Here is a 288358-nt window from a genome sequence, read left to right as displayed (position 1 = left end):
ATTCCCTTTCCTATTTGGAACCAGTCTGTTGTTCCATGTCCAGTTCTAACTGTTGCTTCCTGATCTGCATATAGGTTTCTCAAGAGGCAGGTCAGGTGGTCTGGTATTCCCATCTCTTTCAGAATTTTCCACAGTTTATTGTGATCCACACAGTCAAAGGCTTTGGCATAGTCAATAAAGCAGAAATAGATGTTTTTCTGGAACTCTCTTGCTTTTTCCATGATCCAGCCGATGTTGGCAATTTGATCTTGTTTCCTCTGCCTTCTCTAAAACCAGCTTGAACATCTGGAAGTTCACGGTTCACGTATTGCTGAAGACTGGCTTGGAGAATTACTTTACTAGCATGTGAGACGAGTGCAATTGTGTGGTAGTTTGAGCATTCTTTGGCATTGCCTTTCTTTGGGATTGGAATGAAAACTGACCTTTTCCAGTCCTGTGGCCACTGCTGAGTTTTCCAAATTTCCCAGCATATTGAGTGCAGCACTTTCACAGCATAATCTTTCAGGATTTGAAATAGCTCAACTGGAATTCCATCATCTCCACTAGCTTTGTTTATAGTGATTCTTTCTAAGGCCCACTTGACTTCACATTCTGGGATGTCTGGCTCTAGGTCAGTGATCACACCATTGGGATTATCTTGGTCGTGAAGATCTTTTTTGTACAGTTCTGTGTATCCTTGCCACCTCTTCTTAATATCTTCCACTGCTGTTAGGTCCATACCATTTCTGTCCTTTATCGAGCCCATCTTTGCATAAAATATTCCCTTGGTATATCTAATTTTCTTGAAGAGATCTCTAGTCTTTCCCGTTCTGTTGTTTTCCTCTATTTCTTTGCATTGATCGTTGAGGAAGTCTTTCTTATCTCTCCTTGCTATTCTTTGGAACTCTGCATTCAGGTGTTTATATTTTTCCTTTTCTCCTTTGCTTTTCACTTCTCTTCTTTTCAAAGCTATTTGTAAGGCCTCTCCAGACAGCCATTTTGCCTTTTTGCATTTCTTTTCCGTGGGGATGGTCTTGATCCCTGTCTCCTGTACAATGTCACAAACCTCCGTCCATAGTTCATAAGGCACTCTGTCAATCAGATCTGGTCCCTTAAATCTATTTCTCACTTCCACTATATAATCATAAGGGATATGATTAAGGTCATACTTGAATGGTCTAGTGGTTTTCCCTACTTTCTTCAATTTAAGTCTGAATTTGGCAATAAGGAGTTCATGATCGGAGCTGCAGTCAGCTCCCAGTCTTGTTTTTGCTGACTGTAGAGCTTCTCCATCTTTGGCTGCAAAAAAATAGAATCAATCTGATTTTGGTGTTGATCATCAGGTGATGTCCATGTGTAGAGTCTTCTCTTGTGTTGTTGGAAGAAGGTGTTTGCTATGACCAGTGCATTCTCTTGGCAAAACTCTATTAGCCTTTGCCCTGCTTCATTCCGTACTCCAAGGCCAAATTTGCCTGTTACCCCAGGTGTTTCTTGACTTCCTACTTTTGCATTCCAGTCCCCTGTAATGAAAAGGACATCTTTTTGGGGTGTTAGTTCTAAAAGGTCTTGTAGGTCTTCATAGAACCGTTCAACTTCAGCTTCTTCAGTGTTACTGGTTGGGGTATAGACTTGGATTACTGTGATATTGAAAGGTTTGCTTTGGAAATGAACAGAGGTCATTCTGTCGTTTTTGAGATTGCATCCAAGTACTGCATTTTGGACTCTTTTTTTGACCGTGATGGCTACTCCATTTCTTCTAAAGAATTCCTGCCCACAGTAGTAGATATAGTCTCTTACATTTTTGTTGCTATGCATTAGTATCTATTCTCATAGTGTCTATTCTATTCTATCTAGATAGGTAGATGTTACCAGCCCTTGGCCCTGGGATCCACTTTACAATAGTCACTGTGATTGACACCAAGATCGTGCCTCCCCCCCCCCAAACCCCCCCACAGTCAGGGGCAGGGTGGGGCAGGGCTGAGATTGGTGGAGGGATGAATCTGCAAGGGAAAATGAAAACTACTGCTACTTTAAAAATGGAATAAATGCAGTGAGCACAGACACCACAGACTCAAGTCACTCTCCCTCTGGAGAGTGTTTCCCCAGATGAGAGGAGTATTTTTCCCGAGCTTTGCTTTCACAGATGATTCTGGGCCTGGGGTCACTAAACCAGTCTTCCCTGGAAAGCTGTGTGGTCATTACAGCTCCCCACTGAGCTTTCTTTCCGAATTACCACAGGGGCTTATTTTTGGTGGAGGAAGCTTAGCCTCGATGTGAAATTATCCTAAGAGCTTTGAGAGTAAAATGGATTTTTCTAATAGACATTTAAAATGTTTTATTGACACAACACCGCCCCTGTTTAATGAAGCCCTGAAAAGGCATCTTTTCTGCAGTCAGTCAGTAGTGTCCAGCTCTTTGCAGCCACATGGACTGCAGCACACGAGGCTTCCCTGTCCTTCACCATCTCCTGGAGCTTGCTCAAACTCATGTCATTGAGCTGGTGATGTCATCTAGCCATCTTGTCCTTTGTTGCCCCCTTCTCCTCTCTTCATTCCTTCCCAGCATCAGGGTCTTTTCCAATGAGTTGGCTCTTCCCATCAGGTAGTCAAAGTATTGGAGCTTCAGCTTCAGTATTTCCAGTGAATATTCAGGGTTGATTTTTCTTTAGGTTTGACTGATTTGATCTCCTTGAGGATCAAGGGACGCTCACAGTGCCAAAGCATCAATTTTTTTGACACTCAGCCTTCTTTATGGTCCAACTCTCACATCCATACATGAGTACTAGAAAAGCCATAACTTTGACTAGACAGACCTTTGTCAGCAAAGTAATATCTCTGCTTTTTAATATGCTGTCTAGGTTTGTCATAGTTTTTCTTCCAAGGAGCAAGTGTCTTTTAAATATCATGGCTCCAGTCACCATATGCAGTGATTTTGGAGCCCCCCCCCCAAAAAAAAAAAAATAAAATAAATAAAGTCTATCACTGTTTCCATTGTTTCCCCATCTATTTGCCATGAAGTGATGGGACTGGATGTCATGAACTTAGTTTTCTGAATGCTGGGTTTTAAGTCAGCTTTTTCACTCTCCTCTTTCACTTTCATCAAGTGGCTCTTCCTCTTTGATTTCTGCCATATGGTTGTGTCATCTGTATATCTGATGTTATATGTATTTCTCCCAGCAAACTTGATTCCAGCTTGAGCTTCATTCAGACTGGCATTTCTCATGATGTATTCTGCATATAAGTTAAATGAGCAGGGTGACAATATACAGCCTCGATGTTCTCCTTTCCCAATTCTGAATCAGTCCGTTGTTCCATGTAAGGTTCTAACTGCTATTTCTTGACCTGCATACAGATTTCCCAGGAGGCAGGTAAGGTGATCTGGTATTCCCATTTTTTAAGAATTTTCCACAGTTTATTGTGATCCACATGGTCAACAAATTTCGTGTAGTCAATGAAGGAGAAATAGATGTTTTTCTGGCATATTAGGTGAAATAAAAGATAAAATAAATAAAAAATTAAAATAGCTTAAAATAGAGTACACGGGGAGCTGCGGCGGGGTCTGGGGCTCAGAGCAGCGGCGGGAGGAGGCGGACACGTGGCAGCAGCAGCAGTAGCAGCCCCGGCGGCGGCGGCGGCAGAAGGCATCGGCCGGAGCCGCCTGCCGTCTTCCCTCCTTCCCGCCTTGCGGAATTTAAAAAAAAAAAAAAAACATAGAGTACATGGGTCTGCTTTCAATGTAAAGTACACCGCTACGAATACTTAAAAGTTTAAAAACACAGAAAGAGAAAAGCAGAAGAAAAAGTTCCACATACAGACTTTATTGTTATTTTCCTGTGTGTGTGTGTGTGTGAAAGATCAAGGTTTTTTTCTTTCTTTTTTTTTTTTTTTTTGATTGATTTTATAATTGCTTTTCCCTTCTCAGTGATCATGAGACTTGGTTTTGTGAGTGGCCAAAGCTGTACTTGGGGAAACTGTGCCGGCTTGCAACTTGTGAAAATGACCCATGTAGAAATGGTGTCACATGTGTTCTGAAATCTAGGACAGAAATTGTCTGCCTCTGTCCATATGGGAGATCTGGACTCCTCTGCAGTGCAGGTAAGAGTTTTCATTGCTGAGCATGAGTCCAGGTAGAAGGGGGTGAAGAGGAGAGAAAATTACTCAGAAAAATGAAGAACATCACCTCACTGAGCAAATCTGTCAAATCCTTCTCCATTCTTTTCAAGTCAGTCAAGACAAGACACATTAATAAGATGGATCACTGAGTAAGTATTTCTCATACCCACTGAGTAATTACAAAGGAGATGATAAGTTTTCCCTAAAGTTAGACTACAGAAAATCTCTGTATTATTACATATCAAGGTTATTCTAATACTCAGAGTAACAAGGAAAATCAGAACAATACATAACATCAAATTATTTTACATAATTTTGTTAAACTGAGGATATAATATTAACAAATATCTATGTATTATGAAGTTGTTTTTATTTAAAGATAACAAAATCAGTGACATAGTTATTATATCTCAAGAAACTAAATCAGAAATAAGAGCCATGTTCTTCTCCTCAGGAAAATTCACAATGTATAAACCCTGTATTACTAAACTGAACAAGAAACTATAATATAAAATACTTTAAGAAACAAATTGCCTAAGAATGAAATATTGGCTTTGATATACAGAAATAAGTATGTCTGTGAACATTTTCAGAAATAATTAAAAGTATTTGGTATTAATATTGAATCAATTCAGGACTGGAGTTAATTCATCTTTATTTTCACCGTAACGATTAAATAAAACAGTTTATCCCTTTGTAACTAGTGGTATTCATTACCAAATTTTAGAATAAGTCTCCCAAAGTAAGCACAGACCCTGTGTCCCAGGACATGCACACAGTGACACAAATACATCCAGATTGTGATGACTCATCAAAAATCTGCCCCCCTCCCCCCCGACACACACACACCTGATGCTACAGGCATGAAAATTGAAACTAGAATAAAGAATCTGCCACCAGAAAGTACTGATGTTTTTGATGCATACATACATCTTTGCAGGGAACTGACAACAGATTCGATGCATCGCTGAGAGAGGAGCTCCCCCTGCAGCTGTGGCAGGGCCATGTTTGAAGTGAGCTTTATCTTTGCAAGCAGCACTGTAGACAAATGTAACTGATGGTGTCTTGTCCTTCCTTATAAAAATCTCATGCTTCATAGACATAATCATTCCACTTAAATAAAAGCTAATGGAAAATGTAACTGATGGCAATACATTTGATTACTATAGGATAAATCATTAATTTTGCTTCCTACCTGAAAATAAGACTGACTGAAATAAGAAATGAATATATTTATGAACATCTGCACATATTTACAAAAATGCTTGTTTGTGTCCCTCTCTTAGTCTCACTAGGCTTCCAAAGATGCAAAGATTTATGGATTATTTAAACAAAAAAAGATCAGGCAAAATTTATTAGGCTCTTTGCATCAGTGTTAGTAAGAAGAAATTCCTACATGTGCCCATGCAGAAGGATGTCTCAGGATATTTAACCTACCCATTAAAATGTCCACAAATATGCCAGATCCATTAGAAAATCCTTCCCTTATAGAACATACATTCTAACTGAGAAGATAAAAAGGAGAATAGAAATGGCTAACAACACAATGCAAATGAAGAGAATTATGAAGGAAATCAAGATGAAAGAGTGATGGGTGGGGGGGTACAATGTTCACAGCTAGATTGACCTCAGGAAACGGAAGGTCTTTGCTGAGGCCTAAGAATAAGGAGGAAAAACAAATCTCCAGCCAGAAGGTACAGGAGATAGAAGACCCTGGAGAGAGAGCCTGAGCCTTTTGAAGAATGAGAGGTGCTTCCACTGCTGGAACACAGGGAGCAAGGCATGGGTTGTTTCTAGAGGCCTTAGAAAGCCATGGGGAGTAGGGAGAGGGTCAAACAGTCAAGGGGTTAAATATGTACTTGCTTAAACCATTTTTATTTTGGAGGTTGATTTTAGAAAGCTTCTGTTCCCAAATCCTGACAAAAGATAGCTTTGCCTTTGTTTTAGTTGCTAAGTTGTGTCCAGCTTTTGCAACCCCATGTACTATAGCCCACCAGGCTCCTCTGTCAGTTGGATTTCCCAGACAAGAATACTGGAGTGGGCTGCCTTTTCCTTCTCCAAGAGATCTTCCCCACCCCAGGATCAAACCCAAGACTCCGGCAAGTGAGTTCTTTACCACTGAGTTACCAGGGAAGTTTTAACTTAGACAAAGATAATGGCAGTGGAGACTGAAGTGAGTGAACTTGAGATTAGTTTTGGAGACAGGTGGTAGAACTTGCTGAAAAACACATGAGAAGGGCTGAATGAAGAACAACTGTGGAATTTTTGTTCGTTAGTTCGTTTAAACTGTAGGTAGATCAGTTCACTTCAGTTCAGTTCAGTTACTCAGTCATGTCCAACTCTTTGTGACCCCATGAATCGCAGCATGCCAGGCCTCCCTGTCCATCACCAACTCCTGGAGTTCACTCAGACTCACATCCATCAAGTCAGTGATGCCATCCAGCCATCTCGTCCTCTGTCATCCCCTTCTCCTCCTGCCCCCAATCCCTCCCAGCATCAGAGACTTTTTCAAAGAGTAAACTTTTCGCATGAGGTGGCCAAAGTATTGGAGTTTCAGCTTCAGCATCGTTCCCTGCAAAGAAATCCCAGGGCTGATCTCCTTCAGAATGGACTGGTTAGATCTCCTTGCAGTCCAAGGGACTCTCAAGAGTCTTCTCCAACACCACAGTTCAAAAGCATAAATTCTTCGGTGCTCAGCTTTCTTCACAGTCCAACTCTCACATCCATACATGACCACTGGAAAAACCATAGCCTACACTAGACGGATCTTTCTTGCCAAAGTAATATCTCTAATTTTGGATACGTTATCTGGTTGGTCATAACTTTCCTTCCAAGGAGTAAGTATCTTTTAATTTGATGGCTGCAATCAACATCTGCAGTGATTTTGGAGCCCAGAAATATAAAGTCTGACACTTTTTCCACTATTTCCCCATCTATTTCTCATGAAGTGATGGGACCAGATGCCATGATCTTCGTTTTCTGAATGTTGAGCTTTAAGCCAACTCTTTCACTCTCCACTTTCACTTTCATCAAGAGGCTTTTTAGTTCCTCTTCACTTTCTGCCATAAGGGTGGTGTCATCTGCATATCTGAGGTTATTGATATTTCTCCCGGGAATCTTGATTCCAGCTTGTGCTTCATCCAGCCCAGCATTTCTCATGATGTACTCTGCAAAGAAGTTAAATAAGCAGGGTGAAAATATACAGCCTTGACGTACTCCTTTTCCTATTTGGAACCAGTCTGTTGTTCCATGTCCAGTTCTAACTGTTGCTTCCTGACCTGCATATAGGTTTCTCAAGAGGCAGGTCAGGTGGTCTGGTATTCCCATCTCTTGAAGAATTTTCCACAGTTTATTGTGATCCACACAGTCAAAGGCTTTGACATAGTCAATAAAGCAGAAATAGATGTTTTTCTGGAACTCTCTTGCTTTTTCAATGATCCAGCAGATGTTGGCAATTTGATCTCTGGTTCCTCTGCCTTTTCTAAAACCAGCTTGAACATTTGGAAGTTCATGGCTGATGTATTGTTGAAGACTGGCAAAACCAATACAATATTGTAAAGTTTAAAAATAAAATAAATTAAAAAAAAAAAAAAGACTGGGTTGGAGAATTTTGAGCATTACTTTACTAGCGTACGAGATGAGTACAACTGTGCAGTAGTTTGAGCATCCTTTGGCATTGCCTTTCTTTGGGATTGGAGTGAAAACTGACCTTTTCCAGTCCTGTGGCCACTGCTGAGTTTTCTAAATTTGCTAGCATACTGAGTGCAGCACTTTCACAGCATCATCTTTCAAGATTTGAAATAGTTCAACTGGAATTCCATAACCTCCACTAGCTTTGTTTATAGTGATGCTTTCTAAGGCCCATTTGACTTCACATTCCAGGATGTCTGGCTCTAGGTGAGTGATCACACCATTGGGATTATCTTGGTTGTGAAGATCTTTTTGTACAGTTCTTCTGTGTATTCTTGCCACCTCTTCTTAATATCTTCCACTTCTGTTAGGTCCATACCATTTCTATCCTTTATCAAGCCCATCTTTGCATGAAATATTCCCTTGGTATCTCTCATTTTAGGTAGATGGTGGTGCCCAAATCATTGGTTGGACCAATCTGACCTCCAGTGGGTCATCCAGAACACGCTGAATATATGTTTATTCAATAGACAGAAGTGCAGAGCAAACCAATGAATATAGTTGTTGCCCAGTTACAATTGAACGTGAGAACAGGCACAGAATAAAACCAAGACTTCCTTACATATCTTGGCCTTTTTGTTAATACTAGAAGATGGGAAAATCAGCTTGTTTTATTTTATCAGCACTTGCATTTGCTGTGTAGCACTCTCCTTTCAAATTATAGCCATGTCTGCCAGGGCAATATATTCTTTGGGAGATGGTAGAAAATACAGTTATGACATTTCCTACCTTGTTGATATTTCACTGGGGGATTCATTCCTGGGTGATCATGGCAGAGCTGAGGGAGACTAACTCCAGCTCCTTCTTTGTAAAGTGCTTAGCACTCCTCGTCCACTCTTCCTGCTGCCTGCTCCTACCAGGAGCGACCTCTTCTTGCTTTCTTAACTACCTCATTCCAAAGACAAAGGGGAGAGGCTGTTTTTTGTATCTTGCCTTCTGGTGTTCCCTCTATAAATACTTCCTAGTTTACACCCTCCCAACTTAGATCACTCAATGGACACAGGATTTGAAGAAAGTGACCTCTACTGTCTAGTCAGCAGGTGCAAGGGGATTTGAACCCAGCACACTGATTGCAGGGCCTGATTCTCAGTCAGGGCAGTGCTGCTTTCTTCAAGTCTTGATGCAAGACCCTGTATTAAATCAGGGTTTCTCAGAATTCCAGCCTCAGTTAATCTAATAGGACCTGCCTTAGAGATTTAATGTGAGAGTCTTCATGTTACTAATGAAGATGTTACTAACATGTTACTAATGATACATAAAATGTTTTTGGAATAAAATAATGCCATTTGCAGCAACATGGATGAACCTAGAGATTATGATACTAACTGAAATAAGTCAGACAGGAAAAGATAAATACCACTTACATGTGGAATCTAAAATATGATACAAATGAACTTACTTATGAAACAGACTCACAGACATAGAAAACAAACTTGCAGTTGCCTGGAACAGGAAGGGGCAGATTGGGAGTTTGGGGTTAACAGATGCAAACTATTATATATAGGTTGGATAAACAACAGTGTCTTACTATATCACACTTGGAACTATGCAATATACTGAGACAAACAATAATGGAAAAGAATATTTCTATATATATTTGTATAACGGAATCACTTTGCTGTACAGCAGAAATTAACACAACACTGTAAAAATCAACTATACTTCAATTTTTTAAATGCTTTTGTTTCTTAAGCATGTCAAGCCAAGATTCTCAAATGCACAGCAAACTGCCACATCTTAATGTGAGAGAGAAGGCCAGATCTCCATCCTAGCTAAAAAGAAAGCTCTCTAGGATGTCAAAGAAAATCAAAATTAATTTCCTTTTAAGAATTTTTCTAAGTTGGTGACACTCTTTGCTGTGATTGGAGATAAGCCAGGGTATTATAAAATCTGGGAGGAGAGTATACCCCAGGGACACAGATAATCAGCAGACTGTTTAAGGACATGATGCCTCTATAAAGCAGCTTAATGTCAGGCTGGCATTTTGTGATGGCATATCTCTAAAATGTATAATTTTCTGTCATGTAAGCTTGTGACTCTTTTGACAGCATCCAGTCTGATGTGCTCCAGCTTTTTCTCTCCAACTCAGCAGCTGTTTGATTGCCCTGCTGTTCACCTGACTTCAGCATCCCCCCTTTCCCACCACGTCCAAACCCAGTGTTTTCTAGCTCCTGGTAACAAAGAAGTGTTTAAAAAGATCACCCTAATCCCAGAGGGGACTGTGACCACATGAAGAAGCACTTGGGAAAGTGATTGCATTCGCTCTGAGTTGAAGGCAACCCTTGAGATGTCTGCTTTTCCTCCTTTATAAGAACTGAAGGAATTGCCTTTCCTTTTGCTCAGTGGGAAGGTGCACATCTCCTGCTTTTCATTTTTTTTCTATCTATAAAGAAAAAAAGTTAGATTGATGCATATGAAAAAGCAGACATTATAATAAGTATGTATTGGAAGAAAAGTTATGGCCAACCTAGATAGCATACTCAAAAGCAGAGACATTACATTGCCAACAAAGGTCTGTCTAGTCAAGGCTATGGTTTTTCCAGTGGTCATGTATGGATGTGAGAGTTGGACTGTGAAGAAAGCTGAGCGCCGCAGAATTGATGCTTTTGAACTGTGGTGTTGGACAAGACTCTTGAGAGTCCCTTGGACTGCAAGGAGATCCAACCAGTCCATTCTGAAGGAGATCAGCCCTGGGATTTCTTTGGAGGGAATGATGCTGAAGCTGAAACTCCAGTACTTTGGCCACCACATGCGAAGAGTTGACTCATTGGAAAAGACTCTGATGCTGGGAGGGGTTGGGGGCAGGAGGAGAAGGGGATGACAGAGGATGAGATGGCTGGATGGCATCACCGACTCAATGGACATGAGTCTGGGTGAACTCCGGGAGTTGGTGATGGACAGGGAGGCCTGGCGTGCTGCAATTCATGGGGTCGCAAAGAGCCGGACACTACTGAGCGACTGAATTGAACTGAACTGATATCTCAATATACACCAAAATGCTCATAACAGCTGCCCTTTGGATATCTGCACATGGATTGGTACTTTTCCTCTGTTCATGTCAGAGGCAGTTCCAGCAAAGTTACTGTTTATTTTTCCAATAATTATTACAAGTACTTTGTGTTTATAAGAAATGAGTCTCTTAAAATATATACATTAGTATCTGGGAAATATTTTCTGGTCAAAGTCATTAGGTTTATAAATTGTTAATATATCTATAGTTAATGCTATAATCTTTCTCTAAAGACATTATACTTCCTACCAATGGTTGAATTTGGATTTAGTTTTATATATATATATATATATATATATATAGTTATATATAGTTATACATATATATGTGTGTATGTGTGTACACCCACATATCTATTAAGTAAATGAGATAATAAATATTTTGACTTGGGCAATTATACCAGTTCTTGCAGTCTGAGAGTTGTTTCACCAATATATTTTTTCCTTTTTTAATAATACACCCATGATTTTATTTGAGGCAATCCTGTGCCCAGCTGAAATGCCCTAGTCTCCCTTAAAGCTGAGTGCAGCCATGGGATTAAATTATGAACAACAATCAGATGCAAATGAAAGGATTAGAGGATTGTGATGACCTCTGGAAAAACTCCTTAAAAGTGGAATGACCCCCCGACCCCCACCAACCCTCCTCTTTTCTCAAGCCTGGAATGTGGATGAGATGTTTCAAATTCCAGAAATCATCATGGATCATAAGGCAGCCTTGAACATGGAAGACACGTGCTAGGATGGTAGAGTGAAAAGATGAAAAAGCTAAATCCCTGATAACTATAAAACTATCACAACAGTCAGGGCTTGCCATCATCAGATTTTTGTTATTGAAAGAGAAATAATCTATTTTATTTAAACCTCTGCTGTTTTGCTATGTGTTATTATTTGTACTTAAACCTATTTCTTACTAATGCAATCAGTGTCAAAATTTCTCTGAACTTTATATCCTGATATATTTTATCAAATATTTCTGATTTTGTTCATAAGTCCTTAAACTCCTTCTCAACAAAATACTTATGGACTTTCTTGGGTTATTTATCTTATTTCGGTCTATAAGATTTAATAAACCGTAAGTTTATAAAATATATTTTGCAACTCAATGGAAGCATGGAATGAACATTATTCCAATGTTGTAAAAGAAATATCAAGGCAAGCAGCAAAAATAAAAAGCTTTATTTTTCCAAATTAGAAAAATAATCTAGAAATTATACTTTAGACCTTACTTGTGAAGCATTATTGTTGTTTATCCACTAAGCTGTGTCTGACATTTTTGCAATCCCAAGGATTGTAACCTTCCAGGCTCCTCTGTCCAGGGGATTTCCCAGGCAAGAATATTGGATTGGGCTGCCATTTCCTTCTCCAGGGGATCTTCCAGACCCAGGGATCAAACCCTCATCTTCTGCATTGGCAGGATTCTTTACCACCAGGGAAGCCTTATGAAACATAGAGTTAGTGGTATGAAACATTACCCCTCTTTTAAAACTACCCCCAAGGCAATTTCTAACAATCATGCTAAATTTAAAAAATCAAATTCTGTAGATTTTCACATTTCAAATCCTAGGGAGGCATGCATCTCTTATTGTCTGCTTTTAAATGGAGAACAAAGACTATTCATTATCAAACTCTCCCTGTTTGCCTCTGGAATTCTGTCAGTAGAGCATTAAACTCTAATAGCCTGTTCATTCCAGGGCTTTGTCATTGTCTACCTACCTCCCAGAATGCTCCCTTCCAACACAAGCATTTTCTGCTTGTTAAAAATGTCTTTAAAATGGATAGACTATGGACAGGGGCAAAATATATTCTCCTGAATATATTCATGGCAATTAACTTCGTCACCCACACGTGGAAATGTAAAGCTCTGCAGTTTGTTCTCAGCTCACCAGAGACTTTAACTTCACAAGTCTGTCAGTCCAGAGTCGATTTTGTATATAAAATGAACACTGTCAGATCCCACCACACCCATCAGGTTACGCTCGACTGGGTTGAAAGCTGTGCTGCTGTGATGACCCCACCAGCGACAAGCAGCAGAGTGCGAACATATCAAAAATTCTTCACAGAAAGGGAAAGCTTGTATGCTGCATGCAAGACTACAAAGTCAACATTTTGCAAAGAGGCAATGATATTTATTGATTGAAATTTGGGAGAATGGCATTGAAACATGTATAATATCATATATGAAACGAGTCACCAGTCCAGGTTCAATGCACAATACTGGATGCTTGGGGCTGGTGCACTGGGATGACCCAGAGGGATGGTATGGGGAGGGAGGAGGGAGGAAGGTTCAGGATGGGTAACACATGTATACCTGTGGCAGATTCATTTTGATATATGGCAAAACCAATACAATATTGTAAAGTTAAAAAAGAAAAGAAAAGAAAAAGAAAAAAAAAAGTAAAAAAAATAAAAATAAAATTAACAGGGACAAAGGTGCTGCTGTGTCCTGTAAACTGCCTCTCACTCTGCATGCTGGCAGCAGCTCTCCAGTTTGTGGTTTGTGTTTGTTCATAATCACTGACATGCTCATATTGTGTCTTTTCTAATATTTTGTCATCTTATGACTTTGAGCTTGAAAATGATTTCCTGTGTTCCTGTGTTTTTAGGATGAGATAAGAACTGTTCAAAATGATGTATAAACCTATAAACTTGCCATGGACAGACCTTCACTTATCCTCTAGCCCCCATTCATTTTGTGTTTCTCGTTTAATGCTGGCTACACACCACATCCCTCTCTCAGACTGCTGTGTGAAACATACATTACCTGGTTTGAGCCATCACCACAGTGGGGAAGGGGCCAACAGTGCCTGCACATGACAGCCTTTCAATTTTTGCTGAATTGGAAATTATTTGAAAGTTCTTCAGAATAACCATCTAAGCTGGTACCCTGAGCCTACCACTGTGCCTATCACTTAGACAAAAGTCAATAAGTATTTGTCATATTGAAAAGGCAAACCAATAAAATAATCAATGAATGAAGGGGCTAATATGGAACTTTCCAAAACTGTATCCATGACAAACCAGAGCAACAGGAGGGGTTGAGATAAACTCACATCTATTGAGAGCTTTTGGTATGCCAGGCCCTCAGCTAAGTGTTTACATCTTCCTGCATGGTCCACACAATAACCTAGGGAGGCAAAAGTCATTATTCATCATGCAGATAGGGAAACTGAGGCTGCAAGAATTTAAATAACTAGTCAAAAGTGACATAGCTCATGAGTTGTGGATAAATCTGAGTCCACAGTTCTCTGACTTCAGCCTTTCTTTAAAACATTGTGTAGTTTTAACATGTCCTCTTTTGGGAGCTCATAGTGTGTAGTCACACAGCAAAAACTCCAAGAAGTTATATAACAGCACAACACTAAACCATGGTACTCTTCTTTCTCATGGAACAAGAACAAGTCTTTCACAGAATACATTGGAGCAGCTCTCAAAGTGGTGTATGTACACTCCACTGTGGTATTGGAAGAAAATATTACTTTTCTTTTTTTAATGTTTTTAAACCCCCAATTTCTTGGGGGTTTGTGTGTTTTGTGATGCCCATGCTATTTTATTATATGTATATAATTTTAAATAAATAATATATATAAGCTGTGATCACAAAAGTTTAAACTACCAATTTAGCGATTATCTTTGAAACATGACCTGAAATTTTTATTCATACCACTGATTTCATGAGACTAATTTGGCAAAGTTGATTTCAAATTATGCTTGAAATGCTTGGGATATATAATCTATAAATGTATTTATGATTCCAGTTGGTTGATATTGTTAGAAGAAACAATATCAAAAGCTGTTTATTCTTGTTCTTAAAGTCCTTTAAAGTCATGCACTCCCCCCAATATGATTAATTGACTCAAATTTGCATCCTCTGAGTTCATGCTTCTTGAGCTATGGGAAAGATAATAGGCAGCCTTTGGTAAGGCAGAGTGACTGAATCCTCAGCTGATACCAACAGCAGCCTCACTATAGAAAGTCAAGGTTAAGTGGACATTTCATGGAAATGTGTCCTTCTGGACAGGCTTTCTCCAGTATGAAGAAACAGGTAAGGCCACTTAGGCCTAATCTGAACAGAATAAGTTTAAGTGGAAGCTACTCTTCCTTCTCTGCATCACAATTCAGTAAAAATTAAGTGCTTAAAATTACTTTATGCATTTATCCCTTAGCATTCTGTTTTGTTTCCATTTTCTTTAGTGAGTCATTGACTTCATCCTTGCTTTCTTCTTGGCCCTTTTACCAAATGATGACTCTTTGATAAGAACCACACAATCATTTTATGAATTTTCACTCATAAAATTGGATAGATTTGAGTTGCAATTCATGTACTTGATATGACCAACTAAACCTGAAAAGATTGATACTTTCAAAGGGAGGATTTTTTTTCAACGGAAATAAATAAACAATTTCTTATAAAAAAAAATTACTCCAGCAATGAAGTATTTTTGAAAGTAGCATTTACTGTAGAATTGACTAATCAAAGTAATTAAACTGATAACTGCAGGAAACTCATGACCTAATGTGAAGGAGAACTGAGGAAGTGTTAGTCGCTCACTCATGTCTGACTCTTTCCAACCCTATGGACTGTAGCTCGCCAGGCTCCTCTGTCCCTGAAATTCTCCAGGCAAGAATACTGAAGTGGGTAGCTACTCCCTTCTCCAGGGGATCTTCCAAACCCAAGGATCAAACTCAGGTCTCCTGCATCGCAGGCAGATTCTTTACCATCTTGAGCCACCAGGGAAGTGCCATGACCTAATATCAGAGATTAAATGACTCAACGAGTGGGGTCTGGGATTCCTACCATTATGCACTTTTAAAGACAAAGATTAAACTGGGGGATAGTGAGAAAAAAAAATAGAGAGGGAGAAAAGAGAATACTTCTGAAAATTAATTACAGCTCATAACCAAGACCTGACATCATATGCCCCTATGTTGATTAAGATTATTCAATGTATCTTACACTACATACTTTTCACAATTATGAGTGTTCTATATGCCTTCCCTTGTGTTATCCTACCCCTATTCTTCAGAAATTCAGGATAAATCCAAAGGTGAGACTAAGACAATGTTAAATGATCCCAATTTGGTTGTAATCATGTTGTCATAAACCCTGAATCTGAATGTGAACTGCAAATGGGAATTATAAACACTCGCTGTCAAAAACATGGCTCATGTCTCAAAATGTATGAATTACTTAAAATGAACGATGATTCCTGAAATGGTATTTGAGTCCTTATTTTTCTAAGGAGAACATGATATAAGGAGTGCTAAGAACTGGACTGTGGGGAGCGAGCTCCGCCCGTGGCAAAGGTCATGAGGAAGGAGGCTTGACATACGCAAAGGCGGGATCAAGCCTCAGGAGTCTCCCTGGAAATTCTCGAGCCATCTACCCCCAAAACCAGAATCTGCCTACTTTCTGCTTTGTGCTTTCACCTACACCTCTGACTTTACGGGGGGCTGTCCCCCACTACCTCTCTGAAAAAAGAGTTAGCTTACAGCTCCAGTTAATAATTCCTGGGTGTGACAGTGTTTCAACCTACAAACTCCCTTGGAAGTCCTCTAGCCTGCCTGAATAGGTTTTTCCGGCCACATGTGATTGCTCAGAGCCTCCAAACTGTGAGAGGCATGAGATGTTCTAAACTGTCTAAATACAGATTCCTTTGAGCAGTTAAAAGATTGATTAGAAATTGTATTGGTGAAGGGATTCTCACTTGTTGGGCCAATGTTTGCTGCTAAGTCTCCATATCCCTTACTTGCTGTGTCCCTGGCAGTGTATTGATTAATATAATTGGTGTAAGTAGTAGCTTTAGTGTTTGTAACCTGGGACCCTTGAGTTAATTCTTTTTCTTGTTATAGCCCACCACACCTTTGCTCTGTAGGAATGCAACTTTATCTAATGCTTTTTGGAGGCTGGCGCCTGACTTGAGAATAATCACCTTTAGAGAAAAAGGCCTCCGGGCCAGAAGATGATGCAAATCACCTAAACTTTTGCATATGATAAGTTTGCAGGAAGAAAGCCTGGCTTACTGCATGACTCTACCCCTTCCCCCATTATCCTCTATGCATAACTTAAGGTATAAAAACTACTTTGGAAAATAAAGTGCGGGCCTTGTTCACCGAAACTTGGTCTCACCATGTCGTTCTTTCTCTTACCTTCTGGCTGAATTATTCAGCCTCTTTTCTCCACTGAATTTCTTCACTGAGCTATCCTCATTCTATTACTCTTTATATCCTTAATTAACGTTTAATTAAGCAGTTGTTTCCTGATCCTCGCCGACGCCGTCCCCGCTTCGAATACCCTGGATCAGCCGGGGCTGGTCCCCGGCACTGGACTTCCTATTCATTTCTGAAATTAAATATCTGAAGAGCAAACAGGCATAATTCATAAAAGTTCATCTATTTGTATATTTTAAACTAAGTTTTTTCTATGGGTTAAACAATAAACTAATATAGGCATATTTTTATTCCTTTGTTCTACTGATAGCACCTTGGTCCTGAATAAGGGATTTTCTTGGAGTGAATTAACTCTTTCTTGCCTCTAATGCCTTTTGGTCATTAGAGTGTAACTGGTGTGCCAGTGGCATGTAAAGTTCTTTGAAAGTTAGCATTTTACTGCCCATTTTGATTTGCATCATAACTTAACACCTGGCATGGAACATCCAATCTTTTCCAGAAGTCTCAAAACTGCATCTAATGATTTAGTTCCTAAAATGACATTTTGTAATACTTTTTGCCATTCTAAAGGAGCCAAGAATATTTTTGAATCTCATCTTTTTTGTTCTTGTGTATTAAATCAACTTGACATTGTTAAACTGAGACTGTTTCTGCCTTAAATCTTGAAGCCCTAGGGAAAGAAAAGCTGTCATCGGGTGAGTGGCTGATAATTCTGCTTGTTGGAGTGTATCCCTGTCAGTCTCCAGGTAGATAGCTTAACACACACCTTGTTGACAGCAAACACCAAAGGGGGCTTTGCTGCAGGAACATCAGTGTGGCTGCCTTGTCCAGTGAGTCCCCAAGTCATTGTCAGTCTTGCTATCACAACCATGATAGGGATTGCTATATCCACTGCATTTAGGTTGACTGGTTGTATAAGCTTTAAAAATAGAATATTTAAGAAATGTGTATTTCAGAGGCTTTTTTGTTGGTGGCTGTAAAATGCCTTCACAATGCTGTTGCATCACACCTTCCTCCTCTATGACTTTTGATAATAAATAAGCACTTTTGAGAATCTTTGGGGTCCTGGATCTTTAGGACTGAGATAATCTTATAGTTGCTATTATAGTTGCTACCAATCCATATAGCAAAATGAAGATGGAAAGCCTCAACAGCCAATCTCTTATGTGTTGTGATAATTAAGGAATTACTTGATTTTCCTTCCTGAAAATCAAAAGACTCAATGTACCTCTCTAACAAAGGCTTTTTTGGTTATTCAATGCTTGTTCTGCTGGAGTAGGGTATTATTTTATTAACTAAAAAATCCTCATCTCACTTTATAGCTGTTATATTGAAGTCAACATTGTTGGACTCATGTGATGAGAAGTCCCTATTCTTGGAGAAAAGAGCCAAATCTAGGTTCAGGGTAGGGGAGAGCCAGCTCTGTCATTTTCTTCTTCAATTTTTGAATTTTATATTTTTCAATATAATTTATTCTGACTCTGTCCATACTTGTACTGTTCTCTTATTTCTGCTAGCCTCAGTCTGTTTTCTAAGTAAAACTCACTCAAATCCGAAATATATTTGTATGATGAATACTTTGAACATGACTATTTCTACACATACAACATGAAATCTGCTCCTGACTATTCATTCCTTATAATAACTCACTGGGCTAAGATAACCAATTCATGACTTCATTTTGCTTTATGCTTCATTATATTTGAACTTAAGTGTTAAAATTATTGGCTGAAAAAAAGATCAAGAAGATAATGGGATTTAGTAAATGTCTTCCAAAGTTTACACACTAATTGCTGGAGGCTGAGGTTGAGAGGATAAAAAGTATGATGATTAAATATGTTTAAGGAATGTTGTACACATTTGTATATAGGCAAAAAGGCCATGAGAAGTCCAGCACCAAATAGACCTATATGATTTTCTTTGATTTAAAAAGAATTTTTTTAAATTCCAATCAGAATCCTAGATTGACAATAGGGAAAATGAATTGTGAGCTATTCCTACTGATTCAAATGCAGCTTTATTTTTTGTCTCCTTTGTTACAAGTCCAAGGTGTTGGAGAAGACTCTTGAGAGCCTTTGGACTGCAAGGAGATACAACCAGTCCATCCTAAAGGAGATCAGTCCTGAGTGTTCATTGGAAGGACTGATGTTGAAGCTGAAACTCCAATATTTTGGCCACCTGATGTGAAGAATCGACTCATTGGAAAAGACCCTGGTGCTGGGAAGGATTGAAGGTGGGAGAAGAAGGGATGACAGAGGATGAGATGGTTGGATGGCATCACCGACTCAATGGACATGAGTTTGGGTAAACTTCAGGAGTTGGTGATGAACAGGGAGGCCTGTTCCACGCTGCAGTCCATGGGGCAGCAAAAAGTCAGACACGACTGAGCGACTGAACTGAACTGAACTATTACAAGTCATGACAGTTCATGGAATGGCTAAGAAGAGTGGGCAAGGATTGAGTGCTTACAACTGAGAGCTTTGTATAGGATATCTCGTTTTATCCTCAATAGACCACATAGAGCAGCTATTACTATTTCCCCCATTTTATAGATGAGAACATTAATGGAGGCAAGAACTCCTGAGGAATGGATAAATAGTTGCAGGACTTTAATCAGAACCCTTAACTGACTACACAGCCTCTGTTCTTTTCTCTTATATTACTTATCTTATTTTGAATCCCATGAAGATGCCTCAAACACACCAATCTAGTTATATAGTGTTTAAAGCAAAATCTACTCATGGAAGTGACTCATTATTTTAACAGAAACTGAAATAAGAACTGTCTTCTTAGGAAAACTGTTCAAGTATAAAATTGTGAACCATTGATCAAGTCTCACGATGTAATTAAGATGTTATCTGAACAAAACCCTAGGTAGTTGAGATGTATTCATTATCAATGATAGTTCATTCCATTGGCACAGAAATGTATTAAATTTGGCATCAATATGCTTTACTTTTTTAGCATTAGAAATTATCTGGCAATCTATGAGATAATAAATATGGTTTAACTATGTTATTTTAATTGTAAAACTCTATAATTTATTCATTTAACAAATGCTAATTAAGAACATATTATGTGCCAGGCCTGTCCTCGGTGTTTAGTATCAGTAAAACTTGGCAAATAAGCAAACATAATCCTCTTTCCTCCATGAGGTATAATATCTAAAAAGGAAACAGGCAAAAACAAATAAGTAAATAAATGTCAGATTCCAAACTGGGATCGGTGCTATGTTGGAAATAAACAGATGACAGGGTGTGTTTTACTAAAATTATATGCATTTTATATAATTTTTCAACTGTATTGACATGAAGTGGTTCATTATACTCTCTTAGTAATTATCTATCATTATACTCTCTTAATAACATCTGTCATTAAGGGTGTGACCTACTTAGATAAGGATTGGTGAGGGAAGTGATGAAGTTAGAGTCTAAAACCCAAGGCGAGGGCAGCATATGTGGCTTTAGAGAAGTTAAGGAGAGACCATATCATTCAGGCCTTTGTGGGTCATGATGATGAGTGGATTTTCCTCAGCGTTCATGTGGGTTTAAAGAGGGGAGTGATTCATGTTTGGAGAATATCACTTGGGTTTCTCTGTTGCACAGGGAGTAGCAGAAGGGAGACAGAGGAAGTGAAGGCAGTCCATAGAAACAGCCATGTTGTCTGATGGGAGTGGGGAAAATTTGGCCAAGGTCAAGTCTTATTTAGAAATGGATTCTATGACTCACCAACATCCTATATCAGAGATGAGGAGGAGAAGGGATAAAATCTGGCTCCCAGATGTTTGGGCAACTTAGATAATAAAATGGTTTACTGAAATGTGAGACAAAAAAAAAAAAAAAAAAAAACTTGAGTTGAAAATAGTTTTACTTCCAATGCCTGTAGAATATGTGAGTGGAGATTTCAAGGAGACAGTTGGATATATCATTTTACCTTCAAATGAGAGGTTTGGCCCACAGAAATGAAATTGGGGATTGTCAGCACATAGTTTTAAACTCATGAAAATACATAAAATCACTTAAGGGAAAGGAGAGAAAGCTACATCCTGGGAGCTATAGCATTTAGAATTTAGGTAGAGAAGAAAAAGGAGCAAAGGAATGGAGAAGATGTGGTCAGAGACACAACAGAGAGGCACCATGGAGAGCAAGGTGTCGCAGAGACCACCACAGTCTGCTTTCCAGGGCAAAAGGCTTCTCCAGCACCTTATCTCACCTCATAGGTGGCATGTTTCCCATTTCACCCTCGCCAGCCTTTCTGTCTCATCTGAGGAGGAAAATGAATCTTAGAAATATTACTCCTGAAACAGCCTCCTCCTGAAAAACTGGAAGGTAATCATGAGACCATAGGACTCTTCCATCCACACTCATCACCACATACCTGGGCTCCAGGGTAGAATCAGTGGGTCACCACCAAGATGTGCTCTCCTTGGGGAGAATCACAGTCAACAAAAGAAGACAAAATCACAGGCGTTAGAGGAATTAGAAGCCTCTGGCAGCTACAGCTTCAGCAAACATTAAATAAAGCCGACCTCTAAGCCAGATTAGTACAAAACTTTATATCCTACTATGTGACACATAATGTCCAGCTTTCAACAAAAAAATGACAAGACATGTTAAAAGAATTCATTTTTTTTTTAAAAAGATGAAGAGTAAAGAAAGAAAAGTCTGAAACAAGCATCAGAACTAGATGCAGATATTTTTGTTTTAATTTTATTTTATTTTAAACTTTACAATATTGTATTAGTTTTACCAAATATAGAAATGAATCCGCCACAGATATACCCGCGTTCCCCATCCTGAACCCTCCTCCCTTCTCCCTCCCCTACCCTCCCTCTGGGTCGTCCCAGTGCACCAGCCCCAAGCATCCAGTACCGTGCATCGAACCTGGACTGGCGACTCGTTTCATACCTGATATTATACATGTTTCAATGCTATTCTCCCAAATCTCCCCACCCTTTCCCTCTCCCACAGAGTCCATAAGACTGATCTATACATTAGTGTCTTTTTTGCTGTCTCGTACACAGGGTTATTGTTACCATCTTTCTAAATTCCATTTATATGCGTTAGTATACTGTATTGGTGTTTTTCTTTCTGGCTTACTTCACTCTGTATAATAGGCTCCAGTTTCATCCATCTCATTAGAACTGATTCAAATGTATTCTTTTTAATGGCTGAGTAATACTCCATTGTGTATATGTACCACTGCTTGCTTATCCATTCATCTGCTGATGGGCATCTAGGTTGCTTCCATGTCCTGGCTATTATAAACAGTGCTGCGATGAACATTGGGGTACATGTGTCTCTTTCCCTTCTGGTTTCCTCAGTGTGTATGCCCAGCAGTGGGATTGCTGGATCATAAGGCAGTTCTATTTCCAGTTTTTTAAGGAATCTCCACACTGTTCTCCATAGTGGCTGTACTAGTTTGCATTCCCACCAACAGTGTAAGAGAGTTCCCTTTTCTCCACACCCTCTCCAGCATTTATTGCTTGTAGACTTTTGGATCGCAGCCATTCTGACTGGCGTGAAATGGTACCTCATAGTGGTTTTGATTTGCATTTCTCTGATAATGAGTGATGTTGAGCATCTTTTCATGTGTTTGTTAGCCATCTGTATGTCTTCTTTGGAGAAATGTCTATTTAGTTCTTTGGCCCATTTTTTGGTTGGGTCATTTATTTTTCTGGAGTTGAGCTGTAGGAGTTGCTTGCATATTTTTGAGATTAGTTGTTTGTCCGTTGCTTCATTTGCTATTATTTTCTCCCATTCTGAAGGCTGCCTTTTCACCTTGCTAATAGTTTCCTTTGATGTGCAGAAGCTTTTAAGTTTAATTAGGTCTCATTTGTTTATTTTTGCTTTTATTTCCAATAATCTGGGAGGTGGGTCATAGAGGATCCTGCTGTGATGTATGTTGGAGAGTGTTTGCCTGTGTTCTCCTCTAGGAGTTTTATAGTTTCTGGTCTTACGTTGAGATCTTTAATCCATTTTGAGTTTATTTTTGTGTATGGTGTTAGAAAGTGTTCTAGTTTCATTCTTTTACAAGTGGTTGACCAGCTTTCCCAGCACCACTTGTTAAAGAGATTGTCTTTAATCCATTGCATAACCTTGCCTCCTTTGTCAAAGATAAGGTGTTCATATGTGTGTGGATTTATCTCTGTCTTTCTATTTTGTTCCATTGATCAATATTTCTGTCTTTGTGCCAGTACCATACTGTCTTGATAACTGTGGCTTTGTAGTAGAGCCTGAAGTCAGGTAGGTTGATTCCTCCAGTTCCATTTTTCTTTCTCAAGATAGCTTTGGCTATTAGAGGTTTTTTTGTATTTCCATACAAATTGTGAAATTATTTGTTCTAGCTCTGTGAAGAATACCGTTGGTAGCTTGATAGGGATTGCATTGAATCTATAAATTGCTTTGGGTAGTATCCTCATTTTCACTATATTGATTCTTCCAACCCATGAACATGGTATATTTCTTCATCTATTAGTGTCCTCTTTGATTTCTTTCACCAGTGTTTTATAGTTTTCTATATATAGGTCTTTAGTTTCTTTAGGTAGATATATTCCTAAGTATTTTATTCTTTCCGTTGCAATGGTGAATGGAATTGTTTCCTTAATTTCTCTTTCAATTTTCTCATTATTAGTGTATAGGAATGCAAGGGATTTCTGTGTGTTGATTTTATATCCTGCAACTTTACTATAATCATTGATTAGTTCTAGTAATTTTCTGGTGGAGTCTTTAGGGTTTTCTATGTAAAGGATCATGTCATCTGCAAATAGTGAGAGTTTTACTTCTTTTCCAATTTGGATTCCTTTTATTTCTTTTCCTGATCTGATTGCTGTGGCTAAAACTTCCAAAACTATGTGGAATAGTAATGGTGAAAGTGGGCACCCTTGTCTTATTCCTGACTTTAGAGGAAATGCTTTCAATTTTTCACCATTGAGGATAATGTTTGCTGTGGGTTTGTCATATATAGCTTTCATTATGTTGAGGTATGCTCCTTCTATTCCTGCTTTCTGGAGAGTTTTTATCATAAATGGATGTTGAATTTTGTCAAAGGCTTTCTCTGCATCTATTGATAATCATATGGTTTTTGTTTTTCAATTTGTTAATGTGTTGTATAACACTGATTGATTTGCGGATATTGAAGAATCCTTGCATCCCTGGGATAAAGCCCACTTGGTCATGGTGTATGATCTTTTTAATGTGTTGTTGGATTCTGATTGCTAGAATTTTGTTAAGGATTTTTGCATCTATGTTCATCAGTGATATTGGCCTGTAGTTTTCTTTTTTTGTGGGATCTTTGTCAGGTTTTGGTATTAGGGCGATGGTGGCCTCATAGAATGAGTTTGGAAGTTTACCTTCCTCTGCAACTTTCTGGAAGGGTTTGAGCAGGATAGGTGTTAGCTCTTCTCTAAATTTTTGGTAGAATTCAGCTGTGAAGCCATCTGGACCTGGGCTTTTGTTTGCTGGAAGATTTTTGGTTACAGTTTCAATCTCCGTGCTTGTGATGGGTCTGTTAAGATTTTCTATTTCTTCCTGGTCGAGTTTTGGAAAGTTGTACTTTTCTAAGAATTTGTCCATTTCTTCCATGTTGTCCATTTTATTGGCATATAATTGTTGATAGTAGTCTCTTATGATCCTTTGTATTTCTGTGTTGTCTGTTGTGATCTCTTCATTTTCATTTCTAATTTTATTGATTTGATTTTTCTCCCTTTGTTTCTTGATGAGTCTGGCTAATGGTTTGTCAATTTTATTTATCCTTTCAAAGAACCAGCTTTTGGCTTTGTTGATTTTTGCTATGGTCTCTTTTGTTTCTTTTGCATTTATTTCTGCCCTAATTTTTTAAGATTTCTTTTCTTCTACTAACCCTGGGGTTCTTCATCTCTCCCTTTTCTAGTTGCTTTAGGTGTAGGGTTAGGTTATTTATTTGACTTTTTTCTTGTTTCTTTAGGTATGCCTGTATTGCTATGAACTTTCTCCTTAGGACTACTTTTAAAGTGTCCCACAGGTTTTGAGTTGTTGTGTTTTCATTTTCATTCGTTTCTATGCAAATTTTGATTTCTTTTTTGATTTCTTCTGTGATTTGTTGGTTATTCAGCAGGGTGTTCATCCTCCATATGTTGGAAGTTTTAATAGTTTTTCTCCTGAAATTGAGATCTAATCTTACTGCATTGTGGTCAGAAAAGATGCTTGGAATGATTTCTATTTTTTTTTAAATTTACCAAGGCTAGATTTATGGCCCAGGATGTGATCTATCCTGGAGAAGGTTCCATGTGCTCTTGAGAAAAAGGTGAAATTCATTGTTTTGGGATGAAATGTCCTGATAAGTATGATCCTGTTGCCATTTACTTTATTGTTTTGGGTTCGAGTTTATACACTGTTTTTGTGTTTCCTGTCTAGAGAATATCTTTTAGTATTTTTTGGAGAGCTGGTTTGGTGGTACTGAATTCTCTCAGCTTTTGCTTGTCTGAGAAGCTTTTGATTTCTCCTTCATAGTTGAATGAGATCCTTGCTGGGTACAATAGTCTGGGCTGTAGGTTATTTTCTTTCATCACTTTAAGTATGTCTTGCCATTCCCTCCTGGCTTGAAGAGTTTCTATTGAAACATCAGCTGTTATCCTAATGGGAATTCCCTTGTGTGTTATTTGTTGTTTTTCCCTTGCTGCTTCTAATATTTGTTCTTTGTGTTTGATCTTTGTTAATTTGATTAATATGTGTCTTGGGTGTTTTGCCTTGGGTTTATCCTGTTTGGGACTTTCTGGTTTTCTTGGACTTGGGTGATTATTTCCTTCCCCATTTTAGGGAAGTTTTCAACTATTATCTCCTCAAGTATTTTCTCATGGTCTTTCTTTTTGTCTTCTTCTTCTGGGACCCCTGTGGTTCGAATGTTGTAGCATTTAATATTGTCCTGGAGGTCTCTGAGATTGTCCTCATTTCTTTGAATTAGTTTTTCTTTCATCCTCTCTGATTCATTTATTTCTACCATTCTATCTTCTAATTCACTAATCCAATCTTCTGCCTCTGTTATTCTACTATTTGTTGCCTCCAGAGTGTTTTTAATTTCATTTATTGTATTATTCATTTTTTTAATATATTTTTTCTTTTTTTTTTTTTTTTGCTTTTTAAATTTTTTTTTTCCACCACAGGTATACATGTGTTTTTATATTGACTCTCTTTTATTTCTTCTAGGTCCTTGTTAAACCTTTCTTGCATCTTCTCAATCTTTGTCTCCAAGCTATTTATCTGTGATTCCATTTTGATTTTAAGATTTTGGATCAATTTCACTATCATTATTCGGAATTCTTTATCAGGTAGATTCCCTATCTCTTCCTCTTTTGTTTGGTTTGTTGGGCATTTATCCTGTTCCTTTATCTGCTGGGTATTCCTCTGTCTCTTCATCTTGTTTAAATTGCTGAGTTTGGGGTGTCCTTTCTGTATTCTGGCAGTTTGTGGAGTTCTCTATTGTGGCGTTTCCTCGCTCTGTGTGGGTTTGTACAGGTGGCTTGTCAAGGTTTCTTGGTTAGGGAAGCTTGTGTTGGTGTTCTGGTGGGTGGAGCTGTATTTCTTCTCTCTGAAGTGCAATGAAATGCCTAGTAATGAGTTATGGGATGTCTATGGTTTTGGGGTGACTTTGGGCTGCCTGTATCTTGGAGCTCAGGGCTGTGTTCCTTGCTGCTGGAGAATTTGCTTGGTATGTCTTGCCCTGAAACTTGTTTCGCCCAGAGAGGTTTACAGCGTTATATGAAGAAGAGAAGAGGGAGGAGGGAGTTAGAGGTGACCCAAATGAGATGAGGTGGAATCAATAGAGGAGAGAGTGGGCTATTCAGTAATCTCTTCCTTATGTGCACTCCACAACTGGACTGCTCAAAGTTGTTCATAGAGTTATACAGAGAAGAGAAGAAGGAAGAAGGTGGCAGAGGTGGCCAGGAGGATAAATGGGGGGAATGAAAAGGAGGGAGACAGATCCAGCCAGTAATCAGTTCCCTAAGTGTTCTCCACCATCTGGAACACACAGAAATTCAGAGTTGGGTAGAGTAGAGAGGGGTTAGGGAGGAGACACAGGCGACCTAGTGGAGAAAAAGGAGAGTCCAAAGGGAAGAGAAAGCAGTTAAGCCAGTAATCTTGCTCCCTAGTGAAAAATGGGTACTGAAGATTGGGTTCTTAAAGGTATAAAATTGGTAACAAATACATAAAAGCAAAAATTTTAAATCTAGAGTAGAGTTTGGAATTTCAAAAATACAGTATTAAAGAAAAGAAGAAGGAAAAGAAAGAGAGAAAAAACGAACAACAAAAACAAACAAGGTCGCAAAAATTATAAAGAAAATATAGGTACAAAATTGATAACTAATGCCAAAAGCAAAAGTTAAAAATCTAGAGTAGAGTTTGGAATTTCAAAAATACAATGTTAAAAAAAGAAGAAGAAAAAGAAAGAGAGAGAGAAAAAAAAAAAAAAAACAAGAACAAATAAGGTCGCATAAATTATAAAAAAAAAAAAAAATACAGGTACAAAATTGATAACAAATACCAAAAAGCATAAATTAAAAATCTAGAATACAGTTTGGAACTTCAGATATACAATGTTATTTAAAAGAAGAAGAGAAAGAAACAGAGGAAAAGAAAAAATAAAAAGGGTCACTGAAATTATATAAAAACATAAACAACAACAACAAAAAAACTACAGGTACAAAATTGATAACGAATACTAAAAAGCTAAAATTAAAAATCTAGAGTAGAGTTTGGAATTTCAAAAATACAATGTTAAAGAAAAGAAGGAAAAAGAAAAAAAAAGGTCAAAAAATTATTAAAAATATATATATATGAAGTTTGCTTTAAAAAAATAGGGTCTTTTTTTGTTTGCAAAGTAATCAGTTATAAAAGTGGAAATTAAAGGAATAATAGAGGACTTAACTTTTTTTTTTTTTTTTTTAATAGGCTCACTTGTTCAGTCGCACTGAGGGGAGGTAGGGAGGGATGCTGCAAACAAATAACACTGGCATGTGCTCGCAGTGCCTCAGCCACACTGGGTCTGCCCCACCCCCCCGCCCCGTTCACGGCGCGTGTAGCCTCTCTGCCCACGCTGCTCAGGCTCTAGGTTGCTCCGCCGCGAACTATCCGCGGCCAGCCCTGGGCTGCCTGTACTTCCCAGGTCCAAGCCGCTCAGGTTCAGGCACTCGGGTAGTCCTCAGAGGTGCAGACTCTCGGTTGGGCCTCAGTTTTGTGCCCTTCCCAGATCCAAGCAGCTCAGGTGATGAGGTGTTTTGCGCATGCGATTGCTGCGACTTATCGCCTCCCCGCCGCTCGGTTATCTAGTTGTGCACCGGCACAACTTCTCAGGCAGATGTTGACCGTCCAGACCCCCAAGAAGTTTTAGTTAGCAAAGAAGCCTGCTTACAGTTTTATAGATAATGTCTCTCTGGGGCTGCGATTGTCCCCTTCCGGCTCTGGCTGCCTATAACCAGAGGGGGATGGTCTGCCTCTGGCTATCTCTGTTCAGTCCTTTATTCCGTGCGCGGGCCTGGCAGTGTCATAGGTTAGGGCTGGCTTTTTGCGTGGTAAATATCCCACAGTCTGGTTTGCTAGCCCAAATTATTTCGCTCAGATAATGCTCAGGGTATTCAGGCCAGATTCTTGCGATGCAGCCCGCGCCGTGCCTCCCTGCCCAGCCCCCGCTTGCTAATGGCGTATGCAGGCGTCTGCACTGCTTCTCCACTGGGGGAGTTACCGTAGGGCTCGCAATGTGCGGGTTTTAATTATTTATTTTTCCTCCCTGTTATGTTGCCCTCTGTGCTTCCAAGGCTCGGCACAGATTCGGCAGTGAGAAAGTTTCCAGGTGTTTGGAAACTTCTCTCTTTTTAAGACTCCCTTCCCGGGACTGAACTCCATCCCTCCCTCTTTTGTCCCTTTTTTTGTCTTTTACATTTTTCCCTACCTCCTTTTGAAGACTTGGGTTGCCTTTCTGGGTGCCTGATGTCCTCTGCCGGCATTCAGAAGTTGTTTTGTGGAATTTACTTGGTGTTTAAATGTTCTTTTGATGAATTTGTGGGGGAGAAAGTGTTCTCCCCGTCCTACTCCTCTGCCATCTTAGCTCCTCCTCTAGATGCAGATATTACACAGACACTTAAATGATCATACAGAGAATTTTTTAAAAAAATCAGTAAGACATACATATCACTTCAAATCATCCAGATACTTACTAAGAGAGTATAATGAACCACTTCATGTCAATACAGTTGAAAAATTATATAAATGCATATAACTTTGGTAAAACATAATTAAAACTAGAAAAGTAACAAACATGAATAGCCTTGTAATTAAATTCCTAATTAAAAATCTTCCCACTGAGAAAATGCAAAACTCATGTGCCTTCACTTATGAACTCATTATTTAAGGGAAAAAAATAGCACCAGTCTTACATAGACTCTTCATATGAATAAAACAAGAGGGAAAATTCTCCCATGAGGCAGGTGTAATTTAGACATTAAACTTGACAAGAAAAATAACTGAAGGGCAGACCTGACTGTTGAAGCAAAATCTTAAACAAAACAATAATAAACATAATCTAGCAGTTCTTACCTTGAATGATGATTACACAGAGACAATGAGTTCACTAGGTGAGCTGTACAATTTCGATTCGTAAGCTTGTCTGAGTTACAGTTAAACAGAAAGTTAAATACAAGAAAAAATAGCTTTCTAAACTTTCAACCTTTGCCTATTCAGAAGATAGAGTGCCATTTGCAAATCCCTTACATTTTATTGTAATAATTTCATGGGCTTCCCTCATAGCTCAGATGGTAAAAAAGAATCTGCCTGCAATGGAGGAGACCAGGGTTTTACTCCTGGGTTGGGAAGACCCCCTGGAGAAGGGAATGGCAACCCATTCCAGTATTCTTGCCTGGGAGAATCCTCAAGGACAGAGGAGCCTGGCGGGCTACAGTCCCTGGGGTTGCAAAGACTCATGCAAAGACATGACTGAGCGACTAAGCATAGGACAATTTTTATATATTCCCCCTTTCTTTCATCTTGTTCAGAACACATAACCTGCATCATTTCAGATCAACTATTGAAGATTTGCCCATGTAGCAAATCTTCTGTACATCGGCAAATCTTTATGACTGAGCAACTGAACTGGAATGAATTAACTTGATGGAATGCCATAGGATCAGATGCCATAGGGAATACAAAACAAATGCAGCCTTACTCTCAAATTTGCTGTTTGGAAAAATAGGGGTGGAGTGAAAAGAGCAAGAAATTCTTTCCATTAAAAAGAAAGAGAGAACCGAGTTGAGTTACACAAAGGACTACATCTTTCTTGTTTCTGTTTCCCCCAGAGTTATTAGGTGCTATGATTTTCCTGTACTGTTGGTAGAGTAACAAATATTTGCTGAATGAACACATTAAATTCATGCACTGTGAGAGAGATTTGTGCATATCTGAGCCATGGTTCTTTCCCCAAGTGACAGACAGCCCCATGGATCTGCTCCTTCCCCTGCATTTCTGAAAATCTTCCTTCTACCATAATTATGGTTTCCTCCCCACAGTAATGATAGATATGATTTAGACAGGAAAATAGATTTTTATATTTTCTCCCTTATTTTTTAAGAACAATGACTATTGCCATTATTTAGCCCTAATTTCAGATATACCATATGTTTATTTAAGTACAGTTCACTTTTTTCTTCCTTGTTCCTACATTAAGTGAAGTGAAAGTCGCTCAGTCGTTTCCAACTCTTTGCAACCCCATGGACTGTACAGTCCAAGGAATTCTCCAGGCCAGAATACTGGAGTTCCCTTCTCCAACATTAAACAAACATTTAACTTTTCATACATTAAATTTCATGCATGTAAATTTCATACATGTAAACACATGTATACCTGTGGTGGATTCATTTTGATATTTGGCAAAACTAATACAATTATGTAAAGTTTAAAAATAAAATAAAATTAATTAAAAAAATAAATTTCATGCTTCTAATTAGGGCTTTTATTATTTGCCAATAAGTTTATGTGAATCTTTTATCCATTTTTATTTTTCTCATTTATTTAGCAGTTTTATATTCTTCTTGTTAAAGACAAAATTGTTACATCTTATGTTCCCCCAAGAGCATACAGAATTTCTCTTTCTCTGGAAAATCATCAGCAGGAGGAAATTCTCTATTAGTGGAATTACTGGGTCAAATAGTATGCTTGTGTTTAATTTTGAAAGATTTTACCAAACTGTCCTTTAAACAATTAATGGTCCCACCAAAATATAAGAGAGGCTTTCCAAAAATTTTTTAATCACATGAGATAAAAAAGTTGCTCTCACAGTTTGGATTCATATTTATCTATAGGTGAGATTGAGCTATTTGTATTTGTATTTCCCAGTAAATCAGATTTTGTGCCCAGTCTCACTTGCCTGCAGTGTGTGTGTTCAAGCTGAGATTGTCAACAGTGGCTTGAAACCAATTAGGTAGGAATATTTACAGTCTGAAAATCAGCAAAAGCTGCAAATGAGTGTTTCCCTCCCCAGACCCAGGGTTTCCTGGTGGCTCAGTGGTAAAGAATCCCTCTGTAATGCAGGAATTGCAGGAGACAGGTGTTTGTTTCCTGGGTGGGGAAGATAGCTTGGAGGAGGGCATGGCAACCCACTTGTCTTCTTGCCTGGAGAACCCCATGGACACTGGAGCCTGGCGGGCTACAGTCAGTAGAACTGCAAAGAGTTGGACATGACTGAGGAGACTTAGCATTCACACATGCATTCATCAGCCCGCACACCCCCACCCTTCCTCCTACTCACTTCCTGCCCCCTCCCTATCTACCACGCTTCCTTCCCCACCCGCATGCCCCATGACCATAGCGTCTGGGAAAACTTTGTGGAGTCAGACGGGCTGTGGGGAGAGCAGTGGAGATTGTTGGACTGCTGGATGATTATCCTTGCCTTGCCTTTCATTTCGAACCAGCTCTTTGTAAAAAGGAAAAGTGCATTTTGACTGTAGTGTGTATTATAATAAAAAGAATTTTCTCTCCTGTCCATTTGTCTTTTTTTAAATTAGCAACTGTATTGAGATGAAATTGCTCCTAACCCTAACCCTCTAACCCTTTTAAAATGTACCAGTGTAGCCACTACTTCTTTCACTAATTGTTCAGTTCAGTCGCTCAGCCGTATCCAACTCTTTGCAACCCCATGAATCACAGGACGCCAGGCCTCCCTGTCCATCACCAACTACCTGACTTGACTCAAACTCATGTCCATCGAGTCGGTAATGCCATCCAGCCATCTTCTCCTCTGTCGTCCGCTTCTCCTCCTGCCCTCAATCCCTCCCAGCATCAGAGTCTTTTCCAATAAGTCAACTCTTCACATGAGGTGGCCAAACTACTGGAGTTTCAGCTTTAGCATCATTCCTTCCAAAGAAATCCCAGGGCTGATCTCCTTCAGAATGGACTGGTTGGATCTCCTTGCAGTCCAAGGGACTCTCAAGAGTCTTCTCCAACACCACAGTTCAAAAGCATCAATTCTTCAGTGCTCAGCTTTCTTCACAGTCCAACTCTCACATCCATACAAGACCACTGGAAAAACAATAGTCTTCACTAGATGGACCTTTTTTGGCAAAGTAATGTCTCTGCTTTTCCATATGTTATCTAGGTTGGTCATAACTTTCCTTCCAAGGGTAAGTGTCATTTAATTTCATGGCTGCAATCACCATCTGCAGTGATTTTGGAGCCCAAAAAATAAAGTCTGACAATGTTTCCACTGTTTCCCCATCTATTTCCCAGGAAGTGATGGGACTGGATGCCATGATCTTAGTTTTCTGAATGTTGAGCTTTAAGCCAACTTTTTCACTCTCCTCTTTCACCTTCATCAAGAGGCTTTTTAGTTCCTCTTCATTTTCTGCCATAAGGGTGGTGTCATCTGCATATCTGAGGTTATTGATATTTCTCCCGGCAATCTTGATTCCAGCTTATGCTTCTTCCAGTCCAGTGTTTCTCATGATGTATTCTGCATAGAAGTTAAATAAGCAGGGTTACAATATACAGCCTTGACGTACTCCTTTTCCTATCTGGAACCAGTCTGTTGTTCCATGTCCAATTCTAACTGTTACTTCCTGACCTGCATATAGGTTTCTCAAGAGGCAGGTCAGGTGGTCTGGTATTCCCATCTCTTTCAGAATTTTCCACAGTTTATTGTGATCCACACAGTCAAAAGCTTTGGCATAGTCAATAAAGCAGAAATAGATGTTTTTCTGGAACTCTCTTGCTTTTTCAATGATCCAGCAGATGTTGGCAATTTGATCTCTGGTTCCTCTGCCTTTTCTAAAACCAGCTTCAACATCTGGAAGTTCACGGTTCATGTATTGCTGAAGCCTGGCTTGGAGATTTTTGAGCATTACTTTACTAACATGAGAGATGAGTGCAATTGTGCGGTAAAGGTTTGTCTAGTCAAGGCTATGGTTTTTCCTGTGGTCATGTATGGATGTGAGTTGGACTGTGAACAAGGCTGAGCGCCGAAGAATTGGTGCTTTTGAACTGTGGTGTTGCAGAAGACTCTTGAGAGTCCCTTGGACTGCAAGGAGATCCAACCTGTCCATTCTGAAGGAGATCAGCCCTGGGATTTCTTTGGAGGGAATGATGCTAAAGCTGAAACTCCAGTACTTTGGCCACCTCATGCGAAGAGTTGACTTATTGGAAAAGACTCTGATGCTGGGAGGGATTGGGGGCAGGGGGAGAAGGGGACGACAGAGGATGAGATGGCCGGATGGCATCACTGACTTGATGGACGTGAGTCTGAGTGAACTCCGGGAGTTGGTGATGGACAGGGAGGCCTCGCATGCTGCGATTCATGGGGTCGCAAAGAGTCGGACACGACTGAGCGACTGATCTGATCTGATCTGATTGAGCATTCTTTGGCATTGCCTTTCTTTGGGATTGGAATGAAAACTGACCTTTTCCAGTCCTGTGGCCACTGCTGGGTTTTCCAAATTTGCTGGCATATTGAGTGTAGCACTTTCACAGCATCATCTTTCAGGATTTGAAATAGCTCAACTGGAATTCCATCACCTCCACTAGCTTTGTTCACAGTGATGCTTTCTAAGGCCCACTTGACTTCACATACCAGGATGTCTGGCTCTAGGTCAGTGATCACACCATTGGGATTATCTGGGTCGTGAATATCTTTTTGTACAGTTCTTCTGTGTATTCTTGCCATCTCTTCCTAATATCTTCTGCTTCTGTTAGGTCCATACCATTTCTGTCCTTTATCGAGCCCATCTTTGAATGAAATATTCTCTTGGTATCTCTAGTTCTCTTGAAGAGATCTATAGTCTTTCCCATTCTGTTGTTTTCCTCTATTTCTTTGCATTGATCGCTGAGGAAGGCTTTCTTATCTCTCCTTGCTATTCTTTGGAACTCTGCATTCAGATGCTTTTATCTTTTTCTCCTTTGGTTTTCGCTTCTCTTCTTTTCACAGCTATTCGTAGGGCCTCCCCAGACAGCCATTTTGCTTTTTTGCATTTCTTTTGCATGAGGATGATCTTGATCCCTGTCTTCTGTACAATGTCACAAACCTCCATGCATAGTTCATCAGGCACTCTGTGTATCATATCTAGTCCCTTAAATCTATTTCTCACCTCCACTGTATAATCATAATTGTATTGCTATCTAATTTCGGAACATTTTTGTCAGCCTTAGAAGAATCCTGTACCAACAATTAATTGAATGAATTAGGTTTCACTCTTCATTATTCACCTGGCTCATCCCTTAGCAACCACTCATCCACTTTCTCTTTGTATGAATTTGCTTATTCCAGACACTTAAATATAAGTTGAGTCATATTGTTGCCAAAACTCAGCCTCTGTTCACCAATGCTGAATAGAAACTCCAATATACAGTTTTGGGTGTAGTAAAAAAAAGAGTAGTTTTTATTGTTTTTCCAAGCAAAGGGGGCCACAGTGGGCTAATGCCCTGAGGACCACGTGACCTACCCTGGAGGGAAGAAGGAGGAGTTTTACAGTTTCGAAGAAGCAGGGCATGATCATCTAGCAGACGATTCTTGGATTGGTTAGCATCAAGGTAAATTTTCAAGCATCATCAGCTTTCTGGTTTCAATCAGTCTAAGGTCTATGTTCTGTGGTCAGTTTTCATCTAGAGGGGCGTCTGCTTCCTATTAAAACCAACTTAGGAATGTGTGTCAGGTCTGTATCCATATTTTTCAGGAAACTGGGAGTTTGGTGATTCTGTTATGTGGCAGAATTATAGTCTAAATTGTTACCAGTTGCCTAGCCCCGCAACTATTCTTTGCTTCTACATCTTCACATTTCCCAATCATTAACTCTTGAGTCAGTAGTTTACTTCAAAAGACAAGGACACAAGGGCTTATACACGGTTTCAGCATAGTTTAAGGCCTTTTCTAACTGGCTTTTTCCACTTAGTATAATGCCCTTGAAGTTCATCCTTGTTGCTATATGTATCAGTACTTTGCACATTGTTGGTAGGATTTCATAATTGTGCAGCCAATTTCGAAAATCATTTGGCAGTTAAATGTTAAATGACAACAATTAAGCAATTCCACTTCTAGTATATAACCAAGAAACATGAAAATCTATGTCTTTACAGAAACCTGCATAGGATTACTCATAGCAGAATCATCTATAATAGCAAAAGAAAATGGAAGCAAATAAAAAAATATATCAACAGAAAAACAGATAACCAAAATATGGTATACCCACAAAGTAAAATCCAGTTGTCTTTTTATTTTGTTTTTCCATGTTTTTGGCATAAAGATTTTGAGTTTTAAGTACCTGAATGTATCACTCTTTATTTCTGCTTCCATTTATTATGTCAATCTTAGGAAGACTATAAATAGATTGGCCCATGGTTTCTGTTTCTAAAGCTGTTATAATTTCATTTTAAAATTTAGTTTTTAAACCAGCTGGAATTTACTTGGGATATGGAGTAAGTTAAGGAATCTGCCTTTATTTATTAGTTCATCATGTGCATGCATGTTCAATAGTTCAGTTTCAAACTGAAATTGAAGAAAGTAGGGAAAATCATTAGACTATTCAGGTACAACCTAAATCAAATCCCTTACAATTATACAGTGGAAGTGACAAAGAGATCAAGAGATAAGGTCTGATAGAGTGCCTGAAAGAACATTTGATGGAGGTTTGTGACATTGTACAGGAGGCAATGACCAAGATCATCCCCAAGAAAAAGAAATGCAAAAAGGCAAAATGGTTGTCTGAGGAGGCCTTACAAATAGCTGAGAAAAGAAGAGAAGCTAAAGGCAAAGGAGAAAAGGAAAGATATATCCATTTGAATGCAGAGTTCCAAAGAATAGCAAGAAGAAATTTGAAAGCCTTCCTCAGTGATCAGTGCAAAGAAATATAGGAAAACAATAGAATGGGAAAGACTAGAGATCGCTTCAAGAAAATTAGAGATACCAAGGGAACATTTCATGCAAAGATGGGCACAATAAAGGACAGAAATGTATGGATTTAACAGAAGCAGACGATATTAAGAAGAGGTGGCAAGAATACACAGAAACACTATACAAAAAAAGAATGTCATGATTCAGATATCCACGATGGTGTGATCATTCACCTAGAGCCAGACATCTTAAAATGTGAAGTCAACTAGGCCTCAGAAAGCATCACTACCAACAAATCTGGAGGAGGTGATGGAAATCCAGTTGAGATATTTCAAATCCTAAAAGGTGATGCTGTGAAAGTGCTGCACTCAATAGGCCAGAAAATTTGGAAAACTCAGCAGTGGCCACAGGACTGGAAATGGCCAGTTTTCATTCAAATCCAAAGAAAGGCAATGCCAAAGAATGTTCAAACTACTGCACAATTGTACTCATCTCACACGCTAGCAAAGTAATGCTCAAAATTCTCCAAGTCGGGCTTCAACAGTGCATGAACCAGGAACTTCCAGAAGTTCAAGCTGGATTTAGAAAAGACAGAGGAACCAGAGATTAAATTGCCAACCTCCATTGGATTATCGAAAAAACAAGAGAATTCCAAAAAAAAAAAAAAAACATTTACTTCTGCTTTATTGACTATGCCAAAGCCTTTGACTGTGTGGATCACAACAAACTGTGGAAAATTCTCAAAGAGATGGGAATACCAGACCACCTGACCTGCCTCCTGAGAAATCTGTATGCAGGTCAAGAAGCAACAGTTAGAACTGGACATGGAACAACAGACTGGTTCCAGATCGAGAAAGGAGTACATCAAGGCTGTATATTGTCACCCTGCTTATTTAACTTACATCCAGAGTACATCATGTGAAATGCGGGTTGGATGAAGCACAAGCTGGAATCAAGATTGCAGGGAGAAATATCAATAACCTCAGATGTGAAGATGACACCATCCTCATGGCTGAAAGCTAAAAGGAACTAAAGAGCCTCTTGATGAAAGTGAAAGAGAAGAGTGAAAAAGTTGGCTTTAAAGTCAACATTCAGAAAACTAAGATCTTGTCATCTGGTCCCTTCACTTCATGGCAAATAGATGGGGAAACAATGGAAACAGTGAGAGACTTTATTGGGGGGATGGGGGGTAGGCTCAAAAAGCACTGCAGGTTGTGATTGCAGCCATAAAGTTAAAAGATGCTTGTTCCTTGGAAGAAAAGCTATGACCAATCTAGACAGCATATTAAAAAGCAGAGACATTACTTTGCCAGCAAAGGTCTGTCTAGTCAAGGCTATGGTTTTTCCAGTAGTCACATATGGATATGAGATTTGGACTATAAAGTAAGCTGAGCACCGAAGAATTGATGCTTTTGAACTATGGTGTTGGAGAAGACTCTTGAGAGTCCCTTGGACTGCAAGGAGATCCAACCAGTCTATCCTAAAGGCAATTAATCCTGAGTATTCATTGGAAGGACTGATGCAGATGCTGAAACTCCAATACTTTGGCCACCTGATGTGAAGAGCTGACTCATTGGAAAAGACCCTGATGCTGGAAAAGATTGAAGGCAGGGGAAGGGGACGACAGAGGATGAGATGGTTGGATGGCATCACCGATTTGATGGACATGAGTTTGAGTATGCTCTGGGAGTTGGTGATGAACAGGGAAGCCTGGCATGCTGCAGTCCATGGAGTCACAGAGTCGGACATGACTGAGTGACTGAACTGAACTGAAGGAATCTGCCCTTACTTATTAGTTTATCATGTGCATGCATGCTCAATAGCTCAGTTGTGTCCTTCTCTTTGGGACCCCATGGACTGCACCCCACCAGGCTCTTCTGTCCATGGAATTTTCCAGGCAAACATGCTAGAGTAGTTTGCCGTTTCCTCCTCCAGGGGATCTTCCCAAACCAGTGATCAAACCCGCATTTCCTGCATTTCCTGCATTGGCAGCCACATCCTTTACCACTGAACCAACTGGGAAGCCCATCAGTTTATCATACTGCTTATTAAATAATCCTTTTTTTCACTAATCTAAAAATCTATTCTTTTTTAATATAAATTTATTTATTTTAACTGGAGGCTAATTACTTTACAATATTGTATTAGTTTTGCCATACATCAACATGAATACACCACAGGTGTACACGTGTTAAAAATCCATTTTTAAATTAAAAATCTTCCAGATGTTTTTTGCTGGAGTCTTAACATATGCCTGCATATATTTCATTAAAATCACAATCAATTGATAAAACAATTTAGTGGGAATAGATGAGTCTAGCATATTAAAACTGCCTATTCAAGAACATCATTTGTATTTATTCTTACTAGAGATATATTTTATGTCCCTCAATGATTTTAAAATTGTCTTCATTTTTTGTTGTTGTTTTTCAGTTGCTAAGTCATGTCCTTATTGTTAGTTATATTTATATTAGAAATGGAAGGGAAAGGGGATTCAGACAAGTCATCTTCCTTTGTTTCTAACTCCAATCTGTCACATGTGATATGAATTCTAAGGTTGGTAGGCAACTTCATGAAAATAGAATCCTGAGTTCTGGGTACACATCAGCAGAATAGATTTAGCTGTTCATTGTGATTTCTTCCTTATGTATCTGGCATGATGATAAATAAAGAAGAAATTATTTTTGGCTGCACAGGGTCTTTGTTACAGTGCACAAGCCTTTCTCTTATTGCAGAGCATGTTGTGGAGCACAGGCTTTAGACCATGCAGGCTTCAGTAATTGCAGCCCTTGGGCTTGTTGTCCTATGGTATGTGGGACCCCAGTTCCCCAACTAAGGATCACACCAAATCCCCTGCATTGGAAGGCAGAATCTTAACCACTGGACCACCAGGGAAGTTCCAATAAAGAAGAAATTTTTTTAAGAATAAAATATACAAGCTCCTTTGCAAACAATCTTTAAAACTTAGAGAAAATGCCTTTTGTTCATTCCATCAAACCACAATTATCCAAACTGGCCTAATAGGTGAAAAATAATCTTTTAATTACTATATTAGCATCTGGGAGATAGTTCAATACTTAATATATTAAAAGTCACCTCAATGATATGGTCTTATAGGTAGTCTATCTTATCCATCAGCAGATGAATGGGTAAGAAAGCTGTGGTACATATACACAATGGAGTATTACTCAACCATTAAAAAGAATACATTTGAATAAGTTCTAATGAGGTGGATGAAACTGGAGCCTATTATACAGAGTGAAGTAAGCCAGAAAGAAAAACACCAATACAATATACTAATGCATATATATGGAATTTAGAAAGATGGTAACAATAACCCTTTATACGAGACAGCAAAAGAGACACTGATGTATAGAACAGTCTTTTGGACTCTGTGGGAGAGGGAGAGGGTGGGATGATTTGGGAGAATGGCATTGAAATATGTATAATGTCATATATGAAACGAGTCGCCAGTCCAGGTTCAATGCATGATACTGGATGCTTGGGGCTGGTGCACTGGGATGACCCAGAGGGATGGTATGGGGAGGGAGGAGGGAGGAGGGTTCAGGATGGGGAACACATGTATACATGTGGTGGATTCATTTTGATATATGGCAAAACCAATACAATATTGTAAAGTTAAAAAATAAAATTAAAAAAAAAAAGAACAGAATATTTGAGGCTTACACTATTCAAATCATAGAAAAAGGTGAATGCTTTCAAATTCATTTTACTAAGCTAGTATGACATTGGTACAATACAAGAAACCTAAAAACCAATCAGGCTAAATGACTTTAAAGGTAAAAAAAAAAAAAAAAAAAATCTAAATATTAGTCAATACTATCCAATAATGTACCAAAGTATTATATATTATGACTAAGTTGGAAATGTTTAACAATACAAAGGTTACTCAATAGCAGGAAATTTATCAGTATAATTCAAAGTCAAGTAAATAAACTAAAGGTAACTATTTTATGATCATAATAGTAGATACCAAAATGTCATTTAATAGATTCACATAAGACATTTGATTAAATTCAACAGATGTGCTTTGTCTTATTGTTTATATGAACATTAGCAGGTAGAAATAGAAACCAAAAATAAAATAAAAATACTAAAATTTAATAAAGCTTAAACTAAAACAAAAAGCATATATAAATATTGTTCCTAATAGAGAAACACTAAAACTTCTTAAACTCAGAGGCTGACAAGGATGCTCTTGCTTCTCGCACTGTTTGCTGAACTCAGGATAGACAAGGTGTGAGTGAGAAAGCTGGAAAAAGCCTTAGGAACTGAAGACACATTTAATCTCTCCTGGCTGATGCAGTAGCCATAGCAGCAGCCATAGCATAACCTAACACAAACTCTCTCCTGGCTGGCACAGTGGCCATAACAGTATTCTCTTACGGCTGACACAGCAGCCGTAGCAGCAGACATGCTGTATTCTCTCCTCATATGGCTGACTCAATGGACACAGTTGTGACACACCGTAATGCTGCCACAATTTTAGGTGGAGCTCATATAACAAAAGTAGCCCGTATCCAACCAAGTGTCCCATGATGCACATGCACAGTGCTGTAAGTGATCTCAGCTGTTACATAATCATTGTTTACAAAACGTGGGGCAAGAACAAGAGGCTGTGGGGTGAGAGAGCCTGAGCACACTGAAAGGTTGTTGCTGAATGAGAAGACAGCCGGGATTCTTGGCCTCAGGAGGGGAAGAATTCAATCCGGGGCCAGAGACAAGGCTTGATCACTCAGAGCTTTGTGTAATAAAGTTTTATTAAAGTATAAAGGAGATAGAGAAAGCTTCTGACATAGGCATCAGAAGGGGGCAGAAAGTGTACCCCCCTGCTAGTCTTCAGCTGGATCTTATATAGTCACTAGCAGTCTGTTAATGAAAGAAAGGAATGTCTTAAAACTCAGAATAGCACCAGGCCCCTCACCCATAAGATGCATTTTGGGATTATCTTGGCACCAAATTGTTCATCCTGGGCCATAAAATGATTAACTTGAATCTTGTAGAAGGACAGATTACCATACAAATAGTTTTATTTACATAGATTAGAGGAACAATATCTGAGTATAACATACTGGTTTGTCAAGTAGGTTCTGAGCCATTAGGCAGAACCAACTTGAAGACAGAGTTTGGGGTAAATGCATAGTACATTAGCACAGCTTAAGACAAACATTTCCATAAAAAAAAAAATGCATTGGTTATCTCAAGGTTTGGGAATAGTTAACTTCAGGTGAAATCAGGTGTCATTATGGCAACACAGTATTTTGAGAGAAACCTCCTTTTAAATTTGTATCAGATCAGATCAGATCAGTCGCTCAGTCATGTCCAACTCTTTGCGACCCCATGAATCGCAGCATGCCAGGCCTCCCTGTCCATCACCAACTCCCGGAGTTCACTCAGACTCATGTCCATCGAGTCAGTGATGCCATCCGGCCATCTCATCCTCTGTCATCCCCTTCTCCTCTTGCCCCCAATCCCGCCTAGTATCAGAGTCTTTTCCAATGAGTCAACTCTTCGCATGAGGTGGCCAAAGTACTGGAGTTTCAGCTTTAGCATCATTCCTTCCAAAGAAATCCCAGGGCTGGTCTCCTTCAGAATGGACAGGTTGGATCTCCTTGCAGTCCAAGGAAATATCAAAAGTCTTCTCCAACACTACAGCTCAAAAGCATCAATTCTTCGGTGCTCAGCCTTCTTCACAGTCCAACTCTCACATCCATACATGACCACTGGAAAAACCATAGCCTTGACTAGACGAAGCTTTGTTGGCAAAGTAATGTCTCTGCTTTTGAATATGCTATCTAGGTTGGTCATAACTTTCCTTCCAAGGAGTAAGTGTCTTTTAATTTCATGGCTGCAGTCACCATCTGCAGTGATTTTGGAGCCCAGAAAAAAAAAAGTCTGACACTGTTTCCACTGTTTCCCCATCTATTTCCCATGAAGTGATGGGACCGGATGCCATAATCTTTGTTTTTTGAATGTTGAGCCATAAGCCAACTTTTTCACTCTCCACTTTCACTTTCATCAAGAGGCTTTTGAGTTCCTCTTCACTTTCTGCCATAAGGGTGGTGTCATCTGCATATCTGAGGTTATTGAGATTTCTCCCGGCAATCTTGATTCCAGCTTATGCTTCTTTCAGCCCAGCGTTTGTCATGATGTACTCTGCATATAAGTTAAATAAGCAGGGTGACAATATACAGCCTTGATGAACTCCTTTTCCTATTTGGAACCAGTCTGTTCCATGTCCAATTCTAACTGTTGCTTCCTGACCTGCATACAAATTTCTCAAGAGGCAGGTCAGGTAGTCTGGTATTCCCATCTCTTTCAGAATTTCCCACAGTTTATTGTGATCCACACAGTCAAATGCTTTGGCATAGTCAATAAAGCAGAAATAGATGTTTTTCTGAAACTCTCTTGCTTTTCCCATGATCCAGCGGATGTTGGCAATTTGATCTCTGGTTCCTCTGCCTTTTCTAAAACCAGCTGGAACATCAGGAACATCAGGAACTTGAACATCACAGTTCACATATTGCTGGAGCCTGGCTTGGAGAATTTTGAGCATTACTTTACTAGCGTGTGAGATGAGTGCAATTGTGCGGTGGTTTGAGCATTCTTTGGCATTGCCTTTCTTTGGGATTGGAGTGAAAACTGACCTGTTCCAGTCCTGTGGCAACTGCTGAGTTTTCCAAATTTTCTGGCATATTGAGTGCAGCACTTTCACAACATCATCTTTCTTTAAATTTGTATAGAGAAGGAAAAAGATATCGCTAGTGTGTTTCCTCCTGCTGCTTAAGAGAGATAAAAAATGTCTGACACTTGCAGGCTATTTCCTTCATTTGAAGACCCCTGGCCTTCCTGCCTGTTACCCTCACAACACCATCTTGGCTAATTTGCTCTTTCCCTACAGATATCTACTGTTACTATCATTATTCACCATTGTCTTTAATGATCCAAGCAAATGCAATGAGTAAAAAGTAATACTAAGTAACCAATACAGAAAATAAAATACAAATCAATTTCTTGTTGGTATTACTTAAATGAGAAAACCTGGTGTCATCACTAGTTCCAAGACAAAAAATGAAAATCAGCAGTTTTTGTTCACAATAGTATGGGTGTAAAGCTACTTTACTCAGTCCTCCATTCTTCTTTTAAGTTTACTCAGTGATTAGTTCTTCTTTTTTCCCTCAAATGACAATTTAGACATGATCTTTCCTGGGTCAAAAAACATCAGTTCCACTTATTAACTAGGTTGTCCATTTTAAGAGAATTGGCAGATCTTCTATCTGCTTTAAACTCTTTAGAAACTGTATAATGAGAGTAAATAGAACGACAAATCCTCCCCTGTTCCACTGACTGTGGGGCATGGGGCTCATGGAGGGCAAGGAGACAGGAAACCCTTCTCTTGATTGATAGGGTCCAGTTGATTTAGCTTTGCTTGTCTCACGGTCGAGCAGATATTAAAGCCTGCCTTGTCTTGTGCAGCACTTCAATGGACTCTTTGGAGATCCCATTGCTGTTAATCTCTCACTTGCAATTTTCTTTGTCCTGGAGAAGTTCTTGCGTGTTTTATCTCTAGCATTTTAGTGATATCTCCAGCCCTCCCCCTCAGAGCTCTTATCCCCTGAAGTACTTCTTTTAGTCAGAACTGAAAACAAACACCTCAGTGTGTCTGTTCTATAGGACCCACATCAGGGAAACATGTGCACCTCCTGACTCTGCAAATGATGGGAGCCTGCCTCATCCTGGTCAACAATCAGGCTCACACTTGCTCCAGCATCAGCACAGCATCACTTAGACTTTCCAGGCTGGAGTCTGCTCACCACGTACCTACCTCAAATTTCAGGAATACACAATAAGATCTCCAAGCTGCATCCCAATTCCTTTCTCTTGATTTAAGGTGGAAGCCTGAAGGGAAAGGCTCTATGGGCTTCTTTCACCTTTAATGACATGAGAAATTCGAGTCACCAGCTGATTAGCAACTCTGCTTTGCAAATCCCAGTGACCTCATGATCATGGGGTTGCAAAGAGTCGGACACGACTGAGCTCCTGAACTGAACTGAACTGATGGGACCAGATGCCATGATCTTAGTTTTCTGAATGCTGAGCTTTAAGCCAACTTTTCATTTTCCTCTTTCACGTTCATCAAGAGGCTCTTTAGTTCTTCACTTTCTGCCATAAGGGTGGTGTCATATGCATATCTGAGGTTATTGATATTTCTCCCAGCAATCTTGATTCCAGCTTGTGCTTCTTCCAGCCCAGCATTTCTCATGATGTACTCTGCATATAAGTTAAATAAGCAGGGTGACAATATACAGCCTTGACGTACTCCTTTTCCTATTTGGAACCAGTCTATTGTTCCATGTCCACTTCTAACTGTTGCTTCTTGACCTGCATATAGGTTTCTCAAGAGGCAGGTCAGGTGGTCTGGTATTCCCATCTCTTTCAGAATTTTCCACAGTTTACTGTGATCCACACAGTCAAAAGCTTTGGCATAATCAATAAAGCAGGAATAGATGTTTTTCTGGAACTCTCTTGCTTTTTCAATGATCCAGTGGATGTTGGCAATTTGATCTCCGGTTCTTCTGCCTTTTCTAAAACCAGCTTAGACATCTGGAAGTTTACAGTTCACATATTGCTGAAGCCTGGCTTGGATAATTTTGAGCATTACTTTACTAGCATGTGAGATGAGTGCAATTGTGCGGTAGTTTGAGCATTCTTTGGCATTGCCTTTCTTTGGATTTGGAATGAAAACTGACCTTTTCCAGTCCTGTGGCCACTGCTGAGTTTTCCAAATTTTCTAGCATATTGAGTGCAGCACTTTCACAGCATCATCTTTCAGGATTTGAAATAGCTCAACTGGAATTCCACCACCTCCACTAGCTTTGTTCCTAGTGATGCTTTCTAAGACCCACTTGACTTCACATTCCAGGATGTCTGACTCTAGGTGTGTGTGAGTGATCATACTATTGTGATTATCTGGGTCATGAAGATATTTTTTGTACAGTTCTTCTGTGTATTCTTGCCACCTCTTCTTAATATCTTCTCCTTCTGTTAGATCCCTACCATTTCTGTCCTTTATTGATCCCATCATTGCATGAAATGTTCCCTTGGTATAAATTTCTTGAAGAGATCTATAGTCTGTCTCATTCTGTTGTTTTCCTCTATTCCTTTCATTGATTGCTGATCTTGTTACACTAGCAAAATCTACATATATGTAAAAACTTAAAAAGAAAAATTCCACTCACACTTGTGACCCAAAAAAATCACAAAATACTTAGATTAAATTTGATGAGAAAGGTCCAGGGCCTTATCTCAGAAAGTATAAAATCTTAATGATTTTAAAATAATACATGAATGGCTAGGGGGAAAAATCAAATTCCTAGATGAAAAGAAAATACAATAATAAATTTTCACATAATATATAAAAATTTCAAAGCTTTTGATCTTGATATGTACTAAAATACATTAACATAAAATCCAGAATTATTCAAGATAAATATAAATTAGTAAATATCTTAAAACCAAGTCGTGGAAATTACTTGTGCAATCTAAAGATGATGGAAGAGTTCTTAATCAAGTCAAGGAATTCTGTAGCTATAAAGAAAATATTTGAATAGTATTTTAAAAAATACAGTTTTGGGTTACAAAAGATATCATATCTAAAGTTAGCAGAAAAACAATAGACATGGAGAAACTATTTTCAATATGACACACAAAGGATTAACATAGCCCTGAGACAGCTCTTAAGAATGTCAAAATAAACTCAAAAGAAAAATGAGTAAAGTTTATTAACAGATATTTCACTGAAAGATATGCAGTAGCCAACAAATAAAAGGTGCTCAAACTTAGCAGTAATCAAGGAAACGTAATTAAAGTAGTATCTAGACAAATTACTCTTGTCAGACTGTCAAAAACCTAGAAAGAGGAATGTCACCTATTACTGAAAGGCCTGTGAGAAAAAATGTTACACATATTTTTGTGTAAAAGGAGCAAGAGTATTTAGAGGATTTTAGGATACAATCTGGCAGCATGTGGAAATGTCTGTGGCAGCAGAATCAGAGGCAATGCAAGGCTTCAGCAACGATTTTCCCTAATACAAATGACTTCACAAGTGGCACTTCAAATTTTTCATTTCCCAGTGACTACAAAGAACCCTGACACAGATGTGGTCTCAAGGCTTAAGGGGGACTACCCCACCACCAATGGCAGATCATGGTGGTGACAAGAATATGTCCTGTTGTCCTAATTATTTGTTCAACTTGTTATGTTTCTTCCAGTATTTCTACTGATGAACTTAGTCAACAGTGCAAAACCATTGTGCAGAATGTTATTTCCAATCAACAGACTTAATTTACAGAGAAACAAATTGAGCAATGGCAGATACTGGTCTTATTATGAAACCCATCATCCAAAACCTATTGGCTTTTCAGAATGGCAAACTAGTCTATGATGACACCACCCGGGCCACCTTTCAGGGTCACTCTGCTGTCCTGCAAGTTACCCTGTGTGTTTTAAAACTAGAATTGATGCCCAGTGCTGCGTCTTCTGCATATTAGTACCATGTGTCACACAGATTCAGTGCTATGGGGCAGCAGAAGGGTAGTCTCTCTCAAGATGAGACTGGGTGTCCCCACACCAATTGCAGGGTGCCACTTAGGTGTGGTGGGGGTGGGAGGACACCAGCTAGGCTTCAAGCGCTCCTTGTGGATTGGCTAACCAAGTGACTTGTGAGCTCCAGAGCAGAGTGACTGTCCCCACTGTCTAGGACCGGGTCCCAAATCAAAATGATTTGTCATGGTCTGGACCACAACATGGGAATTATTAATATTTGGGAGATATGGACCTATCTGCTCAAGAAAGGAACTGACCAGCCTCTAACCAGGCCTTACAACTGGGTCAAAACAGGGCTTTTAAAAGTTATATTATGCAGGGGGGGGGGGGGGGAGGGTGGGATTAAACATGGTAGACAGAGCAGGACAAGGCAGGCCTGCATGGAAAGGGGCGGGCCAGGCACACGCTACAGGTCAGGACAGTCAGCAGGTGCAAGGGTGCTCAGCAGGACTCAGGCCATCCTCCAGGTCAAAGAAGCTCTGAACATGGTTAAGAAGAAAAAAATTACATTTTTTTTACAAACCCCCACAGAAATTTAACAAATCCTCAATTATGGATGTCAGCAACAAACCACAACAATGTCATCAGAATCTGTGATCTTGTCACCAAGGAAAAATCAGATTCCTCTTACATCATGTTACACTATACACTGTATTAAAATACTCTTGTGCTCTTCACAATTTGAAATTGCTGTAGTTATCTACCTGCTGCTGATCTTTCTATTCAAATGCATTGTGAAAGAAGTATACTTTTATTTTATCACAAAATTCGTATATTTTTAAACTATATTTCAAAAAATGTTTTCTTATATAATTCTGTACATTTTAGTTCATGAATTTAGAAACTTTATTCTGAGGTAGTTTCACCACTGGCTTCCCTAGGCTTCAAGCACCAAGGCGTCTACTCTGGGCCTTGCTTCACACATCTAGTGTGGAGAATTAACACAGCCTTCATGAAGCTGGGCAGCAGGCCCACCATGGCCAGGGCTGTCAGGAATGAAGGCCCCAGCCACTACCCCCAGCATAAACTCTCAGTGGCAGTGCTAGCTAATCAGGAGAACACAAAGGGAGAATTCAATGGGAAGAGATAACTCATTGGAAAAGACTTTGATGCTGGGGAAGATTTAAGGCAGAAGGATAAGGGGGCAGTAGAGGATGAGATGATTAAAGAGCATCACTGAGTCAATGGATGTGAATTTGAGTAAACTCTGGGAGATAGCAAAGGACCAGAGGAGCCTGACATGCCACAGTCTAAGGGGTCACAAGGAGTCAGACATGACTTAAGCTACTGAAAAACAACATGAAAGGAAAGGGCATTCAGAGAGGAAAGTCATAACATCAGTGGTGGCCTTCTGGCAAGCTCTGGAATAAGGATTATAACCCCAGTCCTTGAGGCCTGTGCCAGTCATCTGCCTCTTTGCTCTGAATTTCATGTCTCCAACAAGCAAACTCCACCCTCCTCTGCAAGGGGAGACACCCTGTTAGGAGACCAGAGGAGGGAGGTTCTTCTGCCCCACCTGTGCTTCTGACATGCCATCATGTGTTGTGGTCCCCAAAAATGAGTTAGTATATTGCTGACTCCCAACACTTTGACAGCTAAGTCACAGATATCTTAAAAATATGGTGCTTGTAAAATCTTTTCCTTTTCTCTCAGTCACAATTATAGTACATGTTGCTCTTTGATGAATCAACCTTATTCTTTGGGGGCCTTAAGATCTTTACTTTTCCTAAACTGTTTCTGCACAATATCAAAAACAAAACTAAATTATAGTTAACTATCTGAATATAAATGTATATGTGTGTGTTCAAACATTGAAATACTTAGAAACCTTTAAAAATATACTAATCTTTTTAATCACTATTTTTCATTCACATTCTCTGAATATTAGAAAACAAGACCCTAGAAAAACCTATTTCTTGATAAATTCACTGGTATATATTAGGTACCAATTAAGTGTTTGACACTGCAAAACAATGAAATGTTTTACATTTTTCATGAGGGAGTATGGAAGAAGAAATATGAGTTCTATCAGTTTTCATGAGTCCTTGAGGCAGGACTTGGGGAAAAAATAAAATAAAGTTGTATGAAACCAATTTGTGAGGACTACAAACTTTAAAAATAAGAAACATCTACCGATAGCTTTTCATGAATAGCTCAACCATTACTAGAAAGAGCACAAGCTTTGACGTCAAATGTGACTGGATTCAAATACCAACTCCACCATTTTTTAGCTCTTTAACTCTCAGACCCTCAATTTCTTCCTCCATAAAGTAAGAACCTAGGAATAAGAACATCTCATTGGGGTACTCTGAGAAACAAAATAATTTAGACAGAGCACCTAGCAACTGGAACATATCACACATTGTAATTGTTATTGTTTTTGTTACTGTGGATAATAAAAAGTACATTTATAGATACATGGCTTTTAAAAAGATTAAAAAGTTAAAAAGATTTTTCCACTGAATTTGAATGATGACCCATTACAACCTTGATGCTTTTTAATTTATTATTTAAGGAATATTGTAAAAAGAAACTTTAAGAATGAGAAGTGTTCAAAACATATCAGTTTTGAAATATTCCATGTATATAATGTCTGGGAAGTTTAATTCATCACAAAGATTATAAACCTAGTATAAATCTGCACAGTTTATGTAATAGGAGTTTTACAGATATAGGAAAATGTTATCATTCTTAATATTATGCCATAAACTGTATTGCAAGTGTGGACCCATACATTTCAGGTTTGTTTTTTTTTTTTAATTAAAGTATAGGTGACTTATAATATTGTGTTAGTTTTAAGTGTACAGCATAGTGATTCAGTTTGGATTTTTTTAATTTCATATTGCATTCTTTCATAGCTTATTGTAAGATATTTGAGTATAATTCCTATGCTATATGTAAATCCTTATTGTTTATTTTATGTATATTAGTTTTTATCTGTTAATCCAATATTCCTAATTTGACCCTCCCACCCTCTCCTCTTTGGTAATCATAAAAGTTTCTATATCTGTAAGTATACTTCTGTCTTGTACATAGATTCATCTGTATTATTTTTTAGATTACATGTATAAATAGTATCATATAATATTTGTATTTCTCTGTCTGATTTATTTCACTAAGCATAATGTTCTGTAGGTCCATTCATGTTGTTGCAGATGGCAACATTTCATTCTTTTTTATGACTAATATTCCATTTTATATATATAGAGAGAGAGAGAGGGAGAGAGAGGGAGTGCATATATGTATATAGTATATATATATATATATATATATGCGTGCATGCTCAGTCACTTCAGTCATGTCCAACTCTTTGTGACCTTATAGACTAGAAAGAGCCAGGCTCCTGCCAGGCTCCTCTGCCCATGGTATTTTCCAGGAAAGAATACTTAGTAGGTTGCCATGCCATCCTCCAGGGGATCTTCCTGACCCAGGGATAGAACCCAAGTCCCTGCATTTGCAGGCAGATTCTTTACTGCTGAGCCACCAGGAAGCCATATATATATATACACCACTCCCTATCCATTCATCTGTCCATCTGTCAATGGACATTGAGGTTGCTTCCATGTCTTGGTTATTGTAAATAGTGTTGCTATGAATATTTGGGTTCATGGATATTTTAGAATTATGTTTTTCTTGGGATATATGCCCAGGAATGGGATTGCTAGATCATATGGTAGTTCTATCTTTAGTTTTTTTAAAGAACCCCTATAGTGTCTTCCTGTGATCATGTATGGATGTGAGAGTTGGACTGTGAAGAAGGCTGAGCGCCGAAGAATTGATGCTTTTGAACTGTGGTGTTGGACAAGACTCTTGAGAGTCCCTTGGACTGCAAGGAGATCCAACCAGTCCATTCTGAAGGAGATCAGCCCTGGGATTTCTTTGGAAGGAATGATGCTAAAACTGAAACTCCAGTACTTTGGCCACTTCATGCGAAGAGTTGACTCATTGGAAAAGACTCTGATGCTGGGAGGGATTGGGGGCAGGAGGAGAAGGGGACAACAGAGGATGAGACGGCTGTATGGCATCACTGACTTGATGGGCGTGAGTCTCAGTGAACTCCGGGAGTTGGTGATGGACAGGGAGGCCTGGCATGCTGCGATTCATGGGGTCGCAACGAGTCGGACACGACTGAGTGACTGATCTGATCTGATAGTGTTTTCCATAGTGACTGCACCAATTTATTCTCGCCAACAGTGTAGAAGGATTCTCTTTCCTCTACTCCCACTCCAGCATTTATTATATTTTGGTGATAGACATTCTGACTCATACAAGTTGATACTTCATTGTGGTTTTTCTTCACATTTCTCTAATAATTAGTGATGCTGAACATCTTCTCATGTGTCTTTTGGTCATCTGTATGTCTTCTTTGGAGAAAGCCTATTTAAGTCTTCTGCCCATTTTTCAATTGGGTTGTTTGGGTTTTTTATTCAGTTATATGAGCTGAATGCATTTTGGAAATTAAGCCCTTGTTAGTACATCATTTGCAAATATCTTCTCCCAGTCTACAGGTTGTCTTTTTGTTTTGTTTATGGTTTACTTTGCTGTGAAAGGAAGAAGGGGAAAGCGATGGCACCCCACTCCAGTACTCTTGCCTGGAAAATCCCATGGACGGAGGAGTCTGGTAGGCTGCAGTCCATGGGGTCACGAAGAGTCAGACATGACTGAGTGACTTCACTTTCACTTTCACTTTGTTGTGAAAGAAACAACTTATGTTTAATTACTTCCCATTTCTTTATTTTTGTTTTTATTTCTATTGCCTTGGGAGACTGACCTAAGATAAAATTGCTACAATAGATGTCAAAGAATGCTTTGCCAATGTTCTCTTCTAAGAGTTTTATGGTGTCATGTCTTACATAAGTCTTTAAGCCATTTCAAGTTTACTTTTGTATACAGTGTGAGGGAATGTTCTAATTTCATTGATTTACCTGCAGTTGTCCAGCTTTCCTGGGCCTTGCCAGGTGGTGCTAGTGGTAAAGAACCCACTTGCCAATGCAGGAAACATAATGAGACATGGATTTGATTCTGGGGTCAGAAAGATTCCCTGGAGAAGGAAATGGCCACTCACTCCAGTATTCCTGCCTGAAGAATCCCATGGACAGGGGAGCTAGGAGAGCTGCAGTCCACAGGTTGACAGAGTCAGACACAACTAAAGCAACAGCGTGCATGCACATCCAGCTTTCCCAACACCACTTGCTAAACAGACTATCTTTTTACCACTGTATATTGTTGCCTTCTCTGTCAAAGATTACTTGACCATAGGTGTATGGGTTTATTTCTGGGCTTTCTGTCCTGTTCTATTGATCCATATGTCTGTCTTTGTGCCAGTACCATGCTGTTTCGATTACTGTAACTTTGTAGCATTGTCTGAGAGAGTTATGCCTCCAGATTTGTTCCTTTTCCTCAGGATTGTTGTAGCAATTCTAGGGCCTTTTATGGTTCCTTGTAAATTTTAGGATATTTGTTCCAGTTTTGTGAAAATGACATGGGTAATTTGATAGGGGTCATATTAAATCTATTGATTGGTTTGGGTTTATAGCCAGTTTAACAATATCAATTCTTCCAATCCAAGAACATGGGATATCTTCTACTTCTTTGAATGATCTTTAATTTCCTTATCAATGTTTTATACTTCTCAGCATATAGGTCTCTCACCTCCTTGGTCAGTTTTATTCCTAAGTATTTTTTAAATGCAATTTTAAAAGGGATCCTTTTCTTTCCTTTGCCTTTCAAATATTTCATTGTTAGTGTAAAGAAATGCAACAGATTTCTGCATTTTAGTCTTATATTCTACTACCTTGTTAAATTTATCAGTTCTAGTAGTTTTTGTGGAGTCTTTAGAGTTTTCTGTATGTATTATCATATCATTTCCAAATAATGACTATTTTATCTCTTTCATTCCAAATTGGATACTTTTATTTCTTTTCCTTATCTGATTGCTGTGGATAGGGCTTCCAATTCTACACTGAAAAGAAGTGGTGAAAGTGGGCATCCTTGTCTTGTTTCAGGTTTTAGCAGGAAGGGTTTCAGTTTTTCAATCTTGAATATTATGTTAGCTGTGGATTTGTCATAAATGGTCTTTATTTTGTTGAGATATGGGCTTCCCTGGAGGCTCAGATGGTAAAGAACCTGCCTGAAGAAAAAACCTGCAATATTCTTTTTCTGGTGTTGGTGTTGGTGTTTTCTGATGTTGGTGACATCATTGAATGAATTTGGAAGTGTTTCCTCCTTTTCAGTTTTTTTTTTTTTTTTAATAGTTTGAAAATAGGTATAAGTTCTCCTTTGTCTGTTTGGTAGAATTTCCTGGTGAAGTCATTCAGTCCTGGACTTCTGTCTTCAGGGAACTGGTTTTTTGCTTTGTTTTGTTTTTACAGATTTTATTTCACTTCTAGTGATTGTCTCTTTCTTCTTGACTGTTGTCAAGAAGATTGACTCTTTCTTCTTGGCAGGCTGTATGTTTCTAGAAATTTGTCCCTTTCTTCTAGGTTGTTCAATTTGTTGACATATAATTGTTCATAGTATTCTCTTATGATTTTTTTTATATTTCTGTAGTATCAGTTGTTATTTCCACTCTTATTTATCATTTTGTTTATTTGCATCCTCTCTCTTCTAGATGAGCCTGGTGAGAGATCTAATTTTATCTTTTCAAAAACACATCTCTTGTTTTTATTGTTCTTTCTAATTTATCTCTATTTTTAAAATTTCCTCTCTGATCTTTATTATTTCCTTTAATCTGTTGACTTTGGGCTTGTTCATTCTTTTTTTATAATTCTTTTAGGTGGTAGGTTAGTTCATTTATTTGAGACATTTTTTGATTCTTTAGAAACACCTTATCTCTATCAACTTCCCTGTTAGAAGTTATTTTGGTACATCGCATCCCATACATGTTGTAAAGCTGTGTCTTCATTTTCTTTTGTCTCATTTTCTAATTTCTTCTTTGATTTCACCATCACCCCATTGCTTTTTAGTTCTTTTTATTAGCATGTTGTTTATCTCTGTGTGTTTGTTTGTCTCCCATGTTTCTTCTTAATGTTGCTTTTTAATTTCATATTATTATGATCAAAAAAGATGCTTGATATAATAATGTCTATCCTCTTAATTTATTGAGGCTTGTTTTGTGACCTAGCATGTGATCTGTCCTAGAGAGCATTACATGCACACTTGAGAAAATGTGAATTCTGCTTTTTTGGTTTTGGTTTGCTTGTTTTTATTTCTTTAATTTGGTTGCACTGGGTCTTTGTTGCTGCATGTGAGCTTTCTCTCTAGCTGCAGAGAGTAGGGGCTATTCTCTACTTGTGGTTCATGGGCTTCTCTTTGTGGTGTCTTCTCTTGTTGGGGAGCAGAGGCTGTAGGTGCATGGGCTTCAAAAGTTGCATCACACATGCTCAGCAGTTATAACTTGCTGGCTCTAGGGTTTGTTATCCTCAGTAGTTGCTTCATCTTGGCTCAGTAGTTGTGGCACATGGACTTACTTGCTCTGGAGCCTGTGGAATCTACCTGGACCAGGGATAGAACTCATGTTTCCTGAACTGACAGGTGGATTCTTATCCACTGTACGACCAAGAAAGTCTTATTTTGATTTTTTAGATGCAGCATCTTGTAGCTATCAATTAATTTTAACTGGTCTAATGTGTTATTTAGAACCTCTGTTGCCTTATTGCCTTTCTGTCTGGATGATTTATCACTGATGGATGACAATGGAGTCTGAAAATCCCCTACTATTATTGTATTATTGTGAGTTTTTCCCCTTATGTCTGTATTTGCTTTAAATATTTAGATGTTCCTATATGGGGTATACATGTGTCAATGAGTATAATATCCTTTATATGTATTAATCCCTTAATCATTATATAGTGTGCTTCTTTATCTTGCTTTATTCTCTTTTTAAAAAAAATGTCTATTTTGTCTAAGTATTGCTACCTCCACTTTATTGTTGCTTCTGTTCGCATGTAATATCTTTATCTGTCCATTCACTTTCACTCTGTATATGTTTTTGCCCTGAAATGAGTCTCTTGAACACAAAATATTACAGGTTCTTGGTTTGTTTATTAGTTTGCTTTTTGTCCTATAAGCCAATCTGTGTCTTTTGATCAGAGCATTTTATCCATTGACAGTTTGTACTTCAATTCAGTTCAGTCGCTCAGTCGTGTCCAACTCTTTGCGACCCCATGAATTGCAGCACGCCAGGCTTCCCTGTGCATCACCAACTCCCGGAGTTCACCCAAACTCATGTCCATTGAGTCAGTGATGCCATCCAGCCATCTCATCCTCTGTCGTCCCCTTTGTCTCCTGCCCCCAATCCCTTCCAGCATCAGAGTATTTCCAATGAGTCAACTCTTCGCATGAGGTAGCATCAGTCCTTCCAACGAACACCCAGGGCTGATCTCCTTCAGAATGGACTGGTTGGATCTCCTTGCAGTCCAAGTGACTCTCAAGAGTCTTCTCCAAAACCACAGTTCAAAAGCATCAATTCTTTGGCGCTCAGCTTTCTTCACAGTCCAACTTTCACATCCATACATGACCACTGGAAAAACAATAGTCTTCACTAGACGGACCTTTGTTGACAAAGTAATGTCTCTGCTTTTGAATATGCTATCTAGGTTGGTCATAACTTTCCTTTCAAGAAGTAAGTGTCTTTTAATTTCATGGCTGCAGTCAACATCTGCAGTGATTTTGGAGCCCCGCAAAATAAAGTCTGACACTGTTTCCCCATCTATTTCCCAGGAAGTGATGGGACCAGATGCCATAATCTTCGTTTTCTGAATGTTGAGCTTTAAGCCAACTTTTTCACTCTCCACTTTCACTGTCATCAAGAGGCTTTTTAGTTCCTCTTCACTTTCTGCCATAAGGGTGGTGTCATCTGCATATCTGAGGTTATTGATATTTCTCCCGGCAATCTTGATTCCAGCTTGTGCGTCTTCCAGCCCAGCGTTTCTCATGATGTACTCTGCATAGAAGTTAAATAAGCAGGGTGACAATATACAGCCTTGACGTACTCCTTTTCCTATCTGGAACCAGTCTGTTGTTCCATGTCCAGTTCTAACTGTTGCTTCCTGACCTGCATATAGGTTTCTCAAGAGGCAGGTCAGGTGGTCTGGTATTCCCATCTCTTTCAGAATTTTCCACAGTTTATTGTGATCCACACAGTCAAAGGCTTTGGGATAGTCAATAAAGCAAAAATAGATGTTTTTCTGGAACTCTCTTGCTTTTTCAATGATCCAGTGGATGTTGGCAATTTGATCTCTGTTTCTTCTGCCTTTTCTAAAACCAGCTTGAACATTTGGAAGTTCACAATGTGGTCCGCTAGAGAAGGGAATGGCAAACCACTTCAGTATTCTTGCCTTGAGAACCCATGAACAGTATGAAAAGGCAAAATGATAGGATACTGAAAGAGGAACTCCCCAGGTCGGTAGATGCCCAATATGCTACTGGAGATCAGTGGAAAATAACTCCAGAAAGAATGAAGGGATGGTGCCAAAGCAAAAACAATACCCAGTTGTGGATGTGACTGGTGATAGAAGCAAGGTCTGATGCTGTAAAGAGCAACATTGCATAGGAACCCGGAATGTTAGGTCCATGAATCAAGGCAAATTGGAAGTAGTCAAACAGGAGTTGGCAAGAGTGAACGTCGACATTCTAGGAATCAGTGAACTAAAATGGACTGGAATGGGTGAATTTAACTTAGATGATCATTATATCTACTACTGTGGGCAGGAATCCCTTAGAAGAAATGGAGTAGCCATCATGGTCAACAAAAGATTCTGAAATGCAGTACGTGGATGGAATCTCAGGCAAACCATTCAATATCACAGTAATCCAAGTCTATGCCCCAACCAGTAATGCTGAAGAAGCTGAAGTTGAACAGTTCTATGAAGACCTGCAAGACCTTTTAGAACACCCAAAAAAAGATGTCTTTTTCATTATAGGGGAGTGGAATGCAAAAGCAGGAAGTCAAGAAACACCTGGGGTAACAGGCATATTTCGCCTTTGAATACGGAATGAAGCAGTGCAAAGGCTAATAGAGTTTTGCCAAGAGAACGCACGGGTCATAGTCTGTACTTAGTGATATTTTAATTCTTGTTTTCCAGTTGTTTTTGTAGTCCTTCGTTCATTTCTTTTTTGTTGTTTTTCCTTTTGTGATATGATGAATTTTTGTTGTTGTATGCTTGAGTCCCTTTCTTTCTGGCTTTTGTGAATCTATTGTATATTTTTGATTTATAGTTACCATGAAGTTCATGCGTATTGACCCATTACTATGTCTACTTGCTTTAAAGTGATAGTCATTTAAGTTTAGATATATTCTTAAAAATATACTTTTTTCTCCCCTCAAGTTCATGCGTATTGACCCATTACTATGTCTACTTGCTTTAAAGTGATAGTCATTTAAGTTTAGATATATTCTTAAAAATATACTTTTTTCTCCCCTCCCCCACATTTTGTAATTTTGATGTCCAATATTGCATCTTCATGTGTTAGCCTTTTACTGTTTATTGAAGTTATAATTGCTTTTAGAATTCTTTTATTGTTTCATAGTGTATGTACTGATTTATTTAGGTGACTTTCAATATTGATTATATATTTTAAATTCCTATGTGATTTTCTTTTCTTTTCCTATATATTCTTGCTTCTTTTCTACTTAGAGAAGACCCTCTCATGTTTCTTTTAGGGTAGGTTTAGTGTTGCTGGCTTCTTTTAGTTTCTGCTTGCCTGAGAAATTTTTTATCTCTCTTTATTCTAAATTATAAGCTTGCTGGATAGAGTACCCTAGGTTGCAGATTTTCCCTTTCAAGACTTTGAATATATCATGTCAGTCCCTCTGATCTGCAAAGCTTCTGCAGAAAAATCGGTTGAAAGCTTATAGATATTCCCTTGTATATTTTATTGTATATTATTGTATATTGTATATTCCCTTGACTGTTTTCCTCTTGCTATCATTAGATTCCTCTCTTTAACATTTGCCATTTTAATTGTGATATATCTTGGTGTATGTCTGTCTGAGTTCATCTTGTTTGGGACCCTCTGCTTTTTCTGCATCTGGATATCTGTTTCCTTCTTTAAGTTTGGTAAGTTTCCAGCCCATACCATGCATAAGATGGCTTGCTTTATATTTTCCCATAGATCTAGTAAGTTCTTTTCAGTGTTTTTATTAGTTTTTTCTATCTTTTCTTCTGACTGGGTGATTTCCATTATTTAATCTTTCACACCACTAATTCATTATTCTGTCATTTAATTGGCCATTCATTCTAGATTTCTTCTTTTTTGAAGTATAGCAGATTGATAATGTGTTAGTTTCAAGTGTGCAGTAAAGTGATTCAGATATATTCTTTTTTCAGATTCTTCTCCATTATAGGCTATCACATGATGTTGAATATAGTTCAGTCTATAGATTGCTTCTTATCTCAGAAATTGAATTATTTTTCATTGTGTCTCCTGTATAATTTCTAGTTCCTTGTTAGAGCTATCTGTGTTTATATTGATAATCTTTCTTAATTCAGTAAGCATTTTCATTACATCCTCTTTGAACTCTGGGTCTGTTGGACCAGTAATGTCTGATTCATTATTTGTTCTTTTCTGTGTGTGTGTGGGGGGGGGGGGTGGGGAGTTGGGGGTGTCTCTTGCTCTTTTAATTGATAGTAGTTCCTGTCATTTTTATTTTATTTAACTTCCTCTGTCTCTATGAATTTAGGACAAACAGTTATCTCTTGTGGTCTTGAAGTGATATTTTCATATAAGAGTACCTTCCCTGGTGGCTCAGATGGTAAAGATTCTGCCTGCAATGCAAGACACCTGGGTTCAATCCTTGGGTTGGGAAGATCCCCTGGAGAATGAAATAGCAACCCACTCCAGTATTCTTGCCTGGAGAATCCCATGGATAGAGGACCCTTGCAGGCTACCGTCCACAGGGTCACAAAGAGTCAGACATGACTGAATAATTAGCACTTTCTCTTTTCACACTTTAATATGAGATCATTTTTGAATAAACTATATGTTGCCAATACTTTTGATGGGAAGGTTGGTTATGGTATGTCAGTTCAGTTCAGTTCAGTTCAGTCACTCAGTCGTGTCTGACTCTTTGTGACCCCATGGATTGCAGCATGCCAGGCTTCTCTGTCCATCACCAACTCCCAGAGCTTGCTCAAACTCATGTCCATTGAGTTGGTGATGCCATCCAACCATATCATACTCTGTCATCCCCGTCTCCTTCCTTCAATTTTTCCCAGCATCCGGGTCTTTTCCAATGAGTCGGTTCTTGGCATCAGGGGGCCAAAGTATTGGAGTTTCAGCTTCAGCATCAGTCCTTCCAATGAATACTCAGGACCAATTTCCCTTAGAATTGACTGGTTTGATCTCCTTGAAGTCTAAGGGACTCTCAGAGTCTTCTCCAACACCACAGTTCAAAAGCATCAATTCTTCAGTGTTCAGCTTTCTTTATAGTCCAAATCTCACATCCATACATGACTACTGGAAAAAACATAGCTTTGACTAGATGTATCTTTTTCGGCAAAGCAATGTCTCTGCTTTTTAATATGCTGTGTTGGGTGAAATCTCCTTGACAGGGCGTGTGTTTTGTGTTTGGGGATTTTTTCACTTTATTTATAATTAGAGGATACATTTTTATGACATTGTGCTTGTTTTTGCCATGTACTAACATGAGTCAGCCATAGATGAACACATGTTCCATCCCTCTTGAACTTCCTGCTAACCCCCCACCCCATACCACCCCTCTAGGTTGTCACAGAGAACCAGGTTTGAGCTCCCTGCATCATACAGAAATTTTCCAATAGCTATCCATTTTATATATGATAAAGTATATTCTTCAATGCTACTCTCCCAATTTGTCCCACTGTCTCCTTCCCCTACTGTGTCCAAAAGTCTGTTCTCTATGTCTGCATCTCCATTGTGCCCTGCAAATTGGCTCATCAGTACCATCCTTCTAGATTCCAAATACATACATTAATATATTATATCTGTTGGTCCCTTTCTAACTTACTTCATTCTGTATAATAGACTCTAGGTTCATCCACCTCAATTAAAACTGACCCAAATGCAGTACTTTTTATGGCTATTTTATCTCATTGTATATATGTACCAGAACTTCTTTATCCATTCATCTATCAGTGGACATCTAGATTGCTTCCATGTCTTCACTATTGTACATAGGGCTGCAATGAACATTGAGATAGGTGTCTTTTTCGATTATGGTTTCTTCAAGGTAAATGCCCCATAGTGGGATTGCTGGGTCATATGTTAACTCTATTTTTAGTTGTCTTAAGGAATCTCCATGCTGCACTTCATAGCAGCTGTATCAATTTGCAGTCCCACCAACAGTGCAAGAGGGTTCCTTTTTCTCTGCACCTTCTCCAGAATTTATTGATTGTGGGGTTTTTGATGTTGGCCATTCTGACTGGTGTGATATGACTCATTGTGGGTTTGATTTGCATTTCTCTAATAATGAGCGATGCTGAGCATTTTTTCATGCATTTATTAGTCATCTGTATGTCTTGTCTGGAGAAATGTCGTCTAGTTAGATCTTTTGCCCACTTTTTGACTTGGTTTTTTGTTTGTTTGTTTGTTTTTTGTCACTGAGCTGCTAGTACATTTTGGAGATTAATTGTTTGTAAATTGATTCATTTGGTGTTATTTTATCTGATTCTAAGGGTTATCTTTTCACTTTGTTTATAGTTTTCTCTCCTGTGCAAAAGCTTTTAAGTATAATTAGGTCTCATTTGTTTATTTTTGCTTTTACTTCCATTATTCTAAGAGGTGTGTACAGAGCATCATGTTGTGATGTATGTCAAAGAGTGTTCTGCCTATAAAGTTTCTGGTCTTATCTTTAGGTCTTTAAACTATTTGGGGTTTACTTTTGTGTTTGGTGTTAGGAAACATTCTAATTTTACTCTTTTACATACAGCTGTCCAGTTTACCCAGTACCACTACTGTAAATTCTTGCCTCCTTTGTCAAAGGTAAGTTGCTCATAGGTGCATGGGGTTTATCTCTGGGCTTTCTATCTTGTTCCATTGGTCTATATTTCTGTTTTTTGTGCCAGTACCATACTGTCTTGAGAATGTAACTTTGTAGTGTAGTCTGAGGGCAGGAAGGTTGATTGCTCCAGCTCCATTTTTCTTTCTCAAGATTTCTTTGGCTATTTGGGGTATTTTGTATTTCCATACAAATTACGAAGTTGTTTGGTCTAGTTCTGTGAAAAATACCATTGGTATTTTGATAGGGATTGCACTGAATCCTTAGATTGCTTTGGGTATAATAGTCATTGTCACAATGTTCATTCTTCCAAACCAAGAACATGATATGACTCTCCATCCATGTCATCTTTGATTTTTTTTCATCAGTGTCTTATACTTTTCAGCATACAGGTCTTTTGTCCCTTCAGTTCAGTTCAGGTCAGTTCAGTCGCTCAGTTGTGTCCGACTCTTTGCGACCCCATGAATCGCAGCACCCCAGGCCTCCCTGTCCATCACCAACTCCCGGAGTTCACTGAGACGTCCATCGAGTCAGTGATGCCATCCAGCCATTTCATCTTCTGTCGTCCCTTCTCCTCCTGCCCCCAACCCCTCCCAGCATCAGAGTCTTTTCCAATGAGTCAACTCTTCGCATGAGGTGGCCAAAGTACTGGAGTTTCAGCTTTAGCATCATTCCTTCCAAAGAAATCCCAGGGCTGATCTCCTTCAGAATGGACTGGTTGGATCTCCTTGCAGTCCAAGGGACTCTCAAGAGTATTCTCCAACACCACAGTTCAAAAGCATCAATTCATCGGCGCTCAGCTTTCTTCACAGTCCAACTTTCAAATCCATACATGACCACTGGAAAAACCATAGACTTGACTACACGGACCTTTGTTGACAAAGTAATGTCTCTGCTTTTGAATATGCTATCTAGGTTGGTCATAATTTTTCTTCCAAGGAGTAGGCGTCTTTTAATTTCATGGCTGCAGTCAACATCTGCAGTGATTTTGGAGCCCCCAAAAAATAAAGTCTGACACTGTTTCCACTGTTTCCCCATCTATTTCCCATGAAATGATGGGACCAGATGCCATGATATTAGTTTTCTGAATGTTGAGATTTAAGCCCACTTTTTCACTCTCCTCTTTCACCTTCATAAAGAGGCTTTTGAGTTCCTCTTCACTTTCTGCCATAAGGGTGGTGTCATCTGCATATCTGAGGTTATTGATATTTCTCCCGGCAATCTTGATTCCAGCTTGTGCATCTTCCAGCCCAGTGTTTCTCATGATGTACTCTGCATAGAAGTTAAATAACCAGGGTGACAGTATACAGCCTTGATGTACTCCTTTTTCTATCTGGAACCAGTCTGTTGTTTCATGTCCAGTTCTAACTGTTGCTTCCTGACCTGCATACAAATTTCTCAAGAGGCAGGTCAGGTGGTCTGGTATTCCCATCTCTTTCAGAATTTCCCACAGTTTATTGTGATCCACACAGTCAAATGCTTTGGCATAGTCAATAAAGCAGAAATATATGTTTTTTTCTAGAACTCTCTTGTTTTTTCGATAATCCAGTGGATGTTGGCAATTTGGTCTCTGGTTCCTCTGCCTTTTCTAAAACCAGCTTGAACATCTGGAAGTTCACAGTTCAAGTATTGCTGAAACGTGGCTTGGAGAATTTTGAGTATTACTTTACTAGCGTGTGAGATGAATGTAATTGTTCGGTACTTTGAGCATTCTTTGGCATTGCCTTTCTTTGGGATTGGAATGAAAACTGACCTTTTCCCGTCCTGTGGCCACTGCTGAATTTTCTAAATTTGCTGGCATATTGAGTGCAGCACTTTCACAGCATCATCTTTCAGGATTTGAAATAGCTCAACTGGAATTCCATCACCTCCACTAGGTTTGTTCATAGTGATGCTTTCTAAGGCCCACTTGACTTCACATTCCAGGATGTCTGGCTCTAGGTGAGTGATGATCTTAAAGGCGATTTAATTACTCAGTTGTGTCCAACTCTTTGCAACCCCATGGACCCCCTGCCATGCGCCTCTACCCATGGGATTATCCAGGCAAGAATAGTGGAGTGGGTTGTCATTTCTTTCTCCAGACCTTAGAGGAAATGCTTTGAGTTTTTCACCATTGAGAATAATGTTTGCTACAGATTTGTCATATATATGTTTATTATTTTGAGGTATATTCCTTCTATGCCTACTTTCTGGAGAGTTTTTATCATATATGGGTGTTGAATGTTTTCAAAAGCTTTCTCTGTATCTATTTAGATGATTCTATGCTTTTTATCTTTCAATTTGTTAATATAGTATATGACATTGATTGTTTACATATATTGAAGAATCTTTAAATCTTTGGGGTTAAAGCCCACTTGATTATGATGCCTGATCTTTTTAATGTGTTGTGGATTCTGTTTGCTAGAATTATGTTGAGTATTTTTACATCTATGTTTATCAATGATATGTACCTGTAATTTTCTTTCTTTTGGCATCTTTGTCTGGTGTTGGTATTAGGTTGATGGTGGCCTTGTAGAATGAGTTTGGCAGTTTTACTTCCTCTGAAATTTTCTAGAAGAGTTAGAATAAGATAAGTGCCAGCTATTTTCTAAATTTATGGTAAAATTCACCTGTGAAGCCATCTGGTCCTGGGCTTTTATTTGTTGGAATTTTTTTTTTTTTTTGTAGTTTTTTTTTTTTTTTAATTTTATTTTATTTTTAAACTTTACAAAATTGTATTAGCTTTACCAAATATCAAAATGAATCTGCCACAGGTATACATGTGTTCCCCATCCTGAACCCTCCGCCCTCCTCCCTCCCCATACCATCCCTCTGGGTCGTCCCAGTGCACTAGCCCCAAGCATCCAGTATCGTGCATCGAACCTGGACTGGCAACTCGTTTCATACATATTATACATGTTTCAATGCCATTCTCCCAAATCTTCCCACCCTCTCCCTCTCCCACAGAGTCCATAAGACTGTTCTATACATCAGTGTCTCTTTTGCTGTCCCGTACGCAGGGTTATTGTTACCATCTTTCTAAACTCCATATATATGTGTTAGTATACTGTATTGGTGTTTTTCTTTCGGGCTTACTTCACTCTGTATAATAGGCTCCAGTTTCATCCACCTCATTAGAACTGATTCAAATGTATTCTTTTTAATGGCTGAGTAATACTCCATTGTGTATATGTACCACTGCTTGCTTATCCATTCATCTGCTGATGGGCATCTAGGTTGCTTCCATGTCCTGGCTATTATAAACAGTGCTGCGATGAACATTGGGGTACACGTGTCTCTTTCCCTTCTGGTTTCCTCAGTGTGTATGCCCAGCAGTGGGATTGCTGGATCATAAGGCAGTTCTATTTCCAGTTTTTTAAGGAATCTCCACACTGTTCTCCATAGTGGCTGTACTAGTTTGCATTCCCACCAACAGTGTAAGAGGGTTCCCTTTTCTCCACACCCTCTCCAGCATTTATTATTTGTAGACTTTTGGATTGCAGCCATTCTGACAGGTGTGAAATGGTATCTTATAGTGGTTTTGAGTTGCATTTCTCTGATAATGAGTGATGTTGAGCATCTTTTCATGTGTTTCTTAGCCATCTGTATGTCTTCTTTGGAGAAATGTCTATTTAGTTCTTTGGCCCATTTTTTTAATGGGTCATTTATTTTTCTGGAGTTGAGCTGTAGGAGTTGCTTGCATATTTTTGAGATTAGTTGTTTGTCCGTTGCTTCATTTGCTATTATTCTCTCCCATTCTGAAGTCTGTCTTTTCACCTGGCTAATAGTTTCCTTTGATGTGCAGAAGCTTTTAAGTTTAATTAGGTCCCATTTGTTTATTTTTGCTTTTATTTCCAATATTCTTGGAGATGGGTCATAAAGGATCCTGCTGTGATGTATGTCAGAGAGTGTTTTGCCTATGTTCTCCTCTAGGAGTTTTATAGTTTCTGGTCTTACGTTTAGATCTTTAATCCATTTTGAGTTTATTTTTGTGTATGGTGTTAGAAAGTGTTCCAGTTTCATTCTTTTACAAGTGGTTGACCAGCTTTCCCAGCACCACTTGTTAAAGAGATTGTCTTTAATCCACTGTATATTCTTGCCTCCTTTGTCAAAGATAAGGTGTCCATATGTGTGTGGATTTATCTCTGGGCTTTCTATTTTGTTCCATTGATCAATATTTCTGTCTTTGTGCCAGTACCATACTGTCTTGATAACTGTGGCTTTGTAGTAGAGCCTGAAGTCAGGTAGGTTGATTCCTCCAGTTCCATTCTTCTTTCTCAAGATCGCTTTGGCTATTCGAGGTTTTTTGTATTTCCATACAAATTGTGAAATTATTTGTTCTAGCTCTGTGAAGAATACCGTTGGTAGCTTGATAGGGATTGCATTGAATCTATAAATTGCTTTGGGTAGTATACTCATTTTCACTATATTGATTCTTCCAACCCATGAACATGGTATATTTCTCCATCTATTAGTGTCCTCTTTGATTTCTTTCACCAGTGTTTTATAGTTTTCTATATATAGGTCTTTAGTTTCTTTAGGTAGATATATTCCTAAGTATTTTATTCTTTCCGTTGCAATGGTGAATGGAATTGTTTCCTTAATTTCTCTTTCTGTTTTCTCATTATTAGTGTATAGGAATGCAAGGGATTTCTGTGTGTTGATTTTATATCCTGCAACTTTACTATAGTCATTGATTAGTTCTAGTAATTTTCTGGTGGAGTCTTTAGGGTTTTCTATGTAGAGGATCATGTCATCTGCAAATAGTGAGAGTTTTACTTCTTCTTTTCCAATTTGGATTCCTTTTGTTTCTTTTTCTGCTCTGATTGCTGTGGCCAAAACTTCCAAAACTATGTGGAATAGTAATGGTGAAAGTGGGCACCCTTGCCTTGTTCCTGACTTTAGAGGAAATGCTTTCAATTTTTCACCATTGAGGATAATGTTTGCTGTGGGTTTGTCATATATAGCTTTTATTATGTTGAAGTATGTTCCTTCTATTCTTGCTTTCTGGAGAGTTCTTATCATAAATGGATGTTGAATTTTGTCAAAGGCTTTCTCTGCATCTATTGAGATAATCATATGGTTTTTGTTTTTCAATTTGTTAATGTGGTGTATTACATTGATTGATTTGCGGATATTGAAGAATCCTTGCATCCCTGGGATAAAGCCCACTTGGTCATGGTGTACGATCTTTTTAATGTGTTGTTGGATTCTGATTGCTAGAATTTTGTTAAGGATTTTTGCATCTATATTCATCAGTGATATTGGCCTGTAGTTTTCTTTTTTTGTGGGATCTTTGTCAGGTTTTGGTATTAGGGTGATGGTGGCCTCATAGAATGAGTTTGGAAGTTTACCTTCCTCTGCAATTTTCTGGAAGAGTTTGAGTAGGATAGGTGTTAGCTCTTCTCTAAATTTTTGGTAGAATTCAGCTGTGAAGCCATCTGGACCTGGGCTTTTGTTTGCTGGAAGATTTTTGATTACAGTTTCAATTTCCGTGTTTGTGATGGGTCTATTAAGATTTTCTATTTCTTCCTGGTCGAGTTTTGGAAAGTTGTACTTTTCTAAGAATTTGTCCATTTCTTCCACGTTGTCCATTTTATTGGCATATAATTGTTGATAATAGTCTCTTATGATCCTTTGTATTTCTATGTTGTCTGTTGTGATCTCTCCACTGTCATTTCTAATTTTATTGATTTGATTTTTCTCCCTTTGTTTCTTGATGAGTCTGGCTAATGGTTTGTCAATTTTATTTATCCTTTCAAAGAACCAGCTTTTGGCTTTGTTGATTTTTGCTATGGTCTCTTTTGTTTCTTTTGCATTTATTTCTGCTCTAATTTTTAAGATTTCTTTCCTTCTACTAACCCTGGGGTTCTTCATTTCTTCCTTTTCTAGTTGCTTTAGGTGTAGAGTTAGGTTATTTATTTGACTTTTTTCTTGTTTCTTGAGGTTTGCCTGTATTGCTATGAACTTTCCCCTTAGGACTGCTTTTACAGTGTCCCACAGCTTTTGGGTTGTTGTGTTTTCATTTTCATTCGTTTCTATGCAAATTTTTATTTCTTTTTTGATTTCCTCTGTGATTTGTTGGTTATTCAGCAGCGTGTTGGAATTTTTTTTTTATTACAGTTTCAATTTCCATGCTTCTGATTGGTCTGTTCACATTTTCTATTTTTTCTTGGTTCAGTTTTGGAAGTTTATACTCTTCTAAGAATTTGTCCATTTCTTTGAGGTGTTCATTTTATTGGCATATAGTTGCTCATAGTAATCTCTTATGATACTTTGTATTTCTGTGTTGTCTGTTGTAACTTTTCCATTTCTAATCTTATTGAGTCTTCTTAATTTTTTTCTTGATGAGTCTGCTATTAGTTTGTCAATTATGTTTATCTTCTCAAAGAACCAGCTTTTAATTTTATTGATCTTTGCTATTGTTCCTTCATTTCTTTTCCAGTTATTTCTGCTCTGATCTTTACAATTTACTTCTTTCTACTATATTTGAAGTTTTTTAATTAATTTATTTTTTAATTGAAGGATAATTGCTTTACAGAATTATGCTGTTTTCTATCAAACCTCAACAACAATCAGCCATAGGTGTACGTATATCCCCTCCCTTTTGAACCTTCCTCCCATCTCCCTCCTCAGCCCACCCCTCTAGGTTGATACAGAGCCCCTGTTTGAGTTTCCTGAAACATACAGCAAATTCCCTTTGACCATATATTTTACATATGGTAATGCAAACTATCTTTGAAGTTTTTTATTCTTATCTTTCTAGTTGCCTTAGGTATAAGGTTAGGTTGCTAGATGGTTCTCTCGTTTCTTCAGGTAGGTTTGTATAGCTATAAACTTTCCTCTTAGCACTGCTTTTACTGAATCCCATAAGTTTTGAGTTGTGTTTTCATTGTCATTTGCCTCTTGGGATTTTTTTATTTCTTCTTCGATTTCTGCAGTGCCCTCTTGGTTATTCAACAGTGTATTATTTAACATCCATAGTGTGCTTTTTTTTTTTTATAGTTTTCCCTTGTAGTTGATATATAATCTTATAACATTGTAGTTGGAAACGATACTTGAAATGATTTCAATCATTGTTTAATTTACTAAGGCTTGATTTGTGACCCAAGATGTGGTCTATCCTGGAGAATTTTCCATGTGTATGAGAGAAAAAAGTGTAATCAACTTTTTTTGGATGAAATGCCCAGTAGATATCAATTAGGTACAACTGGTCCAATGTATCATTTAAAGTTTGTATTTCCTTAATTTTCTGTCTGAATTATCTCTCCATTGGTGTGAGTGGGGTATTAAACCCCCCACTATTATTATGTTACTGTCAATTTCCCTTTTAATAGTTTTAGCATTTGCCTTATGTATTGAGGTGCTCCTATGTTGGGTGCATATATATTTATAATTGTTATATCTTCTTCTTGGATTGATCCCTTGATCATTATGCAGTATCCTTCATTGTCTCTTATAATAGTCTTGATTTTAAAGTCTCTTTTATCTCATATGAGTATTGCTACTCCTGCTTTTTTTTTTTTTTCCATTTGTATGGTATATCTTTTTTCAGGCTTCACTTTCAATCTGTATGTGTCCCTAGGTCTGAAGTGAGTCACTTGTAGACAGCATATATAGAGGTCTTGTTTTTGTTTCCATTAAGCCAAACTGTGTCTTTTGCTTGGAACATTTAATCCGTTTATATTTGAGGTAATTATTGATATGTCTGATCCATTTACTTTATTAATTTGAGTTTGATTTTGTATGTCTTTTCTTTCTCTTCTGTTTACTGTCTAGAGATATTCCTTTACCATTATAGAGCTGGTTTGGTGGTGAATTCTCTTAACTTTTGCTTATCTGTAAAGCTTTTTATTTCTCCTTAGAATCTGAATGAGATCTTTGCTTCATAGAGCAAATTTTGCTGTAGCTTTTTCACTTTCATCACTTAAAGTATATACAGCCACTCCCTTCTGGCCAGCAGAATTTCTGTTGAAAGATCAGCTGTTAGCCTTATGGGGAATCCCTTTACATTATTTGTTGCTTTTCCCTTGCTGCTTTTAATATTTGTTCTTTGTGGTTTTGTTAGTTTGATTTATATGTGTCTTGGTATGTTTTTCCTTGGGTTTATCCTGTACGGGACTCTCTGTGCTTCTTGGACTTGGGTGACTATTTCCTTTCCTATGTGAAAGGTTTTTTACTATAATCCTCTCAAGTATTTTCCATTTCTTTTTCTCCTCTTCTTCTGGGGTCCCTATAATTCATATGTTGGTGCACTTAATGTTATCCCAGAAGTCCTTATTTCCTTTTATTCTTTTTTCTTTATTTTCCTCTGCTTCAGTTTTTCCACCATTCTATTTTCCAGCACACTTCTGCATTCTTCTTCCTCATTTATTCTGCCGTTGGTTCCCTCTAAAGTATTATTAATCTCAGTTATTGTATTGTTCACTGTTGTCTGTTTTTTAATTCTTCTATGCCCTTGCTAAATATTTCTTGTATATTCTCAATCCGTGCCTCCAGTCTATCTGTCCCTCCTTTTCTAGATTTTAGATCATGTTTACTATCATTACTCTGAATTCTGTTTTAAGTAGACTGCTTATTTCTTCATTTGTTTGGTCTTGTCAGTTTTTACCATATTTTTTCTGCTGGATGTCTCTCTGTCTTTTCATATTATTTAATTTACTGTGTTTGGTATCTCCTTTCTGCAGGCTGAAAATTCATAGATGCTCTTCATTGTGTAGTCTGCTCCCCATGGGTGGGTTGGACCAATGACTTGTGAAGATTTCCTAGTTGGGGAGACTTATGAGTGTGTTCTGGTGAATGGGGCTGGATCTTATCTCTTGAAGGGCAGTATCATGCCCAGTAGTGTGTTTGGGTGCCTATGTGCTTGATATGACTTTGGGTAACCTTTCTGCTAATAAGCAGGGTTGTATTCCTGTTTTGCTAAAGTTTGGGTATGAAGCTTCCAGCACTGGAGCTTGCTGGCCTTTGGGTAGGGCTTGGTCTTAATGTTGAGATGGAAGCCTTTGTGAGAGCTCTTACCTATTTATGTTCTATAGGATTGAGAGTTCTCTAGTGGTCCAAAATCCTGGATTCAGGTCTCCAGTCTTGGGGGTTCAGGCCCAACCTCCTACTGAAGCACCAAGACTTCACAGCTCACACACCACAGAAGACAAAATCCCAGGACTAATGGTGAAACAACACTCAACAGCTAAGAACACCCAAAGAGACCCTCACACTCATTCTTAGGAGGTGGGCTTGCTTTTTGGAAGTGCGTTCTTCTGCCAGCATTCAGAAAGTGTTCGGTGGGAGTTGTTCTACATGCATATGAATTTTTATTTGTATGGGAGAAGGTTGTCTCCCTGTCTTATTCCCCCACCATCTTGAGAGCTAGCTCTGTGTTGGGGAACTTAAAGGCTGTGTAAGAGGATATGAGGCAGGGCTTCCTTTCTGCTTTATAATTGTTACCACCTTGTCAGGGTCTGTGTCAGGGTCTGTGTCTGTGTCAGGGTCTGTGTCTTCTCCTCAGCTGCAGTATAAGCCCTAAAGGCCAAGTTCAATAAGCCTTCAAGTTCAATAAGTTGGAGGTCAGTGTGTTGTTGCTATAGCAATTAAAGTGGCTGTGTTGCTGCCTAGGATCTAGACTGCCTTGAGGTTGACTTCTCCAGGACCTTTCAACCCCAGATCCAGCACTAAGGTGCCAAGTGGAGTGGGCAGACCTGGGTGCTCTTTCTGGGAGACAAACAACTGAGCACATCTGAACAGCAGAAAATGGCTGCCACTGGCTCACACCCCAGGCACCCCTCATCTAACTCTGTGTAGTCAGTCTAAGTCTTTGCCCCGATCTTGCGCCAGGCTGTGGTGTATCCCTCGGCTTGCCTGGTGGCTCAGAGGGTAAAGCCCTTTTGGATTGGAAAATGAGGCAGCAGGCAGCAGTGCTCTGATGGTTAGCATATCAGCACAGACACTCCTACTGAGTAAAGTCAAATCTAGGCTTCTCCAACCCTTCTCTTTCTCAGAGGACTTCCCAGCAGACACGGGGTCTCATGTCCTCTGCACAGAAACTCAAGACTGAGACACCCAGAATGACTTGATCTTCTCTCTCCCAGGGCAGGGGTTTGTATGTGTGGACTTTCTTTCTTTCTTTCCTTTTTTTTTTTTTTTTTCCAGATCCTTCCCAGGAGCACAAATACCAACGCAAATCCTTTTTTTCCGTCCTACTCAATTAAGTGGAGCTCTTTCTTGCAGCTTTGGTTGTATAGGAGTTCTGTCAGTTTCCAGTTAGTTTTCTGTGAGAATTGTCCCGCATTTTGATGTTTGCTGGGGAAGCAGAGCTACATGTCCACCTATTCCAACATCTTGATTCGTCCTTCTTTTTCTTTTTTGGTATTTCATAGTACTGTAAAAGTCCTACCAAAACCTGGTTGAGACTTTAAGCAGTACTTTGAGAAGCCAGAAGGTGGCACTAATTTCTAAGAATTGAACATCTTAAAATAATGTGCTGCTCAGACTTCTAATCATTTACCGTTTCTTTTCCTGGTTAGAACTATGAGGCTTTACATTTTCATCAGTTTTCTGATTTCAATGTAAACTCTTTGTTCTTAACTTTCTCTTCTTTAGATAAGGAAGTGAGAGTGGTAAGAGTTAGTATGAGCAGGAATTGACAGGGCTTCTCTGGTGGCTCAGTGATAAAGAATCCATCTGCCAAAGCAGGAGACACAGGTTTGATCCCTGGGTCAGGAGGACTCCATGGAGAAGGAAATGGCAACACACTCCAGTGTTCTTGCCTGGAAAATCCCATGGACAGAGGAGCCTGGCAGGCTACCGTCCATGGGGTTGCAAAAGTCAGACACAACTTAGCCACTAAACAACAACATTAAGAAGTTAAAAATAAAAAGAAGAAAGGTGCTTATACTCAAATTTACCAAAGAAACCTGGAGAGGCAAGCATCGGTCCTGTATTTTTCCAAATATATCCATTTGCGACCCCATGGACTGTAGCTGGCCAGGCTCCTCCACCACGGAATTTTCCAACCAAGAATACTAGAGTGGCTTGCCAGTTCCTTCTCCAGGGGATCTTCCCAAGCCAGGGATAGAACCCAGGTCTCCTACATTGCAGGCAGACTCTTTACCATCTGAGCCACTAGGGAAACATCCATCTGCCTAAGTATGTATTGATTTTCCTGGCAAAGTTAAATATCTATTTCAAGGTACCGTATGCTACTGAACACCACACTTGCAAGACTAGCATACTGGAGTCTTTCTAAATCAGTTTCCAGGGGAAAATCCATCTACCATCTGTTGCTTTATTACAATATACAATAGAAAAGGAACAACTGAATTGGATTTTCACTAGGTCAGTGCTGCCTAGTGTTCACTCTGCAGCTTATATAAAATAGAGAATCCAAGTAAAAATCAACCACAGTTGTTGGTATTTGTATAAGAACAGAACGATGAGTTTTATTTGAAGAACTAGATTTAGACAAGAGACTCTATTCTGAAAATACTGTTCATTTTCAAGAATTCTTCCTTAATGAATTTAAGAAATTTTTTCAAGTCTATATTATAAAAATTTAAGCAACATTGTGAGGGAATCATACATATATTTGTCATGTAAAAGCCAAAAAAAAAAAAAAATCGTCAAAAACTATCAACTATTGCTCAAAGAAAAATATTTATTATTTTAGCTTATAGGTTACAAAAGATATTACTATCAAATATCAAACAGAAAACAATGTTTGTAAGATAAAAACTCATGAAATTATAGTTATATTTATATAACTTAGTTATGAAAAACAACTGACTTGTCAAGTTAGGGTCCTCTGTCTTGATTCAGTATCAATGTACAATATATTATGTCAATTTTTGCCTATATTCAAAGAGTCAAAATTCTAATGTTTTTGCAAAAATCCAGAAATTCTTTAATGGCAGATGACTAGAAACATGCAAAAAAATAAATAACCAATGATTAGCATTGGTGGTTGTACAGAAATTCTATTTTCAAACTCATCCAAGAGCACCAATTTTTCCCTTCATCACTTTAGAACAGAACAGTTAAGATACTATATAAATAATAACATCAGAGCAACAACATATAGGTATATGTATCCCTGGGCTTGTTTGGTGGCTCAGAAGGTAAAGATTTTGCCTGCAGAGCAGGAGACCTGGGTTCAGTCCCTGGGTTGGGAAGATCCCCTGGAGAAGGGAATGGCAATCCACTCCAGTATTCTTTCCCAGAGATTCTCATGGACAGCGGAGCCTGGCAGGCTACTGTGCATAAGATCACAAAGAATCAGACATGACTAAGCAACTAAGTGCATACAAACACACATAAATATCACTCACTATGTTTTCAACACTATGTTAAGCCCTTTATGTGAGCCCATTCTATCGTTTGATAATATGTATTCTGGACTCACCTAAGCCAGGCACTGTCACACATCCTAGAGTCCACAAGAGACAGGCAAGCTCTTTGTCCTGATGGAGCCTACACCTAGTTGGGGAGGGAGACAATTTAAAGTAAACAAATAAATAGCATATAATGTAATTAGGCTGAAGTAAGCAAAACAGGTTAAGCAAATAGAAAGTGAGAGGGATATTGTTACCATCTTTCTAAATTCCATATATATGCGTTAGTATACTGTATTGGTGTTTTTCTTTCTGGCTTACTTCACTCTGTATACAAGACAGCAAAAGAGACACTGATGTATAGAACAGTCTTGGACTCTGTGGGAGAGGGAGAGGGTGGGATGATTTGGGAGAATGGCATTGAAACATGTATAATATCATATATGAAACAAGTCGCCAGTCCAGGTTCGATGCACGATACTGGATGCTTGGGGCTGGTGCACTGGGATGACCCAGAGGGATGGTATGGGGAGGGAGGAGGGAGGAGGCTTCAGGATGGGGAACACATGTATACCTGTGGTGGATTCATGTTCATATATGGCAAAACCAATACAATATTGTAAAGTTAACAAATAAAATAAATAAATAATTAAAAAGAAAGTGAGAGGGACAGGAAGAGATCAGGGTGGTCAGGAAAAGCCCCTGAAGAGGGGCCCATTGAGCAGAATCTTGAAAGAAGTGAGGGAGTGGCCATGCACCCACCGGGGAGCTTATGCTTTAGGTATTGAAAACCAGAGGAGCAGAATTCTGAGTGCATTTAGTTTGAGAAACACAAAGAAGTTAGCACGGTTGGAGCAGAGTGAGCCAGAACAAATGGATATAAAATAAATTTGGAGAGTAGGGGCTTTAGACTATGCTAAGGAACTTTATTTAATTCAAGTGAAAACACTGGCCGGCTTTTATTTATTTATTTATTTATTTATTTGGAGGACTTTTAATATGTAACTAATATCTAAATGGTTGTACCAGCTGGATATAGAAAATAGTCTATAAGGGGACAAAGGTGGCAAAGGAGACTAGGTAAGCAAACACAGAAATACAGTTGTCCAAGCTTGAGAGAACAATACACTGAACTATGATGGCATTAATGGGTGGTGAGAAGCAGTGAGGTTCAGGATACATTTTGAAGATGAAGCTGACAAGACTTCCCAGTTGACTGATTGAGGTGGCAGAAAAAGAAACAATTTAAGAATGATGACTAGTGTTTTTTTTTTTTTTCTGAACAAAGACAGGGAAGAAAAGACTGGGGAAGAGATCTGATTGGTAGGGATGGGTTATAAAAGCATGAGAATAAAGAGTTCTGCCTTGTATATGTTCAACTTGAGATTCTTGTTGGACATGAAAATGTATAACAGATATCTAGTAGGTAGTTGGATATATGAATCTGGAGCTCTGGGAAAAAGACAAAAATGGAAACCTTGACTTAGGAGTCATCAGAGAGGATGGAGGCTGTGGGGGGACAAGGAGGAGCAGTTCGTGGTGGAAAGAACATCAGAGGAACTCAGGCAAAGCAGGCATTTCAACAGAAAAGAAATTACCAACTATGTAAACTGCCTTTGAGGCATAGGATAAGACAGAAACAAATAATTTAAATTGAAATTAGAAAGATGGTGGTCACAGGCAACCTAAGAGAAGAAGAGGTTTCAAAGGAAAGATAGAAAAGATAATCTGGCTGGAATGAAATATAGAATGAATGGGTGGTATAAAGTTCAAAGAATCATACAGATACTATTTAGAAAAGTCTTGCCATGAGCAGAGAGGAACAGAGACGGGGGCAGCTGAAAAGAACATGGGGTTGAGGAAAGCAGTGCCTCAGCTGGAGACATGTGAGCATGTCTGATGTTGAAGGGAATGATTCCATAAAAAAGAAGAATTTAGTGTCCCCCAGGAGATAGTAAAGAATTGCTGGAGTGATGTCCTTGTCTCAGGGAGTGGTGGTTCCAACACCAAGATAGAATTAGCCTGGTAACCAGAGGAGAAAGAGAACAGGCAAATCAAATGAGAGTGTGGAGGGCAGGAAGGTTCCGTGATGAAAGGATGGGTAATTCTCTGTTCTTAGGACTTATTTTTCTCAGTGAAACAAGAAGCAACATCGTTAACTGAGAGAGAGATGAATATCAGATGTTAGAGGAGAAAAGAAAAGGCATAAACAAGTCACCTTGCTGCTGCTGCTGCTAAGTCGCTTCAGTTGTGTCTGACTCTGTGCGACCCCATAGATGGCAGCCCACCAGGCTCCCCCATCCCTGGGATTCTCCAGGCAAGAACACTGGAGTGGGTTGCCATTTCTTTCTCCAGTGCATAAAAGTGAGAAGTGAAAGTGAAGTCGCTCAGTCATGTCTGACTCTTAGCAACCCCATGGACTGCGGCCCACCAGGGTCTTCCGTCCATGGGATTTTCCAGGCAAGAGTACTGGAGTAGGGTGCCATTGCCTTCTCCACTAGTCACCTTCGAGACTGGGAAAACAGAGTAGGGCTGCAGGGCTGGTGCAAAGCTCTGCCCACTTGTGATACATGCTTTGTTTAGATGTGTTTCCTGCGGCCACATGCTTTTCTCACCCTTTACAAAATGTTTAGGTACTTACTATCCTCATTTTACATATGAAGAAATTAGAAGAGACGTTAACTTGCCTGAGTTCACACAAGTGAGGAAATCCAGAATCCAGGCTGAGCTGAGGCTCTATCACTCTGCTGACAGCCTGGATCTCATGGCAGCCAGGAAAGGAAGATGGATCTGCCTTCTGGGCTTGAGACATGTCTCCTTCCTTTCATCCCACCAGCTCATCTTGGTCACTCCTGTGCATAAAGCTTCAGCAATTCAGATGGAGAAGGAAAGGGACTAACTACAGAAGGTTTTTGAAAGGAAAAAAAAATACATATATATATATATATATAATAGTAACATTTAAAACAATAATGATTATTTCTCTGCCTTTATTGGGAATGAGAAAAATTTGCCTAAGTAAATTTTCTAGAAGACAGAAGTTTATACCCTTTTTTTGATGTATTTTGCTAAAATATGTTCTGTAAGCATACTAAAACATGCTGTGCAGAGATGCTATAGCATAGGATGTATTATAGTAAAGTCACAGCATAGCATGTATTATAGTAAAGATTGTGACACTCCTTTCATGAGGGTTTCTAGAATTTTTAACGATCCTAGAAAATGATGAGATATATTAGGTTCTTTGAGTGCCTGAGATGTTCCCTCATTTCTTCCACACACTAAATAAGTTTAGTTCAAATGTCAGTTCCTTGCTTCCTCATTCCCAATCCACTGCTGTCACTTTAATAGAACTAAAGAAAAATGCATAATTTCACATGTGGAAGCCATGAGACAACTAGGATTACAAAAGAAAAAAATGCACTTAATAACCCTAAAATAGTCTCTTCACAGTCTGTTCATTCACCTGATTTAATGAGGACTGGTGGCCCCAGAGTCTGATCTGGGAATCTATTTAACAGAGCCACCAATTTCACCCGATGTTGCTGGTTAAAGATCATAAACAGCTTACTTTAAAGAACTAGAAAGAATCACTCATGAGAATGAAAGGCCTCTATGTGAGCCCCTCTGTGTCCTCCTACCTGATCCAGCAGGATGGAAACAGTGTGGGTGAGGACACAGGGCCCTCTGAGCGCAGTCCAGACATTCTTTGACCCCTTCTATTCCTATTGCTCTTGAAGAGATGTTTCTTTCACAGCTTCAAAGTTACCAAAAGAAAAAGTCCCTCGAAGGAAGTTACAGCAAAGGGTTTAGAGAAAGAACTTACCTGTCAGGAGATATGCAGTTCTCCCTACGGCTCTGCTCAGCAGATAGGAGGTGAGCTGCCTGTGAAACTGTATTTTCTAGTAGGCACATTTTTGGGCTTCCCTCATGGCTCAGATGGTAAAGAATCTGCCTGCAAATTTTGGAGACCTGTGTTCAATCCCTGGGTTGGGAAGATCCCCTGGAGGAGGGCATGGCAACCCAGTATTCTTGCCTGCAGAATCCCCATGGACAGAGGAGCCTGGCAGGCTACAGTCCACAGAGTTTCAAAGAGTTGGACATGACTGAGTGACTAAGTGTAGCACAGGCACATTTTTAAAAGTAAAAAGAAACAGGGAAATTTATTTTAATAATATATTTTATTTAACCTAATATTTAATGAATATGAAAGTGAAAGTCACTCAATCATGTCTGACTCTTTGTGACCCCATGAACTATACAGTTCCATGGAATTCGTCAGGCCAGAATACTGGAGTGGGTAGCCTTGCCCTTCTCCAGGGTATCTTCCCAAACCAGGGATCGAACCCAGGTCTCCCACATTGCAGGTGGATTCTTTACCAGCTGAGTCACAAGGGAAGCCCAAGAACACTGGAGTGGGTAGCCTATCCCTTCTCCAGCAGGTCTTCCTGACTCAGGAATCAAACTGGGGTCTCCTGCATTGCAGGTGGATTCTTTACCAACTGAGCTATCAGGGAAGCTCCCTTTAATGAATATAAAATATTATTAATAAGATATTTACATTCTATTCTCCATACCAAGTCCTTCTCAGTCAGGCTTAGCCACAGTATGAGATCACAGGTCACGTGATGTAGACCTGTCATTTGTCAGCATGGTTTCAGATCAAGAGGCTCTGAGAGCATGACAAACCCATCCCTGTAAGCACAGCTAACCTCCACCTTCACTATCTTGCCTGCTTCTTTTTAGCACTATCATTGATAACATATTTCTTTTATTGTTTATATCAATATCACACCATTATGTTTTTCAATGAGTCACTCACAAATTGCTTACAGTTACAATTCAGTGTAAGCTCAACTCATTGTTAGAATTCCTGAGGTCCTCAAAGTCCTCATTATCACTCTTGACTGAAGGCCGCTCCTCCCTCTCCCTTCATTTAACCCAGCTTTCACATTTCATCACTGTAGTGATATTTGTAAAAGGCAATTTGATCATTGCTTAACTTATGCAAAAATTATGAGGAAAATATCAAACACTTCATAATTTGACCACTAACTATCTCATTTTATTTGTTTCCAGTTTTCCTTTTCATACTTCATTCTAAACCTTGCAAACTCCATGTGTTCTCTGAATATGTCGTGTTGTTTGGTCTCCCTGTCTTAGAATATGCTATTCTTTCCACCAGAAATGACCTTTGCTTGTCACCTGCCAGGTGGATTTCTATCATTAGCCAAGCCTCAGTCTGTTCTGTTAAGTAAGCTAAGTGGCCACACACTTGAGGGTAAGGATGGTATTTTCTTATCCCACGTCACCAATATCATATTCGGGGTCAGACAGTGAACTAGAGATATATTTGTTGATCTATCCTGACTATACTAAAACCTTTAGCAGACTTAGTTGTAATAGGAAGAAATGTTATAAGAGAAAGACATTACTGTATTTTAGTATTAAATTTAACTGAATTCTATTTTAACTGTTTTTAATGCCAACATGAAAACTCTCTCAGTATTTTTATTTTGGCTCAATTCCAGCCAATCTTATTTCATTTCCTTCAACCATCTTTCCTACAGAACCATTGAAATCCCTGATGGGAAGTCTTATTACCTTTGAAATGGAAGCCACAAATTACTTCATTCAGTTCAGTTCAGTAGCTCAGTCATGTCCGGCTCTTTGTGACCCCATGAACTGCAGCATGCCAGGCCTCCCTGTCCACCATCAATTCCTGGAGTCCACCCAAACCCATGTCCATGGAGCCGGTGATGCCATCCAACCATCTTATCCTCTGTCATCCCCTTCTCCTCCTGCCCTCAATCTTTCCCAGCATCAGGGTCTTTTCAAATGAGTCAGCTCTTTGCATCAGGTGGCCAAAGTATTGGAGTTTCAGCTTCAACATCAGTCCTTCTAATGAACACCCAGGACTGATCTCCTTTAGGATGAACTGGTTGGATCTCCTTGCAGTCCAAGGGACATTCAAGAGTCTTCTCCAATACCACAGTTCAAAAGCATCAATACTTTGGCACTCAGCTTTCTTTATAGTCCAACTCTTACATCCATACATGACCACATGAAAAACCATAGCCTTGACTAGATGGACCTTAACTGACAAAGTAATGTCTCTGCTTTTGAATATGCTATCTAGGTTGGTCATAACTTTCCTTCCAAGGAGTAAGCATCTTTTAATTTCATGACTGCAGTCACCATCTGCAGCGATTCTGGAGCCCAGAAAAATAAAGTCAGACACTGTTTCCACTGTTTCCCCATCTATTTCCCATGAAGTGATGGGACCAGATGCCATGATCTTAGTTTTCTGAATGTTGAGTTTTAAGCCAACTTTTTCACTCTCCTCTTTCACTTTCATCAAGAGGCTCTTTAGTTCTTCACTTTCTACCATAAGGGTGGTGTCATCTGCATATCTAAGGTTATTGATATTTCTCCCAGCAATCTTGATTCCAGCTTGTGCTTCTTCCAGCCCAGTGTTTCTCATGATGTACTCTGCATGTAAGTTAAATAAGCAGGGTGGCAATATACAGCCTTGACATACTCCTTTTCCTATTTGGAACAAATTTCCTATTTGTTTCATGTCCAGTTCTAACTGTTGCTTCCTGACTTGCATATAGCTTTCTCAAGAGGCAGGTCAGGTGGTCTGGTATTCCCATCTGTTTCAGAATTTCCCACAGTTTATTGTGATCCACACAGTCAAAAGCTTTGGCATAGTCAATAAAGCAGAAATAGATTTTTTCACCATATTTAATGATGCATCACTATATATATATATATATATATATATATATATATAGTATATGTGTGTATGTATATAGATGGATAGATAGGTAGATAGAAATAGTGATATGTCTCAAAATCCTAATTCAGAATCCAATGAGTTTGGAGAAAAAGTATATTTATCCTAGCACACACATCCCAAGGAATAAACTGATAAAATTTTAATAAAATATCAAAATTAAGTGTTCAGCTGATTCCACACCAATCCCTACACTTGACTAGTTATACGAAACAAGCAGAAATAAAAGCCTCTGATAAATAGAAATCTTTTTCCCAAAATAGCAGAATTATTTGTTGTGTAAACAATTATAACCAGACATAACAAGCTGGTTTAAGCGTTAGTACCAGAGTGAAGATATTTCTTAGGGCTTGTAAAAATTCTCTTCTTACAACTTCCTGAGACAGTCATCATCTCTTCAGAAGGGAGCATTATAAGGTAATTGAGACAGGCTCTTCTTTTCTCTGTTGAGCTGACTTGAACTAGTAGAGATGGATTCTAGGAACATCCTTTAATCTGGGAAAACCATTCACAACAGTTAGGATGAGGATCAAAATCCCCCTTCCTGCTCCCTGTGGTCCTCTGTGAGTGTGGAAATAAAAGCCACTTGGGAATATTGATGAAGTAAACAGAGCAATGAAAGAGAAAATGTGGTTCCAAGACTAAAGCCAGGCCGAAAAGAGAGGCTAGCCAGCTAACAGCACTTCACAACTCAATCCTATTTGTCTACCCAGGCCAGGCACTTTCAGTTTTTACCATTTCTTGTTTCTACTAAATCTCCCTAGAGTTTCAGGCCTGTTGAAATCCATGCTTTTACTATCTAACACGTGTGGGAAAAAAGCAAGGAAGAACATTTCTTTTAGACAAAGACCTTTACTTGAAGAATGGGTCTGGTCATTCAACACATGGTGATGGAAAGTGACCTGTTTCCTCCCCATTTCTTGGCCTTTGTATCCCTGTCTGATGGCCCTGGCTCATGCAAAAGTGAAGGATTAGAGAAGCTCAGCTTGTTCCAAGCTGCATGTGTCCCTCTTTCTAAATCATAAACAGTGTTTGAATGCCAAATTATGGTTACAAAGCACCTAGGCAAATACTTTGACTGCTGTGATCTTTTCTAAAATTAACTTCCAAAATGCAGGATCTTGATTTTTAAGTAAATTCTTCATTATCTTGAAAGGATATGTGAGTGAAAGGCTTATAGATAGGATTTAAAAAACACCACACTTCCTTTGTTCTGGATTTGAATTTCCTATGGAGCCTCTGAGTTGCTCAGTGCTGAAGGGCACTTGAGTATAATTAACGTGACAGTAAACAGACTATATGGCAAGCTGCATTCAGTGGGATGGATGCCTTTGGATACACCTCATTCTTGGCATACTCACGGGTCCCAGACATCAGCTCTGATTACAAGTTCCACTTAAAGTTTCAACTGGCAAACAACCACTCTGCAGTCCAAGACAACTTGATATTTTTCACTGGACGGAAGGGCCATGGCAGAGTCCTTGATCTTGCTTAGCTTCCTTAACAGTACTTGAGAGATTCTCAGGGACTCTGGCTGTGGATAAGTAGACACTTGCCTAGGCCAGCCTCCGCCTGTCTGCTGCTCAAGCCTGCACCTCATCCAAGATGTGCAGCAGCCCTTGGCACCCTGAGTGCTGGTCACTCCAGGCCACCTCTTATAATCAGGGAATTGTAATTCCTGCCAGCAAGTGAAGATACAGAAGGGGGCGAGTCACACAAGATGTCAGCTTAACAATTGGCCCTGTCCTATTTCTTTCCATTTCCACAGAAAAGGAGAGATGGGAAATTCTCAGAAGGAACACATTTTATGATGCATCATGAAATGGGAATGGTTGCCCTCTAAGAAAACCATCCAAATTAAAGGAGTAAGAAATCAAGAATGTTTGGGGCCTGTGACCATGTACTCCAGTGCCCTATGATTGGTGGGAAAGCAACATATAAGCTAAATTTGCCTGCATTAAGTAGAAACCAGTTATAGACATGTGGAATCAAAGAAAAACACATATGTTTTATCCCCAAGTCAGCAAATAAATAGTTAAGCATTTAATCATTTATCTTCTCTGAGCTCACGGTCCTCAACTGTGAAATCAACATGTTTCACCAGAAAATAACCTTTCTCATCAGTGATTCTATCATGCTAACTAACTAACACATGTTAACACACGGGTAACTAACACATGCTGTTCTTTTCCGCTCACTCAGTGCCTGTGTCTATGTTAACATGTGTCTGAAAGGAGCCCACACTCCTAGGGTAGGGTGGTGTATAGCCTTCCCCACCTCTGAGGGGATGAGGGCCCCTTTTCTCATGAGCACTTTCCCACTCCCAACTTGGCAGGAGATGCCTGTCAGAGTAGTGAAGATAGCAGCCTCTGGGCCTGAAATGTAGGTTTGGATCTGATCTCTGCCACTTAACAAACCACAGGTTAAGTTACTTCTTGTCTCTGTCCCTCAGTTTTTTCACCACTCATATGGGCATAATGCTGGTGATTGCCTAACAGTGCTGGGAGGACTGCCGTGGCTCAGACATGGACTAATAGCAGGGAGCACCTGCCCCACACACGGTAGTCTGCAATGTCTCCAGGAGGCCTTCTTGAGCCACCTCCACAGAGCAGGTCTCACCTCCCCCATCCATGGTATTCTCTACCTCAGCCTCTTGCTTATTTCCTTCAAAGCCCTTACCTCAATTTACAACTCATTTTGTATATAATTGGTTTCTATCTACCACAATGGGAACACTAGGGACACAGAGACCAAACCATCCTGTTACCAAACCAAACTTGGGTCCACTTGCCCCACAGTAAAACCAGTCTACTGACCCAAGTTGTGGTGAAGGAAAGTACAATGTTTATTGCAGGTGCCAAGCAAAGAGTCCAGGAGTCCAGGCAGCTAGTGCTTAAAAGGCGCAAACTCCCAAAAGGATTTCAGGCAAAGGTTTTTAAAACAGGGTGAGGGTGGGGAGTTGTGGGCTGTGTGATCAGCTCATGGACATTCTTCTGATTGGTTGGTGATGAGGTAATCAGGAGTCAACATTATCAATCTCCTGGTTCTGATCGTTCTGGTGTCTACGTGCTTGTGGGCAGCATGAAGTTAATTTCTTCCACCTTGTGGGGGTTTCAGTACCTGCAAAATAGCTCAAAGGACATGGCTCAGAATATTATCTGAGCACTTGAGAAGGAGCTAAAGGTCCTTAATTTTGTTTAACAGTGAAACTATTAATATTATTAGCTTTGTCATGCTTGACTGTCCTCCTTTCTGCATTTTCTCGCTTGTCTGATTAAATTTATTCGTTGACTAAAGTTTCTCTACAGACAAAAGGCTGGGAGAGGACGTGGTGGGAGGGATATCTTTTCTGGGAAGGCCCCACAGGATCTTACTCAGTTACAAACCCTCTTGAACCTTATATATCCACACTTAACACACTGCCTGACATACAATTTTCTTTGAATGCATGAATAAAACAATCACAAAAGGAACACACAATTGTATGTCATGTAAGTCAGCAACTCTGTTGCACAAAGCCTCTTAGAGTGGCCATTCTCAGGGGTTTCCAGTTTAGATGCCTTCTGCTCTGTTTGGATTTCCCCAGCACTACCCTCCTCCACCCTTTCAGTTACTCGTTCCTCCCTCTGAGCTGCCCTGAACTTGGGCTTGGAGCTTTCACCCCAAGCCTTGGTGGCTGCATTTCTCATCTCATTCAGAGAAATGGTGTCTTATCACTACATAAGTCACAAAGTTTCCCAGGGGGCTTTAATAGGCATCTGCTGAATGACTGCCAGAAGGCAAGGAGGAAAGAAGGAAAAGAAGAAGGAATTTCTACCCCTAACTCTTTACTCTGCCTTCAATTATATCCTTCTCATTAGCAAAAACAAACACACACACACACACAAAAACTGGCAAATGAAAAATTCAAATGAGCATCACAAACCTCGAGTCTGAATCCTAAAAGACTCACAGAGGAAGACCAAACGAAGGGATAAACATTGGCCCAGAAAATGCTACCACCAAATGCCTCTTCAGTACTCTTCTATTACAAATGTCCTCAAGATTCTCCAAATGAAAAAAAAAAATGTAAAATGTTTTGGCCACAACATTTCTAGAAGTGTGAAATTTTACCCATTACACTTTCTGGTATTCTCATGTCTGTTTTGTATGCAGGAAGGTAAGTACTAATGCAGCACTTGTATCTGTAGGCTTACAGCACTGCTAAATAAAGGCTGGATAACCCATAGTTCAAAGAAGGCAATGGCACCCCACTCCAGTACCCTTGCCTGGAAAATTCCATGGATGGAGGAGCCTGGTGGGCTGCAGTCCATGGGGTCGCTAAGAGTTGGACACGACTGAGAGACTTCACTTTCACTTTTCACTTTCATGCATTGGAGAAGGAAATGGCAAACCACTCCAGTGTTCTTGTCTGGAGAATTCCAGGGACGCAGGAGCCTGGTGGGCTGCCGTCTACGGGGTCGCACAGAGTCGGACACGACTGAAGCGACTTAGCAGCAGCAGCAGCAACCCATAGTTACCTTATCAGTGAAAATGAGAAATCAGAAACATACAATTCCACATGTTACCACCAGAGAGAGCAAAACACCAGCTTAGAAATGCAAGTCGGCCCAAAGAGCTTCTCAAGGTGGGATTTCTCCAAGTAGAAGCACTTCACACATGTATCAGAATCACACGATGGTGCTGGTTAAAATATTAACTCACAAGCCTTATTGAATTTTAAAAAATAGAATTTTATTAAGAACCTTGAAAGTGAAAGTGACATCGCTCAGTCGTGTCCAACTCTTTGTGACCCCATGGACTGTAGCCTACCAGGATCCTCCATCCACAGGATTTTCCAGGCAAGAGTACTGGAGTGGGCTACCATTTCCTTCTCCAGGGGATCTTCCCGACCCAGGGATCGAAACAGGGTTCCTGCATTGCAGACAGACACTTTACCGTCTGAGACACCAGGGAAGCCCACATCAAGAACCTTGGGTGCTTTTTTTATGCAATTAACATTTTACAGCAACCATTCAAAACCTCTAGAGACTAGCGAAATTAGACCATATATTGTTTAGTTGCTAAATTGTGCCCAACTCTTTTGCAACCCCATGGACTGTAGCCCACCAGGCTCCATGGTCTGTGGGATTTCACAAGCAAGAATACTGGAATGGATTGCCATTTCCTCCTCCAAGTGTTCTTCCTGACCCAGGCATCGAACTCCTGTCTCCTGCACTGGCAGGCAGATTCTTTACCACTAAGCCACCAGGAAAACCACACAAATATAGGGATGAACTAAGATATACAGTATTTGTTCATAATATCATAGGCAGGGAGGATTCAGCAATTTATGCAACATAAAATTATTGGATAAGGAAATATACATTCCTTTTAAATTTATTATTTTTTATTTTTAGTATTTAAATCAATAGAAAATTGCTTTACAATTTTCTGTTGGTTTCTACCATACAACAACACAAATCAATGATAATTTTATATATACCTTTCCTCCTAAGCCTTCTTCCCTCCCCTGATCTGACCCCTCTAGGTCATCACAAAGCTCCAGGTTGGGGTCCCTGTGTTATTTAGCAACTTCCCACTATCTATTTTACACATATTAGTGTGTATATGTTAATGCTACTTTCTCAGTTCATCCCACCCTTACCTTCCCTCATCAAGTCCACAAGTCTGCTCTCTACTAGGTTCATCAGTACCATTTTTCTAGATTCCATATATGAGTTATTATACCATATTTGTTTCTCTCTTTCTGACCTACATCATTCTGCTATAATAGGCTCTAAGTTCATCCACCTCACTGGCTCAAATTTGGATGGTATGGGGAGGGAGGAGGGAGGAGGGTTCAGGTTGGGTTTTTTTGTTTTGTTTTGTTTTAAGAAAAAATTAAAAAAGAAAAAAGAAAAAAAAAATAATTGATGATTAAATTGTAAAAAAAAAAAAAAAAAAATTTGTTCCTTCTTATATATGTACCACAACTTCTTTATCCATTCATCTGTCAATGAACATCTAGGTGGCTCCATGTCCCAGCTATTATAAATAGTGCTGCAATGAACATTGGGGTACATGTGTATTTTAGAATCGTGGCTTTCTTGGGGTATAGGCCCAGTACTGGAATTGCTGGATTATAAGCCAATACTTTGGCCGCCTCATGCAAAGAGTTGACTCACTGGAAAAGACCCTGATGCTGGGAGGTATTTGGGGCAGGAGGAGAAGGGGATGACAGAGGATGAGATGGCTGGATGGCATCACCAACTTGATGGACATGAGTTTGGGTAAACTCCGGGAGTTGGTGATAGACAGGGAGGCCTGGCATGCTGCGATTCATGGGGTTACAAAGATTTGGACACGACTGAGCGACTGAACTGAACTGAACTGAAGCAAGCTTTATTCCTAGTTTTTTAAGGAACCTCCATACTTTTCCCATAGTGGCTGTATCAGTTTACATTCCCACCAACAGTGCAAGAGGGATTGCTTTTCTCCACACCCTCAGTAGCATTTATTGTTTGTGGATTTTTTGACAATGGCCATTCTGATCTTTGTGAGGTCATACTTCACTGTAATTTTGATTTGTTTTTCTCTAATAATGATAAATGTTGAGAATCTTTTATTGTATGTCTGTATGTCTTCTTTGGAGAAATGTCTATTTAGGTCTTCTGTTCATTTTTTGGTTGTTTTTCTGATATTGAGCTGTATGACCTGTTTATACATTCTGAAGATTAACTCTTTGTCAGTTGCTTCATTTGCAATTATTTCCTCCCATTCTGAGGGTTGTCTTCTCATCTTGTTTATAGTTTTCTTTGCTGTGCAAAAGCTTTTAAATTTTATTAGGTCTCATTTGTTTATCTTTATTTCCATTAATATAGAAAGTGGGTCAGAGAGAATCTTCTGTGATTTATGTCAAAAAGTGTACTTCCTATGTTTTCCTCTAAGAGCTTTACAGTTTCTGGCTTTACAATTAAGTAAGTTAAGTCCGTTTGGGCTCATTTTTGTGTATGGTGTTAGGAAGTGTTCTAATTTCATTTTCACAGAGTATGAAATCTAATTTCATTTACACAGAACTATCCAGCTTTTCCAGCACAACTTACTAAAGAGGCTGTCTTTTCTCCATTGTGTATTTTTGCCTCCTTTGTCAAAGATAAGTCGCCCGTATTTATGTAGGTTTATTCTGGGCTTTCTATGTTGTTCCATTGGTCAATATTTCTATTTTTTGTGCCAGTACCATACTGTCTGGATGACTGTAGCTATATAGAATAATTTGAAGTCGGGGGGGTTGATTACTCTAGCTCCATTTTTCTTTCTCAAGATTGCTTTGGCTATTTGAAGTCTTTTGCATTTCCATACAAATTGTGAATTTTTTTTGGTCAGTTCTGTGAAAAATACTATTGGTAGTTTAGTAGGGATTGTACTGAATCTGTAGATTGCATTGGGTAGTATAGTCATTTTCACAATATTGACCCTTCCAATCCAAGAACATAGTATATCTCTCCATATGTTTGTGTCATCTTTGAGTCCTTTCATCAGTGTCTTATAGTTTTTGGCATACAGGCATACATATAATTTTTGGTCTTTTTAGGTAGGTTTATTCCTATGTATTTTACTCTTTTTGTTGCAATGGTGAATGGAATTGTTTCCTTAATTTCTCTTTCTGATTTTTCATTGTTAGTGTATAAGAATGCAAGGGATTTCTGTGTATTAATTTTATGTCCTGTGACTTTACTGAATTCACTGATTAGCTTTAATAGGGTTTTGGTGGCACTTTTAGGGTTTTCTATGTGTAGTATCATGTCATCTACAAAGTGTGAGAGTATTACTTCTTCTTTACTAATCTGATTTCCATTTATTTCTTTTTCTTCTCTGATTGCCTATGACTAGGATTTCCAGATCTAAATTGAATATAGTGGTGAGAGTGGACACCCTTGTTTTGTTCCTGTTCTTAGAGGAAATACTTTCAGTTTTTTGCTATTGAGAATAATGCTTGCTGTGGGTTTGTCTATATGGCCTAAAGACAGATTCTTTCTATGCAAATTTTCTGGAGAATTTTTATCATAAATTGGTGTTGAATTTTGTTGAAAGCTTTCTCTGCATCTACTTAGATGATCATATGCTTTTATTTTTAGTTTGCAAATATGGTATGTCACATTAATTTATTTACATATACTGAAGAATCCTTGCATCCCTGGGATAAACCCCACTTGATCATGGTATATGATTCTTTTAATATGTTGTTGGATTCTGTTTGCTAGCACTTTCTTTAGGGTTTCTGCATCTATGTTCATCAGTGATATTGGCCTGTAATTTTCTTTTGTGTGTGTGTGTGTGATACCTTTGTCTTATTTGGCTATCAGGGTGATGGTGGCCTCATAAAATGAGTTTGGCAGTTCCTCACATCCCCCCTGCAATTTTTTGGAAGTTTGTGCAGGACAGGTGGTAGATCTTCTCTAAACTTTTGATGAAATTTGCCTGTGAAGCCATCTGGCCTTGGGATTTTTTTTTTTTTTGGGGGGGGGGGGGTGGGGGGAAGAATTTTTAAATCACAGTTTCAGGTTCAGGGCTTGTGATTGGTCGGTTTGTATTTTGTACTTCTTGGTTTGGCCTTGGAAAGTTGTACTTTTTAAGAATTTGCCTATTTTTTTGAGGTTGTCTATTTTATTGGCATATAGTTACTCATAGTAGTCTCTTATGATTCTTTGTATTTCTGTGTCATCTGTTATAAACTCTGCTTTTTCATTTCTATCTTATTGATTCAAGTCTTCTCCCTTTTTTCTTGATGATTCTGGCTAATGGTTTGTCAATTTTGGAACAAGCTTTAGTTTTATTGGTCTTTGCTATTGCTTCCTTCATTTCTTTTTCAATTATTTCTGCTCTGATCTTTATGATTTCTTTCCTTCTACTAATTTGGATTTTTTTTATTCTTCTTTTTCTAGCTGCTTTAGGTGTAATATTTTGTTTATTTGATGTTTCTCTTATTTCTTGAAGTAGGTTTGTACTGCTATAAACTTCCCTCTGTCCCTTGGTGTGAGTGAGGTGTTAAAGTCCCCCACTATTACTGTGTTACTGTCAATTTCCCCTTTTATAGTTGTTAGCATTTGCCATATGTATTGTGATATTCCTTTATGGGATGCATATATAATTGTTTTATCTTCTTCTTGGATTGATCCCTTCTTGATCATTGATTCCTTGATTCATTGTATTGATTTTAAAGGCTGTTTTATCTGATGTGAATATTGCTACATTCACTTTCTTTTGATTTCCATCTGTATAGAATGTCTTTTTCCAGTCCCTCATATTCAGTCTGTATGAGTCCTTAGGTTTGGAATGAATCTCTTGTAGACAACATATATAGAGGTCTTGTTTTTGTATCCATTCAACCAGTCTGTGTCTTTTGGTTGGAGAATGTAATCCGTTTACATTTAAGGTAATTATTTATATGTATGACCTTATTACTGTTTACTTTATTGATTTGGGTTTGATTTTGTAGATCTTTTCTTTCTCTTGTGCTTACTATCTAGAGACGTTCCTTTAGCATTTGTTGTAGAGCTATTTTGGTGGTGGTGAATTCTATTAACTTTTGCTTATCTGTAAAATTTTTCATTTTCCTTTTGAACCTGGATTAGATCCTTGCTAGACAGAGTAATCTTCATTGTAGCTTTTTTTTTTCTTTTCATCTCTTTAAGTATATCCTGCCACTCCCTTCTGGCCTGCAGAGTTTTTTGTTGACAGATCAGCTATTAGCTTTATTGGAACTCCCTTGTATGTTATTATTTTTCCCTTGCTGCTTTTAGTATTTTTTCTTTGTGTTTAATTTTTGTTACTTTGATTAATACATGTCTTGGTGTGTTTCTTTTTGGGTTTATTCTTTATGGGTTGTCTGGGCTTCCTGGACTTGGGTGGCTATTTCCTTTCCCATGCTAGGGAAGTTTTCATCTATAATCTCCTCAAGTATTTTCTCATACCATTTCCTTTTCTATTCTCTTTCTGGGATCCCTATAATTCAAATGTTGGTGTGCTTAATGTTGTCCCAGAGGTTTCTGAGACTGTTCTCATTTATTTTCATTATTTTTTCTTTATTCCACTCTGCTTCAGTTATTTCCAGCATTCTATCTCCCAGCTTACTTATCTGTTCTTCTGTCTCATTCTGCTATTGGTTCACTCTAGTGTAGCTTTTATTTCTGTTATTATGTTGTTCATTGTTGATTATCTGTTCTTTATTTCTTCTAGGTCCTTGTTAAATGTTTCTTGTATCTTCTCAATACATGCCTACATTCTATATTTTTGTGCCTCCATTTTATTTCCAAGATTTTAGATCATCTTTACTATCATTCCTCCTAATTTTTATTTTGGGTGGACTGAGTATTTTCTCTTTATTTGCTTGGCCTGGTGGGTTTTTACCATGATCCTTCATCTGCTGCATGTTACTCCTGCCTCAGAGGTTCAGGCCTGACCCTTGTTGGAGCAGCAAGACTCAAGTCATATAGCACAGAAGGGAAGAAAGAAACGGTGGGGGGTGGGGGGGGGGCAGGAATCAAACCAACCTACAAACAAAAAAGGACAGACTGACAAAACCCCAAGACAAATGGTAAAAACTACATTAATTAGACAGAAATACACAAAGAAACTCACAAACTCCCACACACAAAAGAAAAAAAAGAAGAAGAAGAAGAAAGGAACTGAAAAAGAAGAGAAATTAAAAAAAAAAATTAAAAACTAGAGTAGCAAAAATACAAAATGAAAACATGGTAGAAATGCAATATAATAAAAATCTATTCTAGAAATGTGAATAAAATAAAACAAATCCGTTTAAAAATAGAACATTTGGAAAGTTGTACTTTTCTAAGAATTAGTCCATTTCTTCCAAGTTGTCCATTTTATTGGCATATAGTTGCTGATAGTATAACTTTATAAAACCAAACCAGGAAGAAATAGAATATCTTAACAGAACCATCACAAGCACAGAAATTGAAATTGTAATCAGAAATCTTCCAGCAAACAAAAGCCCAGGTCCAGACGGCTTCACAGCTGAATTCTACCAAAAATTTGGAGAAGAGCTAACACCTGTCCTACTCAAACTCTTCCAGAAAATTGCAGAGGAAGGTAAACTTCCAAACTCATTCTACGAGGCCACCATCACCCTAATACCAAAACCTGACAAAGATCCCACAAAAAAAAAAAAAAGAAAAAAGAAAGAAAGAAAACTATAGGCCAATATCACTGATGAACATAGATGCAAAAATCTTTAACAAAATTCTAGCAAACAGAATCCAACAACACATTAAAAAGATTATACATCACGACCAAGTGGGCTCTATCCCAGAGATGCAAGGATTCTTCAATATCCACAAATCAATGTAATATACCACATTGACAAATTGAAAAATAAAAGCCATATGATTATCTCAATAGATGCAGAGAAAGCCTTTGACAAAATTCAACATCCATTTATGATAACAACCCTCCAGAAAGCAGGAATAGAAGGAACATACCTCAACATAATAAAAGCTATATATGACAAACCAATAGCAAACATTATCTTCAATGGTGAAAAATTGAAAGCATTTCCCCTAAAGTCAGGAACAAGACAAGTGTGCCCACTCTCACCACTATTATTCAACTTAGTTTTGGAAGTTTTGGCCACAGCAATCAGAGCAGAAAAAGAAATAAAAGGAATCCAGATTGGAAAAGAAGAAGTAAAAATCTCACCGTTTGCAGATGACATGATCCTCTACATGGAAAACCCTAAAGACTCCACCAGAAAATCACTAGAGCTAATCAATGGATAGACTACAGTTGCAGGATATAAAATTAACAGACAGAAATCCCTTGCATTCCTATACACTAACAATGAGAAAACAGAAAGAGAAATTAAGGAAACAATTCCATTCACCATTGCAATGAAAAGAATAAAATATCTACCTAAAGAAACAAAAGACCTATATATAAAAACTCTAAAACACTGGTGAAAGAAATCAAAGAGGACACAAATAGATGGAGAAATATGCCGTGTTCATGGATAGGAAGAATCAATATAGTGAAAATGAGTATACTACCCAAAGCAATCTATAGATTCAATGCAATCTGTATCAAGCTACCAAGTTCTGTATTTTTCACAGAACTAGAACAAATAATTTCACAATTTGTATGGAAATACAAAAAAAAAAAAAAAAAACTCAAATAACCAAAGCAATCTTGAGAAAGAAGAATGGAACTGGAGGAATCAACCTGCCTGACTTCAGGCTCTACTACAAAGCCACAGGCATCAAAACAGTATGGTACTGGCACAAAGACAGAAATATAGATCAATGGAACAATATAGAAAGCCCAGAGATAAATCCACACACCTATGGACAACTTATCTTTGACAAAGGAGGCAAAAATATACAATGGAGGTATATTAACATGTGGTGCTGGGAAAACTGGTCAACCACTTGTAAAAGAATAAAACTAGAACACTTTATAACACCATACACAAAAATAAACTCAAAATGGATTACAGATCTAAATGTAAGACCAGAAACTATAAAACTCCTAGAGGAGAACATAGGCAAAACACTCTCTGACATAAATCACAGCAGGATCCTCTATGACCCACCTCCCAGAATACTGGAAATAAAAGCAAAAATAAACAAATGGGACCTAATTAAAATTAAAAGTTTCTGCACAACAAAGGAAACTAAGCAAGGTGAAAAGACAGCCTTCAGAATGGGAGAAAATAATAGCAAACGAAGCAACTGACAAATAACTAATCGCAAAAATATACAAGCAACTCCTGCAGCTCAATTCCAGAAAAATAAACGACCCAATCAAAAAATAGGCCAAAGAACTAAACAGGCATTTCTCCAAAGAAGACATACAGATGGCTAACAAACACATGAAAAGATGCTCATCACTCATTATCAGAGAAATGCATATCAAAACCACAATGAGGTACCATTTCGCGCCAGTCAGAATGGCTGCTATCCAAAAGTATCTATAAGCAATAAATGCTGGAGAGGGTGTGGAGAAAAGGGAACCCTCTTACACTGTTGGTGGGAATGCAAACTAGTACAGCCACTATGGGGAACAGTGTGGAGATTCCTTAAAAAACTGGAAATAGAACTGCCATATGACCCAACAATCCCTCTGCTGGGCATACACACTGAGGAAAGCAGAATTGAAAGAGACATATGTACCCCAATGTTCATCGCAACACTGTTTATAATAGCCAGGACATGGAAACAACCTAGATGTCCATCAGCAGAGGTATGGATAAGAAAGCTGTGGTACACAATGGAGTATTACTCAGCCATTAAAAAGAATACATTTGAATCAGTTCTAATAAAGTAGATGAAACTAGAGCCTATTATACAGAGTGAAGTAAGCCAGAAAGAACAACACCAATACAGTATACTAACACATATATATGGAATTTAGAAAGATGGTAATGATAACCCTGTATGCGAGACAGCAAAAGAGACACAGATGTCTAGAACAGTCTTTTGGACTCTGTGAGAGAGGGCGAGGGTGGGATGATTTGGGAGAATGGCATTGAAACATGTATATTATCATATGTGAAATGAATCACCAGTCCAGGTTCGATGCATGATACAGGGTGCTCGGGGTTGGTGCACTGGGATGACCCAGAGGGATGGAATGGGGAGGGAGGTGGGAGGGGGGTTCAGGATTGGGAACACGTGTACACCCGTGGCAGATTCATGTTGATGTATGGCAAAACCAATACAATATTGTAAAGTAATTAGCCCCCAATTAAAATAAATAAACTTATACTAAAAATAAAAATAGAACATTAAAAAAGGTAAAAGTAAAAATAAAAAGTTTAATAGCAAAGGAACAGAAAGAGAGAGAAAGAGTGGTTGTAAGAAGAATATTATCCTGTGACATCAGTTATCCTAACCACAGAGTGTATTCTAGTCAATCTGACTACTCAGAAAATCCTCCAATGTTTCTAAGAAGATCTCTGGGCCTTCTGTGGACTGTAGTGTCATCTCCTACTCAGAGCTGGCCTTACTCCAGCTTGTTCTTGATTCCAAAGTCCACAATTGCCCCCAAAGTCCACAGTCTCAAGCTCAGTGCACGAATTTAATCCATTGCACCTCCCACTGCAGGAGTGAGCTCCTATTCTCATCTTTGATCACACACCCCCTGCTGCTCTGCTTTGCTTTTGGCCCTGCCTCTGTTTATAGGCCACCCTCTGGCATCTCTTCCCAACCTATACAAGAGGGGGCAAAGAATGAGGCTTATTAGGGCTCACTTAGTCAGGCTGAGGAGAGGGAGGAGTATAGTAGCCACAATTGGGATGTGCAGGGAGTGCTTGCAGTGGTAGAGACCTGCCAGATGTTACTACCGTCTCAGGTGGATTGTGCATTCTCCCAGAGGAATTGGCCCCAGGTCTTGGGTCCCTAGGAAGAACCAAGCTGCATAGGCTCCCAAGAAGGTGTGGGCAGTAACCTGTGCCTGTTCACGACTTGGTGGCTGCTTTGGTGACCATCAGGCCCACCTCTGAGGTGGCAGACCACAACCAGCTTGTCCTACCTATGGCATTCACAAAGACGGGGTCCTGTAGTCTGGGAATGCTTGTTTTAAGTTAGAGGGCCCACCGGGTTAGAGGCTCCTTAGGACAATGAACTCTTGACCCTTTGGCAGGCCCAGGCCTTTCCCTGGACTCCCTCAGCTGTGTAGTACCAGCCCCCTCAGATATCTCCATGGCAGTCAACCCCAATCTTCTCCCTGGTGTCCGACCCCAGAAGCCTGAGCCTCAGCACCCAGCCCCACTTGCTGCGTTGGGCGTGCAAACGGCCTCTCAGCTGGGAAGTGCTACTCGGCACTGATCTTTTTGTCAAATTCTTCCTGCTTTGTCTTCTACACACTTGTTACTGTGCTTCGCTCTGATGTTCTGAGGCTCATTCTTGTCCCCACAGGTACGGGGATTTCTGAGTGTGTGGAAACTTTTCTTCCTCTTTGAGATACAGGACCTGTCCCATTTGCTTTGTATCTTTATTTTCTTATTGCCTTTTCCTACTGACTTATGTTGAATGGCTCAGAGGTTAAAGCATCTGTCTGCAATGAGGGAGACCTGGGTTCGATCCCTGGGTCAGGAAGATCCCCTGGAGAAGGAAATGGCAACCCACTCCAGTATTCTTGCCTGGAGAATCACATGGATGGAGGAGCCTGGTGGGCTACAGTCCACGGGGTTGCAAAGAGTCGGACATGACTGAGCGACTTCACTTATGTGGAATTTAATTTGCTTTTTTAGAAGTCTGAGGTCTTCTGCCAGTGTTCAGCAGATGTTCTGTAGGAGTTGTTCCACATGCAAATGTATTTTTGATGTATCTTGATCTTTGATTTTTGATGCAGGAAGATGAACTCCATATCTTACTCCTCTGCCATCTTCAACCCCTCCTCCTCCTAAAATATATTTTTATGATCAATATTAATCAGAAAATTTGCAATTGTCTGTTCTATGTAAGAAACTAGCATCCAAGTTAGTGTTTCTATCGGTGGTATCTCCTCTTTTAGGTGCTACTGTTTAGTAACATCAATCTCTGACCTATGTTTTGGTTGTTATTAAAATCATCATTTCACATGCTATCTTTGTCTTTCTCATGTTAAAAAATGCACAAAGCCACAGAATTCAGATGATAACTTGAAACGTACACCAACCTCTACTTTCAGACATGAAAAGGCAAGTGACCTTCACTTCCCATACTGGTGCTGTTCTTCCTTGAGTCCCCAAAGCCAGATTCTGATTTTGCCAGACTTCACAAACATTGGACTCTGGACAAATTACCCTGTCATCTGGATTCCTCCCTTCAATTCATTTTGACCAGTATTTACTGGGAGCCTAGAAGAGGCATTCTTCCAGGTGCTGGAGACACAGTTGTGAATAAGACAGACAAGTTTCTTGTCTTCTCTCCCTGATCCCCCACATTCTATCAAACACAAAGGTCTGTCTATTTCACCTTCAAATGACTTTTTCACGTTTTTTCCTTCTTTCTTCCTCTCCTTGCTCCCAACTTATCTATCACAGGCTATCACAGAAGCAATAACCTCCTCTCTGTGTGTCATCCTGCCCTCTCCTCCTCTATTCTCCACGTTGAAGTCCCAAAGTATTCTGCCTAATCAGTATGTTTCCTCATAATATACCATTAAGATCCTTTGCATAACATATGCAAACTTGTATCAAGCCCTCACCAACTTGCACAATCTCTTTTTCCTTCATTCCGCCTCAACATCAGCACCTATGTACATCCTGGGTCATGTCACTGTGCCACATCACCATGTCCTCCACCTTCATGCCTTTGCCCTGGCTGCCCCATTTTCCCAAGCCACCTACACTTCACTTTCATGCCTCAAAAACTCTGCTATTTTTTAAGCTTTGGTTCAAAAGATCATTTTAAGTCCTTAACACTTCTAAGAAATTTAAGAATTCATCTCACTGCAGCTTGCAGGGAACAGTTATATTTTATTATAATTTTTTGTCTGGATCTCTCTCAACTAGGTCTGTGGTTTTTGTTTTTCTATCAAAAGTATCTGTCACATGTAGACACTCATTGCAGTTTTGAATGAATGAATACAGAAATCTCTGTCTCTATTACACTAAAATGTGTAATCAATTTAGGGAAGCACAATATATGTACTTAAATTTGTGAGCTGGTTGTGAACTTCAAATTTGCTACAACTTTGTTGACAACACTAATCCAAATATCTGAAATTATCTCTGGTACACACAGCATCCATTGCGGTGTCTAATACTTGTCTGGAACATAGGCATCATCAAATGCAAAGAAGTACATTACTAATAGAAGAGATGGAACTCAGAAAGTAGAATTCTCATCCAGCTATTAATAGGACAGTCAGGGAGTTTGCTCCATTTTTGTATGTTTCCTATCTTTTCCTTTTTCTACTTCAGCCAGTCCTCTACAATTAGTGCTGCAGCAGCCCCAATGGCATCCCCGGTTGCACTCTCTCAGCCCATCCCCAGCCCACCAGTCTGTGTGAGCAGCCAGTTTATTCCATCTAAGCACCATCACCCCATCTTCTCCCCCTTCCCTGTTCCCTCCTGCTGGAGCATTTGCCCCAGGCCTCTTCCTTTTCTTGATACAACCCATTCAGGTAGTGGTTCTCCTACAAACCTATATCCTACTTTTACAAAGCCTGTAGAGAACAGGTAGCTCCTATCCCATGGGTAATGCAATGGTAAAGAATCCACCTGCCAATGCAGGAGACATGGTTCAATCTCTGGATCAGGAAGATCCCCTGAAGTAGGAAATGATAACCCAAAGCAGTATTCTTGCCTGGAAAATTTCATGGACAGAGGAGCCTGGTGGGCTACAATCCACGGCTTCAAAGAGTCAGACACAACTGAGCACACAGGCACGTACACTCTGCTGTTACCATTTTCACGAAGCAAAAATAGTAGTATAGAAGCAATTGCATAATCCCTTAGCAAGATTAATATTAAATTCCTTTTGGATGAACTAAGGTTTTAATTTTTCTTTATATGCCCCATTGCAATATTCAAATGTCAGGTACTGGTTGAGAAATCAATAATCACATGCTTACTGATTGTTTCACTCACTAAAGGACTCACCATAGACAGCTTTCAGGGTTCATTCATAATACTCTATGGACATAGATTGATCTAGACTCTGCTGGAAAAGTTAGGAAATAAGTAAGGGGATGGGAGGACATGCATCACTGTTCACATCATTGAAATATAATTTTAAATCTCAATATTTTCTTGTATTAAAAAGTGTGATTCTATGACAGACTTTTTCAGAAAAACATACGCAGCTCCCTGAATATTTGATCTTTGTAGCTGAGCACTTGGAGAAGGCAATGGCACCCCACTCCAGTACTCTTGCCTGGAAAATCCCATGGACGGAGGAGCCTGGTAGGCTGCAGTCCATGGGGTCACTAAGAGTCGGACACGACTGAGTGACTTCACTTTCACTTTTCACTTTCATGCATTGGAGAAGGAAATGGCAACCCACTCCAGTGTTCTTGCCTGGAGAATCCCAGGGACGGGGGAGCCTGGTGGGCTGCTGTCTATGGGGTCGAACAGAGTCAGACACGGCTGAAGTGATTTAGCAGCAGCAGCTAAGCACTTTGTGTGTGTGGCTCTCTGTCCATCACCTGTGTGATATGCTGTATGCTGTATGCTGTGATAATTATGAAAGGTTACCTCATGTATCATGCAATTAATTTGCTTGTTTACTTCAAGTGTTAGTTATTAACAGTAACAGAAATAAGAGCACATAAATATAGCTGGATGTTCTTGTGTGGAAAAAATGAGGTGAATGTCATCTACAGAAAAAGAAAAATGAAGAGAGAATGCCACACAAAACCATCAGCTCAGACTTCCTTTGTGGTCCAGTGGTTGGGAATCTGCCTGCCAATGTAGGGGACATGGATTCAGTCTCTGATCCAGGAAGATTCCACATGCCATACAATTACTAAAGCCTGCACTCTAGAGCCTACATTATTGGGCCCAAATGCTACATCTACTAAAGCTGCTGCACATAAAGCATGTGCTTTGCAAAAAGAGAAGCCACTGCAGTGAGAAGCCTGTGCACTCCTCACCACAACTAGAGAAAGCCCTCACACACCAACAAAGACCCAGTGCAGCCAAAAATTAATTGGAAGAAGAGTATGAGAGCAGAGCAGCTCCTTCCTCTCTGGGCACATCACCCAGCCGCACAGCCTAAGCACACCTAATCACAACTAGCAGTGTCTGCCTATGTTCTACAACAGAAAAATGTTCATCAGGTGACTAGAAACCATGAGAATTTCTGCCTGATAACCTCAAACTATCAAATCTCCTTTTTCTTGAAAGTAAACATCCTGGACTGTATCATCCATGTCATCTACATTATTAAATAACTTGAGTGCTTAAGATTGCTCAAAAAGAAGGTATGCTAATTCACTTTACTGACTGAGAAATATGTAAAAATTGTGACCTTTGAGCAGTGCTCAAATAGGTTAAAAATGACAGAAGTATGTAGATCCTAGCAAATCATCTTCCTTGTTAACCTTATATGGAGGGGAGTAAAAAAACTCCTCTCATGAAAAAACTCTGTGTCAGTCACTAAAAGTCTCTGTATAATCATATTAATATAAATGCCAAATGTCATCTGTTATTGTGTGAATTTGCTCCTTTATTTCTCAGAGCTATGCATAAAATAGTGTCCTAAAAAACGCTGAATTCGGAAATAAAGTTAGTCCATAGCATGGGTGGCTGTTTGATATAGATTACTGCTTATATAACTATTAAGCCAAAAAATTCTCATCACAGTAAATTACAGGAAAGTGACACAAGGCATATACATTGATGTAAGAAACTATACCTTCAAGTTACTTCTCTTCACCTCCATGACTGATCCTTCAAAACAGTTTAGTTGGATCAGAATACACTGAAGGAATCAGGGCTAGAGCTTTGAGGACAAATAAGAAAAATTCTACTATTGTCACAGCAACTGGCTGTGCAGTGTGGCTTGTCCTGGACTAGTACAGGGAGAGGGCAAAGAGGGAACACAGAAACAGCCAGCCTTGAACTAGTCATGGAAGCATGGCCAAGAGTTTTAGCAATAGAATAATAAGAACATACTCTGAACAACTACATAAATAAATCATCTTTATATTCTCCTCAACCACAGAGAGAACTTCAAAACTGATGTTATGTTATCTCAGTCATGCAAATCTAGTTCACTACCAGAGTAGTTCTACTCATTTACGAAGTTTTAATTGTGGTAAAGGACACACTGAATTTAATTTAGACTAAAAGGACATTTTAATCCCCCCTTGTTAGTTGTCGAGCATTCCCCTGAATTGACCAGAACCCTCATGCGCAGACAGTGTCTGTGGATTTGGACAATAACATGTAGTTGCACACATAGCTGAGTGCCAGTTATAACTGAATGAGAAGTTAAATGCCAGTTATAACTTGCTGTTTGGGTATGTAACTCAAGAGTTAGAGGGTGAAGTGAGCTTCCTGGCCTTCTGGGTTCCCTCTCATTGGGCCTGCCCTCTGTGTCTTCTCCTTCCAGGGCTGAGAGGTGATGACTTCCTGGCCATTGGTCTGTGTAGAGGCCGCGTGGTTTACAGTTACAACCCGGGATCTGCCACAGCAAGTGTCAGCAGCAATCCCTTGGATCTGAGTCATGGGATCCACAAAGTCCATCTGGGGAGGTCCTTCCAAGCGGGCTGGCTGAAGGTACAGACTCACCACTCCATCTGTCCCACGATCTTACTGAGTGCTGCTGAGGGACAGAGATAAATGGGTCAGGCTGTCCGTCCCACGAAGTTCACAGATTTGGCACACAAAATGGAGCACTAGGGGATGATTGCAGCTAGGTGGTTGTGGGAGTAAACTAGAGGATGACTAACATAAATAAGGTGAGAGAGAGGATTCATGCAATACTTCTTTAAAGAGGTGACAATACATACCTTCAAGTAAATAGCAGTTCAAGAAAAGAACAGGGGCTAGAGTGGGCTTAAGAAATGCAGATAATTCCATTTGGCTTTCAGGCCAGGAGAAGCAAAAGAGGTAGACAAGGTCTGTATCATCAAAAGACTTATCTAAGAAGTTTAGATTTTAACCCAGAGTGCTATGGAGAGCTACTGAGAAATTTAAGAAGGGGGATGGGTGCCATGGTCAATTACCAATTTCTAATAAAAGACAGGTGGTCATTTGAGAATAGATGGGAGAGGAAATGGAGACCAGATGGAGGAGGCCCAATAGGATGCTAGCTCCTAAACTTTGAAGAACTTTGATTTTGATAAAAATGAAAAATCATGACTGCTATATTAATATGTTATGCAGAGAAGCAGGGAATTAAGTGGTGAAGTGTTTTTATTTTTATTTTTTCAACTTTATATACACATTTTAATTCTTTTTTTAAAACAAGGGCCATCTGGGGTTTTATTTTTAATTAATTAATTTATTCTAATTGAAGGATAATTATTTTACAATATTGTCGTGGTTTTTGCCAGATATTGACATGAATCAGTCACAGGTGCACATGTGTCCCCCCATCATGAAACCCCCTTCTACCTCTCTCCCCACTCCATCCCTCTGGGTTCTCCCAGAGCACCAGCGTTGAGTGCGCTGCTTCATGCATCAAACTTGTACTGGTCATCTATTTTACATATGGTAATATACACATTTCAATGCTATTTTCACAAATCATCCCCTCTCACCTTGCCCCACAGAGTCCAAAAGTCTGTTCTTTACATCTGTGTCTCTTTTGCTGCCTTGCATATAGGGTCATCATTACTGTCTTTCTAAATTCCATATATATGCATTAATATACTGGATTGGTGTTTCTCTTTCTGAATTACTTCACTCTGTATGATAGGCTCCAGTTTCATCCACCTCATTAGAACTGACTCAAATGCATTCTTTTTTATAACTGAGTAATATTCCATTATGTATATGTACCACAACTTCCTTATCCATTCATCTGCCAATGGACATCTAGGTTGCTTCCATGTCCTAGCTATTGTAAACAATGCTGCAGTGAACATTGGGCTACATATGTCTCTTTCAATTCTAGTTTCTTCAGTGTGTGTGCCCAGGGCATTGCTGGGTAGTATGGCCATTCTGTTTCCAGTTTTTTAAGGAATTTCCACACTGTTCTCCATAGTGGCTATACCAGTTTGCATTCCCACCAACAGTGTAAGAGGGTTCCCTTTTCTTCACACCCTCTCCAGCATTTATTTTTTGTAGACTTCTTGATATCAGCCATTCTGACCGATGTGAGATGAAACCTCATTGTGGTTTTGATTTGCATTTCTCTCGAAAGAGCATCTTAACAGTTTACTCTGAGGAATCAATTTCTTTTTTAATAGGTTTTGATTTTTTTTTTTCCTTTTGAAGGTAGATGATCAGCAAAATAAATCCACCATCTCCCCAGGAAAACTGGCTGGTCTCAATGCCTTCAGTCAGTTTTATGCAGGTGGCTACAGTGAATACATTCCAGATCCCCTGCCAAATGGAGCCAATTTCTAAAATGGCTTTCAAGGTAAGTCATAGACAGATTTTACACCATACCTACTTTTCTCAAAATCTGAGAAAAGAAAAAACGTTTACAGTATACTTCTAGTTCCAAAACAATCAATGAGGATTGCTTTCTAATTGGACTTGATCAGAGTGGGATTTTAATGGAAAGTATTCATTCATCATTTTTTTAATTGCTTACTATCCATGTCCTAAGTGTTGGGATGTTTCAGTGAACAAAACAAGGATTTCTGCACCCAACGGTTTACATACTAGTTGGATAAAGGCAGGAACAGACAATAAACACTAATTATAATAAATAAGTAAATTATATAGTAGTATAAGGTGATAATTTCTGTGGAGTGGAAAAAACAAGTAAAGCATGATATGGGGTATCAAGATTGTGGGTGATTTTTTATATAGGATATTTTTAATATGGTTAAGTATGGTAGACCTCATGGAGTCACAGTAAAAATTGACATTCCATATAACTTTGGAATATACTTGATATAAAAGATGAGAGACAGACTGCTACCCACACCATCAAGATACGGCTCACAGACATCATGAGAGGCCAAGGGGATTAAGAGAAAACATTGTGTTTGAGCAAGCAATCATATTGCCTTAGTCTATGTCCCTGTGTTCAAAAAGGAACATAGGCTCAGACCTTCCCTATAAAGCTGATTCACAGTAGGTTACAACATAAAGGTATGCTTTGAATTACTATAATAATGCATTTGGTGAAAATAAGCTTTTTTGGTGGCTCCTGTGTGTGCATGCATGCTAAGTCGCTTCAGTCATGTCTGACTCTTTGCGACTTTATGGACTGTTGTCCACCAGGCTCCTCTGTCCATGGGATTCTCCAGGCAAGAGCACTGGAGTGGTTTGCCATACCTTCTCCAGGAGCATCTTCCCAACTCAGGGATCGAACCCACATCTTCTGTGTCTCCTGCATTGGCAGGCGGGTTCTTAACCACTAGTGCCTTGGTGGCTCCTTATCCCAGAATATTTGGTCAAGAGGCTGCTCGCTGTATTGTTCCTAAGCCACTCACCCATGATCAAAAGCCCAAGGGTGGAGACCAGGATGTGATGAGACCTCAAACTCATTTTGGGCACTTGAGTTCTCTGCCTGCCTGGCAACACTCTTCTCTCCACCACCGACTTCTGCCTAAATGAAGATCCAGGGAGCCATGTACTTGAAACATACGAAAACAACACAGCTAATCTAACATAGTACAAGGTCAGGTTTCTATAAAATTAGTTCATCCTGCCAGGGCTCTCAAAGAAACATTTTCTTTGAATATGTAATCAGAGCTGGATTCTCAAAAGAGTATCTTTAAGAACAGTTTAAAGAATATTAAGGCCTATGATAAACATTTAACAATTCTTTCACTGCAAGAGATCATCTGAAGGGCAAAATAAATCAATGAACTTTTAAAATATTATATTCAAAGAAAAATATGGGTAAATGGGAGGGAAATAAACGTGAAGGAAAGCACATCTTCCACTCAATGGAACAGAGACCTTGTGGGGGTCATTTTTTCCCAGACAAAATGTTTCCACAGATGCTTTGGATATAGTGTCAGGGATGTGAGTGTGAACTCTGGAACCCAGCTTCCTGGATGTGTGTCCCACCCTGCCACCTGCAAGCACCACAGCCCTGGCAAGCCAGCCAATCTCCCATGGACTCACTGTGCCTTGGCTGTAAAATGGGGCAATCACAGCACTTTCCTCCTTCTGAGAGTGAGTTAATGGAGAGAGCACACAGACTGTCTGGCTTTGAGCTCTCACTGTGTCAGCAATGATGACAGAGCTGGTGGAAGAAGGTGGCACAGATCCAGTCACATCCTTGCTGCTCCTTCTCTGACTCTGGACTCAGGCTGCCTTCAGATTCAGCCTCTGCCAGCTAGTAGCTGTGTGACTTTTAGCCTGTTGCTTACAGTCCCTGAGCCTTCATTTTCTTCTCTGTTAAAAAAAAAAAAATACCCCATAGAGTACCTGTGAATTAAATAAGTAAAATAATTGTGTTAACTGCTTATACCAGAAACTAGGCACCTCACTCCATTACTCCTGCCTGGAAAATCCCATGGATGGAGGAGCCTGGTAGGCTGCAGTTCATGGGGTCGCTGAGGGTCAGACATGACTGAGTGACTTCACTTTCACTTTTCACTTTCATGTATTGGAGAAGGAAATGGCAATCCACTCTAGTGTTCTTGCCTAGAGAATTCCACAGACGGGGGAGCTTGGTGGGCTGCCATCTATGGAGTCGCACAGAGTCGGACACGACTGAAGTGACTTAGCAGCAGCAGTACATGATAAACACAATAAAGGGTATCCTATCCTGCTGTCAGAGAACTTGATACTTTTAAAGTTGTTGATGTCTTTCCTGGTGTCCTGCTGTCTTGTTTTTTCCTTTCTGTTGGGAACGTTTTTCCACATTTTGTTAACGAGAACAAACAGGCTTTCATCAATACTTGTCGTTTTTTCCTGAAATGTGTTAATGAACCTACATTCAGCACACACACAGCTGGCCCTTCCTCCAACAGAAACTACTAGATTGACAGGCTCCGAAGCACACCAAGCTTTTTAGGATGAAACTCTTGGGCGGTTCTACTTTGTAATTGCCTCTTAATCCAGGTCTTATGGAAACTCCAGGACCTTAGCTTAGCCCTTAATTTTATCATTCGTTTCTTTAATCCTTCCTGTCTGTATCTCCTCCATCAACAACTAGAATTTACTATGTACTGTAAATTATGGACAAGAATGACAAACCTATCATCACAACCAGATCACAGCTATACTAAAAACCTGATTATCCAGAGCTGATCTCACTAGCTCTAAAGAATAATACAAGATGACTTCTTTAAAATATAGATTTCTGGACCCTCCCCAGAATTGCTTCATCAAAATCTCTAAATGGGGGTTAAAATTTTTTTCTAAAAGATATGCAAATACCAGACCACCTGACCTGCCTCTTGAGAAATCTGTATGCAGGTCAGGAAGCAACAGTTAGAACTGGACATGGAACAACAGACTGGTTCCAAATAAGGAAAGGAGTACATCAAGGCTGTATGTTGCCACCCTGCTTATTTAACTTGTATGCAGAGTACACCATGAGAAACACTGGGCTGGATGAAGCACAAGCTGGAAGCAAGATTTCCAAGAGAAATATCAATAACCTCAGATATGCAGATGATACCATCCTTATGGCAGAAAGTGAAGAAGAACTAAAGAGCCTCTTGATGAAAGTGAAAGAGGAGAGTGAAAAAGTTGGCTTAAAACTCAACATTCAGAAAATGAAGATCATGGCATCTGGTCGCATCACTTCATGGGAAATAGATGGGGAAACAGTGGAAACAGTGTCAGACTTTATTTTTAGGGGCTCCAAAATCACTGCAGATGGTGATTGCAGCCATGAAATTAAAAGACGCTTACTCCTTGGAAGGAAAGTTATGACCAAACTAGACAGCATATTAAAAAGCAGAGACATTACTTTGTTAACAAAGGTCCATCTAGTCAAGGCTATGGTTTTTCCAGTCATCATGTATGGATGTGAAAGTTGGACTATAAAGAAAGCTGACCGCTGAAGAATTGATGCTTTTGAACTGTGGTGTTGGAGAAGACTCTTGAGAGTCCTTTGGACTGCAAGGAGATCCAACTAGTCAATCCTAAAGGAAATCAGTCCTGAATATTCATTGGAAGGACTGATGTTGAAGCTGAAACTCTAATACTTTGGCCACCTTATGCGAAGATCTGACTCATTTAAAAAGACCCTGATACATTTGAATCAGTTCTAATGAGGTGGATGAAACTGGAGCCTATTATACAGAGTGAAGTAAGCCAGAAGGAAAAACATAAATACAGTATACTAACGCATATATATGGAATTTAGAAAGATGGTAACAATAACCCGGTGTACGAGACAGCAAAAGAGACACTGATGTATAGAACAGTCTTATGGACTCTGTGGGAGAGGGAGAGGGTGGGAAGATTTGGGAGAATGGCAATGAAACATGTAAAATATCATGTAGGAAACGAGTTGCCAGTCCAGGTTCGATGCACGATGCTGGATGCTTGGGGCTGGTGCACTGGGACGACCCAGAGGGATGGTATGGGGAGGGAGGAGGGAGGAGGGTTCGGGATGGGGAACACATGTATACCTGTGGCGGATTCATTTTGATATTTGGCAAAACTAATACAATTATGTAAAGTTTAAAAATAAAATAAAATTAGAAAAAATAAATTAAAAAAAAAAAAACCCTGATACTGGGAAAGATTGAAGGCAGGAGGAAAAGGGGATAACAGAGAATGAGATGCTTGGATAGCATCACCAACTCAATGGACATGAGTTTGGGTAGGCTCCGGGAGTTGGTGATGGACAGGGAGGCCTGGCATGCTACAGTCCATGGGGTCACAGAGAGTCGGACACGACTGAGTGACTGAACTGAACTGAAAATTTTGCATTTCAGTAAGCCTCCCCAGATTTGGAAGCCACTACATTAGTTAATCATAACAAAGCAAATACAAGAGTTTTATGGAAAAATGTAATGATTAGGTTAAGGTTATCACATTTGTCTTTGGAATGATGATTAATCACCCAGTAAAAGAATATCTGACATAGACTTTCAAATTTCTATAAAGTGTCTAGGTACATAATTCGAATCCAGAAGTTCTCAGTACAATACAAACTTTTACTTTATTTTCTTTATAACCTTTCATGTTCATGAAGAAGTTATTTAACCCTTCTCCACATTAAAAAGTCTATATATGCTAGGCACAGAGAGCCTTGCTGTTTCCCCTGTCCTAATAAGAAGGATTTTTCCCTCATCTCTGAAGGTGTATCTCCTACGGAGCTGAAGGGTTCTCAGGCTGAGGATCATGGATGGGACTCAGAGAGTCCTTGCATCCCCTAAAATCACACATACAATTGTATGTGTACCTGTGTACATTTTTCTAGAGAGGAGAATCACAGCTTTCATCAATGTGCTAAGATCTGTTACTTTCACTGAAAGACCTATTTAATTCTAATATAGAATTAAACATTACTTTTAACTAGTGTAAACATGGGAAAATCTATTAATCCATCTATTGATTATTCTAGTGTCACAGTGACTCATGTTCATTGTTACAGAGATTATTAAACATTACTCATTTGAATAGAGTAGACATACAATAATGCATTAACAACACCGTGAAGATGTTATTTTAACCTGAGAATGCTTCACACTGTTAGTGCATACAGTTTCTGGGTACTTCAGCTTTTATCATTTTTTCTCTCTCTTTCTTTCTCTCTTTAAATTGCATGGGGTTTTTCATACCAGAGCCCATAAGGGAACAGTAAGAGTTTCCTGAAATAACTTAAAAATTCTCTTACTGTCAAAAAGTAGCTATCACTCATATGGAACTTCACCAGTTTTTCCAATATCATTGCTCCAAAAGTCTTTTTTATAGCTACTTTATCACATGGAAGATCTAGGCATGGAATACCTAGTGCATGGTACTATACTAAGCAGATTATGTTTAACCTGCTATATAAATAGCAATGGAAGTATACGATATATATTCTACAAATCACTTCCACTATAATTGCCTTTACACTGTATCTTGCATTGAATGACACAAAGTATCTCTCTGTGAAAGAAACAAATATAACAATCAGTATTATCCAAACGTTTCTCTAAATATAGCATTGTCATGTTTTTAGTCAAAACTGTATTTTAGCAGTTCCTCATAACAATTTTATTTATTCATATAAAAGATAAATGGTTTTAAATGAACACTTCAGACATTAATATATATTACAGTGATTTAAATAAAGTTCTTTTCAACATGTGATTATTTTTATAATACAAAAATATTAGCTTCCCACCATTTTTGCAAAAAGGAAATCTTTTTTCATAAAGGAAATACCATGATGAATTTCTGAGAGTATGAAAGGGAAAATAAGTCCTACCTGTTGCCAAACATTATACTCACTGCTGCTGCTGCTGCTGCTGCTAAGTTGCTTCAGTTGTGTCCGACTCTGTGCGACCCCATAGACAGCAGCCCACCAGGCTCCCCCGTCCCAGGGATGGAATAGTTACATTTGTCCCCATTTTAAAGGTAGAAAAATTGACAGATTTCAGTCATCTATCCATCATGTGGCAGAGATTGTAACTGAATCCAGACCCACCTGACTCCACCCTCTACTTACACTTTTCCTCTCTGCTGAGTGCATTTCACTCTGCAAAAGGAAGACTTTACATTCCATATGTAAATAAGATCATACATTATATATCTGGAAAAGACCTTTCTATGGATATGTGGAAAGGCAAATCCCTGAGAGAAAAAAAATGCAACATAAGTATAATAAACTTCTCTACCTAAAAATAAAAAGCCATCATAAGCAAAATCAAATGGCAAATATTAAATTGGAGAAAGTATTTACAACATGTGACAAATAGCTAATGTGCTTAAAGTATAAAGAGGTCTTTCAAGTATTTAACTGGGTATAGAATAAAAGAGTAAATAGAGAAAAGCAGAAAAATTAGAAACTGAAAGGGAAAAATTACAAATGACTAATAAATTCATTAAAAGGCTTTCAACCACAATTAAAAATGGCAAAAGACTTTTTTTAATTTATTTCCTTTAAAAATAAAACAGATGATAACATCTTACATTGTGGTTTCTGTGAAGAGGCAGGTGTCCACATGTTTGGTGGGTTAATTGTAGCTGTGAAAATATCCATGACAGTTGAAGACACCATGAAGCATCCATGTCTTTTACCCTAGCATTTTACTTCTGTAAATTTATAATAAGGAAATTATTATCAAATGCACAAATATATGCACATGATAATATTTCTTATAGCATTATTTTTAATAACAAAATATAGAAATGAGTCAATTGCCCAATAATTGATGGTTGATTAAATATCATGATATAAAAGACTATTATGCCATCATTTAAAAACATTTAATGCTATGAGAAAAGAGTTAATGCTTTTCCTGCTATATAAATTTTTGACATAATATATACATTATATATTTAATACAAGATTCCACTTTCGTCTAAAAGAAAATACAACTAAGCATACAAAAATTCTCTCTCTCTCTCTCTCTCTCTATATATATATATATACACACAATCAGTCAGTCAGTTCATTTGCTCAGTTGTGTCTGACTCTTTGCAACCCCACAGACTGAAGCACGCCAAGACTCCCTGCCCATCACCAACTCCCAGAGTTTACTCAAACTTATGTCCATTGAGCCGGTGATGCCATCCAACAATCTCATCCTCTGTCATCCCCTTTTCCTCCTGCCCTCAATCCCTCCCAGCATCAGGGTCTTTTTAAATGAGTCAGCTTTTTGCATCAGGTGGCCAAAGTATTGGAGTTTCAGCTTCAACATCAGTCCTTTCAATGAACACCGAGGACTGATCTTCTTTAGGATGGACTGGTTGGATCTCCTTGCTGTCCAAGGGACTCTCAAGAGTCTTCTCCAGTACCACAGTTCAAAAGCATCAATTCTTTGCCGCTCAGCTTTCTTTATAGTCCAAATCTCACATCCACACATGACTACTGGAAAAACCATAGCTTTGACTAGATGGACCTTTGTTGGCAAAGTAATGACTCTGCTTTTTAATATGCTGTCTAGTTTGGTCATAATTTTTCTTCCAAAGAGTAAGTGTCTTTTAGTTTCATGGCTGCAATCACCATCTGCAGTGATTTTGGAGCCCCCAAAACTGAAGTCTGCCACTGTTTCCACTGTTAATCTATTGCCCATGAAGTGATGGGACCAGTTGCCATAATCTTAGTTTGCTGAACGTTGAGTTTTAAGCCAACTTTTTCACTCTCCTCTTTCACTTTCATCAAGAGGCTCTTTAGCTCTTCTTCACTTTCTGCCATAAGAGTGATGACATCTGCATATCTGAGGTTATTGATATTTCTCTTGGAAATCTTGCTTCCAGCTTGTGCTTCATCCAGCCCAGCATTTCTCATGATGTACACTGCATATAAGTTAAATAAGCAGGGTGACAATATACAACCTTGACATACTCCTTTCCCAATTTGGAACCAGTCTGTTGTTCCATGTCCAGTTCTAACTGTTGCTTCTTGGCCTGCATACAGATTTCTCAAGAAGCAGGTCAGAAGGTCTGGTATTTCCATCTCTTTAAGAATTTTCCAGAGTTTGTTGTGGTCCACACAGTCAAAGGCTTTGGAATAGTCAATGAAATAGAAGTGCATATATATATATATATATATATATATATATATATATATATATATAGTGGTGGTTTAGTCACTAAGCTGTGTCCAACTCTTGTGACCCCATGGACTGTAGCCTGCCAGGTTTCTCGGTCAATGGGATTCTCCAGGCAAGAATACTGGAGTAAGTAGCCATTTCCTTCTCCATAATGTGTATTCAGTTCAGTTCAGTTCAGTTGCTCAGTCATGTCCGATTCTAAGCAACCCCATGAATCGCAGCACGCCAGGCCTCCCTACCCATCACCATCTCCCAGTGTTCACCCAAACTCACATCCATCGAGTCGGTGATGCCATCCAGCCATCTCATCCTCTGTCGTCCCCTTCTCCTCCTGCCCCCAATCCCTCCCAGCATCAGAGTCTTTTCCAATGAGTCAACTCTTCGCATGAGGTGGCCAAAGTACTGGAGTTTCAGCTTTAGCATTATTCCTTCCAAAGAACACCCAGGGCTGATCTCCTTTAGAATGGACTGGTTGGATCTCCTTGCTGTCCAAGGGACTCTCAAGAGTCTTCTCCAACATCACGGTTCAAAAGCATCAATTCTTCGGCGCTCAGCTTTCTTCACAGTCCAACTCTCACATCCATACATGACCACTGGAAAAACCATAGCCTTGAATAGATGGACCTTTGTTGGCAAAGTAATGTCTCTGCTTTTGAATATGCTATCTAGGTTGGTCATAATTTTTTTTCCAAGGAGTAAGTGTCTTTTAATTTCATGGTTGCAATCACCATCTGCAGTGATTTTAGAGCCTAAAAAATAAAGTCTGACACTGTTTTCACTGTTTCCCCATCTATTTCCCATGAAGTGATGGGACCAGATGCCATGATCTTCATTTTCTGAATGTTGAGCTTTAAGCCAACTTTTTCACTCTCCACTTTCACCTTCATCAAGAGGCTTTTTAGTTCCTCTCACTTTCTGCCATAAGGGTGGTGTCATCTGCATATCTGAGGTTATTGATATTTCTCCCTACATTGAAAAATGTTACTTTATTTTTTAATATTTATTTATTTTGGTTGCTCCAGGTCTTCGTTACTGCACACGGGCTTTCTCTAGTTGCAGCAAGTTGAGGCTCTAGTTGTGGTGCATGGCCTTCTCATTGTGGTGACTTCGCTTACTGTGGAGCACAGACTCTGGACCGCTGGCTCAGTAGTTGAGGTGCTCAGGCTTACTGCAGCACTGAGGCCCTGAAGCATGTGGAATCTTCCCAGACAAAGGATCAAACCCATTTCCCCTGCATTGCCAGGTGGATTTTCAACCACTGGACCATCAGAGAAATCTGAAAAATGTTATTTTAAAAATTAAAAATAATTGTCCTCTTGCTTTATTCATTTCTTCCATTTTAAAATATGAAGCACTTTCTTCTTTTCAAGGTTGTATTTTTACTCTTCAAGTTCACACTAAGAAGAAAAGCCATTTTAGAAACCTGGAAACTCCTGAGGGCCACCCAAATACTGGGCCAGGGTGATGCTTCTCCTTGTCACCTGATTAACTGTGGCAATGGTGGCATATGTGTGGAGAATGGATCAATGGTCTAGTAATTGTGATGTTATTAGGAAACAAAGTGGCAGGTGATTTGCATTCTATCTGGTCTCCACTGGCACAAACTAGGAACACACACTGATTCTTATGTTTTTATGGAGACTTGCTAGGTGACTGGGGGACAGATAAAGGCAAGTAGGGAAGGATCGGCACAGTGTTTATCCCTTCTTTTAAATAATGAAAATGAATCACTACATCTCATTCCAAGCACCATGAAAAAATAAGCCATCATAAATTCATAGTGTTGAGAGAATGTTTCCAGAAATGTTTGCCATACAAGGGCTTACATACAGTTTGCATGTGTGATCTGCTTTTGTATTTGGGTTCTTTTGGAAAGGACCCTCTCTAGGTGGACCCCAGCAAGGCTGCAAACTTTGATTTCTTAACTACTTTAATATGAAACAAAATATAAGCCTGTTGATTAGGAAGAAATAAACCAAAGGAATTTTGTCTTATAAATAAGTTATTTCATTGAGCACATCCTCTGTGCATAAGTGGCACATGGCAGGCTCCAGGAATATATCAAATAAAGAGGGAGGAAGCACTCTATCCTTCAGTTTCTTACATTCCAGCTACCCATATATTTCTAATATCTCATACATATGTGAGATGGCCGTAGAAGTGATTTCTCCAAGTTTCTTCCCCAGGACAATTGGAAGGTATGATTCACTGCTAACATGGGCTACTGCAAAGTACGTGGGGTATTGGAGTGTCAGAGTCTCCCCTGGAAGACAGGGGATAGCAGGTGGTTGTGAAAGTCCCTAACAGTTCCCTTCCACCTCCTCACTATGAAATGATCAAAAACAAAGTGCAAAGTTCAAAGAGCTGCTCATCACTGTACCTTGGCCTGGTTTAGAAAACACTTAGAGAGGTGGTGGATGGGGGAGGAGATGGTCATTAGATCTTCCTGTTTCTTACCAAAACACTTAAATTTCTCAGAACATGAGAAGACACGTCTTAACCCTTCCCAACAAGCTATAAAGCCCTAAGTAATCTGGCCCTGCAACCTCTCAGATGCTCTCTTACTCCTCACTCACCACAGTTAGCCTACTTTTATTTTTGAACACACCAAGTTCATTTCTGTTTCCAGACCTTCCTGCTATGTCTTCTGGCTGGAGGACCTTTGCCACCAGTCTCCACTTGGCTGCCTCCCTCTAGTCATTGGCTCACCTCCTCAGAAAGGGATTCCCTAAGATCAGCCCAAAGCCATCCCCTCCCTCTGATCATTATCACGATATTGTATTTTACCTTCTCCATAATATATTGTTCCCCTACATTGTTTATTATTTGTTTGTATATTGGCTACTATTTTTCTCTGACAAGAGGCCTGATCATTCATCCTACCATTGTATCCTTCATACCTAGAGTAGCAAGCTTTCATTAAGTGTTCATTCAGTTAATGAATCAATGAAAAAGTAGAAGGAATCTTCATTCCAAAAGTTCTAAGCAAAAGTACAAATGGAAGGACAAGTAAACTGATCCCATGCTCACAGTAATGAAACTAAATTGACCAACCAAAATATTCTATTGAATGTCTATGAGAAATGTGACTGAAGAAGTATAGAAGGATGAGAAACTTACATGAAAGGTAACAGATTTTATTTACATCAAGAATGAGACACACATAGTTCCTGAGCAGGAAAGAGCCATGGTAATGACAGATGTTTGCATGTCTTAACATCCTTTGCAGGATGGGTATATGGGGGTTACTCGGAGACAGTTTTGGAAATCCATGCACGCTGTAAAAGTCCTAGTTTTATGAAATAGCCACAGAAAGGAAAGAAAAAATTAATTTAGAATATATTACAGAGAAATATTCATGTGACCTGCTGAATATGAGTTTGTGGCAGGAGGGGAGTCCAGTCTGAATTAATCCAATCTGAGTTTGAATAGGCTTGCTATGCTCTGGGTTGTCCAGGACACCTAATGTGCACAGTAATAAATGAAAAATGTTAATTTATTAGCTGAATTTTATGGATATTTTTCAGGAAGGACATGTATAGTTTTACCAAGTGGAAGTGTTAAGGACAAACTCTGAGGCTTGGGATGCCACCATCAGAGAACAATACTTTTTGGCACAGCTTTACCATTATGAATATATCTTTACTTCCTTACAATTCTTAATAAAATGTTTTACTTGCTCTACAACTTATGCATTTTAATTTGTCCCACAACTAACTTAATTATTTAAAAACACAAATTTATCTCATTTTATCTAAAGAATCAGGTCTTTCTTCAGGTGAATTACTAGGTGTTTTCATTATTTTTAATGTGATAATAAGTAAACTACTACTAATAAAGAATGTAATAATTCAGAATGGGAAAGTGGCAGGAACAGAGCACCTGAAGTTGAAGGTGCAGGTGTGTGAGGTTCACATACTCATTAACGCTGTGGAACAAAGGCCCTACATGTGTCCATTTAAGAGCCACCTTGGAATATATGTCATCAAGATAGATATGTTGTCAACCCAAGTTTATGTGTTCAACCCACAGGAAGGTCAAACAAACTGAAACATCCAAGTTTGGAACAGAGAAAGGTTTATTGCAGGATCAAGAAAGAAGAACAGACAGCTCATGTTAAAAAACCATGAACTCTCTGATGGTTTGGAGGCAGGATTACAACAGCGTCCTCATCAGTTCAGCTTAGTTCAGTTGCTCAGTCATGTCCGACTCTTTACAACCCCATGGACTGCAGCACGCCAGGCTTAATCACCAATTCCCGGAGTTTACTCAAACTTATGTCTATTGAGCCAGTGATGCCATCCAACCATCTCATCCTCTGTCGTCCTCTTCTCCTCCTGCCCTCAATCTTTCCCAGCATCAGGATCTTTTTCAAGGAGTCAGCTCTTCACATCAGGTGGCCAAAGTATTGGAGTTTTAACTTCAATATCAGTCCTTCCAATGAACACTCAGGACTGATCTCCTTTAGGATGGACTGATCTCCTTGCAGTCCAAAGGACTCTCAAGAGTGTTTTCCAACACCACAGTTCACAAGCATCAACTCTTCAGTATTCAGCTTTCTTTACAGTCACACACAATATAGTCTCTTTCTATATAGTCTTTCTTTATAGTCTCACATCCATACATGACTACTGGAAAAACCATAGCTTTGACTAGATGGACTTTTGTTGGCAAACTAATGTCCTGCTTTTTTATATGCTATCTAAGTTGGTCATAACTTTCCTGCCAAGGAGTAAGTGTCTTTTAGTTTCATGGCTGAAGTCACCATCTGCAGTGAATTTGGACCCCAAAAATGTCAGCCACTGTTTCCCCATCTACCTGCCATAAAGCGATGGGACTGGATGCCATGATCTTAGTTTTCTGAATGTTGAGCTTTAAGCCAACTTTTTCACTCACCTCTTTCATTTTCATCAAGAGGCTCTTTAGTTCTTCTTCACTTTCTGCCATAAGGGTGGTGTCATCTGCATATCTGAGGTTATTAATATTTCTCTCAGCAATCTTAATTCCAGCTTGTGCTTCCTCCAGCCCAGTATTTCTCATGATGTATGCTGCATATAAGTTAAATAAGCAAGGTGACAATATACAGCCTTGACGTACTCCTTTTCCTATTTGGAACCAGTCTGTTGTTCCATGTCCAATTCTAACTGTTTCTTCCTGACCTGCATACAGATTTCTCAAGAGGCAGGTCAGGAGGTCTGGTATTCCCATCTCTTTCAGAATTTTTGACGGTTTATTGTGATCCATGCAGTCAAAGGCTTTGGCATAGTCAATAAAGCAGAAATAAATGTTTTTCGGTAACTCTCTTGCTTTTTCGATGATCCAGCGGATGTTGGCAATATGATCTCTGGTTCCTCTGCCTTTTCTAAAACCAGCTTGAACATCTGGAAGTTTACAGTTCACATATTGCTGAAGCCTGGCTTGGAGAATTCTGAGCATTACTTTACTAGCGTGTGAAATAAGTGCAAATGTGTGGTAGTTTGAGCATTTCTTGGGGTTGCCTTTCTTTGGGATTGGAATGAAAACTGACCTTTTCCAGTCCTGTGGCCACTGCTGAGTTTTCCATGTATAGTCATTAAACAGAAGGCAAAGCCACCTCCTTGTTTTGCACTTAATGAGGCTGTGACACAGAGGAATGGCATCTAAAATAGAAAGTTTGTAACATCTGAGCAGGAAACTCTGACCATGAAATCTGTGAAGCATGCACCTTGAGGTAGGAGATAGAGAGGTGTCAGGTTAATCTTCTGCAGCCAGTTTCATGCTGATCCTTTGAGAGACAAACTACCGTTGAAACTGTGAGCCCTAATCAATAAAAGATGAGGAGGCCCACCTCATCCTGAATATTTTTGTGTTCAAAGAGATTTTCTAGCAGGACACATGGGCAGAGGGGGTCTCTAGTGGTCCTCTAGTAACATTGTCCTCATTGTAATATCATTATATTATTAGCATTGCAGTTTTGACCCCACCCCGCCCTCTTGGGTTTCACTTAGGAGCTCATGAGAAAGATTCAAAACGGCACCTGGTAGAAGCCCAAATGAAGAATCACAGACTCACCCTCATCTAAACCCCAGAAGGTTAACACCATATTAACATCCTAAGCTGCCCCTATTGTGTGCCCCTCACTTGCAAGGATGCCCACACTCTTCTTCTCCAAGTGTGTACCATTCATATATGCCCCAAATAAACTACTTCTCCATGTGCTCTCCTATGCATACGTGCTTTCAATAAACTGATCTCTTTGTGGGATTCTTTCTTCATAGAAGACAAGAACACTGGTCCTCTCACCTGCCAAAAGTAGTTTTTGGATAAGAGATTTTATAGGAAAAATTGGGGGTAAGGGCTTCAGGGTGACTTTATTCTGATACATTGGCTTTTCAGTTCCACCCAGACTGGGTCCACATGCTTATGCTCAGCCTGAAGTTACCATCCTCCACCTGGGTGAGGACCTTACTTCCTGTAGAAGAACCCAGAGACATGTATCAGATTGTTAAATATGCATGTCACCCAAGGAGGAACCGGACCCTATCCCACTGTGCACTGCTGTTTCTGCATTCCCTCACTCCCCTAATTAGTAACTGTTTGCCCTTTGGAACTCAGAGGAGGCCTAGGAGGCTGAAAGCCTTTTTCTAACAAAAAGAAATGAGGGACATGGAAAGTTTTGGCGGCCTGGGAGTTTAATCTCCCCTTTTCTTTGATACTCCTCAATCTTGAGGGGAATGGGATTGGATAAGAAAGGGAATAACATCCTTGATAGAGAGATGAACCACAAACTTAGCAGAGGAACTTGATTTTAGAGGGACTAGGTTTCAGAAGGACACTGAGAAATTCTTGCAGATTATTTTGATTAATAAAGAACATTTTCTGGATTTGTGATAATCAAAATAATACTTTTCAATTGTCCAACACTTTGTAGCTAACAAACCAAACCATTTTTTGCTTACATTATTTCCATTGCTTCTAATTAAAACTGTCTAAACTAGTCAAGGCAATTTTCTTTAATTCAGCATCATGGATGGGACACTAAGTCCCAGAGATTACGAGTGAACCAAGACAAGGTTTGAGAAACTTGTAAATAGTCCAGCAGGACCCAAAACCAAACCTTTAGGTTTTGGGTCAAGACTCAGAGACTGTGAGTAACACATTAAAAGTCACAGAGCTACTAGCTGGCAGATTCTGAATCTGAAGGCAGCCTGAGTCCAGAGCTGGACAAAGAGGAGTAAAGGTTTGACTAGAGCTGTGCCGCCTCCTTCCACCAGATCTGTTGTTGTTTCTGACATAGTGAGAGCTTGAAGCCAGGAGTGTGTGCTTCTTCTCCATTAAATCCCTCTCATGACTATGTAAAATTCATAAAGTATAAAATGAAAAATTATTCATGATCATAGTTATAAATAGTTATCTTTAAAATTGGGGGATGTCTTATTCCAGTTTCCCTCCACATCTGGTTCTTAGTGGCCGAAACAAAGTAAATCCACTATTTGGCTCCACCTATGGAAAATGGATTTGAAGGCTATAAATTATAATTGAACTTATATTTTCTGTTGCTATATTATTGGAGTAGCTATAAAATAAGGCAATGGCAACCCACTCCAGTATTCTTGCCTGGAAAATCCTGTGGACAGGGGAGCCTGGTGGGCTGCAGTCCATGGGGTTGCTAAGAGTCAGACATGACTGAGCGGCTTCACTTTCACTTTTCACTTTCATGCATTGGAGAAGGAAATGGCAACCCACTCCAGTGTTCTTGCCTGGAGAATCCCAGGGACGGGGGAGCCTGGTGGGCTGCCATCTATGGGGTTGCACAGAGTCGGACATGACTGAAGCGACTTAGCAGCAGCAACAGAAAATAAGAGTCAAAAGTAAGGATCCAGTGTAGATTTTATCAAGCCTCCTTATTACTGTGGTTTAAGGATTACAACTTTTCTCTCCTGGTTTTTGTATAACTCAGATGGCATTCACTTTCTATAAGGTCCTTGAGATCTACATAAACTATGAAAGTCCAAAGACCTTTCCAAGATTAATGCAGATTTCATGAGAAGGGAGAATATTCTCAAAGCCATCTCTAATTTCATGGCCCTGCTTCCATTCATACAGCCTCTACTGACAATCAAACTCTTTGATTTTTACTAAATTAACAAGGCCACTCACTTTGAGGTAGATCAGACTGTTTATGTTGGTTTGGGAGCTGAGAGTGATTCATGTAGATATGGAAGGGAAATGTTTATATCTAAATAAACAACTCTCAGCCTGTGTTTTGGTCATCCCACCAAGGCAATAAATACTTGGCCATTTCACTCCATCTCTTTGTTTTCTTTTTGTCATTGCTTCATTTTGTTGTGAATGATTCTCTTGATTAGAATAAACCAAGTTTCCCTCCTGGCACTGGACAGAGCAGTTTAGCTGTTTTTGCTTTTTTTTTTTCTTTTTTTATATAGTACAGGTTTATGCTTACATCAGTGCAACTAGGATCCACCATCTACTCCAAACAGCTCAAAGAGTTTCCCCAAAATAATTCCCCTTCTCTAACAGAATTGAATTCAACTGTTAACATAATACAATGCTCAGTCTCTTATACCTGGAGAACAGAGCCCCAAAGATTTCCATGAGATTGACAGACTAGAGTTGCAGTTGTGTGTAGACTCCTCACCCACTACCAGCCATGCAAACTGCTTCCTGCTCTGCCTCTCCAGTTCCTGCTCTATAAAATGTGGCTGAGGGCAGTGCCCCCAGGAGAGATGTCAGGAGGGCTGATGGGCTAACACATTTGATCTGCTTAGCAGAGCTCCTGCACAAGGTGAGCCTCCATAAAGGTTCACTGTTGCTAGAATCTTTCATCTCAGTACCAACTCACCTACAAAGTGCTTTCATACCCAAGCCAATCTTTCCATCCTCAGAGTGATTTCCCTGTCCAGGCCTCGTTGCACCAAGCTATTTCCATTCATTTGTCAATTGCTGGTGACTGGCTTTCAACATTTGGTAGAGCTGCGTTACTGTGACAGTCTGATGATCTGCAAAACAAACTGTACAGTGCCAGAGCTTACCAACCAATGTCTGGTAGCAAAAATTCAGTAAGGTGGGGTCAGTAAGACCCCACCAAGAGTAAACCTACATCACTAGAGAGCCTATTGTTACACCACGGGGGCATCCTACACATACCAGATTAATGTACTTTATTTTTTTAATTTTATTTTTAAATGGAGGATAATTACTTTACAACTTTGTGATTGTTTCTGCCATATATCAACATGAATCATCAAGAGGTATACATATGTCCTCTTCCCCTTGAACCTCCCTCCTACCTCTTTCTCATCCCACCCCTCTAGGTGTCACAGAGCACTGGTGTTGTGTTTCTTTGCATCCTAGGAGGCTTTGAATCATACAACAAATTCCCACTGGCTATCTTATTTTACACATGGTACATTCAGAAAATGAAGATCATGGCATCTGGTCCCATCACTTCATGGGAAATAGATGGGGAAACAGTGGAAAAAGTGTCAGACTTTATTTTGGGGGGCTCCAAAATCACTGCAGATGGTGACTGCAGCATGAAATTAAAAGACACTTACTCCTTGGAAGGAAAGTTATGACCAACCTAGATAGCATATTCAAAAGCAGAGACATTACTTTGCCAACAAAGGTTCATCTAGTCAAGGCTATGGTTTTCCCAGTGGTCATGTATGGATGTGAGAGTTGGACTGTGAAGAAAGCTGAGTGCTAAAGAATTGATGCTTTTGAACTGTGGTGTTGGAGAAGACTCTTGAGAGTCCCTTGGACTGCAAGGAGATCCAACCAGTCCATTCTGAAGGAGATCAGCCCTGGGATTTCTTTGGAGGGAATGATGCTGAAGCTGAAGCTCCAGTACTTTGACCACCTCATGCGAAGAATTGACTCATTGGAAAATACTCTGATGCTGGGAGGGATTGGGGGCAGGAGGAGAAGGGGATGACAGAGGATGAGATGGCTGGATGGCATCACTGACTTGATGGACGTGAGTCTGAGTGAACTCCGGGCGTTGGTGAAGGACAGGAAGGCCTGGTCTGCTGCGATTCATGGGGTCGTAAAGCGATGACTGAGCAACTGAACTGAACTGAACTGAATGTATATGTTCCAATGCTACTCTCTTAAATCATCCCACCCTCTCCTTCCCCTGCTGTGTTGAAAAGTCTTTTATGTCTGCTTCTCCTTTACTGCCCTGCAAATAGGCTTTTTAGTACTTTCTTTCTAGATTCCTTATACATGTGTTAATATACAATATTTGTCATTATCCTTCTGACTCACTTCACTCTGAATAACAGGCTCTAGGTTCATTCACCTCTTTAGAACCGATTCAAATGCATTCCTTTTTATAGTTGAGTAATATTACATTGTGTATATGTACCACTTATCCATTCATCTATCAGTGACAACTTCTGAATGTACCAAGTGGATTTAGAAAAGGCAGAGGAACCAGAGATCAAATTGCCAACTCCCTTGGATCATAGAAAAAGCAAGAGAATTCCAGAAAAATATCTACTTCGGTTTCATTCACTATGCTAAAGCCAGTGTGGATCACAACTGTGGAAAACTCTTAAAGAGATAGGAATACAAAGCCACCTTATCTGCCTCCTGCAAAACCTGTATGCAGGTTAAGAAGCAACAGTTAGAACTGGACGTGGAACAATGAACTGGTTCAAAATTGGGAAAGGAGTATGTCAAGGCTGTATATTGTCACCTTGCTTATTCAATTTATATGAGAGTACATCATGCAAAATGCCAGGCTGGATGAAGCACAATCTGCAATCAAGATTGCCAGGAGAAATATCAACAACCTCAGATATGTAGATGACACCACTCTCATGGCAGAAAGCGAAGAACTAAAAAGACTCTTGAGATGAGATCTAAAGATGATAGTGAAAAAGCTGGCTTAAAATTCAACATTCAAAAAATGAAGATCATAGCATCCGGTCCCATCACTTCATGGCAAATAGATGGGAAAACAATGGAAACAGTGACACATTTTTATTTTCTTCGGCTCCAAAATCACTATGGATGATGACTGCAGCAACGAAATTAAAAGATTCTTGCTCCTTCAAAGAAAAACTATGACAAACCTGGACAACATATTAAAAAACAGAGACATTACTTTGCTGACAATGCTCGGTATAGTCAAAGCTACAGTTTTTCTAGTAGTCATGTAGGGATGTGAGAGTTGGACCATAAAGAAAGCTGAGCATGGAAGAACTGATGCTTTTGAACTATGGTGTTGGAGAAGACTCTTGAAAGTCCCTTGGACTGCAAGGAGATCAAACCAGTCAGTCCTAAATAAATCAGTCCTGAATGTGCATTCGGAGAAGGCAATGGCACCCCACTCCAGTACTTTTGCCTGGAAAATCCCACGGACGGAGGAGCCTGGTAGGCTGCGGTCCATGGGGTCGCTAGAGTCAGACACAATTGAGCGACTTCCCTTTCACTTTTCACTTTCTGAAACTGCATTGGAGAAGGAAATGGCAACCCACTCCAGTGTTCTTGCCTTGAGAATACCAGGGACGGGAGAGCCTGGTGGGCTGCTGTCTATGGGGTCGCACAGAGTCAGACACGACTGAAGCGACTTAGCAGCAGCAGCAGCAGAATGTGCACTGGAAGAACTGATGCTGAAGCTGAAACTCCAGTACTATGGCCACCTGATGCAAAGAATTGATTCATTTGAAAAGACCCTGATGTGGGGAAATTATGAATGCAGGAGAAGAAGGGGATGACAGAGGACAAGATGGTTGGATGGCATCACTGACTCAGTGGGCATGAATTTGAGCAAGCTGTGGGTGTTGATGATGGACAGGGACGCCTGGTCTGCTGCAGTCCGTGGGGTCACAGAGTCGGACACAACTGATCAATTGAACAACAGCAACAACAATCGGTGGACATCTAGATTTCTTCCATGTCCTAGCTACTGTAAATAGTGCTGCAGTGAACACTGGGGTACATGTGTATTTTTTAGTTATGGTTTGCTCAGGTTGTATGCCCAGTAGTGGGATTGGTGAATCATATGGTAGCTTTATTTCTAGTTTTTAAAGGAAGCTCCATACTGTTCTCCATAGTGGCTATATCAGTTTGCACTCCCACCAACAATGCAAGAGGGCTTCCTTTTCTCCCCACCCTCTCCATTATTTCTGTCTGTAAATTCCATTTATTGTCTGTTGACTTTTGATGAAGGTCATACTTCAGCAAAGTGTGAGATGATACCTCATTGTAGTTTTGATTTGCATTTCTCTAATAATGAGTGATGTTGAGCCTCTTTTCATGTGTTTGTTAGCCATTTGTATGTCTTCTTTGGAGAAATATCTGTTTAAGTTTTCTGTCCACTTTTTGACTGGGTGCTTGTTCTTTTCTATTGGGCTGCATGAGCTGCTTGTATAATTTGGAGATTAACCTTTTGTTGGTTTTTTTTTTTTTTTTTTTTGCTCTTATTTTTTCCCATTCTGAGGACTGTTTTTTCACTTTATAAAGCTACAGTCATCAAGACAGTATGGTACTGGCATGAAAACAGAAATATAGACCAATGGAGCAAGACAGAAAGCCCAGAGATAAATCCATGCACCTATGGGCAACTAAAAGGAGGCATAAATACACAATAAAGAAAAGATAGTCCCTTCAATAAATAGCACTGGAAACACTGGTTAGCTATGTTCTTTTAAGAATGAAATTAGAACACTTCTTAATGCCATACACAAAAATAAACTCAAAATTGATTAAAGACCTAACTGTAAGACCAGAAACTATAAAACTCTTAGAGGAAAGCATAGTCTGAACACTCTTGACATAAATCACAGCAAGATCCTCTGTGACCCTCTTGCTAGAATAATGGAAATAAAAACAAAAAATAAACAATTAGGATCTAATTAAACTTAAAAGGTTTTGCACCAGGAAGAAAACTATAAGCATATCAGTGTTCTTAAATACAGCTCCTTGTTCACGTAATTCCTCATATGTCTGTGTATCATTTACAGGTTGAACCACCTCAGCTGGTCATCCACAGCCCTCCATTTAGTCTCCTTTTCCAGCCCCCTCACCTCTGCCTCGTCCCTTCAATGCTTGCATTCTGTGGTAAATCTCACTTCAGCACTAAGTGAACTCACTAAGATTGCATAGGTATCCTTCCAAAGGGTTCTAATATCATTCATTTTAACACTCTGCTTACTAATTTGATCACCTCAAAACAGAGTCTACGAGGTCAAGAATAGGGATGTAAGTGTTGCAGAAGGCTCATTGTTCAGCACAACAACAGACACTTAGCATGTAAACACAGTAATGATAAATATTCTTTAAATAAATGAATATCCATCTCTGTTTTTTTCTGCTTTTCCCGCTATGTGAACATCCCCCATCTCACACATACCTCTCCAAAACCCACTCTTCCTCAGGGAAGAGTAGTAAACACGTGGTTAAAGAAATAAATGCTAATGAATTAATTTCAAGGATTAGAAAACAAAAGATTATTTTCAAGTAAGTTTATAGCATTTGCATTATTTTATAATTAATGTGATTTAAGACCCACTTAATAGCAAAATAGTTTATTATTGCCATATCTGCCTATAAGGCAGTGAGATCAATTTGTTCTTAGGTTTCTTTTTTCAAGTAAATAAAATGAATCACTAGATGGTGAAATTATTATTTTAAAATGTAATGACATTAGAGAGATTTATGAATTGGTTAAGATGGTCTATTTTTGTATAAAGATCTTTACATATTTTATGCTCCTTGGGATCTTCAAATAATAAACAAAATCATTATGCAATTTTATAGCAGTTAATTCTGTATTTTGTTTTTTGGAGAAAGTCACAACTTTTCAAACTTCTTTTACACAACAATTAACTCAGATTCAATAAGTATATAAATCTTCTTTCATTATGACACATCTAATCACCTTATCTAATGAAATGTCAATACCTCTCAGAGACTTATGTTTCTTCTTTTACCTTTTTATGTATGTCCCTTCACCTCTAAGTTTCAAATTGTAGGGAATTTTTATTTTAAATTCTAACAGTGCATTGAGGAACATGCAGTGGTAATGTTAGTCATTTTCTCACCCCTCAAACTTTTCCTCGTGCTGGTCTCAGGTTCCCAGCAGTACCTCTCTGTGCTTCTCACTTGGTCCCTCAGAGTGGGCAGTGCTCTCCCTGATCATCGCCCTCACCTGACACACCTGCTCATTCCATAGGACCTGGCACAGTGCTATGCACATAGGAGATACTAAATAGATATATCTATGCATATATATAGAGAGAGAGCAATAAATAAATTTTGGTGAAATAAAATTGATTAGACTGCCAAATAATGTAGGAAAATATAGAAATTTGAAATGAATAGGTTCTTTTTTAATTTATTTTATTGAAGTATACTTGATTTACAACATCATATTAGCTCCTAGTGTGCAGTAAAGTGATTCAGTAATACCTATATACAATTCATTTTCATATTCTTTTCCATTATGGAACCCACCAAGATCCTCTATCCGTGGGATTTCCCAGACAAGAATACTGGAGTGGGTTGCCATTCCCTTCTCTAGATAATCTTCCTGACCCAGGGATCTAACTCAGGTCTCCCACATCGCAGGCAGATCCTTTATCACCTGAGCCACCAGGGAAGCCCCATGGTTTATTACACGATATTGAATAAGTTCCCTGTGCTGTCCATGAGTAGGGCTTCGTTGTTCTTCCATTCCATATATATTAGTTTGCCTCTGCAAATCCCAAATTCCCAATCCATTTCTCCTCTACTGTCTTCCCCCTCGGCAACCACAAGTCTGTTCTCTACTATGAATGGTTTCTGTTCTGTAAACAAGTTCATTTGCATCACATTTTAGATTCCATGCATAAATGATATCATTTACATATGATATATGTAAAATGGACTGGAGTGGGTGAAGTTAACTCAGATGACCATTATATCTACTACTGTGGGTATGAACCTCTTAGAAGAAATGGAGTAGCCATCATGGTCAACAAGAGAGTCCAAAATGCAATACTTGGATGCAGTCTCAAAAATGACAGAATGATCTCTATTCATTTCCAAGGCAAACCATTCTATATCACAGTAATCCAAGTCTTTGCCCCGACCAGTAATTCTGAAGAAGCTGAAGTTGAATGGTTCTATGAAGACCTACAAGATCTTCTGGAACTAACACCCAAAAAAATATGTCCAAAAAATAAAGGACTAGAATGCAGAAGTAGGAAGTCAAGAGATACCTGGAGTAACAGGCAAATTTGACCTTGGATAACAGAATGAAGCAGGGTAAAGGCTAGTAGCATTTTGCTAAGAGAACACACTGGTCATAGCAAACACCCTCTTGCAACAACACAAGAGAAGACTCTACACATGGACATCGCCAGATGTTCAATATTGAAATCAGATTGATTATGTTCTTTTCAGCCAAAGATGGAGAAGCTCTATAGACTCAGCAAAAACAAAACGGAGCTGACTGTAGCTCAGATGATGAACTCCGTATTGCCAAATTCAAACTTAACTTGAAGAAAGTGGAGGAAACCACTAGACCATTCAGTATGACCTACATCAAGTTGCTTATGACTATACAAGGAAGTGACAAATAGATTCAAGGGACTAGATCTAATAGACAGAGTGCCTGAAGAACTATATACAGAGGTTCATGATGTTGTACAGGAGGAAGTAATCAAGACCATGCCCAAGAAAAAGAAATGCAAAAAGGCAAACTGGTTGTCTGAGGAGGCCTTACAAAGAGCTGTGAAAAGAAGAGAAGTGAAAGGCAAAAGATGCAAAGAAATAGAGGAAAACAATAGAATGGGAAAGACTAGAGATCTCTTCCAGAAAACTAGACATACCAAGGGAATATTTCATGCAAAGATGGCACAATAAAGGATAGATATGGTATGGACCTAACAGAGGCAGAAGATATTAAGAAGAGGTGGCAAGAATACACAGAAGAACTGTACAAAAAAGATCTTCACGACCCAGATAATCATAATGGTGTTCTCATTCACCTAGAGCCAGACATCCTGGAATGGGGAGTCAAGTGGACCTTAGGAAGCATCACTATGAACAAAGCCAGTGGAGGTAGTGGAATTCCAGCTGAGCTATTTCAAATCCTAAAAAATGATGCTGTGAGAGTGCTGCACTCAATATGCTAGCAAATTTGGAAAACTCAGCAGTGGCCATAGGACTGGAAAAGGTCAGTTTTCATTCAGATCCCAAAGAAAGGCAATGCCAAAGAAGGCTCAAACTACTGCACAATTGCACTCATTTCACACACTAGCAAAGTAATGCTCAAAATTCTCCAAGCCAGGCTTCAACAGTACATGAACGATGAACTTCAAATGTTCAAACTGGATTTAGAAAAGGCAGAGGAACCAGAGATTAAATTGCCAACATCCACTGGATCATCAAAAAAGCAAGAGAGTTCCAGAAAAACATCTACTTCTGCTTTATTGACTATACCAAAGCCTTTGACTGTATGGATCACAATAAACTGTGGAAAATTCTGAAAGAGATGGAAATACCAGACCTCCTGACCTGCCTCCTGAGAAATCTGTATGCATGTCAGGAAACAACAGTTAGAACTGGACATGGAACAACAGGCTGGTTCCAAATTGGGAAAGGAGTATTCAACGCTGTGTATTGTCACCCTGCTTGTTTAACTTATACACAGAGTACATCTTGAGAAATGCTGGGCTGCATGAAGCACAAGTTAGAATCAAGATTGCCGGCAGAAATATCAATAACCTCAGATATGCAGATGACATCACTCTTATGGCAGAAAGTGAAGAACTAAAGAGCCTCTTGATGAAAGTGAAAGAGGAGAGTGAAAAAGTTGGCTTAAAACTCAACATTCAGAAAACTAAGATCATGGCATCTGGTCGCATCACTTTATGGGAAATAGATGGGGAAACAGTGGAAATAGTGACAGACTTCAGTTGTTTTTTTTTTTTTTTTTTTTTTGGTGGGGGGGGGCTCCAAAATCACTGCAGATGGTGATTGCAGCCATGAAATTAAAAGACGCTTAGTCCTTGGCAGGAAAGTTAAAGACCAACCTAGTTCAGTTCAGTCACTCAGTCATGTCCGACTCTTTGTGATCCCATGAATCACAGCACGCCAGGCCTCCCTGTCCTTCACCAACTCCCGGAGTTCACCCAGACTCATGTCCATTGAGTCGGTGATGCCATCCAGCCATCTCATCCTCTGTCATCCCCTTCTCCTCCTGCCCCCAATCCCTCCCAGCATCAGAGTCTTTTCCAATGAGTCCATTCTTCACATGAGGTGGCCAAAGTACTGGAGTTTCAGCTTTAGCATCATTCCTTCAAAGAAATCCCAGGGCTGATCTTCAGAATGGACTGGTTGGATCTCCTTGCAGTCCAAGGGACTCTCAAGAGTCTTCTCCAATACCACAGTTCAAAAGCATCAATTCTTCAGCACTCAGCTTTCTTCACAGTCCAACTCTCACATCCATACATGACCACTGGAAAAACCATAGCTTTGACTAGATGAACCTTTGTTGGCAAAGTAATGTCTCTGCTTTTGAATATGCTGTCTAGGTTGGTCATAACTTTTCTTCCAAGGAGCAGGCATCTTTTAATTTCATGCTGCAGTCACCATCTGCAGTGATTTTGGAGCCCCCCAAAATAAAGTCTGACACTCTTTCCACTGTTTCCCCATCTATTTCCCATGAAGTGATGGTACCAGATGCCATGATCTTCATTTTCTGAATGTTGAGCTTTAAGCCAACTTTTTCACTCTCCACTTTCACTTTCATCAAGAGGCTTTTGAGTTCCTCTTCACTTTCTGCCATAAGGGTGGTGTCATCTGCATATCTGAGGTTTTTGATATTTCTCCTGGCAGTCCTAATTCCAGCTTGTGCTTCTTCCAGCCCAGCATTTCCCATGATCTACTCTGTATATAAGTTAAATAAGCAGGGTGACAAGAGAGCATATTAAAAAGCAGAGACATTGCTTTGCCAACAAAGGTCTGTCTACTCAAAACTATGGTTTCTGCAGTAGTCATATATTGATGAGAGAGTTGAGCCATAAAGAAAGCAGAGTGCCTAAGAATTGATGTTTTTGAACTGTGGTGTTGGAGAAGACTTGAGTGTCCCTTGGACTACAAGGAGATCCAACCAGTCAATCCTAAAGGAAGTCAATCCTCAATATTCATTGGAAGGACTGATGCTGAAGCTGAAACTCCCAATACTTTGGCCATCTGACACGAAGAACTGATTCATTGAAAAAGACCCTGATGTTAGGAAAGATTGAAGGGGGAAGGAGAAGGGAACAACAGAAGATGAGATGGTTGGATGGCATCACCAACTCAATGGACATGAGCTTGAGTAAGCTCCTGGAGTTGGTGATGGACAGAGAAGCCTGTCATGCTGCAGTCCACGGGGTTGCAAAGAGCCAAACACAACTGAGTGAGTGAACTGAACTGAACTGGTGATAATTTGTCTTTCTCTTTCTGACTTTCTTAGTAGGATAATCTCTAGGTCCATCCATGCTGCTGCAAATGGCATTATTTCACTCTTTTATGGCTAAGTAATATTCCATTGTGTGTATATACCACTTCTTTATCCATTCATCTGTTAATGGGTGTTTAGGTTGTTCCCATGTCAACTATCCCCTAAATAGCGTTGCAATGAACATTGGGATGCATGTATATTTTCTAATTAGGGTTTTCTCCAGATATAGTACCAAGAGTGGTCTTACTGAGCCACGTGGTAACTCTAGATTTTTGAGGAACCTCCAAACTGTTTTCCATAGCGGCTACACCAATTTACATTCCTACCCACAGTGTAGAAAGGTTTCCTTTTCTCCACACCCTCTCCAACATTTACCGTTTGTGGGCTTTTTAATGATGGACATTCTGACTAGTGTGAGGTGATATCTCTTTGTAGTTTTGATTTGCATCTCTCCAATAATGAGTGGTGTTGAGCATCTTTTCATGTGCCTGTTGGCCATCTGTATGTCTTCTTTGGAGAAATATCTATTTAGGTCTCCTATCCAAAATGAATATATTCTTAGTAAATATGTTTATCAAGCTATTGATAACATTTTTATTTAATAAAACATTTTTATTTTAATTAAATAAAATAATAATTATTGGGTTAATAAAAATAAGAAACCAGTTAAATTATTCCATATTTTCAATTATATACAAATCTGTTATTTCAGAGGCATCCTCAAAAGCTGATTTTACTAATGGAAATTGGTTCAATTATTATGAAGGACAGGTTGGAAAAAATATATTATTTATCTCATCTTCTGTTGTTTATAAATATATATATATATATATTTATCAAGCCTAGAAGTCATGATAATATTTGAATTTATCTTGAGAAAATTACCATAGATATGCTGAAACATTTAGTTATAAGAGTTATAGCACAGTGTTGTTTGTAGAAAGTGAAAATTTAAAACATAATATCTCACAAATGACTGTGAGAATAAAGTATATTTGAATAATTCAATGAAATGTAAACCATTAAATATGAAGCTGTAGAGAAATTTATAAATATAGAAAGATGTTTATAAATATTATGTTTTATTTATTTTAAGAAAGTTTATTGATGTTTGGGAAATAAGAGTGCTGTCTGGGAAAGTATGGGAGATATTATACACTGAATGATATTTCCAAATGAAAGTATTCAAATCTGAATAAAATATAAAATGCATATTTTCAGAACACTGTATCTGAAGTGAAAAGTATATGAAATGAAAGCAAGAGTCTAGAAAATAGGTATCACAATTGGCTTTTCTTGCGAGTTCCTGCTAAAACCTGGGAACAGGGTAAACTTACATTTGAGGGCTGCGCAGACTACAGTGGACCAGGTAAGGGTTTCTGTAAGTGGGGATTTTTAAAAGTATACTATTCATAAGCATAGGGCCTGTAAGAGCTACACCCTCAATGTAAGAAAAAAAAATTAAGAAAAAACCCATTTTACAGCAAAAATAAATAAAGAAAATTCGCCTATCTTGAATTTAGAACTCAGTTCAGTTCAGTTACTCAGTGTGTCCAATTCCTTGCTACCCCATGGACTGCAGCACACCAGGCTTCCCTGTCCATCACCAACTCCCAGACCCTACCCAAACTCATGTCCATTGAGTCAGTGATGCCATCCAACCTTCTAATCCTCTGTCGTTCCCTTCTCCTCCTGCCTTCAATCTTTCCCAGCATCAGGGTCTTTTCTAATGAGTCAGTTCTTCACATCATGTGCCCAAAGTATTGAAGCTTCAGCTTCAGCGTCAGTCCGTCCAATGAATATTAAGGACCGATTTCCTTTAGGATGCACTGGTTGGATCTCCTTGCAGCCCATGGGACTCTTAAAAGTCTTCTCCAATACCACAGTTTAAAAGCATCAATTGTTCAGCACTCAGCTTTCTTTATAATCCAACTCTCACATCCATACTTTAGGATTAGTTGATGGGAAAATATGTGAAAGAGCAAAGGGCCAAGATTATAACCAAGACAGTCATGAATAGAAAAACAAGGTAGCAGAACTTTCCATCCTAGATATCAAGACATATTCAGTCAGTTCAGTTCAGTTGCTCAGTCGTGTCTGACTCTTCCGACCCCATGAATCGCAGCACGCCAGGCCTCCCTGTCCTTCATCAACTCCCGGAGTTCACCCAGACTCATGTCCATTGAGTCGGTGTGCCATCCAGCCATCTCATCCTCTGTCATCCCCTTCTCCTCCTGCCCCCAATCCCTCCCAGCATCAGAGTCTTTTCCAATGAGTCAGCTCTTCGCATGAAGTGGCCAAAGTACTGGAGTTTCAGCTTTAGCATCATTCCTTCCAAACATTATACAGCAGGAAAAGTTAAGACACAATTAAGACACAAGATTAGACCAACAGACTAATGGAAAAGGATGAAGACACATAGGATCATGCATAAATGGAAATGCTCATCAGTGGGAAGGGTGAACTAATCAATAGAGAGTGTTAGGACTATTGGCCATCCATGTGGAAAGCTAACTGAATCTTTACCCCATATCAAATGCAAAAAATAGCTTCAGAAGTATTGCTAGCATCTGCTAAAGGTGCTAATGGACACTTAGGCAGCTTCAATATCTTGGCTAAACAGTGCTGCTATAAACATTAAGGTGCATGTATCTTTTAAAAGCAGTGTGTTTTTTTTTCCTCCAGGTATGTATGTATATGTGTGTGTATATATATATATATATATGTGTGTGTGTGTGTGTGTGTATATATACACACACACCCAGCAGCAGAACTGCTGGATCATATAATAGTTCTAGTTTTAGTTTTTTGAGGACCCTCCATACTGTTTTCCATAGAAGCAAACCAACAGTGTACAAGGGCTCCCTTATCTCCACATTCTTGTAAACACTTGTTATTTGTTGTCTTTTTGCTAATAGCTATTCTGACGGGTGTGACATGACATATCACTGTGGTTTTGACTTGCATTTCTCTAACAATTAATAATTTTGAGCATTTTTTCATGTGCCTGTTAGCCATCTATATGTCTTCTTTGGAAAAATGTTTATTTAGGTCTTCTGCTTTTTTTTTTTTTGGATTGGGTTTTTTTTTTTTTTTTTTTTTGATATTGAGTTATATGAGCTGTTTATATATTTTGGGCATTAATTCCTTGTTGCTCATAGAATTTGTGAATGTTTTGTCCCATTCCATAGGTTTTCTTTCCTTTTTTGTCTATTGTTTCTTTGGTTATGCAAAAGCTTTTATGCTTAATTAGATTTCATTTTTTTTTTCTTTTAGTTCTTTCATCTTTGGAGACATATCCAAAATCATTACTATGATTTATCTCAAAGAGTGTTCTGTCTACATTCTCTTCTCTGAATTTTATGTTTTCAGGTCTTACATTTAGGTCTTTAATCCATTTTGACTTTATTTTTGTGTATGGTGTTAGGAAGTGTTCTAATGTCATTCTTATACATGTAGCTGTTCAGTTAACTCAGCATCACTTGGAGAGACCATCTTTTCTCCATTATACATTCTTATTTTCTTTGTCATAGATTAATTGACCACAGTTCATGAGCTTATTTCTGAAATCTTTATTCTCCCCCATTGATCTATATGTCTACTTTTGTGCCAGTATCATGTTGTTTTGATTATTGTAGCTTTGTAGTATAGTCTGAAGTCTGAGATGAGATGCCTCCATCTTTGTTCTTTTTTCTCTGGCAACTTGGAGTCTTTTGTGGTTCCACATGAATTTGAGGATGATTTGCTTTAGTTCTGTGAAAAATGTTGTGGATATTTTGATACACTAACAATAAGCTATGAGAAAGAGTAAGTTAAGATATAATCTTATTGAAAATTGCATCGAAATGAATAAAATACCTAGGAATAAATTTAGCCAGTAGGTTAAAGACATACAGTCAGAAAACTATAAAACACTGAAAAGGGAAATTGAAGATGATAACAAAGAAATGGAAAGATGTCCATCCTCTTGGCTTAGAAGAGTTAAAATTATTAAAATGGTTATACCACCCCAACCTACTAAGCAACCTACAGTCCCAATCAAAATATCCATGCCACATTTCACGGAGTTGTCCTTTGCTTGGTCCTGGATTAAAACATGCAGAAGTCCATTGAACTTTCTGTTTTAACTTCCCAAAAAATACACTCTTAGTCATGAATTCAAAGGGTCCACTTCAAAATACTAATAACACTTTACTGTTTGAAGCTATTACCCTAAACCCAGCCAGGGCTAGTCACATGAATGCAAGGTCTCAGAAACAGGTGTGATCTGTCACTGTCTTTCCCTGGGCCAATGGTTTCTGACTGTGCACCTACACTATCCTTGAATGGTCTCCTTGACTCACACTATTTACCTGACAATTTAGCATGCTCTGGGCCAGGCAGGGATTTAAACATAACCATTTCTCCATGTCCTACAGAGTTGTCAGATTTAGGGGGGAAAGTACAGGGCACCCAGATAAATTTGTGACTCTTTATGACCCCATGGACTGCAGCATACCAGGCTTCCCTGTACTTCAGTATCTCCCACAGTTTGCTCAAACTCATGTCCATTGAGTCAGTGATGCCGTCCAACCACTCATCCTCTGTCACCCCCTTCTCCGCCTGCTTTCAATCTTTCCCAGCATCAGGGTCTTTTTCGATAAATTAGCTCTCCACATCAGGTGGCCAAGCTATTGGAGTTACAGTTTCAATATCAGTGCTTCCAATGAATATTCAGGGTTGATTTCCTTTAGGATTGCCTGGTTTGACCTCCTTGCTGTCCAAAGGATTCTCAAGAGTCTTCCCTAGCACTACAGTTCAAAACCATCAATTCTTTGGCACTCAGCCCTCTCTATGGTCTAGCTCTCACACTGGTGCATGACTATTGGAAAAACCATAGCTTTGACTACAGACTTGTCAGCAAAGTGATGTCGCTGCTTTTTAATATGCTATCTATGTTTGTCATATCTTTTCTTCCAAAGAGCAAACATCTTTCAATTTCATGATTGCAGTCACGTTTTGCAATGAATTTGGAGGCCAAGAAAATAAAGCCTGTCACTGTTTCCACTTTTTCCCCATCTGCTTGCCATGAAGTGATGAGACCAGATGCCATGATTTTAGTTTTTCAAATGTTGAGTTTTAAGCCGGCTTTTTCACTCTCCTCTTTCACCTTCATTAAGAGGCTCTTTAGTTCCTCTTAGCTCTCTGCCATTAAGGTAATAATATCGGCAGTTATTAATATTTCTCCTGGCAATCTTGATTCCAGCTTGAGCTTCATCCAGCTCAGCATTTTATATCATGTATTATACATATAGACTAAATAAGCAAGGTAACAATATACAGCTTTGACATTGACATTCTCCTTTCCCAATTTTGAACCAGTCCATTGTTCTATTCCCAGTTCTAACTCCAGTACTCTTGCCTGGAAAACCCCATGGATGGAGGAGCATGGTAGGCTACAACCCATGGGATCACAAAGAGTCGGACACAACTGAGCGACTTCATTTTCACTTTCATTGTTCCATGCCCGGTTCTAAATGTTGCTTCTTGACCTGCATACAGGTTTCTCATGAGGCAGGTAAGGTGTTCTGTTATTCCAATCTCTTCAAGAATTTTCCACAGTTTGTTGTGACCCACAGCCAAAGGTTTTAGCATAGTCAATGAAGCAGAACTAAATGATTTTTTTAGAATTCTACTGTTTTTTCTATGACCCAGCAGATGCTGGCAATTATTTTTTAGTATATCCAATATTGCTTAACTGAAATTCAAATATTGAATGGAACATACTTATACTAAAAAAATATTTCTTGTTTATCTGATATTTATTTTTTACCCATTTGTCATTTGTTTATTATTATTACTATTTTACTTTACAATATTGTATTGGTTTTGCCATACATCAATATGAATCCACATGTGTTCTCCATCCTGAACCCCCCTCCCTCCTCCTTCCCCATACCATCCCTCTGGGTCATCCCAGTGCACCAGCCCCAAGCATCCTGTATCCTGCATCAAACCTGGCCTGGAGATTTGTTTCTCATATGATATTATACATGTTTCAATGCCATTCTCCCAAATCATCCCACCCTCTCCCACTCCCACAGAGTCCAAAAGACTGTTCTAGACATCTGTGTCTCTTTTGCTCTCTTGCATACAGGGTTATCGTTACCGTCTTTCTAAATTCTATATATATGCATTAGTATACTGTATTGGTGTTTTTCTTTCTGGCTTACTTCACTCTGTATAATAGGCTCCAGTTTCATCCACCTCATTAGAACTGATTCAAATGTATTCTTTTTAATGGCTGAGTAATACTCCATTGTGTATATGTACCACTGCTTTCTTATCCATTCGTCTGCTGATGGACATCTAGGTTGTTTCCATGTCCTGGCTATTATAAACAGTGTTGTGATGAACATTGGGATACACGTGTCTCTTTCAATTCTGGTTTCCTCGGTGTGTATGCCTAGGAGTGGGATTGCTGGGTCATAAGGCAGTTCTATTTCCAGTTTTTTAAGGAATCTCCACACTGTTCTCCATAGTGGCTGTACTAGTTTGCATTCCCATCAACAGTGTAAGAGGCCAGCACTTATTGCTTGTAGACTTTTGGATCGCAGTCATTCTGACTGGTGTGAAATGGTACCTCATTGTGGTTTTTTCTTTTTTTAATTTTATTTTATTTTTAAACTTTACATAATTGTATTAGTTTTGCCAAATATCAAAATGAATCCGCCACAGGTATACATGTGTTCCCCATCCTGAACCCTCCTCCCTCCTCCCTCCCCATACCATCCCTCTGGGTCGTCCCAGTGCACTAGCCCCAAGCATCCAGTATCGTGCATCGAACCTGGACTGGCAAGTCGTTTCTTAAATGATATTTTACATGTTTCAATGCTATTCTCCCAAATCTTCCCACCCTCTCCCTCTCCCACAGAGTCCATAAGACTGATCTATACATCAGTGTCTCTTTTGCTGTCTCGTACACCGGGTTATTGTTACCATCTTTCTAAATTCCATATGTATGCGTTAGTATACTGTATTGGTGTTTTTCCTTCTGGCTTACTTCACTCTGTATAATAGGCTCCAGTTTCATCCACCTCATTAGAACTGATTCAAATGTATTCTTTTTAATGGCTGAGTAATACTCAATTGTGTATATGTACCACTGCTTTCTTATCCATTCATCTGCTGATGGACATCTAGGTTGCTTCCATGTCCTGGCTATTATAAACAATGCTGCAATGAACATTGGGGTACACGTGTCTCTTTCCCTTCTGGTTTCCTCAGTGTGTATGCCCAGCAGTGGGATTGCTGGATCATAAGGCAGTTCTATTTCCAGTTTTTTAAGGAATCTCCACACTGTTCTCCATAGTGGCTGTACTAGTTTGCATTCCCACCAACAGTGTAAGAGGGTTCCCTTTTCTCCACACCCTCTCCAGCATTTATTGCTTGTAGATACTTTTGGATAGCAGCCATTCTGACTGGCGTGAAATGGTACCTCATTGTGGTTTTGATCTGCATTTCTCTGATAATGAGTGATGTTTAACATCTTTTCATGTGTTTGTTAGCCATCTGTATGTCTTCTTTGGAGAAATGTCTATTTAGTTTTTTGGCCCATTTTTTGATTGGGTCATTTATTTTTCTGGAATTGCGCTGCAGGAGTTGCTTGTATATTTTTACGATTAGTTGTTTGTCAGTTGCTTTGTTTGCTATTATTTTCTCCCATTCTGAAGGCTGTCTTTTCACCTTGCTTAGTTTCCTTTGTTGTGCAGAAGCTTTTAATTTTAATTAGGTCCCATTTGTTTATTTTTGCTTTTATTTCCAGTATTCTGGGAGGTGGGTCATAGAGGATCCTGCTGTGATTTATGTCAGAGAGTGTTTTGCCTATGTTCTCCTCTAGGAGTTTTATAGTTTCTGGTCTTACATTTAGATCTTTAATCTATTTTGAGTTTATTTTTGTGCATGGTGTTAGAAAATGTTCTAGTTTTATTCTTTTACAAGTGGTTGACCAGTTTTCCCAGCACCAGTTGTTAAAGAGATTGTCTTTTCTCCATTGTATATTCTTGCCTCCTTTGTCAAAAATAAGGTGTCCGTAGGTGCGTGGGTTTATCTCTGGGCTTTCTATTTTGTTTCATTGATCTATATTTCTGTCTTTGTGCCAGTACTATACTGTCTTGATGACTGTGGCTTTGTAGTAGAGCCTGAAGTCAGGCAGGTTGATTCCTCCAGTTCCATTCTTCTTTCTCAGGATTGCTTTGGCTATCCGAGATTTTTTGTATTTCCATACAAATTGTAAAATTGTTTGTTCTAGCTCTGTGAAAGTGCCCTGCATTTTATCTGGCTACTGTACTTTTTATGGGTTCATCAGAGACTGCTAGGTTCCTCCCAATATCACTCTTTACACCAAGATAAAGTCGCTCTTTGCACTGCTCACTGCCGTTTACCTCTCAGATTCTGCTCCAGCTGTAAATTCACTGCCTCTTATTGCCAAGTTTCCTTCAGATACCAGGATATACTTTGGACAAGGTCCTTTTCATATGTCTGCAAGCTGATCCTAACTCAGAGTTCCACAAAACATTTCTGTTTCACTCCCATTGGCCTCATCTTGGAAGAGTGTTCAGCGTCTGCAGCCCAAGGAGCTGGGTCTGTCCATCCATCAGTGTCAGAGAACATAGGGAAGCTGGACTTCTATTTTCCAGGCTTAGGTTAGGAGACAGTCACTCCATTCACAGCCTTCCCCCTGGGAGCATGGTAGTGTAGGGAGAGGGACTTATAACACTATTTTTTCCAAATAAATGATTCTCATATTTTCTTTCAACTTCCTCTTTCTTTCAACTTCTTTCAACATTAAGGACTCTACATCCTTAATGTAGAGTCCCATAACCAGTTATTAGCTCTTTCCTTTGACAATGTGAATCTTGGCTTTCCTACACATCATCTTTTTTATCTTGGAACCTTAGCAAAATTGCCAAGTTAACATCAGGATGATACACAAGTATATATCCATCTCTGATCAAGTGTTCAAATCATGTTGTCTTCTTTCTTACCCTACAGCTGTAACTGTCCTAGTGGGTGGAAAGGAGCCTTCTGCACCAAGACAGTTTCCACCTGTGACTCAGAGCGTGACCCTCCACACCACTGCACCTAAGGAGCAACTTGTGTCTCACTGTTTCATGGCTATAACTGTCACTGTCCTCTAGGAATCACTGGAATCTACTGTGAACAAGGTGAGGCTCAGATTATGCTGTCCATAGATTTAACTCAGTCTGTTTCCTTTTGAGAAAGTGAAATGAAATCTGTGTTATAATGAAAGAGTACATTCTCTTCTCTCCCCCAGCATGTTTGACATTATATTTCACAAATAGGATAGTACTAAAATTCAGTACTACAAAGGTACAGCTTTACTTTTGCATGGCAAAGAAACCATAAACAAGATGAAAAGAGAACCCCTAGAATGGGAGAAAATAATTGCAAAGGAAGCAACTGACAAAGGATTAATCTCCAAAATATTCAAACAGCTCATGAAGCTCAATATCAGGAAAACAAATAATCCAATCAAAAATGGGCAGAAGACCTAGACAGACATTTCTGTGAAGAAGACATACAGATGGCAAATAAATACGTGAAAAATACTCAATATCACTCATTATTAGAGAAATGCAAATCCAAACTAAAATGAGGTATCACCTGACACAGTCAGAGTGGCCATCATCAAAAAATCTACAAATAATAAATGCTGAAGATAATGTAGAAAAAAAGGGAAACACCTTGCACAGTTGGTGGAAATGTAAACTGGTACAACCCCTATGGAGACAGCATGGAGATTTCTTTAAACACTAGGAATATAATTAGCATATGAGCAAGCAGTCCCTCTACTGGGCATGTACCCTAAGAAATCCATAATTCAAAAAGATACATGTACCACAATACTTATTGCAGTACTATTTACAATAGCTAGGACATGGGAGCAACCTAGATATCCATCAACAGATGGATGGATAAAGAAGTTGTGGTACATTTATATAATGGAATATTATGCAGCCATAAAAAGAAATGAATTTGAGCTCAATTACAGAAAAATAAACGACCCAATCAAAAAATGGGCCAAAGAACTAAACAGACATTTCTCCAAAGAAGACATACAGATGGCTAAAAAAACATGAAAAGATGCTCAACATCACTCATTATCAGAAAAATGCAGATCAAAACCACAATAAGGTACCATTTCACACCAGTCAGAATGGCTGCTATCCAAAAGTATCTACAAGCAATAAATGCTGGAGAGGGTGTGGATAAAAGGGAACCCTCTTACACTGTTGGTGGGAATGCAAACTAGTACAGCCACTATGGGGAACAGTGTGGAGATTCCTTAAAAAACTGGAAATAGAACTGCCTTATGACCCAGCAATCCCACTCCTGGGCATACACACCGAGGAAATCAGAATTGAAAGAGACACCTGTACCCTAGTGTTCATCACACACTGTTTATAATAGCCAGGACATGGGAAAAACCTAGATGTCCATCAGCAGACGAATGGATAAGAAAGCAGTGGTACATATACACAATGGAGTATTACTCAGCCATTAAAAAGAATACATTTGAATCAGTTCTAATGAGGTGGATGAAACTGGAGCCTATTATACAGAGTGAAGTAAGCCAGAAAGAAAAACACTACTACAATATACTAACACACATATATGGAATTTAGAAAGATGGTAATGATAACCCTGTATGCGAGACAGCAAAAGAGACACAGATGCATAGAACAGTCTTTTGGACTCTGTGGGAGTGGAAGAGGGTGGGATGATTTGGGAGAATGGCATTGAAACATGTATATTATCATATGTGAAACAAATCGCCAGTCCAGGTTCGATGCATGATACGGGGTGCTTGGGGCTGGTGCACTGGGATGACCCAGAGGGATGGTATAGGGAGGGAGGAGGGATGGGGGTTCAGGATGGAGAACACGTGTACACCCGTGGCAGATTCATGTCAATGTATGGCAAAACCACTACAATATGGTGAAGTAATTAGCCTTCAATCAAAATAAATAAATTTATATTAAAAAAGAAAGAAAAACTTGAACTTTGATTCAAAAAAAATAGATACATGTAGTTTATTATAAATTCATTCCCTTTCTAAAATTAATTCTTATTGGATTATAGTTGCTTTACAATGTTGTGGTAGTTTCTACTGTACTCCTTTTTTAAATGATTAAAATATTGTATTTCTCTGATTTAAAAAAAGGAATACAGAAGATGTAGTACATATATACAATGGAATATTATTCAGCCTTTAAAAAGAATGAAGTGATGCCATTTGCAGCAACATGGATGGACCTAGAGATTGTCATACTGAGTGAAGTAAGACAGAGAAGGAGAAATATCATAGGACATCCCTTATATGTGGAATCTAAAAAGAAATATATCATTTGTAACTTATTTACAAAACTGAAAGAGACTCATGGACTTAGAGAGCAAACTTATGGCTGCCAGTGGTGGGAAGTTGGGGGGTTGTGGGGTGGGGGGGGGAGCAGGATGGGGAGGAATAGTTAGGGAGTTTGGGATGGACATGTACATTTTGCTCTATTAAGAGTGGATAAGCAACATGGAATTCCTGTATAGCACAGGGAACTCTTCTCAATGATATGTGACAGCCTGCATGGGAGAGGAGTTTGGGGGAGAATGGATACATGTATGGGGGCTTGACAGGTAGCACTAGTGGCAAAGAAGCTGCTTGCCAGTGCAGGAGATGTATGAGATGTAGATTCAATCTCTGAGTCAGGAAGATCCTCTGGAGGAGGGCATGGCAATCCACTCCAGTATTGTTGCATGGGAAATCCCATGGACAGAGGAACCTGGAGGGCTAGAGCCCATAGGATCAAGTTGGACATGACTGAAGTGACTTAGCATGCACATAGGCATGGATACATGTACATGTGTGGCTGAGTCCCTTCACCGTTCACCTAAAACTATCACAATGTTGTTAATTACCCCAATACAAAATAAAAATTCCAAAAACGTCAAAAAAAAAAAAAAAAAAAAAAAAAGAAATGAATTTGAGGTGGTTCTAGTGAGGTGGATGAATTGAGAGCCTATTATACAGAGTGAGGTAAGTCAAAAAGAGAAAAACAAATATCATATATAAATGCATATATATGGAATTTAGAAAGATGGTACTGATGAACCTATTTGCAGGGCAGGAATAGAGATGTGGACATAGAGAACAGACTTGTGGACACAATAGGGGAAGGAGAGGGTGGGAAGAATTGAGAGAGTGGCTTTGAACCATATATATTACCGTATGTAAAACAGATGTTAATAGTTAATGGGAATTTGCTCTATGACAGGAAGCTCAACCTGGAGGGGTGGTAGGAAGGGGGATGTTCAAGAGGGAATGGTCAAATATATACTTAGGGCTGATTCACATTGTTGTATGGCAAGATTGCTTTACACGACATTGTAAAGCAATTATCCTCCAATTAAAATATTTTTAAAAATTAAAGAAAAATGTACAGCTTTATTTTTAGCATTGCTTTAATTTACTAATTCAAATCCACCTGTCTGTTTAGTCTAGATGTTCTAGATGTTTTGTGCCAAATGCAATCCAATCAAGCAAGTTCGTAACTCAATTCAGGAACAAGGTTCTGTCTTTAAGCTTCTTCCTCCATACCTTCCACGTGGCTAAGATCTTTGGGAGTATCACAGGCAGATATATCAGCTCCAGTGCAACAGAAGGAAATCTGAGGGGAAAACGGTCCCATGTCCAGTGCAACAATAAGGAGTGTTCAATTTTCTAGGTCTCATCAGGGTACATTCCTCACTGTACCTTATGACTGATTATACCCTTACCACTGGGTATATCAGAGAACTGCCTTGAGGAATCTAGAAGTGTCCTGAGTGCTCCCCATATGGGCTACAGCTGATATAACAGTACTTCTACGTCTGATTAAAGGGGGAAGACCCTTTAATCCCCAGCTTGCCTTGGAACTTCTGGATCACCTGCACATCACCCACTCTTCAGGGTGAGTGGTTGCAGGGAAAGCATGGCAGTCTCATTCTCTCCTTTCCAAGGTGAGTGGGATCAGAGTCATTCTTCTCATATCCTTGCAGCCAGTAGCATAAACTCATCTTCATGGACAAGAGAAAAAATTTGATTCTGTACCACTGGTCATTCCCAAGCTGCATCCCACACCCACTGCACTGCACGCTTTCATCTCCTCCTGTAATTTCCCCAAACATCTTCCCCTATCCCAGCTCTCTTCCTATAGTAAAGATTGATGGGAGGTGCAGTGGAATGCAGCCACCTTTAAATCTTCCTCATTCCACCAGGATCCTCTACTAAAACTCTAAGAACCCCTAGGGCAAGAGGTAACAATATCCACAAACACAAAGTCTACATGAGACTTTGATAAGGCATACTGTGGGGGAAATTAAAGCACATGCTACTCAACATCTCAGGTTATGCATCTTCCATAAATCAACACGTATGCTTCATTTTGTCATGTCTGGTGCAGTTCTAAACATCATAGCAAAATTGGTGTGAAAGAAGATTTCCATAACACCATGCTCAGAGTCCTAAAAATCCAGTTCTGCGGCAGGCACAGCCATGATGCTTGAGGCTAATGGGATGGCCCAAGTGAGACTCCAGCTGCCAGTTCAGAGTCCTGCTTCAGTTTGTGTGGCACCCCCACCCACCCACCCAATCCTGTTTTAGGGCTGGCTGGGACTCCCAGGAGAGTGTGGCAGGGAATTTAGGAAACTTGCAGTTAAGGAAGCTGGAAAAAAAGAGCCAGAAAAATACAGGAAAATGGGATCCCTCTGCCACCTCCTGGTATCCTGAGACTGGATAATCTATTGTTTCTCTTCCCACCTTGCCCTCCACATAGAACAGAAAGCCTCAGTCTCTGTGTCCCCTGTGGTACCAAAAGTCTAGGAGCCCAACACCAGTTTTGTTTTATATGCCTTGGCATGACTGGGGGGTTTTATTGTAGCATCACAGTCATAAATGTTGTAACTTAATCTTCCTCAGATCACTTTATCAAATACATTAATTCAAACATCTTTAATCCTGTATTCTCTGGTCACTAGTATTCTAAACCTCAAATGTCTTCCATTTAACAATACTCTTGATTCTTGGAGAGTTATTTTGACTTTTGGAGAACACTCCTCCAAAAGTCAAGAGCATAGATAAATGGAAGACATTTGAGGGTTAGAATACTAGTGATTTAGTGAAAGAAGTGTTTAATTCCATCAGAGGTGTGACTATGAGATAATGTCTGGCTTTGGGACTCTGTCTCCTTCAAGACATCAGAAACAGATCCTGCTCTTCAAAAATGTCCATTCCTGGCTCCTGGAATGCATTACTCTCTTTCCTGGAATAGGAGGTTTACACATACTCTTTTCTCTGCCCAAAATGCCCTCATCTTCTCATCTACATCCTGCTAAGATTTCTTCATTCTTCAGATTTTGACTCAGACCTTCCTTCCTTAGGACTTCCCTGACCTTCTTTCACAGAACCAGGGAAGTGTTCAACCTATATGTGTACAGTGGTGTAGAATCTCTAGGGTTTGTCATATAGTGCAGTGTGAAATGCCTGCTATACATTTTACTAAGCAGTTCACAAATGATAAATGCAAACTGTGATCATTTTCAAAAAATAGTTTTTTATTTTAGTGAACAGCAAAGTATTCAAAACTTTACCAAGATGGTGCACTTGTATTACTACTAAAGGAAAAGCTATTATTAATAGAAAATGAGGGATAAATTGGGAGATTGGGATTGAAAGATACACACTACTATATATAAACTAGATAACTGATAAGAACTTACTGTATAACACAGGGAACTTTACTCAATACTCTGTAGTGACCTATATGGGAAAATAATCTAAAAAAGAGTGGATATATTAAAATGTAGAATTGATTCACTTTGCTGTATAGCAGAAACTAACACAACATTGTAAACCAACTATACTCCAATAATTAAAAAAAAAAAAAAAACTGAAGGAAATAATAGGATAGGTTAACCTAAAGAGCTAGTGCTTGTAACAATAGTCAACTTTTAGCAGCTTAAAGTCTCAAGTGATGAAAGCCCAGGGAATTAACTTAAAATTTATTTGGGCATGTGTGTATATATATATATTAGTATGTATATAAATAGATCATATAGAGAGATGGCAAAGACAGATAGACACAGTAATGAAATCATTTCATTTAAATAGTCTAGAAAATTTGATAAAAGATGACAGAAAAAAGTTTGTCACTCTCATAGAATTCTGAACAAAAAATGATCAAAGATATACCCTACTATCGACATTTTTGAACTGTGGTGTTGGAGAAGACTCTTGCAAGTCCCTTGGACTACAAGGAGATCCAACCAGTCAATCCTAAAGAAAATCAGTCCTGAATGTTCATTGGAAGGACTGATGCTGAAGCTGAAACTCCAATACTTTGGCCACCTGATGCAAAGAACTGACTCATTGAAAAAGACCCTGATGCTGGGAAAGCTTGAAGGCAGGAGGAGAAGGGCACAACAGAGGATGAGATGGTTGGATGGTGTCACCGACTCAATGGACATGAGTTTGAATAAACTCCGGGAGTTGGGGATGGATAAGGAGGCCTGGCGTGCTGCAGTCCATAGGGTTGCAAAGACTAGGACATGACTGAGTGACTGAACTGAACTGAACTGAATACCCTGCTATGCTATAAATAAGATTTTAATTCTTTTTAAAAATATTATAGAAAATTATAAAATAAATAAAACTATTTTGATGGGAAAAAGTATCATATGGGAGACTGTAAAGTTTTAGATTTTCAATTGAAATTATTTTCTACAGTAATTTTTACAGTAAAGTTGATCTTAAAAACCATATATTTATAATAACCCTGTGTACGAGACAGCAAAAGAGACACTGATGTATGGAACAGTCTTATGGACTCTGTGGGAGAGGGAGAGGGTGGGAAGATTTGGGAGAATGGCACTGAAACATGTAAAATATCATGTATGAAATGAGATGCCAGTCCAGGTTCAATGCACGATACTGGATGCTTGGGGCTAGTGCACTGGGACGACCCAGAGGGATGGTATGGGGAGGGAGGAGGGAGGAGGGTTCAGGATGGGGAGCACATGTATACCTGTGATGGATTCATTTTGATATTTGGCAAAACTAATACAATTATGTAAAGTTTAAAAATAAAATAAAATAAATAAAAACATATATTTGTGGTGAAGTCAAAATAATGAAGAAAAATCATGATCTAAATGACAGAATTTAACTTTTTTCCCTCTAAAAATGGAATGTTTTAATAACTCTATGCAATGTACCAAAAGTACTAATCAATATATAGATACATATACAGGCAGACTGATTACATACAGAGAAGTATTCATGAATATTGAAAACGAATTGATTGAAACCAGATGCTTAGAATGTATTTCAGAATAACAGTATGCAATTTATCTTTACTCCTTCAAATAGTTTTGAAAAAAGTTGGAGTGAATAATAATGAAAATATAATCTAAGAGCAAATGAGTCATCCTTCTCAAATCTGAATTTTTTTTAATTGGAGTAGAATTGCTTTACAATGTTGTGTTAGTTTTTGTTATAGAGCAATGTAAATCAGCTATGTGTATACATATGTCTCCTCTTTTTTTGAATTTCCTTTCCATTTAAGTCACCACAGAGCACTGAGTAGAGTCTCCTGTGCTATACAGTAGGTTTGCATTAGCTATATATTTTACACATAGTACCAATAGTTTGCTTGGGTGCTCAGTTGCTCAGCCATGTCTGACTTTTGTGACGCCATGTAGCCCACCAGGCTCTTCTGTCCATGGAGCTGTATAGTCAAGAATATTGGGGTGGCTTGCCATTTTCTCCTCCAGGGGATCCTTCTTTCCCCACCCAGGGACTGAAACTGCCTCTCCTGCATTGACAGGTGGATTCTTTACCACTGAGCAACCTGGCAAGCTATCAATAATGTATCTCAATTGCAATATGCTAATTTACCCCACCCCTCCACTCCCCCAAACATTTGTTATCTCTGTGTCTCTAATTCTGCTTTGCAAATAAGATCACTTTCTAGATTTCACATATATGCATTAATAGACAATATTTGTTCTTCTGTTTCTGACTTTCTTCACTCTGTATGATAGTTCCTAGGTCCATCCACATCTCTGCAAATGGCACAATTTCATTCCTTTTTGTAGCCACATCTTCTTTATCCATCTCTCTGTTGATGGACATTTAGGTTACTTCCGTGTCCTGGCTATTGTAAATAGTGCTGCAATGAACACTGGGGCAAATGTATCTTTTGGATATGGTTTTCCTCGATTATATGCCCAGAGTGGAATTGACGGGGCATATGTCAAACATACAGATGTTTGACATAGCTCAACAATACTTAAAAGATTCTAGATTAATCATTGCCCCTGAAAAGATTCAAACCTCTACACCTTACCATTACTTAAAATTTATTGTTAATGGACAACATATTACTCCCCAACTAACACAGATTCATGTTAATAAATTATCAACCTTAAGTGATTTTCAAAAACTTTTAGGTGATATAAATTGGATTAGACCCTCTTTAGACATTACAAATTATCAACTGACTAATTTATTTAACACTTTAAAAAGAGATCCCAATTTAAATAGCCCTCGTTCACTTTCACAAAAGACATGAGAACTCTGTTTAATACAAAATAAATTGCAAAAACAGTTTCTTACTCGTATTAGACCTCTAGACTTATTTATACTCCCCTCTCTCTCCATTCTCCCACAGGACTTCTTATCCAACAAGAATACCCAATAGAATGGATCTATACCCATTTTAGAGGGACAAAGTCACTTACACCCTATCTTGATTTGATCGCTCTAATCATTATCAATGGAAAAAATAGAGCTAAGATTCTAATTGGCTCTGATCTGCATAAAATTGTAGTACCTATTAATAAATCTCAATTCAAAAACACATTACAAACTTCTACCGATTTCCAAATAGCCTTTCTGAAATATTTTAAAGAAATTTCATTTCATTATCCCTCTAACAAACTTTGAAATTTCTTCAAAAATACTGAATTTATTACCTCTCACATTGTCACATCACAACCTATACCTCAAGCTGATGTTTTTTATATAGATGGGACTAAAAATGCTAAGTCCTCATTCTTGTCTCTCAAAGAATATAGTTTTTTATACTAAATTTCACTCTGCTCAACAAAATAAAATGTATGCTCTCATTCAGGTTATTCACCTACATCCTTACCCTATTAATATAGTTTCTGATTCTTTATATTCAGTTTTTGTATTACAATATATAAAAACTTCTACCATAAATTTTAATCAATCTATATTATTCAACAACTTTTTCTTGAACTACAATCTATTGTTAAGAACCTCACTCCCCCCATTTATATTACCCATATTCGAGCACATTCTTGTCTTCCTGGCCCTATGGCTCATGACAATGAACAAGCTGATAAACTTGTCTCTTTTGCTACGCCTGAAGAGTAACGTGCTCTATTAAAAAATAATGCTGGCTCATTACATCAAATTTAGAAAGTTCCATACCGACATGCTAAAAAAATCATTAATAATTGCTCTACTTGTAGGCCCCTACATCTTCGACCCATTGCACAAAATATCAATCCTCGACAATTACAACCCAATAAACCATGGCAAATAAATATAACTCATTGCCCTAAACTTTCTCCCTCTTCCTTCTTACATGTCTCAGTTGATAACAAATTCTTCTTTTATATGGGCCACACGTCTCCAAGGTGAAACTACACAACATGTTATAACCCACTTGTTAACTTGCTTTACAATAATGGAAACACCTAGTTCTATAAAAACAGACAATGGCCCTACCTATATTTCTAGGCAATTCAAAAAAATTTTACATCCATTCTTTATTAAACATATTACAGACATTCCTTATAATCCACAAGCACAGGATATAGTTGAATGAATACATCACACACTGAAACTACAAATAAAAAAATTTAAAAAGAAAGAATACACAGGAACACTTCTATGTTCCTTATCCAGAGCAGACTTTACTAGATTCCAATGCAATATATTCTTTAACCCTATAACTATTGTTAATACAGCTTTCTTTGTTCTAATTTTTTTTAAACTTACTGCAAGGAGATATTTTGACAAAAGCAGAAAAACATTTCAAGACATTGAAGGATACCTCCCTTCCTCCGCCCATTTCGTATCAAGACGGGTTGACTAAACAATAGAAATTTAAAAAATTAATATTACAGAGAAAGGGGTATGCTTGTATTTCTCCAGATAGATCCAACGAAATCAGTTGGCTCCCTCTTCGGAAGATCTGCCCCAGGGGAGCCACAAGCGTCCAAGATTGACAGAGAAGAAATGGCAAAATCCCCAGGAGGAGGAGATTCCAGTACAAGCCATGGTGGCTTTAAAAATTTCCAAAAAACGCCACACTCGACGTCATCAACCTTATGATCTCCCTACTTGGAGACAGATAAAAACCCTTACTAATCAGGCTGAAAATCTGGTTTCTCAACAAGGAATGCCTCCAAATCCTGAAAATATTTTTGTCACTATGCTTGCTTTGCTTGCTTTTGCTTCCCCCGCTCAGGCTGACTTGATTAATCACACTTATTGGGCTTATATACCTAACCCCCCTTTATTGCAGGTTATAAAAATGGACAGACATAGGACCAATCATATCCACTAATGACTCAGTACATATGCCTCCTCCTTGGAACTTGGAGGGGCCCTCTCATCCTGAGAAAGAAGGAAGGCTAATTAACATTTCTCTAGGTTATGAAATCCTTCCTTTATGCATGGGCCCACCAGAATAATGTATTAATGTTCATCAACAAACGTGGACTTTTATCCTGCCTTCAAAAAAGAACTTCCACACATTGCTTGGACTGTTTACTGCCCTGTCCTCTTATGAAAACCATGTCAACACTACCAAAACTCTAGGAAAAGGACAAAAGTTGGAATGTAGGAGTTTACTTATAAGGACTTTAAATATACAATATTGTAAAGTTAAAAAAAATAAAAATAAATAAATAAACCTAAATATACTCATGTTTATTGGGATAGATGTCAAGCTAAATCAGGGAAATTAATGTTTGTGGCCAATTACACCACTGTTGATTCAGGACCCCATGGTATGTGGCTATCTAACTGCTCAGATGGTATTAATAATACTATATGTGATTATGTTTCTCAATTAGCATGGAAGATTACCAACAGTTCAATGAAACACTTCCATGACAAAGGACTTCTTGGCTGGCTTGATGGTGAAATGGCACCTCCTCGCCCTCAAATTGTTCTCAATAAACAAATAGGGCCTGAACAATGGGACATCTGAAAACTTGCTGCAAGTACTGAAAAACTTGGAACTTGGACTAGATATTTCAGAGACCACTCGTAGTCATAGTAACTATTCCTTCCATTATAATCATTCATATTTTATGCAAGTTTGTGTTCCCCTTTCTTTTGTTATAGCCATAGGAAACTTACAATTTAATAAGACTTTACGTTCTGTGACTTGTATAGATTGCAAATTGTATACTTGTCTTAATTCCTCTATTTCTCTAAAAAACATATCCCTTGTGATTCTTCAATCTCGACGTAGTCTGTGGTTGCCAGTAGATCTCCAACGACCCTGGGAAGAGGGTCCCATGGCAGGACTTGCCTCCTGGTTACTCACTAATTACTCTAATGATCTAAGCGATTCATTGAATGGCTAATTCTTGGCATTTTGGGGTTAATAGCCATTTGCACCACTGTTGCTGTTGCAGACACTGCTTTACAAACTTCAAACACAAAACTTTATTCAAAATTGGACTAAAGATGCTCATATTATATGGGTCACTCAGGTTCAGATAGATGAAAAAGTTCAGGATAAAATTCAGGAATTAAAAACAGCCATCCAATGGGTTGGAGATCAATTAATAGATTTACAAAAACAAATATTATTAAATTGTGATTGGAATTCTACTTAATTTTGTATCACTCCTGTTCAGTTCAACCATAATGCTTACAATTGGAAACCAATCAAATTTCATTTGCAAGATACACATAATAACGCTTCCTTAAATGTACAATTGATGCAAAAGGAAATATTTTAAACCTTCTCTAAGAGTCTACCCTCTTCCAAAAATTTGGAAACCTTAGCTGAACAGCTAGCTAATCAATTATCTGGGCTAAACCCTCAAAGATGGTTTCAAAATATTACACATAGTATTGGATCTGAAACTATAATGCTGATAATTATCCTGGTGATTATATTTGTAGTATACTGATGCCTTTCAACTAAAATTGTTCAAACTAAACAAACTCAATTGGTCAGGGCCTTTTTCACAAAAGTATCTACAGTCACCCCCAATTATGCAAAAATAAAAAAGGGGGAATTGTCAGGGGACGTTCAACTTTAAGGGATCCAATGTTTTCTTCCTTGTGTGCTGTTTCTCAAGGACTCTCTATTCCTTATCAGTTCCTGGAAAACAGGAATGAGCAGAGCTGCATGCATTTCTCAGGACTGAGATCATGGGAAAGGGCACCTGCTTGGATTCCCTTCAGTGACTTCCTTCAGTAACTCTCTTCAGTGACCTTGTACTTAAAGGACTATCCATTTTGTTGCAACTGGTGGAATTTCATTCTTTTTAATGGCCGAGTAATCATTTTATTGAAGATATGTAAGCATGCGTTTCTGCAAATAAAGTACCCTTGTTTCACCCAAGACTTGGGTCCCCCTTCTTCTCGTCAACTTCAGTCCCCAGGTCCCAGTCTGCCGGGAGCCGGTGAGGCATTCCACTCGTGACAAAGGTCATGAGGAAGGAGGTTCAGCATACGCAAAGGTGGGATCGAGCCTCAGGAGTCCGCCCGGATATTCTCAAGCATCTACCCCCCAAAAAACCAGAGTCTGCCTACTTTATTGCTTTGTGCTCTCACCTCTGACTTTACTGGGGGCTGTCCCCTACCACCATCTCTCTCTCTCTCTGTCAAAGAGTTAACTTACAGCTCCAATTAATAAAGTTTCTGGGCAATTAGGAGTGTTTAAATCCAAACCCCTCAGATGGCTCTCTAACTCGCATGACAAGTTTACCGGGACTCCTACAGCTATGCATACGATTGTTTACAGCCTCCCAGCCTCGAGAGGCACAGGAAGCTTAAGATATTCAAATAGCTTAGAACCTCTCAGAGAGGTAGAAACTGTCAGAATAAGACTAGTAAGGGATTTCATTGATGAGTCAATGCTTGCTGCCAAGTTTTCACATCCCCTGAATTGTATCCTTGAATATGTATTAATTAATAGTTGGTATGTAGAAAAAATAAGTAGTGGCCTTGGTGTTAGTAACTTTAGACCCTTAAGGTAATAAATTCTTTCCTTTGTTGTAAACCCATTACACATCCGCCCTATAGGAATGCAATTTTATCTTTGGAAGATGGTGCCAAACCTTAAAATAATTACTCTTAGAGAAAATAAGTCTTTGTTGATAAGTCCTTGTCAAGAGTCATAAAATGTTAGTAGGCCTTCTGGCCAGAAGATGATGTAAATCACCTAAACCATTTGTATACGATAAATTTGCAGGAAAGAAACCCTGGTTTTTGATAAGGATCAAAAACTGCTGACTCTGCATCCCCTATTATCCTCTATGTGTAACTTAGGGTATAAAAGCCCCTGTTAAAAATAAAGCTACGGGCCTTGCTCACCAATGCTTGGTCTCCCCATGTCATTCTTTCCTTTAACTTCCGGCTGAAGTCTCCATCTGGAGCGTGGATATCCTCTGCGACCACTTATTTGCCTGGGCTTCTAAGACCCACTCGAGAAGGTGTCTAAGGTGGGGCACCTTCCGCTATTCGAGAGGGCGCCTGCGGCCTCCGTGGTCAGAGCTAACCTGGTGTCACGGGTTATATTGATTTTCCGCGTAAACCAAGCTACTCAGCCTCTTTTCTCCACTGAATTTTCCTACTGAGCTATCCTCATTCTATTACTCTTTATATCTCTAATTACCATTTGAATAGGTCGCCGACGCCGTCTCCCCTTCGAATACCCTGGATCAGCCGGGGCTGGTCCCCGGCACCAGTCTACGAAGACCGTGACAGTCTCCTTTGTTTCTTTTTCATTTATTTCTGCTCTGATTTTTATTCTTTCTTTCCTTCTACTAAACCTGGGGTTCTTCTTCTTTTTCTAGTTTCTTCAGGGTGTAAAGTTAGGTTATTTATTTGATTTTTGTTTGTTTCTTTCTTGAGGTAAGCTTGTATTGCTATGAACATTCACATTAGCACTGCTTTTCCTGAATCCCATAGGTTTTGGGTTGTCTTGTTTTCGTTTTCATTTGGTTCTATGCATATTTTGATTTTATTTTTTATTTCTTCCATGATTTGTTGGTAATACAGAAGCGTGTTGTTTAGCCTCCATATGTTTATATTTTTAATAGGTTTTTTTTTTTCCCCTGTAGTTGACATCTAATCCTACTGCATTGTGATCAGAAAAGATGTTTGCAATGATTTCGATTTTTTTTTAATTTACCAAGACTAGATTTATGACCTAGGATGAATGCTATCCTGGAGAATGCTCCATGTGCACTTGAGAAAAAGGTGAAATTCATTGTTTTGGGGGTGAAATGTCCTATAGATATCATTTAGGTCTAACTGGTCCATTTTATCATTTAAAGTTTGTGCTTCCTTGCTAATTTTCTGTTTGGTTGATCTATCCATAGGTGTGAGTGGGGTATTGAAGTCTCCCACTATTATTGTGTTACTGTTAATTTCCCCTTTTTACTTGTTAGCATTTGCCTTACATCGAGGCGATCCTATGTTGGGTGCATATATATTTATAATTGCTATATCTTCTTCTTGGATTGATCTTTGATCATTATGTAGTGTCCTTTGTCTCTTTTCATGGTCTTTATTTCAAAGTCTACTTTATCTGATCTGAGTATTGTTATTCCTGCTTTCTTTTGGTCTCCATTTGCATGAAATATCTTTTACCATCCCTTCACTTTCAATCTGTATGTGTCCCTTGGTTTGAGGTGGGTCTCTTGTAGACAGCATATATAGATTGTCTTGTTTTTTATCCATTCAGCCAATTTTGTCTTTTGGTTGGTGCACTCAACCCATTTACATTTAAGGTAATTATTGATAAGTATGATCCCATTACCATTTATTTTGTTGTTTTGGGTTCACGTTTATAAACCTTTTCTGTGTTTCCTGTCTAGAGAAGATCCTTTGGCATTTGTTGAAGTGGTGGTTTGATGGTGCCGAATTCTCTCAGCTTTTGCTTGTCTGTAGTTTCTGATTTCTCTTTCATATTTGAATGAGATCTTTGCTGGGTATAGTAATCTGGGTTGTAGGTTTTTCTCTTTCGTCACTTTAAGTATGTCCTGCCATTCCCTTCTGGCCTGAAAAGTTTCTATTGAAAGATCAGCTGTTATCCTTATGGGGATCCCCTTGTGTGTTATTTGTTGCTTTTCCCTTGCTGCTTTCAATATTTATTCTTTGTGTTTGATCTTTGTTAGTTTGATTAATATGTGTCTTGGGGTGTTTCTGTTTGGGACAGAAACACCCCTTGGGTTTATCCTGTTTGGGATTCTCTGGTTTTGGACTTAGGTGGCTATTTCTTTCCTCATTTTAGGGAAGTTTTTAACTATTATATCCTCAAGTATTTTCACATGCCCTTTCCTTTTGTCTTCTTCTGGGACTCCTATGATTTGAATGTTGGGGTGTTTAGCATTGTCTCAGAGGTCTCTGAGGTTGTCCTCATTTCTTTTAATTCTTTTTTCTCTTTTCCTTGCTGCTACATTTATTTCCACCATTCTACATTCCACCTCACTTATCATATCTTCTGCCTCAGTTATTCTACTGTTGGTTCCCTCCAGAGTGCTTTTGATCTCATTTATTGCATTATTGATTGACTCTTCTTTATTTGTTCTAGGTCCTTGTTTTCTTATCAATCCTTGTCTCTAGTCTGTTTATCTGTAACTCTATTTTGTTTTCAAGATTTTGGATCATCTGTACTATCATTATTCTGAATTCTTTTTCAGGTAGACTCCCTATCTCCTCCTCTTTTGTTTGGTTTGGTGGGCATTTATCATGTTCCTTTACCTGCTGAATATTTCTATGCCTTCTCATTTTGTTTAGATTGCTGTGTTTGGGGTGCCCTTTCTGTAGGCTGGAAGTTCGTGGTTCCTCTTTATGGTGGAGCCTGCTCCCTGTGGTGGTGTTGGACAAGTGGCTTGTCAAGGTTTCTGGTCAGGGGAGCCTGTGTCTGTGTTCTGGTGGGTGGAGCTGAATCTCTCTGGAGTGCAATGAAGTGTCCAGTAGTGAGTTTTGGGGTGCCTATGGGTTTGGCATGGCTTTGGGCAGCCTGTCTTTTAATGCTCAGGGCTGTGTTCATATTTTGTTGGAGAATTAGCATGGTACGTCTTGCTCTGGAACTTGTTGGCTCTTGGGTGGAGCTTGGTTTCAATATAGGTATGGGGGCTTTTGGGTGAGCTCTTGTTTATTAATTTTCCCTGGAATCAGGAGTTCTCTGGTGTTCTCAAGTTTTGGAGTTAAACCTCCTGCCTCTGGCTTTCAGTCTTATTCTTACAGTAGCCTCAAGACTTCTCCATCCATACAGCACTGATAATAAAACTTCTAGGTGAATGGTGAAAAGATTCTTCACAGTGAGGGACACCCAGAGGTTCACAGGGTTACATGGAGAAGAGAAGAGGGAGGAGGGAGATAGGGTTGACCAGGAAAGAAGAGGGAAAGTCAAAAGGGGAGAGAGCAATCTAGCCAGTAATCAGTTCCCTATGTGTTCTCCAAGCCCGGAACACCCAGAGAGATTCACACAGTAGAAAAGAGAGAGGGGAGGGAGGAGATAGTGGTGACCTGGAGGAGAAGAGGGAGAATCAAAAGGAGCGAGAGCAATCAAGCCAGTAATCACACCCCTAAGTGAAAATGAATGCTGAAGATTAGATTCTTAAAGGTACAAAACTGATATACCAAAAAGCAGAGATTAAAAATCTAGATTAATGGTTAGACTCTCTCTAAAAAAATATTAAAAATACAAAACAAAAACAATCACAAAAATTATAAAAACTATATATATGAAATATGCTTTAAAAATTGGGTCATTTTTTGGCAAGGTAGTAGTAGGTTATAAAAATGAAATTTAAAGGAGTAGTAAATAACTTAAATTTTTAAAAAATAGATAAAAAGTGATAATAGTAAATATATATATATCTAGGAATTTCTCTGGTGCTGTTGTGGGCAGTGTGGGGTCAGTTCAATTTCAAATAGTTCCTGGTTCCAGTTTGTACTTGTTCTCAAGGTCTATAGGCCCCCTCCAATGCTTAGTCAATGTTAACTACAGGGTTTTAATCTGTTGCATCTGTCACTTCCAGAGCAGTTCCCTCTTGTTTATTTTGGCTTCCTCTGTTAGCGAGTCTCTTAAGTGTCTAGTTTTTCCCTTGACACAAGGGGGCGAAGGTGGTCACTTATTTAGGCTCACTTGTTCAGGGGTGTTGTGGGGAGGGAGGGACACTGCAAACAAATATCGCTGGTGTGTGTGGGGAGTGCTCGCAGTGTATGGACCACACTAGGTTTGCCCCAGCTCAAGGCAGCATGTGCTTCCTGGGTCCCTACTGCTCAGGCTCCAGGGTGCTCTGCAGGGGCACTGTCCAAAACAGGCCCTGTGTTTTGTGCACTTCCCAGGTCTAAGCTGCTCAGGTTCTTGGGTACTCTGCAAGGGCACAGACTCAGTTGGACATGCATTTTTTGCCTTTTCCAGCTCTGAGCAGCTCAGGCGACCAGGTGCTTGGCAAGTACACTGTCCCAGGTGGACCATGCGTCTTAATCACCTCCCGGGTCCTGGCCGCTCAGTTTCCTGGGTGCACTAGGAGAGGACCGTCTCAGATATGTCATGTGTCTCCTCTGGGGAGCTGATCTCAGGCTGTGACACTCCTGGAAGATGTCGACCATCCAGGATCCCAGGGAGACATTGTTAGCAACTAGAAGCCTGCTTACAGTTAGGTGGAGGGTGCTTGGACTGTATGAAGCCGGCTAGCTCTCCTTTGGTATTCGCTCAGTCCTTCGTTGAGAATTGAGGCCAGGCTGCACGTTAGAGCCTTTCACAGGAAAGTTCTTTTCTTCTCTCTGGTGATCCCACAGTTTGGGTTGCTGTCTCACGTTAGCTCCCTCAGATTGTCCTCAGGGCATCCAGGCCCAGTCTTACCCTAAACACCAATTATGTAGCCCGCGCCTCCCTGTCCAGCCCCCACTCACTGGTGCCAGACACAGGCATCTGGGCTACTTCTCTGCTGGCATCGGTTAGGTGTGTAATCTGTGGTTTTGTTTTTTTTTTTTCTTCCTGATTATGTTGACCTCTGAGATTCCAAAACTCCCACAGATGCCTATGAAAGGGTTTCCTACTCTCTGGGAACTTCTCCTCCTTCACAACTCCCTCCCCAGGATGGGTCTCCATCCCTAACTCATTTGCCTCTCTTTTTGTCTTTCATATTTTGTCCTACCTCCTTTCAAAGAGAATGGGCTGCCTTTCTGGTGCCTGGTGTCCTCCACCAGCATTCAGAATTGTTTTGTGGAAGTTGCTCAGCATTTAAATGATCTTTTGATTAATTTGTTGGGGAGAAAGTGGTCTCCCTGTCCTATTCCTCTGTCATCTTGGGACTGTCCCCTGAGGTAGAATCTATTATTCCCTCTAATTTACAAGTGAGGAAATGGAGGGTCAAACAGCTAAATGACCTGTCCTGAAGCATTTCAGAAGCTGGCAGGGCCCAACAAGGCCCCCAGGTCTGGGTGGCAAGGCAGAGCTAAACCAGTGACACCAGTAATGTGCCGAGTGAAAGACTCACACCCGACCTGTGTCCTGAAGGAAGGTACTATAGAACCATAACATTTATATATCAGTCTGTAGGAAGGTGTTTATGTAGTTACAGAATTCAGAAAATTGGAAAAGCCAACTAGGGTCCAAATTTGGAAACATCCAGGGATTGGATTTTGGAGAAGGAAATGGCAACCCACTCCAGTGTTCTTGCCTGGAGAATCTCAGGGACAGGGGAGCCTGGTGGGCTGCCGTCTATGGGGTCGCACAGAGTCGGACACGACTGAAGCGACTTAGCAGTAGCAGCAGTAGGAATTGGATTATGAATTTAATTTGATGAGTGCCACCTCCTACCCTCAATGTTTCCATACTTACACTTGGAGGAAAATTTTTAAATCGAATTGTGACAAATTTGTAAATCTGGGCAACTTTTACTTATTGGTTGGTTTCTTCTTTTGGCCTTGTCAAATACTCATCAAACCAGCTATTTCTAGTGGTGACACACTTTGCAGTCTTCCCTGTGCTAATGGAAGATATTCTGATTTGTTTGTTAATTCACAATTTCCAGTGTGATCTGCTTCTGCCATTATATCACATGACTCATTTGCTGCTTCTCTGTGGGCACAGTGCTTTACCTTTCTGATTCATGAATATGTCTCTTTTTACATGTTTTTAATTTTACACAGTTTTATAGTTCTCTCCCCAAAATCCTACATGAGTTTTGTGAGATTTATACATTTTTAAACCATTTAATACATTTTCTTACTGATATATGGAAAGATAATTAGCTTTTTCATATTGGGTTTGTTTTAAGTAACCTAGTTTTAAATCTTATCTATTTTGATATATTATTAAAGATTTTTTTTCAATAAATAAACATTTCATCTAAGAATAATGACAGTTTTTTCTTCCTTTCCAACCTTATACATATTATATCTTTTTGTGGACACATAATTTGTTCTTCTTAAAAAGAATATTTTTAACATTTCAGTATTAGTTATGGTAAATTTTATTACAGGTATTTGGTAAACCCCTTTTATAGGAAACAAAATTCTAGCCCTAATTTGTTGAGTTTTCATCATTAATTTGATGTTGAATTTTATCAAGTATTCTTGTATAGACTGAGATAATCATATGATTTTTCTCCTTTAATATAGTGAGTTATCAGGGCTTCCCTGATGGTTCAGCTAGTAAAGAACCCACATGCCAATGCAGGACACTCAAGAGACATAGGTTTGATCCTTGGGTTGGGAAGATCCCCTGGAGAAGGAAATGGCAACCCACTTCAGTATTCTTGCCTGGAAAATTCCACTGACAGAGGATCCTGTCAGACTACAGTTCTTGGGGTTGCAAAGCTCCCATGCATACATACACATGGTCAATTATGTTAGTTGATTTCTTAATGATAAATTAAATTTGTAACCCTGTGGTAAACTCAAATTGGTTATGACATATCTTTTTTACACATAAAGTTGGATTCTGTTTGATAGTATTCTGTTTAGAATTCTAACAGCTAGGTGAGATCACTCTATAGCTATCCCCTCTCATACTGTCTTTCATACTGTTCATAGAGTTCTCAAGGCAAGAATACTGAAGTGGTTTGCCACTGTCTTCTGCAGTGGAAGTCTAGTGGAAGGACTGATGCTGAGGCTGAAACTCCAATACTTTGACCACCTGAGGCAAAGAACTGACTCATTGGAAAGGACCCTGATGCTGGGAAAGATTGAAAGCAGGAGGACAAGGGGATGACAGATGAGACGGTTGGATGACATCACTGACTCAATGGACATGGGTTTGGGTGAACTGGGAGGGAGTTAGTGATGGACAGGGAAGCCTGGTATGCTGCAGTCCATGGGGTCACAGAGTCAGACATGACTGAGCAATTAAACTAAACTGATAGTGTCCTTAACAGAGTTTTATATCAGGCTTATGCTATACTCAGAATATGAATCATAAAGTATTATATCTTTCATGTATGTGGAAGAGTTTGTGTAAGATGGTAATTATTTCTCTTTAATTGGTAGAACTAGTATAATCATCTTGGCCTGATGTGTCTCTGACGGAAAATTTTGATAACTGATTCAATTGCCTTAATTCTTATTGATATATCCATGTGTTTTTTTAATTTTCTTAATTCAGATATTATAAGATGTATAGGAAAAGGAGTACATCAAGGCTGTATAATGTCACTCTGTTTATTTAACTTACATGCAGAGTACATCATGAGAAACGCTGGACTGGAAGAAACACAAGCTGGAATCAAGATTGCCAGGAGAAATATCAATAACCTCAGATATGCAGATGACACCACCCTTATGGCAGAAAGTGAAGAGGAACTAAAAAGCCTCTTGATGAAAGTGAAAGAGGAGAGTGAAAAAGTTGGCTTAAAGCTCAACATTCAGAAAATGAAGATCATGGCAGCCGGTCCCATCACTTCATGGGAAATAGATGGGGAAACAGTGGAAACAGTGTCAGACTTTATTTTTCTGGGCTCCAAAATCACTGCAGATGGTGACTGCAGCCATAAAATTAAAAGACACTTACTCCTTGGAAGGGAAATTATGACCAACCTAGACAGCATATAAAAAAGCAGAGACATTACTTTGCCAACAAAGGTTCGTCTAGTCAAGGCTATGGATTTTCCTGTGGTCATGTATGGATGTGAGTTGGACTGTGAAGAAGGCTGAGCGCTGAAGAATTGATGCTTTTGAACTGTGGTGTTGGAGAAGACTCTTGAGAGTCCCTTGGACTGCAAGGAGATCCAACCAGTCTATTCTGAAGGAGATCAGCCCTGGGTGTTCTTTGGAAGGAAGGATGCTAAACCTGAAACTCCAGTACTTTGGTCGCCTCATGCAAAGAGTTGACACATTGGAAAAGACTCTGATGCTGGGAGGGATTGGGGGCAAAAGGTGAAGGGAACGACAGAGGATGAGATGGCTGGATGGCATCACTGACTCCCTGGACATGAGTCTCAGTGAACTCCGGGAGTTGGTGATGTACAGGGAGGCCTGGCGTGCTGCGATTCATGTGGTCGCAAAGAGTCAGACACAACCGAGCAACTGATCTGATCTGATCTGATGTCTTTAGGAATTCATTGTTTTCTCTTAATCTTCCAATATATTGCCATAAATATGCCATTAGAATCTCTCATTATCTTTTTTAATATCTGCAGCATTTAAGTATAGTACAATTTATTTTTTCCTCGAAGAGTTGAATTCTGAAGCTTGGGTTTAACAGGCTTGACAAATAACCTCAAGGAAAATCTGATTTTTATCATCATATTTACTAAGCTTCTATTTCCATTTTTTTCACTTTGTTCTTTTCTTTGTTTCTGTTATTATCTGTTTTCTCTCTTAGTGTTCTTTCTTTCCAGATCATCAATTTATTTAAAAAGGTGTTTTAAAATAATTTCTCCAACATTTCTACTTATTTTCATGATGGAGATGGGGTTAACCATGCTATCTAGTCTACTAGCTTATAGAAACTAAAGTCAACTATTTGATATATTTTAAAGAAAGGCTAATAGAGTTTTGCCAAGAGAATGCATTGGTCATAGCAAACACCCTCTTCCAACAACACAAAAGAAGACTCTACACATGGACATCACCAGATGGTCAACATGAAAATCAGATTGATTCTACTCTTTGCAGCCAAAGATGGAGAAGCTCTATACAGTCAGCAAAAAACAAGACCAGGAGCTGACTGTGGCTCAGATCATGAACTCCTTATGGCCAAATTCAGACTTAAATTGAAGAAAGTAGAGAAAACCAGTACAACATTCAGGTATGACCTAAATCAAATCCCTTATGACTATACAGTGGAAATGAGAAATAGACTAAAGGCACTAGATCTGACAGACAGAGTGCCTGATGAACTATGGACGGAGGTTCATGACATTGTATAGGAGACAGGGATCAAGACCATCCCCATGGAAAAGAAATGCAAAAAAGCAAAATGGCTGTCTGGGGAGGCCTTACAAATAGCTGTGAAAATAAGAGAAGCAAAAAGCAAAGGGGAAAAGAAAAGATATACCTGTTTGAATGCAGAGTTCCAAAGAAGAGCAAAGAGAGATAAGAAAGACTTCCTCGGTGACCAATGCAAAGAAATAGAGGAAAACAACAGAATGGGAAAGACTTGAGAGTTCTTCAAGATAATTAGAGATACCAAGGGAACATTTCATGCAAAGATGGGCTCGATAAAGGACAGAAATGGTATGGACCTAACAGAAATGGAAGATATTAAGAAGAGGTGGCAAGAATACACAGAAGAACTGTACAAAAATATCTACACGACCCAGATAATCATGATGGTGTGATCACTCACCTAGAGCCAGACATCCTGGAATGTGAAGTCAAGTGGGCCTTAAGAAAACATCACTACGAAGGAAGCTAGTGGAGGTGATGGAATTCCAGTTGAGCTATTTCAAATCCTGGAAGATGATGTGCAAGTGCTGTGAAAGTGCTATACTCAGTATGCCAGCAAACTTGGAAAACTCAGCAGTGGCCACGGGACTGGAAAAGGTCAGTTTTCATTCCAATCCCAAAGAAAGTCAATGCCAAAGAATACTCAAACAACCGCACCATTGTACTCATCTCACACGCTAGTAAAGTAATGCTCAGAATTATTCAACACCAGGCTTCAGCAATACATGAACTGCGAACTTTCAGATTTGCATGCTGGTTTTAGAAAATGCAGAGGAATAAGAGATCAAATTGCCAACATCCACTGGATCATCGAAAAAGCAAGAGAGTTGCAGAAAAACTTCTCTTTCTGCTTTACTGACTATGCCAAAGCCTTTAACCGTGTGGATCACAATAAACTGTAGAATATTCTGAAAGAGATGGGAATACCAAACCACCTGACCTGCCTCTTGAGAAACCTATATGCAACAGTTAGAAGCAGGAAGCAACAGTTAGAACTGGACATGGAACAACAGACTGGTTCCAAATAGGAAAAGGAGTACGTCAAGGCTGTATATTGTCACCCTGCTTATTTAACTTATATGGAGAGTACATCATGAGAAACGCTGGGCTGGAGGAAGCACAAGCTGGAATCACGATTGCTGGGAGAAACATCAATAACCTCAGATATGCAGATGACACCACACTTATGGTAGAAAGTAAAGAAGAACTAAAAAGCCTCTTGATGAAAGTGAAAGAGGAGAGTGATAAAGTGGGCCTAAAGCTCAACAGTCAGAAAACTAAGATCATGGCATCCAGTCCCATCACTTCATGGCAAATAGATGAGAAAACAGTGGAAACAGTGGCTGACTATATTTTTCTGGGCTCCAAAATCACTGCAGATGGTGATTGCAGCCATGAAATTAAAAGACGCTTACTCTTTGAAGTAAAGTTATGACCAACCTAGATAGCATATTAAAAAGCAGAGACATTGCTTTGTCAACAAACGTCCGTCTAGTCAAGGCTATGGTTTTTCCAGTGGTCATGTGTGGATGTGAGAGTTGGACTATAAAGAAACCTGACCGCTGAAGAATTGATGCTTTTGAAGTGTGGTGTTGGAGAGGACTCTTTTTTTTTTTTTTTAATTTTTTATTTTTTAACTTTACAATATTCTATTGGTTTTGCCATATATCATAATGAATCCGCCACAGGTATACATGTGTTCCCCATCCTGAAGCCTCCTCCCTCTTCCCTCCCCATACCATACCTCTGGGTCATCCCAGTGCACCAGCCCCAAGCATCCAGTATCATGCATCGAACCTGGACTGGTGACTCGTTTCATATATGGTATTATTCATGTTTCAATGCCATTCTCCCAAATCATCCCACCCTCTCCCTCTCCAAAAGAGTCCAAAAGACTGTTCTATACATCAGAGTCTCTTTTGCTGTCTTGTATACAGGGTTATTGTTACCATCTTTCTAAATCCCATATATATGCGTTAGTATACTGTATTGGTGTTTTTCTTTCTGGCTCACTTCACTCTGTATAATAGGCTCCAGTTTCATCCACCTCATTAGAACTGATTCAAATGTATTCTTTTTAATGGCTGAGTGATACTCCATTGTGAATATGTACCACAGCTTTCTTATCCATTCATCTGCTGATGGACATCTAGGTTGCTTCCATGTCCTGGCTATTATAAACAGTGCTGCGATGAACACTGGGGTATACGTGTCTCTTTCAATTCTGGTCTCCTCGGTTTGTATGCCCAGCAGTGGGATTGCTGGATCATAAGACAATTCTATTTCCAGTTTTTTAAGGAATCTCCACACTGTTCTCCATAGTGGCTGTACTAGTTTGCATTCCCACCAAAAGTGTAAGAGGGTTCCCTTTTCTCCACACCCTGGAGAGGACTCTTGAGAATCCCTTGGACTGAAAGGAGATCCAACCAGTCCATCCTAAAGGAGGTCAGCCCTGGGTGTTCATTGGAAGGACTGATATTGAAGCTGAAACTCCAATATTTTGGCCTCCTGATGTGAAGAACTGACTCATTTGAAAAGATCCTGATGCTGGGAAAGATTGAAGGCAGGAGGAGAAGGGGACGAAAGAGGATGAGATGGTGTGATGGCATCACCGACTCAATGGACATGTGATTGGGTGGATTTCAGGAGTTGGTGATGGACAGGGAGGCCTGGCGTGCTGCAGTTCATGGAGTCGCAAAGAGTCAGACACGACTGAGTGACTGAACTGAAAGAAACCCTCTGATAGGTACAAACGTAAAGCACTGAAAATTATAGATAAAGCTACGAGTGCTCTGACAGGCCACTGCAAATGGGAGCACAACTATTTGGTTCCCAGATTTGAGAACATGATACTGTGGGAGCCTAACAAGAGGTCTAGAGGGTCGAGGAGGAACAGCAGTTAAAGAAAAGGTTCATCTATGGAGTACCAGTGCATCAGGCCACAGCCCACCCACCTCCACTCCCACTAAAACAGTGAGACAAGGGGAGACATGGTAGTCCTTTTACCCTTTTAAAATTGAACTTTATATAGGAAAATGATCATGCACTCCAAGCTCCTTGGAAATTCAAAGATAGCTCAGATCAGATCAGTCACTCAGTTGTGCCCGACTCTTTGTGACTCCATGGATCGCAGCACGCCAGGCCTCCCTATCCATTACCAACTCCCAGAGTTCACTCAGACTCACGTCCATCGAGTCAGTGATGCCATCCAGCCATCTCATCCTCTGTCGTCCCCTTCTCCTCTTGCCCCAAATCCCTCCCAGCATCAGAGTCTTTTCCAATGAGTCAACTCTTCGCATGAGGTGGCCAAAGTACTGGAGTTTCAGCTTTAGTATCATTCCTTCCAAAGAAATCCCAGGGCTGATCTCCTTCAGAATGGACTGGTTGGATCTCCTTGCAGTCCAAGGGACTCTCAAGAGTCTTCTCCAACACTACAGTTCAAAAGCATCAATTCTTCAGTGCTCAGCCTTCTTCACAGTCCAACTCTCACATCCATACATGACCACTGGAAAAACCATAGCCTTGACTAGACAAACCTTTGTTGGCAAAGTAATGTCTCTGCTTTTGAATATGCTACCTAGGTTGGTCATAACTTTCCTTCCAAGGAGTAAGCTCAACTGACAGTTTAAAATTTAAAGTACGCTTGAACCTAAGCAAGATACAGAGTGTGTGTGTGTGTGTGTGTGTGTGTGTGTGTGTGTGTGTATGGAAAATATATATATGGAAAATATGTATAATGAAAAAGAAAAAAGCAGCTGCTGAAATAAATGTGCCATTCAGGTATTTTCATATTTCTCTTTTTGACATGCACTATAGGAGATACCCCTCGTCCAAGGTAAGGAGCAGCGGTTGCACTTTGCTGGAGCAGCCGTGAAGAGATACCCCATGCACAAGGTAAGAGAAACCCAAGTAAGATGGTAGGTGTTGCAAGAGGGCATCAGAGGGCAGACACACTGAAACCATACTCACAAGAAACTAGTCAATTTAATCACATTAGGACCACAGCCTTGTCTAACTTAATGAAACTAAGCCATGCCCGTGGGGCAACCCAAGATGGGAGGGTCATAGTGGAGAGATATGACAGAATGTGGTCCACTGGAGAAGGGAATGGCAAACCACTTCAGTATTCTTGCCATGAGAACCCCATGAACAGTATGAAAAGGCAAAATGATAGGTACTGAAAGAGGAACTCCCCAGGTCAGTAGGTGCCAATATGCTACTGGAGATCAGTGGAGAAATAACTCCAGAAAGAATGAAGGAATGGAGCCAAAGCAAAAAGAATACCCAGCTGTGGATGTGACTGGTGATAGAAGCAAGGTACGATGCTGTAAAGAGCAATAATGCATAGGAACCTGGAATGTCAGGCCCATGAATCAAGGTAAATTGGAAGTGGTCAAACAAGTGATGGCAAGAGTGAATGTCGACATTCTAGGAATCAGCGAACTAAAATGGACTGGAATGGGTGAATTTAACTCAGATGACCATTATATCTACTACTGCCAGCAGGAATCCCTCAGAAGAAATGGAGTAGCCATCATGGTCAACAAAAGAGTCCAAAATGCAGTACTTGGATGCAATCTCAAAAACAACAGAATGATCTCTGTTCGTTTCCAAGGCAAACCATTCAATATCACAATAATCCAAGTCTATGCCCCAACCAGCAATGCTGAACAGTTGATGAACAGTTCTATGAAGACCTACAAGACCTTTTAGAACTAACACCCAATAAAGATGTCCTTTTCATTATAGGGGACTGGAAGGCAAAAGTAGGAAGTCAAGAAACACCTGGAGTAACAGGCAAATTTGGCCTTGGAATACGGAAAGAAGCAGGGCAAAGACTAATAGAGTGTTGCCAAGAAAATGCACTGGTCATAACAAACACCCTCTTCCAACAACACAAGAGAAGACTCTATACATGGACATCACCAGATGGTCAACACCGAAATCAGACTGATTATATTCTTTGCAGCCAAAGATGGAGAAGCTCTATACAGTCAGAAAAAACAAGACCGGGAGCTGACTGTGGCTCAGATCATGAACTTCTTATTGCCAAATTCAGACATAAATTGAAGAAAGTAGGGAAAACCACTAGACCATTCAGGTATGACCTAAATCAAACCCCTTATGATTATACAGTGGAAGTGAGAAATAGATTTAAGGGCCTAGATTTTATAGATAGAGTGCCTGATGAACTATGGAATGAGGTTCGTGACATTGTACAGCAGACAGGGATCAAGACCATCCCCACGGAAAAGAAATGCAAAAAAGCAAAATGGCTGTCTGGGGAGGCCTTACAAATAGCTGTGAAAAGAAGAGAAGCAAAAAGCAAAGGAGAAAAGGAAAGATATAAGCATCTGAATGCAGAGTTCCAAAGAATAGCAAGAAGAGATAAGAAAGCTTTATTTAGCGATCAATGCAAAGAAACAAAAGAAAACAACCAAATGGGAAAGACTAGAGATCTCTTCAAGAAAATTAGAGATACCAAGGGAACATTTCATGCAAAGATGGGCTCGATAAAGGACAGAAATGGTATGGACCTAACAGAAATGGAAGATATTAAGAAGAGGTGGCAAGAATACACAGAAGAACTGTACAAAAAAGATCTTCATGACCCAGATAATCATGATGGTACGATCACTGACCTAGAGCCAGACACCCTGGAATGTGAAGTCGTGGGCCTTAGAAGCACCACTATGAACAAAGCTAGTGGAGGTAATGGAATTCCAGTTGATCTATTTCAAATCCTGAAAGATGATGCTGTGAAAGTGCTGCATTCAATATGACAGCAAATTTGGAAAACTCAGTAGTGGCCACAGGACTGGAAAAGGTCAGTTTTCATTCCAATCCCAAAGAAAGGCAATGCCAAGGAATGCTCAAACTATCACACTATTGCACTCATCTCACACTCTAGTAAAGTAATGCTCAAAATTCTCCAAGCCAGGCTTCAGCAATACATGAACTGTAAACTTCCAGATGTTCAAGCTGGTTTTAGAAAAGGCAGAGGAACCAGAGATCAAATTGCCAACATCTGCTGAATCATGGAAAAAGCAAGAGAGTTCCAGAAAACCTTCTACTTCTGCTTTATTGACTATAACAAAGCCTTTGACTGTGTGGATCACAATAAACTATGGAAAATTCTGAAAGAGATGAGAATACCAGACCACCTTATCTGCCTCTTAAGAAATTTGTATGCATGTCAGGAAGCAGCAGTTAGAACTGGACATGGAACAACAGACTGCTTCCAAATAGGAAAAGGAGAATATCAAGGCTGTATATTGTCATCCTGCTTATTTAATTTTTATGCAGAGTACATCATGAGAAATGCTGGACTGGAAGAAACACAAGCTGGAATCAAGATTGCTGGGAGAAATATCAATAACCTCAGATATGCAGATGACACCACCTTATGTCATGGCAGAAACTGAATTATGGCAGAAACTGAAGAAGAACTAAAGAGCCTCTTGATGAAAGTGAAAGAGGAGAGTGAAAAAGTTGGCTTAAAGCTCAACTTTAGCTCTAATTGAGCTTAAAGCTCAATTCAGAAGACTAAGATCATGGCATCCGGCCCTATTACTTCATTGCAAATAGATGGGGAAACAGTGCAAACACTGGTTGACTTTATTTTTCTGGGCTCCAAAATCATGGCAGATGGTGATTGCAGCCATGAAATTAAAAGATGCTTACTCCTTGGAAGGAAAGTTATGACCAACCTAGATAGCATATTCAAAAGCAGAGACATTACTTTGTCAACAAAGGTCCGTCTAGTCAAGACTATGGTTTTTCCAGTGGTCATGTATGGATGTGAGAGTTGGACTGTGAAGAAAGCTGAGCACCAAAGAATTGATGCTTTTGAACTGTGGTGTTGAAGAAGACTTTTGAGAGTCCCTTGGACTGCAAGGAGATCCATCCAGTCCATCCTAAAGGAGATCAGTCCTGGATGTTCATTGGAAGGACTGATGTTGAAGCTGAAACTCCAATACTTTGGTCACCTGTTGCGAAGAGCTGACCCATTTGAAAAGACCCTGATACTGGGAAAGATTGAGGGAAGAAGGGGATGACAGAGAGTGAGATGGTTGGATGGCAACTCCGACTCAATGGTCATGGGTTTGGGTGGACTCCGGGAGTTGGTGATGGACAGGGAGGCCTGGCGTGTTGCAGTTCATGGGGTCACAAAGAGTCAGACACGACTGAGCGACTGAACTGAACTTACATTAGGGTTCATTCTTAGTGTACATTCTGAGGATTTTGACAAATATATAATGACACGTATCTGCCATTATAGTATCATGCAGTTTTACTGTCCTAAAATCCTCTTTGCTTGGACTCCTCCTTTCTCCCCTTCTATTGGTAATTACTGATATTTTTATTGTCCTCATAGTTTTGCTTTTTCCAGCATGCCATAGAATTGGAATCACACCGTATGTAGCCTTTACAGGTTGGCTTTTCTCAATTCAGTTCAGTCCACTCACTCAGTTGTTTCCAACTCTTTGTGACCTCATGAATCGCAGCACGCCAGGCCTCCCCGTCCATCACCAACTCCTGGAGTCTACCCAAACCCATGTCCATTGAGTCGATGATGCCATCCAACCATCTCAACCTCTGTCGTCCCATGTAAACCATGGACTATTTTTACCCAGGTCTATTTTTAAAAATATTTTGCAAGTATTTAAAAGAAGCAATAGGCAAAACACATTAACGATTCCTGGGAATTAAGAGAAAGAACAGTGAAATTTCATCCTTTTACTTTACACTCTTCGATATTGTTTAAATGTCTTACAGTGAATTTTGTATTGCTTTAGTATTAATTTCCAAAGGACATACACTTTATAAACCTCTGTATTCTTAAAATAAACTTTAACTCAGTATTTGTGAAAATACTGAATTGAATTGATGCCGCATTTAAGTCAGAAATACTGGTGTTTATTAAAATATACTTCTGAGATCTCATCTCAGTTTTAGTAAATCAGATTTTCTAGCCATGAGGTACAGGTTTTTGCATCCTTAGCAACCACACTGGGTGATCTTAACCTCTGTCATTCTAAATTTCAGTAAGCCAAAATGAATGTATTTGCTTAAAAATCAGCAAATGCCTCTGGGGTAAATACTTATGAGATAGCTATCAGTCTAAAAGACAAGTTAGCACAGGCCTGACCCAGAGGGAGAAAAGGCAAAAAACTAGATTAATGACTTAACACTGTACGTTGTTGAGTGCAGCCATGAAATTAAAAGTCACTTCCTCCTTGGAAGAAAAGCTATGGCCAACCTAGAGAGCATATTAAAAAGCAGAGACATTACTTTGCCATCAAAGGTCTGTCTAGTCAAAGCTATGGTTTTTCCAGTATGGTTTTTCATGTATGGATGTGAGAGTTGGACCATAAAGAAGGCTGAGCACCAAAGAATTGATGGCTTTTGAATTGTGGTGTTTGAGAAGATTCTTGGAGAGTCCCTTCGACAGCAAGGTGATGAAACCAGTCAATCCCAAAGGACATCAACCCTGAATATTCATTGGAAGGACTGATACCAAACCTGAAGTGCCAATACTTTGGCCACCTGATGCGAAGAGTTGACTCATTGGAAAAGACTCTGATGTTGGGAAATACTGGACAGGAGAAGGGGACGAGAGAAGATGAGGTGGTTGGATGGCATCGCTGAGACCACAGACAGGAGTTTGAGCAAACCCCGGGAGATAGATACATCATTATGTTTATGTATATAAAATAAAAAGCTCATTTACATTAACACACATAGAAAAAAAGCACATCTTCTTACATCTGTTATTAAATGGCTTTGCATTTCAGTTCATAATAGCCAAGATTTTCCTTTTTCAGTCCATTAGACACTATTTACAAAGATGAAAAGAGATTTATCAGTTTCATGTCATAATTGGTGTTGCATTTGACACTCATGTAAGGAATTCATGAAAACCTTAAAATATTAAATCTATATCTACATTCTCAGGCTTGGATTAACTTGAAGGTAATTATCAGATGAAAAACATAAACTTATTAATAATCAGGTGGTAAAATGTTTCAGGCTTCCCTGGTGGCTCAGCGGTAAAGAATCTGCCTGCAATGCAGGAGACCCAGGTTCAATCCCTGGGTCAGGAAGATCTCCTGGAGGAGGGTATGGCAACCCACTCTAGTACTCTTGCTGAGAGAATCCCATTGACAGAGGAGCCTGGCATACTGCAGTCCATAGGGTCACACAGAATTGGACACGACTGAAGCGACTAAGCAGCAGCAGCAGCAAAGTATGTTTCATTCTTTTAAGTTTGTATAAAATATAGGTGACTGCCCCGTACTTCGACCTTCTCTAAGAGTTGTCTGTTGTAAACATGAACCAAGGCTTCCAGTTGATCCTCTGCTAAGATCTATTAGTAAAAATGTCCAAACACTAATACACAATGTCAAAACCCACATTAGACATCAGCAGCTAGTTAGGTTTTCATATGGTGAAAAACAAATTCTTAACTTTTAACCAGGTTTCTGTTTCTCTTTAGAGTTTAATGATTTGAACAATTTCAAATAGTGCAAAATTTTAAAACAAAATGATAAAAATTACCCTAGTTGATTTTAGATCTCTAATTTTGGAAAACAGTTTTTAAAAGATAAACTTTATCTTGTTTTTTGTTTCTGCTAAAGATTTAATACTTTGAAATGAGCAAACTGAACAATAAAACACCAATACAGTATACTAACGCATATATATGGAATTTAGAAAGATGGTAACAAAAACCCTGTGTACAAGACAGCAAAAGAGACACGAATGTATAGATCAGTCTTATGGACTCTGTGGGAGAGAGAGAGGGTGGGGAGATTTGGGAGAATAGCATTGAAACATGTATAATATCATGTATGAAACGAGTCACCAGTCCAGGTTCGATGCACGGTACTGGATGCTTGGGGCTGGTGCACTGGGACGACCCAGAGGGAGGGTAGGGGAGGGAGGAGGGAGGAGGGTTCAGGATGGGGAACGCGGGTATACCTGTGGCGGATTCATTTTGATATTTGGCAAAACTAATACAATATTGTAAAGTTTAAAAATAAAATTTAAAAAAAATTAAGCTAGAGAGGATAGTAAATTTAAAGTGGCAGGAGAGAAGTGGACAGAACAAAGATGTTTACAATGAACAAAATGCTAATAAAATCCATTTGATTATATAGACCCATCAGTTCAGTTCAGTTCAGTCACTCAGTCGTGTCTGACTCTTTGCGACCCCATAAATCACAGCACGCCAGGCCTCCCTGTTCATCACCATCTCCCGGAGTTCACCCAAACCTACGTCCATTGAGTCGGTGATGCCATGCAGCCATCTCATCCTCTGTCGTCCCCTTCTCCCAACCCCAATCCCTCCCAGCATCAGAGTCTTTTCCAATGAGTCAACTCTTCGCATGAGGTGGCCAAAGTACTGGAGTTTCAGCTTTAGCATCATTCCTTCCAACGAACATCCAGGACTGATCTCCTTTAGAATGGACTGGTTGGATCTCCTTGCAGTCCAAGGGACTCTCAAGAGTCTTCTCCAACACCACAGTTCAAAAGCATCAACTCTTCAGCACTCAGCTTTCTTCACAGTCCCAACTCTCACATCCATACATGACTACTGGAAAAACCATAGCCTTGACTAGACGGACCTTTGTTGGCAAAGTAATGTCTCTGCTTTTGAATATGCTATCTAGGTTGGCCATGATCACACTTAAATTTGGAAAATGGGTGGATTGAGTGACTGAGTTTGGAAAGACCAGGTATATGGAAGGAAGTTCACAGATTTGAGAGAAACTTTGGAGCTTGAGGTGCCTTTAAAGTAACTCAAGCAGAGTTCAACTAGAGATTTGTGTACTTGTAGATAGAACTTGATGCCAAGAGCATGGCTGAAACTTCGGGAAGGCCCAAGATACAGAATTTTCATAGCACCACCACTAACTGCTCATTTATGTGAAGCAGAAATGCTGCTACCTTATCAGTAAACAGGATGTTGCAACCATCCAGCCATCACATGACAGCCTCCCTAGGCGAGCCCTGAGACAACAGGATGCCCACCATCTAGCCATCAGTTGATGAACCAACAGTGCATGCTGAAGACTCAGGATGAAGACAGGATATCAGGATACTGGCCCCAGATAGCTGACATGTGTATCAAAGGAATGATTTCACTGAGCCCAGACTCTTGCATCTTCCCATACATAGAAAAGCACTTATTTCCTTGAGATGTTGGATTTTCTTTAACAGTACTCTTCTGATCTTCTGACTACCTGGTCTTCGTTGATTACATCCTGGCTGGCCCCCTCACTCTATCAGAATAGTCCTTCAGAGTGATTTCAGAGTACTGGCTCCCAGGTTTCAAGTCTTCAGAAAATCCATCAAATAAAACAGAATTCTCACCTTTTAGTTTGTGCGTTTTTTCCAGTTACTTATCCCCCCTCACCCAGGTAATAGTAAACAGTTGATTCCAGTAAACAGTATGCCAGAGAAATAACTGCCAGAGAAATAACTATCAATACATATATATATATATATATATATAAAAAATATATTTAATGACTAATTTGTTAACCTAATCTTATCAAAAAAAGCATCAGTGCCTTGGAATAAAGCATCCAATTTCTTTACACATTCACCCTTAACTAGTTAAAAGAAAAACCTCATTTTAACTTGGTACCACAATATACTCCTTCACTGTGAAAGAATTACAAATAGGGATAATATATGTGGCCAACTCCAGAACAAAAGAATACAGGATATGAGTATGAATGTATAGATGTATTTTGATCCAAACATGGAAAAAAAACTAACATAATTGTGATCAAAATTTGTAATCTCCCCACCCCCCCCCCCCAAAAAAAGGGCAAGAGTCTTAATTAGAGTAACTATTTTAATGTTTTTTCTTTCTTTCTCCACTTTTATTTGATGGATTTTCTGAGGACTTCAAACCTGGGAGCCAGGACTGTGAAATCACTCTGAAGAATTGCTCTGATGAAGCGAGGGAGGTGATTTTTTACGTATTTCTTTAGTAAATGGTTCTGTTCAAATCAGCTACAATCTTGGTGACAGAACCATCCTTCTAGAAACTCTCCAAAAAGTACTATTAATAGAAGTACTTGGCATGTGATTAAAGCAGGAAGAGATGGTGCAGAAAGCTACCTGGATTTGGATGGGATAAATTTAACAGAAAATGTCAAATGTATTCTTTTTAATGGCTAATACTCCATTGTGTATATGTACCACAGCGAGCCTATTATACAGAGTGAAGTAAGCCAGAAAGAAAAACACCAATACAGTATACTAACGCATATATATGGAATTTAGAAAGATGGTAACAATAACCCTGTATACGAGACGGCAAAAGAGACACAGATGTATAGAACAGTCTTTTGGACTCTGTGGGAGAGGGAGAGGGTGGGATGATTTGGGAGAATGGCATTTAAACATGTATAATATCATATATGAAACAAGACGCCAGTCCAGGTTCAATGCACGATACTGGATGCTTGGGGCTGGTGCACTGGGACGACCCAGAGGGATGGTATGGGGAGGGAGGAGGGAGGAGGGTTCAGGATGTGGAACACGTGTATACCTGTGGCAGATTCATGTTGATATATGGCAAAACCAATACAATATTGTAAAGTTAAAAAAAAAAACAAATTATAGCCAACCCAAGTTTTACCTAAAAAAAAAAAAAAAAAAAGTGTTACTCATTTTAAGGGAATTACTAACATTCTGTATTAATTTTTAGTTCATTTTTATAAACAAATTTTCATTAAAAATTATGAACAAGTTTTATATTAAAAAAAAAAGAAAGAAAATGTCAAGACTAAAATGAGCTTCCCTGGACACAAATACTGCTTTTTTTAAAATTTTATTTTAAACTTTACAATATTGTATTAGTTTTGCCAAATATCTACATTGAAGAAACATCATCCTTAAATTTTATAAATCCCATGGCAACAGCATATGAACCCATAGGTTTTCAAGGTTGTGTCTGGGAAGTTATTATAAATAATCAAGAATTACAATTAACTGAATTAGGAGCAAAGGGTGGCTCAAATGTAGGTGACTGTGATGGGACAGCCTGTGGATACAATGTGTGCAAAAATAGGGGGTAAATATATAGTAAATGGCATAACTTTTTCTTGTAGCTGCTTGCCACATTGAGCTGGAAACACATGTGACCAGTCTGTACTGTTTGAATAATCTTTGCCTCCACCAATCTCTATGTATACCTGACCAATTATTTTCTTACAGTTGTTTGTCCTCTGGGTTGGGTGGGAAGGTATTGTGAAAACAATACTTCCTTTTCAACTGCAAAATGCATGGCTAATCCTTACATTAAATACATTGATCCAGATTACAGAATGAGAAATCTTCAGTTCAGATACTTAAATTTTGGTACTACTGAAACTGAAGGTTTAATTGTATGGATAGGAAAAGCTCAAAATGAAGAAAATGGTTTTCTAGCAATTGGCCTCCACAATCAGACCTTGAAAATAGCAGTTAACTTAGGAGATTAAGTATCTCTGTATCTATGATTTATAGCAATGGGACATTCTGTTGTAATAAATGGCATCATTTAATCATAATTCAAAATCAGACTCTTATTAAAGCCTACCTAGATGGCAACCTAATTCTGAGGATACTGACACAAACAAAAAATGTGTTGCTTTAAACTATGAAGGTATTTGTTATCTAGGAGGCTTTGAATATGGCCAAAAGGTAAATATTGTTACTCAAGAGATTTTTAAAAGAAATTTTGCTGGCAAAATTAAAGATGTATTTTTTTTAGGATACAAAAAAAAAAAAAAAAAATGAGTTAATTAAATCAGGATACAATGTTTGTAATGCTGATGAATAAGATTAGGTTAACAAATTAGTAATTTAAGTATACAATACATATATATATATGAATGTATTGATAGTTATTTCTCTGGCATACTGTTTACTGGAATCAACTGTTTTCTATTACCTGAAGTACTTTAAATGTTAACAGTTCTTTTTTTTTACTTTTTTTTTTTTACTTTTATTTTTAAACTGTACAATATTGTATTAGTTTTGCCAAACATCGAAATGAATCCGCCACAGGTATACCCGCGCTCCCCATCCTGAACCCTCCTCCCTCCTCCCCTCGCCACCACCCTCCCTCTGGGTCGTCCCAGTGCACCAGACCCAAGCATCCAGTACCGTGCATCGAACCTGGACTGGCGACTCGTTTCATACATGATATTATACAGGTTTCAATGCTATTCTCCTAAATCTCCCCACCCTCTCCCTCTCCCACAGAGTCCATAAGACTGATCTATACATCAGTGTCTCTTTTGCTGTCTCACATACAGGGTTATCGTTACCATCTTTCTAAATTCCATATATATGCGTTAGTATACTGTATTGGTGTTTTTCTTTCTGGCTTACTTCACTCTGTATAATAGGCTCCAGTTTCATCCATCTCATTAGAACTGATTCAAATGTATTATTTTTAATGGCTGAGTGATACTCCATTGTGAATATGTACCACAGCTTTCTTATCCATTCATCTGCTGATGGGCATCTAGGTTGCTTCCATGTCCTGGCTATTATAAACAGTGCTGCGATGAACACTGGGGTACATGTGTCTCTTTCCCTTCTGGTTTCCTCAGTGTGTATGCCCAGCAGTGGGATTGCTGGATCATAAGGCAGTTCTATTTCCAGTTTTTTAAGGAATCTCCACACTGTTCTCCATAGTGGCTGTACTAGTTTGCATTCCCACCAACAGTGTAAGAGGGTGACCCACCTCCCAGAATATCAGAAATAAAAGCAAAAATAAACAAATGGGACCTAATTAAACTTAAAAGCTTCTGCACATCAAAGGAAACTATTAGCAAGGTGAAAAGGCAGCCTTCAGAATGGGAGAAAATAATAGCAAATGAAGCAACGGACAAACAACTAATCTCAAAAATATACAAGCAACTCCTACAGCTCAACTCCAGAAAAATAAATGACCCAATCAAAAAATGTGCCAAAGAACTAAATAGACATTTCCCCAAAGAAGACATACAGATGGCTAACACACACATGAAAAGATGCTCAACATCACTCATTATCAGAGAAATGCAAATCAAAACCACTATGAGGTACCATTTCACGCCAGTCAGAATGGCTGCAATCCATAAGTCTACAAGCAATAAATGCTGGAGAGGGTGTGGAGAAAACAGTTTTTTTTTTTTTTTTTTTTTTTAACAGTTCTTTTTATATAAGCTTATAAAATATAGCTGAAGAAAAGACTTTGGTCATTTTATCCAACATCCAATTTATCTGAGTCCTGGTTTTCACTCCATTAGTGTTTATTCATCTGTAAATTGTTTTTAAATGAAATTTAAGTGAGAATAAATTAGTGAAAGAAAAATAAGAAAAAGGTAAAAGGTATTAACCAAAGGAAAAATTTAAATTATTAAGAAAGGAAATATCATAGTCTATTACATGGCTCAGCTATGAATAGTTACAATTGAAATAATGTGAAATTTGAATATGGACCTAAGTAAGCCAAAAATCACTGAGTGATTGTGGGGAGGCAGAAAACGGGGGAAAGGAGAGTTGGCTGTTAAAGGTTAAATCTTTGTCTTCCACAGCAAGTTATCAAAAAATATTCATTTTTTTAAGTTAAAAAAAATAGCATATACATGTCACTCACAAATATAAAGGCAAATATCCTAAGAAACGTCTAACAGATTTGAAAGCAGTTACTTCTGGAGAGCAGTGCTAACACTGTTGGGTTTTGTTTATAAACCTGTAGAATTTCTTGACATTTTAAGCCATGTACTTATATGACTGATCAAATATTTAAGTTAAACTTCATTTACATTTAACTATTCAATTCTACGGAGAAGACAATGGCAGCCCACTCCAGTACTGTTGTCTGGAAAATCCCATGGATGGAGGAGCCTGGTAGGCTGCAGTCCATGGGGGCACTAAGAGTCGGACACGACTGAGCGACTTCACTTTCACTTTTCACTTTCATGCATTGGAGGAGGAAATGGCAACCCACTCCAGTGTTCTTGCCTAGAGAACCCCAGGGACAGAGGAGCCTAGTGGGCTGCCGTCTATGGGGTCACAGAGAGTCGGACATGACTTAGCAGCATTCAATTCTACAGGTCTCCAAATTGAGCTTAAAACAGGTTCTGAATAATGTTATTCAAAATTTTTGTCCTGATATCTGTACCTTTAAAAGCATAACTGAGGAAGTCCATTTTGCCCAAACATCCGTTACTAACATAATTGTAAACATTTGCACCCCTCTCTCCATTTAGACTGGGAGGTAGTTATCATTGCTGTTGTTACTTATCATTTTCAGTTTGGGATTTACGACAATTTTGCCACCAAAAAAACCACCTGACAGCACATGACTGACAGAAAGTACTAACAGGTAGAACACGACAGTAAGGAGGAAAAAAATCTTAGTAATAAGGAGCATGTGTAAAGTTGAAAAGAAAAACTCTATAGTTATCTATTAAATGGAGAAAAGATTTTACACACATAGGATTGATGCACATTTAACTTCCGAGTGCTATTAAAAAGCAAAATCTGCCTGTTCAGATTCCAGTCTATACAAACAAGCTAAGTGAACAGTTTATCACTGCAAAATCTGAGATTTTTTTTTTACTTACTTTTGCCCCTATACTGCAATCAGAAAGCTAGTTTAGAAAAGCTCCAGAACGAAAGTTAAGAACTTTCGTGTCATTTGATGAGATACAAATGCCCCCATACATACTATTACCATCAACATTAGAAAATGTGTGAGCAAAATATAATGTAAGGCAAAACTGCAAAGTCTCTATGCACTGATTCAAAAGTTTTGTTTTTTAACAGAAACCACACAACTCCAACATATGCTGAAAAACTGCCATAAATTTGCTTTAGTCCATACCATTTAACTTTGGAATTATTGAGATCACAAATGCTCTAAATAAATTCTTTTTGATAGTTGACTTTTAAATGTACACATTTTATGCATAAAGGCAAGAAAGTTGTTCTAGGAAGGTTATGAAGGCTTCGCCTAAATCACACACCCTTCACATTGGGTTTTTCTTTAAAGAGTCACCTCCCAAAGTATAGCTGAAGGACCCCTGAGGACCCCTAGATATTCTCAGGGAATCCACAAAAAGAGTGATTCCTTTCTCAACAACAAATCCATGGGAAGTCAGATTTCCTTCATCATATTTTGAACAAAATGACACTACTACTAAACATTAAATACAGAAGAGAGTCCAGCCATCTTACGTCAGACGTTAGAGATGTACAAATATGAAAACCACCACTGTATTAACTAAATTGACTTAGCTTGGAAGTTATGTTATATAAAATGTTATTAACACAGAGTGAGATTACTGTCAAACAAGTATTTCTTTTTACAATTAGGGTACTCAAAGCTGATGTTCTGGGACAACCCAGAGGGATGAGATGGGGAGGGAGGGGGAGGGGGGTTCAGGATGGGGGACACCTGTACACCAGTGGCTGATTCATGTCAATGTATGGCAAAAAAACTACCACAACATTGTAAAGTAATTAGCCTCCAATTAAGATAAATAATTAAAAAAATAAAAAAGTGCTCATGATAAAATTTTGATTTCTAATATGCTAAGTATAGACAATTCGTAAAAACAAAAGCTCTTTAGAGGTTTCAATAATTGTTAAGAATATAAAGGGGTCTTGAAACTAGTTATCTTTGAGAACTGCTGCTTCTCACAGCTGGCATCTTACATTCAGATGCCTTCTATACCTCACTGCAAGCACTGAATAGGGTACTACTCACCACTGAATTCCAAGAATTGAGCAAATGCCTGAAGAATAGGCACAAGACTGAAAATTGCAACCTAGAGTCTGTAGGTAAAATTCATAGGTCAAAATGGTTAAAATATTTTTTCACCTTAAAATCCAAAATTTCATGTGGTAAATTATCAACATTTGTTTTTGCTATCCTAAAGTGATGACGGTGTTGAGGATGATTTCCTATGTGACATGCTTTTCCAGCACAAAATAAAAATAATAAAAAACTTTCAGATAATTTTACTACAAATGGCATGATGCTTCTGTAACAAAAGTGATGAATATAAACATGAGAACATTTTTTAAAGTAAGCTGAAACACCTTAGCCAAGAAATTACTTCTAGCTATTTACATAATTTTTGTGTTTTGTACCCTCTTGCTCTACACATGAATTAATGAAATTCTTTATGAAACAAATCAAAAAATCAGGGTGTTTAGCACCTTCATAATAGAAGTAACCAATTTTACTCATGATTTGCTTTGGAAAGCAAACTACTTATTAACTGGTAAAGTTATATATAGCTGTTTTCAGTATTTTTAACAGTGGCTGGGCATAAATCAAGTTCTGTGCATTCTAGGAGCTTGCTGATGAAGAACCAGGTCTTATTAAAGCAAATAGTTCAATGTATGAACACATCAGTTGCATTATATCCATCTCCTCAGATTCCTCAAAAACTTTAGGTCAGGTTGCTACTTACTAATGACCACAAAGGGCAATAAACATAATCAACACTTGACTTTTATGTTATCACACATACAAAAACATGTTAATATTCAAGAAGCTTGTCACTCCATTTTCTTCTCTACTGTTTGTATTTTTCCTTAACTTTTAAGCATTTACATGGCCTTAGATGTTTTACTCAAAAGCAGAGACATTACTTTGCCAACAAAGGTCCGTCTAGTCAAGGCTATGGTTTTTCCAGTGGTCATGTATGGATGTGACAGTTGGACTGTGAAGAAGGCTGAGCGCCAAAGAATTGATGCTTTTGAACCACAGTGTTGGAGAAGACTCTTGAGAGTCCCTTGGACTGCAAGGAGATCCAACCAGTCCATTCTAAAGAAGATCAGTCCTGGATGTTCTTTGGAAGGAATGACGCTAAAGCTGAAACTCCAGTACTTTGGCCACCTCATGCAAAGAATTGACTCATTGCAAAAGACTCTGATGCTGGGAGGGATTGGGGGCAGGAGTAAAAGGGGAAAATAAAGGATGAGATGGCTGCATGGCATCACCGACTAGATGGACCTGAGTTTGAGCGAACTCTGAAGTTGGTGATGGACAGGCAGGCCTGGCGTGCTGCAATTCATAGGGTCACAAAGAGTTGGACACGACTGAGCGACTGAACTGAACCGAGATGTTTTATAACTCCAAAAGACTTGTAATTAAGATCTCGTTCACTACAATTTAAGCAAGTTAATAATGTAAATAATGGCCCTCAAAGTTGTAAATCTCAATCCCTGGAATGTATAAATAGGCTAGGTTACACAGGGAAAGGAGAATTAAGGTCACAGATGGAATTCAAGTTGCCAATCAGTGGACCATAAAGTAGGACTGTCCTGGACTATCTGTATAGACCCACTGTGCTCACAAGGGTCATTAAAAGTGGAACAGGAAATAAGAAGGGTCAGACATGGCAGAGAGTAAAACTCATGTCACTGATCTGGAAGACAGAGAGAGGCGCTATGCGGCAAAGTAGGCGGGTGGCCTCCAGAAGATGGAAAAAGAAAGGAAATGAGTTATTTTCAAAGCCTCCAGATAAGGAATGCACCCTCTGACACCAGAGAAACACATCAGACTTTACTTCATAGAAGTGTAAGATCAATCTGTGTGATTTCAAGCCACTAAACTTGTAATAATTTGTCACAGCAGCAAAAGGAAACTAATAAAAGAGGACTGGCAAATGAGGGTTTGAAATGAATACAAACTTTGCACATCTGTACAGAACCCATAGACTTTCGGCCATGTCTTCTTGCTCATTCTGAGGCATGGGTGGTCCACAGGTAGATGAGACAGCAGGAAAAAAGGCTGTGAAAGCTAAGTGCACTCATAAGGCTTCTGTCCCTCTTCCATTCTCCAGCCTCAGAGCACAACCACACCACTGGACTTCGGAGAAAAAGTAGAACTGAGCTAGGATTCAAGTTCTGACAACAGCAATATAACCTCAGGGCAGTACCGGTTTCTGAGTACCAGTTTCCTCAGCTCTAAGGTAAGTCTTCACCTTGCAGGCTGACCAAGGTTCACATAAAGCACTCAGCATGAGGTCTGACCCACAGAGGGTACATGGAAGCTTTCTTATGGACACAAGGATTACAAGGAGTGGACTTGGTAAGCGCTGAGACATCCTGGTACATTTTACTTAACAAGTGTTTAAACTATCATAAGATTGTTATAAATTTTTTAAAGCATCAAACTGTTTTTAAAGACCAAGCTTTTCTTAAAACAGGAGAAACAGAGAGGTGACTTTCACTAGTTTGTGTAAGGAGGCTGGTAGGTGAGACAAAGCATGAGAATGGCTTTGGAGCTACTGCTCCTCACTGAAAACTTTTCTCATTTTCCCTTTCTTTTCTCACAAAACCCTCAAAATACTCAATATATCCATACTTACTCTCCACAGTAGTCAGTCCCTGGGGTTAAGAGACCTGGTTCCAGCATTCAGTAGCCCTGCAATCCCAGAGGATGGTCATTACTAACAGAGAGCTATATGGAATCTACCATGATTCTACTAGACATGAACAAAGAATTTTACATTTCCCAGCTATACGTATAAAAACTATTTGCTAAGAGTAATCAAAAACTGACTTAAAGGCTTTCCTCAGGTGGTTAACCCATTCTTCTTTACTTGTATCTTGCAGAAGAAACCTGCTGTCTGATCAGTTGGATCAGTGAAAGCACATTTACTGAGATATAAATTGTTGATTTTCCACACCTGTGGATTTTCATCTTTGAATTCAACATCAGATGGGGGGAAAAAATTCCAGAAAATTCCAAAAACTAAAACCTGAGTTTACTGTACACTGGAAACTATTAACATAGCATTTGCCTCATATTTACAACTATTTACATAGTATTTACATTGTATTACACTTACAAAATTATAAGTAATCTAGATAGACATGATGTGAAGTATATAAGTACATAGGTTATATGCAAATTTATGCCCTTTTATATAAGGGACTTGAGCATCCATGGATTTTGGTATGGGGCGGGGTGGGGGGGGTGGGGGGCAGCCAGGAACCAGTTATGAAATAAAAAACCTAAGGTTTCTTTGGTTTGGGGGCTTTTTTTTTTTTTTGGTAAAACCTTAGTAACAATTTCTTCATAATGATGCAAAAGCTGACTGACCTTAGTTTTTTTAATCTGCACTGATTTGTTTTCTAACAAGCTAGTTTCCAAAAGAAAAAGTGCAAATTAAAAAAAAAAACAAAAACAATTTTATTTAAATACAAATCCTCTTGTTTCAGAACCTGTGCTGTATGCTGTGATTAGCCCCTCAGTTGTGTCCAACTCTGCGACCCCATGGACTGTAGCCCACCAGGCTCCTCGGTCCATGGGGATTCTCCAAACAAAAACACTGGAGTGGGTTGCCATATCCATCTCCAGGGGATCTTGCCAACCCAGGGAATGAACCCAAGTCTCCTGCACTGCAGGTGGATTCTTTACCATCTGAGTCACCAGGCAAGCCTGTTTCAGACTCCAGGTGATGATAAATTTCATCGGATAAGGATGACAAAAAAAAGGGACTTCAAATTGTTGCAAATTAGACAAAATGATTTGGTTTTGAATTTCCACTCATTTTCTCTCCAGTTAAAAACAGCAAGGCTGATTCAGTTTCAAAACCCATTATCTGTAAACTTTTTAGGAAAATAAACTTATCTTCCTAATTTTGTGAAGTCATGTGTATTTTTCTTCACTAATACAGGTAAATAAAAATACTGGCTTTTCTTTCTCTCCTTTTGGTCTCAAGGATTAGCATCATTTGGTAGCTACTACTTTAAAGCAATCAATATAGTATTATGCAATTTAGGGTGGAAATAAATTTAGGTTTGGATTAACAATAGCCTACCTGTGCTTTCAAGAAAAATGAGCATACAACATTATAATTATTTACTCCCCAAACAAGCTAGGGCTAATTACACATTTTACAAAGAGATTCACATGTTTCTCTTAAATAAAAGTCCTATGGTCTTACAATAATTAGTGTATCAAATTCTGATGGTGCACCAGTTTTCAGAAACATACCTATAAATTGGATTACAGCTGCAGTTTTTCAGCAGTAGCTCTAAATTCTAGTCTCATCAGAACTACATGATTTATCTCAATAGTCTATAATCTAAGATAAAGAAATCATTTTTCCCCTCATCTTACTCAACCTATAAGTTGAGTAACAGAAAAACAATGTCTAAAGGTATTTAAAGCCTCAAAGAAGAAACTCTTTTACTACTGAATTTCAAATCACACACACAAAATAGGTGAGAAATTCTTTTATCATATTTAGAATCAAAATATCCCTTAAAATATTTACATTTTACAGTAAAAAGGATAGCAAAACACAAAATCATGTACAAGCTTAAGTATTCAAGTTTCTGAAGAGCCAAAAAGAAAAGAATAATAATGGACTACCACAAAGCTGTAGCACAATAATAAACGCCTTCAGTGAGTGCAGATTAAAAGCAATACATGTACTCCTTGGGCTTTGATTCTTGGTCAAAAACTGCCGAACAAAATGATTAATATAATCTGATTATGAAGTTGCTTGGCTTTTTGTTGCTCCTCTAGAGTTTCTTTAAAAACAGTGCAATTTAAAACAAACTTACAGAGTACACATTACTCTCAAATTAGTCATTATAGAAAGGACATTCACTAGAGGTGGTAAATATATTCCACAGTTAACCATATTTACCAATTAAGGAATAAAACTAAAATTTCTAAGCCTTTATTGCATATTAATAAAACAAATCTTTGAATATACAGCAATGTAAATTTTAAAAAATATTAATTCCTGTAACTAGGGCTGTTGGTATGAAGAAGGGATGATGAGCACTGGTACAGAGCACTCTGCACCAACACACACAATTTATTCTTCTGCAAACCACCAATATTAAAAATTCAAAAGATGGCACAAAAGATCCTAGCAGGCAGTCATGAAGTTTCAAAGACACGACATTGAACAGTTATTAAATGCACCCCTACAGCCGCCCGCTGGCTTTACCTCTTGCTCTTAGCTCTCTCAGCGTGGTCCCTGTCTTTGTGGTACCTGTCTCTGTCCTTCTCTCCCTCTCTATGCTTACTCTTCTCCCGCTCCTTGTCCTTCTCCTGGTCCTCACCCTTCGGCTTGTCGGGCTTCCTGTCTGCACTTCTGCTCTCCCTGTTCGCCCTGCCGTCTGCCCCGCGCTCCCCATGAGGCAGCCGTGCCCGCTCTTTATCCTTATGACCTTCGTCCCTGCCCTTCCTGTCTCTGTCCTTGTCCTGGGCTCTGTCTCTGCGCCTGTGCCTTTCGGGTTCCTGCTCCCACTCCTTCTCGTGGCGCTCTCGTCTCAGGTGGTGTGAGTCACTGTAAAACCTCTGACGATCCCCCTTGCCCCTGTTAAATGGTCTGTCCGGTTGCTGCTGGTCTTGCCTACCCCACGGGTCACTATGGCGCCGTTCCGGCCTCCGAATGTCTTTAACTTGGTAAAAATTCTGTGGGCCCAGATACCTTGATGCTTGTGAGAGGGGACCCATCATACGCTGCGGCTGGCCAGTCAGATGGACAACAGGTGGCCAGGGAACCAAGGGATTTGGGGCAAAGCCAAAGCCTGGAGGGGGAAGTAACGGGGGTGGCAAATGTGGAGGAAATCCAAACATGCTTTGTGGGGGGAAATTAGGAGGTCCCGGAAATGGAAACCCAGGTGGGCTAGACTTGAGATGCTGAAGGCTGGGCTGCTGCGGCCTTATGGGTGAAAAGTTTGCACTTGTTCTGGGGCTGGTGCTTCTCGAAGTGAAACTGATGCTTTTAGAAGGAAATTCGGATTGACATGTGTTTCCAACCTCAAAATGAGATGCTGTTGCTGCTGATCCTCTTCGAAATGGGTGCACAGTTTCAATATTTTGCATTAAAATCTCCTGTAAGGGTTTTGCTTGTTCCACTTGAGAAGACTGTATGTTTTCTACTGATGGTGAGTCTTGTACAGCTCCTGAATCGTCATTGTGCTGAACACAGGGGCTTTTTTCTACAGAAGGCATCTTCTCCTCCACGCTGCTCTGCTCAGTTAAGTGCGATGGGCCAGGCAGCGGCGGCTTCTCTCCATGACGGCAGCCTTCTCCTTCTCTGTTTTCAGGAGTAGTCACCTGCTGACTTCTTCCAGCTGCTTGCCGAGGATCCCTTTTAAGGTTGATAAACTGCGGGGCCCTTGTCGTGTTAGTAACAGCATTTTCACTGCAACTCACGTTACCATCTACATTTCCTCTCCCTACATTAGACCTACAGGGAGGACTAGTATTTGAAGTCCTGTTATCTTGTAAATTATTCTCTTGATCTTGTAGCAGCTGTTTTAACACTCTCTCTTTACTCTCCACAGTGTCCTCTTGTTTTGACTGAATTGATAAATTTGTTAGGAATGCTTCTGTAGAAACATCTGGTGGTTTACCTCTGAGACTAAGACTTGTCAAAGGCCCAGCAGAAACTGAAGAGACCCCCAGTGCAGACGTCTCTTCTCCTATTGCATTATCTGTCAATTCTGAAGGGCTATCTCCTTTAACTTTCACTTCCTTGGCTTCACCACCAGTTGCTTCTCCTGTATCTATCGTCCCTGCTTTTGGATTAGCTTGCTCATTTATAAATGGAATTTCTTTAGGAGTGTTTTGTTCTGTCCCTAACTGAGCTTGTTCGTACGTTTGACCAGTGGTGCCCAAAAGGCTCTGAAGGATATCATCCACAGGAAGAGGTTTATTTGCTAATTCCAGAGTAGAAGGTTGATTTTCCCAGCCAATCAAGACCCCAGGAAGGAATCTTAAAGGTTTTGGTGGTTCTTGTTTGGTGACTTCCAATAAAGGTTCAATGACTGTTGGAAGGTCTTCCTGAAGAGTTTGCTGAGGCTTATTTCTCTGTTTGTGTAATACGGTTGTAAAAGAATTAAAAAAGTCGCTTTCTTCCTCTGCTGCCCCCTCTGTGGATACTTCTGTCTTGCTTTTCTTGTCAGGTGGCACTGTCACCGGTGCGCTGTCAGACGTCTCAGCTGTGCGACCAGCACCAGCACCAGCACTGTGCTGCCGCTTCAGCCTCTGACGAATAATCAAGCCCAGCAACAGATTAGGTCTATGCAATTCAAGGCCTGTACAGAATCAAAAACATCAATCGAGAGTCATTTTCAACCATTATAATAAAGAGTAAAATTCTGCTTACTACAGTCTCCTAAACAGGTGCCTGTTCCTGTCTGGGCAGATCCTGAGGGCCAAGACCCAAGAAGGAAAGCAGGCTCAGCTTTCCCACTCTGGCCCTCTCACCCCATTTCATTCAAATTCTACTAATTAAACAGATACCTACCAGGTCCGTCAAAGGGCACGAGAGGGTGTGGGATTTTATCCATAGCGCCCAGAGGGATAAGGTACATGTCTTTGACCTGCTTCATGTTGTTAGCAGCCACTCCATAGCGCTTCCTGCTACTGAAGTATGCAAACAGCAAAGTATAAGAAATTTGATCTTCTTCAGTCACAGGTGTGAAGCGAACCACACAAATTTCCTATTCAAGAAAATAACAAATAATAAAAATAATAACCTAAACAATAGCTTGGTTTTAAATACCATTCTCAATTATAAAAATCTATTATGTTTTCTGACACCAAGTAATAACATGGCTTACCAACTTAAATGCAGATATGAATACTATAAGGAAACAACTTTTAGGAAAAGATCTGTGCTGATCCAGAGGTGGATATGTTTCATCTGAAAGTGTTTCACAGAAACTCAGTCCTAAAGTAATTAATTTGTTCAAGGTGACACACTTATCAGTGGCAAAGAAGGTATTTGAAGCCACATGTCTTGATATCTATACCAAGTCCTATTTCCAATGTTATAACTTTTACAGACGGCTGTCTATATTCTCAGCACACTGCAAATTAATAGCAGCCACCACCACTGCCCCACTATTACAAACACAGAGAAATGCACAAGTCCACTGATATTCCAACTTACAGGAACTGAATCTAGGAATAAAGGGGGCTGAGTGAAATGACCTCAAATACACATAGGCCATAAATTTTATAAAATCATTTGGCATACTCAGAAACTTATTTGCTTGCCTCTGAGTTCTCGGCTTTGTTTCAGATTTAAAAAAAAAAAAATTGTCCCAATTTGGTGTTAACTTGGTAGAATGAAAAACAGATGTTTTTTCATGAAAGTATACAATCAAAAAGTGGAGTCAGGTCAACCACAAAGCCTAAACTGATGCAAGACCATAGGAGGAGAGTGAGTGAGCTGGACTAAGGCTCCAACTCTTAGATCTGTCACCTCGAATGCCCTTATCTGGAGGCAATAACTGTGACAGTGTCTTGGTCAGTTCTAGATGGAGGCACACTATGCCGTTATTTGCGATAATAAAGGGGCAGATGAAGAGCAATTCCCCAAATGTCCAAGAGTAATATTTCCCAACACTTTTCCTGACTTTCACTATCATAAGAAAGTGAAAGCAAATAAATAAAACTTTTTTATAGTGCTTCAAAGTTTTATCTGTATTCTAACACTGTATCAGTTTAAATTCAACAATCTATATTAGAAAAAAAAATTATTTTCAGCTAAAGAGCATCCATTTTGATTACTAACCTTACTAAAGACTTCTGATCATAAGAGAAAAAAATTAAAGTTCATTTATTCAAGATTTATTTTTTGAATGTCTGTAACATGCTGAGTATTAACATCCTTGGAGAGAAAAATGATTTCTTCTAATGATTAAATATTCCTGTGTAGCAGTGTTCTATGAGTTAAAGAAATGATAGAAGATATAGAGAGAAAAGAAAAAGAGAAATATTGCTGTAAAGGTTATTAACTATATCCCAGTATCTATCCTCCTCATTTCCTACTAGAGAGCCCTCTAAACCTTCGGTTGGGCACATGGCCATCCAACAGAGATCATACTTCCCAGCCTAATAGAGTATAAGCTCTTGCCAATGGCAGTTAGAGGAAGTGAAAAGAAAACTGCACATTCCAGGTCTTGCTTTTAAAACAGCTCAACAGCCATTTTTCTTTTTTCCCCCACTTGGAGCTGATAAATCAGCTTTGACTTTGCTTGATTGCTAAGGGCCACAGTCTTAAAAACAATAAGACAGAAGAGCCCAATCCATGAATGATCTAACAACTGAAAGACTCTAAATTACGGACCTACCTAACATAACAGGAAAAGTTTATTTTTTTGAGCCACTGTATTTTAGGATCTCTGTCTCAACAGCTTAGCCTGTGCCCCAACCAAAACAAATGTCTATAATCAAAGCAAGGCAACATTCCAGAATGAATCTCAATACTTATTCTAAAACATTCCTTTCAAAACAATGATAGAAATCACTGAGACAGCATACCAAAAGTGGGAAAAGAAAAAAAAAAAAAAAAAAAAAACTAAAGGAATAATGGGTTTGAGCCTTAGCCAATGGCATATTATGTCAATATAGGTCCTCCCTAGGGGACCTTGCATAAGAAATCTCAGTGGTTTACTTTTCAAATATTTTCACATATTGGTAGAGAGAAAAAGTGCTCCTCACCTTGGTTCCTGAGGCTTTAATTTTTTCCACATAATCCCAAACTGTCTGAGGTGATATCCTACCACCTACTTGAATACTATCTGGTAGGTCCTGTGGTAAAAAATGAAGGTGATCAATGTATACAGTTTATCTTCATTATAATATCTATACTTCATACAAATTTAGCTCTAAGACTAATTTGAAAAATGATTTAAAAAAAGATTATAAAATACATCAATGAATATAAGAAAATATAGGGAGAGCAATTAGGCTTTACCTCAAATGTCAACTCCAAATAACTGAGGTGGATGCTCAAATACAATTAAGAAAGAATCTCAGGTCAAGAAAAAGCAGCAGTGCCAGCATCCCATTCTGACAACCCAGGAAGAATACAGCAGACTTCAGAATATTAGGGGGCACTGTTTTCCCCATCTTTTTTTTTTTTTTGGTGATAGTAAACTGGGGTATGCCTTAGTCACTAACAGCTGGATTTCAGCAGTTATCAAGTTTAACTATACAGTATACTTTTGCACAGAAGAGAATAATATTGTAATAATGCAAGGTTCATTTTTTTTTAAAGGCCCAATCTAAGAAAAGAGGACTATATATAAAATCAATTATGAGGTATGTAGTTAAGAATATTTGAAACTTTAATCAGTATATTTGTTTTTTGATGAAGACAGAAAAATCATAATCAATATTAATTCAATTAAATTTAAATAATTAATTGCTTTAAATAGTTTATTTAGAATTTTAGTCCAAATCACACTAGAAGTAAGTAGGAAGCAGAGGTGGAGTTCTGAAAAACAACCACATATAAACTGGCTCAGTAAAAGAATAATAGTTTTGTTTAAAATTAAAAGGTTTCCATAGTTTAGGATTTAATTATTCATTTAAAAGAAGCGTTATTTTCACTGTGGACTGATCTAGACATTTAGAAGACTAATTATGCTATAAGAAAAGCATAATGGGTCTATTGAATTTTTTTCGTATAAAATCAATGTGTTTAAAATATTACTTCCCAAGCGAACTATATGCAAAAGTAATAACTAAGTTGTTTATTAATCAAAAACACAACTAGACAAATAAGTTGATAGATTAGATAAGCAATATTACACTGACTTAAATTAATTTCATTCTAATACAAAGAACAGTTTATCTTAGTCTTAAAAGAAAACAGGCATATGTAAGATTTATGTCTTATAAAACACTGAAAACTTTGCCTTTATGGTCAGCAGACTGAGAATGGATAGAAAATTTAATGTTAAATAGCATAATAGCAAAAAGTAATCTCAACAAAAATACAGTACACATATGCTGATTTATTTTCCTTTTTGCATAAACACAGAAAAGTACAAACTATTCAAAAGAATTTTAAAAAGTCGTACTTTCTCATTTATCATATTACTGATATAATATTGTATATACTATAGTACTACAGCTGCTTATTTCCCACAAATGCTGCTTACTAGTCCTTTCCTATTGTCTCAGGTATAAAGTCAACCAAGGGCACCACTGCAGCAACCACGGTCACTGACCTCAGGACTGTCAACTAGCTGGAAAGTTTCAACTAGGCAGTTGACCCTTGAACAACATGGGGATTAAGGGTGCCCATCCTCTGTGCAGTAGATAATCTCAGTGTAACACATAGTCGGCCTTCTGTATTCACAGTTCCACATCTGAGGATTCAACCAACTGAAGGTCATGTGGTACTGTGGTATTCACTATTGAAAAAATTCATATATAAGTAGACCCAAGTAGTCCAAACTCATGTTACTCAAGGCTCAACTGTGGTCTTTACCTCATTCACAGAAATGGGCAGGTAAGAACCATAGTCATGAAGTTGTGGAAATACAAGCAATAGGGGAATCAGAAGACTTGTTAATAATGAAAAATTTTCCCAACAGACTAGCACTGGAGGCCATAAACATGTTAATCTTTATGTAAGTCTGTATTTCAAGAAAAACTTAGATATCCATGCAAAATATCCATTAATTTTTAATTGATATAGTGAGTACATCTTGGAAAGAGTAAGACATGGATTTAAAACTTTCAGAGAACAACTTTCTATAGTTCTGAAACTCTACTTGTGAACTTATAATTACATTAATTCAATGTTTAAGAGTCACTGTCAATAAATACTTTTACCATGAATGAAAATAAATATTTTTATTATTTTATTATGCAGTTTCCTTGCCTTTTGCCTTCAGAAACAGTTGATAGATTAGATAAGCAATATTACACTGACTTAAATTAATTTCATTCTAATACAAAGAAGAGTTTATCTTAGTCTTAAAAGAAAACAGGCATATGTAAGATTTATGTCTTATAAAATTTATGTCAACCCAGGCATAGAAGAGCAGAAAAGTTTACAATACCTCTGTCAAGTATTCAGGGGAACCAGATACTGGGTAGGCTTTGGTAACAAATTTTGCTACAGATGGCATGTTGATAAAACCTTTCCAGATGAAGTTCAATCGAGCCAGGAAGGTACACTCAACTTCAACAGTTCCAGGCATCTCTGGGCTAAAAAAAAAAAAAATGACATTAAGAAATTTTCAGCCTAAAGATCTGCTCATGATAAATGTATATTCTACTTGCTCATCAATTATTTCTACTTTAGCATATCAAGAAGGCCAAAGTAGGACTTCTCTAGTGGTCCAGTTGTTGGGAATCCATCTGCCAAAGCAGGAGACACACATTTGATCCCTGGTCTGGGAAGATCCCACATGCCGCAGAGCAACTAAGACCATGCACCACAAATACTAAGCCAGCACTCTACAATTACTGAAGCCTGCATGCCTAGAGCCCATGCTCCCCAACAAACAGAAGCCCCCACAATGAGAAGCCCATGTATTGCAACTAGAAAAAACCTACATGCAGCAACAGAGACCCAGCAGAGCCAAAGTAAATAAATGAATCAAAAGGCCAAAGTACATAAAGCTATGATTAAAGAGTTTATATTTTCACTTCATAAAACACACTCATATTAACATACTCATGTTTTACATGATTTTCTTCTAGACTGGCTTAGGTGGACTAATGGGGTCCAGAGAAATGCAAGCAATTTTTCTTTAATTCTTGCCTTTTAGGAAAGACTTATTTCTTAGACTTATTTATTGCCTCTTAGGACTAATATAATGAAAGAGAGCTTTAAAGTCAAGTCTGCTGCTGCTGCTAAGTCGCCGTCAGTCATGTCCGACTCTGTGCGACCCCACAGACAGAAGAACAACAGGCTCCCCCGTCCCTGGGATTCTCCAGGCAATAATACTGGAGTGGGCTGCCATTTCCTTCTCCAATGCATGAAAGGGAAAAGTGAAAGTGAAGTCGCTTAGTCGTGTCCGACTCTTAGCGACCCCATGGACTGTAGCTTACCAGGCTCCTCTGTCCATGGGATTCTCCAGGCAAGAGTACTGGAGTGGGGTGCCATTGCCTTCTCCGAAAGTCAAGTCTGCACATACTCAATTCTAACTTTTAGAGTCTTTAAAAATCTCAATTAGTTGAAAATAAAGGAAGGTACAGTTACCATCTTAAGAAACATGTCACTTTTCTGCTTCTGAAGACTTCCAAGTACAAACTAGCAAAGAGAGATAAAGATTAGAATTTATAACGAAGGGAAAATTACCGTGGAGCAGGAGAGAATGTTGACTTTGGAGATTCTTGTTTCTCCTCTTCGAAGAATTCAGAGGCCAAAATATTTGAGGTTGAAGACAAAGCATCTGCTATACTTTCTGCTTCATTGTCTGAATGTTTACGAGACACGCCAACAACAACTTTCACTTTTTTTGGAGAAAGATCATCTGCAGGTGGTGCCATTCGACCTAAAGCCAGAAAACATGAAAATAGACCACTTTTGTAAACTGAAATTTCTGTAACTTTATCCATTTTCACTTCTAGAGTTATTCACTTTCCCTGACTGCACTGCTGCATACTGGGGATAGTTTTTAACTATAATCATTTCTCACAATGATTTATGGAACACACTCTCTTATTGATGTGGAAAAAGAGAACCTTAAACAACTCAGACAAGCTTTTGAAAAGGAAACATTATAACCATACCCTAAAACAGGTAGTCTGATCCCCTAGCAAACATTTTTTAAACTAAACTATACCAAATTCGAACAGTCTTGAGAGGTAATGTGAAGACCGAGTAAAACAAATCTGTATATTACATCATATTACATACAACAGCAATTCATGACATATGCATACTGCAAAGTGACTTAATTATTTACTAAGAATGAAAAACACTAGTAAAGTTTAGAAAATGACACTAGTTTTACCTACAGAACCACAAGAAAAAATCATTCCACCTTTCTAAAAATAGGTCAAGTCTAGTAGTGTTTAACAAATGTATTGTGGGCTACCATTAAATCTGAGATATTACAATATTAAATATTACATTGATTATAAATGTTACAATGTTAATCATTAAAATTAATAGAAATTAATAGATTCAAAATAATAGAAAAATTACTAAGATTTTTCCCAGACAAAACAAACTAATGAGTACACTAAAAATACTATGACACTATAAGATAGCTTTCTTCAGGGATAACAATATCTAAAAACATCCTGTCTTTAAGTCTTTACCATTGTATACATTGTAAAAATATGAACACACCATTCCTAGAAGACATTATTTCTATTATCAGAAAGTTACCAAATTTATAATACATTTCAGTCGGTCTCTAATACAGTGATGGAGGACAGCATACGGATTAACCTAAAGAATCTTTCATCTCACTGAACAAAGTCATACCACAGTAAAAAAATTAAAACTGAGAGTAACAACTCTAGAGTTAATTTAAAAAACGATTAATCCTCCATCGCTCCCAATAAACTGAATATAAACTTTCTCAACACATTCCATTTTCTTTTCTCCACATCCCCATTTCTTATGCCCTAAATCCAGTCAGTCTCCAACATTCTATCAGTATTACCTGAGTATCTCAAAGCTTACTCACCTCCACCTCCAATGCATCCACTTTAAATAAAACCATTTCATCTCCGTCTTGCACCAGTGCATAAAGGTCTACCACTTAGCTTCCTTCACCATAATATCTACTCAAAGTCAAAGAAATCTTCAAAATTCCAATCTGATCATGTCACTCCCCTGATAAACACCCTTCAATCACTATCCACTGCTCTTAGATAAAAGACTAAAATCTTTAATATGGCTTACCAAAGAAGGTTTTCAGTAGTTTTCATTGTAATTTGTAAAGTATACTTTACATCATGATCCATAAACATACATACACACTCCAAATACCCGTGTGTTTGTAATGTGTGTAATACATGTACGTATGCATGTGTGGAGTTTTTTGTAATATGGCAAATAGATGGGGAAACAGTGGAAACAGTGACAGACTTTATTTTCTTGGGCTCCAAAATCAGTGCAGATGGTGACTGCAGCCATGAAATTAAGACGCTTGCTCCCTGGAAGATAAACCATGACAAACCAACACAGCATATTAAAAAGCAGAGGCATAACTTTGCCAGCAAAGGTCTATATAGTCAAAGCTACAGTTTTTTTCAGTAATCCTGTATGGATGTTGAGAGTTGGACCATAAAGGCCAAGAGCCAAAGAATTGATGCTTTTGAACTGTGGTGTTGGAGAAGATTCTTGAGAGTCCCTTGGACTGCAAGGAGATCCAACCGTCTATCCTAAAGGAGGTCAGTCCTGAATATTCATTGGAAGGACTGACGCTGAAGCTGAAACTCAATACTTTGGCCACCTGATACGAAGAGCTAACTCACTGGAAAAGACCCTGATTCTGGGAAAGATTGAAGGCAGGAGGAGAAGGGGACGACAGAGGATGAGATGGTTGTATGGCATCACCGACTCAATGGACAGGAGTTTGAGCAAGCTCCGGGAGATGGTGAAGGACAGGGAAGCCTGGCATGCTGCAGTTCATGGGGTAGCAAAGAGTCAGACACAACTGAGCGACTGAACAACATGGTCTCTCAAAATTGCACTTATCTTTATCAGTGTAATTCACTGTGATGTTTCCCATTTTCTGTTTTTGTTTGTTCTGAAATGCTAGTTACTACTCACTAAACTGATTTCACTACTACCCTTTAAGTCATAGACTGACTCACACCAACACTGGGGAAACAAAAGCCAACTTAAATCACAAGTGTCCACATTTCAAAATGAAAGCAAGATTTTAGGAAGAAATAATTCCAATTACCTATGCAAATTTTGCAGTTAAGATCAAAAAGATGCTGTCTGTGTTGACTAGTGGTATCTTTAGACATCGAGTCAACCTCTCCTTTTTGTTTTTCAGATCCTTCTGTCTTCTCCATTGACTTATTAGCTGTAGGTTCCTAACAAAAGTAAAAGTAAAAATTAGGTTAACAGAAAAAAGTTGGTCTCAGTTATATATGAACTTGTATTTCATACTGCTATTTTTTCCCCAAAATGAAACTGTCCCAGTCATATGTTGTTTCTCACTATTTCTTTAAAAAATAAGTGCTAGATGTTAATTATGACATAAAATGGAGTAAAAACTCAAACATTCCTATTCTCCAAGGCCTCAAATAAGATTTCATATTATTACCTCACTGATGTTTGAAAATAAGAAAAGTCACACCAGATCTCAAAGTACAGTCTGCCTAAGAAGCACCTACAGAGTTTAAGGCCTACTAAGAAAATTTCTAAATCATAAAGACCCTAAGAATCTACCTTATCAAGTGTTTAACTGTCTGTGTCTGATGCAGGTGGTCTGTACGCTTCATAGAGAGAAACAATACTTTAAACACTCTCAAAAAACCATCAAACTACTCTAATAAACACAGTTTAAAAAATTATTTTTTCTGCTTTAAGAATATTAGGCAAATAAACCTTTTCTGAATCCTCATGTTTTCGGCACTATAAAACATGCTATTTTTATCATCATCATTTACCTGAATCTCCATGGCTGCCTCCTGTTCTTTCATTGGAGCATCACTCTCAATTTCTATCTCACCTTTATGTGTTATTTTTGTGATAGGTCGTCTTTCCACTTCTCTCTGCTCTTTCTCAATCATCTCTATGGTCTAACAGGAAATATTTTAAAGAAATACTTTACAATTAAAATCATAGATGGTTTTTAACCTTTAGTTTGTCTGTCAAAAAACAAATATATACTGAGTACTTGCAAATGTCAGAGATTGTTTTAAGTGCTAGGGTTTTAAGAATGAGACCTCATATCTCAGCCCAGAAAGGTTTCAATATATAGTGTGTGTGTGTGTGTGTGTGTGTGTGTCGCTCAGTCGTGTCCGATTCTTGCAACGCCATGAACTATAGCCCAGGCAAGAGTACTGGAGAGGGTTGCCATTTCCTTCTCCAGGTCAATGTATAGTAACTGGAGGCAATTGAAGTGCAATGTTATTTGCAAAGTGATGAAACATAATATTTACATTTAAAATCTGCTTTCTAATCTACTATTTTAGCAGCTGCCACAGAGAAATAAATGAGAACAAGTTCCTCTTAGGTTCTTAACCTGATGTTCTAACACTCCCCAGAAGTTAAATCTGGAACACTGTCACTTAACAAAAAGTATTTCTGTGACTATGAACTTTCATACATGACACTTCAGGATCACATTTTATCAATAAATTTGTAACAGGGGAAAAAGAAGCCCTTATTTTTCAAAGCATTTGGTATTTGAAACTGAATATTATGGGGTTATAAACATAAACTTTTTCATTCTGACTTAATTTGGCTGTACAAATTACCAAAATTCATAATCTTCAAATTGTGTTTGTGAAATGTGCAAATGTGAGTGAGAATAGACTGACCAATTTTTCCACCCTTCTGATTTACAAAATATAAGATTATGTAAGCTGATAACGAGAAAATGAGGAAAAAGCAGAACAGAAAAGAAAACAGAAAAAATTTAAGAATAGGCTAACAGAGGATGCGGAGAAGGTAATGGCACCCCACTCCAGTACTCTTGCCTGAGAATCCCATGAATGGAGGAGCCTGGTGGGCTGCAGTCTATGGGGTCGCACAGAATCGGACACGACTGAAGCAACTTAGCAGTAATGGAGGATAAGTAATGAGAAGTACAGAACAAAAGGTATGTAACTGTGTACTCTGAGTTTAATTTCCTCTGTGTATATACCTTTTCTCTGTGGCTAAAAAATGTACGTTTTAATATAGACAAACACATATTCATAGATAATCTTACATGTCTGTTTTCTCTTCGTCTCCAAGCAGCTAACTCTTTAGAAGCTAGCTCTTCTGGACTCATTCTTATAAGGTGATCAGGGGTTACTTCTCCTTTCAGCACTTTTTTAAATAATATCTGGAGGTATTTAAAAATGGGAAGGAGAGAAAACACTTTTAAAAGGAGAAGCTGCTGTATAGAAACATCATAAAGATGCAATTTTGAAATCTGATTTACAAATGTTTAATGATTCACATATCACCTACTACAAATAAAATAAATAACAGCCTTGTGTTCTAGAAACATCAAATAAGGCAGCAAAATAAACATTTTGTATAAAAATCAACACATAATGGAGAAGCATGTATGGTGGTGAAGTTTTTACAACATCTATCCAAAACTGTATTAAGTCTTCCCAGGGACACATACTATCACAACAGCCAACCCATGACTACATAAAAGCTACTGCCTAAAGGAACTTTACTGAACACAGTCTTTCGTATTCTTAAAACTTCTCATCTTTGAACCCTAACAGGCTTTGTGGGAACTCCCAAGCAAAGAACCAATTACAAGAAAAAACCTAAAGGAAGTAAGTATTTACTTGAAGAAAAGTTTTTAGATTATATAATTCAAAAAGTATCTGATCCCCTGGACCATGACAGCAGAATTTACATGAAGATTTTTCTTAAGTAGTAGTTAGAAGACTTCAAGAAAATATCTCATATCACACTTACAGCAAGTATCATTACACAAATTGTTGCACTCATGTGAAAACCTTGTAAAACTTAAGCAAATATTTAAGGAGTTTGAATCTACACCCACAGTCTCTTAAGTCCCAAATAAAAAAACCCTAGGAAAAGATCAGTTATTCAATTAAAGTTTACTCCATTGCTAAAAGATTTTTAAAATTAAAGTCATTTTTAAATTAATAACAATATTTTAAAAGCTATCTTTTTATCAAAATGTAAATTATTTTAAGCAGCGTAGCTCTACTTTCAAATTTAAATCAGAAAGTATTAATTATAGTGTTATAAAATTTTCCTTAACAGATTTTTGAAGATTACACAGGAATCAATTTTTTAATGACCTGGATTAAACAAAGGACATAAAGGAAAGAATTCACATAAATCAGGTTAAGACATATTTAGTATTTTATATTTTAAAAGACACTGTATAACACTAGTCACCACTGTGCAGAATTTGTAACTCAATTCAATAGCAGAAGACTTTATTAAAATTACTGGTCTCGCTTCAAGAAATAAATTATAGATCTATTGTGTTAAATTATTAACCCCTACGTGTTGTGTATGTGCTCAGTAGGAAAGCTGGGAACATAAATGTCCAGACATGAACAAAATATACTTACGTTAAAAAAAAAAATATATATATATATACTTACGTTGTTTTTAGGATCTTTCAAATTGAACATCAAACTTCTGTATTTGTTCTTATATTTAGCATCTGTGTCCCGAAAAAAAGAGAAAAGCTCTTTTTCAATTTTTGTGGCAACTTTTGCTGCCTTTTCCTCTGGTACCTTCAAGTTTGAGTCTGTAAGTCTTAAAATTAGAATAACTCAATTATTTTTCAAATACATGAAGCGTACATTATTCAATCTTCTACATTATCAATGTGTGTTACCTTTTCATAAGAATGTCTTTTAGAGAATGCCGGACACTCTGTCGGATCTGGTCTGCAGAAGGCTTGGAAGCAGGAACGGCTGGAGGATGCACACCAGGCAGTCCCTTTTCAGTTTTCTTCTTCTTTATCTCCTGCTTCTCATGAGCACCTAATTTAAATGGATATCAAAACTCACTAAGCTGCTTTTAAAAAAATATTTTACTTTTTAATGTACAATATAAGTTTATAACAGAGCTGACTGATTAAATATCACTACTTTTAGGGACTTCCCTGGTGGTCCAGGGGTTAAGACAGTGTGTGTCCACTGCAGGGGTGCAGGTTCCATCCCTGGTTGGCAAACTAAGATCCCATGTGCCACGAGAAAAAAAAAAAAAAAAATCCCTTTTTTTAAATCATTAGATCAGAATCCATATCCCACATTGAAATACTCTTGACAAGGAAATTCTAACCTATGTATGATGACAGATGTTAACTAAACTTATTGCAGTGGACCATTTTGCAATATATACATATATCAAAACATTATATGGTACAACTGAAACTAATGTTATATGGCAATTATACATAAAAAAAAAAGTTCTAAATGAGTTTTACTTAGAAACTAAGTTCCCCTGGAGAAGGGAATATATATGTTGTTGTTTAGTCACTCAGTCTTGTCTGACTCTTCTGCGACCCCATTGACTGCAGCCCACCAGGTTCCTCTGTCCATGGGATTTTCCAGGCAAGAATACTGGAGTGGGTGGCCATTTCCTTCTCCAGGGGATGTTCCTGACACGGGGATCAAACCCATGTCTCTTGCAGTGGCAAACAGATTTGCTACAACTGAGTCACCAGGGAAGTTCATTTTATTTTTATATATATCCACACAATGTGATCAGATAGCCCAAAATGTACCTTTCCCTTGTAGCCTTAGCATCTTTATTCTCTCTCCTTTAAACATCTACATTGACAAAAACGATAACCTGGTGAAAGCTAACTTTTATCCTTCACCCAAATAGCCTACAAACAGCTAAAGATAACTGGAGAAAGCAAGAACTGGTGCTAACAGATCTCACTTTAAATTTATAACTAAAAATCTCAAGTGGATAGCTCAATGTACTGCCCTAATCCTATTAAAAGGTCCTAGAATTTAAATTTGCTCTCCCACTTTCCAAAACATGTATTTTAGGCTTTTTCTTCTTTCTTCTCAAACCAATAATACCTGCCTCTCCAACTTCAACCTCATCTGACTTTCTCACTTCATATTTCACTAAGGAAATAAAAACAATGTAACCTGTTTTCCCATCACCAAACCTACTAACTTCACTCACACGTCCCCGCTCCTTCTGCATGCAGCCTTCCTACTATTACAGTGCATCAGCTGTCCCTTCCTATGACCAACCCCTCCGGGGGAATCCCATCCCCTCTGATCTCAAGGACTTTGAACCTCAACCATCATCTCTCTCCTACCTCATCAAATTCTCTCCCTACTGGATCATTCCCAATAACCTTACAAACATGTTATCTTCTTAAAGAGAAATCCTGACCTCATATCCGCCTCAAGTCACTCAGGTCATTACACCATTTCTATTTCCTTTAACAGCAAAATTCCTAGTTATGCACAATCACCATCTGCACTTCCTCACCCTCCATTCTTCCATCCACCACTACAACTGGCTTTTGGCCCCACTGGTTGGTTGGATGGTTTAGTTGCTAAGTCATGTCTGATTCCTGAGACCCCATGAACTCCCAGGCTCCTCTGCCCATGGGATTCTCCAGGCAAGAATACTGGAATGGGTTGCCATTTCCTTCTACAAGGGATCTTCCCAACCCAGGAATCGAACCCAGGTCTCCTGCATTGCAGGCAGACTCTACCAACTGAGGTATGAGGGAAGCCCAAATAGCTATCAAGACTGCATCTGACAGTTGATCATTACTTTCTTCTCAGAACTTAACCTGGCCTCCAGGTCGCCCTGGTCTCTCAGTTCTCTTACATCAAAGGCCATCTCTTGATCTCCTCTGCTGGAGCCTCTCTCCTGCCCAAGTTCTAAATGCTGACATGCCCCGAGGCTTCTGCTTCTGTTCCTTCATCCTCAAACTCGCTACATAGCTCTTCACATTTAAGTGCATGCTTTAAAGTAACAACTAAGCACCATTAAATCCCAAATTTATACTGCATGGCCCAAAATCCAGACTCATCAGCCAAAGATTTACTCTAAGTATCTCCTTATGGGTCTCTTAGGAAGTATTTCAAAATACCCAAAACATAATTTTACAATTTTTCCTCCCCAAATCTCTCTCATCTCCACAAAGAACACCAACACTGATCTAATCATCTGCTAAGACTCTTTTTTCTTTCACCTACCTACATCTAACCTGTCACCAAGTTCTACCAAGTCTACTATAAAACGTATCTGAACCTGACCACCTTCACCACCCTTACTGTGCTGTTTCAGGCTACCATCCTTTCTCATAGATCCTGGTAGACTCCTAACCAGTCTACTCTCCTTCTCTCCTATTTCCTGACAGTCCAGTCTCCACAAAAAAAAAAACAGTGAACCAGCATTCCCTATAATAAATTCCTCTAAAGGCTCCCCACTCTATTCAGAAAAAACAATAAACTCCTGTCATGGCCTCAGAGTTTCTACATAATTTTCTCTCAACTCACCTTCTGCCACCATTCTATCCCTCCTGTATTTGTAACATTCTAACCATTCCACAGGGACCTTCTTGCTCTTCAAATGCAGACTGCTTCCACTTCAAAGCCTTCAGCTCAGCAGTGCCCTCTGTGGATTCCTGCCTCCAAAACAATTCTGCATTCCTTCAGATCCCACTGCCTCCATTTTCTTTGAAACAAATTCCTCCCACTCCCCTTGACCTTGACTCTCTATTCCATTAGTCAAGTTTTTCCTCAGTGCCTAAATTCTCTAATTTTTTTTGTCTCCCTATTATTTTATTTATCTCCCTATTATCTGTAATTTCCCATTAGTATTTAAATCTTACTGAGGTTGTTAGTACTTCCCAAGAATTCCAAACAATAATGTCTTATTTCAAGTAAAGTCAATCACCTAAACTATTTTTCTTGCCATTAAAATATAAAAACATTAGTATACAATAATTTCTACTGTTCTTATTACCTGGTTTTGAAGCTTTTTCTCCTGTGCAAATAACGGTTGTAGACTCTTTTGTCATTTTTTCACTTTTTTCTTCTGAGGATCTCCGAGGTAACACTGGTTGTCCCATCTTTCGAAAAGGTGCTAGCTGCCATTTTTTAATTTCACTATCCCTACAGTCTGATGAGTTTTTGCCTTCACCAGATTCCTAGGAAAAATAGTATTTAATTCATTAGAATGAAAACTACTAAACTACCTTTAAAATACAAAGCAACCTTCATAAGTATGTAGATGAAACAAATTAAACCTAATTAGCATGACAGCTTTTTAAGATCATGCCCCAGTCTTTGGCCCAGTAACTGTTCTGTGAAGATACACATAACTCTCAACAGCAAGAAGGACCTTCATCCTTTCTTCCAAAACCCACCTGTTTAGCACCTATTTTCTGCAGAACACACAGTAGTCTATAAAAGGGAACCTAAAAACACTGAGATTATATTCCCAATAATTGTACTAGAAAGAAAATTAAATATAAGATTTCCGTTTGTCGCATGTGGATATGAAAAAAAAAGAATGGCAGGGAGAAATTATAAAGATATCAATTATCTATATTTTTCTTTACTACTATCTAGAACAAAGTCATATTTACCTATAAAAGTATCAAATGTTCAGTGTAGCTACAATTATAACCCACAAAGAACTACAAATGAAACCAGAATTTGGAGACCCTTGGAAACAAGTAATATCATATTAATAAGAACATTATGTATAGCAATAAAATCATAGTTTTTAGGAAGACAATATATACAAAAAAAAACACTGATTTTCTCTGGACAGGGAATCCTCTTTTTTATTTACTTATTTTCTACCTCTCCAACTAGAGTTGAGAGCAGGAACATATTTCAATCAGTGATACATACTCAAATCTGGTATCATGCTTGGCACACAATAGGAACTCAATAAATAGTTCAATATAAAATCATAAGAAGTGATCTTTTAAAAGCATATTCCATAAACTAAACTCAGAGTAGTTCAAAGAAGATTCAACAATTCAACATGAAAAAGAAAAGGAAGCAGTAATCACTTCATTCATGTATTTACTTATGAAATCAGACTAACCTCAATTCCGTATCTGGTAAGACTGGCTAGAGGGTTCTTAAAACACTCAGTGTTAATGCTTTATAATGTCTTTTTAGACAAGATGGAGGTTTTCTATGACAAAACAATGTTATATTTCTGAGTGGCCAAGAAACTGTACCCAAGAAATGATGATTAAACATTAAAAGAACCTTCCCAAAGGCTTGCTATGAACCATCTGCGACAGCACTCAGTTCTATATTATCCATTACTTTGGTGCTAATCAAATCAACAGAAAAATAGTAAATATTAGGAGGACATAATCTAATTCTGAGAAAGTCTTGGTAGACAGAAAATGTTGGATGCCACAAGGATTTGGCAAACTGGAATTTAATCCAGATTTGTCACATAAGGAATGTCTGGAAAAACTGCATTTGTAAGTAATAAAGTTTTAGAGAAAACATGCCTATGTTCTTTAATCTGAATGGTCAGACTAAAAAATTTCCAAGGCTCCTTCCAACTCTATAACTTGTGTTCACTGTATCTTGGAATTATTATATTTGACCATCCATATATGTTTGTTACCAGTGTTTCCTCCCTAGAGCCACCTACAAGAATAACCAATGATTTAAAAAATCATAGTATAAAAAAGGTAGACAAGGAAAATAAAACTTAATTAAATAAAAGGCTGTGTCCTTTATACACTTCTCCTGTAATTGACTAAATATCTTAAAACTTTTTTTTTTTCTAATTTTAAACTTTACATAATTGTATTAGTTTTGCCAAATATCAAAACGAATCCGCCACAGGTATACATGTGTTCCCCATCCTGAACCCTCCTCCCTCCTCCCTCCCCATACCATCCCTCTGGGCCGTCCCAGTGCACCAGCCCCAAGCATCCAGCATCGTGCATCGAACCTGGACTGGCAACTCTGTTTCCTACATGATATTTTACATGTTTCATTGCCATTCTCCCAAATCTTCCCACCCTCTCCCTCTTTAGAAAATACAGTAGTTGAAAATGAAAGATGAGGGGAAACTAACTTTTTAAGGCACAACATTATAAGGGAGAAATTATGAAGTAAGGCTTCCAAGCAAATACTGGGAACAAAAATCAAAAGAATGAAGATTACATTTCCTTACAGAGAGAACTCTTGCACTTGAAAATAATAATTCCAAATGTGGTTTTAAGGATTCACAGATATTTATGGACTGAAAAGCTTTTTAGAAAAACTTCTCAGTAAGCACAATTTATATCTAGCCCCACAAGATCACATACACATTCTACCACTGAAAATCCAAATACCAAAGACTTAAGGAATAAATCTGCATATTTCGAAGATGTCACTAACTGGTTTCACCAAAACTAACAAAACATTTTAAGCAAACCTTCATTTTTGTGGAAAAATAAATGTGAAAATGTACACTACAGTGAAATCTAAAAAATTTCAAATTCTCAGTCTACACAAGTTCTTAAATAAAAAGAATGCGTAATGAGCTCACCCGTTTTAAAATTTTGACCTTGTGCTTCACTGTATCATCTACATACTTGGTTTTATCATTTGTTGTAGTGTGCTTTGGTAACCCAAGCTTTTCATATTCCATTGCTTTATCTTCACTATGGATTTCAACTTTAGCCTGGTTTCTCAAAATATCTGGATCAGCTATTTCAGTCTTTTTATCTTCTTCAGCACAACATTTTACACACACATATTCTTTGTCTTCCTCTCCCATTTGCTGTGCTTGAGAAAGACTTAACCCAACACAATCACCATGAAACCAGTCATCACATCTCCCACAGCCAACCATAAACCTGGAAAGAAAAAAGAACACTCTGATTTGATACATTTTCTAAAAAACCAATGCCAAGTGAGCCTAAACTGAATTTTTTGTATTGTGGTATTGTGCATGTTTTCTGTCCTTACACATTCTATCAGTTCAACAGTGTCCAAGTTCTCCAAGAAAAGAATATTGTATGAAAATGAAACTTTTTAAAGAAGTCAGTATTTCCCCTCTAATGTAAGTGAGAAAATACTGGGGGGGAGGTAGGGGGGAAGGTTGGTGGAGCACATAAAGATAAAAACAAAGGGCAACTGGTCTGTCTGCATACTGTATGGAATAATTAACATACAGAATAAGGGTATTTCTCCACTGAGAAGAGTGATAAGCTTTGACATTCAACCTATCCAAGTTACATTTACCACATAGACCTGAATTTATACATAAAATTGGAGTCACTTACCCAACTAATTTAAGTGACAAAAAGAAAAACCAGATGCAACAAAAATGCAACTCAAAAACTAATTGAGCCTCACTGACTGTTCCTTATTAACCACCTTAACTATGTAACTATTCTTAGAGCTCAAAATATTCTGGTTCATCATGTCAGACTGATTTAGCTTAAGAATTTTTTACATACTTTTGAGTGTGAGCTTACTACTTGACCTTGTACCTCAGATAATAAACCTGTTTTCCCAAATAATGACCAACTATCAACATGAAGATATTACTCTTCAGGCTGAGTTTTCTTTAATTTCCAAACAGTCTCCTTGTAGTTCCTCTTTACTGCATTTTATCTAACAAATAATTTCACTAGCCAATTAAAGACTAAGGGCATATTTACCACTCTAAAAAGTTCGCTTTTTTAACTTAGAATATTTGGAATTACTTTAGAATAAAATAGCAAAACAGATGCATAAACAGCAATTTGAAGGTGAAATTATCTTTTTCACATACTTTTCAACCCACTGTTAAGAAAATGACAAAAGCTTAATTATGTTTAACTAATTTTCTTTTTTTCTTCTTCAGGTTAGTAATTCATGGTATATCTGAAAGATTTAGGAGAATTTAAATACGTTCTTTAATGATCTAAAAACTTTGTGCTGATTTTGATAAGAATAGTGCCACCACCAATGACAAAACTTTGTTACTGTACTTAATTAATCATAGAAGAGGTTATATTAGATCAAATGCCTATTTACAAAAGCCCTGCTGCTGCTGCTGCTAAGTCGCTTCAGTCGTGTGTGACCCCATAGACGGCAGCCCACCAGGCTCCCCCATCCCTGAGATTCTCCAGGCAAGAATACTGGAGTGGGTTGCCATTTCTTTCTCCAATGCATTAAAGTGAAAAGTCAAAGTGAAGTCGCTCAGTCGTGTCTGACTCTTGGTGACCTCATGGACTGCAGCCTACCAGGCTCCTCTGTCCATGGGATTTTCCAGGCAAGAGTACTAGAGTGGAGTGCCACTGCCTTCTCCGTACAAAAGCCCTACAAACATATAATTACAGACACTTGAAACACAGTAGACTTGCATATTAAACCATAATCCACGAGTACAAACTGAAATGGTAAAATAAAGCAGTTGGTGGCAACAGATGCCAGTGTAAACTCCTTTTAAAATATTGTCCAGTAAGATGCTAAAGGTAATATACTGGGTGATATAGCCTACTCTCTCTAAATATAATCAGAGGTCCTATTTTAACTCAGAGACTATAAAATTCAGAGCCTGAGTTTCAAACCTTGCAGGATATCTTGAAATCAAGTCCCTGACTGCAGACCACTCCACTCTTCCATCTCGTGTGCCCTTGTCTATATTGTGGACCAACCACTGCTGTGCACTAAGGAAACTTTGTTTTTTCATGTCTGTAATTCACCATTCTTGAAGTGGTGATACTTATGCTAGCTTTTTAGGGTTAAGTCACCATTTCTTCCATGGTTCATTAAAAAAAAAATCATTGAAAAACACAAATTAAAAAAACAAAACTCATGCTTTAAGTAAAAATACAGAATATTTTGGATTCATAGCCCTAATGAGAAAACTTTCTAACAATGTGGTATTTGTCTGCAAGATAGAAATGGTTTCTAGGCGTGGAAGATTTTAGATAGGTCTATTGCATGTTTCATTGATACAGATCATACAGCCAACAGAAAAATACAAAGCTTAAAAAATAGAAAAGTTCTTCTATTTCAGACTGCAAAGTTGTAAGAACTCCCATTTCTTGAAAATAACTACCTAGGTTGATTCTTTTGAAATACTGAAGGAAAGCTAATGTGTTCCCCATCACAGCTATATTAACAATTTCTTCAAAGCAAGCCTGGAATAGTTTCAACTATGACCATGGCTATGCTTTTGTCCCAAATCCAAACCTAACTAACAAACTATAAAGCACATATTAGGAAATTTCAAATCTTTATTTGACCAGGGAAGAGTCACTTTATTATGTAGAAAGCATTCACTATATCACCATACCCCAAGTTTATTCTGGAAATACCTCCTCGAACTTGAGAAGCTCTGAAAAACAAATCTCAAAACTATAGTGCCAACCACAGATGTAATCTTAATGATTTATATTTTATGTAAGTAATATACTTAAAATATAATTCTGAAAAACCAAAAAATTACACTGATGAATATTATTACCATGTCCTAAGGGAAAATGTAATTGACTTGAAAATGAAACCGGAGAATTTCAAAAAAGGAAATAATTAGCAGTATTACAAACTTTATAACCATATATATATTTTTAAATGGCTTTTCAAAAAAGAGAAGATACATTGTCTTCCCTTTTCATATTTCTCATGGCTTAAAAATGGAGTATGGATCAAATAGTGAACATACTCTCCTACTTTCTGCTCTGTCCTTGAAATTCTCATCACCAACAGGCAAAATCACTCAAAGAAGACTATAACCTGGGTGTTAAATATTTCACCAAAAACAATTAACATGTGAAGTTTAGCTCTGAATTAATTGGACCAAGTCAGCATGAAATCAGTTAAATGGAAAACTTTAAAAATATCTGTTGTGTTCTACTACTGTTATATGTTCATACACAAAATTTTAAATTCTATTATAATTTAAACAGTTTAAAATGTAATCCTAATTCTAATCTTTTTGGCACAAATTAAAACATATTCTTAGAAAATTTCCATGTTTCTTCAGAGCAAACCACAAAGGCAACGTTGAGAATTCCTGTTCTTAAAAAGTCACAGAGAGAGATATTTTAAGATGAGCCATCATGTTCTAGATATAAAAGTAATTGAGACTGTATTACTGTGAATGTACATGTACTCACTCTTCCCTAGGATAAAATGATTTCCACATAAACACTAAATTATTGTTGTTGTCACTAACAATCTAATCTGCAGAGAAAAATATTTATCTATCAAACCTGTAAACTCCTGAGAAAAACCAGAATCACTAAGAGAAAATTTCCATTTTTAAGAAAAAGGTTTCTTGCTTAAAGCTATGACTCAATTATGCTAAGTAGACTTTTTTGTTTCTAAATTTCATCCAATGAACTAATCTTTTAAAACTGGACAAGAAAGTGTAATACAAACTGAAGATGCAAATGTCACTTGGAGAGGGAGGGAATACTAGAAACTACAACATAGGTATTGTGAAAAGACTAAGAGTTCTTCCTTCCAAAATGCCAACTAGTTTATGTTTAAAAAGAAGTTTAAAGGTAACTTTAAAAAAAACGATTAAATAGTCTGGTTTTTACAATAATGAATATGCCTTAGCTGTAAGGAGAATCCGGAAAATAAATGGAAGCTGAAACAGGATGAAGCGTAAACCGTAAGGCAGTCGATGCTTACTGCCTTTAGGACATGTACAGAAGTTTCTTAAGGTCAAATATTACATTTGGCCACGCAATGAACAAATCTGTATTTAAAAATATAATTTCCAAATGGAAGCATAAACATGAAGCTAACCTCAGTTGTATTATATATAAAATGCTGAAGTAATAAAATAACGTTTATAGGAATAAATATATCACAAGTGCTAAAAAAAAAGTCACATTAACAAATAGTTTTTACTGAATGTAGCTAGTACATGAGATGAAAGAAATGGATGAAAATTATTTCCACATATGTCCTTCCTAATAAATTCATGTACTTAACATGGATTAAACTAGGAAAATTACATGCTGCATGGCGGTTGCATTTTTTTGAGTAACCTCAGTGTATACAAGCAGAACGCATCAAAGTAGTGAAGGCTAATTAACATGTAAAGAAAAAAACAATCAACAACTTAAGCTTTTTTATTCACATAATTGAAGTAATGAGAAATGTTGCTTCCAAAATTGATTTTCCAATATTATAATATTCATTTCAATTACATAGGGTAAACTCAAAATCCCTACACATCTAATATTAGAATATTAGGTCATTTTCCAGATGGAGACAAAGAAATTCTAGGTTTTATAGGGTAGATCCAAAAGGCAGCTTTAGGTAAAAGAACAATGAGACTTAACACTAAATCTTCGTATTAGGAAAATAACTGATGTTGGTGAAGTGACAGTCTTCATTCAAAAGCCTGGGCAAACTCCTGAGGACCAGGCCATCATAACAGAAGTTATCTCAAAAAAGCTACTTTATACCATGGCTTCCAACTCTAGGCCAAAGTTTCATGCAGAAACTCATTCACTTTAAGGCTTCTATCTGATTACTCTGACAACACGTCAGTGTGATCATTTTTAGAAGATGCTTGCAAAGAAACAAGGTCTTCTAAAATACATAAGGACCATCCAGCCCTTAATTCTCTTAAGCCCACTTTAGAATATTTTAATAAGGCATTTTAAACAAGCAAACAAAAAAGCATAAAGAGCACAAAAGTGAGGGCAAATGTAGCACTATATTCAAATAAGTCAGAAGTTTTAAAAACTGGGAATATGCTGTTATAAAGTAACCGCTGACACTAAAAATAGGCTACAGGCTGAATCACAAATGAAGGAACTTGATGTAAAAGTTATTTTTTACAGAACAGCCCCAGCAACTCCCAACCACCATCTTCCACACCAAATAATGTAGTACAGCACACTGCACTAAACTGTCCCTCCCTAAAGAGTTTCATTTTCATACTAACATTCACTTTCATGAGTAAAGATAATATTACAGTGTGTAAGTTATAATGTTCTTTTATTATATCAATGTTGTTAGAAGTTCCAACAGCAATCTCAACACTTGAACAGGATAATCTTGTAGCTGAAAACTCCACTTCATCTCTTGTTCTCTTTTTCTGAAAAAGCTAGCAAATAAAAAATACAGGGGGGGTGGGGAGGGGGCAGAGGGGAAGTGGAGAGGATGGCAGTGTCATAAAACTAGGGGTAACACTGAGTCCTGTGGAAAGAATGTCAAGGGCAGCACTATAAAATCACCTCCTAAAAGAGAAGAATTCACAGAAAATCCAAATCACTAAAATAGCAAAAAACAAAATATATGTTTCACTCCATCCCATGTTACATACAAAATTCCCCTGGGTAATTTAATAGTTGTTTTAGCTATCAAATTTCATTCTAAAGTCAAGTTTGATAGTTATAAAGTAGCAGTATTAAGTCAGAGTAACTGCTTCATTAAAAATAAACAAACAAAAGTGTATGTGTGTATATATATATAAAATCTCCATTATGCCCTTCACATTTTATTACTAATTCTTTTCAAGCCAAACAAAATAACATATAACTTACAGGCCCAAAGCACTATAAGATTTTTCTGATTTTTTTTTAAGATGCAATGACTAAGTTACAGTCTAACTGATTACAATGACAAAACAATTCCATATATATCAGTTTTTGGTCAGACTATGTATTTTAAAGTGTTCTAGAATACTGAACAGTGGCTCCATCTTTCTATCATCCAGGACTGAGGGGGGGGGTTTTGTTTTTGCAAAAGTCTTTGCATATTAAATCATCTTTCTATAAAAAGTTCTCCCACTAATCTCACTCTAAAAAATAGCAATTTCTCTTTAATATACATATCACATACATACATACACACACACACACACACACCTGTTGCCATGTGGTTTTTTGCAAAACCCACACTGCTTGCTGGGAGTCCAGATATATTTGCATTCGAATGAAGAGCTATGATCTAAGCCTTCCCTTTTTACAGTAGCTATGTTGTCTGGAATGAACAACGGTGGCTCATCCAAAGAAAAACTTTTGCTGCTTCTTCTTTGGCGGGGTTGTAGATTCTTCTCAGGTTTTTTTAATTTCAATTTTTCTTCTTCCTTTAAATGTTCTCCACCACCTGCATGCTCCAGCTCTTCCTTCGCATGACTATTGGTTCTCACGGCTAGGGTCGGCTGCTGGGGCTTATGGCACTGTTTCTGACTGGCCTGCAATGAGTGTCCAGTTTGTACAAAATGGTGAGGTTCTTTAGAGCAACTAGGGTGACCATGAGGTTTATCACTCATAGAATGAGTTAAGGGTTTGGAAATCTGTACTAAATTTTGATCCTGTGATGTTTTTTTGAATATAGAATGAGTTTGATTTTTCACAGATTTAACCCCAGAAATGCAACTCTGAATCTTTGAATCCTTATCAACTTGTTTTTTTCTCACTTTGACTGGCCTATGAAAATTCTGCTTAGATTCTGATTCATCAGCATTCCGCTTCACACTTTTGACATTAGCTTTAGTTTTGTTATGCATTAATTCATGCTTTGCTGTAGCAACTTTTTTCTGAGTATCTGTGGTCAAGGTTTGCTTAGGATGAATTACAGGTTTTTTATGTTTCGATTTTATGTTTTTTGATTCTAAAGAAGAAACACTACTTGACTGACTATCTCTATCATCCTGAAGGGTTGCTGTTTCATGAAACTCCATTTTAATATCTTCAACAATATTCAACTGTTCTGAATTTTGGTCAGGTGCATCACAAATAGCATTTTCTAAAGTATTACTTTCTGGTTCAAAAGCACCAGTATTAACCACCTCCAAGTTTGATTTATTAAATCTGGTGCCCTCCAATTGCTTATCATTAGACTCTGTACCTTTACAATAAGCCATTTCTATTTCATTTCTTTGAAATAGAGGGGAGTTCTTAGCTTTAACAGCAACTTCCATGCTATCCTGCAATTCCAAACTACATTCATTTACTTTATCCACAGAACCAGACAAACTGACAAAGTTCTTTTCTGTCTTGTTTGGGTTTGTACAAGCAGAACTGCCAGAGAAAGCATCACAAGATGCAGGTTCCTTAATGACATTGTCATCTTTGTGGGGTAATTTAACTGTCACCTTTGATTCTTGTTCAACTTCTTCCGCCTTCATTTCTTCAACAATAGTCTCATCCATTTTACCTGAAATGGAATCGTTTCGTTCATCTTCTTCTTTATCTGAAAACTTAAATAATGGGCTAACAGACTTGGTTTTACATTCCAGAGTTTCACTTTTCTTTTTTTCAATATTAATACAAGTCTCTGAAAGGAGTGGAGAATTTAACTCATGAGATGGCACATTTGCTTCTCCCTGATTATTACACTTCTGCTCAGAATCTAATCCAGCTTCATCCTTCATTTCAAGACAAGATGAAACTGCTGCTTCAACCTGTCCACTGTGTCGGTTGCTCTTTCTGCTCTCTTTTTGGTGTTCTGATTTCGGTGATGTACCAGCTTCTTCTTTAATCTGACACCTTTCTGGTTGTTTCATGCCTACTTTAGGGGCAGACACAGTCTTCCCAGATGCCTTTTTTGTGCTATTTAAAGGTGCTGCATTTGAACGCTTGGCAATAGTGCTTTGTCGCAAATTTCTTACTTGTTCTATCACAAGGGAAAAAAATAAATAAAAATAACTTAGTTATGTTGTCATGTGTTTTTATTTTTATTTCAGTGCAATTTATTCTGAGCTATAAAATTCATTTTCCCATTTCAATGAAAATGTACTAAATATCTACTCGTGATGGACCATATTTTAGATATGTTAAATTTTATAATTAGCAAAGTTCTATCAATTCCGAGGCAGGAAAAAAACCTCTATAAAATTCAGACTGATATTATACTTTACAATAAGACAAATATTTTTTATCAAGTTTCCTTTTTATAAAAATAAGCTGAGACTAAAATTAATTAAGATCCTTTATATTACTACCCATTTCAAACAAGGTTATCATACAGTTTTAAATATTAAATACCTTTAAATATATAAAACCAAATAAATTCAAGTGCAATTAAATCTAAACTAAACCATCTATCACAATAGGATCTGCATGAGTTTCATTACAGCCTCAAAGGAATTCTAATGCCCTTATAAATGTACTTCCATTGTATCTCCATTTTAGCATTCAATCTATTCTTTCACTAGTTTAAATATACCAAGAAGTCAAATATACACTGAAGTACACAGATCAACCAAAAAAGAAATTATATTTAAAAAGACTGAAACCAAGAAAATGTTTCAGAAGGGAAAATGCGGAAAGTATGAAAATAATTTACTGGATACATCCTCCAAGGAAAACAGAAACACAATGTGAAAAGAAATTGGAAAGAAAGCTAAATAATTCACTAAGAAAAAAATATAACAATTCACTAAGCAGAAAAACAACCCACAAACTGAAATACAAAATAAGGAGCTATATATCCAAGCCTACGCATATCAATACCTCTGAATCAACTCTGCAGGAAAACTAAAAGTCACCAATTTAAAAAAGCCTCTTTCCTTTTTAACACAAAACCCTACAATGCAATTTAGAACATTCTCCTAATTTGTCACGTATCACTAACCCTGAGCTGTGACTGTCTTACAGAAGGCGTTATGTGTCCTCCTCCGTCTCTAACTTCCCTAGAAAATGCCTGCAGTCACGACACTCAAGTGTCCCCGTTTGGATTATAAATTATATGGTCATCCTAACCTTAGAGACCTTTCCTAATCCCCCCAAGACTTGGTACAATATCTAGTCTTCAGGTAGGTACCCAACAACTTTAAAAAATTACTTCCTGGATTATGAACCACTCAAGCTCAGATACATGAACATTTTTAAATAACTAAAATTTTTATGATTTGTTATCAATACTTTGATGATTTTTAAAGTTTTGAAAGCAGTCTGTAATAATTTATAACTCTGCTATATTTATCTGCCCTGAAATAAATGAAAAACTTTTAAAACCCATTATCTAAGTGGTTGATAAATGAATAGCACATACAACTGTGAAGGTATTTAAACAAAAAGCTATTTTTCATTAGTAATTGATTACTTAGCAAAGGATAATTTAACTATCTCCTCTAACTATGAACTGCCTTAGTTTGAAGCCAGACTACATAGGCCACACATTTATCGTTGTCTGTAATGTTCATTCTATTCTTTCATTTCTCAAAGTCACAAATATCTACCAAATAACCAATTAAAAAAAAAAAGTGAGGAAAAGATAAGTAAATATATACATCTCAGTTAATTTACTTCTTAAACCCCACATCAAAACTATCCAAAACTACAAATCTAAAAGAAAAGGAAGAATAAGAGTAAACAGGGACAATTTAGGAAGCCAAACAAAGATGATCAAACACTGATGCAGAAAATCCCCCCAAGGCAAACACTAACTGGCAGGGCTGGCCAAACCAACACCACTGGCATCTCCAAAGGTTTAGGAACTGGTGACCCCAGATGATCCTAAAACAGGGAGGAAGGCAGGCAGTTCACATGAGGAATTGAAAGCCAAGCTATTTAAGAAGCAGTTGGACCCCACGCTCCCTCTCCTCTGTTCCATCTACTGGGCAACTGCTCTTCCCAGTTTCTTATCCAAGACCAGAGGCTTACTCTTTAAGGAGTATAAAAACAGTTTCAAGACTAAGGAACATTAAGCACAAATAAGAGTGGCTGTAAAGTACACTGAAATTTTTAAGATTATGTGAATCTCTATGTGCTGAAAGCTGAGATGCCCCCGTCAGCTTCCCTAAAGGGTTTCCATGTATGCTAGTAATCTAACAATCTAAATTCTAATATCAGGGATTCTTCCAAAAAGTTACACAGCCAGATTAACATAGAGAATGCTCACAGTCAACAAAACATTAAACACTGAGCAAACTACCAATGATCAGACATTTTAGGAAAGTCTCTTAACATGAAAAACAGAAGCAAAAAAATAAAAGAAAAAGGAGAAGAAATTTTAAAAAGTTTAAAACACTGTTAAGTAGATATAAGCATCTGAATGCAGAGTTCCAAAGAATAGCAAGAAGATAAGAAAGCCTTCCTCAGCGATCAATGAAAAGAAATAGAGGAAAACAACAGAATGGGAAAGACTAGAGATCTCTTCAAGAAAATGAGAAGTACCAAGGGAACATTTCATGCAAAGATGGGCTCGATAAAGGACAGAAATGGTATGGACCTAACAGAAGCAGAAGATATTAAGAAGAGACGGCAAGAATACACAGAAGAATTGTACAAAAAAGATCTTCACGACACAGATAATCACGATGGTGTGATCACTGACCTAGAGCCAGACATCCTGGAATGTGAAGTCAAGTGGGCCTTAGAAAGCATCACTACGAACAAAGCTAGTGGAGGTGATGGAATTCCAGTTGAGCTATTTCAAATCCTGAAAGATGATGCTGTGAAAAGTGCAGACTCAATATGCCAGCAAATTGGGAAAACTCAGCAGTGGCCACAGGATTGGAAAAGGTCAGTTTTCATTCCAATCCCAAAGAAAGGCAATGCCAAAGAATGCTCAAACTACTGCACAATTGCACTCACCTCACACGCTAGTAAAGTAATGATCAAAATTCCCCAAGCCAGGCTTCAGCAATACGTGAACCGTGAACTTCCATATGTTCAAGCTGGTTTTAGAAAAGGCAGAGGAACCAGAGATCAACTTGCCAACATCCTCTAGATCATCGAAAAAGCAAAAGAGTTCCAGAAAAACATCTATTTCTGCTTTATTGACTATGCCAAAGCCTTTGACTGTGTGGATCACAATAAACTGTGGACAATTCTGAAAGAGATGGGCATACCAGACCACCTGACCTGCCTCTTAAGAAACCTATATGCAGGTCAGGAAGCAACAGTTAGAACTGGACATGGAATAACAGACTGGTTCCAAATAGGAAAAGGAGTATGTCAAGGCTGTATCTTGTCACCCTGCTTATTTAACTTATATGCAGAGTACATCATGAGAAATCCTGGGCTGCAAGAAGCATAAGCTGGAATCAAGATTGCCGGGAGAAATATCAATAACCTCAGATATGCAAATGACACCACCCTTATGGCAGAAAGTGAAGAGGAACTCAAAAGCCTCTTGAGGTAAGTGAAAGAGGAGAGTGAAAAAGTTGGCTTAAAACTCAACGTTCAGAAAACGAAGATCATGGCATCTGGTCCCATCAGTTCATGGGAAACAGATGGGGAAACAGTGGAAACAGTGTCAGACTTTATTTTGGGGGGCTCCAAAATCACTGCAGATGGTGACTGCAGCCATGAAATTTAAAGACACTTACTCCTTGGGAGAAAAGTTATGACCAACCTAGATAGCATATTCAAAAGCAGTGACATTACTTTGCCAACAAAGGTCCGTCTAGTCAAGGCTATGGTTTTTCCAGTGTTCATGTATGGATGTGAGAGTTGGACTGTGAAGAAGGCTGAGCGCCGAAGAATTGATGGTTATGAACTGTGGTGTTGGAGAAGACTCTTGAGAGTCCCTTGGACTGCAAGGAGATCCAACCAGTCCATTCTGAAGGAGATCAGTCCTGGGTATTCATTGGAAGGAATGATGCTGAAGCTGAAACTCCAGTACTTTGGTCACCTGATGCGAAAAGCTGACTCATTGGAAAAGACTCTGATGCTGGGAAGGATTGGGGGCAGGAGGAGAAGGGGACGACAGAGGATGAGATGGCTGGATGGCATCACTGACTCGATGGATGTGAGTCTGAGTCAACTCCGGGAGTTGGTGATGGACAGGGAGACCTGGCTGCAATTCACGGGGTCACAAAGAGTCAGACACAACTGAGCGACTGAACTGAATTGAACCGAAGTACCTTATGAAAGACAACATAAAATACCACATGCGTGAAACAACGGCAAAATGCTACAAAAAACATTATTCCCAAAACAAAAAAAGAACACTCAGAATTTGATGAAAAAGTTGATGGATAAACATGAGAAAAATTCAGTAAGAAGAGGAAGAAGATAGAGGTGGATAAGTGAAGAAAATAGAAGAGCCCGTCCCTACTATCTAATACTTGAATAATAGTTTCAGGAAACAAGAGCTGAGAAAATAAAGGGGAAAATAATCAGTGAAATAATTCAAGAGATTTTCCCAGACTCAAAATAGAGTATCACTTTCAAGTTTCTGAGGAAAAACAATTTGCAACCCTGAATTCTATGTTTAATCAGACTATGATTCCAATGTGAGAGCAGATTATAAATACATTTGCAAACATACAAGGTTTAAAAATATATATATATACATACTCCTTTTCCTCACAAAACTACTAGAAGAGGCCAACGAAGGAGCTAAACCAAAGAAAAGTAAATAGGAACTGCAATACAGAACAGAATCCTCAGAAGACTAGTAAAGGGAGCTCTGTGGACAAGAACCACACCTCTAGCTTACATAGGGCTAACATAGCACTGCACATAGCAGCAGATCAGAAGGTCCCCAAAGACACTTTCCTCAGCAAGATGAAAATGACAGAATGCCTGATATGCACAAATATATTCAGAAACGATTCAGATCACTGGCAGAGTAGTTAGGGTGTAATTACTGATATGTACATTAAAAGCTGTGTGTGCAAACGTGTAAACTAATAAGCAAATGATCAATTATTAAATCAGAAAGACAAAGTTGTATAGAACAGTTTATTAAAAGGATCATCACTAACAGCATACTGACTCATAATAACGTAAGTAATTCCTACTGATCTTGTGAAATTATCTATTAGAAAAATGAGAAAATATACTTTTGTTTCATGGGGGAACAAGAGGAGAAAAGAGTGCTAAATTCACCATCCAGAATGAGAAATCAATAAATACAATCATCAGAATAGTCAAGAAGTAGCAATATACACGTGTTACTTAAGAGACATGGAATACCAAAAAAGTAACAATAATTAATAAAACCAGTTTTCTCTAAGAAAAGGGAAAAAAGTAGTAGGATGGCAAGTACTGGAAACTCATAGATACTAGTCAACTCTCTGAATCGTGTAATTTCAACGAAAATTTTTTTTAAATCATACCAACAGATTGATACAATCTCAAAACTGATGATCAAAATGCCTCAGGTTAGCAAACACCAAGAAAATACTATCACTGCTCAGCAAGTTTACACTCGATCACATCTGTCCCTCATTTGATTTCCTAGCTAGGTCTCTTTGGTAGAGTTACCTTGTGCCATTAAACGAGGTGATTTTCTTGGTGATCTCACTGAATTTTCTTCTACTTTGTCCCTCAAATTCCTGTTAGGTAAAATCAGTTCTTCGTCATCAATGGTATCATTGCCACTTTCTTTAACAACTCCTTCATCCATAATATCGTCAAGACCAACAACTAGGAAAAAAAGAAACAAAACAAAAATTTTTTTAAACATTGGTGATGTTAAGTGTTTAAAGGCAGTACAGAAAACACTGTGAGACAGTTTCCTAAAATAGGATAATGCCACTAACAAGCTCCCAATTCAGTTTACAAACTTCTACCTTATGAGGCAACTGGTCAAAGAGAAGACTAGCTGTGATTCTTCTTGGTTTGCCCTCCACTGTCACACACTCTCACTTATCACTCACTGTACCTCTGTGAACATCGTAAGCAGCTACACCTGGAGTACTTAATTAATCCCAAGTTTGGTTAAAGAAGTACAAAAAAGAGTAAATACCCTGAAAAGCTTGCAATTCTAGGATCATGCTAGAACCAAAAGATTCAAGTTCTAGCTGTAATCTATTCCTTGAAGACTTTTATGCTACATGTGTGAGACTAAGTAATGGAGATATACTTTTGAGTTACATCAAGTGCATGCGCACGCAAACACACACACACACAGAATGAAAAACACAATGTAACTTCCCCCTCCCCCCACAAGTTGGGGAAAACAGTAGATGTTTAATATAACTATATAATTAAGTTACCTTCCCCTAATCAAAAGAGAGTCATTCATTTAATGGCAGGGGAGGAGGCATGGAAAAGGAATGCAAGACACTGTATTTATATTATCAACAGGTTTATTTCTGTACCGAACAAATGTCATTTTACTAGCTGACATACAGCAATTCTAAATGTGCAGTTGTATAAAATCTTGTGAAAAGAACGTGATTATTGCAGTCATATGACCTGGATTCAAGTCCCTGCTAAAACACTTAAATAAAACCTGACCAAATCCTTAACCTCTCTACCAGTTTCTTTTATCTCTAAAACGAGAACAACAATACCTGTCCTACCTACCTCACAGGGCTGTTGTGAGGATCAAGTGAGATGATGTATGAGAACTCACTTTGTAACTTTAGAGCACTACACAAATGTTAGTTATTATCTTCATCCTAGGGGTTAGAAGGAACCTCAAGAAGTTATCTAGTCCTCATCTTTGTATCCAAGTAGAACTTCATTTAAGAGTTCAACAAGAAAGTGGTCTATCCTAAAAATTTAAAGAGAACAAAATTCTTTATAAATATACTTTCAAATGGTACAATCCTTTTGAAGAGCAATTTGACAACAAACAGAATTATGAAACTCCTTATATACTTTGACCAAAATATTATATAAGTATAGAAGAGAGAATAAATTATGAAAAAATGCTGGCTAGAAAACATAGTGTGATCCTTGTTAGTAACAAACAAAATGTTGTGCATGCACATTTAGACAAACCAAAAAAAAAAAAAAAAAGATCAGCAAGAAATGGATGAAAATTATAACAACAATTATTCTATAAAATAATATACTTTTTCCCTATTTTCCACATTTCCTGCTATATGCATGGGTTACTCTCAAAAACAGAGTCCATGTTTTTTATCACTATGCTATATGTACTAAAGGCTTAGAGAAGAATTTATCTTTGGAAAATTCATCAGGACTCTCATATTTTATTTGAGATTTTTTTTAATATATTTAAGATATAATTGGGGGAAACGTGGGGAGTTCCATTAGAAGGTTACTCCACCATGATGGATGCTGCCACACATTCATACACATTCTCAGAGAATCTCTAACATTAGATAATTAGTTCTACCATGTTTATTTTAAAAAGCAAAAGTTAAGCATTATATGCATACATGTATGAAGAGATAGAAATGGATGGGGGAAGGAAGGTTATCTGTGACTATCTGGTGGTAAGGTGGAGTAAGGAATTGGGGAAGCGGGGTTTCAATCACTGTATATTTTCTATAATAAACATGCATTTTGTATTGTAATCAGGAGGGAAAGTAATAATTCAAAAAACAGTCCAGGAGAAAAGTGATTAAAACCTGATTAACAGTGTTCATTGCCAGGATTATAAAAGGGCAGTCTGAATTTTAGGGCTATACTGCACAGCAGGATCAACAGGATTTAGCAAAGACAAATCTAGAGGTCAATTACCAGGTTTTACCTTATTCCCTTTTCCTGGCAGCTACAGCTGACCCCTCTACCCATCCTGAACCCGTTTCTCACTTGATTTCTGAACATCACACACTCCTCCCTCACTGTCTACTTCTCAACACCCTTTATAGATTCTTCTTGCAGGTATCACACACCAAAGGACTTAAAAGGTTCAGTCTTTCCATCTCCCCTTTATGTGTACTCACTTCTCCCTAAATGATTTCATCCAGTCCATATATACTCACTTGACTCTCAAAGTTATATTCCCCAGCTCCAAGCTCACATATGACCTCCTAAGAGTGTGATCTAACATGTCCACTAGGTTGTCAAACAGGTATCTCAATGTCAACATAGAAAAGAAACACTGATTCTACCCATTTCCCCTCCCCTCAGTAAAACTGCCCTCCTGAAACAGTCCCGGTAATGGAACCCAGCTGCTCAATGCTAACGTTCTAGAACTATCCCCAGCGCCTCTCTCCTCATATCCTACATTCAAGGGTCAGCTCAACCTGCTAGCTCTATCTACAAAACACATCACCTGTCTGATCACCACTGACTACTCCCACAGTTCACCTTCTCCCCACACCCCCATCATCTCCCATCAAGCCCCTCAGTGTCCCAGGATCCTCCATGGCCACCCGCCACAGACACAGACACATACTCACAGTTTGTTTTCCAGACGTCATAACTATATCTTAGATTCTTTCAAAATATAAAGTTATATCATGTTACCATTCTTCTATCCTCCAAACCTTACCAATACAGATGTATGTTCACACACTTCAGATACATTTTCAAAATCCCAGCCAAGGCCTCCGGGATCCAGAGAAGAGCAGCCCCCACCCACTTTCCTCACTTCTTGACCACTGACTCACAGTGCCACAATCACACTGGTCTCTCCATAACACCGAGAAGCAAAAAAAAAAAAAAAAAAAAATCAAGCTCTAGGTTGTCTTGAACATTTCCAGGGCTCTCAAGCAGTACGCCCCCCAAAACCAATGCATCTGCTTAACCTTGCTGTGCCTCAAGCTGCTCTATGAAGCAGAGATCATGCTAGTGGTCAGCGGTGCACTGTAATTATTACGTCAGTGTGAGTGCAGGGCTTAGAACAGAATCTGGCACCTAGCAACTGTGGACTTTGGTTCACAGTCTCCCCTATTATGGACCCCACCATCACAATTTATGTATTCTTTTTCCCCTCTATTCTCCCAAGAACAAATCTTCCATTAAAAATGTACCTGAAATTTCTTTCTTCTAATCCATTTGTCTGATTAAAGTAAATCAGAGTATAGAATGAACAATCTCTTGTAAAACCCATCCAACTAGATATTTAAGTTTTGGAAAGTTCAGTCCAACAATTTCCACTAAGAAAATGAATAGAAAGCAGTGACACAGAATCTGTTCTCTTTTCAAATCTCTGTTTATTCTCAGTTCAGTTCAGTCGCTCAGTCGTGTCCAACTCTTTGCAACCCCATGAATTGCAGCACGCCAGGCCTCCCTGTCCATCACCAACTCCCGGAGTTTACTCAAACTCATATCCATCGAGTCAGTGATGCCATCCAGCCATCTCATCCTCTGATGCCCTCTTCTCCTTCTTCCCTCAATCTTTCCCAGCATCAGAGACTTTTCCAATGAATCAGCTCTTCACATTGGGTGGCCAAAATACTGGAGCTTCAGGCTTCAGCGGCAGTCCTTCCAACCAGTGTTCAGAGTTGATCTCCCTTAATATTGACTGGTTTGATCTCCTTGCTGTATAAGGGACATTCAGGAGTCTTCTGCAGCACCACAGCTCGAAGCCATCAATTCTTCTGACACTCTGCCTCCTTTACAGTCCAGCTCTCACAGCCATAAGTGATCACTGGGGAAACCACAGTGACCATACGGGCCTTTGTTGGCAGTCATGTCTCAGCTTCTCAACACACTTTGTAGGTTTGTCATAGCTTTCCTGCCAAGAAGAAATAATCTTCTGATTTCATGGCTACAGTTACCATTTGCAGTGATATTAGAACCCAAGAAGAGGAAATCTGTCACTATTTCCACCTTTTCCCCTTCTATTTGCCATGAAGTAATGGGACTGGATGCCATGATTATTAGTTTTGTTAAGATTTAGTTTTAAGCTGGAGCTTTCACTTTCCTCCTTCATACTTATCAAGAGGCTCTTTAGTTCCTCTTCGCTTTCTGCCATTAGAGTGGTATCATTCACATATCTGAGGTTGCTGATGTTTCTCCGGCCTACCTTGATTCCAGCTTGTAACTCATCCAGCCCGGCATTTCTCATGATGTGCTCAGCATATAGGTTAAATCAACAGAATGACAGCAGAAGACAGCTCTGTCATACTCCTTTCTCAATCCTGAACTAATCTGTTGCTCCATACATGGTTCCATTTCTTGACCCAAATACAGGTTTCTCAAGAGACAAGTAAGATGGTCTGGTATTCCCATCTCTTTAAGAGCTTTCCACAATTTCTATGATCCACACAGTCAAAGGCTTTAACATGGTCTATGAAACAGAGGTAGATGTTTTTCTGGAATTCCTTTGCTTTCTCTATGATCCAGGGAATGGCAATTTGTCTCTGGATCCTCTGACTTTTCTAAACCCAGCTCGGACGTCTGCAAGTTCTTGATTCAGGTAATGCTGAAGCCTAGCATGCAAGATTTTAAGCATGACCTTACTAGCATAGGTGATGAGTGCAACTGTCCAATGGTCTGAACATTCTTTACTACTCTTCTTGGGAATTGGGATGAGGCCCAACCTTTTCCAGTCCTGTGGCCACTGCTGGGTCTTCCAAATCTGCTGACATGTTGAGTGCAACAATTTGACAGCATCATTCTTCAGGGTTTTGAATAGCTCTACTGGAAATCCTACTACTGGAAAAGTTCAGTTTTAATTCCAATCCCAAAGAAAGGCAATGCCAAAGAAGGCTTAAACTACTGCACAATTGCACGCATCTCACATGCTACCAAAGTAATGCTCAAAATTCTCCAAGCCAGGCTTCAACAGTACATGAACCGTGAACTTCCAGATGTTCAAGCTGGATTTAGAAAAGGCAGAGAAACCAAAGGATCAAATTGCCAACATCTGCTGGATCAGAGAAAAAGGAAGAGAGTTCCAGAAAAACATCTACTTCTCCTTTATTGACTATGCCAAAGCCTTTGACTGTGTGGATCATAACAAACTGTGGAAAATTCTTGAAGAGATGGGAATACCAGACCACTTTACCTGCCTCCTGAGAAATCTGTATGCAGGTCAGGAAGCAACAGTTAGAAGTGGACATGGAACAACAGACTGATATTTTCACTCTGCTTATTTAACTTGTATGCAGAGTACATCATGAGAAATGCTGGGCTGGATGAAGCACAAGCTGGAATCAAGAATGCCGAGAGAAATATCAATAACCTCAGATATGCAGATGACACCACCCTTATGGTAGAAAGCAAAGAAGAACTAAAGAGCCTCTTGATGAAAGTGAAAGAGAGTGAAAAAGTTGGCTTAAAACTCAACATTCAGAAAACTAAGATTATGGCATCTGGCCCCATCACTTCATGGCAAACAGATGGGGAAAAAACAGAAACAGTGACAGACTTTATTTTGGGGGGCTCCAAAATCACTGAAGATGGTGATTGCAGCCATGAAATTAAAAGACACTTACTCCTTGGAAGGAAAGTTATGACCAACCTAGATAGCATATTAAAAAGCAGAGACATTACTTTGCCAACAAAGGTCCATCTAGTCAAAGCTGTAGTTTTTCCAGTAGTCATGTATGGATATGAGAGTTGAACTATAAAGAAAGCTGAGCACAAAAGAATTGATGCTTTTGAACTGTGGTATTGAAGAAGACTCTTGAGAGTCTCTTGGACTGCAAGGAGATCCAACCAGTCCATCCTAAAGGAAATTGGTCCTGAATATTCATTGGAAGGACTGATGCTGAAGCTGAAACTTCAATACTTTGGTGAGCTGATGCGAAGAACTGACTCATTGGAAAAGACCCTGATGTTGGGAAAGCTTGGGGGCAGGAGAAGAAGGGGACGACAGAGGATAAGATGGTTGGATGGCATCACTGACTCAATGGACCTGAGTCTGAGTAAGCTCCAGGAGTTGGTGATGGAGAGGGAGGCCTGGCATGCTGCAGTCCACAGGGTCACAAAGAGTCAGACACGACTAAGCGACTGAGCTGAACTAGAATTCTATTGCATCCATTAGCTTCACAGCAGTGACCCCTGAGGCTCACTTGACTTCACACTCCAGAATCACACCACCATAGTTAGCCGATTCATTAAGATCTTTTTTTGTACAGTTCTTCTGTGTATTCCTTCCATCTCTTACTGATCTTCAGTGTCTACTAGGTCTCTACTGTTTCTGTCCCTTATTGTGCCCATTTTTAGGTGAAATGTTCCCTTGTTTAAGTAAAATTTATTAAATTTCTCAAAACTGGCGTAAGTTTAAGTCACTTTACACCATACAGAAGGGAGAACCACAGTACTGCAGAGACGTCACATCTGACAAGCCTTAATTCAACTCACGCTGGCAGTACAAAGGCCAAACTCCACTGCTTCTAGGAACTTATCTCCTCTATTATGAAACTTGGCCCTAATTATCAGACTTGAGAAAAACCTAAAGAGCATGGTCTCTCTGCAAAGTCACAACGATAAAGGTTACATATCTATTTCAGAGTTTGTGATGTGAAGTAAAATAAAAACTGTCACAGATATATCCTCGTAACAGAGCCCCCTCAGGTTTCTCCTCTGACACAGCAGCAGACCACCACTCAGCCTCTAAGGGCCTCCCTTCAGAAAGTGTCTCCTTTATGGATGATTCACACGCTCCTTCCAAACAGAGTCCACGTTATGACACACGTCATCAATTTGTGTGTTATCTATACAATGAGTCATTTGGGGGTGAATAATTTTAAAAATACAAATAATGCTACTACCTTTTTTCCCTCTTAAACTTCTTCTTTACAATAAATTTTAAAATACAAGCTTACTGAGTCAAAGAAGGCAAATTTATATATTCTATTTTTCAACCTCAACCCATGACTTTTGATAAAGAGTATAAACAATTTACAGCGCAAAAAGTTTCATATTAAGTCTCAATTAAGAACTTACTAACACTGAGTTGCAGATTTTTAAAAGAAACACAGTTATTATAAGCCTGACATACATACTGCTTTTCTGTATTTTTTTTAGCTCGGCCTTCTCGTCTAGGCTTGTCTTAATGCGTTTTTCTTTCAATAATTTATATGAACTCTTTGTGTAATATCTGCGTTACCTATTTAATGCAAGTATTTTCCCTCGTTTACCTTTATTTTAGTATTATCTCATGCTGCTGCTGCTGCTACTAAGTCGCTTCAGTTGTGTCCAACTCTGTGCAACCCCACAGATGGCAGCCCACCAGGCTCCCCCGTCCCTGGCAAGAGTACTGGAGTGGGGTGCCATTGCCTTCTCCGATTATCTCATAATCTTTCTTCAGAATACTGTCTTCAGTTACTCCAACAGGATTAAATTATCCATCCTTTCTGTTGAAATTTAACACATTCTAAAGTCTTATATTTAAACATGTATTTTCACTTTTGTCAAATATTTAAGTATTTAAACAAATATTTCGACTTTTGTCAAACAATTCATGCTTTGGGAAAAACTGATTAGTATTTCACAGAGAGTTTCTATCAAACAAATCTAAAAGACACTAAAAGACTAAATCTAAATCTAAAAGACTAAAAGGTTAAATGATGTTAAAACAGTTTTTTCACTGCAAATCTTTAGAACCTTCAATGTTAAAGGCATATTATTTGAGGGAAAGAAGTGCACATGGTAAAACTGCTTCCCAAACTTTATGTTCTCACACACATACCAATAAAACATACACCAAAATGCAACGATAGGTATTTCAGAAAGCAGCTTTCTCCTTCTTCTTATTCATACTTTCTAATCCATATCACATTAAAAACACTTTGTCAAAAAGAATTTCCCCCAAAAATACATAATCACTGGTGCCACTTTTTAAATCTTCCCTTTGTAAAGTTATACATGTACCTGATTTTAAAGAATTGTGCCTAATTCTATAAAATTTATGAAGAAAAACATTAATGCTCAGCACCCACTCACTTTCCTTCTGCTTCCCCAACTGAACCTCAGTTCACTGGGAAAACGTAGGTCGTATCTCCCTCCACTGAAAGGCTACTGTAAAAACTATACTAACATGTGCCTGACTGAATGCTTGACTGAAAACATAAGAGAGTAGCCATTATAATATCTTAGCAGATACTATAATTATTTTTCAAACCATTTTCTGTAGCCCTAAGTACCCTTCACTCTGACCCCTCCCCAACTGTCAAAATAATTTCTCTTATTGCCAAAATGATTCTACCACATTATAAAAGTGAGATGATAATCATTCCCTAACTTTTGAGCATTTTAATTCCATCCTAAAATACCATAAATTATGTACCTTTATAGTAATTCATTCAAAAATATTGAGGACCTACTATGTGTCACATGCTGGCATAGATTATTCCAGATACCAATGACACAGAATTCTCAAGACAAACAACCCGGTTTCTCCGCTAAACGTGAAGAAGTAAGGGATTAGAAATAGAAAAGTGTGTGCATGTTCAGTCGCTCAGTTGTGTTTGACTCCTTGAGACCCTATGCGATAGCCCTCCAGGCTCCTCTGTCCATAGGATTTCCCAGGCAAGAACACTGGAGAGGGTTGCATTTCCTTCTCCAGGGGAACATCCTGACCCAGGTATTGAACCCATTTCTCCTGCACCTCCTGCAAGGGCAGGAGGATTCAGCTGGGAGGCCATTTAGTAACCGTTATGGGGGGTAAGCATTTACATAGACTGATACATACTAAAGTCACATAGCAACCAAATGAACATATGAACATATTGACCTATTTCAATTCCAATTCAAACCGTAAAAGGAAAAATGTGTGGGAACTGGGTAAATAAATGAACACTGACTGCATACTTGGAAACATTAAAATGTATCTTTATTTTAGACAGGATAATATTGATGATTTTTTTAAAAATAAAGAATTCTTTTATTTTAGAGATACATACTGAAATATTTACAAATGAAATTATATGATTTCTGAGCTCTTCTTCAAAATAATCTTGGTTGAGGGGAGGTAAGGAGGACTGAAGCCTGGTGTGCTGTGGTCCATGGGGTCAAAAAGAGTTGGACACGACTGAGTGACTGAACTGTGCTGAAGGAGAAATGAGTGGGGTTTAAATGGAAAAAGAAGAACTATTAATATTAACTAACTGTATAAGTAACAGGTAGATGAGGGTTCATTTATTATACTAGTCTCACTGCCTTGATGGAGAAGGAAATGGCAACCCACTCCAGTATTCTTACCTGGAAAATCCCATGGACTGAGGAGCCTGGTAGGCTACAGTCCATGGGGTCGCAAAGAGTCAGACACAACTGAGTGACTTCACTTCACTTCACTGCTTTGATGTTTTCCAAAAAACAGGAAAAATTTTAAAAACTGTTGCCATGAAGCTTCCTTTTAACTAGGATGAGACAAATAAAAAAGATATATAGTGTATAAACAAAAGGGAAGAATGGGGAGTACAAAGAAGGGAACAAACAGTGGTCTATAATTTTAAACTGAGAGGCCAGGGAGAGCCGGGGATACTGGTACTGGTTGTCTCCTGCCAAGAGCTTCCAGGCCAGGAGAAAAGCTCACTGCTCAGGCCAGAAAGAGCCTGGGGACAGCAATGCCGAGGTGAATTTTCAGCAAAAGCAGAACAAGTTGAGGGAGTAGCTTTCTAGTTAGAAGGCACATCAAGTACCTAGACTCTGAGGCAGGAGTATGCCCAGGATGGTGAAAGAACAGAAAAATGGGGGCAAGTCTATGTGGCCAGATTAGCAAAAAGGGGGAGAAGAGCAGGTAAAAATAGAAAGGTACAGGGGGCAAGCTAGGTTCAGTCTCATAGGCCAGGAGAACTTTAGTTTTCTCCTTTGTGTGAAATGGAAAGGGACCAGAGCATTGTGAATAAAAGGGTGATAGGATCTAACTCTCCAAGATTACTCTAGATGCTGTTCTGAAAACATATGGGACAAAAACCCCAGAGGCAGAAGCAGGGAAACCACTTCCAGGCTAATGCAATAATCCAGATGAGAAATGGTAATGACTAAAACCACAGTGGCAGTGAACTAAGTGAGACTGTATGAGATACCAGAGTCTGGACATATTCTAAAAACAATGCCAACAGGATCTGCTGATCAAGTGAATACAGAACATGAAAGAAATAAAAATGACTTCAATGTTTTTTGTTAAGCAACTCCAAAGAAGTTAACATTTCTAGAAATGAGGGACACTGTAGGCATAAAGTGGTACAAGGAGAACTGGGAGTTGGAGAAGCAGGTACCACGAGTTCAGTGTTAGACATTAAGCTTAAAATGCCCAACAGACAGCCAAAGAAGTAAATACAGGAGTCTGGAGTATACATATTTAAGAGCTGAATTACAAAGCGTGTTTTAAGTCATAAAATTAGGGCTTCCCCAGTGACTCAGAGGGTAAAGAATCCACCTGCAATGTGGGAAACCTGGGTTCAATCACTGGGTTGGGAAGATCCCCTGGAGAAGGGAATGGCTACCCACTCCAGTATTCTGGCCTGGAGAATTCCATGGACAGAGGAGCCTGGCAGGTCCATGGGGGAGAAGGCAATGACACCCCACTCTGGTACTCTTGCCTGGAAAATCCCATGGACGGAGGAGCCTGGTAGGCTGCAGTCCATGGAGTCGCTGAGAATCGGACAAGACTGAGCAACTTCACTTTCACTTTTCGCTTTCATGCATTGGAGAGGGAAATGGCAACCCACTCCAGTGTTCTTGCCTGGAGAATCCCGGGGACGGGGAAGCCTGGTGGGCTGCCGTCTATGGGGTCGCACAGAGTTGGACAAGACTGAAGCGACTTAGCAGCAGCAGCAGCAGAGCAACCTTCACTTTCATTTTCACTTTTCAATTCACCATAAAAGTGAGTAGAAATAGAGAAGATGCTTAAAATCTGAATCCTGAAATACTCCAGTGCCTAGAGGTCAAGAAGATGAAGAGGAGAATCAGAAGAAACTGAGAGAAGACAAGAAGGTGAGAGAATAACCAGGAATGGTGAACCAAAAATCGCATCTGGCAGAGTGACACTGCTTGCAACCCAAAGCAGCTGATGAGAGTGAAATCAGAATGTGGAGGAGAGATACTGGGGGTGAGAGCATTAAAATTCTTTCCAGGAGTTTGTAGTAAACACACAAAAAGAACAGGGCAAGACAACTATACTGATGAATAAATATAAAAGGTGATATGTGGCTAACACTGAAACTCAACTGTAAGGACCTAGACAGAGACTCTTTCAGACTTCTACCAAGCACAGAGAAAAAGAGATATTCCATTATGTTAATTACATATCATATCCATGAAATACAGAAAATAGAAACCTAATCAGAGGGGACTTTTCCTCGTTGTCCAGTGGCTAAACCTCATGCTCCCAATGTAGGGGCCCAGGTTTGTTTCCTGGTGAAGGAAATAGATTCCATGTGCCACAACTAAGACCCAGCACAGTCAAATTAATTAATTAATTAAGTTTTTTAAAAAGAAAACCTAATCAGAAAACACAAAAACCTAATATCATAAATACCTAAGTATCTGATTTCATAAATATCTAAATATGTACCTAAGTATAGGATATAAGGGCAAAAAAATGTACCAAAGGGTTGTTTTTTTTTTTTTTTTAACTATCAGGTAACATTATGAAATTAAGGAAAATATCAAAATGTACATAACAATTTTTCAGTTGAATTAGCTCCACTCCATAATTCTAAGAAGCACATAGAAGAAGCACTTGGCCACACCCAGCCAACTCCAGAAAACTTAAGAGTTAAGTTAAACTGGAGTGTTAAGTGGGTACTGGGGAGTATTGAGTTGCTTCAGAATCTGCTCCTTGGTTGGTTGGAAATCATTGTCTTACAGTTGATTTACATAATCCACTAATTACAGACTCAACTTGGCCGAAAAACTAAATATTAAGGTATTCTTATAAACACAACCCAAGGAGATACTATAGTTGACCCTTGAATAATATAGGTTTGAATTGTAGGAGTCCACTTATTCACAACTTTTTTTTCAACTGTAAATATTTATGATCCATCCATATGATCATAAATTTATGATCATATTTATGATCACATGATCCATGGTTGGCTCAACCTCTGAACTTGGAACCGCAGATACGGAGGAACTGTGGACAGCAAGGAACCTCTGATATGGAAGGCAGACTCTACATTATACTCAAGATTTTTGACTGTGCTGAAGGCTGACATCCCTAAATCACACTGTTCAAGGATCAACTGTAGAACTACTTATTAACATTGGATTATTTTAATCTGACAAAAGGATTAACTAACAACCACTTAAATTAAGTATACTTTTCATTTGCTATTTCTCTACTAGGAATGTTCTTCCCTTACCCAGGAACCCACGATCTTCAAAAGGCTGGCCACTATATGTGTCCAAGCACACTGCTTCTCTTGGGTCACCTCCACCCACAGAGCTGCCCTAACCAGCCCAACTCTCTGAGATGGTGCTGGCCACCAAACAACCAACCAGACAGTCTCTATCACCTTACATTCTACTTAGAAGCTCCAGAACAGGGATTTTGTCTCAAACCCAACTGTATCCTCCAGCACATGATGGGCACCCAACAACTGTTTCTTAAATGAACAAAGAGCACCAACCAAAGAGCACCAACCACTTTTTGGCAAATCATTACACCTTACAACTGTGGAATCACATGCTGCTGGTGCTTGGAATGCATTTTAATGAGAATGTTACCATAAAACAGGAACTGGGTGAAAAGAAGTGACTAACTCTCCTATAATATGAATCTTAGCTTTATTTATTTTCACACTGCAATGAACCAGATCCCAACAAGGCACTTCATTCTTTGCTTTTATTCAAACATAAAAGAAAACCAGAAACAAATGAGGTTAAGCAAAAAGTTCTTAGAGGATTACGTATTTTTCAGTATGTAAAACTGATTAACATCCTTAATCCATAGCACCCCGTGAAAAGACTCTAATGATAGTTTATACAAAACTAAATAGAATATAAACTCCATGAGAGCAGGAATTTGACAATGTTTTCTGATATGTCTGTAACTCCTATAACAACCAATGTAATTCCTATTAACATCAGCAGATTGAAAACATAACCTAACTGCATCAAAACTCAAATACAATGCCTGGGTATTTTATTCTTTTTGGTGCAATTAAGATTGTTTCCAATCACTATTTAATGTCAAAGTTTCTTTTACACAGTAACATTTATCTGTTGTATTGCAGCTTTAGCTCTGATGCATTACTAATTCTATCTTTCTGAGCAGGTAGTTTTTCTGTTGTTTGGCTGTTTCATGTCGGGATACTTCCTTATAATCTCTGGTTTTTAAAAACTATAAGGATTATTTTACTCTGGGTTCTTGAAGGAGTTAGCCAATGCTACTGTGATACGGAGTTCCGATCAGCTCAGTTCAGTTGCTCAGTCTGTCCGACTCAATGAGACCCCATGGACTGCAGGATGCCAGGCCTTCCTGTCCATCACCAACTCCCAGAGTTTACTCAAATCCATGTCCATTGAGTCGGTGATACCATCCAAACATCTCATTCTCTGTCATCCCCTTCTTCTGCCTTCAATCTTTCCCAGCATCAGGGTCTTTTCAAATAATTCAGTTTTTCACATCAAGTGCCCAAAGTATTGGAATTTCAGCTTCAGCATCAGACTTTCTAATGAATATTCAGGAATGATTTCCTTTAGGATGGACTGGTTGGATCTCCTTGCAGTCCAAGGGACTTTCAAGAGTCTTCTCCAATACCACAGTTCAAAAGCATCAATTCTTCGGCGCTCAGCTTTCTTCACAGTCCAACTCTCACATCCATACATGAACACTGGAAAAACCACAGCCTTGACTAGATGGACTTTTGTTGGCAAGTAATATCTCTGCTTTCTAACATGCTGTCTAGGTTGGTCATAACTTTCCTTCTAAGAAGTAAGCGTCTTTTAATTTCATGGCTGCAGTCACCATCTGCAGTGATTTTGGAGCCCCCCCAAAATAAAGTCTGACACTGTTTCCACTGTTTCCCCATCTATTTGCCATGAAGTGATGGGACCAGATGCCATGATCTTAGTTTTCTGAATGTTGAGCTTTAAGCCAACTTTTTCACTCTCCTCTTTCACTTTCATCAAGAGGCTTTTTAGTTCTTCCCTTTCTGCCATAAGGGTGGTGTCATCTGCATATCTGAGGTTATTGATATTTCTCCCAGCAATCTTGTTTCCAGCTTCTGCTTCCTCCAGCCCAGCGTTTCTCATGATGTACTCTGCATAGAAGTTAAATAAGCAGGGTGAAAATATACAGCCTTGACGAACTCCTTTTCCTATTTGGAACCAGTCTGTTGTTCCATGTCCAGTTCTAACTGTTGCTTCCTGACATGCATACAGGTTTCAATAGAGGCAGGTCAGGTGTTCTGGGATTCCCATCTCTTCAAGAATTTTCCACCGTTTATTGTGATCCACACAGTCAAAGGCTTTGGCATAGTCAATGAAGCAGAAATAGATGTTTTTCTGGAACTCTCTTGCTTTTTCGATGATCCAGCGGATGTTGGCAATTTGATCTCTGGTTCTTCTGCCTTTTCTAAATCCAGCTTGAACATCTGGAAGTTCACGGTTCATGTACTATTGAAGCCTGGCTTGCAGAATTTTGAGCATTACTTTGCTGGTGTGTGCGATGAAGGCAATTATGTCGTAGTTTGAACATTTCTTTGGCATTGCCTTTCGTAGGGATTGGAATGAAAACTGACCTTTTCCATTTCTGTGGCCACTGCTCAGTTTTCCAAATTTGCTGGCACAGTGAGTGCAGCACTTTCACAGCATCGTCTTTCAGGATTAGAAATAGCTCAACTGGAATTCCACCACCTCCACTAGCTTTGTTTGTAGTGATGCTTTCTAAGGCCCACTTGACTTCACATTCCAGGATGTCTGGCTCTGAGTGAGTGATCACACCCCATCATGATTATCTGGATCGTGAAGATCTTTTTTGTACAGTTCTTCTGTGTATTCTTGCCACCTCTTCTTAAAATCTTCTGCTTCTGTTAGGTCCATACCATTTCTGTCCTTTATTGTGCCCATCTCTGTTCCTTGGTACTTCTAATTTTCTTGACGAGATTTCCAGTCTTTCCCATTCTGTTATTTTCCTCTATTTCTTTGCACTGATCGCTGAGGAAGGCTTTTTTGTCTCTCCTTGCTATTCTTTGGAACTCTGCTTTCAAATGGGTATATCTTTCCTTTCTCCTTTGCTTTTCGCTTCTCTCCTTTTCACAGCTATTTGTAAGGCCTCCTCAGACAGCCATTTTGCTTTTTTGCATTTCTTTTCCTTGAGGATGGTCTTGATCCCTGTCTCCTGTGCAATGCCACGAACCTCCGTCCATAGTTCATCAGGCACTCTATCTAAATCTATTTCTCACTTCCACTGCATAATCAAAGGACTTGATTTAGATCATACCTGAATGGTGATATGGAGTAGAGGTTTGTTATTCGTTTTCTTTCGTTACTCATGGTAACTTCCTGATTGGAGTCAAATTTATAAGGTGGTTCTAATCTCTTGAGATAAAAATTTGGAAACCCTGAATTTTTGTATATACTCACGCATCTGTTTATCCAAGCTGTGCTTAAGACTGAACATTCACTGTGTGTTTCAGCTGCTGTTACAGGAATTACAGATATATCAAAAACAGTGACAAATTCCTGCCCTCATGGAGTTTACATTCTACTTAATGTTGTATATAATATCAGTAAAAGTCATCTCCTGGGCTGCTATGGACTTCAGCTGACATACATTTCTGCTCAACATTAGTTAATTCACTTGTAAGCAAATAATTTGAGCTTGAAATCAGGTATAAAATGGGCAAAGAAGAATCTTCATAGCCTCACTAGCAAGGCTCTTGGCAAAGATAATCTGGATGCTAAAATTCCTAGCTTCAACAGTGAAGTTCTGATACTTGATGAATAAATCATTCACATAAAGACAAAATTTTTGCCTGCTATGGTAAAAAAAAAAAAAAGTGTCCAGTTATTGAATATGCCAGTTAGAAAGGGAGATTTGATCTGCAGAGTAAACAAGACTATTACACAGCCAGACAAAAGTTATTTTTAAATCAGCTGATAAAACAAAAGGCATCATTTGAACATGTACCATCATCACATGAAACTGAATTAAGAAAGCATTAGGACATGAATTGTCTGCTTGAAAACTTGGTTCAAGTACTTAGTCAAAGTAATTTGATGCCCCAGCAGTGACTGAAAACGCTAACAGACCCATCAGTATCTCAGCAGATAAATCCTGGGAATACCTTTGATACCAAGGATTATTCTACTCACAAGCTTTATCGACTTTTAGAAGGAGAAAATAGGAAAAAAGAATTATTACCCATGGAAATCTGGAGAAGTGGCCGAGAAACTAAAACAGGATGTTTCTTTGGTACAACAACAGTTGGCAGAATCTCCTCAGGAATATTCTTTCTTTCTGTCCAAACTAAATAATGATGTGGACATGCTCTGTGATGCTTTGTATCAAGGAGGAAATCAGCTTTTGCTTAGTGGACACTTTTGGCTGTTGGGTACAATACTGCTGTACATTGTTGTACAAGTATTCAAGTCCCTGTTTTCATTCCTTTTGGATATATATCTGTAAGTGGATGCTGGAACAGAGTTAACACAGCAGTTTCACTAGGTTGAATTTAACTGAACAACCTAATTCATCTTCTTATTGATATTTTTGCTGATGTGAATACTAAAAGAAAAATTGGGGTATCTAGTAAACTGCATCAAGTGGAAAGAGAATTATATGTATATTTTTTAAAAGATGAAGATTAAAGAATCTTCATCAAGGACATCAAGAATTTAGAAAACCAAAGATTAAAGCTATTGGTTTTGAAGACTGAAATTTACCAAAAATGAAATCTTCACTGCCTGTGCTACATTTTAATGTTTTAGATATTTGGAGAAGAACATAGCTAATAATGGAAAAGGAAATGGCAACGTACTCCAGTATTCTTGCCTGGGAAATTACATGGACAGAGAAGGCTGGTGGGCTACAATCCATGGGGGTCACTGAGAGTCAGACACTACTGAGCAACTGAACAACAAAATATCTATTAATAACATGCCCCAAACAATCTACAGATTCAATGCAGTCCCTAACAAAATTCCAATGGCTCTTTCACAGAAATGGAATAGGCAATCCTAAATTTGTATGGAACCACAAAAGACCCTGAATAGCCAAAGCAATCTTAAGAAAGAAGAACAAAACTAGAGACATCATACTTCCTGTTTTCAAGCTATACCATTTTCAAACTATATCATACATACCATATATCCATCATACCATAAAACAATCAAAACAAGCACACTGATCAACAGAATAGAACTGAGAACCCAGAAACAAATTCATGCATACACTGTCATTAATTTATGACAACAGAGCCAAGAATACACAAAGTAGTAGTCTCTTCAATAAATGGTGTTGGGAAAACTGAATAGCTCATGTAAAGGATGAAACTAGACCACTATCTTATACCACACACAAAAACCACCACAAAATGAGTTAAAGACATGAACATAAGACACGAAAACATACAACCTCCTGGAAGAAAACATAAGAGAAAAAGCTCCCTGATATTGGTCTTGGCAGTAATTTTTTGGATTTGACACTAAAAGCAAAAGCAACAAAAGCAAAAATAAACAAGTGTGACTACATCAAACTAATAAGCTTCTGCACAACAAAGGAAACCATCAATAAAATGAAAAGGCAACCTATAGAACTGGAGCAAATACTTGCATATCCTACAGCTAATACGAGGTTAGTATCAAAAATATATGAAGCATTCAACTCAACAGCAAGAAAATAATCCAATTAAAAAATGAGTGAAGCACTAAATAGACATTTTACCAAAGGAGACATCCAAATAAATGGCCAATAAATTCATGAAAAGGTGCCAACAATCCCTAATCACCTGGGAAATGCAAATAAAAACAACAATGAAATATCACCTCATGCCTGTCGGAAAGGTTATCTTCAAAAAAAAAACAAGAGAAATATAAGTGTTGTCAAGGATGTGGAGAAAAAGTACACTTGTACTGTTGGCAGGAATGTAAACTGCTGCAATCGCTATGAAGTTCCCCAAAATACTAAAAATAGAAATACCATGTTGTTATTTTAGTCACTAAGGCCTGCCTGACTCTTTGGCGACCCCATGGACTCTAGCTTGCCAGGCTCCTTTGTCCGTGGGATTTTGCAGGCAAGAATATTGAAGTGGATTGCATTTCCTTCTCCAGGGGATCTTCCCAATTCAGGGATAGAATCCACGGCTTCTGCCACAACTCCTGCATTGTAGGCAGATTCTTTACCCCTGAGCCAGTAAAGAATCCACCTCACAATTCAGGAGACATGGGTTCTATCCCTGGGTTGGGAAGATATCCTAGAGGAGGGAATGACAACCCACTCCAGTATTCTTGCCGGGATAATCCCATGGACAGAGGAGCCTGGCAAGCTAGAGTCCATGGGGTTGCGAAGAGTAGGACGTGACTGAACAAGCATTTAGAACTACCATACTATGAAGCAATTTCACTGCTGGGTATATATCCAAAGGGGATGAAAACAGGATACTGGAGAGATATCTGCATTCCCACATCCATTGCAGCATTAGTTACAACAGCTAAGATACGGAAACAACCTCATCTAACAAAGGCTGACTAGATAAAGATGTGGAATATATATACTCTGTAGAATATTACTCATGAGAATGTAGAATATTATTCATGAGAAAGAAGAAATCCTGCCATTAGGGATGACACGAATGGACCCTGAAGGTATTGCGGTAAGTGAAATAAGCCAGACAAAGAAAACACAAATACTACACAGCAATCACTTACATGCGGAATCTAAAAAAAGGTCAAACTTAGACAAAAAGAGTAAAAAGGTAGTTTCCCAGGGGAAATAATGAGACTGAGGTTGGTAAAAGGGTACAAACTTTCAGCTGTAAAATGATTAAGGTCTAAGGAGCTAATGTAAAAGCATGGATGGTGACTATATTCAATACCACTCTACTGCATAACTGAAACTGCTTTCAATTATACAGGATGAAACAAACTTAAATGTCCTTATCATACATACACAAAGATAAATATATGAGGTGATAGATATACTAATTAACTAGATGGAGAGAATTCTTTAACAATGTGTATCAAATCACCAAGATATGCATTTAAAATACCACACAACTTTATATGTCATTTGTACCAAAAAACTGAAAAGTTTTAAAAACTTAAAGAAAAAGTATCAATTTGCAGTAAATTTAGAACACATAAGAGAATTGCTGTAACTTGGAAAATATAAGTAATGAATTCTAATAAACATAACTGTAGTAGATAAACTTACATATACTTAGGTTAAGAGTCATAATGAGTAAAAAATGAATTAATATTTTACATATTTAGCTTCAAGCAACTATATAGCATAAAACATATCTCATTCCATTCTACAATATAGGTTTGAGTCAGTAAATACTTTGTTATCTTCAATAGCCCCTCTGGGCTCCTGGAGCAATAATGGACTGAGAGATCCTTTACCAAGTTCATTTTAGTTAAAATTCTAATTCTAGAACCCTTTCTAAGGAAAATCAAGTAAACAGAAGTCCTTAGAGAAAAACTATTAAAGTTTATTTCTGCCACATGTTACATTTATAAGACATCTTTATCCATAAGCATGGACAATCTTACATTTATTTCACACATTTCTAGTAATCTGTTTCCTGGACTCTCAAATTAGATGGAGAGAATACACCACATGTCTGAGAAAGATACACCATGAAGTCCACAGACATCATATAAAAAAGGAGAAGTAAACCATTAAAAAAAATTTTCCAGGTGTATTTGTCTCAGATTCAATTAATGTAGGAACTGAAAGTCCCACCTACTAACACAATACCTAAGGATAACACTAGTAATGAATGATGGTGTGCTCAGTCACTAAGTTGTGTCTGACTCTTTTGTGACCCAATGAACTGCAGCCCGCCAGTCTCCTCTGTCCATGGGATTTCACAGGCAAGAATACTGGACTGGGTTGCCATTTCTTTCTCCAGAGGATCTTCCCGACCCAGGGATCAAACTGCAGCTCCTGCATTGGCAGGTGGATTCTTTACCACTGAGCCACCTGGGAAGCCCCTAATAATGAATTATATAATAATTTATTTTTTAGGATAATGCAATCAACAGTCAAATTATGTTCATTATATTGTCTTTTAAAAAGGAAGAGCTATCTAATTATTTTAGAAAATGACCCATCCAAAGTAGTTAAAATAAAAAATGGCTTTAAAACTATCTGCTCCTTTGGAAATTTTTTACACGCAATAACTATTTTCCTAAAATATCATATGAATATTTCCATATTAAAGACAACATTGCTTGCCCATTAGTCAAAGTCATTTGTTTGACAATTTTCCTGTGACTTGTGTGTATCAAACTTGATTAAAAAGATTTTTATCATTGTTAAGCCTTAAACCTAGAAAAAATAGGAGGAAAACTTGTCTTAACCAGAAGAATGGCAATAACAACAAAAAATGTAAAAGAAAGAACTAGAAAATCATCATTTGCCATAACTGATTCCACCAAATACCATCAACAGCTGCACAAAACCATAAAGGCTATTTGAAGAACTAAATATTTCCATACTGCAAAGTTATACCCCTACAAATTACTTGCTAATAACTCAAATATTCAGGATGGAGAGCTTTGGCTGCCACCACCTTAACCCAGCAACAAAACTTAACATCAAAACTAAACAGTGTAAAACTTCAATTGTGATGTAATATTAACTACATAGTTTCATCCATGAGTCTTGCCAAATTACATTTAACCTGAATCTCATCAAGCGTATTTAAAACCTAACTTACAATTTACAGGAAATTGAAGAAATAGAGGAACAAGCCAACTGACATCATACACACACATACACACACACACACAATCCAAAACTTGGCATAATCCTTATAGACATTTTTGGTCTTCTCTCTTCAAAGTCAGTATCACTGGAAAAGTGTGTGGGAGACCTCAGATATGGAACTAAACACTAGGACCTTGACTGCAAATCAAGTGAAAATGGTATTTAGGGGACACATGGCAAATTTGAATATGGATACGTATGAGATTTTTGGAAACTATTTTTTCAGTGTAGACATTGCTATGTAGAAATCCTTTTTCTGGAAATACATGGTGAAGTTAAACTAATTGGACAGAAGAACTGGATAAATAAGTAAACTGATAAATAGATGCAGAAAATACAGCAAAACATTAAGAGGTGAATCTTGGTGATGGGTAAATGTGTGTATATTCTACTATTCTTTGCTTCAGTATGTCTTCAGTTTTCAAACTACAAAGTTTCAGGACAAAAAAAGGCCAAGATGAAAGTATGTCCTTAATTAAGATATCTAAACAGCATATAAGTGATTTATAGTCCATCTTTTTTCAAAACAGATTTAAAGTGGCTTTTAAAAAGATATACAATACAAAGTAATATCTTTAAGAAAAAAAGGTAAGAAAAATTAAGCAAAAGAAAAATACATGTAAGACACCAAGGTGAGGTCAAGGATTATATTAATATACTGAATGAGCTACAAATATTGACATTTTACTAGGAGTTCCTCGATTCTTAATGAAGTTTAAAGTTTGTCAGGCAAACAAAACACTTAACAAAACATTTGGTGAAACATTCCGGGGGAAAGGTATGAAGAAATAGTCAATATATATTCAAACAGTACTGCCTCTAAATAAAATGCATTACCATTTCTTTCAACAGACACCTGTATAAGAGCTTTCATTAGACTTAAGTATACATTTGCCAGTGGTGTCCTAAGAAGACCTAAAGGGGTGCATACAAAATCAATCTGTGTCCAGAGACAAAATACTTCTATGTATATTGTGAGTTAAAAACTTAAAAGAAATTAAACTTTACCAAAATTTAATCAAACTGACAGGATTCCTTGCTAGCTTCATGAGAGAAAAGAATTTCATAAAATGAAAAAAGTTGACACCTTTAATGGCATTTGTTTGCCTTCAGCATTCTGCAATACTTAAGGATGTCATCAATGTAGCTATTTTTACATATATTTTTAAAAACTTTTAAACAGACTGCTCACAGTAATTTCAATGAAATGGGAAATGACTATTAAAATTTTTGCAGTGTCCGACTCTTCACAACCCCATGGCCTGTAGCCCACCAGGCTCCTCTATCTCTGGAATCCTCTAGGCAAAAATACTAGAGTAGGTTGCTATTCCCTTCTCCAGGGGATCTTCCTGACCCAGCAACCAAACCCAGGTCTCCTGCATTGCAGGTGGATTCTTTACCAGCTGAGCCACCAGGAGACCCATATGGAAACACTAAAGAACCCAAAGAGCAAAAATAATCTTGAGAAAGAAAAATGGAGCTGTAGGAATCAACTTTCTTGACTTTATACTATATGACAAAGCCACAGTCATCAAGACAGTATGGTACTGGCACAAAAACAGAAATACAGCAGAAGGAAACAAGACAGAAAACCCAGAGATAAACTCACACACCTATGGGCACCTTACCTTTGAAAAAGGAGGCAAGAATATACAACGAAGAAAAGAAAACCTCTTCAATAAGAACTGCGGGAAAATAGACAGCTACATGTAAAAAAATGAAGAGAACACTTCCTAACACCATGAACAAAAATAAACTCAAAATGGATTAAAGAATTAAACATAAGACCACAAACTATACAGCTCTTAGAGGAAATCATAGGCAGTACACTCTTTGACATCAACCACAGCAAGACCTTCTGTGACCCACTTCCTAAAGAAATGGAGGGAAAAAAAAAAAAAATCAACATAACCTAATAAACATAAACGTTTTTCACAGCAAAGGAAACAATACACAAGACAACACTCAGAATGGGAGAAAATAATTGCAGAGGAAGCAACTGACAAAGGATTACTCTCTAAAATATATAAGCAGCTCATATAGCTTAATATCAGTAAAACAAACAGATCAAAAAATGGGCAGAAGACTTAAACAGACATTTCTCCAAAGACATACAGATGGCCAATAAACACATAAAAAGATGTTCAATATCACTATTAGAGAAATGCAAATGAACATCAGTCAGAATGGCAATCATCAAAAAATCTACCAACAATAAATGCTGGAGAGGATAAGGAGAAAAGGGAACCTTCTTGCACTGTTGGTGTGAACATAAATTGATACAGCCATTACAGAAAACATTACAGAAATTTCTTAAAAAACTAGAACTTAATCTACCATATGATCCAGAAATCCCAATACTGGGCATATACCCTAAGAACACCACAAATCTAAAAGACACGTGTACCCCAAAATTCACTGCAGCCCTATTTACAATAGCCAGGATATGGAAGCAACCTAGGTATCCACTGATAGACTGAATCGGTGGTAGTGAGATGAATGAAACAGAGCCTGTTATACACAATGAACTAAGTCAGAAAGAGGAAAATAAATAACATATATTAACACATACACATGGAATCTAGAAAAATGGTACTGATGAACTTATGTATGCATGGAAGGAATGGAAATACAGATGTGAAATCCGGACATGTGGGGACAGCAGAGGAAAGGGAGGGTGAACTGAAAGGAGAAAGTAGCACTGACTTTGTACACTATCATGTGTAAAATAGACAGCTGGTGGGAAGCTGTTATACAATACAAGGAGTCCTGCCTGATGCTGTGATGACCTAGAGGGTTAGGATGAGGGGAGAGGAGGCTCAAGGCGAAGGGGATGTATATACAATTAAGGCTGATTAGTGTTGCTGTATGTCAGAAACCAATACAGCATTGTAAAGCAATTTTCCGCATTTAAAAAATAAATTTAAAATAAATAAAACTATGCTCATTTCCATGTTCAAAACCCTTCAAGCTAGGCTTCAGCAGTATGTGAGCCAAGAAACTCCAGACATACAAGCTGGGTTTCCAAAGAGGCAAAGGACCCAGATCAAATTGCCAACATCCGTTGGATCATGGAGAAATCAAGGAAGTTCCAGAAAAAAACATCTACTTCTGCTCCACTGACTACACTGAAGCCTTTGACTGTGTGGATCACAACAAACTGTGGAAAATTCTTAAAAAAGATGGGAGTACCAGATCACCTGACCTGAGAAATGTGTATGCAAGTCAAGAAACAACAGTTAGAACTGGACATGGAACAACAGACCGGTTCACGACTGAGTAAGGAGTACAACGAGGTACCTGCTTAGTTAATTTACATGCAGGGTACATTACGTGAAATGCCAGGCTGGATGAATCATAAGTTGGAACCAAGATTGCCAGAAGAAATATCAACAACCTCAGATATACAGATGACACCACTCTAATGGCAGAAAGTGAAGAGGAACTAAAGAGCCTCTTGATGAGGGTGAAAAGAGGAGAGTGAAAAAGCGGGCTTAAATTCAACATTCAAAAAACGAAGATCATGGCATCCGGTCCCATCACTTCTTGGCAAATAGATGGGGAAAGGGCAGAAGCAATGACAGATTTTATCTTCTTGGGCTCCAAAATCACTCTAGGTAGTGACTACAGAAATTAAATAAAAGATGCTTGCTCCTTGGAAGGAAAGCTATGACAAACCTAGATAGCATATTAAAAAGTAGAGACATACTTTGCCAACAAAAGTCTGTATAGTCAAAGCTATGGTTTCTCCAGTAGTCATATATGGATGTGAGTGTTCGTCCATAAAGATTGAGTGCTGAAGAACTGATGATTTCAAATTGTGATGCTGGACAAGAGTCTTGAGAGTTCCCTGGATGGCAAAGAGATCAAACCAGTCAATCCTAAAGAAAATCAACCCTGAATATTCATTGGAAGAATGGCTGCTGAAGCTGAAGCTCCAATACTTGGCCACTTGATGAGAAGAGCTGACTCACTGGAAAAGATCCTGATACCAAGAAAGATTAAAGGCAAAAGGAGAAGGCGGTGGCAGAGGATTCAATGGCTGGATGGCATCACTGACTCAATGGACATGAATCTGATAGTGGGAGATAGTGGAGGACAGAAGAGTCTGGCATGCTGCAGTTCATGGGGTCGCAAAGAGTCTGACACAACTGAGTGACTAAACAACAACAAAGTAGGACAAGTATATAAACACACATATAAGGATGAATGAGCACTTTAAAATGTTTTAGTGATAAACATTTACAGTCAGAAGGTTTGGATACCATCCCTTAATGAAATGAAGCCTCCGGTACAGAAGCAACAATTCTGACACCCACCCCCTCTTCAGGGTGCCACAATACAAGAATCATTCTCGGGCTAAAACTTTTCATATGAGCAGGTGATGATGATCTATGAACAAAGACTTAAATTTCACAAACTAAGTGTGTTAGTCGCTCAGTTGTGTCTGACTCTTTGCAACCCCATGGACTGTAGCCCACCAGGCTCCTCTGTCCATGGGATTCTCCAGGCAAGAACACTGGAGTGGGTTGCCATGTCCTTCCCCAGGGGATCTTCCTGACCCAAGGATCAAACCCAGGTCTCCACATTGCAGGCAAATTCTAAATCATTTGAGCTACCTCGAAAGTCGTTTTACAAACTAAGACCATGTTCTATTAGTTAGGAGTGAAAACCATACACTCACCCTAGGAAAAAATCGTTGAAGAGTATAGCAGGTTCAGTTCTGAAAACAGGTCAAGTATTTAAACCCAGGTAGATCTGTGAGCTGACACAGACCTATCATGAAAAACAGGTCCTGATCTCAGCGCCTGAACAGAGTGAACTAAAGACACTGTGCCTGAGCCCACTGGCTAGCAGCTGCTCAATGTCCATTCAGCCTTCCTTCCTCACTCATGAATTCCTGTTATTTCACATGGTCATCCAAATTAAGACTACACTTTTCAATCTACCCTACTATCAGATCTGGCCACTGTCCAAGCAACAACCACCAGAATGAAAGGACAAATGGTACATGCAATTCTCAGAAGGTGATCATAAAGGAAGGGGGCATGCCTTTACCTTCCCTTTTACTGGCCTGGCACCAACCCGATAGCTGGAAGAGCCATCACAAACTATGAAGTGACTCTAGAGCCAAGGATCATACCTGATAGTGCAAGGAAGAGGGAACTTAAGTCCCTGACACTGTGGAGCCCCATCAGCTCTCGGCTACTTTCTTCTGAGTTATTTCATAACAAAATAAATTATTTTTTTTCAAGATGCACTTATCTAACACAGGTGGTGGTGTTTAACTCTATGCCAGTAAGCCAGACAGAGGGAGGATCAGCATGCCATGCACAAGATTTACTGGGGAATACTCTTGGGACAGACGTCTGCAGAAGGAAGGGGGGAAGCAGGGATGGAGCAAAGGAAAAGCTGGGATGTGGTACAGCAGGAACAAAGGCCTCAGCCAGCCTTGGGGGGAGCTCAAAAGCTGAGGCGGATCTTCCTGAGTTCAATCATCACTTCTTGAGGTGAGTCATCAGGAGTTGTGATGATGGCACCAGCTTTTGTACCCCCATAGCACAGTCACTGGATGCAGACTGCCCTGGGAAGAGGGGGTGACTCATGGTGAAGCAACTCCATCACAAAGGCAATACTGAAGTGGGTTCTCTGCTGGCAGCATTCCTTTATTACCACTGTTACTTAAAGTTTCCTATAACTCCCAGCTGAACCTAAACCTAGGCCAAAAGACCAAAACTTTTTCATCAAGATGACCCAGTGAGTTACAATTCATAAGAATCAAATCTATGACAGCAACAAACCAGGAAAAGAACAGAAAGCCTTGAACAGATAAAGCACTTCTAGGGTCAGCCAGGAGATCAAGGATGCCTAGATCTTTGATATGGAAAAATCCACGTAACCAGATTTTCCTAATTTTTTAATAGCAGGGATTTGCCACTTTCACTTTCACTTTCATGCATTGGAGAAGGAAATGGCAACCCACTCCAGTATTCTTGCCTGGAGAATCTCAGGGACAGAGGAGCCTGGTGGGATGCCGTCTATGGGGTCTCGCAGAGTCGGACACGACTGAAGTGACGTAGCAGCAGCAGCAGCCACTGCCACAGAATTATGAAATTCAACTCCTCTGGCTGGCAGGTACACTCATCTCCAGGATAAGGAGGGCAGGCCAGGGGTAGGGCCCTAAAACAAGCTAATCTCTCTCTCTGACCAATAAAAGTCAGTCAAACAGTCCTGTCAAGATCTCATAAGAACTGCAGGTGCAGCTCTTTTATCAGAATTCCTTTTTCACTATCAAAAGATAGCAAAGTAAAAAGTAGAGATTTCATAATTCCATTTTCTCCCTGATGGGGAAAAAAATTAGAATAAAATTATCGGAGTAATTAGATGAACAGAAAATCAAAATCAAGATGAAGAAAGCAAGGATCTTTAGCTTTCTTTATACCCAAATTATTTTCAAACTACAAAGCAAAATAATTCACCACTTTAAAGATTAACAAGCTGTTTATAAGCCATTCATGTTGATTAGTAAGTAAGCTAAGTACCAACTTTCGCTCATCTAACATGGAACAATATTCGATAATTACAAGTATATTCTATCATTTGGTACCACATTAAACAATTATCAAATTAAGAACCCTAGTCTATCAAATTGCAAAATCATAGACTACTAGCCTTTCTGCCCAAAGAATACTACCCATTACCCACACACAGTGCCATAAAACTTTTTTATTCCACTATGTTAATATGTACCAACATAATTACTTGCAAAATCACCTACAAAAGAAAAAACTTAATAATGCAAATCGTTGTTGAACTGTTAAGGAGCTAACAATCTTGTTTAAATTAGCTACATACTTATGGCAACTAGAAGCATGGTACTGACAAATTTGTTAACAGAGCAGCAATTGAGATGCAGACATAGAGGACAGACTTACGGACAAGGGTGGGGAACAAGGAGAGGGGGAGATGAATGGAGCCCAGCATGGATGCTATACACTAACATATGTACATAGACAGCCAATGGGAGTTTGCTGTAAGACTCAGGGAGCTCACACTGGGGCTCTGTAACAACCTAGAGAGGTAAAACAGGTAAGAGGTAGAAGGGAGATTCAAGAGGGAGGGGACATATGTGCAGCTATGGTTACCTCATGTTGATGTATGACAGAAATCAAAACAATACTGTAAACCAATAATCAATTAAAAATAAATATTGAAAAAAGGGAAAAAATTAGCTATATACAAATGTGATATGCTTACATGCTTTAATTCTGAGCTATGATCCAAATAAGGTATAAAAACTAATTTTCATTATAGATAAAATAAGCAATTAATTCTGGAGGGAAAAAAAACATTCTGCAAATAATGAGGCTGAAAGGAATTCAGCTGAGAAGAAAAGAAGAGGTAGAAAGGTAAGAGAATTCAGAAAATAAAAGATGATCAACAAGAAGCATAACACATTATTTTCAAAATACTGTAGGATAAAGGATTTAAAAACACTTCTCTTTCATACCTCTGCACAAAACTAGGACTCACAGGTCAGGCTCACTGCATTAGTATTCTAAAACAACAGAGTTACGGGCTTAAAAAACTTATGAAAAGCCAATCTGAAAATATGACCATTCTAAACCTTGTTAAAGAGAAACTTCAAATTTATATATCTTCAAAACTGACTCATGTCTGTTATGTTCTTCTTGTATTTTAAGTACAATTTAAGATATCTTTAAAATCTGACAAATACTCCCTTCAAAATATTGTACCAGACATATTTTATGAATTCTACATCTTTAAATAACAACAAAAAAAAAATTTCCAGACTCTGACAAAACTGATGAAATTATCAAACGATTTTTGCTCTGACAAGAGAAAAAAATACCTTGCCTTTCTGACTTAAAATACAAGTAATAGTTTTCTCTTTTTGTACACCACCACCAGGAGGTAGTAGTTCAATAATCACAGAGAGAAATCAAATTTTAGCCTACATTTCCAAACCAATGGTCTTACAATGAGATTTCTCAGCTGTACCTTTTCTCCTGTTAAAGAAAGCATCAGATCAGAGTGAAGTAAGCCAGAAGGAAAAACATAAATACAGTATACTAACGCATATATATGGAATTTAGAAAGATGGTAACAATAACCCGGTGTACGAGACAGCAAAAGAGACACTGATGTATAGAACAGTCTTTTGGACTCTGTGGGAGAGGGAGAGGGTGGGAAGATTTGGGAGAATGACATTGAAACATGTAAAATATCATGTAAGAAACGAGTTGCCAGTCCAGGTTCGATGCACAATACTGGATGCTTGGGGCTAGTGCACTGGGACAACCCAGAGGGATGGTATGGGGAGGGAGGAGGGTTCAGGATGGGGAACACATGTATACCTGTGGCAGATTCATTTTGATATTTGGCAAAACTAATACAATTATGTAAAGTTTAAAAATAAAATAAAATTTAAAAAAAAATAAAAAATAAATAAATTAAAAAAAAAAAAAAAAGAAAGCATAAGATCAGATCAGATCAGATCAGTCGCTCAGTCGTGTCCGACTCTTTGCGACCCCATGAATCGCAGCACGCCAGGCCTCCCTGTCCATCACCAACTCCCGGAGTTCACTGAGACTCACGTCCATCGAGTCAGTGATGCCATCCAGCCATCTCATCCTCTGTCGTCCCCTTCTCCTCCTGCCCCCAATCCCTTCCAGCATCAGAGTCTTTTCCAGTGAGTCAACTCTTCACATGAGGTGGCCAAAGTACTGGAGTTTCAGCTTTAGCATCATTCCTTCCAAAGAAATCTCAGGGCTGATCTCCTTCAGAATGCACTGGTTGGATCTCCTTGCAGTCCAAGAGACTCTCAAGAGTCTTCTCCAACACCACAGTTCAAAAGCATCAATTCTTCGGCGCTCAGCCTTCTTCACAGTCCAACTCTCACATCCATACATGACCACAGGAAAAACCATAGCCTTGACTAGACAGACCTTTGTTGGCAAAGTAATGTCTCTGCTTTTCAATATGCTATCTAGGTTGGTCATAACTTTCCTTCCAAGGAGTAAGCGTCTTTAATTTCATGGCTGCAGTCACCATCTGCAGTGATTTTGGAGCCCAGAAAAATAAAGTTTGACACTGTTTCCACTGTTTCCCCATCTATTTCCCATGAAGTGATGGGACCGGATGCCAAAAATAGAAATTAATGTTCACTCCCTTTAACTAACTACCCCAAGCTGCTATCCACTCAAAGGGGCATCATTCACATTGTATTCTCTGACTGGTACTCACTGGAGTTGTACAAGCCAACCAGTAAATTGCTCTCATCCTAATCTTGAACTCTAGTTACAGGAAAACAGCTTTACCACGCAAAAGGAGTAAAATTGTGTTTAGAACAATGTCATCATTTTAGATTCCTTGATTTCAGTAAACTTCTAAATAATCATACCATGACAATTTACCTCTTTGCTATGTAAATATAAACTGAGTAATCAATTATCATTCAAGATGACCTAGAGACATAGACAAAAGTTTATGATAAAAGATTCAAAATTAAGGAAAAACAATATTTTAGGGAAGAAGATATCACAAAGGACAGTACCAAAAACAGTAGCTCCAGTCCAGAAATCTTTTTTCAGAACATTCTCAACTAAGGCAAACAGAATAAGTATGAAAAAGTACAAGTGGCAGAAGTAGAAAGCACAGGGCTAAACCGATTCAAACAGAATTCAGGCAATGCTCATGGTGACAATGGCCACAAAGGATTCTGCAATCCTGCCTGACTGGAAGAAAACTGCAAGAATAATATACTGGAACTAAAGGGGTTAGAAGACTATGAATTTTACTCAACAAGTTGCCAGTTTAACCATGGGCTATAAAATGATCTTCATTTACGTCTGAAATTAGGCTTCTCCTATTTACACGTTAGAGAATCCAAAATCATTTTCTGAGAAAAATATTGACTCTGTCCTCCTCTCCACAGGGAGGGCAGAGCAGCCTCCTACTATTCACAAAGACATCACTACCAGTGCCTTTAAAATTTCATATCCCATCAAAGCCCAGTTTGTTTATATAGCTTCTCTATGCACTTAGCTGGCAAAAAAGAAGGTGAAAGGTGAGAGATCATTGCATTGCCAACAGTTCTCAGAGAAGATAAGTTATCAATATACTCAGAAATCTGATGTTGAAAATGATATCCAAGATGAGTTGTCTGAAAAATAACCTAGTATCGAACCTAGGACTAGGTCAGACCATTCCATTAGTCCCTGTAATTCTACTGGGATACACATTGACGGATACCACAAGAAAAGGTCCGATGTTCACTGACAGTATGTTAAGGATTTTCTTTTATCATATCACATCACAATCGAACTGTGAATGAAATGTCTAATTTTAATATCAGAAATAGCTTCCCTTTTCCTGGGCACTGGATTTGTTTTTACCTACACTGTTCTCCTCTTCAACAAATTTGAAAAATCTGAGAGCCAAAGCAGAGCCCCACCTGCAGACAGTACTTTATTTACTACTTTAATCTCTGGTCCCACGACTGAGCCCTACTTCTCTCCCTTCTTTGTACTTTTTTTTTTTTCCAGTTAAAAAATGTACTGAATATCTACTACCACCTCCTTTGATCTTTTAACAGAACTTTAAAAAACAAAAAAAGAAAACATCTTCTAATTTTTCTAGTCTTAATCTTAAGAGCACTCATGTACTTGAAGGCAGGAAGAAAATCTATTCCAGTTCAAGTACTATGACTTATTATAAATTTTGGAAATTACTTAACTACCTCAAAATCCCAGTTTATTCAGCTATGAAATGGGATTAATTCTACTTATCTATAGCAAAGAGATAACATTGGCAAAGTACTTTTATACAGTACCCAGCACATTAACATCCACATGGTATTAACTATTTCATCAACTTCCTTTATATCTAATCCCTGAGAGAAAAGACCTGGGGACCATATAAGCTGACTCTGCCTGCAAACTCCCTGTGAACGACATTCCCAAAAATCTTGAGATTAAAACTAGCTTCATGACAACACATAGAGACACGTGTACCCCAATGTTCATCGCAGCACTGTTTATAATAGCCAGGACATGGAAGCAACCTAGATGTCCATCAGCAGATGAATGGATAAGAAAGCTGTGGTACATATACACAATGGAGTATTACTCAGCCATTAAAAAGAATACATTTGAATCAGTTCTAATGAGGTGGATGAAACTGGAGCCTATTATACAGAGTGAAGTAAGCCAGAAGGAAAAACATAAATACAGTATACTAACGCATATATATGGAATTTAGAAAGATTGTAACAATAACCCGGTGTACGAGACAGCAAAAGAGACTCTGATGTATAGAACAGTCTTATGGACTCTGTGGGAGAGGGAGAGGATGGGAAGATTTGGGAGAATGGCACTGAAGCATCTAAAATATCATGTAAGAAACGAGTTACCAGTCCAGGTTCGATGCATGATACTGGATGCTTGGGGCTAGTGCACTGGGACGACCCAGAGGGATGGTATGGGGAGGGAGGAGGGAGGAGGGTTCAGGATGGGGAACACATGTATACCTGTGGCGGATTCATTTTGATATTTGGCAAAACTAATACAATTATGTAAAGTTTAAAAATAAAATAAAATTAGAAAAAAAAAAAGTTCAAAGAATATCATATTCTGAATTAACTTTATTATGCCACAGTACTCAGATATTTAGTGAAGTGCCAGCCTAAATGTGACTGTGAAGGTATTTTCACATGAGATTTAAAACAACAGAGTTTGAGTGAAGCAGATTATTGTACATAATGTGGGTTCAGTTCAGTTGCTCAGTGGTGTCCGACTCTTTCCAACCCCATGAACCGCAGCACACCACGCCTCCCTGTCCATCACCAACTGCCACAGTCTACTCAAATCCATGTCCATTGAGTCAGTGATGCCATCCAACCATCTCATCCTCTGTCGTCCCCTTCTCCGCCTGCCCTCAATCTTTCCCAGCAGCGGGGTCTTTTCAAATGAATCAGTTCTTCGCATCAGGTGGCCAAAGTATTGGGAGCTTCAGCATCAGCCCTTCCAATGAATATCCAGGACTCATTTTCTTTAGGATGCACTAGATGATCTCCTTGCTGTCCAAGGGACTCTCAAGAGTTTTCTCCAACACCACAGTTCAAAAGCATCAATTCTTCAGCACTCAGCTTTCTTCACAGTCCAACACTCATATTCATACATGACTACTGGAAAAACCATAGCTTTGACTACACAGACCTTTGATGGCAAAGTAAGGTCTCTGCTTTTTAATATGCTGTCAAAGTTGGTCATAGCTTTTCTTCCAAGGAAGCAAGCGTCCTTTAATTTCATGTCTGCAGTCACCATCTGCAGTGATTTTGGAGCCTAAAATTATAATGTCTCTCACCATTTCCCCATCTATTTGCCATGAAGTGATGGGACCAGATGCCATGATCTTAGTTTTCTGAATGTTGAACTTTAAAGCCAACTTTTTCACTTGCTTCTTTCACTTTCATCAAGAGGCTCTTTAGTTCCTCTTCGCTTTCTGACGTAAGTGTGGTGTCATCTGCACATCTGAAATTTATTGACATTTCTCTCGGCAATCTCGATTCCAGCTTGTGTTTCATCCAGCCCGGCATTTCTCATGATGTACTCTGCATGTAAGTTAAATAAGCAGGGTGACAATATATAGCCTTGATGTATTCCTTTCCTGATTTGGAACCAGTTTGTTGTTCCATGTCCAGTTCTAACTGTTGCTTCTTGACCTGAATACAGATTTCTCAAGAGGCAGGTCAGGTTGTCTGGTATTCCCATCTCTTTTAAGAATTTTCCACAGTTGACTGTGACCCACACAGTCAAAGGCTTTGTCAGTCAATAAAGCGCAAGTAGATGTTTTTCTGGAACTCTCTTGCTTTTTCGACAATTCAACGGATGTTGGCAATTTGATCCCTGGTTCCTCTGCCTTTTCTAAATCTAAGCTGAACATCTCGAAGTGCACGGTTCACATACCGTTGAAGCCTGGCTTGGAGAATTTTGCTAGTGTGTGAGATGAGTTCAATTGTGCAGTAGTTTTGAGCATTCCTTGGCATTACCCTTCTTTGGGATTAGAACGAAACATACCTTTTCCAGTCCTGTGGCCACTACTGAGTTCTCCAAATGTGCTCGCATATTGAGTGCAGCAGTTTCATCATCATTTAGGATTTGAAATAGCGCAACTGGAATTCCATCACCTCTCTTAGCTTTGTTTGTAGCGATGCTTCCTAAGGCCCACTTGACTTTGCATTTCAGGATGCCTGGCTCTAGCTGAGTGATCACACCATCATGATTATGTGGGTCTTGAAGATCTTTTTTGTACAGTTCTTTTGCATATTCTTGCCACCTCTTCTTAAAATCTTCTGCTTCTGTTATGTCCATACCATTTCTGTTGTTTATTGTGCCCATCTTTGCATGAAAAATTCCCTTGGTATCTCTGATTTTCTTGAAGAGATCTCTAGTTTTTCCCATTCTATTGTTTTCTGCTATTTCTTTGCATTGATCACTGAGGAAAGCTTTATTTTCTCCTCTTGCTATTCTTTAAACTCTGCATTCAAATGGGTATATCTTTCCTTTTCCCCTTTGCCTTTTGCTTCTCTTCTTTTCATAGGTGTTTTTAAGGCCTCCTCAGACAGCCATTTTGCCTTTTTGCATTTCTTTTTCTTGGGAGTGGTCTTGATCCCTGTCTCCTGTACAGTATCACGAACCTTCATCCATAGTTCTTCAGGCACTCTATCAGATCTAATCCTTTGAATCTATTTCTCACTATACTTCCACTGTATAGTCATAAGGGATTTGATTTAGGTCATACCTGAATGGTCTAGTGGATTTCCCTAGTTTCTTCAATTTAAGTCTGAATTTGGCAATAAGGAGTTCATAATGTGAGCCACAGTCTGTACCAGCTTTAGGATGTTCTCATCTTTTAGTGTTTAGTCTTTGATTTATTTTTGCTGGCACTTGGTGGGCCTTTTCATTTGAAGAGTGATCCCTTTAGTACTGGGAAGTTTTCTCGTGTTTTTTTCTGCAAATTCCTAGTAACTGGTGGCCCTTCTGGATTAATTGCCCATTTTTCTTATCTTTCTTGCATCTTTTCCATCGTTTTGCTTTGTGTCTTTTTAGACATTCACTGACGTATTTTCCATCTCTTTAAATGTTTAATTTTATCAGTTACTGTTTCTGAGAACTGTTCTCTTTATCTGTAACATTTTTAAAAAGTCCTCTGTTGTCATAGGTGTATACTGCATGTGTCTGTGCTAAGTCGCCTCAGTCATGTCTGACTCTTTGCGACCCTATGGACTGTAGGCTCCTCTGTACATGGGATTCTCCAAGTAAGAATACTGGAGTGGGCTGCCCTCTCCTTCTCCAGGGATAGGTATATAGTAAGAGTTTCTTTATAGTATAAATTTGTTTTGTTTATTTTGATGTTTCCCATAGTGTTGCAGACTTCCCCTAAATGATTATTTTTGGTTGATTGTTGTTTAAAATAGGAGGAAATAGAAAATTAATGTTAAATTTTGCTGTGGGGTAAGTGGGCTTTAACTAGATAATCCTATGGTTATCTTAAGAATCTTTGAATGCCAGGGAGAGAGGCTCCTTATTATTAGGAGGTTGTGGTCTTGTTTCCTGCAGCTTGTTCATTCTCTTTCAGTTTAGGGTTAAGAAGATATTTCCTTGATTGGAGTTCAGTGCTTGGCTATCAGCTTTACTGGGTGCTGAAGTCAGGGAAGGCGTGAAGTTGACCTCTCAGTATTTAGTCCTTAAGTTAATTCCTTATTTCTGGCCTAACTCACTGTCAGTACCCTCTATCATTCCATAATGGATATAAAATTTCTGATACCCAGTAATTCTTACTTAATGGATTTCAGAATCCTGTGTATTGCTCTCTAGCTTTTGTCAGTGTTGAATTTTACCCTGTTGTTTGTTTCTTCTGTGGTCAGTTGGCATTTGTTCCCTTCTGTTCAAAATTTCTTAACCTATAAGTTATATTGCTAGTTTTGTTAGTAATAAACCTATTAACAGACTTCTCAGAGTTTGCAAATCTCTCCTACCTCTCGTCAGATTTTACAGAGAAGATGGAATGTGTGTGTATGGAGAGCACATGAGATTGCTTGCTTGACTGATTGAGACTTTTTTATCTTAAGAAAAGTTTTGTGTAATTGTAGAGGCTAGTGACAGAGAAGGCAATGGCACCCCACTCCAGTACTCTTGCCGGGAAAATCCCATGGACGGAGGAGCCTGGTAGGCTGCAGTCCATGGGGTCACTAAGAGTCGGACACGACTGAGCGACTTCACTTTCACTTTTCACTTTCATGCACTGGAGAAGGAAATGGCAACCCACTCCAGTGTTCTTGCCTAAAGAATCCCAGGGACAGGGGAGCCTGGTGCGCTGCCGTCTCTGGGGTCGCACAGAGTCAAACACGACTGAAGCTACTTATCAGCAGCAGAGGCTAGTGAGCCCGCACCTGCAGGGTAGACCGGAAACCCAGGGAAGAACTGATGTTGCAGCTTGAGTCTGAAGGCAGTTTGGAGACAAAATTCCCTACTTGGGGAACCTCTACTTTTTTTTTCTCTTCAGGCCTTCAACTGATTTGATGAGGCCCACCCACTTCTAGAACTAACACCCAAAAAAGATGTCCTTTTCATTATATGGGAGTGGAATGCAAAAGTAGGAAGTCAAGAGATACCTGGAGTAACAGGCAAATCTGGCCTTGTAGTACAGAATGAAGCATGGCAAAGGCTAACAGAGTTTTGCCAAGAGAACACACTAGTCATAGCAAACACCTTCTTCCAACAATACAAGAGAAGACTCTACACATGGACATCACCAGATGGTCAACACCAAAATCAGAGTGATTATATTCTTTGTAGCTAAAGATGGAGAAGCTCTATACAGTCAGCAAAAACAAGACCGGGAGCTGGTCCCATCACTTCATGGCAAATAGATGGGGGAAACAATGGAAACAGTGACAGACTTTATTGTTTTAGGCTCCAAAATCACTGCAGATGGTGACTGCAGCCGTGAAATTAAAAGACACTTGCTTCTTGGAAGAAAAACTACAACCAACCTAGACAGCATATTAAAAAGCAGAGACATTACTTTGCCAACAAAGGTCCATCTAGTCAAATCTATGGTTTTTCCAGTAGCCATGTTTGGATGTGAGAGTTGGACTTAAAAAAAGTCGAGCACTTTTGAATTGTGGTATTTGAGAAACTGCACTCACTATGCCAGCAAATCTGGAAAACTGAGCAGTGGCCACAGAACTGGAAAAGGTCAGTTTTCATTCCAATCCGAAAGAAAGGCAATGCCAAACAACGCTCAAACTACCGCACGATTGCGCTCATCTCACACACTAGCAAAGTAATGATTTGCTAGTAATGTCCCTTGGACTGCAAGGAAATCCAACCAATCAAGGAAATCAGTCCTGAATATTCATTGGAAGGACTGATGCTGAAGCTGAAACTCCAATACTTTGGCTACTTGATGCTAGAACTGACTAATTGGAAAAAACCGTGATGCTGGGAAAGACTGAAGATGGGAGGAGAAGGGGATGACAGAGGATGAGATGGTTGGATGGCATCACCAACTCAATAGACATGAGTTTGAGTAAACTCCGGGAGTTGGTGATGGACAGGGAAACCTGGCATGCTGCAGTCCATGGGGTCATAAAGAGTCACACACAACTGAGCAACTAAACTGAAAGCAGGGTAGGGTACAGAAAAGGCCACCTAACAAAGCAACAAACCTCATACAAACCCAAGCAGCCAACCCATCAGGAATACCAGTTACAAAATTTTAAGGTAAGTGATATTCAATTTTGTTTCTACAAAGGCAAATTATTAGTCAAGTGTAATATTATTAGAAATGTACTAAGGATGTCATTAAGTAAAGAGGGCATAGCTAAAGAAACTGACATCCAGGAAAACAACAGCTTCACTCAAGGAGAGCAGAGACACTTGGGGATGACAGGTGTACAAGCCTGGAGCACGGCAAACACAGACAGAACAGGACAGTGACAGAGGGCGCTGGGAGCAAGTAGTTTCAGTAAACTCAGAAGTATGCCCAGGACCGTGAGTAAAGAAGTCTGTTCCAAAACAGTTTAGAAATGCAAGCTAAAAAATAGTAACACTGGAACATCCCTGGTAGTCCAGTGTTAAAGAATTCGCCTGCCAATCCCTGGTCTTGGAAGATTCCACACACCTCGGGACAACTAAGCCAGCACACCCCAACTGCTGAGCCCCTGTCCTAGATTCTGCAAGCTGCAACTACAGAGCCTGAGAGCCCTGACTGAAGCCCCCGCCCGGGAGCCCGCGCTCCACGCCAGAGAAGCCACGGCAAAGAGCAGCCTGCGCACGGCTGTGCCTCCCACTCACTGCAACCACAGAAGGCCTGTGTGCAGCACTGAAGACCCAGGACAGCCAGAAACTAAAAATAATGATAACACAGAGCAAATTTTAAGTAACAGGGGAAAGGAAGAAACCAAAAGATACTAGGAATACAGTGACGAACACATGATTAATTTTATTCCACATTTTAAACTTAAAAGACAGAAAATTAAATGCTCAATGTAAAGTAAAATTAAAATATGTTCTGCTTTATACTACATCAAACTAAGAAAAACAAAAGTCAACTGAATCAAACAGAGGTAAAACAGAAAGGCCACAAAATATACCAACTAAAACCGTAAACTGGGAAACTCTGGTTGGGCCAAAACTTTCCTCTCTTCATTTTCTGAATTTAGAAACTGGCATTTTAATGTTTGTGTTAAAGGGCTTATTTATTTTATCTGAGTTCAATTCTGTTATTTTGGTAGTTAAGGATGACTTGTGGCAATGATTAATGAAAAATACATGTTTGTAAAGAATTGACTATCTATTTAAAATGTCTAAATTGAATACAGTGAGGGAGTAAGAAATAAGACGGAAAGAAACAGTGAATTAAGAGCAATGAAAGTTGCTTACGTAAAAGTAGTTGTCACTATGCTTTTCAAGTTATTTCAAATAATTTAAAGAAGCAATGAAATACATTAAGTCTACAAACAAGATTTAGTATTAAAGTAAACATAATTTAATTTTTAGTAAGAAATAACAGGCACTTTATGTTGGGACAGACAATGACAGAGGACTCTGGGAGAACACTGGCCATGAAAGGTCACCTAACAGAAACTCTATGGGACAAAATGCCCCAATGAAAGACCTGGGCCAAGGGGGTCACACCCAGCAAAGGCATAAATCCCATAACCCCAGGGAACCTATCATTCTATCTTGAAGGAATCCCAAGTTCTCCCTTTCAGCCAATCAAACTCTGCCCCTTCTCTTTCCCATTATTCGTAAATGAGTCAAATCTCTTGTCCAAGTGACAAACTTTCAAAAATCTATGGCTGCTGTTTTGTCCTACTGTTTCCACTTTCCAGTATTTTCTCTTCTCCACTGATTGTACAAGGTGTTTGCCTCTCTTTTGTTTGTTCTTCCGATAGCATTAGCGGTAAAGAACTACCCGTCAATGCAGGCAGACATAAAGAGACGTGGGTTTGATCCCTGAGTTGGGAAGATCCCCTGGAGGAAAGCACGGGCAGCCCACTCCAGTATCCTTGCCTGGAGAATCCCACGGACAGAGGATCCTGGCAGGCTACAGCCCATGGGGTCCCAAGACTCAGCATGCATACATACCCGAATTTCACTGAAACCCCTCTAACTCAAAGCATATAATATTAATCATCAATCTCAACAGAAAAAAAATCTCTATTCTTAAAGGCTATGAATGTTCTTACAAGGTTGATCAGTTACTCTTTACTAACATTCAACTAAAGGGTATACATTTTGTCTTAACCAATATACTGTCATTTCATTTGCATAGCTACTTTACATGTACTAAATTTGTATTTTATTGTTCAAGTGTAACTCAAAAGATCAACGGCAAAAAAATGTTCACTAAAGCACAGAAGTTTAAAAAAAAAAATCAGTGAACACTACTATTCAGAAAAATAATATTAGTGGAAAAAAGACCCCAGTACAAATATGTAACGAATGCGTATGTGAAGATGGATCTGCAAATGTAATAAATCAGCACCGTCTGCTGCCCCCACATACAACATACAAACAAGGAAAACAAAAACTACTATCTGACAACTGAATCTTATTGAACCAGGGGTCCATTGTGTTTAGTTCAGTGTACTAACTGGAAACGTTGTCCAAGAGTAGCATGAAGCCATAAAAAGCTGTAAATACCTTTTAAACAAATCTCAGTGATGCAAAAAGAACAATCATCTTTTCAGAACAAGTACCATAATTTTTTTAATATTACACAGATGAATTCTGCCTTTAATAATGAAGGAGCCCCTAACTACAGGACTATGTTTAAAAGTTAAAAATTTGTGTGCTAAAAAAAAAAGGCCCAAATCACATTACTGCTGAGAAGCTTGTAAAACTAGTCTTAACATGTATTAACAATATTTTGCTCAGAAGAAAAGCAGCACAAGCTAAAATTCTTATTAAACAACTCTACTTGATGTCATAAATTACCAGTGGCATTCTTGATAGGAAACAACTATCACATATATATGGTAGAAGAAATTTACAACTGAAAAAACTATACAATATGAATTTCTTTACAACTGAAAAAACACCTAACCACATGATATGAATCAACTCTTGGCAAATATGTAAGCTATTGAATTCAATGACTGTTTGATGCTTTTAATCTCCAAAACCATGCTACATTAGGGACTTTTTTTTTTTTTTTTAATTCAGTCAATGATGGTTTTTTAAGCAATGATATAGCCTGGAAAGGACACCCTGGTTTCACACAAGGACGCAGTAGCTACAAGCACTACCTAAATGAAAGGGTGCTCTGAAGATCCGTATTATCTACAGCACATCCCTCCTCCTCCTGGTCTCAAGGAAATAAATCAAATTACAGCCACTGAACATTTCTCTTCTATCACATAAAGAAACGGTTTCATAAATACAAGATTTGTTTCACACTTATGAATCATGGTTGTTTGTAAAGTAAAAGATAAAATTAACACTTATTACACTGACAATGTCAGTTTTTCAAATAGCACTTCAATGATTTTTAATACATTCCTAATGTAGTATATTTATCCAATACAGTCAATATCCTGAACCTATTACTTGGGAAAATACTATTTTTCTTTTAAAGATAACAGGAATTTTTAAGAATACAAATAACTGGTTTAATCATCAAGATCAAACACTTTCCAAATTTAAAGGGTTTCCTCAATTATTAGAATATTTTTTAAATTTATTACCAGGCAAATCTAAAAACCATATGCAAACACTACATTTACATGAATACTTTTAGAGTCAAAAGCATCCAAAAGAGGATCAGAAATCTACTGGTTATCTCTCAAGATTAAACAGTAAGCATCCTAACTCTGGGCATCTGACAGCACTAAAGGTGATCCTCCATGTGTCTTTCCTATTTTTATAACTTAAAGTTTCTCTAGGATTTCTGGAGATGATGAAATATAATGAAAAATTTATATAAGAAATATAATGGAAGACATTCAACAGTAGCTCTTTAACAACTACAGCAACCAACCTATGTCAGCATAGAAGAACAAAACAGCAGTTATTGTTTGCTATCTTTTGCACTGTTAAAACCAAGGATACAAAATAACCATAATCTATAACTTTCGATGGCCTGAGAAATACTAAAGAGCCATTATCCTGCAAAGCTTTAGTCAAGACAGTTAGTAAAAACCTACAGAGCCAAGTACAAACATCTGGCTAAGAAGCTTATCCTTTTTAGTTTATATCAAAAAGCTGAAGCAGTCTGTGAACAGTTTAAAGTTACAATAGGGTTTCACTAAATAGTTTACAAAAAAAATTTTTTAATGTTTTCTACTCTGCTGTCATTAGAAAATATGTTGGCCTTTTACTGAACCAAATATCCCAAAGGACCAAAGAAATTTTGAAATAATCCAAGATAAATCCACTGCTTTATGGCATAATGCAATCTAAGCAATCCTACAAGGAACTTTATAATCTTAAAATTTCCCACACATATTTCCTTACATATCTTCAAAGTGTATGGATGCATACCATATATATTAACACAGTTTTGCTTTAAAACCAAGATAAATAATTGTAGCAAACAAAACAGGAAAATTTAAAAAATATTTCTATTTGTAGGTTCTTAATAAAAAAGTTAAAAGTTTACAATGAAATTGTAAACAAGTATTAACCAGAACTCAAAAAAATTTAAGTATTTCAATATAGAGTTCTAAGTCTTCTATTAGCAAAAGAAATATTCAGCCAGAGACTTTTCATATGCAAAAAAAAACTTTTCACATCAACAGAAATTTTAAAAAAAGACTGTAAGTAAGAACACCAGTATTACTCAGGGACTAAAAGATAAATTTGCCAGTTCCAGGCCTAATAGAACATCCTTAAGGGTAACTGTACTTCTAGTAATAAGCATTTAAGTATTCAATAATCGTTCTTCTTGAAATCAGACTAAGCTGTGAAACGTTGTGCATATAACCAAACAGTGTCAAAAGTGCTTGACAATAATTAGATATACTGTACTGACACAGGAACAATGCATACATAAAACAAAATTTTAAAAGCTTAAAACATTTAATACAATGACAACAAAAAACAATGTAAACCTATGCAATAACACAACATAATGTATATAATTCAGAGATACACCATTATTAGCAAACAGTTCAAAAGACTTCAGTATTAAAGAGTTGTTAAAATGAAAGATTCTTAGAAGCCAAAGTGTTGAGTCAGAGTAATCTGAAAAATTTACAAATGAATAGCAGGCCACCTAATCCAAACTTTAAGTATTGTTATATCAAAACATTAGGTAGGAAATTTTAAAAAGGTAATGAAAATTACTTAAAAACTGTAGTGCGTAAGTCTTGAGTCATTGCAAAACAGAACACTACCACATAAACCTGAACTAAAAACCTAACTTCTCCATGTGAAGCTGCTTTTCCTTTGTCTAATTTTAGCTTACAGAATAGCTAATTGCTCCAAAGTTTGTTGTAATATTTTCTCTGCTTTATTAAAAAAAACCTACATATTTTTCCACATATTAATATGATCTCTGAAGTAATCTCTTATTAAGAATTTGATTAGCAGTACAGAAAGTTATCCTCTGAAAGTTACTTTCAGTTACTTCAACTATAGATCTGAAAGAACTGTCATCTGTCCAGTGGAAATATAATGCAAGCCACATAAGTAATTTTAAATTTTCAAGGAACCACTTAAAAAAAAAAACTAAAAACAGGTGAAATTAATTTTAATATTTTATTTAACCAAAAATACCCAAAATATCACCTCAACATGTAATCTACATTTTTAAAACTTGATGAAACATTTTATAATCTTTTTATTCACAATGAATGTTTAAAATGTGCAATTTACAGCACATCTCAACTAAGACAGACTCATTTCAGGTGGTTAACAGTTAAGTGGATAGTGGTTGCTATGCTGGACAGCACAGGCCTAGAGCTCTTTCTCTGGTTTTTTGAGATATTACACAAGTACAAAATACTAAAAGACTTGAAATGGGAACACACAATAAGAGCTAGGATGGGCACTGGGAAAGGTCAATTCAGCCATTTCCCTTGACTCCAACAGATGTAGGATGACATCACGTCGCAACTTATGAGGCAATCACTATCTGCTAGAAGTCCCAATTTATACCTGTTGTCATAATGTAATTATTAACAGCACCCCCTATGATTCTCAAAAAAGGCATCCCATTCTGGATGATAAATTACAGTTACCCTATCTATATCCACAACATCCTCAAAGATAACTCCACATTCTTTGGAAGAAAATTTAAATTCTAATTCTGATGACTAGAAAAGGAGCTCTAAATCCAAAGGAAAGAATCCTAAATATACTACCCTCATCAAAAAAAAAAAAAAAAAAAACTGCTGAAAATTCCTTTTATTTTAAATTGCAGACTAAAAAAAAAAGTAAGAATTACCTGTTGAACAAGGCATCTGGAAATTGGGATCATTGCTATCCAAAACAGGCAAACAGAACTGGTTACTTGCAGATCCTAGCATAGGATCCTTATCGCTGAGCATGTTCTTCAGCGAGTCCTCTAAGACATTTTGACTTGTACTAAAATCCTCACAGACTTCATTCTCCAGGTTGGATCCTAGAAATAGGGCATCATCTAAGTGTTCAGTAGGAATTAAATGATTAAATGTATCAACTATATCCATGAAGACTTCTGTGTGTCTTTCAGCCCTATAGAAAGACAAAAAAAATACCATAAGAAATAAAGCTATCAACTGATAATCACCTAAAACCAAATTATTTTAATAGTTTTGAGTCTATGAACACACTTAGGTTATTTCTAAATTGTTTTAAAAAAATCCTCACTGCTTTTAGAATATACATTTGGACATGTAGAACCAATCTTTGGTAAACAATGTTTCTCCATCATGCATGTAGAATTTCATTTTAACAGAGACCCTATTAAAGGTTCACTTAATTAATTTTAGAGAAAAAAACTATGTATATATAGTCCATTAACTTGACACATTTGAAAGAATTACATGGTTTAAATCATAAAAACCATATGTTTTTAACCACACTCTCTTCATAAATTTAAGACTCAGACACTGCTTATTAGTAAAGGTCATATAAAAGAACTAAAATCAAATCATTTAAAGTACTGTCCCATATTTATTAAAACTGTAAACACCCTTGCTTTATTTACAACGCATTTAAATTATTTAAAGAAACACAAAAATTTTTTTGTGGGACAACAAGAAAAAAAATGGAAAGAAACTATTAATTAAACCCAACAAATCAAAACTCAAAAAAAGTACACACACGCAGGCACAGATGTGCACACACACACACTTGGAGGGAGCATCCCTTTTAAGATAAAATAAATGTCAAGAAAAGAATGTATCAGATTTATATTTGTCTTAGTGAGCTATGTGGGGCTTATACAGATATCAAGCTAATCCCCTATTCAAACTGTACCTAGACATTGCTCAATAAAGTTCATTTCAAGCTCTAGAGGAGCCTTAATTATCAAAAGCTGAATTATTATTGGTTTCAGAGAATAATGAACTAATAATGTATTTTGGGTGACAGGGACGAGTCAACTAAATAAGATCTGCTGCTGCTGCTAAGTCGCTTCAGTCGTGTCCCACTCTGTGCAACCCCATAAGACGGTAGCCCACCAGGCTCCTCTGTCCCTGGGATTCTCCAGGCAAGAACACTGGAGTGGGTTGCCATTTCCTTCTCCAATGCATCAAAGTGAGAAGTGAAAGTGAAGTCGCTCAGTCGTGTCCAACTCTTAGTGACCCCATGGACTGCAGCCCACCAGGCTCCTCAGTCCATGGGATTTTCCAGGCAAGAGTACTAGAGTGGGGTGCCACTGCCTTCTCTGAAATAAGATCTAGTAATATTTAATTAGCTAGAAAATTCCACTAATTAACCTACAACATCTTGGATTTCAAAATTACAAACATTAGCTCCAATTCTACCAAACTTTCCTCAAACCGTCCTTGAATTCTTTATCCTGTAAAAATGAGAAGAGGAAGTTCAAAAACACTCTACAAACTTACTGGGTGTATATTATATGCTGCTAAACATTTTACCTACATTTTTAATTCACTTATTCCCAGTGATAATAATAACAGACTCCATTAATATCCTAGTTTTGGAAACAAAAGGCATTTAAACATGTTCCCTGAAGTCAGACCTAAACATCCAAACCTAGGTGGATGGCCCACTGCTGTAACTATATGGCCCACTGCTGTAACTCTAACCCTTTCATACTGGTACAAAGATACCCTTCTACAAAGGTAGAAACTAACTAGATTTGACTCCTTTAAGGTTCTTCTTTTAAAAACATTTTCCAACTAGATTTGACTCCTTTAAGGTTCTTCTTTTAAAAACATTTTCCAACAAATCAGTAGTTGCCTAGGGCCTTGGATAAGAGAGGGACTGACTGCAAATAACAGGAATGTACTCTGAAGGATGATGAAAATGTCCTGAAATTTGACTGTACATATACCCTGAAATTTGACTGAGTACATATACCCATGAAAGTTCACCAATCTGTTCATTTTAAATGGATGCAGTTTCACTGCAACTCAATTTAAAATTTAAAGAAAAGGAAAAAAATGGCCTCTTACAAAAGTTGATCCTCTTCTAAATATAAGATTTCAGTATCTCTTCTCAAATTTTGCAAATTATTTACACTGAAATATCAACAAAGCACCAAAATGTTAACTATTTTACTGATTATCTTACATGCATTCTCTAATTACAACATTTAGAGAAAACTGAGCTACAATAGTGATGAAAAGTCAGGAACAGTTTTAATTTCTTGAAGCTATCTAATCTCAGTACCTAAAAAGGTCAATTATCATACATCCCCAATACTTCCACTAATACATTTTTAGATTCCAAAGAAATTTTAGTATAATAAAGTTCTGGTAATTAAAAATAATTTACAAAAATGTTACTAAATGTTTACAAATTAGCTAGAACTACCAACAAATTTGTTTATCTGAATATGCTAGAATCCAAAGTTAATCACAAGCCAAAACAAACTCCTCTTCAGAGTTGCATTCCAGGTGAAACAAAGAAAAAAAGGCAATTCCAATTCAAGAAACAGTTATCTTTCTTTATAAATTTATATGTTGAATCTACTAACTATGCACTCATTCCCACAGCAGCACAAGTTTGGGAAATTCTACAAATTTCACCCAAGGTCAGTCTTTGTTGCACCAACTTCTGATCATGTGCATTTTGGGTACATTCACGACATTCAGAAGATACAGTTATACAGCTTGAAATCACCGAGCTACACCGAAGACCAGCCCATTCTAAACAAGCAGTATTTTTTTTCAGTGATACTACTACTGAACCATCCCAAACTCTTTTACTAAAAAGTCTCTTCAGAACCTCTGGTATAGCCGCTTTTTTTTTTTTTTTTAATTGAGACATGGTTGCCTTACAATGTTGTATTAGCTTCTGCAGTACAACGAAGCAAATCAGCCGTACATACATATATATCCCTGCCCTCCTGGACCCGGATCCCAGCCCCCATCCCATCCCTCTAGGTCACAGAAGAGCACCGCGCTGAGCTCGCGGCACAAGAGAGCAGGTTCCCCCTAGCTATCTATTGTATACATGGTAGTTTCAACAGAAGACAATATTTAGTCTTTAAAGATCAATTAAAAAAAAAAAAAGTAAAGCACACTGTATATAAGATGGGTGAACCTAATTCTCCAATTTTTTTTTTTCTTTTTGGACAAAACTAGTATGACTTGTAAAGTATGTTGCCCTGGATTAAATAAGCAGATTAGGAAAACAGCATAAAAAGTCAAGAAAGACCAGTATAGCAAAGTTACATTTCTTTAATATCTTTAATTTATTCAGCAAGTGATCACTAAGCAGTTACCAAGACACATTGAATATGCCAAGGCAACTGGGGATCTTACAAGACAAAATATGGTATAAAGCACCCCAAACTTATGGGTCCAAACAAGACAATTTCAACAGAAGTGTTTTGTGCAATTGTTATAAACTGATAAGATTGAATTTTCATAAGTTGTTCCAATAGGCTTTGGAGCCAATTCCAAACAATGCCAAAAAATCACAGTATACAGCCATATGGCAAGATTGTCTCGAAAGTAACACTGATTGGAAGTATAAATCATTTTTTTAAAATCAGTTTTATGTATCAAGTACTCAGTATCAAAAATAAACTCTCCATGCTAATTTGTAAAACAAATGTTAGCCAACTGTAGAAATATTAACTTACTTAACACAAATACCCTAATCTACTAAATGCAATGTGGTATCCTGATCTGGATCATGGAACAGAAAAAAGAGAGTAGTGGAAAAACTGGTGAAATCAGAATAAAATCTGGAGTTCAGTTAATAGTAATGTTAATCTCTAGTTTTGATTAAAAACAAAAAGTTAGCATTAGGACTTCCCGAGTGGTCCAACAGTTAAGAATCCACCTTTCAATGCAGGGAACAGGGTTTGATCCCTGCTCAGGGAACTCAGATGTCACAGGCCTCAGGACAACAAAGCTCCAGGCTGCAACTACTGAGCTGAAGAGCCACAGGAAAACTGGAGCGCTGCAACTAAGACCCAATGCAGTCAGACAAACACTGAAGAAAAAAAAAAGACACTAGCATTATGTCGGGTGTAACAATCAAGAAAACTAGATTCTACACCATGTTTGCAACTTTTCTATAAATCTAAAACTACTTGAAAATAAGGTCAAAAAATACCCAAAGAACACTAACCTAATATACAATGTCCTGAAATACCTAGCCATGCAGATAGACAAAGATAACTGATCCAATAAAGGAGAAATTTAAGAGATGATTTGGTGTCCCTTTTATTATAATTAAACAAATTGCTTGATTTAAACAAATTTCTGGGAATTCCTTTTTTCCCCAGAGGCTCAGTGGTAAAGACTCCACCTGTAATGCAGGAGACTTAAGGGCAATTCCTGGGTGGGGAAGATCCCCTGGAGAAGGAATTGGCAACCCACTCCATTATTTCGCCAGGAAAATCCCATGAACAGAGAAGCCTGGGAGGTTACAGTCTGTGGGGTCACAAAGAGTCAGACGCAACTGAGCACACATACAACCAGACCAGAGTTTTTAGACTCTGGAGGATCACTGCTGAAGGCCTGGGGTTTGATCCCTGGTAGAGGAACTAAGATCCCACAAGCCAGGCAGTGCAACCAAAAAATAAATAAATAGACAAATTCCTGTTTCTTACACTGAAATTGTACTTAAATGCATCTTTATATTTGGCATCACAAAGTTAAAAATTAAAACATAACAAACCTATCCAGGATGTATTTTAAGATGCTAATGAAAGGCATTTATGCAATTAAATTGATAATATTAACTAGGGAATACATATATATTAAAATCAGAAACTACTTCTGGGGGTTCACAGTCACACCTCAAATATGACAATAAGATGCATAAGTCAGAGAATTGAATAATTTCTTAATTCAAAATTATTCCTCTATGCATGTATTTATCAAGTATCTACTATAAAGTACTATTGTAAATATACCAGTGAAACAAACCCTATTATCAAATTCAAGGAACTTATGATGCAAAACAAAGTATAAACATATAAACAGATACGACAACAGGCAAACATCACAACAAAACATGAAAGGGTCAAACTCAAGGGCTTAGATGGCACCACAGAGCAAGGTAAAATCCATGGGGCCAAGAAAGGCTAAGCAGGCGATGTGAGCTGGGCCCTAACGGTCCAGGGACTACTTCAAACAGATGAACAGCAGGTGCTGACTATGAAAGGTAGAGTTTGGTCCTAATGGAAGATTTAGAAAGACTCAGAATACAACCAAAAATAAGTATTAGTACTAACATGCTAAATCTGAGTCCAAAGATATTTCCCACTTGTTTCATCTGTAACAGAGAATTACAGTGCAGCCAAATTTTGTTTACACAGATAAAACCAACATATATTGTTTTCTAAGTGTTTCCTGCATGCACAAAATGCAAAAAGATTTAAAAAGCATCAACGGAAAAAAACTACACTTCTACCAAAATTCCCTTTATTAACAGTGAATTAAAACTACCCCAAACTCTCAGAAATATCCTCAAAATAAAATTATGTATTTTATCACATTTTCCTTAAAAAAAAAAATCACACCCCCACACACACGTACAAGGCTTAACAATAAACCACTAAAGCTATTAAAGTCGTGTGTGTGTGCAAGCACATAAGAATGTAGAGGGGACAAACATGTATCAGGACATTATAAAATCTATGAAGAATAATTAAACACTGTAATAGTGGTGAGAAGAGAAAGGCCTTCTATGTATGACAGTAAATGAAGGCCTTGCTAACAAGGGCAACATGTGAGCCAAAATCTGAAATGAGGGAATGATCAGATAAATGGGGAACATCAATTCAAGTAAAGACCTAAATGCAAAGGCCCTGGGTTCCTTCCAACCCCTACACTACAGTTTAAATTAAGCTGTCAATTCACCAAGCACGCTCACTATTAGCAAATTTCTAACAGGCGGTAATAGTAGCAGTAAGAAAAAATAAAAGTACCACTACTAAAACAGTGATAAAATATAAAACTTAATGTGCTCTGGTTGACACTGCTCCACATCAGCAGTTCTCCAGCGGAGGAAATTACGCCTCTCCAGAGGGTATTTGGCCATGTATGGAGACATTTTCGGTCAACAAAACTAGAGGGCATGCATGATACTGGCAGCTAGTAAACATACTACACTGCATTTAGGAAAGCCCCGTTATAAAGAACGAGCCAGCCAAAAAACAGTGCTGAGGTTAAGAAATCCTGCTTTACACTTACTAATTTAATCCTCTCGACAATGCTATATTATAATCCTGATTATACAGAAATAAATAAAATTGGGATCAGAGAGATTAAATTACTTGCTGTAGTCAGTGGTGGAGCTGAAATTTGAATCCCAAATGTTTCATTCAAGAGTCAATACACTTAACCACTACCTAGTATTATCTCTTTACAGTTAAAATTCATTGACTATTATGGGCCAGGCAACAAGCTAACTTAAATATATAATGTCTTTAAACTTCACAGCACACAATTTGGTGAGCTAAAGCTGAGCCAAGTTACACCCAATATTACAGAGTAAGTAAGTAACAGAACTCAAAACCACCTCTGACACAAAGGTCAGTTCTTCACCACCATTAATACAACAATGTTAAAGAAGAATAAATTATCCTTTCGGGACAGAGTCAAGAAAAATCACTAAATGGTTAATATGAGTGATTTGACATAATTCTAAAAAGTACATTTCTACAAAGCAATGCAACCTCATCACCTGCTCTACAAGCCCATTTCAAATTCGGGTCCAGTTTCTTTAGTTAGAATCTATGTGCAAGACTACCTAACAAAAAAAAGAAGGATCATAACTTTGTTACTGAATTTATCAGGTAAAAAGAATATTTAAGAATCCAAGATGACTGCCATACTAAGATCAGAGAAGACCTAACAACCTAGAAAACGAACCCTCAAGCTGAAACTGGCAAAAGCAGAATTAGCCCTCAGTGAAAAAGTTACCTTTAAAATTTACAACTAGGATGCCCTATTGTCATTATCGGAAGCATCGGTACTTTGGATTAACCACAGAAATAGTACAAGCAGCTCATCATCAAAACTATGGCAGTCCAAGTTAACACATACTTCACATGTACTACGTGTGAGGCCCTATGCTAACTGTACTGCATGCGTATCTCACTAGTCTCTCACAACTCTTGACAAACAGAGTAGATGAGATTACTCTATTTGGCTCATGAGCAAAGCGAGGCCCAGACCATTATGTAAGTCAATTAAGCTGTCAATTCACCAAGCATGTTCACTATTAGCAAATTTCTAACAGGTGGTAATAGTAGCAGTAAGAAAAAATAAAAGTACCACTACTAAAACAATGATAAAATATAAAACTTGTCCTGGTCATGTACCCAGGACAGGTGTTCCTCAAAGATACTGCAGTGTAATTCCCAGACCACCACAATAAAGTGAGTATTGTACACAATGAAGTAAGTCACACCAATTTTTTGGTTTCTCATTGCATATAAAAGTTATGTTTATAGTCTAGTCTACTAAGTATACAATAGCATGATGTCTAAAAATACAATGTACAAACCTCAATTAAAAATAATTTATTGCTAAGAAATGCATCATCTGAAACTTCAGCAAGGTGTAATCTTTCTGCAAATGGAGGGTCCTTCCTCGATGCTGGTGGCTGCTGAAGGTTGGAGTGGCTGCAGCAATTTCTTACAAGACAACAATGAAGTCTAATACACCGATTGGCTCTTCCTCCCACAATTTCTCTGTAACATGACATGCTTATTGATAGCACGTTACACACCACAGAACTTATTCCAAATCTGGAGTCAGTCTTCTCAAATCCTGCAGCTGCTTTATCAATTAAGTTAATGTAATACCTAAATCCTGTATTGTCATTTCAATCTATATAGCATCTTCACCAGGAGTAGATTTCAAGAATCCACTGACTTTGCTCATTCATAAGCAACAATGGATGAAGCAACACCTCCCCCATTTAAATTTTATTACAGGGTTGCAGTAATTCAGTCACATTTTCAGGCTCCACTTCTAATTTTAGTTCTCTTGTTATTGCCACCACATGTGCAGTTACTTCCTCCACTGAAATTCTGAAACCCTCCAAGCCATCCATGAGGACTGGAATCAACTTCTTCCAAACTCCTCTGAATGTTTATCTGACTTTGCCCAGATCCCTTAGAGGAATCAGTATCTATGGCAGCTATAGCCTTACAAAAGGTATTTCTTAAAAGTAAGACCTGAAAGTCGAAGTGACTCCATGATCTATGGGCTGCAGAACGGATGTTGTTGTGAGCAGACATTACAAGGTGCACTGACCAGGTCAATGAGCAGTGACACTTGGGAACCTTTTTCTAAGCAACAGGGTAACAGTGGGCTTAAAATATTCAGTAAACCATCCTGTAAACAGATGTGCTGTCATCCAGGCTTTGTTGCTCCATTTACAGAACACAGGCAGAGTAGATTTAACGTAATTTTTAAGGACCCTAGGATTTTTAGAATGAGCACTGGCTTCAACTTGAAGTCACCAGTTGCATTAGTTTCTAACTAGAGAACTAGCCTGTCCTTTAAAACCAGGCACTGATTTCTCCTCTCTGACTATGAATGAACATCCAGGACGGCATCTTCTTCCAACAGAAGGCTATTTTGACTAGACTGAAAATCTGTTGTTCAGGGTAGCCACCTTCATGAATTATCTTAGCTAGTTCCTTTGGATAACTTGCTGCAGCTTTCACATCAGCATGCACTACTTCACACATTTGTACTTTTATGTTATGGAGACAGTTTCTTTCCTCAAACCTCGTGAACCAACCTCTCCTAGCTCCAAGTTTTCTTCTGTGTCTCCCCACATCTCTCAGCCTTCAAAGAACAGAAGAGAGTTAAGGCCTTGCTCTAGATTAGACTTTGGCTTAACGGGATGTTGTGTTTGGTTTGATTATCCACACCACTAAAACCTTCTCTGTATCAGCAATAAGGTCATTTCACTTTCTTTATTCATATGTTCACCGGAGCTGCACGTTTAACTTTCTTTAAGAACTTTTTCTTTGCATCCACAACTTAGCTAACCGTTTGGCACAAGAGGCCTACTTTGGGAGATATCTTGGCTTTCAACATGCCTTCCTCATTAACCTCAGTCATTTCTAACTTTCGATTTCAACTGAGAGACATGGACTCTTCACTCGCAAAGTTAAGAGGTCATGGCAGGGTTATTAATTGGCCTACTTTCAATATTATAGCATCTCAATGACTAGGGAGGCCCAAGGAGAGGGAGAAAGACAGGGAACAGCCAGTCAGTGGAGGCGTCACAACACACACAACATTTACAATTAACTTCACCATCTTATTAGGGTTGTGGTTTGTGGTAACCCAAAATGACAACATTAACATCAACACCAATCACAAAACAATAACACAATAATGACAAAAAGTTTAAAATATTGTGAGAATTAACGAAATGTGATATAGAAGACTCAAAGTGAGCAAATGCTGTTTAAAAAAAAACTGGCTGCAAGACTCGGTCCATACATGATTGCCACAACCTTCAATTTGTTTAAAAAAAAACCCGCAGTATCTGCAAAGTACAATAAAAGAGGTATGCCTCTATACCCAAACTGGAATCCAGGCAGCAAGATTTCCCGAGCCTGCACTTTTAACCTATCATACTTTATGGAGTCTACATGCATAACACATATCAATCTTTATATCATTAATGAAATCCTTAAAATATTGAACACAAATGACATGCCCACTTCCAAAATAAATTGGGAAATATGCACTTAGCCACTCCCTACATACGAAAAATAAAATAGATATCTTTAGTGTGTACATCATTATTGTGGAAATGATGAACCACAAATTTCACAATTTTCAAAGTCTACAATTTTAGAATGTTTTCATGTGACCATCTCACACAAATTATGAGTGAATTAAAACTTAAGCCTTTGTGTACAATCCACTATGCCATTCAAAATTCTAATAAAGTCAGACTGTGACAAAAGATAAAATGTCAGGATACTATTTAAGTTTCTGCTTAACTGTTTCTCTTCACCCTCACTCCATTATACAAATGATTCTAAATATTTAAATCTTGATCATTAAAAATGATCTAGATTAAATACACAATCCATGGCAATAACTGTCCAGTCTATACACTTGGCAATTCCTCATACAATGTGTTTTGTAACTCTTGAAATATCTTCTTTTAACTCTAATTCAATGATTTAACAGCGCCCATCTGAATCTGGTTTCTCAACCTAGAATACATTCCATGAGAATACAAATAGTACCTGAGTCTCAAATATTTTGAATCAAATCAATACTGTCAATATCATTATGTAATTAAAGGGCAACATTAAAGTAGAATTTTTTTTTTTTTACTGTTCTTAAAAATGCAAGTGCTAGAAATATGTAAAAATTTGCCAAGTCATTTTTGTAGTTAAAAAATGAGATATCTACACTTCTGAAAAGATATTACAGGATTCTCAGAGGGTGCTCTAAAAAATGAAAGAAACAGAGCCTAAGATGTACTGTTCCAAGAAAGAAATCCAGCAACCACAAGTCCAAAGAATTGATGAAATGTAGATGAATAAAAACATTTAGAAGTCAGCACTTTAAGAATCTTGCACTCCCTAACACTTTGGTGGTGATCCACAAACCTGAGAGGCTAATCAATAACTATATTTCCTCATTAAAAAATAATAAAGATCTTACCTCCAGATTATTATCCTTAAAAATTATTAACTAAAAAAGATTTCATGAGATATCTCTGTAAAGATAAAAAAAAAAACACCTTTAAGTAACCAAGAGATACCAAAAAGGTAAAAAGTTATCATGTCAAGAAAGATAACCATTATTTATATTGTAGTACCCAAAACTAACTTTCATCAAAAATAATTTTATTAACTGCCTCAAACAGGGACTCTGTATCAACCTATAGAGGGAGATGGGAGGGAGTTTCAAAAAGGATGAGATATATGTATATCTATGGCTGATTCATGTTGAGGTTTGACAGAAAACAGCAAAATTCTGTAAAGCAATTATCCTTCAGTGAAAAATTAATTTTAAAAAGTTTTATTAACTATTATAAAGTCAAAAATTATCAACCCTTCCCGATTCTAGTACTCAAAATAATTATGATTTTAACATTACAGTTTTAAATAAAGACAACTTCCTTTCCTTATCTCCATCCTGAACGTTGCTTTGAACCAATGTGATTTTTCACCTACATTTACACAGACCACTTCTCATCTGAGTATGCAATAGATGAATATGTCACAGTATCAGCTAGACAGTTATCTGACGTCTATCCCAAGAGCACTGTTAACGCATAACTAATTCAGTGTGATCGTTAAGGAAGTTCAGTATCCTCCCAATGGATGCAAAAGCAGTATTAGTTACATTTCCATGTTCTTCAACAAATGGCTGCATGAAACGGGGAAACTTGTCCCATCACTGCTACTGCTGCTGCTGCTAAGTCGCTTCAGTCGTGTCCGACTCTGTGCGACCCCATAGACGGCAGCCCACCAGGATCCACCGTCCCTGGGATTCTCCAGGCAAGAACTCTGGAGTGGGTTGCCATTTCCTTCTCCAACTCATGAAAGGGAAAAATGAAAGTGAAGTCGCTCAGTCGTGTCCGACTCTTCGCGACCCCATGGACGGCAGCCTACCAGGCTCCTCCGTCCATCACTAACTCCTCACAAATCTCCAGTACAGCTACCAAATAAAGCTTACACTCTACGGTTGTAGTTCTGCATACTTAACAAGAGGCTCACCTCGGTTGAGTGGATGTCTTTCTGCTGCTAAGGAACTGACTGAACTGTTACTGTTTTCATCAGCACAATAAGAACTGTTAAAAAGTACTTCCTTCAATTCTGTTACTATCATGGGGAAATGGAGTATATATTTTAAAATAGTGATGACGACGATGCTGATGGAGGGAAAATTCAATATCGTTATATACGTCCAGTAAACAGAACTGGGTAGAAATAATAAAGGAAAGGTCTAAGTGGTAATAATGGTAAAGAAATCACTATTTGAAACAATAATATTCACAACACACCATGTGTGCTCTGGAATGAAGATACAAGTTCAATAATATAAGAATGCTGCAAAAATTTCCTGGTTCTTTGACTCCTCTCTCGCCTACCAGAAAAACACATCTACAAACATTTTCTCAATCCCAAATACTTCATTCAAGATTCAAAAAATGGTAGCTAATGAATGAATAATAGGAACAATTTTGGAAGATCTCAACCAGCTTAGAAAAGGGAAGACAAGTTCGAACCCAAAATAGTAACTAAATAAAAACAATGTAGTATTTAAGTACCTCCCCCCAAACCAGCTTAAAATAACTAGGTAAAGATCGCATTTGCAAAGGCTCAATTACCTGTTTCATTTTAAATTATCAATAAACGCAATGAAAATTAGGACTGGGAAGATATTAAAGCGTTGTTGCCGCCTACAGTAATCACTATTCATGATCATGCAAATAATTCCTGAACAGCACCAATTATCACACACTCTTCTTAGAATTAGAGTCTTGAAAAACAGCATTTAAAAACTCAAAGACGGGAACGAACCCTCGGACCCCGCGATACAGGGCTGGGCAGAAGCAAGGGCGCTGTGCGGCACCAGCATTCTCCCCCTTTCTCCGTCCTCCCCACCCCCGGTCAGGTGACCAGCTATTTAGCACCATTAACACCCACGGGTCGACAAGTGGTTCATTAAATTACAAGTATTGTCGAAGGCCAGGTTCCGGGCTCCTCACTTCAAACTATGCAAAAGGAGGCGACAGTTTGGGGCCCGACCACAAAAGCGCGCAGCCGCGAGAGGGAGAATGGAGCGCCGACCCCGAGTCCCGGCGGTGGGGACCCAGCTCGGCTCCGCGGGCGGACCCGGGCCCCAGGCTCTACGCTGCAGAGCCGGGGCGAGGCCTGCGGGCTGGGCCTCCGGGCCGCGCCGCTGCGCCGCCGCGCCTCCCCGCCCGAGCGCCCGCGCGGCGGCGGGACTCACCCGAGGCGGGGGCGCGGAGCCGGCGGGAAGGCCGCGGCCCGACCCTCGCCGGGCGGCCCCGCCACCGCGGCCCAAACGGTCCCGGGCGGCCGAGGCGGCGCGGACAGGCCGAGGCGTTGCGCAAGAGGCCGGGGGGCGTCCCGGTCTGCGCGGGAAGGAAGCGCGGAGCCCGGCCGGCGGAGGGCGGGAGGCCGCGGGGCGCGGGGCAGAGGGGGAGGGCCGCGCGTCGCCGGCCGCCGCCGCGCCGCCACTCACCAGCTCCGCCGACAAGCGCTACCTCAGGCAGCGAGGGAAGATGGTGGCCGCGCCGCGCGGAGGAGGGGGCCGGCGCGCCGAGAGGGGGTACGCGCGGGACGCAGGCGTCGCTGCCGAGGCCGCTTCCTCCTCACGGCCAGCCGGACGCCGCGGACCCCGGCGCCCCGGCTTCCGCGCCGCCCTCCTCAACCTTCGTGCAGCCGCCGCCGCTCAGCGCCCCAGCAGAGCGCGCCTCGTGGGGACCGTGCAGCGGCGCGAGACCCCGAAGCCATCTGCGTGCGGCGGCGGCCCGGCGGCTGGAGCGCGGCCGTGTCACGTGACCGCACTGTTTACCGTTCCGGGGCAGCGCCGCGCCTGCGCGCTGCGGGACTCGGGCCTCCGAGGGCGCGGCCCGCCCGCGGGCCCGCTGGAGCTGCGCGCGCTCTCTCCTCCGCGGGTCGGTGACTGCTCGCTCAGTGTGATACTGATGAGCACGTCTCAACCCCTGCGCTGATCTTCATGAACGGGACATGGGTCCCAGAATGGCGGGCGAGGGCGGAACCGACCGACCCCGAGCCGAGGGATCCCTGCTGGCCCTGCACCACAGTCCGCTCGCGAACCGCCTCGCCCTCTGCTTGCGCATGTTAGCTATCCTCTCTGCTTTCAGGACTCGAGAGGCCTCCTGATCTAACTCAGCAGCTTTCAACGGTGGCCATAGGTTTCCTGCAGGGCCCCCAAGACGTTTGAGAGGGTCTCCAGTTCTTGCAACTGCCTAAGACTAAATTTTCTTCGTCTCCTTCAACCGAAGCAACGTGTAGCAGTTTAATGCAGAAGCAGATATGAGAATTCAGCCATTATCTACTAAGGCAGACATTGCGCAATTTGCAAAAATTTAAAGTAATGCCACTCTTTCATTAAGTTTTGTTGGAGAATATATTTTTCATAATAAATATTTATGTTAACAATGTATGTTGTTATTTTTTTAATGTTCCTAATTGTCCTTTGGTTTAATTTCTAAGACACAAAATATCAATACATGTAACTAACGCACATAAAAAGTCTACGAACTCAGTAATTTTTAAGAGCATATAGAGGTGGGTTCTGAGACCAAAAAATATGAAAAACGCTGGTTTAATTTACGTGCTTCCACAGCAGGTTAGACTAACCCCTATCTCAACCATACCAGGAATGTATCCTAACTGGAGGAACCATTGCAATTACCCACTAAAAAATGATAGCTTTTAAAACCTTTACTTGTTTATTTAAGCCTCAAGGCAACAGCAAGATGGCCACAATGGAGGATGTACTATGAAACATTAATAGAGCAATAGTTCATAGGAAGGTGGTGAAGATCTGTGCTCTACTCTTACCAGTTCTTATGGTATTCTGAGCGCTCCCCAAACCAAATGCTCTTCCAGAATGGAAGTTTCAGTTCAGTTCAGTTCAGTTCAGTCGCTCAGTCCTGTCTGACTCTTTGCGGCCCCATGAATCGCAGCACGCCAGGCCTCCCTATCCATCACCAACTCCCGCAGTTCACTGAGACTCACGTCCATCGAGTCAGTGATGCCATCCAGCCATCTCATCCTCTGTCGTCCCCTTCTCCTCCTGCCCCCAATCCCTCCCAGCATCAGAGTCTTTTCCAATGAGTCAACTCCTCACATGAGGTGGCCAAAGTACTGGAGTTTCAGCTTTAACATCATTCCTTCCAAAGAAATCCCAGAGCTGGTCTCCTTCAGAATGGACAGGTTGGATCTCCTTGCAGTCCAAGGGACTCTCAAGAGTCTTCTCCAACACCACAGTTCATAACCATCAATTCTTCGGTGCTCAGCTTTCTTCACAGTCCAACTCACATCTATACATGACCACAGGAAAAACCATATCCTTGACTAGACGGAACTTTGTTGGCAAAGTAATGTCTCTGCTTTTGAATATGCGGTCTAGGTTGGTCATAACTTTTCCTTCCAAGGAGTAATCGTCTTTCAATTTCATGGCTGCAGTCACCATCTGCAGTGATTTTGGAGCCCAAAAAAATAAAGTCTGGCACTGTTTCCACTGTCTCCCCATCTATTTTCCATGAAGTGATGGGACCGGATGCCATGATCTTCATTTTCTGAATGTTGAGTTTTAAGCCAACTTTTTCACTCTTCTCTTTCACCTTCATCAAGAGGCTTTTGAGTTCCTCTTCACTTTCTGCCATAAGGGTGGTGTCATCTGCATATCTGAGGTTATTGATATTTCTCCTGGCAATCTTGATTCCAGCTTGTGTTTCTTCAGTCCAGGGTTTCTCATGATGTACTCTGCATAGAAGTTAAATAAACAGGATGACAATATACAGCCTTGACGTACTCCTTTTCCTATTTGGAACCAGTCTGTTGTTCCATGTCCAGTTCTAACTGTTGCTTCCTGACCTGCATATAGGTTTCTCAAGAGGCAGGTCAGGTGGTCTGGTATGCCCATCTCTTTCAGAATTGTCCACAGTTTATTGTGATCCACACAGTCAAAGGCTTTCGCATAGTCAATGAAGCAGAAATAGATGTCTTTCTGGAACTCTCTTATTTTTTCGATGATCCAGCGGATGTTGGCAATTTGGTCTCTGGTTCCTCTGCCTTTTCTAAAACCAACTTGAACGTCTGAAGTTCATTGGTCACGTATTGCTGAAGCCTGGCTTGGAGAATTTTGAGCATTACTTTACTAGCGTGTGAGATGAGTGCAATTGTGCAGTAGTTTGAGCATTCCTTGGCATTGCCTTTCTTTGGGATTGGAATGAAAACTGACCTTTTCCAGTCCTGTGGCCACTTCTGAGTTTTCCAAATTTGCCAGCATATTGAGTGCAGCGTTATCACAGCATCATCTTTCAGGATTTGAAATAGCTCAACTGGAATTCCATCACCTCCACTAGCTTTGTTTGTAGTGATGCTTTCTAGGGCCCACTTGACTTCACATTCCAGGATGTCTGGCTCTAGGTCAATGATCACACCATCATGATTATCTGGGTCATGAAGATCTTTTTTGTACAGTTCTTCTGTGTATTCTTGCCACATCTTCTTAATATCTTCTGCTTCTGTTAGGTCCATACCATTTCTGTCCTTTATCGAGCCCATCTTTGCATGAAATATTCCCTTGGTATCTCTAATTTTCTTGAAGAGAACTCTAGTCTTTCCCGTTCTGTTGTTTTCCTCTATTTCTTTGCATCAATCACTGAGGAAGGCTTTCTCATCTCTTCTTGCTATTCTTTGGAACTCTGCATTCAGATGCTTATATCTTTCCTTTTCTCCTTTGCTTTTCACTTCTCTTCTTTTCACAGCTATTTGTAAGGCCTCCCCAGACAACCATTTTGCTTTTTTGTATTTCTTTTCCATGGGGATGGTCTTGATCCCTGTCTCCTGTACAATGTCACAAACTTCTTTCTATAGTTCATCAGGCACTCTATCTATCAAATCTAGTCCCTTAAATCTATTTCTCACTTCCACTGTATAATCATAAGGGATTTGACTTAGGTCATACCTGAATGGTCTAGTGGTTTTCCCTACTTTCTTTAAGTCTGAATTTGGCAATAAGAAGTTTCAGATCAGTTCAGTCACTCAGTCGTGTCCGACTCTTTGCGACCTCATGAATCGCAGCACGCCAGGCCTCCCTGTCCATCACCAACTCCCGGAGTTCACTGAGACTCATGTCCATTGAGTCAGTGATGCCATCCAGCCATCTCATCCTCTGTCATCCCCTTCTCCTCCTGCCCCCAATCCCTCCCAGCATCAGAGTCTTTTCCAATGAGTCAACACTTTGCATGAGGTGGCCAAAGTACTGGAGGTTCAGCTTTAGCATCATTCCTTCCAAAGAAATCCCAGGGCTGATCTCCTTCAGAATGGATGGTTGGATCTCCTTGCAGTCCAAGGGACTCTCAAGAGTCTTCTCTAACACCACAGTTCATAACCATCAATTCTTCGGTGCTCAGCCTTCTTCACAGTCCAACTCTCACATCTATACATGACCACAGGAAAAACCATATCCTTGACTAGACGGAACTTTGTTGGCAAAGTAATGTCTCTGCTTTTGAATATGCTATCTAGGTTGGTCATAACTTTCCTACCAAGGAGTAAGCGTCTTTTAATTTCATGGCTGCAGTCACCATCTGCAGTGACTTTGGAGCCCAAAAAAATAAAGTCTGACACTGTTTCCACTGTTTCCCCATCTATTTCCCATGACGTGATGGGACCGGATGCCATGATCATCGTTTTCTGAATGTTGAGCTTTAAGCCAACTTTTTCACTCTCCACTTTCACTTCCATCAAGAGGCTTTTGAGTTCCTCTTCACTTTCTTATAAGGGTGGTGTCATCTGCTTATCTGAGGTTATTGATATTTCTCCCGGCAATCTTGATTCCAGCTTGTGCTTCTTCCAGTCCAGCGTTTGTCATGATGTACTCTGCATAGAAGTTAAATAAGCAGGGAGACAATATAAGGAGTTTAGATAGTTCTAATTCTGGAATCCTAGAGTTCAAGCCCTGTCTTGCTTCATCAGTTCCTCAGAACTTTGTTTTATAATCTCTCTTTTTTAAAGTTTTTTTTTGTTGTTTTTGAGAAAGGTAAATAGAAATGAATAGCCAAGTTTTTTGTTGGTTTTTTTGTTTGTTTGTTTCATGTCCAGTATCTGGAATCAACTTCAAAAATAAATCTAAGTTTACTCTTCTCCTGGACCTCAATGTGAAATTTGAAAAAGGCCTTAGAAGATTATTGTCATAGGACTTCCCTGGTAGTCCAGTGATTAAGAAACCACCTGCCAGTGCATGGGACATGGGTTCAATCCCTGGTTGGGGAAGATTCCACATGTTGGGGGCAACTAAGCCCATGTGCCACAACTATTCAGCCTACAAACACCTGGCCACAACAAGAGAAGTCACTACAATGAGAAGTCCACACACAACTAAGGAATAGCCCTTGAGTAGAAATGAAGACTCTACACAGTCATTAATTAATTAAGTTTTTTAAAAAGATTATTTTCATAAACAAAATTCCACCAAAGTGGTGGTTAAAGTCACTCAGTCATGGCCAACTCTTTGCAACACCATGGACTATACAGTCCATGGAATTATCCAGGCCAGAATACTGGAGTGGGTAGCCTCTCCCTTCTCCAGGGGATCTTCTGAAACCAGGCATTGAACCCATGTTTCCCACATTGCAGGCAGATTCTTTACCAGCTGAGCTACAAGAGAAACCCAAGAATACAAGAGTGGGTAGCATATCCCTTCTCCAGGGGATCTTGCTGGCCTAGGGTCTCCTGCATTGCAGGCGGATACTTTACCAATTGAGCTATGAGAAAAGCCCAAATTCCACCATAAAGAAATTCATTCAGGAGACCTTGAATAGAAGAGCATTAGATAGAAAATCCCCTTAGAATAAATGGGGGAAAATTACCGTATTAGAGAAATTTTCATGTATTTATGAAAAAATAAAATGGAATAACAAGAAAGTATACAAACCATAAGTCTTTCACATTTTTTGGGCTGACGAAAATGTTCATTCAGTTTTTTTCCATAAAATGGTTCTTTTTTCTTGTTATTCAGGCCCTAAGACGTGTCTGACTCTGCGACTCCATGAACGGAAGCATGCCAGGCTTTCCTGTCCTTCACTATCTCCAGAGTTTGTTGAAACTCATATCCATTGAGTCAGTGATGCCATCCAACCATCTCATCCTCTGGTGCCCCCTTCTCATCTTTCCCTCAATCCTTCCCAGCATCAGGATCTTTTCCAAGGAGTCAGTTCTTCCTATCAGGTGGCCAAGGTGTTGGAGCTTCAGCTTCAGCACCAGTCCTTCCAGTGAATATTCAGGGTTGATTTCCTTTAGGGTTGACTGGTTTGATCTTACAGTCCAAGGAACTCTCAAGAGTCTTCTCCAACACCACAGTTTGAAAGCATCCATTCTTGAGTGCTCAGCCTTCTTTATGGTCCAACTCTCATATCCATACATGACTACTGGGAAAACCATAGCTTTGACTATATGCCTCTTTGTTGGCAAAGTGACATCTCTGCTTTCTAATACAATGTCTAGGTTTGTCATAGCTTTTTTTCCAAGAAGCAAGCATCTTTTAATTTTGTGGCTACAGCCACAGTCCACAGTGATTTTGGAGCCCAAGAAAAACAAGTCTGACACTGTTCCCACTTTTTCCCCATCTATTTGCCATCAAGTGATGGGACCAGATGCCATGATCTTCCAGTTTTTTGAATGTTGACTTTTAAGCCAGCTTTTTCACTCTCCTCTTTCACCTTCATCAAGAGGCTCTTTAGTTCCTCTTCACTTTATGCCTTTATCATCTACATATTTGAGGTTGTTGATATTTCTCCCAGCAATCTTGATTCCAGCTTTTGAGTCATCTAGCATAGCATTTAGCTTGATGTACTCTGCATATAAGTTAAATAAGCAGAGTGACAATATACTCTTGTGACCCATGGACTGTATATAGCCTGCCAAGCTCCTCTGTCCACAGAATTCTCTAGGCAAGAATACTGGACTGGGTTTCCATTTCCTTCTCCAAGAGATCTTCCCAACACAGGGATCGAACCTGGGTCTCCTGCATTGCAGACAGAGTGTTTATAAACAGAGCTACAAGGGAAGCCTGACAATATACAGCCTTGCCTTACTCCTTTCCCAATCTTGAACCAGTCCATTGTTCCATCTTCAGTTCTAACTGTTGCTTCTTGTCCTGCGTACAGGTTTCTCAGGAAGCATATTCCACAGTTTGTTGTGATCCACACAGTCAAAGTCTTTAGCATAGGCAATGAAGCAGAAGTAGATGTTTCCTGGAATTCCCTTGCTTTCCCTATGATCCAGCAGATGTTGGAAATTTGACTCTGGTTCCCCTGCCTTTTCTAAATCCAGCTTGTACATCTGGAAGTTCTCTGTTCATGTACTGCTGACTTTTCCAAATTTGCTGGCATATTGAGTGCAGCACTTAAACAGCATCATCTTTTAGGATTTCCATCACCTCCACTAGCTTTGTTCGTAGCAATGCTTCCTACGACCCACTTGACTTCACACTCCAGGATGTCTGACTAAGTGAGTGACCACACTATTATGGTTATCTGGGTCATTAAGAGCTTTTTTGTACATTTCTTCTGTGTAAGATGACTCTAGTAGCTCTTCTGTGTAAGATGGTTCTAGTAGAACTAGAACTAGAACTAGTGCTAGTAGCACTTCCTTGTCTTTAACTTTATTTGAAACAATTTTGCTACATTATACTGTGACACCTGTGCTGTCACATACATTTTAAAAAATTATCAAAATTGGTGTAGCTATTTTAATATTGAAGATGGAAGGGAAAAGCAACATTTTTGGCATATTATGCTTTATTGTTTCAAGAAAGGTAAATATGCAATTGAAATGTAAAAAAAAAAACACATTGTGCAGTATATGGCCATGATTGAACATATCAAAAGTGGTTTGCAAAGTTTTATGCTGAAAATCTCTTGCTGGACAATGCTCCACTATCTGGTAGAACAGTTGAAGTTGACAACAATCAAATCAAGACATTAATTGTTATCAAACAATGTTATACCATGTGGGAGATAGCTGGCATACTCAAAATATCCAAATAAAGCATTGAAAATCATTTACACCAGCTTGGTTATGTTAATTACTTTGATGTTTGAGTTTCACATAAGTTAAACGAAAACAAAAAATTCTTGACCATATTTCCATATGCAGTTCTCTACTTAGACATAAAAAGTATTCTGTTCTTAAAACAAATTGTGACTGGCAATGCAAAGTAGATACTGTACATCAATGTGGAATGGGAGAGATCGTGGAGCAAGGGAAATGAACCACCACCAACCATACCACAGGCCCATCTTCATCCAAAGAAGGTGATATTGTATATAAAGTAGGATTGGAAGGGAGTTTTCTATTATGAGCTCCTGCTGGAAAACCAAAAGATTAATTCCAACAAGTACCTGCTACAAAAGAGACCAACTAAAGGCAGCAGTCGATGAATAGCATCTAGAATTAGTCAACAAAAAAGGCATAATCTTTCATCAGGACAATGCAAGACCACATGTTTCTTTGATGACCAAGAAAAGCTGTTACAGCTTGGGTGGAAAGTTCTGATTCATTCATTGTATTCACCAGACAGTGTACCTTTGGATGTCCATTTATTTCAGTCTTTACAAAATTCTCTTAATGGAAAAATTTTACAGTTCCCTGGAAGACTGTAAAAGGCACCTGGAATAGTTCTTTGCTCAAAGAGATAAAATGTCTGGGGAGGATGGAATTCCATCATTGTCTGAAAAAATGGCAGAAGGTAGTGGAACAAAATGGTGGTGAACAATGAGTACATTGTTCAATAAAGTTCTTGGTGAAAATTAAAAATGCATCTTTCATTTTAACTTAAAAACCGGAAGGAAATATTTGGCCAACTCAATACTGGTGGGGCTTCCCAGGTTGCATCAGTGGTGAAGAGCTTGCCTGCCAATGGAGGAGATGTAAGAGTTGCGGTTCAACCCCTGGGTTGGGAAGATCCCCTGGAGGAGGACACAGCAACCCATTCCAGTATTCTTGCCTGGAGAATCCCATAGACAGAGGAGCCCACTGGGCGTATGGTCCATTAGCGTCGCAAGGAGTCGGACAAGACTGAAACGACTTAGCACAATACAAAACAAAGATTTCTAACTTTAAAAAGCCAGCATATTTGTCACAAAGCATGTTCTTTGAACTCTATTATTTTGAACCGTCTGAAAACCCAGATTCTCATTTATCTTGCTTTTTGCTTCCAGATGTAAACCCAAACTATGTAATTCTTATCCAGTTCCCACATAATAACACTGGGAAAGCTCTAATTTCATGCATGACACTGTCTTAAACAATCTTTTGAAAACAATCAGATTGTACTGGTAACATTACAAAGAATCAGACACAACTTAGTGACTGAACAATTGGTAACATTGAAAACTCTCAATTAACTTAGGAAAATTAAATACGACAGAAAATAAGACAAGACAACTAAAAGTAGTGAAAACTGACAGTACATTTATTGTTTAATTGCTAGGTTGTGTTCAACTCTCTGTAATCCCATGGACTACAGCAAGCCAGGCCTCCCTGTCCTTCACTGTCCTGAGTCTGCTCAAACTCATGTCCACTGAGTCAATGATGCCATCAACCATCTCATCCTCTGTCACTTTCTTCTCCTCCGGCCCTCAATCTCTTCCAGAATCAGGGTCTTTTTCAATGAGTCAACTCTTTGCATCAGGTGACCAAAGTATTGGAGCTTCAGCTTCAGCACCAGTGCTTCCAATGACCATTCAGGGTTGATTTCCTTTAGAATTGACTGCTTTGATCTCCTTGCAGTCCAAGGGACTCTCAAGAGTCTTCTTTAGCACCACAATTCAAAAGCACCAGTTCTTCAGCAGTCAGTCGTCCTTATGGTCCAACTCTTACATCCATACATGACTACTAGAAAAATCATAGATTTAACTAACTGACTATAAAAAAATATTTAATAGAATGAAAATTGACAAAATTTGGATCCTGCAAAATTGAGCCTGGCAGGAAAAGTGGTCATGAAAGACCATGATGCAGATAAAAAGATTGATTTTAGTATAAAAAATGTTTGTCACCATTAAAAATTGAAAAGATTAAGAAGAGGTGCAAAAACACAGAAGAGCTATACAAAAAAGGTCTCAGTGACCGGGATAACCACAATGGTGTGAGCCAGACAGCCTAGACTGTGAAGTCAAGTGGGCCTCAGTAATCATTACAATGAACATAGCTAATGGAGGTGATGGAATTCCAGCTGAGCTATTTGAAATCCTAAAAGATGATGCTGTTAAAGTGCTGCATTCAATATGCCAGCAAATTTGGAAAACTCAGCAGTGTTTTCCAGGACTGGAAAAGGTCATTTTCCATTTCAATTCCAAAGAAAGGCAATGCCAAAGAATGTTCAAACTACATGCAAATTGTGCTCATTTCACATGCTGGCAAGGTAATGCTCAAAATCCTTCAAGCCAGACTTCAACAGTACATGAACCGAAAACTTCCAGATATACAAGCTGGATTTAGGAAAGGAAGAGGAACCAGAAATCAAATTTCCAACATTCACTGGATCCTAGAGAAAGCAAGGGAATTTCAGAAAACCTTCTACTTCTGCTTCATTGCTTATGCTAAAGCCTTTGACTGTGTGGATCACAACAAACTGTAGAAAATTCTTGAAGAGATGTGGATACCAGACCACCTTACCTGTTTCCTGAGAATCCCATTTGCAGGTCAAGGAGCACCAGTTAGAACCAGACATGGAACAATGGACTGGTTCAAAATTGGGAAAGGAGTACATTAAGTTGCATATTGCATATCACCCACTTACTTAACTTACATGCACAGAACACCATGGGAAACACCAGAGTGGATGATTTACATGCTAAAATCAAGATTGCTGGGACTAATATCAACAATCCCAGATATGCAGATGATACCACTCTAATGGCAGGAAGCAAAGACAAACTGAAGAGTCTCCTGATGAAAGTGAAAAGCAGAGTGAAAAAGCTGACTTAAAACTCAACATTCAAAAAACGAAGATCATGGCATCCAGTTCCTTTACTTCATGGCAAATAGATGGGGGAATAGTGGGAAAAGTGATAGATTTTATTTTCTTGGGCTTCAAAATCACTATGGACAGTGACTGCAGCCATGAAATTAAAAGACACTTACTCCTTGGAAGGAAAGCTATGACAAACCTAGGCAGGGTGTTAAAAAGCAGAAACATCACCTTGCCAACAAAGGTCCATGTAATCAAAGCTATGGCTTTTCTAGTAGTCATGTACAAATGTAAGAGTTGGAGCATAAAGAAGACTGACCGCTGAAGAACGGATGCTTTCAAATTGTGGTGTTGGAGAAGACTCTTGAGTGTCCCTTGATCTGCAAGGAGATCAAACTAGTCAACCCTAAAGGAAATCAACTCTGAATGGTCATTGGAAGGACTGATGCTAAAGCCGAAACTCCAGTACTTTGACCATCTGACAGGAAGAGCTGACTCATTGGAAAAGACCCTGATTCTGGGAAAGATTGAGGGCAGGAAGAGAAGGAGGTGACAGAGGATGAGATGGTTGGGTGGCATCACTGGACATGAGTTTGGCAAGCTCTGAGAGATAATAAAGGACAGGGAAGCCTGGCACTTTGTAGTCCATGGGGTCACAAAGAGTTGGACATGACGTAGTGACTGAACAACAGCAACAGCACTGTATCAGAGTAAAGATGGGGAATAATTGAAACAATTAACTGTAAGGTGCAGAAAATCGATAAAAATGTTAAATTTATTTAATGAGGTTTTCTCTGGAAAAAAACTTTTTAGATACACTTTCAAGTTAGTTTCAGAGATGTAAATGTTTTTGTTCCTAAACATGGGATCAAAACTGTGGGATTAAAATATCCTGAAGTCATTTTATTGAGCTCATCACGAAATTTAAAGGCTTTGTCCAGAACTCTGTGCACTTCATTACTTATAGGCTCGCTCCCTTTCCCCCCATAGTTTGACTATTTTATTCAGAGAGATGGCTCCCAGCCACCCAGGCTTTCAGCAGCAAACAAGGGATAGAGAGGAACTGCATGCCCCATCCAATTTGCACAGCATAACAGAGTTCAGGGAGAGCTAGAGAGTGTAAGTCCAATAATGCCATAAAGCTTTTCCATGCACCGGGACTGCACAAGGTATAAAAGCACCTTTACCCACTTCAGCAACTTTAAGGTACAGGGAGGGAGCAAAAAGAGACCTGAGACACAGTCTTCTAACCAGTTCTGTCCTTAATGATCTGAATGACATTACCTCTCCTAACTCCTCTGTAATTCTCTCCCTGCCAACCCACAACTACATTTATTTGCTCCTTTATTAAATCTGCTCCATTATATACCCTCAATGGGTTTCAGAAATAAAAAGCATTCCTCCTGGCATCAAGGAACTCAGAAGAGTAAGAAAGACGAGCCAGTGGACAATTACAGTAACTTGTAATTGCTTGTACATTTACCAAGCAACTTGGTAAATTCTTTGACAGCAGTTGGTACAGGGGACATGTAGTCATGCTTTACCTCACTTAGAGTGGACAGAAGGCCTTTCTGACCAAGGAGATGCTTTCAACGGTAAGAAAGTACTAGAGAATCTTGCTGTGTTTCTGGAATTCCTATTGATTCATTACCTAGTCAGACATACTGTAAACATGAAAATAATTAAACATCTTTTAACAAAGAAGGTATGATAAAGACCCTCAGAGACAGTGTCAACACCCTACTTGAAATCGTTCCATGGCTTTCCAAAGTAAAAAGAATAAAATTCAAATTTCTTAATATGGCCATTATGATCCTGTAGCATTGGTCCTTCTCTAGCTCCTCAGTCTCTTCTCTCCCTATTCTCTACTTTTAAAATTTATGATACACAACACAAAATTTCTTGCTGTTTTTTACACATATCCTTACTGTCCCTCAACATGAAGTCTTTGCTCATGCTATTACCCCTGACAAGAATGTCCTCCTCCCAACTGATACAAATGCCCCCACAATTCCTTCCACCACTTTCTCTGGATTGCTCTTGCATCCTCTTAAGATTTAGTTCAATGATAATTGTCTGAATCCACAACACTTAATGATGAAGCATTAGAAACATCCTCACTCAGGCCAGGGATGAGTAAGGCTCCTACTACGACCACCGTTATTCAATATTGGCCAATGTAAAATGGGCAGAAAAGAAAGAATACAAAGATATGGGAAAAGACACAATGATAGTTATTTGCATATAGAGATTAGTATGGAGGTTTCTTAAAAAACTAAAAATAGAGTTACCATATGATCCTATAATCCCTACCCTGGGATTTCACTTTATCCAGAGAAAGTGAAAGTCACTCAGTCGTGTCTGACTCTTTGCGACCCCATGGATTATACAGTCCATGGAATTCTCCAGGCCAAATACTGGAGTGGGTAGCCTTTCCCGCCTACAGGGGATCTTCCAAACCTAGAAATCAAACCCAGGTCTCCTGCATTGCCATTTCAAGAGGATTCTTTACCAGCTAAGCCACAAGGGAAGCCCATCCATCCAGAGAAAAACATGATCCAAAACTATATATATATATATATATATATATATATATATATGTATACACACACACACACACACACACACACACACACACACCAGTGTTCATTGCAGCACTGTTTACAATAGCCAAGACATGGAACCAACTTAAATGTCCATCAACAGAGGAATGGATAAAGAAAATGTGGTATATATATACAATGGAATATTACTCATCCATTAAAAAGAGTGAAATAATGCCCTTTATAGCAACATGGTTGGACCTAGAGAGAGTCATACTGCTTGAAGTAAGTCAGACAGAGAAGTATTGTATGACATCCCTTATATGTTGAGTCTAAAAAGAAGTAAAACAAATGAAGTTACTTACAAAACAGAAACAGACTCACAGACTTAGAGAAGGAATTTATGGTTGCTAGGGGGAAAGGATGGGGGAAGGGATAGTTAGGGAATTTGGGATGGACATACACACTGCTATATTTAAAATGGACAACCAACAAGACCTATTATATAGCACTTGGAACTCTGCTCAATGTTATGTGGCAGCCTGGATGGGAGAGGAGTTCGGGAGAGAATGAATAGATATATATATATATATGGCTGAGTCCCTTCACTGTTTACCTGAAACTACCACAACATTGTTAATCAGCTATACCCCAAAACAAAATAAAAAGTTTTAAAAAATGGGCTAAGTGAAGGGCAAAAATTATAAAACTCTTAGAAGAAATCATGAAGGTAAATCTTCATGATTTTGTATTTGGT

The 288358-nt window shown here is 38.7% G+C and overlaps 1 protein-coding gene and 1 pseudogene across 13 annotated transcripts; one reads left to right on the top strand and one right to left on the bottom strand.

Annotated features, from left to right (window-relative positions):
• Positions 1-67308: 67308 nt before the first annotated feature.
• On the bottom strand, positions 67309-274703 carry PHF3 (PHD finger protein 3). Of its 13 annotated transcripts, none has more exons than XM_070795664.1 (16): positions 261163-272063; positions 216954-217115; positions 209655-211407; positions 203369-203678; positions 200813-200996; positions 197697-197844; positions 197458-197614; positions 196080-196196; positions 194812-194943; positions 194097-194232; positions 191528-191723; positions 190281-190428; positions 187924-188013; positions 185720-185915; positions 180803-180858; positions 67309-76104 (listed from the first exon to the last, which is right to left on the bottom strand). In XM_070795664.1, exons 1-15 carry the CDS (start codon positions 261455-261457, stop codon positions 180815-180817), a joined length of 4068 nt encoding a protein of 1355 aa, XP_070651765.1. In that variant the 5' UTR covers positions 261458-272063; the 3' UTR covers positions 67309-76104; positions 180803-180814. The 13 variants fall into 13 exon arrangements, 12 of the variants coding, with proteins under 12 accessions (XP_070651765.1, XP_070651763.1, XP_070651762.1 ...); XM_070795662.1 differs by lacking the exon at positions 67309-76104 and adding an exon at positions 114299-119249; XM_070795656.1 differs by lacking the exons at positions 67309-76104; positions 180803-180858 and adding exons at positions 182664-185507; positions 274565-274703 and having other exon boundaries at positions 261163-261431.
• Positions 225947-233871, top strand: LOC139184865 (HAUS augmin-like complex subunit 3 pseudogene; annotated as a pseudogene).
• Positions 274704-288358: the final 13655 nt, after the last annotated feature.

Source organism: Bos indicus, chromosome 9, assembly GCF_029378745.1.
Source record: "Bos indicus isolate NIAB-ARS_2022 breed Sahiwal x Tharparkar chromosome 9, NIAB-ARS_B.indTharparkar_mat_pri_1.0, whole genome shotgun sequence".
NCBI classification, from domain to species: Eukaryota; Metazoa; Chordata; class Mammalia; order Artiodactyla; family Bovidae; genus Bos; species Bos indicus.
This window is presented reverse-complemented; position numbering and strand designations above follow the sequence as displayed.

What these genes read in the sequence shown, in the direction of transcription:
- PHF3 (XM_070795655.1), bottom strand. Translation starts at nt 261,457, where the DNA reads ATGGTATTTTTTTTGTCTTTCTATAGGGCTGAAAGACACACAGAAGTC. An exon ending in CCAGATGCCTTGTTCAACAG is followed by an intron (nt 217,116 to 261,162) that starts GTAATTCTTACT and finishes TTTTTTTCCTAG; the next exon opens with TTGTTGGTCTTGACGATATT. An exon ending in AGGCAGCCATGGAGATTCAG is followed by an intron (nt 194,233 to 194,811) that starts GTAAATGATGAT and finishes TACTTTTGTTAG; the next exon opens with GAACCTACAGCTAATAAGTC.